Below are 288,358 nucleotides of genomic sequence, written 5' to 3'. Positions count from 1 at the left end.
TGATGCCCCTTCTCAGTGGAGTTTCCTTTGCCATCTTGGGAGTCAAGTGTAGCCTATATTTGCCCCTACGAGCCTTGTTTATGGACTTGTACATGGCCTTGTTTGGACATTTTTTGATATTTGTTATTATTAAAGTTGAGTGCCCAGCAGAGCTGCCGGTGCTTAATTGAGCCGTTGTGCACTGTTTCACTGTGGGGGTGTGGTGTGCACAAGTGTGTGCATTAGTGTGGGTATTTGTTGGCTTGTGTTTGTTATGTACATTTTGTTAGGGTATGTATGGCTTGGGGTGGTGGGAGGGGATGTGTGTGCGTTGTAGTGTGGGTGGGATGGGTGGATGTGTATCTGTGGCCTTTCCTCCTATGTGTGCTAGGCTGCGGTACTTACTGTTGTCGTCTTCGTTGGCGGTCACGGTGAAATATGGCAAGGAGAAGCACTGGGATTATTTCCAACTCTCGTTCTATGTCTGTGTCAGCTGTGTTCTGTGTACCTACAGTGAGTGTTTCCCTTTATATGGGTCGTTCCGCCACACTTTGCCTGGCGGTGGTTCCCGCCCCAGAACTGATGGCAGTGTGGTGTTTCATAATATGGTGGGCGGGTAGGGCCTTTCCGCCGGGCTGAGGGTGACCTCACCCGTCGTTAGCTACCAAAATGGCGGTGGGTGGATGGCCCCCTGCTTGATTCTCATGTTCTTCATTATCTGGTGGACCGGACAGCCAGCCTGTTGGAGGTAGATACCGCCACCGTCGGAGGTGCGGTGTTTACCGCCATGTTCATAATGACCACCTTAGTCCTGGTAAGGATGAACCACAAAAATAACTTGTGCCTGACCCTCTGGAAGCTTGGCACAGACGTAGACAGACTTAACCTAGAGGCAATGTATAAAGGATGCATACAGCACACATACAGCATTAACTTGAAAACACAACATAAGAAAAATCCCATGTCAATTTCGAAAAAAATGTTTTGACACCAAAATGAGAAAAACTCATTCAGTAGAACTGGAGTTATGAATTGTTTAGGTTTTAGTAACAACTAGTGCTTCAAAGTGCAACCTGAAGACATCTATTCATGCAAGGTGAGGTCAAAGTAAAAAAAAAATGGCCTACCACGAAGGAGCACGGAACGCATACAAGAAGTGGATTGGGCCCAGTCAGTGCTTACTTCCAGACTTAGAAGAAATTCTTGAAAAAACTGTTCTCTGAAGGTAAAGTTAAGCAGGGCAATGCTGGAGGCTGTGTCCAGGCAGTGAGTGTTGTCATTGGGGAGCCAATAAACACCGTGAATACTTTTACGTTTGGACGTAGTCACCTTTTGTTAACTTGAAAATCTCCAGTGGGATGTGGCAGGAGGCTCTTGCCACCCAGAGTTCCAGGAGGCTAGATGCTAGGCCTGGTGCGCTACGTGGAACTCTGCGAAGTGGCTGGTAAACTTTGCTGCAATATACTTACGCGAGCTGGCAGAGTTCTCCATTCCACCCATGTGCCTTGTGTTTGACATCAAATGCAATGTGAAGTATGTACACACGTTTAAAATTGCATATGAACAGCACCACATGGTTCACATGAGCAGGGCCATATTGTTTTTCACTCTGTTTATAGTGTTGGGCCTTTGACCCCAATCTTTGTAATCCTCCACCATTACACTTGATCTACCCCTATTTTGTATTGATTATATTAATGTGTCTTTTTGTGTCCGATTATTTTTGATGTAGTTTTAATTTTTTTGTCTTATTGTGACTTTTTCTATTTTTGTTTATTTTTCCCTCATTACTTCCTTCCTTTTCCTCCTATTTCTTTTCTTCTCTTCTTCACCCTACCCCAGTACACCACCCTGTATCATGGCAGAGCAGGGCCACTGTGGCTGCCTGCCTTGTAAGTGGTGCCACCATCAAGGCGTGCAGTCTCAGCCAATCTTGAAACTGGTGGAGGTTTTTTTATGTGCAGCGCCACCTCCCCTCCGTGCTGACAGCAGGCGGCAGGCCTGGGAATGGTTCCCCCATGCAGGAGCATTGGCACCACTGGGCTAGAATGCACTGGTTGGTCAGGGCCGCCAACCAGGTCCAGCACACCACCCAGCAGCTGACTTACCACTGGGCAGATATAATCGACGGTGAGCAGGACCTGCTTGACCTGATAGGCGGGGAGATCCCAGGGCTTGGTGAGTACTGTATTTTTATTGAGTTATTGTGTTTGTGTTAAAAAAATGTGAACTTTTTTTCCGACTAGCATACGACTTCCACTCAGGGGTAAGTTATGTTTAGTTTACATTAGGAATATTTTTTATTATGTGATCCATTTAGAGCTATGCGTGTGCTCGGGGCTACATCTTTGAATTCATAGGTAGGCACTCGCTTTGGCTGGTTATTTAAGAAACCATTGCAATGCAGACTCCTCTGTTCTCCTGTTACCATAGTGAATTAGTGATATCAGTGAGTTAGCATTCTCTGTGACCTTATTTAGCTCGTACAGACCCAAGCAAGAATGGGATGTGTACCTGGCATCTAAAAACTCTATATTGTTTTATTTTATAGCCACAACAACCAGTGGAGTTTGACCACTGTAGGACCACATGGAGCAAGAGGAGAAGTGGCAGCAGGGACAGGTGATGGTAAGTCAAATTGCTTGCTTATTGACAATTACTCTTACTCACAAGCTACAAGGGTGTTGTTGTGACTGGATTCATGCCCCCCCACATCCTGCATTACAGCTAGGACAGTGGTTGGGTTACTCATGGCCTCTTCTATCTGCAACTCAGCAAAAGCACACATAGGCCCTCATTACAACTTTGACGGGCGGCGGAGGCCGCCCGCCAAAGTTGCGCCGCAGGAATACCGCACCGCGGTCTGAAGACCGCGGCCGGCATTCTGAGTTTCCCGCTGGGCAGGCGGGCGGCCGCCTTAAGGCCGCCCGCCAGCCCAGCGGGAAACAACCTTCCCACGAGGACGCCGGCTCGGAATCGAGCCGGCGGAGTGGGAAGGTGCGACGGGTGCTACTGCACCCGTCGCGTATTTCACTGTCTGCTATGCAGACAGTGAAATACAAGCGGGGCCCTCTTACGGGGGCCCCTGCAGTGCCCATGCCATTGGCATGGGCACTGCAGGGGCCCCCAGGGGCCCCGCGACACCCCCTACCGCCATCCTGTTCCTGGCGGGCGAACCGCCAGGAACAGGATGGCGGTAGGGGGTGTCAGAATCCCCAAGGCGGCGCAGCATGCTGCGCCGCCTTGGAGGATTCTGACGGGCAGCGGAAAACCGGCGGGAGACCGCCGGTTTTCCTGCACTGACCGCGGCCAAAGCGCCGCGGTCAGAATGCCCTAAGGGGCACCGCCAGGCTGTCGGCGGTGCTCCCGCCAACCGCGAGCCTGGCGGTCACAGACCGCCAGGCTCGTAATGAGGGCCATAATGTATGCTGAAAATGATGGCTTGATGGAAACATGAAAGAACAAAAGGTTAAAAAAAAAGATGGGTGAAAAGAGTGAAGGGAAAGGATGCATGGGTGGTAGGAAAAGGATGCATGGGTGAGTATTAGTATTGGATAAATGGATTGATGGGCGAAAGGATGATTAAAAGAAAGGTTGGATAGTGTGGGTACTGAGTGGATGGATAAAGGATTGTGGATTTGGGTGAAAGACTGGATGAGAGAAAGTAAAGCTTAACTCATGGTGGCTATTGGTGTATATAGGGTAAAAATGAAAGGACAATTGAATAATTGCTTGGATGAATAAAGACAGGAGCTCTTCTTTTGTAGACAGATGAGTGAGACTATTCTTCAATAGCAAAAGATGTACTTATCTGCATATCCATCTGCCTTTCTCTGCCACAGAGTAAGTCAGGTTTCTTTACTTTCCTTACAGTCCAGTAAATGAATTTTCTAGACAGAATTTGTGATGGTGGGTGAGACCAGTGAGTAAAGTGGGACTAGTCAGTGCCTGATATGTTTTAAAGTTTGACGTGCCAAATACAATCTATATAGCCCATTCTTTTCTCTGTAGTGCAGTGCATTGTTTTCCCCTCATCTACTTAAGGAAGACAGGATAAATATATCCACATTTTATACATGATATGTGTGACATATCTCATTTATTCACCTGCCTCTTTGGAGTCAGGGTAGAAACTAAACTAAGTGAAAGGCATGTGGGGAAGTACAGGGCCATTGGAATTAAAGATGGAAAATTGACAGCTACAGCTGCCTGAGTTGTAGACAGTAACAAGGTACTTGAAGCGCTGGCTAGTATGCCTCCAAATATTTGGTACAACAACTTGTACTCCATAGTGGCTTACTCATAACAATGAGTTACTAGAAAAGCCTTTAGAAGAAAAACAATGACGTCACTGTTTTTGTAATCTGATTTTATTCTGCTTTAATTCTTTTCTACCAGATAATTAGTGCTTTTTCAATGAGGCATGTGTAAATAAACAAATAAAATGTTGGCCCTGTGACTCTCCTAACCATAATCACATAAACTTCCAATATCCCCAGGGTACCAGCAATGTAGTGCTACTGTGCCACCCATCATCTATCATTTGAAGAAGTGTTTGTTTAGAGCATTACTTACAATTTATCTGTTTTAGTCTTCTTTTTCTTGATATAGCTACTCCTGCCCAACGAACACCACCAACCAGGCTTGAGATAGCAGCCAATCTGCAGCAGGAGAGTCTGTGGAACATTCAGGCAGAATATCAGCACCTGGTGATACTGGAGGCGGAAGAGGCCAAAACAACTGCTTCAGACACAGGACCCAGCAGCTCAGCACACCAGCTTCCAGCCTCCCGGCCAGTACATCACTGACACCCCTGCCAGCTGTCAGGGTCCCTGACTGCACCTGCTGCTCCACCCTCTTGGTCCAACAGGGCATTTCTCAGATGTATCCTGCAGCAGATGGACCAGATGGAGAGCCGCTTGCCAGCATTGAGCAGAGCCTGGATGAGCTCCGGACCCATATTGACAGTGCCCTTTTTTTAAGAACTTTTTTTTAAAAACATTTTTTGGTGGCAGTGACTTGTTGTGGATGGAGAGGTTAGGGAGGGATTTGGTCTGGAATTTGGAATTTTTGTTGGACTTTTTGAGGACAAGTTATTTGTTCGATAAGAGGGGTGGGACTGTTGTAGGTGGAGAGGGTCTTTTATTTGTAAATAATAAAGGGCGTATTGTTTTTATTTAATTTGTTTCTCAGAGCTTTATTTTGATGTTTTAGATTTTTAGTTTGCACTGTTGTCTTTTAGTTATCCTGTTGTTTGTAATCTGCTAAAAAAAAGTGTATGTCATTTACATAGACCCTTGATGTATTGCTTTCTGCAAGTATTATTGACCACTAGGGAATGATTACCATTGCCTATATTCCCTACAAAAACCCAGTATACTCAGACAATATCTTCTCCAGTAGGAGTTAATTACTAACTAAACATGTTTACTTAAATCTATAGTTCTTCTCTTACAAGGGAGGGAGTCTTTTCCTAAAGTGGCATATTAAAGGGGTGGTAGGTGTAGTAGTAGCAGGCTAGCACACTAACAGAGAAGACAGAAGGTGTCACTTCCACCTATGCAAACTCTAACTGCAGGAGTAATTAAAGGGTTATCCATCACTGCCAACTAGATTGAAAGAAAACAGTGAGTTTGTGGGTCACTTGTCACAACTTTAGGAAGAATGAGACCAGACTACCACAACGACAGCATTAGACACACAACAAAGAACACGTATGATAATAAAATATAGCAATAGCAATTTCTTCTGAGCAATGGTGCAATGGAGCTATAAAACTAAACTTAGGAAGTGAAATCATGGAGTCAGGAGAAGTGGGTTCACACTCAAGAGAGTTTGGACTAGGTTAAGAGTTTACAAAACACACACAGATGGCATGAATGAAGGTCTTGATGGGGCAGGTGTGGAATGTTGCCCAGGTAATGGAAGGTAGAAGATCATGCAGTGAGTTGCTGTTGATTTCACCACATGCGTCCCAGGAAGAATGTGATTCATTGATGGTGTAAAATTAGGTCACACCTCAATAAATCACACATCTCGGGTGAACAGGGTTAGGGGCTCAATTAATGGATGGGAAAGGGAAAGGGAACACTACACAAAAGAAACCACAACAATATTTATTGGGGCACGAGCAGCACACTATCATCAATCTGTTGTGGAAGGAAACAAAAGGATAAGTATGTATGACACTGTTCAGTAAATTCATTTGAAACAGTCCTTCTGCCCCAAAGAGACCCCAGATAGTATATCCTAGCATTCTGTCTTCTAGTTTTGAAATATGGAAGACTAAATGTAACCCACCCAGTTTTAAAAATTGTGATTGTTAAAAGGAAAATTACACTGTATTGCTAAATTGGGTGATGGTTCTCTATTCTTTTTGGAATGTCTATCACTCTAGTGCCTTTATGAAGGAGAGGACTAGGAGAAGGCCTGTGTATTGAAAAAAAACAGTAGCTGTATTATGGAGTAAAGGAAAAGGACAAAAGAAATCAAGGTAAGCTTCATGAGGAGTCAGGCGTGTACCAAGAAGCTTCAGAGGCAGAGCAAGAACACAAAAGGAGTTTCACGTTTGAGTCAGCAATGCAGCAAGCACATATTCAGCAGCATTTTCAAATCAACGCATTTTCTGGAAGTTGAAGGTCACATCCCAGAACAGCGCAGTGGGACTCTATGTTCCAGCGGTTATTCTTCCAGTTCTCCTGCTTGCTCAACAATTCACCCCTTGTATTGTGAAACATCCCCTTCAGAAAAAGGAATGATAACAGAAATAATTTTTTTGTTGTAGTGTGGATCAAGTAGGCTGGCACAGATGTACTCTTTGGACAAAATTATGTCATTTTGCAGACTTGCATTAAAAGACAAGCAATAGCTTAGGCTATTAACCAAGGCATGCGCTTCTGGGCTATCTCTCACACCCTCAAATGCAAACCTTTCCGACACCTCTGTTAGCTGCTCCTGTCGCAAATGCAATAATGTGATAGCTTGACCCATTGTACTGTGGCTTCCCATGTGAAAACCTCAAAAGATAGCTGTGTGGGGCATTTGACTAGGCCCTATTTGTCCGCATCCATTGCCATGGCTTTCGCAATTGCATCAGCTCTTCTTTGAATGACATAGCCATTGATTTGTTTGCACTGTTCAAACAGACATTGCAACATATAATAGGTGGAGTTCCAAAATTTTTAAGCCTCCGGTATCAGGGCTTTAACTGTTACTCTGTTATCATGCTGAATAATCCACAACTGTTTCCGGGCTTTAAAAGAATGGCTGAAGTGAGTGCAGATGCATCTGCAGGTGGTCAGTATGTTGCTGACTATGTCTTCGTTTTTAAGAAAGTCTTGCACAACCAGGTTGATGCAGTGTGCAAACAGAGGACCCTGAAATAGCCACTGTCTACCATGGCTTTGACAATGTTACTGCCATTGTCCGTGGCAACAAATTAACTCGCAGACCTCTAGGTGGCAGCCATTCAGACACCTTGCTATCAAATTCCTCCAAGATATTTTCAGCTGTGTGTGATTTCTCCATGGCGAACATGACTACTGTTGCATGCCACTGAATGTTCTCAAAAATGTCTTCAGGGCCAAGACCTGTAGATAGTTCTTGCTTTACAGCCAGAAAAGACATCCAGTTTGCAGTGATGCACATGTAATCAGTTGCCTGTCAACTGGTCAACATATATGATGTCAGGTGAATAGTGTGTACAACATTGTGATGTAGCGCTGGAACGGCAACTCTGGCAAAATATGTCCAGCTTCAAACCTTCCATTTTGAGCACAGGGCTGCCACAAACTCTAAGAATCCCACTCCTTCCACAAAAGAAAAAGGTAGGCATTTCGGCACTAACATTTTTGCCAGCTTCCCATTGTGCAAATGTGCCATTGGGTTGTTGCGGTCATATGGTCTCTCCTGCCTAAACATGCCCATAACTGTAGCCTGGATTTTCTTCTTTTGTAGGGCCACTGAAACAGGTGACCTTTGAGATATAAGTGCCGGTAGACTTAGGGGGTCATTCTAACTTTGGCGGGCGTCGGAGGCCACCCGCCAAAGTTCCCCCGCCAGAATCCCCCTGCGCAGTCAAATGACAGCCGCGGTAATTCTGGCTTTCCCGCTGGGCGGGCGGGCGACCGCCAAAAGGCCGCCCGCCCGCCCAGTGGGAAAGCACCAGCAACGAGGATGCCGGCTCCGAATGGAGCCGGCGGAGTTGCTGGTGTGCGACGGGTGCAGTTGCACCCGTCGCGATTTTCAGTGTCTGCCACGCAGACACTGAAAATCAATGTGGGGCCCTGTTAGGGGGCCCCATGACACCCGTTCCCTCCAGCCAGGTTCAGGCGGTGAAAACCGCCAGAACCAGGCTGGCGGGAAGGGGGTCGGAATCCCCCGTGGAGGATTCCCTGGGGCAGCGGGAAGCCGGCGGGAAACCGCCGGCTTCCCTTTTCTGACCGCGGCTTTACCGCTGCGGTCAGAATGCCCCCGGAAGCACCGCCAGCCTGTTGGCGGTGCTTCCGTTGCCCTCCACCCTGGCGGTCATAGACCGCCAGGGTTGGAATGAGGGCCTTAATGTGCATCATGGTGCAGTCACTGTAGGCTGTGGTGTCTCCATCTGACTTGGAGCCTTCCTATGCCATTGTGAGGTCGCTGAGGAGGTGTGATTCAGGGCTGTTTTGTGTGAGGATGATGTCACCCTCTTCTTCCTCACTTTCCACCGTGATTTGACCAGCTGTAGCTAATGTTTCCTGGCTCACAGTCACCACGGCAACCAAACTGAGCCATTTTTTAAGGTGCTTCTCATGCCAGATTGTGCGATTTCTTTTCATCCGGGTCGTCTGGCCTCAAGTACCATAATACGGACCTGGCTTATCTCGATAAACACTTGTGTGGCGAATGGAGCATTTGGCAATGTTCTCCTCCTGTTTGCTAATCGCAAAAAAGTCCCAAACTGGGGAGGAGTACTTTCTTATTCAGCCACTGCCAATGCCTGAAGAAGAACTGGAGGTGGTTGGGTGTGTTCATTGCCTCTCTGCAGTGCTTACTTCTACTGAGATACGGGTTGGTGCAGATTTCTGATGCAGCCTTACAAATATGGGAGCTGGTGGTTCCGCATGTGCCAAATCCCACAGAGCAGGTTGGATAGTAATGTCAGACTCCTCTGTGCCAACTTCCACAATGACTGTCTCGTTGTCTTCATCCTCCTCATCATCGTCCCCATCTATGTTTCTAAGACTTTCTTGAACTTTTCTTTTCCTTTGCCTCTCCTGGCATCTCCCAGGCTCTGCTGGGGTCCACTCCATGTCCCTATTATCATCATCAGAAGCGGAGCTTGCAGAAGATGGCGGCATAATACCCTTCCTTTTTCTTGCTGGAGATCTGGGAGCCATTGATGCTAACAGCAGAGGTTCTTGCTCAGCAGGAATCTCAACCTTCTGTTCTGCTGTACGTTTGAGAAGATCTGTCTGTGGATGCTGTCCACTTTGCTCTGTTTCTTGAAATGATTAGATACTACTTTGCAAAAGGGACAAATCCAGTTAAATATCACTACTTGTCAACATCACCATGATAGTGGCATGCACTAACCTGTTCATCTCACGAAGACACAATGTTGACCAAGCTGCTTGTTCCCAAATCCACCTATACGTTGAGTGCCTCCCACTTAAATACACATGATCAGCACTCTAATGTCCCGGGGGAAAGGGGATGGATAAGAGAAGGAGAGAGACACTGGTGTTGCATGGCTGGATCCCGATGACTAGTGATGGTTCTTGAAGAGCCAGTCTTTCCTTTTATAAATTAAACATCAGTCAAATAACTAATATCTCATAACTCATGTATACTCTACTGTTAAACTATGATGTGCAAGCTAGGTGTACCTGTTGGGGCCCCTTTCCTGCTTCTGATGGCTCTCCCTCTCCCTAGGAATTTTTGGAAACAATGTGGATTACCTGTAATTAAATAAGAGCCTTGAATCTCCTATGCTATCTATAACTACTCTCACTGTGATCCCAGATTAGTCCCTTGTCACCTCAATTAAGCCTACCTAGATGTTCTTTGACGTTCAGTGGATACTTGCATGTTTCACCTTGATGAGATTTCCCAAGACGCTGACTCACTCAACTCATGGACATTTACATAGGCAACAATCATAAGAACAAACTCTCAGGGTATTAGATTCTCCAGATATTTATGGGTTAATCATTGTACTGCATTAGCATTACAAGGAAAGCAATTCAGTGTTTAAATTACACTGAAAACATAGAGTTAACATAAAGATTACAGTTCACGTTGTATTTCTATAAAAACATAGGGATGCTCAATTGTGTTCAACTTCATGAACAACCAGCTTATCACTGTTACATCACAGCGTAAGTTTGAGCATGACAAAGATAAGCTTCAACTTTGTTTAAGCGCCAATTGAAATAATGCAAATGCCCCTTTCAACTCAGCGATATTAACCGTATTCACAGTACATCGCATCGCTAACAACAATAGTGATGCCACATTAAACTCAGCGATGATAAATGTATTCACAGTACATCGTTTTCCTAATAATTGTTCAATACAAAGTCCTTTCAGTGGTATAATGCAAGCAACTGCAATACGTGTTATAGCATGCCAAGCGGCGAACATCCCAATGACCTTAAAACCCAAAGATCAGGCCTTTTAGGCACATCGTATCCTCGAACATTCGCTTATCAAGTTTCAAGTACGCAAGTATCATGTTTTAGTAGTAAATGTTCTTAAATCATGCAAAGCAAGTAACTGCCTTTTAAGGGTTAATTTCCTCAGTCTCTTCTTCCTCCAGAAGCAGCCTCCAAGATGCAGGACAGAACAGAACCTGAAGATCAAAATTGGAGGAGCAGTGATTCCTTCTCTGCAGCTGGTGACCTTTACAGCAAGAAATTTACTCACGCTGGGTGTGGTTTAAATACCTGCTGCATCCAGCCACACCCATTCTGAGTAATAGGGAAAAGACACCCAGTCTGATTCATAGAGGTGCTGGAGGCTTGTGCAGCACGTGTTCTAAAACAAGAATTGGTCTCTGTAAACCAGCATTGGTCTCTGTAAATAAGCATTGGTCTCTATAAAGGCAAATGATCAACTCAGAAGTTTTTTACTGGGTTTGCAGGCCCAACAGTACACCCCTCAAAAGTCCCTTCCAATTGATTTGGTTTGTCGAGGTATTGATGGTGGAACTGACAAACCAATCGGGGAGCATGTATGTGTCCTGCCAGTTCCCATGAAAGATGTTCTGGCCAATAAATAATAAAGTTTGTTACATATTAATTTAGAGTCTAGTATGGCCCTGACCTCATACTCCGGTTGATTATCCACCAGGACTGGAAAAGGTCTTTTTTGGGCAATGCATAGAATATGCTACCTGTTTTAATAAGGAGACGTGGAACACTGGATGAATTGGTAGATAAGTGGGAAGTTCTAGTTTCACTGCCACCTCACTAATCCTTTTGATGATGGTGAGAGGTGACCTTTGTCATATCTTTACACTAAACCATCAATCCCAGACTTACATTTTGGACATGAGTGTAGAAGGTGCTAAGTATAAAGAAAGTTTAATGCCAACATGGAAATTAGCTCAATACATTTACTCCTTGTAGTTGTTTACTGGCCTTCAGCTCCCTTTCCTAGTCAGGTTATGCACCACCAGAATGTGGTGCATCAGGAGGTCAGCAATCCCCACACCTATGTATTGTAGTTAGCTAAATCCACAATGAAGGATCACTCATGGTAGTTGTGAAGTTAATTATTCAAGTATCTGTAGGTCATGATTAATTTGGTGTTCCTTTCAAGATCCATTACAAGAAAGGAGCCATAGTAGAATGTCCAAATTCCTTTATTTGAAATTTTCATACAAAACAATGCAGCCCAGCCAATGTATTTCGACCCAGACAGCATTCACCTGGGCCGAAAATGAACATATAAAAATACACTTAAAAACATTTATAAAGACATCCTACTGGCATGTAGACATAGCCACCTACTGATCATTATTACATCTAGCACAACAGCACCATGTCTCCCACTACCCTGTTCAATTTTTATTCATGAGAAATTCCACAAATGGTATTCATTTTGCTTGTTGCTTAAAAGTCAACTTAATAAAATTATTTATTTTTATTACCATTTCAAAAATATAATTATATTAACAAACTCATATTAGAGTGATCAAAGGTTTGCACTCACTTTCTATTATTCCACTCAACTCCTCTGTTCCTTTTCCTAGAAACTCATCAATATGCCCAGGTAACGAGCCTAATGCCCATAGGTAAGCGTTTCTCCCAAGTGGGTCCTAAAAAGAATAAAGCAAACCCACCACTAATCCACCCACATTATGCAATTCATAGTCAAAGTACAGAAGAACCAACCCCATCACATGAAACATTTTCTGTCCATATACCCATAGTCACACCATTGTTCCCAGAACCAATAATAACAACAAGTAAAACATCACATCCTCATTAACCCAATAGCACAACAATCCTAAACCCACAAGCATATCCAATTTTACAACATGAACCAATCAAGCACATTTTCCCCATACAATTAGTAAATAATATCCCAGTTCACATTTTCCAAACAATAAACACAACCGTAACCAAAAATCCACTTGAGGCACTAATTACACCTCATATTTTATCAACACTAACCTGTAGCTGTGACTCTGCGCCACCACGCTATACTGGTTGTGAACAGGTTTGTCCTAATCCCTTCCTAGCTGCAATCCCTTATTTTAGGAAACTATTGTCAAATCTAAATATTCCATATCTCTAAACCACCTATCAACTCCACTTTCTACAGCTGGGTGTGTGATAGGGCACCTGTGATGTGATAGGGCAATCTAAACAACCAATTATTTAATTCCACATATAACCTTGATTCCCTCTGTTATTCCCTGTTTGATAGTAGCCATAAAAACACAATTTATTGCCCTCTCTACATAACATTAATTCACTCCATAGGTTTCAATGTACAAGGGACAAGTTGAATGCCAATACAAGTGTATAAAATTCAAACTAATTCAATCACACCAGACCACCATTAATCACACTCAATGCATAGTACTAATTCCCTCCGGTCTCAGTGAAATTAGAGCAAACAGACTGCAAATCCTGGTGTCCAAAATCAGAAAATATCCAATCAAATGGGTATATTCCAATCCCACCCCAGATACCAATTCAGGAGACCATTAGCTAATCCGATTGCCATATGTCTTGAAGCTACCAATCCTTCGCTACATCAACAAAAACATTCCCATAACCTGAGAGGTACTATGGCAACAAAAACCACTAATTGTTTCTCTGAGTATAAAGCATATCATTATAATGGGAGCGGACTCTCAGACTATCATACTATCCAAAGTCTGACATCACGAAATCAAATATTGGTAATCCACATGTCCTCTCAGTACACAAAAACACCCATGTTAAATTATCAAATTAATATAACACCTACTATCCCTAATGAAAAAAACAAACCCTATGAATTTAACAGCAAATGCTCCCCTCAATAAGGTCATAGCAATAATTCCACCCAATATGAATTCCAAAATCCAAAGACCAACTAAGCTATAGCAGTTGGGACACACGTCTCGTATCAAATATCAGACCAATCCATATGGTTGTCAACCCACAAACTATAGTTATTCTTTATAATCAGATAAAATGTTCTAGAGCAGCGAAGCGATATCAGCATCACGGGGAACTGCGGCGGATTGGACGTGTCCGGGCAGCCTCTTCTGAAAACACCGCTTGCTGAGCTCTGGGGCAATCAAGGCCCAGTGTTCGGATGAGACTGAGAACTTGAGGTGGGGGCAAAAAAGAGACTGAGGACCGGAGCTGGGGGACCGGTAAACCAGATGGATTGGGCTGCGGTGACCAGCATCGGAAGAGAAAGACCGACTGATCTAGGTTGGCAGAGGGGCCTCTGTTGGGTGTGTGGTTCCCTCGCGCCTACGGTAAAATTACCAGGAGCCAAGGCCAGAATAGGGCCTGCAGCGGGAAACCAGGGACCCCCATTGAGATTCAGGAGACAACAAAACAGAGCCGGGACGCGGGCGGAGGAGAATGTTGCCACCCACTGAACTACTACAATAGACGCTCCCGTAGGCAACGGTGAATCAGGGCCCAGCGACCTTTCGTGTCCGCTTGAGTGATATCCCCCCTCCTCCTGAGTACAGAGAGACCCTCATAAAGACGGAATAAGGGAGACCAGTCGGAGCGACTACACGCCAGACCGCAGGGGCAACCCTATAGGGGGGAAAACTACTGCTAGCCGCATACGTTGGGACATCGCATATCAGCAGAAGGGACTGTATGTGCAGCGGACATGGCTGGCAAATCTAAATCAGCAAAGGCGCAGGAGCGGCCAACACCAGCGGAAACAATTGGAGAGCAGCAAACAATGCCTAGCCTACAATCCCTAGGACAAACCCTACAAGCCCACTCAATACAATTTGAGAAAATACTACAGGCAATCATAGACACCAAATCCTCACTAGAAAACAGAATCGACATAGTATCCCAGGACCTCAATTTATTAAGAGTGGATCATCGTAATCTAGCGGAACGTGTTGGGATAACAGAGAACACACTAAGTGGGCTAAACCCGTTACTAACAGAAAACCAAAAACAAATCCAACATCTGGATGCTGAGATGAAGGTCCTGTGGTGCCGTGCGGAGGAAGCAGAAGGCAGGTCCCGACGTAACAACGTTCATTTTCTGGGTTTTTTCGAAAGATCAGAGGGGCAAAACTCCGAACTATTCCTGGAACAATGGCTGATTAAAGAGGTACTGCACAGCACCCCCTCAAAGTTTGTTTCGATGAAAAGGGCACACAGAGTCCCTGGGAGGCAGCCAGCTCCGGGACAACAACCCAGACCGCTGATAGCAAGATTTCTAAACTACAGGGACTCAATTCTGCAACACTTTTGCAGTAAAGGCCCACACAATACGAGGGCTCCTCCATCACAGCGTATTCGGACTTTACCCCGAAGGTACAAAGACAGCGTAACTCCTACATGAAAATCAAGCAACGGCTCCGTGAACATGACATTAAGGCCCGTATTTATACTTTTTGACGCTAAACTGCGCTAACGCAGTTTAGCGTCAAAAAGTTTTGCGCCGGCTAACGCCATTCTGAAGCGCCATGCGGGTGCCGTATTTATTGAATGGCGTTAGCCGGCGCTAGCAGACCGGCGCTGCCTGGTGTGCGTGGAAAAAAAACACGTACACCAGGCAGCGCCGGCGTTGGGGAAAATGGCGTTAGGGCGTCTTAAAATGGTGCAAGTCAGGTTGACGCCAAAAAATCGCCTCCACCCGATTTGCGCCATTTTTTACGACGCCCAGACGCCATTTACATGACTCCTGTCTTAGTAAAGACCGGAGTCATGCCCCCTTGCCCAATGGCCATGCCCAGGGGACTTATGTCCCCTGGGCATGGTCATTGGGCATTGAGGCATGTAGGGGGGCACAAATCAGGCCCCCCTATGCCAAAAAAAAATTTAAAAAAAAGAATAAATTTATACTTACCTGAACTTACCTGAATGTCCCTGGGATGGGTCCCTCCATCCTTGGGTGTCCTCCTGGGGTGGGCAAGGGTGGCAGGGGGGGTCCCTGGGGGCATGGGAGGGCAGCTGTGGGCTCATTTTGAGCCCACAGGTCCCTTAACGCCTGCCCTGACCCAGGCGTTAAAAAGAGGCGCAAATGCGGGGGTTTTTGCCCCGCCCACTCCCGGGCGTGATTTTTGCCCGGGAGTATAAATACGACGCATTTGTGTCGCAGTCATTTTTTGGGACGGGAACGCCTACCTTGCATCTCATTAACGCAAGGAAGGTGTTCACGCAAAAAATGACGCTCTTTCCTCATACTTTGGCGCTAGACGCGTCTAACGCCAAAGTATAAATATGGCGTTCGTTTTGCACCGAATTTGCGTCGAAAAAAACGACGCAAATTTGGCGCAAACGGAGTATAAATATGCCCCTAAATATGCCCTAATGTTTCCTGCCAAGCTGAGAGTCATCTCGGAAGACCGAATACACATCTTTGCGTCCCCGGAGGATGCATGGACGTGGCTACACACCAAAAGGATTAGCACAGCCACAGGAGTGCCTGAGAGAGGAAGAAACATGGCACACCACGTTGTCAAGGAGGAGACCCAGGAAGCGTTCAAAGGCCCAACCAACAGAAACACAAGCAGCAGCAGAGAGAGCCAGAGTGCTGAAGGAAGCGTCACTTCACACACAGAAACCCTTTGGTGCACTACAGACTGTCACAAATGATCATATAGACTCGGACTCTGCTAGCTCCAACTCCACGATCCTGGAAGCCCTCAAGGGCCCGAAGTTTACTCCTAGGTCCGTGGATGCACTATGATGTCCGACAGTTCAATTGGAGGGACCGTCTGTTTCTCTAGACAGTTCAAAACAGGACAGTGGAACATGGCTCCTCGGAGTGGGCCAGAATAGAAGGTCATTATCCTCACACACATAAAGGCTAAATGGAAGACCCTATCCAATTACATCCTTGGAACATACAATATCTACACTGACGAGATGGGGGGGCCGGCACCACGAGGATGCCGAAATGAGTAATATGTGTACTTTAAGGGTGGGGGCCCCCAACAAGAGCCGCCACTAACGATTGCCATGTCCCTCCAGAAGACATCCATATGGATACAGATTCTTATTGCTGAGAGAGTGATGAAAACTTTGATGTCATGGTTGATGACTAAAATAATGCAAGCACAGCATAGCTATTGGGGTTTAGTTAGGGTTGGGGGAGGTGGGAATGTTTTCACGTTAGTTTAATGGGTTTTTTCATAATGCACGATATTGTGCTACAGCTGATATATCCAAATGAACGGCGGGGAAGGCGAGCACTACCTTGGGGCGAAACAATATCATTGGTCACAACACATACACGATTCCCTCATAACAGAACATGGCGCAGTTTGCAACTCACGTTATGCATGAATATTATATAATACGTGGAACATACTGGGGATGGTGGCACAGGGTAAGAAACACCATATACACGCTCACCTCAAACAACTGGGGATACACATTGCCATCCTACGAGAAACACATTTATTAGAGTCTGATCTGAAAACACTTAGGGGGCAATGGGGAGGGCAGATTATGGGCACATAGTACTCAACCTATGCCAGAGGGGTATTAGTGTGGATTGCACAAGGGGTACCATATGTCCAATATGCACACAAAATAGATCAGGTGGGCAGATATGTGGTAATAGAAGGGAAACTAGGTGGCAGACAGCTTACCTTAGTCGGGATATACTCCCCAAATAGTGCACTACCTGAATTCCTGCGAACATTAACACCAGCTCTCCTGATCAACCCTGAGGCGTCAGCTATTTGGGGAGGGGACTTCAATAGCACACCGGACATGGAATAGGACAGATCAGATCCATCCCCAAGGGGGTTACCACAGGGGAATACCACTAGCCCACTAACAACATGGCAGGGAGTCATGAGGATGTATGATATCTGGCACATGGGGTATCCAGCAAAAAGAGAATATTCATTCTACTCTGTGGCACATAAGGTGCACACCAGGATAAATATTATATGGGGGACCCCTGAAATATGCTCCCTTACAAGGGATACTGGGTACCTGGCCAAAACGCTGTCTGACCACTCCCCACTAAAACTGACAATAAGGTGGGGGAGGAGACGATCTGCGATCCCCACCTGGCGCTTACAGGTGGAAGCTCTTCAGGGTCAAGCCTTCAGAGAAGAACTGAACACCACAATAAGACAATATTGGGAGATTAATAAGGACTCAGCAGGCAAAAAAGCAATGGAATGGGATGCCCACAAGGTCGTTGTCCTGGGGTATTGTATGTCGGCCAGCTTGGGAGTACGGCGCTCCCTTTATGTGGAGGTCATTCACTTAGAAAAGGAAATAAGAAAACTAGAATTGGCAGTAGCACAAAATAGAACATCATAAACAGAACTAAAAGACGTGCGTGTAAAATATGATGAGACAGATTTAAGAATTTGCAGACATGATCACAACTATCATTTGACACAATTACAAACTGAAGGAGATAGATCGGGGAGATTGTTGGCATGGCTCCTTCACGAGGACCGCCAACAGTCCTCCATAGGCTCCATTTGCCTGGCTGACGGAACCGTAGCCGCCAGCCAGGAAGCAATCAACGAAGCATTCGAGGACTATTACACCGGTCTATATAGGGGGCAGACAGAATGTACAGACCAGCAATTGGGCTCTTTTCTGGGAGGGACACCACTAGCAAAATTAGCAAAATCAGATAAGGAAGTTTTAGAAGCCCCTATACAAATGGAAGAAATAGAGGCGGCCATAAGGCAGATATCCAGAAACAAAACGCCAGGAATAGATGGCCTACCAATAGAGTACTATACCACCTACTCTAAACACCAGAAACAACACCTACTGGCGGTGTTTGAGGAAGCATAGTCCAATAAGATACTTCCACCCACACAAAGAGAAGCATTTATAGTGGTCCTACCCAAGCAGGGACGGGACCCAACAAATGTTAAATCCTATAGACCACTTTCGCTGTTGAACCTATACTGTAAAATCCCAGATAAGATATCAGCAAATAGGCTGGCCCCCATTATACACACCCTAATACATGAAGACCAGAACAGCTTTATCCCTAAATGCAACACATTTCTAAATATTCGCAGACTCTTGAGCATAATGGGGGATACCCCAATAGAAGAATATGACAGTGTGCGAATGTCATTAGAGATAGAGAAAGCATTCGATACACTGGGGTGGGACTATCTGTTCATCACTATGCAAAAAATGGGATTTGGTCCTAGCTATGTACGTTAGGTGCAGACATTATATGCTGAACCCCGAGCCAGAGTGAAAACAGGTGGCATAATATCTAATAGTTTCCCAATAGGCAGGGGCACCAGGCAGGGCTGCCCGCTATATCCTCTATTATTTGCCATAGCTATGGAACGTTTGGCCACTAAATTGCCGGTGATGGGGGAGAGATGGGGGGTACTTACTGCAGGAACTCGCCACATTATTTTACTGTACGCAGATGATGCACTGATATACGTGAGAAGGGGGAGAGTAGTGATGCCCTTAGTGATATCCCTGTTAGAAGATTATGGGAGAACATCGGGTTTGATGGTGAACTGGGATAAATCCTGTGTATTCCCACTGACTAATTGGCCCATGGAAAATAGAGAGAATGCGCAGACGGGTCACCTGAAGTGGTGCTTTGACACATTTAAATATTTAGGGGTCCATATTTACCACAAGTCTGAAGACCTTCGGGGCGTCAACCTGGGGCAAGCACTGAAATCTATGAAAGGTTCCCTGCAATTTTGGTGCTCGTTACTGCTATCTCCGTTAGGCAGAGTGGCAGTGGCGAACATGCTAGTACTACCCCGTCTTCTCTATTTCTTCACAGCATTACCGGTCGTAGTACCCAAGAGCTTCTTTCGCGAACTAAACACAGTCTTACTAGGTCTGATATGGGGAGCGGGCAGAACCCGGGTGGCATTAGCCAACTTACATCGCCCACTGGAAGAGGGCGGGCTCGGTGCCCCTAATTTCGAACTATATTTTGCCCAATTGCAATGGATATTAAAATGGATACATAGACCAGAGGTGGCAGAATCCATGTGGATCAGAGCACAGTTAAAGGGACTACCACTGGTTACATGGCTGTCAAGCGTCATAACGAAGGGGACCTCGGGTAATCTGCTAATGCTGGCCGCGCACACCTGCGGGTCTCCGTATTCCCCCCTTGTTTCCCTGGGACAGATCCTGGGGTTGAGAGGGGCACATGGAATGTACTTAACCACCATTTGGGCAGAATCAGGGTTATTGACAGTAGGAGACTGTTTTGAGGATGGGCCACTGATCTCATTCGAAGCCATAAACGATCTTATGGCGGTGGGCCCTGGTCAATTCATGGCACCCACACTATACGTCTCTTAATCAAGAAGGCGTGGGTGTCATTTGACCGGGAACCAACTATATCCCTCTCATTTCATCATATGTTGTCATATGACACTCAAGATAAAAATATAACAAATTGATATAAAACTTTAAATAGCCCTCCCGACACTGGACTAGAGAAGGTAAGAAATCGGTTGAACACTGTACTACCGAACCAGTTAACACAAGAGGAGTGGTCACAAGCCTTGCAACACACACAAAGGGTATCCAGAAACCCCAGATTTAGATACACTCAATTTAGTTATACCCACCAGACCTACCTCTCACCCGCTAGGCTGAAGCGTATATTTCCAGGCTCGGACCCTTTGTGCCCCCGCTGTGGCGCTACATCCGCCCACTTCTATCACATGGTTTGGGAATGTGGTCCTCTCGCAGAAGAGTGGCAGAGAATAGTAACTGATGTCTCAGAGATAATGGAACACTTGTTTATTTTGGACCCAGGTTCCTGTCTATTGGGAGTAAGAGTAAGGGGGAAAACACACAGATACAAACATAAGTTTGCAGACCTAGCATTCATAATGTACAAGAGATTGATAGCAATGAACTGGAAAGCCTCAAAGGCACCAGATGTGAAAACATGGAGAGCTTTGAAGTTAAAGTGGTCGCGGACAGAATATCTGGTGCTACATAAATTATCAGACCAAGGCAAAACACACACTGGATGTGACGCTTGGGAGTCATTCAACACTAAGTTGGAAGCTAAAAACGCCGAGCGCCCGCCGTGACAACCAACAGCATCTCGGAACTGATGGGAGGGATGTCACATATATACAGCCCAGCACTGGGAAGGAGGCAGTCGAGCAAATATACTCACTGTAAACATGCACATAGATAGAAACTAATCAAGACATAGGGGAAAATTGACCCATGGGGACAACGGGACGAACCGTCGAGACCCTCACTCGATATGAGAGCACATACCCACAACACCACCAACAACCCAGAATAGATAGAGGGAGGAGCATAAGTAAACCGCAAGGGAGCAGTAAGTAAAAGATGGAAAAACATTTCCTAACCAGAAACAACATAGACCACACCCTACCACACATAGTATCGGACAAACAGCGGACACATCTGGCCTACCTGCCGTTCACACCATTATCCCTATTCTGATCTACGTATATGCAAAGTTTACCGCAGCTATGCATAAAATACAATATTGTGAGATATAACAGACCCAAGTTGTTGTAAATGTAAGATATAATCACAGAAAATTTAAACATGCTGTAATGATCGTGGTTACTTTTGACAAATAGTTGTGTAGACATAATAATAATAATTAAAAAAAAGATGTTTAAAAAAAAAATCCTGTATACACACTTTCAAAACTTTATTCGTACTTCCAACATATATTTTGGAACAATTGCAACTGTTGGTATACACAACACATGTGCTTTTGCAATTGATGAGCTGCTGAACATGGTAGACCTTATTTGTGTTATAACTAAAGTTCTTTAACATATTGATTCCCATATCAAGAACAGTACAACCACCACACACATAAAATCCCCTAGGCAAGACTGGTAGCTAGTTATACTTTGTGCTTGTCAAAGGAGCCAGGTAATTTCTTATTACCTTATCACTTATAGTTAGTCTGACTTCTTCTGTACATAATCACAGGTTTAGCCAAAATCACATCCGCCAGCCCAGGGACTCCCATAAGTAGGGAGCAGTTTTTTGGTAATATCCTGAAAATCTGGTTATGGTCACGTTTGAAAGAGGTCACAAAAGATAGCCTCTTAGAACCCTCATGACTTTTAGGTTTAGGAGCAAGAGTGGAATGCCTGTCAATTCTGCGTATTCTTCTCTCAGCTTGCATCAATATATCCTCCTTGTATCCCCGTGCACCCAGTCTCCTCTTCAGATCCATCAACCCAATCTCAAAATCCTTATTACTACACAACAGTGCAGCCATGTAGGGCCTACACTGCTTAGCTCTGTGGATTCTGACTTCTTGTACTTCGGACCTTCTTAGTTTTTGTAGTACAGTGACGCTGATCCATCAATTAGGCATTCACACTTTTTCTGACAGTGAACCCTGCAGCACTTTTGAAGAACATGCTGCTGTATTTGCCTGGCAATAATGCACCTGACTACTTTCTTGTAATGGGGGCTGACCTCTAGAGAGTACGAGAAGATGAAATTGCAAATTTCTTGAAACTCTTCATGCAGCCATCACACAATGTAGTGTGATAACATGTTCAAGCAGATTCATGCACATCAATTAATTTTTAAAATGTTAACACATGACTATGTAATGGAAGGATATTTCTGCCTTCAAATGTTTTTATTTCTGTTTCTATGTATAGCCTACGCATCACCACCATTGTGTTCTTTCTACAGGGCTTTGTATTTTAAAATGTGAGGGACTACAAAGACACAAGTGATTTCTTGGATGGCCATGCTTTAAGTGGAGTTAAACTTTTTTTAGCTGTCATGGTAAAAATGATGTCAAGTACAATAAAATTTCTTACAACAACTGAGGTATCCCTTTGCTACACACATTTATGTCATTTGAACAACATTCACAGATAAATGTGGTGTTACTGCAATAGCAGTTGTACATGTATTCCACAAAGATTATCCATGTTAAAGGCTGTTCCTCCATGCCCCCACCAATGTTCTATTGTTCTTATTAATAACACATCAGTTAAAGGTTTAGAAGTTTAGAAAACAATTTACTATGTCATATTTATAATTCATCATGGTACTGGACTACATTAATTTTAAAACCTACTGGCAATACTTTTAAAAATGTTTTAATGAAGTCACAATAAATTTATACACATATAGATGTGCATCATCATGTCAAAAGAATCACTGGAACATGTGTTGGCTTAGCTCACAATTACCTTTTAATTAAATGAGTATGCTTTTTAATGTTTTCTTGTTAATATATGGAAATACTGATAACAAATAATATGGGCCTCATTATGACTGCGGCAGCCTTTTCCCAAGAGCACAGCAGCCATGGCTGCCAGAAGACCGCCAGTGCTGGTGGTCTTCAAACCACTGCATTATGACTGCCACCAGATATCCACACAACCAGCGGTCAGATATCCAGCGGCATTCACTACGGTGGTCAGCGGAACTTAAGCGGTTCCACTGCGGACGCCACCACGCCAGAAAAAGATCGCCCACCGAATTATAACCAGTAATTCTGTGTGGCGGTCTTTTCTTGCTGTGGTGGTGCTGCGGTGGGAGCTCTGGGTCCCGTCCCCTCATGGAGGAGCACCTCGTCGGACAAGGTATGCGTCATCCGCAAGGAGAGAGGGGGGGGGTGTGTGAATGTGTATGCATGTCATGAATGTGGGCGGGAGGGAAGAGGAGTGAATGTACGTGCATGCGTGTGTGTCTGTGTGCAAATGTGGTGATGCGTGTGTGTGTATGCATGTGGACGGGGTGGGGGTGTATGCATGGGTAAATGTGTGAGGGGTAACAGGGTGTGAGTGAGTGCGTGCAGGTGCGTATATGTTTGTATGTGTATATGGTGAGAGTATGCATGTGTGTGTGATGTGTATGGGTATGTATGCATGTCTATGGGGTGAATGTTGTGAGGGCGTGTGTGAGTGGGGGTGTGTCTGTGTGTGATTGTGTGTGTGCATGCGTGCATGTGTGCGGAGGTCTTTGGGGGCTATCCCGTCAACAGGAAGGCAAATTCTTGTCACTTGGATACCTTTCCGCTAGCATTTTGTGGTGGGGATTCCGCAAGAAAATGCTGGTGGTTTCCCTAGTCAAAATAACCTTGACTGTTATCTGACTCCCACCTAGCTGCAGGTGGAAACCTCCAGCCCGGCCAGCCACGGTAAAGTGGCAGGACGGACGGGGACATGGCGGTCTGGCAGTGGCCAAACCACAGTGGTCGTAATTTGGCGGTCTGTACTGCCAGTCCTGCGGCAGTGAGACCGCCACAGCGGCCCTTGCGGTCCATAGACTGCCAGGGTCACAATGAGGGCCTATGTCTGAAACCAATAAAAACATTACATTCAGATTGTAATGCCATTCACAATCATTATGCACACATTAGTCATGTTTATGTTAGGCCTGCTAATGGATGGAGCTTACCTGACTCTCTGTTGGACCATACAGTTGGCTGTAGATGGCCAGGACCCCCCTGCAGGATTTCCAGTTCTTCCTCTGTAAAGCTAGGGGCCCTATCACCTGTGCACCCAGCAATGGTGTGTAAATGAGCAGTAACTGGTGAGGAGGTTTGCTACACTTGAAGGTTCAGAGGAAAGGGACAAAATGGCCTTAAACAAATGTGTGTGCCAACTTGATGGAAAACTGCTTCAAGAGGCACTTAGGGCCAGATGTAGCAATGTCAGAATTTGCGAATCTGAAATTGCGAGTTGGTGCGAGTCGCAGATTCAGAATCGCAAATCCTGATGCAGAACGGTGTCTCAGACACCGTCTGCGACTCGCTATGGGGTCGCAAAGACCCACCTCATTAATATTAATGAGGTGGGTCGCATTTTGCGACCGCATAGCGAGTCCCTGCACTCACAGGGATGGTGGCCTGCTGAAGTCAGCAGACCTCCATGTCTGTGACTGCTTTTTAAATAAAGCAGTTTTTTTTTATTTATTTTGCAGCCCGTTTTCCTTAAAGGAAAACGAGTTGCAAAATAAAAAAAATAACAAAACCGTTTGGTTTCGGTTTTTCAGAGTAGGCAGTGGTCCATTCGACCACTGCCTGCTCTGAAAAACCCTTTTTGGCAACATTCACAAAGGGGAAGGGGTCCCATGGGGACCCCTTCCTTTTTGCGAATGGGTTACCACCAGTGTGACACTGGTGGTAACTGCGAATTGCTTTGCGACAGCATTCACGGTCACAAAGCAATTCTGCATTGCGATGCGAGTCGCAAATAGGAAGGGAAGACCCCTTCCTATTCGCGAGTCGCATTCACAATTTGCGAGTCGGTACCATCCATTACATTACTTAAATTACAATCATACAAAATAATTAGAGAAGTTATCTGTGGTGGACAGACCTATACCTAAAAACAATGAAAATTAAAATAAAATGTTTTTTTTAATATATAAAAAAAATCCCTAATATACTTGTTCAGAATTTTTTTTTTTTAATGTTGAACAAAAATTATGTAAGATCCAAATTTAAAAAAAAACATTTTTGTTCTAGAGTTAACATCATTGTTCTAAAAGAAGTAGTTTGCAAAAATGAATAAAGCATTTTCCTTGAGAAATCACAATTATAAAAAAAAAATGTATACATTTATTTATTGTTTGAACCGTGCCACAATTCGAGACTGAGCTCTACAATTTCAATCAGAACTGACACTGGGCATTAGAAATCCAAACTATAGTGCCAGTGTTACATTTCTGTGCAAGTGTTTTTTTTTTCTGTATACTGTTAGCTGCATCTGCCTTTTTCTGCTTTACTTACTCAGGTTCTGGGTGTTGTGCTCATATGTATGAATGTGTATATATAATTTCCTACTGATAATCATGCACTAAACAAAATGAAGGCCAAGTTCTATTGTTTGGGAGTTATACCACATGTTATTGGTGCCATACATGGAACTCATGTTTCATTGGTACCACTTGAGGATGGGGTGAAAGTGTACCACAATAGTTACATTTTAACTCCATCAACATGCAAGTTGTTTGCATACCTGATCTCTACATCACCAGACTTTGTGCAAGATTTCCTGGCTCAACTCATGAGGTACTAGTGCTACACAACATCTGCATACACAAAAGATGGCCGACCCTGCAGCAATGAAGTCCTGCCTTGTTAAGTGTTAAAATTAATGTAGTAGAGGTATGTTTTGTTCAAATGTTGGCAGTGAGAGATACTTAAAATTATATTTGTATAATGATTTATAGTTTTCCAGGGACTTATCTTATCCAGGTACAGATGACCTTTAACACCACTGCGAAACCCAACAATACCAGGGAAGTCAGCTTTAATTAGACCCACGTGTGAACAGGATTTGTGGAGTGGGCTTTCTGGCTCCTGAAGTCCAAGAACTGGTGCCCTCCTCAACTCTCTAGGAAAGGTTTGCAAAAGAGCAATTTTATGTTGTTATATTAGCAAATTTGTAGAGCGCTTGGTTACTCCATTCGTAGTGTCCCCATGCTAAGATTTTAGATCCCTTCTGGGCCCATATTCCCAAATGCGGCCTTGAATAATTGTCTAAAGAATTACGTTTTCATTTTCTTATGGAAGGTCAATTCCTGAATGTTGCTGCCTCAAGTTGACAGGAAGAGAATTCCAAAGTTTGGCGGCTAGGAAGAGGAAATAGTGACCACCTATTTGTGCTGTTTGTACTCTTAGCATCACAGTGAGAAGAGTGCCTGAAGATCAAAGACATCTACTGAGAGGACAGGGCTTAAGCAAGAAGTGGAGATAGTGGGGTCCTTTAAGATTCAATTTCTTTTTGTAAAAAGCATAGGGCTTTAAAAGACACTCTTTCCTTTATCGGAAACCATGGTAGTTTTACCAGAGCTGGCCTCGTTGGAGAAAATCTAGGACTTTTCAGCAACATCCGGGCTTCTGCATTTTGCACCCTTTGGATCCTCCGTATGCTACCCCGAGTGCTCCAAAATAGAGCGAGTTGCAATAGTCCAGCATCAACACCAATAGAGCTTGGACTACCTTTTTCCTGGCAGCATCTGGGGGAAAGGCAACTATTGTCAAACCAGATGCCAAGATTCTTAACTCTCTGTTTAGGGGTTAGAATCGGCTTTCCACTATCTTGCAAAGGAAAGGAAGAAGGGAGATAGGCCTAAACCTCTCTGGTTTGGTGGGATCTAATGTGAGTTTATTCAACAGAGGTACAATGGTGGTATGTTTCTATTTGGAGGGAAGCTGACTTGAACTAAACAACCGGTTAAGTAGTTCCCACAATACTGGTAGAATGGCCTCCCTGCCATGATCCAATATCCTTAGCAGGGTTGGGTCCAGAAGTGACCCAAATTTTACTTTAAGCAGGAGGGCTCATAAATTTGTCAAAGTTAGACTGTTTATACTATGTAGACCATCAGCAGAATTTAGTGGTAAAGAACAAATTGAAGGACTTGAGGCCTCACTCTCTACCTCAGGGAAGGAAGCATAAATCTTATCTGAGAAAAATGCACATTGTTCTCTGAGGGGCTAGTAGACGGGAGACCCACTCTAAAGATAATAAACAATTCACTACCTGGAACAGCTCTAGTAAAATATTCTTGACTTGCTCAATCCTATGGGCATGAAATTGACTGCACATTCATCTAATGTGCTTGTGATATTCTTTTATTGGCTTAAAGCTTTATCAGAAGTAAAATAGTTCCTACGCCATATACGCCACAGGCGTTTAGAGGACTTTTTCATAGCCAACATTACAGCATTGAATCATTCTGCTGAAGGCTTAAAGTGAGCAGCCTTACAGCTCTTTGGGAGGGCAATGCTATAAAGAGCCTCTCTAACCCATGTTTCTACCTGTGTGTTGGCCAGGTTGATGCAGTCTGTGAGAATCAGAGAAATGGAACTCAAGGCCATTGGAAAAGCAGCTTGGGTGACCTTGGACCATTTCCGAGTTATTAGGCATCACATTTCTGGTGACACAGGTGCTGGGGCACTCAGGGGCACTTGGAAAGGAAGAACAAAATGGTCTGGCCACCCTACTTACATGGGGGAAGCAACACTTATACTGGTGACATTAGCCAATATAGGGTCTAAAATATGACCCTGTTGATGTGTAGACCCTTGACCAGTTGAGAGACCTGCAAAATATTCGGATCTTCTATAAGGGACGCTGCTGATTGGCAAGTAGTGTCTTCAAAGTGTAAGTTGAGATCACCCAAATGAGAAAATTAGAGTAGCGTAGTGCATATGTGGATAAAATATCAGCTAGTTCAGCGGAAAACTGAGCCGCTGGGCTCAGAGAGCGATAGATCAGGAAATCTTCTAAGGTGCAATTCCTGAATAGAGACAGTGAAAAAAGACACCTTTGCATCCAGCGATCTCTATTTCAGATACAGTGCAGATAAGGTGCTGTTAAAAAATAATTGCAATTACCCCCCCCCTTTGGGAAAGTCTATTGCACCTGATAATAGCATAATCTTGTGGAATGGTCTTGAGAATATAGGGAGCTACCTGGGAGGTGAGCCAGGTTTCCAGAAGAAAGAAAATGTCCGGCTAGTGGTCTAACAATAAATCATACATTTCTAACTTGTGCTGCGGTAAAGAGCTGCAGTTAGTTTTGGGTTGTATGTTGCACAACATTGCACTATGGAGGAACATGCCACTCATCCCTGATAATGACTCCCAGTAGACACTCCACTGTGATGTTCGTGATATGAGTCAGCAAGATGACAGTGATAAAGATGAAGGCAATGACATCAAGCATAAACTCATTGAAAATATATTTGACTGATGGTGACTGCATTTATGTACAATATACAACTAAAAATATACATATCCCTTTTACAATGTAAGCTACTAATGCTATAATTGTTTTATAGGTTGCACTAGAAACAGTTTATGTGCTTAAATGAAAACAAATTGTACTTCAGTTGTTGTGAAATAATCTTATGATATACTTGAGATGTGATATATAAACATGAGCATGTTATGCAAGATTGTATATGTTATAGCTCTTGATGTTAATAATTTGAAAAAATACTCATTACATTGTAAAAGGAAAGAGTTGTTCACAAACATTAATATGTTGGCTTAATACTTCCTAGATCATCCCACCCTGTTGTCTGCTGGAGCACTAACAAGTCATCAGTAGACATGTAGAAGTCGAGCACAAAAATGGATGAAGACGTCTGCATTACAAGTTGACTGGTAGAAGTTGTTGGTCATGACCTTGTTTGACCTTAGAAAAGGAAAGTTAATAACGCAGAATAGATAGCCCTCATGTTTGAAAAGACAAATCTGCCCAATATATTCTAATTCAAGGTTATAATGATTGCTTTGATGTGAAATGTGGTTTCATAGCTTGTAACTACAAAACATAGAAAGCCACTCACTTTGACTCTCTTGTCCCAAGCTCTATCATATTATATCTTAGCAAATGTCTGTGAAGTAGAATCCATAAAAAAAAATCAGTGATGATATTTGTAACCCATGTTAGCCTAGATATGGATCTATAGAGAACATTTTACAACAGGAGATATTAAAGTTGATTTTTCCGAAAATTTTAAAAAGAGTAGTGTGAGAATTTTATTATTTAAAGGGGTGGGGACTGCCCACCTAAAGAAATAATAACTCTTGCCAAAGTGAACCCTCAAAGCCACTAGGTTAACCTGAGCTCACCCCCCCGATATGTATGCACAAAGCAGACAGGCTTAGCTTAACACAATCTATAAAACAATATGCAGCACCAAAACTGTAATAAAGGCAAACCCATAAATAAAAAGCAATCAAACAAAAAAAGAAAAATTAAGGAAAGTTCAATTAAACAAAAGGAAAACAAAATGTTAGAAAAATCAAATCAGTATGACAGAAGATAAGAATTGTTAAGGTTTTAAATAATATAGCAACAAAAAGGCAAATGAGCCAATAAGACTCGAATGCAGGTGCATTTTGAGACCAACCCCAATGGAGTGTGGCCCAGGCGCACAAAGTAGATTGGTCCTGCTGAAGTTCATGAACTTTTAAGATTTGTTTTAAAATATTTTCTAAGTCTAAACACTGAAAGGGACTTTGCCATTTTATAAAAGGTTCAGGGACCTTTGAGTAGGACGAATCTGAAATTCAAACCAACAGCTTAGTACTGCCTGTTGAATCCTTTTTGCGGCAGATCCCCCTGAACTCTTGAGGTTTTTTTCCTGAAACCGTCTAAGTGCCAATGCAGAGAGGGACTTTGTCACTTTTTATAAAGAAAAATGCTGACATTTGGAAGTAAGTTGCGCAGAGCTGCTTAGTCTTTAAAACCAGTTTATTCCAGAAATTACAGAGAACAAATGACAAACGTGTATAGATGTAAAAAGGGCACAGAGCTCTCTCGCCCCAACCGTAATCCTAGAACATGGAACATCACGACATCATAGTAATGATGTCAAGATGTTCCATGCCTACACAAATCACCACATTATTTCCCCCTTTCTTTTTTTTTTTTTTGAAAACTGAGAAACTGAAGACAGAAATAGAACAACAAAAGCAAAAAAACTCACTATTACATTACTCTAACTTGCTGTAGTCCACCCAAAATATATGTATACATACATTTCATGTCAATATCGCTAATACACAACAAAATCTTGAAATTTCTTAGGTTTGTGACAAATTCTGGTACTTATTCTATTTTTATGGCAACCACTACCTGGACCACATGTTTTGCTGAGATGAGTGTTCTCAAGCTGTTTTGTATTCTCAACCCGTTTCCGAGCAGCCGGATCCAAACCAACACGTGAAGTACTCCACCAACTCCCATCAGATAGCCTTACCGCATTCTTACGTATTTCACAAATTTGTTGCGAGTCTTTAAATTTGGATAAACCCTTTGTTGGAAAATGGGTTATTGGTAGGGCAGGTAGGTACCTACACCTAGCAACAAGCCACAAACCTCCACAAAAGTACAGTTAGGTCTCAGTAAATTAATCCCAGCTCTACCCTTGGTAGCTTGGCATCGAGCGTCAAGGCTTAACTTAGGAGACAAAGTGTAAAGCATTCAAATATCACAAAACAGTAATTAAATAAAACACAGGAAACAGTTTAAAAATCCAAAACCAATTTATAAAAATAGCTTATATTTTTATCTTTAAAATGTCACAAAAACGATTAAAATCGGTTCAGGGGAACCGGAGATATGAATTTTTAAAGTATTATTATTTTCTAGCGCTTAGAAACAAAAAGCGCCAATCGGGTCATCTGGTTGCACCAGGACCGGGACAAAGTCAAACTTTCAGGCCGACCGCGATGGAGCCCTGCTCGGCTACAGGTCGCGGGAAGCCTCGGTTAAAAAGTTACCTTCTGACTTAGTCTTTATTTTGAAGTTTTTCTTCACCGGGACGAACCTGCCAGTTGGATCCGACCTCCTGGAGCCCTTGTCCGGATACGCGAAGTCGGTTTCCTCGGTGGTGATTTTTACCTTCGGACTTAGTCGTTTTTTCGAGATGAAAATCCTTCGACCGGGGTAAACCTGGATCTTGATCCGACGTCCGTGGAGCCCTTCTCGGATACGATGGCTGGAAGGTCCCGGTCAACTTTTTACGTTCGGACTTAGTCTCTTTTTTGGATGTTTTTCTTTACCGGGACGAACCACGAAGTCAGGCCGGGTCGCGGTTGAGGCAAGCCGGCTAGAATTTCCGCGTCGGGTCGGTCACTTTATGGAGCTTTTTTCCAAAAATTCTCCAATCTTTTCCAAACTTCTGGGGCTTCACCCAGATGTTCTTTTAAGGTTCTTTTGGGGTCCACAGCTCACCCCAAGGGTCCAGAAGTTCTGTGATGGTCCTTGGGGGTGCGGACTTCAACTCCCAGAATGCACCTGGCGCAAACTCCTTTTTGGCCACTGGACAGTGGTCAGCTGGTCACTTTTTCAGGAGTTGGTGCAGGGGACTCTGGTTAGCAATTTTTCACCTGTAGCAAACAGGGAGTCCCTCCTTGAACCAGTGGAAGCCAGGCAAAGTCCTTCTTGTGGTGAAGCCCAAGTGTGCAGCTGGTGCAGTCTTTCTGAGTGCAGGGTCCAGGTGCAGGCCAGGGGTCCAGCAGGGCAGTCCTTCTTCTCCTTGTAGTTCCTTCTTCTTGAATTCTGGAGGGGATCTGAGGCGTGGGTGCAGGTCTGCCAGTTTTATCCTTGCTCCTGGGTGAAAAGCAGGGGGGCCCTGGTCCTCCAATCAGGGACAGGGTCGTCCCCCTGTGATGACCACTTCCTGGGAAGTGTGGCAAAAATCCATCCCAGAAGGCAACAGTCTCTAAAAATCCAAAATGGATGAATCTGATTTTTAGAGGAGAGATCTGGCTGAGCCCACCCACTGGTGTGGCTAAAAATCATAAACACACCCCTCTCCTGCCCTCTCCTAATCTAATCAAGGGGGCACCTAGCTGTCTGGGGTTGCAGGATGTGGGGGTGTTGCTGGGTGCTCCAGATGTCCTTCTCTGCCTTTGAAGACCAGTTTGGCAGCCCTCCCCCTTCCTGCTTCCCCATCTGCTGAGGGGAGATTCTCTCCCCCAAGCACATTCCTTTGTGTGAAGTCAGGCCACTTCACACCTCATTAAAGTAGCCTGGCAGAAGCTGCTGCAGGCTGGCCAATCAGAGCACAGGACCAAAAACAATGCAGAGCTGAAATTGGCAACTTTTTAGGTAAAGTCTAAACTTTTTACCTGCACTAGTTATATTAAATCCAACAACTGGAAGTTGTGGGATTTATTATAACAATCAATTTGATACCAAATTCTTGGTATGTAACATTTAAGGAGACTTTAAAATTTAAAATAAAGTCTGCCCATTCTAGCCTATGAAGGCCATTTACTTCAATGAGGGAAAAACGAATTTGGCTGTTTTTACCTCACCAGGGCTTATAAATCTATTTTTATAAAGTCCCTGCTTATAGTTACATGGCACCCAGCCCTAGGGGCACATAGGGCACACCTTAGGGGTGACTTATATGTAAAAATAAGGTAGTTTAAGACTTTGGAAGTACCTTTAATTCCAAAGTCGAATTTGCATATAACTTTAATTTAAAAGCAGCCAGCAAGGCAGGCTTGCTTTTAAAATGACACTGGGCACCTCAGCAATGCACCTAGGTGTGCACCACCTATGCTGTGGTCCCTAAACCTACATGCCCTACCATATACTAGGGACTTATAGGTAGGTTAACTTAGCCAATTATAATTAGCCTAATTTGCATATCCATTTTACACAGAGCACAGGCCCTGGGACTGGTTAGCAGTACCCAGGGCACCATCAGAGTCAGGAAAACACCAGCATAAAGTGGAAAATGGGGGCAAAAAGTTATGGGGCCTCTGCAATCAGCCCCAGTTTCTCACACAACCCCCCCCCCCAGCCCACATGCCCAGGAGACTCAGCCCAACCCTGGGAGAGTCTTCCTGGCTTGTTAGGCGAGGAAGAGAGTGAAGAAAACTGGCTGTCCCTTTGCAGGGCCTACTCTGCCTTATATCCTCCTGTCAGGGTCACTCCCTCTGGGTAGTGAAGCCATCCCAACAGTAAAAGGACCCAAGTCAAACTGAAACTTCCCTCTAGGGGGGTCTTCCTCCTCTCTCTCTGCCAACTTGGGTAGTGAGGTGCCCACCTCCCCTACTCCAAACTTTGCTAGGGCAACACCTAGCTTACCCAAAGAGGTCACCCAACACTTGAGCAACCCCACCATGACCAACAGGGTCAGGGGGCCTACTTTGCTATTGGCCCTGGGGTCTGCCTCCCAGGCCAAGTACAGTGCTGCCAGGAAGGCTAGCACCCAGCAGAGGCTACTGACAGCTGTCAGTACCCAGAACCACACCCTAAGCTCTCCACTGACAGGTGGCTGAGCTGCTTTAGGGGCATCTTTGGGGTCCTGGCACCCCTCTTGCTGTCTTGAGTGGGGGGCTACCACCTCCTGTGGCAGACACCCTCCTTCCACTCTCCCTTCTGTCAGTGCAGGGGCAACACCCTGCATCTGGACAGCTGCCTGACTACTCAGGACTTCCTTGGGGTCAGGTGAGGCCTCACCAGTGCCAACTCTGGGCTCCCCCCTTACTGGGGCAGAAGGCCCTTGGCTCCCTGGAACTCTCTTTAAGAGTGGCCTACCCTTCCTTTTCTTCTTTCCTTTTCTTGGGGACTTCTGTCTCCTAACTGTAGGGACTGACTCCCCAGGACTGTGGGTTGGGGGGGCGCCCTGGGCGACCACCCCATCTGTGACCAGACTCACCTCTGGGAGGTCATTGCCCAGGATACAATCTAGGGGAAGGTCAGCACTGACTACCACCCTAATCCAGTCAAGGATACCCTCCCTCTCTAGGGGCACTATGGCTACAGGTTTGGAGGTGACCTCCCCTGTGGCTATCCTGACTTTCTTTGTCTTTCCTGGGACATACATGTCTGGGGTCACTAACCGGTCACTCACTACAGTGTGACTGGCACAGGTGTCTCTCAGGCCAGTGGTAGGGATCCCATTCACTTGAATGTGGTGGAAGTGCCTACTCCCACCCTCAGGGATCACCAGCTTACCATCTGGTCCTGTCTCCCAGCACAATGCTAGGAGGACTTCATCATCTGAGGAATCCTCCTCTATGGCTACACTGGACAGCCCAGTGCTAACCACCTTCTTTGGACAGGCTGCATCTCCTCTGAAGTGACCTGTCTGCTGACAGTCAAAGCAAGCCCTACTGTCCAAGAGCTTTTTTAACCCTGGGTCTCCCTGTCTCTGCATGTCAGAGTGGGAGTGGGATTTACTCTCCTCCTTCTTAGGGTTCTGGGGTACAGAGGGAGTCTCTGTGGTGGGCTTACCACCTCCCTCCTTAGGTTTTTGGGGACCTGTCCCCCCCTTCTTGGAGTCTCCCCCCTGGGACTTGACAACCACCCTGGTTCTCAACCACTCATCAGCTGCCTCCCCTAGCTCTCTAGGGTTGGTCAGCTTAGAGTCCACTAGATGCTGGCGTAACCTTTCTTGGATACAATTGGTCAAGATGTGCTCTCTCATGATCAGATTGTATAACCCCTCATAAGTATTTACTTTGTTGCCAATAATCCAGCCCTCTAGTGCCTTTAGTGAGGTGTCCACAAAGTCAACCCAAGACTGGGTACTGACCTTCTGGGTGTCCCTGAACTTCATTCTATATTGCTCTGGGGTCAGACCAAACTTCTTGACTAAGCACCTCTTCATACTAGGGTATGAATCTGCCTCCTCCCCCCTTAAGGTCAGAAGCCTATCCCTCCCTGAGTTGGGGACCAACTCCCACAAAAGGGAACCCCAGTATTGAGGCTTAACCCTTCTCATTTGGAGTGCCCTCTCAAAGGCCCCTAGCCACTTATCTATGTCATCCCCCTCTACATAAGCAGGAACCACCCCCTTGGGTAATCTGGGGCAAACTCCCCCACCCATGGACACCTCAGCTTCTTTATCGCTGCTTCCATCTCTTTTCTCTTTGTATGCCCACTTTTTCTTTTCTAGGGCCAGCTTCTCTGCTTCCAAAGCTATGTAGGCTAGCTGGGCTTCCAGCTCTCTTTCCCTGATGGATGGGTTCTCTCCTCCTGAAAGGACCCTCTTCCTACCACTAGCTTTGGGTCTGCCCCTAGTGACTGTATCCAGTGAGGACCGTTCCTCCTCTTCCTCACTTGGGGTCTGATGCCTTCCCTCCCCTGAGTGGTTAGAGTTAGCATCTTCCTCTTTTTCTTCCTCCTCTGGAGCTTCCTCTGTCTCTACCTCTTGTGCCTCAGCCCATGCTGTCAGGGATTTAATCAGGATTTGCTTCCTGAAATCAGGGGTTGCAGGCAACCCCCTCTCAATACACAACCCCCTAAGCTGGACTACTGTCAGTGTGGGTAGGCTAGCCAGATCAAGCTCCATGGTTCCCTAGTTTTGTGTCAACAAAAACGTTTTGCAAAAATTGGAAACAAGAATTTAGAAAAATTACAAAAATTCAATAATTGAAATTAATCCAAATTAAAAATTAAAAACAATTTTTGCACTAGGACAATTTAAAGGATTTTTAATTTGTTTTACCCAAAACTGTAACGTGATATTGAACACAAGTACAGGATCCCGTCGCTGCCACCAATTATGTTGGAAAATGGGTTATTGGTAGGGCAGGTAGGTACCTACACCTAGCAACAAGCCACAAACCTCCACAAAAGTACAGTTAGGTCTCAGTAAATTAATCCCAGCTCTACCCTTGGTAGCTTGGCATCGAGCGTCAAGGCTTAACTTAGGAGACAAAGTGTAAAGCATTCAAATATCACAAAACAGTAATTAAATAAAACACAGGAAACAGTTTAAAAATCCAAAACCAATTTATAAAAATAGCTTATATTTTTATCTTTAAAATGTCACAAAAACGATTAAAATCGGTTCAGGGGAACCGGAGATATGAATTTTTAAAGTATTATTATTTTCTAGCGCTTAGAAACAAAAAGCGCCAATCGGGTCATCTGGTTGCACCAGGACCGGGACAAAGTCAAACTTTCAGGCCGACCGCGATGGAGCCCTGCTTGGCTACAGGTCGCGGGAAGCCTCGGTTAAAAAGTTACCTTCTGACTTAGTCTTTATTTTGAAGTTTTTCTTCACCGGGACGAACCTGCCAGTTGGATCCGACCTCCTGGAGCCCTTGTCCGGATACGCGAAGTCGGTTTCCTCGGTGGTGATTTTTACCTTCGGACTTAGTCGTTTTTTCGAGATGAAAATCCTTCGACCGGGGTAAACCTGGATCTTGATCCGACGTCCGTGGAGCCCTTCTCGGATACGATGGCTGGAAGGTCCCGGTCAACTTTTTACGTTCGGACTTAGTCTCTTTTTTGGATGTTTTTCTTTACCGGGACGAACCACGAAGTCAGGCCGGGTCGCGGTTGAGGCAAGCCGGCTAGAATTTCCGCGTCGGGTCGGTCACTTTATGGAGCTTTTTTCCAAAAATTCTCCAATCTTTTCCAAACTTCTGGGGCTTCACCCAGATGTTCTTTTAAGGTTCTTTTGGGGTCCACAGCTCACCCCAAGGGTCCAGAAGTTCTGTGATGGTCCTTGGGGGTGCGGACTTCAACTCCCAGAATGCACCTGGCGCAAACTCCTTTTTGGCCACTGGACAGTGGTCAGCTGGTCACTTTTTCAGGAGTTGGTGCAGGGGACTCTGGTTAGCAATTTTTCACCTGTAGCAAACAGGGAGTCCCTCCTTGAACCAGTGGAAGCCAGGCAAAGTCCTTCTTGTGGTGAAGCCCAAGTGTGCAGCTGGTGCAGTCTTTCTGAGTGCAGGGTCCAGGTGCAGGCCAGGGGTCCAGCAGGGCAGTCCTTCTTCTCCTTGTAGTTCCTTCTTCTTGAATTCTGGAGGGGATCTGAGGCGTGGGTGCAGGTCTGCCAGTTTTATCCTTGCTCCTTGGTGAAAAGCAGGGGGGCCCTGGTCCTCCAATCAGGGACAGGGTCGTCCCCCTGTGATGACCACTTCCTGGGAAGTGTGGCAAAAATCCATCCCAGAAGGCAACAGTCTCTAAAAATCCAAAATGGATGAATCTGATTTTTAGAGGAGAGATCTGGCTGAGCCCACCCACTGGTGTGGCTAAAAATCATAAACACACCCCTCTCCTGCCCTCTCCTAATCTAATCAAGGGGGCACCTAGCTGTCTGGGGTTGCAGGATGTGGGGGTGTTGCTGGGTGCTCCAGATGTCCTTCTCTGCCTTTGAAGACCAGTTTGGCAGCCCTCCCCCTTCCTGCTTCCCCATCTGCTGAGGGGAGATTCTCTCCCCCAAGCACATTCCTTTGTGTGAAGTCAGGCCACTTCACACCTCATTAAAGTAGCCTGGCAGAAGCTGCTGCAGGCTGGCCAATCAGAGCACAGGAGCAAAAACAATGCAGAGCTGAAATTGGCAACTTTTTAGGTAAAGTCTAAACTTTTTACCTGCACTAGTTATATTAAATCCAACAACTGGAAGTTGTGGGATTTATTATAGCAATCAATTTGATACCAAATTCTTGGTATGTAACATTTAAGGAGACTTTAAAATTTAAAATAAAGTCTGCCCATTCTAGCCTATGAAGGCCATTTACTTCAATGAGGGAAAAACGAATTTGGCTGTTTTTACCTCACCAGGGCTTATAAATCTATTTTTATAAAGTCCCTGCTTATAGTTACATGGCACCCAGCCCTAGGGGCACATAGGGCACACCTTAGGGGTGACTTATATGTAAAAATAAGGTAGTTTAAGACTTTGGAAGTACCTTTAATTCCAAAGTCGAATTTGCATATAACTTTAATTTAAAAGCAGCCAGCAAGGCAGGCTTGCTTTTAAAATGACACTGGGCACCTCAGCAATGCACCTAGGTGTGCACCACCTATGCTGTGGTCCCTAAACCTACATGCCCTACCATATACTAGGGACTTATAGGTAGGTTAACTTAGCCAATTATAATTAGCCTAATTTGCATATCCATTTTACACAGAGCACAGGCCCTGGGACTGGTTAGCAGTACCCAGGGCACCATCAGAGTCAGGAAAACACCAGCATAAAGTGGAAAATGGGGGCAAAAAGTTATGGGGCCTCTGCAATCAGCCCCAGTTTCTCACACAACCCCCCCCCCAGCCCACATGCCCAGGAGACTCAGCCCAACCCTGGGAGAGTCTTCCTGGCTTGTTAGGCGAGGAAGAGAGTGAAGAAAACTGGCTGTCCCTTTGCAGGGCCTACTCTGCCTTATATCCTCCTGTCAGGGTCACTCCCTCTGGGTAGTGAAGCCATCCCAACAGTAAAAGGACCCAAGTCAAACTGAAACTTCCCTCTAGGGGGGTCTTCCTCCTCTCTCTCTGCCAACTTGGGTAGTGAGGTGCCCACCTCCCCTACTCCAAACTTTGCTAGGGCAACACCTAGCTTACCCAAAGAGGTCACCCAACACTTGAGCAACCCCACCATGACCAACAGGGTCAGGGGGCCTACTTTGCTATTGGCCCTGGGGTCTGCCTCCCAGGCCAAGTACAGTGCTGCCAGGAAGGCTAGCACCCAGCAGAGGCTACTGACAGCTGTCAGTACCCAGAACCACACCCTAAGCTCTCCACTGACAGGTGGCTGAGCTGCTTTAGGGGCATCTTTGGGGTCCTGGCACCCCTCTTGCTGTCGTGAGTGGGGGGCTACCACCTCCTGTGGCAGACACCCTCCTTCCACTCTCCCTTCTGTCAGTGCAGGGGCAACACCCTGCATCTGGACAGCTGCCTGACTACTCAGGACTTCCTTGGGGTCAGGTGAGGCCTCACCAGTGCCAACTCTGGGCTCCCCCCTTACTGGGGCAGAAGGCCCTTGGCTCCCTGGAACTCTCTTTAAGAGTGGCCTACCCTTCCTTTTCTTCTTTCCTTTTCTTGGGGACTTCTGTCTCCTAACTGTAGGGACTGACTCCCCAGGACTGTGGGTTGGGGGGGCGCCCTGGGCGACCACCCCATCTGTGACCAGACTCACCTCTGGGAGGTCATTGCCCAGGATACAATCTAGGGGAAGGTCAGCACTGACTACCACCCTAATCCAGTCAAGGATACCCTCCCTCTCTAGGGGCACTATGGCTACAGGTTTGGAGGTGACCTCCCCTGTGGCTATCCTGACTTTCTTTGTCTTTCCTGGGACATACATGTCTGGGGTCACTAACCGGTCACTCACTACAGTGTGACTGGCACAGGTGTCTCTCAGGCCAGTGGTAGGGATCCCATTCACTTGAATGTGGTGGAAGTGCCTACTCCCACCCTCAGGGATCACCAGCTTACCATCTGGTCCTGTCTCCCAGCACAATGCTAGGAGGACTTCATCATCTGAGGAATCCTCCTCTATGGCTACACTGGACAGCCCAGTGCTAACCACCTTCTTTGGACAGGCTGCATCTCCTCTGAAGTGACCTGTCTGCTGACAGTCAAAGCAAGCCCTACTGTCCAAGAGCTTTTTTAACCCTGGGTCTCCCTGTCTCTGCATGTCAGAGTGGGAGTGGGATTTACTCTCCTCCTTCTTAGGGTTCTGGGGTACAGAGGGAGTCTCTGTGGTGGGCTTACCACCTCCCTCCTTAGGTTTTTGGGGACCTGTCCCCCCCTTCTTGGAGTCTCCCCCCTGGGACTTGACAACCACCCTGGTTCTCAACCACTCATCAGCTGCCTCCCCTAGCTCTCTAGGGTTGGTCAGCTTAGAGTCCACTAGATGCTGGCGTAACCTTTCTTGGATACAATTGGTCAAGATGTGCTCTCTCATGATCAGATTGTATAACCCCTCATAAGTATTTACTTTGTTGCCAATAATCCAGCCCTCTAGTGCCTTTAGTGAGGTGTCCACAAAGTCAACCCAAGACTGGGTACTGACCTTCTGGGTGTCCCTGAACTTCATTCTATATTGCTCTGGGGTCAGACCAAACTTCTTGACTAAGCACCTCTTCATACTAGGGTATGAATCTGCCTCCTCCCCCCTTAAGGTCAGAAGCCTATCCCTCCCTGAGTTGGGGACCAACTCCCACAAAAGGGAACCCCAGTATTGAGGCTTAACCCTTCTCATTTGGAGTGCCCTCTCAAAGGCCCCTAGCCACTTATCTATGTCATCCCCCTCTACATAAGCAGGAACCACCCCCTTGGGTAATCTGGGGCAAACTCCCCCACCCATGGACACCTCAGCTTCTTTATCGCTGCTTCCATCTCTTTTCTCTTTGTATGCCCACTTTTTCTTTTCTAGGGCCAGCTTCTCTGCTTCCAAAGCTATGTAGGCTAGCTGGGCTTCCAGCTCTCTTTCCCTGATGGATGGGTTCTCTCCTCCTGAAAGGACCCTCTTCCTACCACTAGCTTTGGGTCTGCCCCTAGTGACTGTATCCAGTGAGGACCGTTCCTCCTCTTCCTCACTTGGGGTCTGATGCCTTCCCTCCCCTGAGTGGTTAGAGTTAGCATCTTCCTCTTTTTCTTCCTCCTCTGGAGCTTCCTCTGTCTCTACCTCTTGTGCCTCAGCCCATGCTGTCAGGGATTTAATCAGGATTTGCTTCCTGAAATCAGGGGTTGCAGGCAACCCCCTCTCAATACACAACCCCCTAAGCTGGACTACTGTCAGTGTGGGTAGGCTAGCCAGATCAAGCTCCATGGTTCCCTAGTTTTGTGTCAACAAAAACGTTTTGCAAAAATTGGAAACAAGAATTTAGAAAAATTACAAAAATTCAATAATTGAAATTAATCCAAATTAAAAATTAAAAACAATTTTTGCACTAGGACAATTTAAAGGATTTTTAATTTGTTTTACCCAAAACTGTAACGTGATATTGAACACAAGTACAGGATCCCGTCGCTGCCACCAATTATGTTGGAAAATGGGTTATTGGTAGGGCAGGTAGGTACCTACACCTAGCAACAAGCCACAAACCTCCACAAAAGTACAGTTAGGTCTCAGTAAATTAATCCCAGCTCTACCCTTGGTAGCTTGGCATCGAGCGTCAAGGCTTAACTTAGGAGACAAAGTGTAAAGCATTCAAATATCACAAAACAGTAATTAAATAAAACACAGGAAACAGTTTAAAAATCCAAAACCAATTTATAAAAATAGCTTATATTTTTATCTTTAAAATGTCACAAAAACGATTAAAATCGGTTCAGGGGAACCGGAGATATGAATTTTTAAAGTATTATTATTTTCTAGCGCTTAGAAACAAAAAGCGCCAATCGGGTCATCTGGTTGCACCAGGACCGGGACAAAGTCAAACTTTCAGGCCGACCGCGATGGAGCCCTGCTTGGCTACAGGTCGCGGGAAGCCTCGGTTAAAAAGTTACCTTCTGACTTAGTCTTTATTTTGAAGTTTTTCTTCACCGGGACGAACCTGCCAGTTGGATCCGACCTCCTGGAGCCCTTGTCCGGATACGCAAAGTCGGTTTCCTCGGTGGTGATTTTTACCTTCGGACTTAGTCGTTTTTTCGAGATGAAAATCCTTCGACCGGGGTAAACCTGGATCTTGATCCGACGTCCGTGGAGCCCTTCTCGGATACGATGGCTGGAAGGTCCCGGTCAACTTTTTACGTTCGGACTTAGTCTCTTTTTTGGATGTTTTTCTTTACCGGGACGAACCACGAAGTCAGGCCGGGTCGCGGTTGAGGCAAGCCGGCTAGAATTTCCGCGTCGGGTCGGTCACTTTATGGAGCTTTTTTCCAAAAATTCTCCAATCTTTTCCAAACTTCTGGGGCTTCACCCAGATGTTCTTTTAAGGTTCTTTTGGGGTCCACAGCTCACCCCAAGGGTCCAGAAGTTCTGTGATGGTCCTTGGGGGTGCGGACTTCAACTCCCAGAATGCACCTGGCGCAAACTCCTTTTTGGCCACTGGACAGTGGTCAGCTGGTCACTTTTTCAGGAGTTGGTGCAGGGGACTCTGGTTAGCAATTTTTCACCTGTAGCAAACAGGGAGTCCCTCCTTGAACCAGTGGAAGCCAGGCAAAGTCCTTCTTGTGGTGAAGCCCAAGTGTGCAGCTGGTGCAGTCTTTCTGAGTGCAGGGTCCAGGTGCAGGCCAGGGGTCCAGCAGGGCAGTCCTTCTTCTCCTTGTAGTTCCTTCTTCTTGAATTCTGGAGGGGATCTGAGGCGTGGGTGCAGGTCTGCCAGTTTTATCCTTGCTCCTGGGTGAAAAGCAGGGGGGCCCTGGTCCTCCAATCAGGGACAGGGTCGTCCCCCTGTGATGACCACTTCCTGGGAAGTGTGGCAAAAATCCATCCCAGAAGGCAACAGTCTCTAAAAATCCAAAATGGATGAATCTGATTTTTAGAGGAGAGATCTGGCTGAGCCCACCCACTGGTGTGGCTAAAAATCATAAACACACCCCTCTCCTGCCCTCTCCTAATCTAATCAAGGGGGCACCTAGCTGTCTGGGGTTGCAGGATGTGGGGGTGTTGCTGGGTGCTCCAGATGTCCTTCTCTGCCTTTGAAGACCAGTTTGGCAGCCCTCCCCCTTCCTGCTTCCCCATCTGCTGAGGGGAGATTCTCTCCCCCAAGCACATTCCTTTGTGTGAAGTCAGGCCACTTCACACCTCATTAAAGTAGCCTGGCAGAAGCTGCTGCAGGCTGGCCAATCAGAGCACAGGAGCAAAAACAATGCAGAGCTGAAATTGGCAACTTTTTAGGTAAAGTCTAAACTTTTTACCTGCACTAGTTATATTAAATCCAACAACTGGAAGTTGTGGGATTTATTATAACAATCAATTTGATACCAAATTCTTGGTATGTAACATTTAAGGAGACTTTAAAATTTAAAATAAAGTCTGCCCATTCTAGCCTATGAAGGCCATTTACTTCAATGAGGGAAAAACGAATTTGGCTGTTTTTACCTCACCAGGGCTTATAAATCTATTTTTATAAAGTCCCTGCTTATAGTTACATGGCACCCAGCCCTAGGGGCACATAGGGCACACCTTAGGGGTGACTTATATGTAAAAATAAGGTAGTTTAAGACTTTGGAAGTACCTTTAATTCCAAAGTCGAATTTGCATATAACTTTAATTTAAAAGCAGCCAGCAAGGCAGGCTTGCTTTTAAAATGACACTGGGCACCTCAGCAATGCACCTAGGTGTGCACCACCTATGCTGTGGTCCCTAAACCTACATGCCCTACCATATACTAGGGACTTATAGGTAGGTTAACTTAGCCAATTATAATTAGCCTAATTTGCATATCCATTTTACACAGAGCACAGGCCCTGGGACTGGTTAGCAGTACCCAGGGCACCATCAGAGTCAGGAAAACACCAGCATAAAGTGGAAAATGGGGGCAAAAAGTTATGGGGCCTCTGCAATCAGCCCCAGTTTCTCACACAACCCCCCCCCCAGCCCACATGCCCAGGAGACTCAGCCCAACCCTGGGAGAGTCTTCCTGGCTTGTTAGGCGAGGAAGAGAGTGAAGAAAACTGGCTGTCCCTTTGCAGGGCCTACTCTGCCTTATATCCTCCTGTCAGGGTCACTCCCTCTGGGTAGTGAAGCCATCCCAACAGTAAAAGGACCCAAGTCAAACTGAAACTTCCCTCTAGGGGGGTCTTCCTCCTCTCTCTCTGCCAACTTGGGTAGTGAGGTGCCCACCTCCCCTACTCCAAACTTTGCTAGGGCAACACCTAGCTTACCCAAAGAGGTCACCCAACACTTGAGCAACCCCACCATGACCAACAGGGTCAGGGGGCCTACTTTGCTATTGGCCCTGGGGTCTGCCTCCCAGGCCAAGTACAGTGCTGCCAGGAAGGCTAGCACCCAGCAGAGGCTACTGACAGCTGTCAGTACCCAGAACCACACCCTAAGCTCTCCACTGACAGGTGGCTGAGCTGCTTTAGGGGCATCTTTGGGGTCCTGGCACCCCTCTTGCTGTCTTGAGTGGGGGGCTACCACCTCCTGTGGCAGACACCCTCCTTCCACTCTCCCTTCTGTCAGTGCAGGGGCAACACCCTGCATCTGGACAGCTGCCTGACTACTCAGGACTTCCTTGGGGTCAGGTGAGGCCTCACCAGTGCCAACTCTGGGCTCCCCCCTTACTGGGGCAGAAGGCCCTTGGCTTCCTGGAACTCTCTTTAAGAGTGGCCTACCCTTCCTTTTCTTCTTTCCTTTTCTTGGGGACTTCTGTCTCCTAACTGTAGGGACTGACTCCCCAGGACTGTGGGTTGGGGGGGCGCCCTGGGCGACCACCCCATCTGTGACCAGACTCACCTCTGGGAGGTCATTGCCCAGGATACAATCTAGGGGAAGGTCAGCACTGACTACCACCCTAATCCAGTCAAGGATACCCTCCCTCTCTAGGGGCACTATGGCTACAGGTTTGGAGGTGACCTCCCCTGTGGCTATCCTGACTTTCTTTGTCTTTCCTGGGACATACATGTCTGGGGTCACTAACCGGTCACTCACTACAGTGTGACTGGCACAGGTGTCTCTCAGGCCAGTGGTAGGGATCCCATTCACTTGAATGTGGTGGAAGTGCCTACTCCCACCCTCAGGGATCACCAGCTTACCATCTGGTCCTGTCTCCCAGCACAATGCTAGGAGGACTTCATCATCTGAGGAATCCTCCTCTATGGCTACACTGGACAGCCCAGTGCTAACCACCTTCTTTGGACAGGCTGCATCTCCTCTGAAGTGACCTGTCTGCTGACAGTCAAAGCAAGCCCTACTGTCCAAGAGCTTTTTTAACCCTGGGTCTCCCTGTCTCTGCATGTCAGAGTGGGAGTGGGATTTACTCTCCTCCTTCTTAGGGTTCTGGGGTACAGAGGGAGTCTCTGTGGTGGGCTTACCACCTCCCTCCTTAGGTTTTTGGGGACCTGTCCCCCCCTTCTTGGAGTCTCCCCCCTGGGACTTGACAACCACCCTGGTTCTCAACCACTCATCAGCTGCCTCCCCTAGCTCTCTAGGGTTGGTCAGCTTAGAGTCCACTAGATGCTGGCGTAACCTTTCTTGGATACAATTGGTCAAGATGTGCTCTCTCATGATCAGATTGTATAACCCCTCATAAGTATTTACTTTGTTGCCAATAATCCAGCCCTCTAGTGCCTTTAGTGAGGTGTCCACAAAGTCAACCCAAGACTGGGTACTGACCTTCTGGGTGTCCCTGAACTTCATTCTATATTGCTCTGGGGTCAGACCAAACTTCTTGACTAAGCACCTCTTCATACTAGGGTATGAATCTGCCTCCTCCCCCCTTAAGGTCAGAAGCCTATCCCTCCCTGAGTTGGGGACCAACTCCCACAAAAGGGAACCCCAGTATTGAGGCTTAACCCTTCTCATTTGGAGTGCCCTCTCAAAGGCCCCTAGCCACTTATCTATGTCATCCCCCTCTACATAAGCAGGAACCACCCCCTTGGGTAATCTGGGGCAAACTCCCCCACCCATGGACACCTCAGCTTCTTTATCGCTGCTTCCATCTCTTTTCTCTTTGTATGCCCACTTTTTCTTTTCTAGGGCCAGCTTCTCTGCTTCCAAAGCTATGTAGGCTAGCTGGGCTTCCAGCTCTCTTTCCCTGATGGATGGGTTCTCTCCTCCTGAAAGGACCCTCTTCCTACCACTAGCTTTGGGTCTGCCCCTAGTGACTGTATCCAGTGAGGACCGTTCCTCCTCTTCCTCACTTGGGGTCTGATGCCTTCCCTCCCCTGAGTGGTTAGAGTTAGCATCTTCCTCTTTTTCTTCCTCCTCTGGAGCTTCCTCTGTCTCTACCTCTTGTGCCTCAGCCCATGCTGTCAGGGATTTAATCAGGATTTGCTTCCTGAAATCAGGGGTTGCAGGCAACCCCCTCTCAATACACAACCCCCTAAGCTGGACTACTGTCAGTGTGGGTAGGCTAGCCAGATCAAGCTCCATGGTTCCCTAGTTTTGTGTCAACAAAAACGTTTTGCAAAAATTGGAAACAAGAATTTAGAAAAATTACAAAAATTCAATAATTGAAATTAATCCAAATTAAAAATTAAAAACAATTTTTGCACTAGGACAATTTAAAGGATTTTTAATTTGTTTTACCCAAAACTGTAACGTGATATTGAACACAAGTACAGGATCCCGTCGCTGCCACCAATTATGTTGGAAAATGGGTTATTGGTAGGGCAGGTAGGTACCTACACCTAGCAACAAGCCACAAACCTCCACAAAAGTACAGTTAGGTCTCAGTAAATTAATCCCAGCTCTACCCTTGGTAGCTTGGCATCGAGCGTCAAGGCTTAACTTAGGAGACAAAGTGTAAAGCATTCAAATATCACAAAACAGTAATTAAATAAAACACAGGAAACAGTTTAAAAATCCAAAACCAATTTATAAAAATAGCTTATATTTTTATCTTTAAAATGTCACAAAAACGATTAAAATCGGTTCAGGGGAACCGGAGATATGAATTTTTAAAGTATTATTATTTTCTAGCGCTTAGAAACAAAAAGCGCCAATCGGGTCATCTGGTTGCACCAGGACCCGGACAAAGTCAAACTTTCAGGCCGACCGCGATGGAGCCCTGCTCGGCTACAGGTCGCGGGAAGCCTCGGTTAAAAAGTTACCTTCTGACTTAGTCTTTATTTTGAAGTTTTTCTTCACCGGGACGAACCTGCCAGTTGGATCCGACCTCCTGGAGCCCTTGTCCGGATACGCGAAGTCGGTTTCCTCGGTGGTGATTTTTACCTTCGGACTTAGTCGTTTTTTCGAGATGAAAATCCTTCGACCGGGGTAAACCTGGATCTTGATCCGACGTCCGTGGAGCCCTTCTCGGATACGATGGCTGGAAGGTCCCGGTCAACTTTTTACGTTCGGACTTAGTCTCTTTTTTGGATGTTTTTCTTTACCGGGACGAACCACGAAGTCAGGCCGGGTCGCGGTTGAGGCAAGCCGGCTAGAATTTCCGCGTCGGGTCGGTCACTTTATGGAGCTTTTTTCCAAAAATTCTCCAATCTTTTCCAAACTTCTGGGGCTTCACCCAGATGTTCTTTTAAGGTTCTTTTGGGGTCCACAGCTCACCCCAAGGGTCCAGAAGTTCTGTGATGGTCCTTGGGGGTGCGGACTTCAACTCCCAGAATGCACCTGGCGCAAACTCCTTTTTGGCCACTGGACAGTGGTCAGCTGGTCACTTTTTCAGGAGTTGGTGCAGGGGACTCTGGTTAGCAATTTTTCACCTGTAGCAAACAGGGAGTCCCTCCTTGAACCAGTGGAAGCCAGGCAAAGTCCTTCTTGTGGTGAAGCCCAAGTGTGCAGCTGGTGCAGTCTTTCTGAGTGCAGGGTCCAGGTGCAGGCCAGGGGTCCAGCAGGGCAGTCCTTCTTCTCCTTGTAGTTCCTTCTTCTTGAATTCTGGAGGGGATCTGAGGCGTGGGTGCAGGTCTGCCAGTTTTATCCTTGCTCCTGGGTGAAAAGCAGGGGGGCCCTGGTCCTCCAATCAGGGACAGGGTCGTCCCCCTGTGATGACCACTTCCTGGGAAGTGTGGCAAAAATCCATCCCAGAAGGCAACAGTCTCTAAAAATCCAAAATGGATGAATCTGATTTTTAGAGGAGAGATCTGGCTGAGCCCACCCACTGGTGTGGCTAAAAATCATAAACACACCCCTCTCCTGCCCTCTCCTAATCTAATCAAGGGGGCACCTAGCTGTCTGGGGTTGCAGGATGTGGGGGTGTTGCTGGGTGCTCCAGATGTCCTTCTCTGCCTTTGAAGACCAGTTTGGCAGCCCTCCCCCTTCCTGCTTCCCCATCTGCTGAGGGGAGATTCTCTCCCCCAAGCACATTCCTTTGTGTGAAGTCAGGCCACTTCACACCTCATTAAAGTAGCCTGGCAGAAGCTGCTGCAGGCTGGCCAATCAGAGCACAGGAGCAAAAACAATGCAGAGCTGAAATTGGCAACTTTTTAGGTAAAGTCTAAACTTTTTACCTGCACTAGTTATATTAAATCCAACAACTGGAAGTTGTGGGATTTATTATAACAATCAATTTGATACCAAATTCTTGGTATGTAACATTTAAGGAGACTTTAAAATTTAAAATAAAGTCTGCCCATTCTAGCCTATGAAGGCCATTTACTTCAATGAGGGAAAAACGAATTTGGCTGTTTTTACCTCACCAGGGCTTATAAATCTATTTTTATAAAGTCCCTGCTTATAGTTACATGGCACCCAGCCCTAGGGGCACATAGGGCACACCTTAGGGGTGACTTATATGTAAAAATAAGGTAGTTTAAGACTTTGGAAGTACCTTTAATTCCAAAGTCGAATTTGCATATAACTTTAATTTAAAAGCAGCCAGCAAGGCAGGCTTGCTTTTAAAATGACACTGGGCACCTCAGCAATGCACCTAGGTGTGCACCACCTATGCTGTGGTCCCTAAACCTACATGCCCTACCATATACTAGGGACTTATAGGTAGGTTAACTTAGCCAATTATAATTAGCCTAATTTGCATATCCATTTTACACAGAGCACAGGCCCTGGGACTGGTTAGCAGTACCCAGGGCACCATCAGAGTCAGGAAAACACCAGCATAAAGTGGAAAATGGGGGCAAAAAGTTATGGGGCCTCTGCAATCAGCCCCAGTTTCTCACACCCTTTTTAACTAACACAGGATTCTTTACTCGTACCCAAACACCCACTTGCAACTCCTTAATCTTAAATTTGTTATTCTCATCTAACCTCTGTAAACTACTCAAATTGGCATTGTGTTCTGCATCATCCCAGGCCTCTTTCAGGTCACTACCTTCATGGAATAACTTTATCATCCAAAAAGGACATAATTCTGTGGAAGCCAACCTCCCTCTCATCAGTTCAAAAGGAGTTTTCCCGGTGGCAACATGAGGTGTGGTTCGATAAGACCATACTAGCTCCTTTATAGCATGGTCTACTGATGAATGATTCCTGCAAGAAGCTTGAATACAGTCTACTAAGACACAATTAAATCGTTCTACCATACCATTGCTTTGTGGATGATAAAGCGGAGTTCTTATGTGCTTGATACCACATCTACGCAAAAATTGGAGCATCTCTGATGAAACAAATTGAACCCGATTGTCAGTTTAAATTTTCTCCGGGAAACCTTCATGACTAAAGATTTTCTTAAGACAATTAATCACAACCTGGGTAGTGGGAAACCTTACCGGTTCAACTTCCACCCATCTGGATAGATGGTCAATCATGACCACAAAATATCTCATATCTGGAGGCAGAATGTGATAAGGACCAAGAAAATCTAGCCCAAGCTTTTGCCAAGCTCTCGCCGGAGATAGAACAAATACACTAGTCACACCTTCAGTAGTTAACACTTTATCACTGGAGTAACATCTCATACAGTTTCTCACAAAATCATCAATCTCTCTGTCCATCCCTGGCCACCAAAAATCAGACCTTAATCTTCTTTTGGTAATCGTGGCCCCCAGATGACCAGCATGTGATGCAGTAATCAAATTCCCCCTCAAACATAAAGGTGGAACCAGCTTCCTCCCTCTAACTAATTTGTCACCTTCAATAGATAATTCATCAGATATCTTCCAAAATGGCTGTAGCTCTGAAGATAAACACTTTTCCTTAGGCCAGCCTACTATGACCAGGCGCATTACCTCACACAACGCTTTGTCATTCAACACCGCCTTTGTCCATTCCTTTTCATCCAAAGGCATGTCACTTTCAGTTACACAAGCAACAAAACATTCCTCTATTTCCGTTTCCCATTCCTGTTCCTCACTATCATCTACAGGTAACCTGGATAAACAGTCTGCTCTCTTATTTTTCCCACCAGGAATATATTCAACTGTGAAAGTAAACTCCAGTAACTTAGCAGACAATCTAGCAATTCGCGCTGTGGACCGTTTCACTTTCCTGCCAGATAGTATTTCCACCAGAGGCCTGTGATCCGTTTTCAACGTGAAGGTTCTACCCCACAGATACTGCTTAAATTTCTCAATGCTCCACACGCAGGCAAGAAGTTCTTTTTCAATAACAGAATACTTGCGTTCAACTTGCCTTAGTGTTCTTGATGCAAAACCCACTGTACTTTCTCTCCCATCATCAGATAATTGAGAAAGAACAGCTCCAAGACCATAATCACAAGCATCAACGGTTACCACAGTACTTCCTTTTTCCGAAAATGGCTGTAGAACAGGAACATCAACAATTTCACGTTTGATCTGTTCAAACATTCTGTTACATTCATCAGACCACGTGAACACAAAGTTCTTCAAAGCCACTCTAAAACACTCTGGCGGTCATTCTGACCGATGCGGGCGGCGGTAGCTGCCCGTCATGCGTTCACCGCCATTCGGCCGCTCCGCGGTCAAAAGACCGCGGAGGCCATTCTGGCTTTCCCGCTGGGCCGGCGGGCGCCCGCCAAAGGAGCGCCAGCCGGCCCAGCGGGAAAGGCCCTGCAACACAGAGGCCGGCTCCGAATGGAGCCGGCGGTGTTGCAGGGGTGAGACGGGTGCAGTCGCACCCGTCGCGATTTTCACTGTCTGCATAGCAGACAGTGAAAATCATGCTGGGGCCCTGTTAGGGGGCCCCTGCACTGCCCATGCCAGAGGCATGGGCAGTGCAGGGGCCCCCAGGGGCCCCACAACACCCGTTCCCGCCATCCTGTTCCTGGCGGTAAAAACCGCCAGAAACAGGATGGCGGGAAGGGGGTCGGAATCCCCATGGCCGCGCTGCTTGCAGCGCCGCCATGGAGGTTCAGCCCTGCCAGGGGTATTCCGGCGGGAAACCGCCGGATCCCCTTTTCTGACCGCGGTTTTACCGCCGCGGTCAGAATGGGCACTGAAGTACCTGGCGCTTGGCGGTGCTTCCGTTGCCCGCGGCCCTGGCGGTTTAGGACCGCCAGGGTCAGAATGAGGCCCTCTGTGTTTTTTGCTAAGTTTTTTAGAAATTTAGCATAAAATTTGCATAAACCAAGAAAAGATATGAGTTGGTCTCTGGATTTTGGAGCTGGCGCTTCTAAAATGCTCTTAACCAAACTTGGTTTAGGCTTAACACCACCCTCTGAAAAGACATGGCCAAGATATTCAATTTCCCTGGCTTTGAATACACATTTGTTTCCTCTTAATGTCACACCTCTATTTTCTAAAGTACATAGAACCTCCTCTAAAGCCTTATCATGTGTCAATTCATCACATGAAAATACCAAAATGTCATCCTGAAAGAATACAACATTGTGATTATTAGGAAACATCTCAGACATTAATCTTTGAAACACTGCGGCAGCCGAAGCTAAGCCAAAGGGTAATCTGCAGAATTGAAAAGTTCCATCAGGAGTAACAAACGCTGTTAGATGTCTAGAATCCACATCTAAATCCACTTGGTGGTAAGCTGACTTTAAATCCAGTTTGGTGAACCACCTGGCGGAACCAATCTTAGTAATCAAATCATCAATTCTGGGCAGAGGATAACTGTCCACCCATATTGCCTCATTCACACTCCTCAAATCCACGCACATTCTTAAATCGCCAGTTTTTTTTTGTTGCTAAAACTACAGGAGATAACCATAACGTTGCTTCAACTTTTTCGATCACCCCTTGTTGACACATTTCTTTTAATAAATTGGACAACTCAGACCTGACACTCAGAGGAACATTTCTTAGTTTATGTTTGACAGGAACCGCATCATGCTTGATTTTTATCCAATGTGTGTAATTGGTGATTTTACCTAGCTGTTCACAAAATAACTTATTACATTTCTGTTGCCAATCATGTACCTGACTAGAAGCAACTTTGATAGAACTCGAATTTTCCTTTTCTATTACAACAGGTTTATCACAACCCGGCTTGATAATAAGATTGAATTCTGCTTGATGAAGAAGCCCTAGAGCATTGATACCTTTCTTGGCAACATAAACCTTACCTCGCAAAGTCTTACCCAGGATAGTCAATGATGCCCAAAAGTAACCTAATAAATCAATCTTACTGCCCTCAAATGCAACTGTGGCCACATCTGGAGGATAAAGAATCTTGGAGGTCCAACTTTCATTGTACTTGTCTTGTGCTATAATAGTTAAACGGGCCCCTGTATCTACTAATAATTTAATTTTAGTCCCATCAATAATTACATCCACATCCGGATCAATGATAACCTTGTTGATACCAGTAACATCCTTGACAACTAAATCATACTCGTTCATTCGTTCTCCCACAACACTCTCAGCATCACCACTCAATACACAGCGAATGTTGTTCTTTTTTGCACTCCTGCACACCCTTGCAAAATGCCCAGTTTTGTTGCAGTTTCTGCACTGTTGGTGAATCGCTGGGCAATTCTTAAAAGATGACACATGCAACGAAGAACCACATCTATAACAAATTGGTCTCTGATTAAACTTATTCTTGACTGAAATATTATCCATTTTTTTTTCAAAATGATCTTGATTTTTACTGTGGCTGTTCTGCGCATTAACAGTTGTTGCAGAGATAGTTATATTGGACATAGAAGCTGCCAGTTGTTTGGCGTCTTTCATTGAACACTCAATGCTTTTAGCAATGTCAATCGCTTTATCCAACGAAGGATCCTTACAAGTTAATAATTTCTCTTGGATCCTCTTGGAATGACACCTGGCAATCAACTGATCTCTGATGAGTTGCGATGTGAAATTCTCAAATTCGCACTTAGCTGCTAACACCTTCAACGCAGTAATGAATGAATCAATGCTTTCACCGGAGCTCTGTGATCTCGTAAAAAACTTGTAAAGGTGTACTACAATGTTCTTTGTTTTAATAAAATATTTGTCTAACTGTGCAATGGGCATTTCAAACTCATCCAGCTCTTCCTCTTCAGCCAATTCATAGACCGGTAGATGATCAAAGATGTTCTGACCTTCAACCCCCAAATGATAATATAATCAACTTTTTTTTCTCTCCGGTCTAAATTTGTGACCATCTATAGCACCAATATATGCCTTAAACGAGCGTTGCCACAATTTCCATTCAAGAGGTGGATCACCGGGATCTTGTAGAAAAGGTGCTGGTGGTAAAACGTTTTGCATATTTTTCTTTATCTCTCAATATGTTGGTATTGCTTTTCTTTATTTCTCAATATGTTGGTATTGCTTCTTATAACTTATCCTCTTTTATATTTTTTTATTTCTTGTTTATTTCTTCTAAAAATACAAGTGAAAGATGGCCGAAAAATAAATGAACAACATGTGACAGTCCTACTTCTATTGTAATGTTATGAACAGTCCTTTTTCTATTGTAACGTTAAGAAAGGCATGTGACAGTCCTTCTTCTATTGTAACGTTGGGGTTAAAAATTGAAACCCTTTTCTATGTCCTTTTAAAAAAAAATTCAATGGACCGTCACGATCCGTATGAACAAACGCCGGTCACAGGGAAATTGTGTTTTTTTTTTCCCACGCGCGCTTGTATAGAGACGCGCGTACAAAACAAAAGTATAAACTGCTCGCGCTCGTGCTGACGCACGAGGAGAAGCAGACACAGGGCCTGATTCTAACTTTGGAGGACGGTGTTAAACCGTCCCAAAAGTGGCGGATATACCACCTAACGTATTACGAGTTCCATAGGATATAATGGACTCGTAATACGGTAGGTGGTATATCCGCCACTTTTGGGACGGTTTAACACCGTCCTCCAAAGTTAGAATCAGGCCCACAGTCTCTACGCGAAGCCGAAGGATGTGCTCGTGCCCTCACCTCTCTGCGTGAAACCGGCGGCGCTCGTGCCACGACATGAGCGAATATGCCAAAGTCAAAATCTCTTGTGCAAATAATGCACACGCCGCTCATACGCTCTGTGCCCTTTGCAGAACCAAATAGTAAATAAAAATATCTCACATAGACGTACACGATGTTTATGTTCACACCAACGCCGAAGAAAGCTTCGTGGATGTAGAACCTCCGAGTGACAGCAAAAAACTTCAAGCGATCAGCTGCCAAAAGTTAACAGTCCATTTTGACCCTTGTCGCCAATGAAGTAAGTTGCGCAGAGCTGCTTAGTCTTTAAAACCAATTTATTCCAGAAATTACAGAGAGCAAATGACAAACGTGTATAGATGTAAAAAGGGCACAGAGCTCTCTCGCCCCAACCGTCATCCTAGAAAATGGAACATCACGACATCATAGTAATGATGTCAAGATGTTCCATGCCTACACAGATCACCACACATTTCTTCAAAGTCCCTTTCTGCTTTGGAAGTTAGAAATGTTTGGAACTTTTGACTTCCAGACATACACTGGGATCTGCCTATTTGGTATATTTGACCAGGGTTCCATTGTGGGAAGCTTTACATTGCACCTAGGTCTTGGTCTACCAAGTTTACAGATTATCTTTGGTACTTAGGTCTTTTTGGTGCTATTTTTACATACATTCTTAAAAATTCATATCTCTGGGACCACTTTGCCTTTTATTATGTTGTGTCTTTGACTTTTCAACTGTTTTGTTATCGCTACATATCTTACACATTTTCTCAGCAACAGTTAGCTTGTCACTAGCACACTGTGCATTTAGTTAGAAACCCCTAGGGAATAGCCGAAGTAAGAATACCTTCTTTTATAACTCTTGCAAAAAAGATTTAAACAATAGTCTGCCATTCCAAAGGCAGGCATGCATCATTTCTGTCCAATCAGATACAAGCCCGCCATGCACAGAACAAGCTGTCACTTAAAACCAGTGCATATTCGAGTGTTCAGCCGGCGGGCTGGTCCTCAAGCTCAATGACACTCTCATGATACCATCTCTATCTATGCTGTCCAGAACAACAATGTCTGTGCAGTTAAGCAATTGGTATAGGATGATGGGCAAGATCCCCTTGTTGTTGTTGTTGTTATTATTATTATTATTACCATGATGATGAAGATTATTATTATTATTATTAATATTATTATTATTATTATCATTATTATCACCTAAGCCTGTCTGCTCTGTGCCATGGGGTTGTGCTCAGTTATAAATTAATGAAACCTTTGACTGGAGCTAGCATGTTTATGAATTTATTACTAGTGGAGAATCACATCTCACGCCAAATAAAAAAGTATTTTCATACCGTGAAGTTAAGGTATTTAGGGGCATATTTATGAATAGTGGCACTATACCTAGTGTAGCAACACTTTTCTTGCGCCCCTTAGCGCCACCTTAATGCCACCATCGTAGCACCGTATTTATAATATGGTGCACCATGGCAGTAGTTAGGGTGACTAGCGTCATAAGTTGTGACGCTAGCCTGGCACTTTGCAGGACTAGAGTCACAAATGATGACTCTAATCCTGCAAAGCACACAGAGACCCATTGTAATCACTGGGAGCCTCTTTTTAACACCTACACTTAGCAGGCATTACAAATGCCAATACAAATGGTGCAAAGGAATCTCAGAGATTCATGTGTACCATTTTTACCCCCCCCCAGTGCCGGAACACCCCCCTTGCATAAATTATGCCTGGCATAAGGGGTTACAAAGTAGTGCAATGCAACATTGCACCACTTTTTAAATATGGCACGTGGGAAATGCCACATTAACACTACATATATAATATGCCCCTTGTTTAGTAGCAACAAACATCATGTTTGAAAGTTGTGTTAATAGATTGCCATTAGTGAAGAGATTTGAATTACAGAATACTGATGCCAAAGTTGAGAGAGTGTGAATTGGTTTAGGGTAAGTGTTAGACCTCGCAGTTCTTGATGGGGTTTCCCTGTATTTTTGTTTGCTTCTGAGCCCCAGTTTTTGGATCCTTTGCTGTTATTAGTTTTTGCTGGTTTTGATACCCTGGGCACTTTACCACTGCTAACTAGTGCTGAAGTGCAAATGCTCTCTGTCTAAAAGATTTTGGTGATTAGGCTTCCCTTACTGGCACATTTGATTTACCAGTAAGTCCTGAGTAAAGTGCACCATGTGTGCCCAGGACCAGTAAATCAAATGCTACTGGTGCGCCTGTAGCACTGATTGTGCCACCCACATGAGTAGCCCTGTAAACATGTCTGAGACCGGCCACTGCGGTGTCTGTGTGTGTAGTTTTGCACTATGAATTCGACCTAGAAAGTGTACCTACTTGCCAGGCTCAAACCTTCCCATTTACAACATGTAAGTGACCCTAAGGTAGGCCCTAGGTAGTCCCATGGGCAGGGTGCAGTGTATTTTAAAGGAATGATATGTACTGATGTGTTTTACATGTCCTGATAGTGAAATACTGCCAAATTCGGTTTTCACTCATGTAAGGCCTATCTCTCCCATAGGTTAACATGGGGACTGCCTTTAAATCTTTTTTAAGAGCAGTTTCCCATTGGGAGCAGATAGAGATTGAGGTCTCTGAGCGCACAATTTAAAAATACACTTGACTGCTGACCTCACATCTTTCGATTACTTCTGAACCTCTGCCAAAGAGAAGGGCTTGATGCTTGAGGAAAACCTGCCACGCTGCCTGTTGCTTTGCAGTGCTGGCCTGCTGCTGCTGCTTCTGCCTTAAGAGGGAAAGGACTGAACTTCACTTTCTGAAAACTTCCTTGTGAAGTTTCCTCAAGGGCTTGGACTGTTATGAAGTTTCATGGAGTTTAAAGACTTAGGGCCTGATTCTAACTTTGGAGGACGGTGTTAAACCGTCCCAAAAGTGGCGGATATACCACCTACCGTATTACGGGTTCCATAGGATATAATGGACTCGTAATACGGTAGGTGGTATATCCGCCACTTTTGGGACGGTTTAACACCGTCCTCCAAAGTTAGAATCAGGCCCTTTATCTGCCAGTGTCCCGTGTCTGAAAATCCAATGCAGCATCTGCCTTATTTGATGAAGCTCCTGTTCTCAACACAGACCTTTCACACAATCCATCAGAATTTTCCACACATCAACCCTGGGCGTCAAAATCTTCAACATCACCACGCGGACCTGAGGCTGCTTGTCTGAAAATTGACAAATCCCTTCCCTGTGAGGAAAGAATCAATGCATCACTCGCCTGGCAGAGAAAGAATCGACGCACAGCCTCACTTGCGAGTAAGGAACCATTGTATCACTTGTTTTTCTGATGCACACTCACCTGTGCTGCTTTACTTTTGACGCATACCAGGTACTTTGTGCTAAAACAACACATCCATTGATTTCTATGGATTACGACTCGTTTTACTTTTAAAATTCATATCTTTGCTTGTGTATGCTGGATTTTTGTTGTTTTGGTCTTGTTTGATTTAGATACATATTAGCTATTGTTCTAACCTGGTGTGGGGTCATTTTGTGGTGTTTTCACTGTGTTACTGTGTGTGTTTGTACAAATACTTTACACATTGCCTCTGTGATAAGCCTGACTGCTTGTGCCAAGCTACTAAGGGGGTGAGCAGGAGTGTTCTGAGCCGTGTTTCTCCCTTACTCTAACTAGACTGAGGGTCCCTACTTGGACAGAGTGTATACTGACTGCAAACTAGAGACCCCATTTCTAACAGTAAGAGAAGAATTATTTACACACAACAGTCTCCACTCTTCCAGGAGTTCCTGTAAAGCATTCAGTGTGGAATATGTACAATATCATCTCCTCCCTGGGCATGAGGTTGAGGGGCCTGGCAGAACCTTCACCAGTTGACAAGGGCATCCCAATGTGCCCCTGATGGGAGGGAGTGTTGCCTGCCCCGCAGATCTTTACAGCACTCAAGAATGTCCTCATATGAGCACCTGGTGTAGGAGACAACATTCCCCTTCTCCACTACTCTATCCCACATCTGCCTTCACTGACTCATGGTTTTTATCTGTACCAGGGTTTCAAACAAATGTGGCTCAATCCCTCATATCTCATCCACATTATCTGTTAACTCATTTTTAGAAATCTAAAATCTTAGGTACCAAACAATTTGGTAGAAAAAAATAAAAATAACTGAAGTGGATGTGCTTCTGCTGGTGGTGTGAAGTGAGAGTGGGAAATTGTTCTGTGGTTAGAGTAGAAGCTTTTGTAGAATGAGGTGCAGTTATGATTTCTAAGTTGATAAAGAATAGCTGTGTGTGATGACAGATGCATCCATTAATGTGAAAACACGTCAGATGTTGGGGTACTTTGTAGTCATGCTCCCCGATCCCACTCTATCACACATCTCTAAACATGGGTAATGGATGAATGACATTCCAATCTTGACTGAGTTTTTTTCATCAACAGTGGACTGCAAAACCGACGGCACAGCACTAGGGAATGCCCTATGGACCTTCCTCTGTCATGACAGATGATGGCCCCTCAAAACAAACTTTAAATACAAGGTCGGTATTCCGTCAGTGTGATGAGCGGATCCTCTCCTCCGTAATGTAAGAATGACAGCCCATAATCCCAATACTAAATCAGGCCCATACTCCCCTCTTTGTTCAATGGTACCTATTCTACAGCTTCTGGTATACAACATGTTTGCTAACCATGTTTACTATAGTATGGACAGTTTATTGTATTTTAAATTCCTTAGTATGGACTAGGAATGTTCTATTAACAATAAAATATTGTAATACAAAATTATCATGTCCAAATTTATGATAACAAGAATGTTAGTTTATATACATAAATACAATTAACAAAAACATCAATAGCAAAATAACAATGAAAATATAAAAAAATATAAAATTATTGGCTAAAAAACTAAATTTGTATTTGAAGTAAATGGTTTTACATTTCATGCCATTTTCAAAAATGCAGTTAAACAATATTGAAAAAAACTGTTTCATATAAAAACAAAATTTAAGAAAATTAAATGTAATAAAATAATGTCTTTTAAATACCATATTAACATATTTGTAACTTTCTCAGTTGAAAAGGTGACTCTAAATATGTAATCTGGAAAAATAAAATATGTCTCCCATTCTTAAACAGTTTTAAAAAAAACATTATTCAATACAAGACCCCACACTTCTAAAAACTAGATAATTTTAATTTCAATACACTTTCATAAAATACAGTTCTAAATTGAATTAAATAGAAAATTAAATGAAAAAACTTTTCAAAAAATCACAAACTTAATAAAACATTATATTGTAAAATATTTCTTTAGAAAACCTTTTAAAATGAAAGTATATTACTGTAATATTTATCCTAAATTTCACAAACTTTGTAAAAACTGTAAATATTTTGGAACCCATCAATCTGTCAGCATTTGTTAAGTGTGATTTATCACCCAGGGGGACTCAAGGCACTTGCTGGGGGACACAGGTCAATCTAAGAGCTAGATCATGAGGTCCTTTCTGAACTGAGCCAGTGAGGGGGACTGCCTGAGGCGGAGCGGCATTGTGTTTCAGGTCTGCGTGGTGAGGGAGAAAAAAGAGCTCCCTCCAGTCATGTTCTTCCAGGGATGGTGGCGAGGGCTAGTTGAGCAGAGCGTGGTTGCCTGGAGGGTGTGTAGAAGGAGAAGTGGAGGTTAAAGTAGGCAGGTCTGTTGTAGAGGGCCTTGTACGAGTGTGTCAGGAGCTTGAAAGTGATGTGTTTATTGGTGGGGAGCCAGTATAGGTCTCTCAGGTGGGTGGAGATGTGGCTGTGGTGGGGGATGTCCGGAATCAGTTTGCCGCGGCGTTCTGTATTCTCTGAAGTCTAGTTTGGAGTTTCTTGTTGATTCTAGCATAGAGTGTGTTGCTGTAGTCGTTTACTGCTGACAAGTGCCTGAGTGATTGCCCTTCTTGCATCAATAGGTATCCACTTGAAGATCTTCCAGAGTAGGCAGAGAGTGTGGAAGCATGAGGATGAGACAGAGTTGACTTGGTGAGTCATGGACAGTGACGAGTCGAGGAAGATGCCGAGGTTGTGTGCATGGTTTGTAGGTGAAGGGGTAGTTTAGAGGATGCTTGGCCATCAGGAATCATCCCATGCAGTAGTAGTGGGGCCCAGGATGAGTATCTCCGTCTTGTCCAAGTTGAGCGTGAAGCAGCTGTCTCTCATCCAGTCGGCAACTACCTTCTTTCCATTGTGAAAGTTCTCTTTAGCTGTTGATGGTTCCTCAGTGAGAGAGAGAATGAGCTTTGTGTCAGTATATGAGACGATGTTAAGCCTGTGATATCTGACCATCTCGGCAAACGGGGTCATGTAAAGGTTGAAGAGGGTGGGGCTCAGGGAGGAGCCCGGGGAACCACGCATCTGGTTTCTGTCGGCTTCGAGGTGAAAGGTGGGAGCCTGACTCTCTGGGTTCGGCCATTGAGAGAGGATCAGATTCACTCCAGGGCTTTGCCGTGGACGTCGGCGTTGTGTAGTCTGGTGCACAAGGTGGTGTTGGAGACATTGTTGAAGGTGGCGGAGTGGTCTAGGAGGAAGAGGGCTGCTGTTGTGCCACGGTCCAGTAGAGTGCAGATGTTATCCGTTGTTGCTAGGAGTGGGGTTTTGGTGCTGTGGTTGCTCATGAATACAGATTGGGAGGGGTCGAGGATGTGGTTGGTTTCGATGAAGTTGGTCAGCTGTGCGTTGATCACTTTTTCAATTACCTTGGCTGGAAAAGGGAGCAGTGAGATCTGTCTGTAGTTTTTCAGTTCTGTTTGGTCTGCAGAGGGCTTCATAAGTTGGGGGTTTATCTCTGTGCATCACCAGGCATCTGAGAAGGAGGCGGTCTCAATGGAGAGGTTGATGGTGTGGCATATTTTGGGTGCAATGGTGGTGTTGACTCGATTAAAAATGTGTTAGGGGTCCAAGGGTACCCCGAGTGGATGGTATTCATGAGTTCAGGGTTTCCTCAGGGGTGATGAGGGTCTAGGGGTTCAGGTTTGGTTGGTGGGTGGAGTCTGTGGTGGTGCTGGTTGGTGGGGGTCTGGCCTTTGCTTGCAAATCCCTCATTGATATTGTGTATTTTTTGGTGGAAGAAGGTGGTGAGTTGTTACAGATGTCTTGGGAGGGTGGCATGGCGGTGGTGTTCATGCTGACTTTAATGAATTCCCTGACTATGGTGAAAAGTTCCTTGCTCTTGTGTGCATTGAGCCAGTGGAGTGATGAGACAGCGTCTTTGGAGGATTTGTGGTTTGTTGGGCTTTTACTGCTTCTCCACTTTCTCTTGAGTTGTCAGTGTGCGCTCTTGGTTTCTTGGCGGTCAGGAAAGAACCAGGCGGGTCTCCTGTGGTGTTGAATTCAGGGAGGTCTCCTTAGGGGGACTAGGGTATTGGCGCAGTTGGTGATCCAGTGGTGGAGGTTGTGAGTTGAGGTGTTGACATCTTTGGTGTCTGGTAGTGGGGAGTGGCAGAGAGCATGCACGAGAAAGTAGCATCGTTCTATCATGGTTACCCCCACTTTTGGCCTGTTTGTCGGTGTGTGTCAGTGTGTTTTTACTGTGTCACTGGGATCCTGCTAGCCAGGACCCCAGTGCTCATAGCGAAAACCCTATATGTCAATGTGTTTTGCCTGTCTCACTGGGATCCTGCTAGCCAGGACCCCAGTGCTTATGTGGCCTAAGGTGTGTGTTGTGAATAGTGCTTAACTATGTCACTGAGGCTCTGCTAATCAGCACCTCAGTGCTTATACTCTCTCTGCTTTTAAATTAGTCACTATAGGCTAGTGACTTCATTTACCAATTTCAATTGGCACACTGGACCCCCCCGTATAAGTCCCTAGTATATGGTACCTAGGAACTCATTGGGGTTCCAGGAGATCCTCATGGGCTGCAGGATTGTTTTTGCCACCCATAAGAAGCTCAGACAAACCCTTTCACAGCACTGCAACTGCAGCCTGCGTGAAATAGTGCACACATTATTTCACAGCCATTTTCACTGCACTTAAGTAACTTATAAGTCACCTATATGTCTAAACTTCATTTGCTGAAGGTTAGGTGCAAAGTTACTAAGTGTGAGGGCACCCCTGCACTAGCAAAGGTGCCCCCACGCAGTCCAGGGCCAATTCCCCAGACTTTGTGAGTGTGGGGATGCCATTACACGCGTGCACTGCATATAGGTCAATACCGATATGTAGCTTCACAATGGTAACTCCGAATTTGCCCATGTAAGGTGGCTAAGATCATGGAATTGTCCCCCATTCCAAATCTGGTATTGGGAAGCCAATTTCATGCATCCTGGGGACTTCACTGTCGACCCCCAGTTCTGCCAAACCAGCTCTCTGAGGCTTCCACTGCAGCTACAGATGCTTCCACCTCACAGACAGGGTTCTGCCCTCCTGGGGTCTGAGCAGCTCAGTCCCAGGAAGGCAGAGCAAAGTGTTTCCTTTGGGAGTAGGGTGTTACACAATCTTCCATTGGAAATAGGTGTTACAGGCTGGGGAGGGGTAGCCTACCCCAGTCTCTGGAAATGCTTTGAAGGGCACTGATGGTGCCCTCCCTGCATAAGCCAGTTTACACTGGTTCAAGGACCCCCCCAGTCCCTGCTCTGGCGTGAAACTGGACAAAGGAAAGGGGAGTGACCACACCCCTGTCCATCAACACCCCAGGGGTGGTGCCCAGAGCTCCCCCAGTGTGTCCTAGACTTCAGCCATCTTGTTTTCCAAGGTGTGGGGACACTCTGGAGGCCTCCGAGTGGCCAGGGCCAGCAGGTGACGTCAGAGATCCCTCTTGATAGGTCCATACCTGATAAGGTAGCCAATCCCCCTCTCAGGGCTATTTAGGGTCTCTCCTGTGGGTTTCTCTTCAGATTCTACTTGCAAGTTTGCAGCAGGAATCCTCTGCAACTACTACTTCATCTTCTGACCTCGGATCGACCGCAGACTGCTCCAGGAACCACTGAAACAGCAACAAAGTATACAGAAGGGCTACTTCTCCTCTGCGACTTCAGCTCCAGCCAGAAACTGCAACAGTTTCCACTGTGTGCACGCTCTGGTGACTCCCTTTCTTCACCCTGCATCAGAAGGACTGAAGAAATCTCCAGTGGAGTCACGGAGTCACTTCCCTGCTCTTGCAGGCACCTTCTAAGTCGATGACCGGTTCTCTTGGACTCCTCTCCTAGCAACGAGCATGCTCCTTTGAACACAGGTGGTGGGCCCCTTCGACACAGACTGTCCTACGGTCCTGCTGTCCAAATTTGGAGGCGGTAAGAGCTTGCCTTCCCTGTTAGTGACAGTACCCCTGTTCACAGCCTTGTCTTCACCTCCTGAGGCCTCTGTGCACTATTTGCAAGAATCCTTCATGCCCAGCATGGCACAGGTCCCCAGCACTCTATCCTGTGATGCTAAACTCACTGAGTTGACCTCCGGCATCGTGGGACCTTCCTTTGTAGTGCTGCACAAACCGCATTTTACACCTCCTTTGTCCCCATGTCCTGGGACTCCCGTGGGTGCTGTCTGGTCGACTGAGGGCTCTCTGAAGTGCTGAGAGTCCCCTCTTCCTCCTCAAGCTGAGTTCAGGCCTCCAGGTCCCTCCTGGATCCAGACAGTGCCACTTTGATGCAAAATGTGACTTTGCCACAACCAAGGCTTGTTTGATGAATCCAGTGCCGAAACTCACCTGCATCCAACATCTCTTCGTGGGACATCCAGTGCATCATGCAGGAACCTGCAGACATCTTCCTTTGGTGCATTTCTGCAGTCTTCATCCAACTGGGGACTCGTCTTTTGCACCCTATTCTGGGTTGGCAGGGGCTTCTGTTCTTCTTGGAACTTCTTCTGACTTCTGGACTTGGTCTTCTCTCTTTGTAGGTCTTCAGGTCCAGGAATTTACCATTTGTTGTTTGCAGTCTTGCTTGGTTTTTGCAATAACTCTAATCACGAAGTAGTGTGTCCTAAGGAAAGTTATTCCTACTTTCCTTGGTTCTGGGGTGTGGTATTTTACTCACCTTTGTGGGTTTCCTACTCTCCCAGTGATTCTCTACACACTACACTTGTCTAGGGGGGAATTCATGATTCAAATTCCACTTTCTTAGTATATGGTTTGTGCTGCCCCAGACCTATTTTCTCCCATTGCATTTCAGAGCATTTCCTACTGTTTGCATTATCCTATGTCTAATTACTTACCTTATTTTGGTGTCTAGTGTATATATTGTGTATAATACTTACCTCCAGAAGGAGTATTGCCTCTAAGATACTTTTGGCCTTGTCTCACCCAAATAAACTACCTTTACTTTTGGTAACACTGAGTATTGTCTTTACCCGTGTATAAGTACTGTGTAACTATAAGTGGTATTGCAGGAGCTCTGCATGTCTCCAAGTTCAGCCTCAGCTGCTATAGCTACCTCTTTCAGCCTGAGCTGCTAGAACACTACTACATTACACTAATAAGGGATAACTGGACCTGGTGTAAGGTGTGAGTACCTAAAGTACCCACTACAAACCAGGCCAGCCTCCTACAGCGTGGTGAGCTGGGCTTCGCTGAACTTGGTTCAGTTCCCACCAGGGTGGTGGTCTGTGTGGTGGTATTCGACTGTCTTGGTGAAGGCGAAGTGGACCCAGTGGTGATCGGTCCAGTGAAGTTTGGAGCTGTGTGAGAAGGTGATGTGGCTTCCGGTGGAGAAGGCGGGGTTGAGGGTGTGTCCTGCTAGGTGCAAGGGGGGGTTGACCAGTTGCTTGATTCTGAGGGTGGCGAAGTTGTCCACGAGGGTTGTGGTATTGGGGTTGCTGTGGTTGTCAAGGTAGAAGTTGAGGTTGTGCAGGAGTATATAGTCCATTGAGGTGATAGCATGGGTAGTGATGAAGTCGGCCAGGGCTTTGCTGAATGGTGGGCATGGTCCTGGGGGTCTGGAGACAAGGGTGTCGTGGAGGGTGGTGTTTAGATTTGTCTGGCTTTGAAAGTTCACGTGTTCGGTGACAGGAGTCTGGACATCAATGCTGGTCATGAGGGAGAGTGAGTTTTTGTGTATGATGGTGACACCTCTACCTGGTCAGTTGATGCGGTATTGTCATTGTGTAGACCGGCCTGAGGAGAAGCATATCTTAGCTGAGATCATAAATAAATAAAGGAAGATTAAACTAGTTTACAACATATCATTGCCTTGATGTGAGTTACGTGAGGCACCTTTCCATTTCAGTCCCTAAGTGGAAGGGTATGCCTAGATGTGGGTCCTGTGCTCACTGTGCCGGTGGATTCAAGCTAGCTTAGCTGCTGACGGATTATACCACCAAAACGGTCCAAGAATGTGTGTTTCTTGTCCAGGGAGGGCATGGTCTGGAAGTTTAGGCTGTACTGTTCCCATGGGAAGCAGGGTCAAGATTGATTTGCATTTGGCTGGGTCCCAACTAGGGTGGTATGGTGAGCAAAAATAAACAATGTTTTTAACCCAGATCTGTCACTGGGGGTGAATGTTTGAAAATGTTCAGCATTCTGTCCATCATTTTTTTTTTGTGTTACAAATAAACCTTTGGCCATAAATATGCATTTATGTCCATTTTATATTGCAAGAACAATCATCATTTACCTGCTCACCAATTACAATCAATAGACCTAGGGCTACTGGAAGTATGCAGCAGTTGAGGACCGTGTTGTGTGGCGGAGGTGACCAAATAATGTGGAAGAAAAGGCAAATTGCGCTACAAAATCTGCCACAATTTGCAGCAGTTTTAGTTCACTATTTTGTTAGTTCAATTTTGTTCAACATACATTTATCTTGTCTGGACAAACGTTTGACCTAACTAGAACTAGTTTATAAAATGAAGATAACAATAACCAAGTAATTGGTGACCAGGGCCAGATGTATGAAGATTAGGAATAGCGATTTTCTAATTGCATTTCCTGCAAATCGCAACTAGGAAATCACTATTCCTAATGTATGAAACTCTTTTGAGTTTCATTAGTGATTCCTAATGGGCCACAAATAGACATAGCTCATGCATATTAGTGATGTAGATTACAATTTTGTGACTCACTGAGATTCCCTGCCTTCTCAAGGATGGTGGCCTGCTTGGATCTGCAGACCACCATGTCTGTAATTGCTTGTAAATAAAGCAACCTTTTTTTTTTTTTAATGCAGCCCATTTTCCTTAAAGGAAAATCAGATAAGTTTAAAAAGAAAATAAAATCAAACATTTAAGTTTCATTGTTTCACTGTCTGCTCCTAAAAAGTATTTTTTTAACATTCTGAAAGGGGAAGGAGTCGCAAAAGGACCTCTTCACATTTGTGAATGGGTTGCAACCACTTTTTAAATGGTAAAGTACTACCAGAATTCAGTCACAAAACAGTGATACATAGTTTAGTTTAGTTTTATGCACTTCCTAGGGCATCCCAGCACTGAAGGTACAGGAAAGTTCTTGAGAGGAGCAGGAGGGAACAGGCTAACGACTAAAGAGAGTGGTTTTCAACCTCTTCCTAAAAACAGATTCAGAAGGGTCATGGCGGAGCTCAGAAGGTAGGGCATTCCAGAAACAGGCAGCCTTGATAATAAAAGAGTTCCCTCCCATGATCTATGGACACGGGGTATATGAATCTGTCGAGTACAAGATAATCTCAGATGTCTCGAAGGAGCGTAAATGGAGATACGTTTTCTGAAGAAATGTGGACCTCTGTTATGTAGGGCTCTATAAGTGATACACATGGATTTAAAATGTATGCACTGTTTGATCGGCAGCCAATGGAGTGCTGCAAGAGCCGGCTTGGCAGATAGATGTCTGGGACAGTTCGTAAGGAGCCTAGCTGCCGTATTCTGCACAATCTGCAGTTTCCTTATTACATAGTCCGGGGAACTAAGATAGAGAGAGTTCCCATAGTCCAGGTGGGAAAGAACTAATGCCTGGACCAGGATTCTTCTGGGTGAGACAGGAAAAAGATTGAGAATCTTCCTTAGAGATCTAATAAAACCAAAGCAGACAGAAGAAATGTTCTTTGCTTGTAGTTCCATCGTAAGACCGGAGTCCAGTACAAAACCTAGGCTTTTTACCTGTCCTTTAGGAAGAGGCAGACTGGTAAAGGCCTCTGAGTAACATGTTAGAGGGGATACTGGAGAGCCATTGCCTAGGATGAGTACTTCGGATTTGCCATCGTTGAACTTGAATTTGGATTGAAACATCAAATCGCCGATGTCCCTCATACAGCTGGCTAGGTTGACGGATGGAGAGTTCCCAGTACTAGAAAGGGAAACCACTAGTTGAGTATCATCAGCGTAGGTGACCAAAGAAAGATTATAGGGAGTGACTACTTTAGCCAAGGAGGTTAAATAGATATTAAAAAGAGATGGACTTAAGGAGGAACCCTGAGGGACTCCACAAGTTAGGGGAATGATGTCCGAGAGAAAAGAACGGTCCAAAACTTGGAAGGTTCTTCCTGTGAGAAAGGAAGATAGCCAGGAGAGCGCTTGGCCTCCTACGCCTGCATTGGAGAGTCTGTCACAAAGGAGAGAGTGGTCAACCGTATCAAAGGCAGCGCTAAGATCAAGGAGAATGATGGCTGCGTGTCCTCCCTGGTCTAATAGTTGATGGGCAGACTCAGTCACCGTTGGGAGCGCAGACTCAGTGCTGTATTGTGCTCTAAAGCCCATTTGAGTGCGGTGAAGAAGCGCATTACTCTCAAAATAGTTCATCAATTGCAATTTTAGGTGTTTCTCCAATATTTTAGCTAAGATGGGGAGAAGAGCAATGGGTCTGTAGTTATCCAGGATGGAGGGGTCAAGTTTTGGCTTTTTAAGAAGGGGTTTTACGATGGCATGTTGGAGAGATTGGGGAAGAATGCCAGAGGTATTCCATATCGATATCGATTCGGTATTTGGAAGGTGCTCCCTAGACGTGCCACTTACCGACAAATACCAGATTGCAAATGCAAACTGCAATTCGGTAACAAGTTACTGAATCACATTTTGCATTTTTTACATCAGAAAAAGCATTTTCTGGTTGCAAACGGCTCGCTTTGACTAGTTGGCAGTTTCACATCTGGTCCCAGACTCGTTATGCAATGGGTCTGCCACCACGTGACGACAAAAACACTGCTTTATTTGTTAATATTTGGTCCATGTAACGTGGAAATATATATTTTTTATTATATAGCAGGTACTGGTTTAGGGGGCAAAGGAGTACGTACATATTTAGTCAGTTTAGCTATGACTGCAGTGAAGAAGTGCACAATTTCAGTGGCTATGAATAGAGCCTTTTTTACATTATGTTTATCACTGCAATAGAAAACATGCAGTCATTTGTTTAGGTTTACTTGGCTCAAGCCTGAAGCATATGTACGGCAAATAAACCCCTTCTTTTTATTCATTTCTGTTAGAAAACAGGGCATAACTTCAATGAAATGAATAAAAGTATTGTAACCTTTTTTATAACTACAACACAGATAACTGTAACTTCAAGGAGTCCTGGTTGTTTTGTTGTTTGTCATAAAGTAATTAAATTAAGGTTCTTCAAGGTAAAGCTGTGAATAACATGACTAATAAGTATTCTCGAACTTCTTGAAACCCAAGCCACATAGCTCAGTAATACACAGGAGTTTAACTAAACTTACCAACAGTTAGCTTGTCAATGGCGCAACGTGCATATAGTTAGAAGGCCCTACTTGAATGAGAATAGCCACAGTACCAATACCATTTTTTGTAAATCTAGCAAAAAGGATTTAAACAACAGCCTACCACTCCAAGGGCGGACTTGAACGATTCCTGTCCAATCCAGTACTAGAACATGTTGTCACTTAAAATCTGCGCATCTCCAATAGTTCAGCAGGAGTGCTGGTCCTCAAGCTGAATTACACTGCTATTTAATCAACTCTATGTATGCTATCCTTCAGACATAACAATGATGTCTTTGTCTCTGAAATGAAGCAATGGTTAAAGGCCAAGTTCTTCTTCTTCTTCTTCTGATGATGATGATGATAGACGGCTAAAGCTGTCTCTAGGCCAGAACGGCTATGCAGTATGAAAAAGTTAGTTGTCCTTAAAAGTAGGGAGCTGCAGCATATTACTAACTGAATGTCTCTAACATCTAGCATGAGTTTAATCTTATAATAAATAGTCCACAGAGATAACAACCATTATATTTTGTTCCATTACATCTTCCTTGTTTAAAGTTTCACGTTTTCTAACATACTGGCAAAAATAAGTATGCCATTTGTTCGTTCTTGCTGCCTAACTCTACAAAATGTGATCAGAAACGCAGTAGTGGTAAATACAAAGCCAGGGATTAATTGATATATTTATGCTCGCATCTTGTTTCCCGCTTGGCTGCCACAAACCATCACGCCATCAGAAACTAAGCAAACTTTAACACTTCTCAAAAGAAAAGTTTCCATCTCATTCGAAAATGCTACATTGTCTATGCAGCTAAATATTTTTCACAGAAATGGCTAAGAGGATTTGATGGGCACAGAAGTGCAGCTATTTTTATATATGATAGGTCTGACCAGACACATGTCGAATAGATAATTTTACAGACTTTATATCCACCAGATGTGAAGGATTATTACTCTCCCTGCTGAGAAAGCTTTGAAAGGCAAATGTAAAAGTCAAGAATATGAACTATAATTGAACTGAAAAAAATAATTCTAGTCATTTAATAATTCCCATCGAGTGCATAACAACACAAGATATGACAAATGTTAAACATTTTCTTTCTTTCCAGAGCCTGCAGAGAACCGATTTTCCATTCTTTAAAAGAAACAATAGCACAGATTTGAAGCAGTACACAGAGAGAAACTTATTTGCATGTATTATTTTGTATTTGAAACGTTCAGAGAACTACAGTTAGTTCTGAAGGCTACACAAGTGAGGCCATGGACCGAATTGAATGTTGCAGATAGATGGAAGGGCACTGGGTTGTCAAAAATCATTGTGTCCTGACATCTCCTAGGACAAGTTGATGTTGGGGGATGGCTAAGGCCTCTTGCAGTGAATTATAGTATTAAACTACAATTGTTATCTAATGAAGGACTCAGAGGGCCTCTTTTTTAAAAGGTAGGTCCATGAACACATCGGAAACATCAGGAGTAAGGTGTCTTCAATTGCAGCATGGCTGTTAGAAATTAGGTATTTGATTGGCAGTCAGTGTTGGAAAATGGGCTACTGGTAAGGGCAGGTAAGTACCTACACTTGGCAATAGGCCACTAAGTTCCACTTAGGTCCAGTTAGGTCTCAGTAAATTAAACCCATCTCAACCCTTGGTAGCTTGGCAACGAGCGACAAGGCTTACCTTACGAGACAGAGTGTAAAGCATTAAAATATCACAAAACAGTAATTAAATAAAACACAGGAAACAGTTTAAAAATCCAAAACAGGGCTGAAGTTGGCAACTTTTCAGGTAAAGTTTAGAACTCTTTACCTGAACAAGTTATATTAAATCCAACAACTGGACGTTGTGTGGTTTATTATAACAATTAATTTGATACCAAACTATTTGTATCTGTCACTTAAGGGGACTTTCTAAAATTAAAATAAAGTCTCCCCATTCTAGCCTATAAAGGCCTTTCACTACAATGAGGGAAAAACAAATTTGGCTGTTTTTACCTCACCAGGGCTTATAAAACTATTTCTATAAGGCCCCTGCTTATAGTTACATGGCACCCAGCCCTAGGGGCACATAGGGCACACCTTAGGGGTGACTTATATGTAAAAATAAGGTGGTTTAAGACTTTGGAACTACTTTTAACTCCAAAGTCGAATTTTCATACAACTTTAATTTAAAAGCAGCCAGCAAGGCAGGCCTGCCTTTAAAATGACACTGGGCACCTCAGCAGTGCACCTATGGGTGCACTACCTATGCTGTGGTCCTTAAACCTACCATATACTAGGGACTTATAGGTAGGTTGACTTAGCCAATTATAATTAGCCTAATTTGCATATTGGCACTAATCCCACACAGTACATCAATAGCGGCAAAAATATTGACGCTATTGCCCCTACCCTGTGCCATGGTGTGCTGTTTCTTAGATACAGAGCACACATGATGGCGGCAGGGGGGCACATTGGGGCACAAGAAAAGTGGCACGCATTGCATGCAGCGTCACTTTTCTTAAAACTGGTCCTCGCTATGATGACTTCAATCAGTAAATACTGATTCAGGGCCTGATTATGAGTCTGCCATTTTTTCCCGAACCGCATAAAACCCTGTTTTAGCATGGATCGGAAATACAAGTTGAGTGTTATTTAACACACCTGATGTTTAATGGCTGTGTTAAATACCTCAACCTTCCTTACATTTCGGCGGGTCAAACCTGCAGAAATTTAACAGGGGAAATATGATAATTACCGTATCATGCAGATTTTGGTATGTTAAACAAAGGAAATCTGCATTTTATTCGCCAGAAACTCATAACAGGTGAACTTTTATAGCGCCAGATAAATAATGGACTCTGTGGTATTTTTCATTTACCAGGTGCGATAAATACACCTACACTTGCAGCCAGGTCCTCAGCGTGTTACCTCCTTTTTTAGGATTCCCTCTGAAAAATATGTTTTCTGCATCACCTATAACAAGTATCATAAAAAACTACATGATTTAACCACAGTACATTTTGTCAGTTCTGACCAGCTGGAATTCACCAAAGATGAAATTGCGGAGAAGTAGTAATAACAGCAGAACTAGCATTCTGATCCCTGCGCCAAATGGTCCATGCAGGGTATCGGTATTTAAGGGTCAACACATTTTTCATTGTGAAAGTGATTCAGGTGATGGTATGCGAAACAATCCTTGAGTAAGGCAGAGTTTGAAATGTACCACATATCAGGAAATATACAGCTGAAAATGCGGTTTAAAGGGCTTTCCATTATATACTTCTTAAACACATTGAGACCAGTCCATTCCCTTGCACTGTAAAACAGTATCAAGTATGTGGCAGTCAGAGTACAACTAATGAGAAGCTGTAGACAATTGGGAATGTCCAACTTAACGACACATCATCATGCACACCTTCTACACAGGGATTTATTTTGCAGTTCGGTAATGTAACACACAGGTCTGTGAACTCCAACTAGCTGTGCATATAGCCTAAATCATTTTACATATGTGGTTACTGAATCCATTTACATTACAAATCTCTCGCCTGGATGCATTTTTAAGATCTGGCCAACAATTAGAGGCTCCCCCCATATTTCGTTTGCCAACCGGTTCGAGCTCATACATTGTCCAAGTATTGCAATGTACTAGTATGAGTTCACCACAAATTCAATTAATATGTTAACAAAAAGAAAATATGTAATAGTTACCTCAGGCTTGCTTTGCAGTCTACACTGGCCAAATCGTTATGGTCCGATGGGCGTGACTGTTATAAGGTGTGTAAAGTTACAACTGCACGCCAAGGGGCATATTTATGCTCTGTTTGTGCCGAATGTGCGTCAAAAATTTTGACGCACAATCGGCGCAAACCCTGCACCATATTTATACTTTGACGTCCGACCCCGCAGGTCTCAAAATTCCACCATGTGCGTCATTTTTTGGAAGGGGGAACCAGCCTTGCGTTAATTATATGCAAGGTAGGCGTTCCCTTCCAAAAAATGACTTTCAGGCCTGTGCCCCTTATTTATACCCTGGCGTCATTTTGACGCACAGGAAGGGGTGGGCCTTAAAAAACGGCGCACAGCCTGATGGGCGCCGTTTTTTAATGCCTGGGTCAGGGCAGGCGTTAAGGGACCTGTGGGCTCGGAAGGAGCCCAGAGGTGCACTCCCCTGCCCCCAGGGACACCCCCTGCCACCCTTGCCCACCCCAGGAGGCCAGCCAAGGATGGAGGGACCCATCCCAGGGAAGTAAAGGTAAGTTCGGGTAAGTATTTTTTACCGATTTTTTTTGTGGCATACGCGGGCCTGATTTGGGCGTCCCTACATGCCTCTATGCCCAATGACCATGCCCATGGGACATAAGTCCCCTGGGCATTGCCATTGGGCAAGGGGGCATGACTCCTGTCTTTGCTAAGACACGAGTCATGTCAATGGAGGCTTGGGCGTCAAAAAAAATGGCGCAAATCCGGTTTGAGGCCTGAATTTTGCCTCAGACCTGACTTGCACCATTTTTTGACGCACAACCCCCATTTTCCCATACGCCGGCGCTGCCTGGTGTGAGTCATTTTTTTTTATACACACCAGTCCGCAGCGCCGGCCAACGTCATTCCATAAATAAGGCGCCCGCATGGCGCGTTGGAATGGCGTTAGCCGGCGGTTAAAGTTTTGACGCACAACTGCATTGGCGCAGTTGTGCATCAAAAAGTATAAATATGGGCCCAAGTGGCCTCAAATCACGCATAATGCATGGTATGCTTACAAGAATACTATAATTTGAAATGCTTTGTGGACACAGCCTGCATTAGTGGCGATTCGTCAGTGTAGCCACATTGAACCCAGCCTCAACTTGTCAGTGGTCGCAGTAGAAAGCATTATGCAACTGCAGCTATCCATGTAAGTCTTAACTATCCAAAGCAATAAATAATACAGATTTAGGTAATGTGAAATAAGTTCCATATTTACTTGCTTAACAATATTTGTCACATACAAGCCAATAATATAGCTGATAAGTAATTCAGTCAGCACCTGTCTGTCAGGTTGCTGGTGCATTTTACAGTAAGCCACAGAAAAATGTTTACGCTTGGACACTCATTATAACGTACAGAAGGAAATTTTGCTTGACCCCTGCAGAATTAACACTTTTCATGAGTACAATTTCTATCAGAAGTATCAATTGGTTTTCAAGCCACATTCCCATAAAATGGGTCTGCAATTTGGCAAAAATCTTAAAGTAAATAAACCAGTAATCCTATGACCAGCATATTATTCCCTGATCCAGACACAAACTTGTAATTGCGGGTAAAGGACATGGTAATACACTTGGGGCCAGATTTGAGAAAAGTGGTGCTGCAGCTAGTGCAGCACCACTTTTCTTGCACCCCTTAGCGCCCCCCAAATGCCACCATGTGTGTGCTGCATCTGAGAAACGGTGCATCATGGCAGTAGTTAGAGAACTAGTGTCAACATTTTTGATGCTAGTTCGAAGCTTTGCAGGATTAGCATCAACAGTTTCGATGTTAATATTGCAAAGCCCATTGAGGCCCATTATGAAAAATACTGTGCCTCCTTTTAACGCATGCTCTGAGCAGGTGTTGCAAGTGCCAAAAAAATTAATGCAAAGAAATCTCTTAGATTTCTTTGTGCCATTTTTTCTGCTCCTCTAATGGGGAAATGCCCCCTTTTCATATATTATGCATGGCACATGCATGATGTAGCGCAAAGGGTTACAAAGTGATGCAATGCATGCATTGTGCCACTTTTTAGATCTGGTGCAGCGTTTTTGCCCATCTAATTCCACATTAGAGTGAAAAAAATGATGCTAATATGTTGTTAGATGGCGCAAGGGGCTCTTAAATCTGCCCCTTGGTATCAAAATAACAGTTAGGTATTACCACCCTTTTTATGAGGCAACCTGTAATGAAGTGGTAGGCATTGCACCACTTTGTAAATACGGTGCATGAGAAAGGTCTCCTTAATGCCACCTTGACGTAAAAAAAATGATGCTAGGGTGGAGCAAGGTGGCGCTAGAGGCTTATAAATATGCCCGTTGGTCCCTCATGAGTCGAAGAGAGCAGAATTTCCAAATGGAAATCTGCAATGCCTGATTCTGAATGGGGAGGTTTTCCACACCCACTTTTGATAGATGCAGGAGAACAGGACCAAATTTTACATTGTAGTAATTCAGCACGGTAAAATCACATGAAGCTTCAGCTGCAGTAGCAGCCCAGCCTCATTTGTTTTGTTTTTCCTTATGAGGGCATGCCAGAAACATTCTTTCCTTTCTCTTTTCTAGTCCCCCAACCTGCCTTCCTCACCCTCCATCCCATCCAGCGGTCCCCACATACATTTTCCAACTGCTCAGAACAAGGATAAATTAATGCATTAATCCCCACTCAATGGGGAAGCCCCTGTGTTATTACCGACTGCACAATCACTTCCACACAGTAAATACCCATTTCATGGGGTTTACCCTATAGTCGCACAGTACTGTGGTGAGTTGACTGCACATGAACAGCAAATTTGTATTTAAAATAATCATCTGGTAACTTTGCCCTAGTGCAGGACGACTCATAATTAGAGCCCAAGAGGGTGATGTAGAATGTCGCTGTAGCCACATATCTACTGAGTCTATGAATACTGTGCCTATACAGATCACTGCTCATGGAGTCACATCATTCACCTTCCTATCGGGCACTAACATTCAATGTGCCCATACAGCCCATGAGGGAAAAAAGCTTCAAAAAGAAGTAAATAAGTAGATATGATCTAACTTAAGAACAGTTTGTTAAACTCCCTGAACAATATAATTAACTAAACTGTAGGTTTAAATACTTTTACAACAAAATACAAAATAAACATGACTCTCAGCAGATACGAAAGACTATGATGATAGTGGCTAAGCCCTACTGTCCTTCTTTACTATGATTGAATGACCCATTTACATCCACCACATTACCTCTGGAGCACAGTGGAGGTGTATGGTTCATATACTACACTGAAGGGATGCATCAGGCCACGCTCTTACCCCCAAAAGGCGAGCAACAACCTTTGTGCCCCCCTTAGAGGGTCAAAGGTCCTCTAGAGACAAGGTAGGGTCACTTAATGTTTTACAAAAAAGGGGAGGAAGCTACCTACCCTGGCATCAGGTCAGGGCCCCACCCTAAAATGACACTGTAGTCTTTTTGCCCCCCTCCCGGGGCTGGCTGAGAGTGTTTTTTCCCAAGTCACTCCTGAGGAGGGCAGAAAGGCCATTAGACTCCAAGGAAGGTAAATAAATAAAAAACGGAGGGGTGGTCCACCCTTGCACCAGGATGTTCCCCTATCTTCCCAAAGGGCACTGAAGTATTTCTGCCCCCCAGGGGGCAGATTGGGGTGTTTACCTAGAACCTAGAGGAAAAGCCCAACAGTAAAAATAACATGAAAAGAAGGGGTGGAAGAAGCCCACCCTGACATTATCTTGTGTCCCACCCAGTATCTGCCCCACACCACAACTGGCTCAGCAGTCTTTGTCTCTCTCTGGGGTGCAGAATGGGGAGTTTAGCCCTAATCTACCCATCGGAGGCAGAAATCCCACTAGACACCAGAGAAAATATATATATTTTTTAATGGGAAGGCATCCCACCTATGCATAAGTTGATCCCCCTACCCCATAACAGTCCAATCGGTATTTCTACTCACCCAGGGGGGCAGACTGACAGAGTCTCCCCTCCGAAATACCGCTCCTCGGTCGAAAGACCGTGGAGGGTTTTCTAAGTTTTTCCCTTGGCTGGCGGGCGGTCGCCAAAAGACCGCCCGCCAGCCCAGGGAAAAACTTCCTTCCCACGAGGATGCCGGCTCGTAATCGAGCCGGCGGAGTGGGAAGGTGCGACGGGTGCTGTTGCACCCGTCGCGTATTTCACTGTCTGCCAAGCAGACAGTGAAATACTTGTAGGGGCCCTCTTACGGGGGCCCCTGCAGTGCCCATGCCAGTGGAATGGGCACTGCAGGGGCCCCCAGGGGCCCCGCGACCCCCCCTACCGCCATCCGGTTCCCGGCGGGTGGACCGCCGGGAACTGGATGTCGGTAGGGGGGGTCGGAATCCCCTCGGCGGCGCAGCTAGCTGCGCCGCCTTGGAGGATTCAATAGGGCGGCGCGACACTGGCGGGAGACCGCCAGTGTTGCCGGTCTGACCACGGCTTTACCGCCGCGGTCAGAATGCCCTGCGGGGCACCGCCGGCCTGTCGGCGGTGCTCCCGCCGACCCTGGCCCCGGCGGTCTAAGACCGCCGGGGTCAGAATGACCCCCTAAGTCAGAAGGTAACTTTTTAACCGAGGCCTCCCGCGACTTGTAGCCGAGCAGGGCTCCATCGCGGTCGGCCTGAAACTTTGACTTTGCCCCGGTCCTGGTGCAACCAGATGACCCGATTGGCGCTTTTTGTTTCTAAGAGTTAGAAAAATAATAATTCTTTAAAAATTCATATCTCCGGTTCCCTTTATCCGATTTTATTCGTTTTTGTGTCATTTTAAAGATAAAAATATAAACTATTTTTATAAATTGGTTTTGGATTTTTACACTGTTTCCTGTGTTTTATTTAATTACTGTTTTGTGATATTTGAATGCTTTACACAGTGTCTCCTAAGTTAAGCCTTGACGCTCGTTGCCAAGCTACCAAGGGTTGAGCTGGGATTAATTTACTGAGACCTAACTGTACCTAGGTGGAGGTTAGTGGCTTGTTGCTAGGTGTAGGTACCTACCTGCCCTTACCAATAACCCATTTTCCAACATTTTTGGTGGCAGCGGTGGGATCCTGTACTTGTGTTCAGTATCACGTTACAGTTTTGAGTAAAACAAATGAAAAATCCTTTAAATTGTCTTAGTGCAAAAAATGTTTTTTTTTAATTTGTAATTTTAATTTTTTTTTATTAATTTGGATTAATTTCAATTATTGAATTTTTTTAATTTTTCTAAATTCTTGTTTCCAATTTTTGCAAAAAGTTTTTGTTGACACAAAACTAGGGAACCATGGAGCTTGATCTGGCTAGCCTACCCACACTGACAGTAGTCCAGCTTAGGGGGTTGTGTATTGAAAGAGGGTTGCCTGCAACCACTGATCTCAGGAAGCAAATCCTGATTAAATCCCTGACAGCATGGGCTGAGGCCCAAGAGCTAGGCACAGAGGAAGCTCCAGAAGAGGAAGAAAAAGGGGAGGATGCTAACTCTAACCTCTCTGAGGAGGGAAGGCATCTGAGCCCAAGTGAGGATGAGGAAGAACGGTCCTCAGTAGATACAGTCACTAGGGGCAGACCCAAAGCTAGTGGTAGGAAGGGGGTCCTTTCAGGAGGAGAGAACCCATCCATCAGAGAAAGAGAGCTGGAGGCCCAGCTAGCATACATAGCTTTGGAAGCAGATAAGCTGGCCCTAGAAAAGAAAAAGTGGGCAAACAAAGAAAAAAGAGATGGTGGCAGCGATAAAGAAGCTGAGGTGTCCCTGGGTGGGGGTTTTTCCCCCAGATTACCCAAAGGGGTGGTTCCTGCCTATGTAGAGGGGGATGACATAGATAAGTGGCTGGGGGCCTTTGAGAGGGCCCTCCAGATGAGGAGAGTCAAGCCTCAGTAACTGGGGTTCACTTCTTTGGGAGTTAGTTCCCAACTCTGGGAGGGATAGGCTCCTAACCATGAGTGGGGAAGATGCAGACTCATATCTCAGTATGAAGAGTTGCTTGACTAAAAAGTTTGGTCTGACCCCAGAGCAGTATAGGCTCAAGTTTAGGGACACCCAAAAGACAAGCACCCAGTCCTGGGTGGACTTTGTGGACATTTCAGTAAAGGCACTGGAGGGCTGGATACAGGGCAACAGGGTAAGTACCTTTGAGGGGCTGTACAATTTGATTATGAGGGAGCACCTTCTAACTAATTGTGTCCAAGAGAAGCTCCGCCAGTATCTAGTTGACTCTAGGTTGACCAACCCCAGAGAGCTGGGGGAGGCAGCAGATGACTGGTTAAGAACTAGGGTTAACCAGAAACCCCCAGGGGGTGATCAGAAAAAGGGAGGACATGGTTCTTCTCAGGGGAAGAACCAGGGGAAAGATGATAAAAAGCCCAAAGAGTCCTCACAAGAGTCCCCAAAAACTTCTCAGGTAGGGGGAGCCCGAGCCAATTCACTTTTAAAGGGAAAGGGTATCAGGGAAAGAATTATGATCCTGCTAAAGCAGGAAGGTTTCAGGAGCTTGCTAAGGCCGGCAAGTGTTTTGATTGTCATCAACCTGGACATAAAAGAGGAGATGCTATCTGCTCCAAAAAGCCCCCCACTGGTGGGCAATCCCAGGGGATTGCTAGTGTAGGGTTGGGGGTGGAAGTTGGCCCAGGGGTGGAATCAGGGTACACAGAGGTCACCTTAGTATCCGTGGGTGGGGTGGACATTGCAACTATGGCCACCTTACCTCCCATCATGGAGAGGTATAGGCAGAGGCCTAAAGTCAATGGGACTGAAGTGGAAGCTCTGAGAGATACAGGAGCCAGTGTGACAATGGTCACAGAAAAGCTGGTTTCTCCAGAGCAGATCTTACCTGGTGTCTTCCCCCAGGTGACTTATGCAGATAGCAGAACCAAACTCCATCCCATGGCTATGGTGAGTCTGGAATGGGGAGGTGTGACTGGCCCTAAAAAGGTAGCTGTAGCTCCTGCCCTCCCAGTAGAGTGTCTGCTGGGAAATGATCTTGAAGCATCTGAATGGTCAGAAGTGGAGAGAAGGGTCCATGCACAGATGCTGGACCTCCCTGAATGGGTGTGTGCTGTGACCAGGTCACAGGCAGCACAACAGGGAAATGCTGGACACTTGGACCCTGGAACAATGGGCCAAGCCTCCAAGAAAAAGAGAAAGGGCACTGGGTCTGGATTGCCAGCCCCAACAAGTACAGAGGGTCAGGAAGAATCCAACCCTGAGGGGGAGGATCTGAACTCTGAGGGAGGGACACTTTCCCTGCAAACTCTGCCTGATTTGGCAGAACTGCAAGGGGCAGGTGGGCCCACCAGAGAAGATTTGTGCCAGGGACAAAGAGAGTGTCCCACTCTTGAGGGCCTGAGGCAGACTGCTACCAGGCAAGAACAAGGGGATACCAGTGGGACCCACAAGGTTTACTGGGAGGATGGAGTTCTCTACACTGAGGCAAGGGCCCTCAAACCAGGGGCTACTAGGAGAGTAGTGGTCCCCCAGAAGTATAGAGAATTCCTCCTTACCTTAAGCCATGATTTCCCCTTAGCTGGACATTTGGGACGGACCAAGACCTGGAACAGGCTGGTCAACCATTTTTATTGGCCCCAAATGTCAGAAAAAGTCAGGGAGTTTTGCAGCTCCTGTGTCACCTGTCAAGCCAGTGGCAAGACAGGAGACAAACCAAAGGCTCCCCTGATACCACTGCCAGTGTTTGGGACTCCCTTTGAGCGGGTGGGGATTGACATTGTTGGTCCCCTAGACCCACCAACTGCTTCAGGTAACAGGTACATTGTGGTGGTAGTGGACCATGCCACCAGGTACCCTGAGGCAATACCCCTCCGGACAGTCACTGCTCCCACAGTGGCTAGGGCCCTACTTGGTGTGTTCACCAGAGTGGGATTCCCAAAGGAGGTGGTCTCAGATAGGGGCACAAACTTTATGTCAGCCTATCTGAAAGCCATGTGGGATGAGTGTGGTGTTACTTATAAGTTCACCACCCCCTACCACCCACAGACCAATGGTCTGGTGGAAAGATTTAATAAGACCCTGAAGGGCATGATCATGGGTTTGTCTGACAAACTCAGGAGGAGATGGGATGTCCTCCTCCCTTGCCTGCTGTTTGCCTACAGAGAGGTGCCACAGAAGGGGGTTGGATTCAGCCCCTTTGAGTTACTGTTTGGGCACCCTGTAAGAGGCCCATTGTGCTTGGTGAGAGAGTCTTGGGAAAAGCCTCTCAAAGAATCCAAGGAGAATGTGCTAGATTATGTGCTAGGCCTGCGGTCACGCATGGCTGAGTATATGAAGAAGGCAAGCAGAAACCTGGAGGCCAGCCAAGAGCTCATGAAGCTCTGGCATGATCAAAAGGCTACCATGCCTGAGTATCACCCAGGACAGCTGGTGTGGGTTTTGGAGCCCATGGCTCCTAGGGCACTTCAGGCCAAATGGACTGGGCCCTATCCAATTCTAGAGAAAAAAGGTGAGGTTACCTACTTGGTGGACCTTGGCACCCCCAGGAATCCTCACAGGATCCTGCATGTAAACAGGATGAAACCCCACCAGGACAGGGCAGACATGACCATGCTAATGGTCACTGATGAAGGGAAGGAGGAGGAGGGTGAACCTCTGCCAGACCTCCTGTCCTCAAAGGCAAAAGATGGGTCAGTGGAGGGAGTGGTACTCTCTCCCAAATTGACAGATCAGCAACAAAAAGACTGTAAGCAAGTTTTGGGACAGTTTGCTAGTCTGTTCTCCCTGACCCCTGGACTCACCAATTGGTGTGTCCATGATGTTGACACTGGTGACAGCTTGAATGTCAAGAACAAGCTGTACAGGCTGTCTGACCAGGTCAAGGCCAACATCAAAGCTGAAGTGGCTAAGATGTTGGACCTCAAGGTAATTGAGCCCTCTGATAGTCCTTGGTCCAGTCGAGTGGTACTGGTGCCCAAACCTAATCCCCAAGGTGGGAAGAAAGAATTGAGATTCTGTGTGGACTACAGAGGTCTAAACGCAGTCACTAGGACTGATGCTCACCCCATACCTAGAGCTGATGAGCTCATTGACAGGTTGGGGGCTGCCAAATTCCTGAGCACATTTGATCTGACCTCAGGATATTGGCAGATTGCCTTAAGTCCAGGAGCTAAGGAGAGGTCAGCATTTTCCACACCAGAGGGCCACTTTCAGTTCAAGGTGATGCCCTTTGGCATGAAAAATGCTCCTGCCACCTTCCAACGGTTGGTGAACAGAGTCCTATCTGGGTTGGAATCTTTCAGTGCAGCTTATCTGGATGATATAGCTGTATTTAGTTCCACCTGGAGGGACCACCTGGTCCACCTGAAGGAAGTGCTTCAGGCCCTGCTTCAAGCAGGCCTGACTATCAAGGCAAGCAAGTGCCAGATAGGGCAAACTCTGTTGTGTACCTGGGCCACCTTGTTCGTGGAGGCCATGTACAACCTCTCCAGCCCAAGATCCAGACTATTCTGGATTGGGAGGCTCCAAAAACCCAGACTCAGGTCAGGGCCTTTCTTGGCCTGACCGGGTACTACAGGAGGTTTGTTCAGAATTTTGGGACCATAGTGGCCCCTCTGACTGAGCTTACCTCCAAGAAACAGCCCAAGAAGGTCATTTGGACCCCAGAGTGTCAGAAAGCTTTTGACACCCTAAAACAGGCTATGTGTTCAGCACCAGTGTTACTGGCCCCTGACTATAGCAAGGAGTTTGTAGTGCAAACAGATGCTTCAGAGGAAGGGATTGGGGCAGTGTTAGCACAAGTTAATGAAGAGGGCCATGATCACCCAGTTGCCTTCATCAGCAGGCGACTACTCCCCAGAGAGAAATTGAGAGGGAGGCCTTTGCTGTGGTGTGGTCCCTGAAGAAGTTGAGGCCTTACTTGTTTGGCACTCACTTCCGTGTACAAACTGACCACAGACCTCTCAGGTGGTTGATGCAGATGAGGGGGGAGAACCCAAAACTGTTAAGGTGGTCCATTTCCCTACAGGGGATGGACTTCACAGTGGAGCACAGACCTGGGACTGCTCATGCCAATGCAGATGGCCTTTCCAGGTTTTTCCACTTAGCTGATGAGGACTACCAGGGTGTAGGTTAGTACCCATCACCTTTCATCTGGGGGGGGGGGCAGTGTAGGAAAGTCCTCCTTTTTTGCCTGATCATCCCCACACTTTTTGGATAGGTACTGGTGGTTACTGACTCTTGGCTGTGCCCTGGGTACTGCTTAACAGTCCCAGGGCCAGTGCTCTGAGTAAAATGGATATGCAAATTAGGCTAATTATAATTGGCTAAGTTAACCTACCTATAAGTCCCTAGTATATGGTAGGGCATGTAGGTTAAGGGACCACAGCATAGGTGGTGCACACCTAGGTGCACTGCTGAAGTGCCCAGTGTCATTTTAAAAGCAAGCCTGCCTTGCTGGCTGCTTTTAAATTAAAGTTATATGCAAATTCGACTTTGGAATTAAAAGTACTTCCAAAGTCTTAAACTACTTTATTTTTACATATAAGTCACCCCTAAGGTGTGCCCTATGTGCCCCTAGGGCTGGGTGCCATGTAACTATAAGCAGGGACTTTATAAAAATAGATTTATAAGCCCTGGTGAGGTAAAAACAGCCAAATTCGTTTTTCCCTCATAGAAGTAAATGGCCTTCATAGGCTAGAATGGGGAGACTTTATTTTAAATTTTAAAGTCTCCTTAAATGTTGCATACCAAGAATTTGGTATCAAATTAATTGTTGTAATAAATCCCACAACTTCCAGTTGTTGGATTTAATATAACTTGTTCAGGTAAAAAGTTTAGACTTTACCTAAAAATGTCAGCTCTGCATTGTTTTTGCTTCTGTGCTGTGATTGGCCAGCCTGCAGCAGCTTTTGCCAAGCTGCCTTGATGAGGTGTGAAGTGGCCTGGCTTCACACAAAGGAATGTGCTTGGGGGAGAGAATCTACCCTCAGCAGATGGTGAGGCAGGAAGGGGGAGGGCTGCCAAACTGGTCTTCAAAGGCAGAGAAGGACATCTGGAGCACCCAGCAACACCCCCACATCCTGCAACCCAGACAACTAGGTGCCCCCTTGATTAGATTAGGAGAGGGCAGGAGAGGGGTGTGTTTATGATTTTTAGCCACACCAGTGGGTGGGCTCAGCCAGATGTAACCTCCAAAAATCAGATTCAGCCATGTTGGATTTTTAGAGACTGTTGCCTTTTGGGATGGATTTTTGCCACACTTCCCAGGAAGTGGTCATCACAGGGGGACGACCCTGTACCTGATTGGAGGACCAGGACCCCCCTGCTTTTCACCCAGGAGCAAGGATAAAACTGGCAGACCTGCACCCACACCATAGATCCCCGCCAGATTTCAAGAAGAAAAGAACTAAAGAAGAAGAAGGACTGCCCTGTTGGACCCCTGGCCTGCACCTGCAACCTGCACTCAGAAGGACTGCACCAGCTGCACACTTGGGCTTCACCACAAGAAGGACTTTGCCTGGCTTCAACTGGTTCAAGGAGGGACTCCCTGTTTGCTACAGGTGAAAAATTGCTATCCAGAGTCCCCCTGCACCAACTCCTGAAAAGTGACCAGCTGACCACTGTCCAGTGGCCAAAAAGGAGTTTGCGCCAGGTGCATTCTGGGAGTTGAAGTCCGCACCCCCCAAGGACCATCTCAGAACTTCTGGACCCTTGGGGTGAGCTGTGGACCCCAAAAGAACCTTAAAAGAACATCTGGGTGAAGCCCCAGAAGTTTGGAAAAGATTTGAATTTTTTTTTTAAAAAGCTCCAGAGAGGGACCGACCCGCCGCGGAAATTCTAGCCGGCTTGCCTCAACCGCGACCCGGCCTGACTTGGTGGTTCGTCCCGGTAAAGAAAAACCTCCGAAAAAGAGACTAAGTCCGAAGGTAAAAAGTTGACCGGGACCTCCCAGCCATTGTATCCGAGAAGGGCTCCACGGACGTCAGATCAAGATCCAGGTTTACCCCGGTCGAAGGATTTTCACCTCGAAAAAACGGCTAAGTCCGAAGGTAAAAGTCTCCACCGAGGAAACCCACATTGCGTATCCGGACAAGGGCTCCAGGAGGTCGGATTCAACTGGCAGGTTCGTCCCGGTGAAGAAAATCTTCAAAATAAAGACTAAGTCAGAAGGTAACTTTTTAACCGAGGCCTCCCGCGACTTGAAGCCGAGCAGGGCTCCATCGCGGTCGGCCTGAATCTTTGACTTTGCCCCGGTCCTGGTGCAACCAGATGACCCGATTGGCGCTTTTTGTTTCTAAGAGCTAGAAAAATAATAATTCTTTAAGAATTCATATCTCCGGTTCCCTTTTTCCAATTTTATTCGTTTTTGTGTCATTTTAAAGATAAAAATATAAACTACTTTTATAAATTGGTTTTGGATTTTTAAACTGTTTCCTGTGTTTTATTTAATTACTGTTTTGTGATATTTGAATGCTTTACACAGTGTCTCCTAAGTTAAGCCTTGACGCTCGTTGCCAAGCTACCAAGGGTTGAGCTGGGATTAATTTACTGAGACCTAACTGTACCTAGGTGGAGGTTAGTGGCTTGTTGCTAGGTGTAGGTACCTACCTGCCCTTACCAATAACCCATTTTCCAACACCAATCTACCCATACCGGGTGCAGGAAGCCCACTAAGAAAAAACTAAAGTTTGGTTTAAAAAAAGAAGAGTTAGTGAGACCTGCCCTGACATCAGGCTATGTTCCCTATCCCATAAAGGCCCCAGCAGTCTTTATGGCCACCCCTGGGGCAGATTAAGGGAGTTTACTTAAAATCAGCCCGTGGGGAAAAAAGCTCACTAGACACAACAAGAAAAAAACATGTTTTAAAAAAGACGGATTAGTGCTGGTCAATCCTGGCAGAAGACTTTACCTCTACCCCATAATGACCTCAGCAGTTTTTATGCACATCTTGGGAGGCAGATTTGGAGGGTTAGTAAAAAAGGGATGTGGCAGTTCACTCTGGTTTCCAGTCTTACTCCTACTCCTAAAATCCCAACTGTCATTCTGCTCCTCCCCAGATTGTAGATTGTGGGCTTAACCACAGACTGTCTCTGAGGCTGCAAAAAGTCCACTACACCGACAATCTTTTTCTCCATTATAAAAAAGAATGGGGTGATGGGCATATCACTTAAGTCCTCAACAGTCTTTCTGTATGCCAAGGATTGTTTAAAAAATGGAATGGGTGACCATCCTGGCTTTAGGCCACATCCTTATCTCTCCAAAAGAGTTTATTTCCCCCTAGAGCGAGCAAGAGAAAACTGATTTTTCTGCACTAGTTGCGACCTGTGATGGGATAAATGTTAATTTTCTCTTACTTGAATGGCTGTGCTATTTGGGGTCTAAGTCAGCTGGCAACCGAACAACCCTGTAAAACCTGTCCATTTCTGTAACCTATAGACCCAGATGAAGTCAGGGTAGTGGGCCCATATGTTCTTACCCACAAAGTTCTGCGAACCTCAGTCATACATTTTCCTTATTTCTGGGAGGGAAAATTCCAGAATCTGCAGTAATTCAAAAACTTCCTGCTACCCAGCATTTCCACAGTTCTCTGCTGAAAACTGTATCTCAGTTGTTGTGACACCTTTGAACTGATGCGTGATTGTTATACAATGAAATATCTATATATGCTGCTACTCAGTTGTTGGTTCTGAAAATAATGAAGCTACTTACTAACCGAGATCAAAAGTGACTTCAGGAAAGGAACTGTCAGAAAGAAAGACTAGGGGAAGTGGAGAGAGAGGGACACTTCTGTCATGCTACATGACTGTAAAAAATCAATGTGTAATAATTATTTTCTATTATTATGAAAAAATATAGACTTCTTGAGAAGTCTTGGGATTTACTGAAACTAACCCTGCTAACACTCCAGGTGGAGTGGCCTGGGAGAAGAGATAAATATTCCCACTTAATTTTGGGAGCTATATACACATCCATCTATGCTGTGCTAATGAAAGACACAAAATATATATAGCATGACATACAGGGGAATATTTATTAGCCCCTAGTGCCCCCTTGTGCCATATTAGCGTCATTCGTCATGACGCTAATGTGGCCCAACCAGACCAAAATCCTAGCATCATATTTACAAAGTGGCGCAATGCATGAATTGTGCAACTTTGTAACCCTTTGCGCTACATTATGCCTGTGCCAGGCATAATGTATGCAAAAGGGACATTCCCCCTACATAGAAAAATAGTCCCGAACACATGGATCCCATTCATCCCCATAATTTCTTTAGGCAAATGTCGCAAAATATTGATAACATATGCCACTTAGGTGGATAATTCAAAGTTTGCTTTACATTTTTTTTAAATCTAAGGTGGGGTTATATTTCAGACACCTTGACTAGCGTTAAATCCATATGGTAGACCCCTCATGTCCCGATTGCCTTTTTTGGTTATGAGATATACTCCTGGAAAGAAAGAGTCAGTGATGACCCACTCCTCTCGTTCCACCTCCCCACTGGTGATTTTTGGAATATATGACACCTGGGATCCTTAGCTGGCGTGGAGAACTCAAAACATTTAAAACACCATCCCCACTTTCGGTTTATTAGTCAGATTTCTTTGTAGTAATATGGGGAAATACATAATTAAGAAGTGGCTAGTAGATGTGCATGCTCCAACTCTATCTCCCAAGTGATACATTTGATGTTGGAGTTTCTCATTGATTTGCTTCATTCCATACAGGTGCAAGTCATGCTTTCATTTGCTTGTTTCCTTATATGATTTGTTTTTAAAACGGCCGATTTTTCTGTATCTTCTTATATTTGGATGTTTCAATCATCTTCTCAAATTATTTCAGCACTCTAAATCAAACATAGCTTTCTCTAGGAAACATCTACTTCCATCCTTATGAGTGAGAGCTACCCCCAGTTTTAAAAATCTTTGTATGTTTTCCATGGCGGTGGAACAAAGCAGGGGAGTGGTTCTCCTAATTTAAATTTTATAGCCCTCCTCCTTAGTCCTCTTTCACACTCACTCTTCGAAACACTTGGAAGTGTATGTAACCCCTGAATCGACATCTTATCACATGGATAGAGATACAGTGCCACGGAAGTAAGGAAGGGAATTACTTTACAGCTCTCCATCTAACTGCTTTCATGGAAGTCAGATGAAAAATTTCTTACAACTATTTCATTCACAAAGCTCTCAGTGAATCCAGGGTGGCTAGATCAGTGTGCCTCTTTCTCACACACACCCTTTCATGTACAGTTGTGCTTGGGCACTGGCACTCCACCCAAATGCTCTATACAATAAATTGCATTCCCACTCCAATATCCTGGAAATTTCTAGAGTACCTACCTACTCAACCCATTTTGACCTATCATTTCCTACCTAGACTCCACCTTTAGAACTCAATGCATTGCAAAGACATAAACATGCTCAAACTTCATTTTTTATTAGCATTTAACTGCACTGATGCTGCCTGACCAGACCGACTTGCCTGCATGTCACCCTAGGTACCATGGAGAAATCTATTGCTTACAATTGCTGCCTGGGGTTGTTGGTTCAACTCTCTTTGTGACTCAACTGAGTGTAGGATGTTCCCAGTCAAAGCACCATATTTTGTGGAAGAATACAAAATTTTCGAGCTTACTCGTCAAGAATTATATCTTTCTTTACTGATCCAAAATAGCAGCCAATCAAATACAAGTAAACAAAAAACTATACATCCCATGATGCCTCACATAATATCACATGGCCAAATCACTAAGCATGACCTTTGTCCATAAGACTCTTGACCCTCAAAGTCACTTCCTCTTTCTTTGGTCAAAACAGATAGTTCAAAAAATAAAACAGGTAGGTAATATCCAAAATGGAATGAATATGTTTCAATAAAATTGATATCTCTATAAGTAACCTTAAACTGGGTGGGTAAAAATAACAATAAATAATTTATTTCAACATAAAGTTTTTTACTCAATAACATATTGTTCCTAAGGGTGGGATAATCCTCGCCACCGTTACCTTAATAGAATAGAAAATTCTTGATGCGTAAGCTAGAATTTTTTTATTCTATTTCAGGATCGAAGGCTCTGATTATGCTAGTTTAAAGCTGTCCCATTACCACAGAGGCTACACCCAAGACAGGTTTGTGATAAAATGTACGAAAAGTATTTTCTGAAGACCAATCAGCCACCTTCATAATATCTTCTAATCGGGAACCCAGAGCAAATGATTTAGAGGCCATAGATCCTCTAGCAGAATGAGCTCCAAAAAGGTTGATATTTATACCCGCTTCATTCATTAACCATCTCATCCATCTAGCTATAGTAGCTGAAGTAACTGGTTTAAAAGGTTTTTGCAAAGAAATTAACAATTGCCCTTTAACATCTTGTCTAAATTCTTCTGTAACAACTTCATACTCCTTTAAACATTGAACTACACATAATTTAGAATTGTCAGGATACATTGGATAAGATACTGACCTGTAATTCATTTTAGTCCTTCTTGTCACCGAAAAGGTAACCCCATCCGGGGAATAAACCCTTCCAGCTAAATCTAGAGCTCTGACATCCGACACTCTTTTACAAGAAATAAGACATAAAAGCATGGTCAATTTTGCCAAGAATCCAAGAATTTCAAAATAACATTAACATCCCATAACACTGAATATCTAGCTTGAGGAGGTTTAGCGAGACGTATACCTCTCAGTAGTTTACAAATTAGAGGATGCTTACCGACGGGTTTACCTTCCAAAAATGGAGTGTCCCGCTGAAATGGCTGATCTAAAACTATTGACTGTCCGGTATGCTTAACCTGAACTTGCTAGTTCTGCTAGGAAGTTAACAATCAACTCAACATGTGCTTCCACTGGATTGGCACCTCTTCCATCACACCAACTATTCCACCTGCGCCAAGCTGAGGTATATCTTTTATGTGTACTACCGGCCCAGGCCTGTTTAATGTAGTCCGAAGCTTGGTGCAAAATGTCTGCGGTACTCCATCTTGACCTGAAATCAACCAGGTTAACAGAGTCAACTTCCCTGATGAGATAATTGGATGTTGAATGCCCTCCGGGCTCAAGAGAAGATTCTGACTACTAGGAATGAGAAGAGGAGAGGCATAAGCTAAATGAAGAGCTATGGGGAACCAAGGTTGTGCTCTCCAAAAGGGTGTCACCAGAACAATCTCTGTCTTCTGTCTCCGAACCTGAGATAACACCCTGGCAATCATCAGAAATGGTGGAAAGGCATAACCCCAAAACTGAGACCAATCTTGGAAAAATGCATCAGTCTTCATTGCACAAGGGTCTGGGCGCCAACTGTAAAATTTTGGTATCTGAAAATTTAGCCAAGAGACAAATAGATCCACTTCACAACTGCCCCATTCCTTGACTATCTGGGAAAAAATCATTGTATCCAGTTTCCAGTCACTGGAATCTGTCAGGTATCTGGAATTACAGTCTGCTATAATGTTCTGGTCCCCTGGGAGATATTCCCCTACCACCACTAGGTGCTGTGTCAGACAATAATACCAGAAATCCTTGGCAATCTCTGCCAGAATTCTGGATTTCGTGCCCCCAATTTGTTGACATACCTGCTGAGACATTGTCCATCCGTAATGGTATGCAACAGTCTGTCTTCTGAGGGGATAGGCTCTTTATAGCAAAGGAACCCGCCAGAAGTTCCAGGCAATTGATGTGCAAAGTTTGTTCCCAGTCTGACCATCTGCTGCCAGTCACTAGAGAGTTGCAGCAGGCTCCCCACCTCCAGCGGCTGGCATCGGATTCTATCACCACCTCTGTGTGAGATTCGAAGATCGCTCTGCCGTTTCAGGCTTCCACATGATGAAGCCACCATTGAATCTCTGATCTTACCTCGGCAGTCAACGGAATCTGTTCAGAGTAACTCAGACCCTGTTGCAGATGTCTGATTTTGAGTTTCTGTAGAGCACGGTAATGTAAGGGAGCAGGGAAGATCACCTGAATAGACGAGGCTAACAAACCTACCACCCTCGCTATATTCCTTAAAGAGACGGTCGGACTGGTCAGAACCAATCTCAATTCTCTCTTGATGTTGCAGATTTTTTGTGAGGGAAGAAGAAGCTGACATATGACTGAGTCTATCCGAAAACCCAGGAAATCTATCACCTGAGTTAGTTTCAACAATGACTTCTGCACATTGATAAGGAAACCTAAACCTTGCAGCAGGCTGATGGTCCAGTTCAAATGAGACAGGAGGACTTGAGGAGACTGAGCCATCAATAAAATATCATCATCAAAGGCCTCAGTAGCTTTGTGAAGCACCAAGGGGCTGATGACAGTCCGTAATGGAGAGCAAGGAACTCCAGGCACTGGCCTTTCCACTGAAACTGAAGAAATCTCCTGTGAGGAGGAAAAATTAGAATCGACAGATAAGCATCCTTTAGGTCCAGACGAACCATCCAATCTCCTGCCAACAGAATATCTCTTAACATGTGAATGTCCTCCATCTTGAAATGCCTGTACAGAATCCAATGATTAAAATCCTTTAGGTTCAAGACTAAACGATGTTCTCCCCCTTTCTTGTCTACTACAAAAATAGGGCTAAGAAAACCGTAAGGGTGAGGGGAGGAAAACTGTACGGTCCCTTTGTCTAATAAAGCCTGAACCTCTTCGTCTATAAAATCTAGATTTGCTAGGGAAAAACACATCTGGAGAGGTGGATTGAGGTGTTTGGGGGTACTGATAAACTCTAGGCTAAAACCCATGACCGTTTGGAGGATCCATGGATCTCCGGTGATTTCCCAAAAACAATGCCACTCTGCCCCCAAGTGTGACTTGAGAAACATGAATAATGCTCACCTGTAAAACTTGTGTCTTGTATGGCTCCTTGTTGACCTCTACGAGAGCCTCTGCAGAAGCGAGGATGCCCTCCTCTGGGGCGAGTGGGGTAGAAGGTGGAGTCCTGTTCGCCATACCAACCACCTCTGCCTCTGGGGTAATAGTTCTGAGGACTATTGAATGTTCCTCAGCCGGGCATGCGTCCTCTGTAACGACCGGCCCTGACAAAAAGGCCTGTCTAAATACTTTTTTGAGAGACATTTGTGCTTTGTCTAAAGAGGAAAAGGTGGAACAGAACTTGGCCAAATCCTTAATAAAGGAGAACCCGAAAAGAAGTCCTTCAGCAGAAAGACCCGCTTCCGAAGTTGCTAAATCTGACAGCTTTGGGTCAATGCGCATCAGAATAGATTTCCTGCGCTCGGAAGAAATAGCGCAATTAGTGTTCCCTAACTGGCAAATGGCTCTTTGGGCTCAACCGATGAGGACGTCAGTGTCTACAGGAGTTCATGATTCTTTGGACAGATACGCCATCTCGAGTATCTTAGTCAGAGTGCCAGAAAGGTCCAAAAGTTTGTCCTGACAATTCCACCATGATCTATCTAAACCTTTTTTAGGGTCCTTTGCAAACTTCCTTATGATCGTAACCATAGTAGGGTCTATTTCTGGTGTGTCAGAAACCTTACCCTCTAAATCTAGCCTGGGACACTCAGCTCTTAGCCGAGAGCGGACTTCTTTATCAAAACTTTTTCTCAGGTTAGATTGAACATATTGGGCCACCTCAGGAGGGCTAACCCAGTTGGAAGCTCTAGGGTGCATGATTTCTGTGGGATGAAAGTCCAAAACCTGACAAGTCGGAACTGCTTTCTTAGCTCTCTTACTGGAGGTCGGAGTATCTGATTCTTCTGAAGTCTCAGAAGACGAATCTTTAGTAGAGGGGGAAGGGGAGAAAGAGGCTTCCTTTCTTGAACTATAGTTATGTTCACCACTATGCTTCTTGCGCAGTTTTTCGAAGGCGTCGGCGTGAATCTCGCTAACATCCGCTATATTCTCCTCTAGATTCTTTGCTTTAGCCTTTGCTTTTTTACTTTCGGGTTGAGGTTGTTGGCCTTGCACCCAACCCTGGGAACGTGCGTAATCAAAAAGTTGCCCAGAAAAGGGACCCAAGGCTCTCACCAGGGCATCATTCACTGATTGCTGGACTCTAGTATCAAGGGCTTCCACTAAATTAACTTCCAGCTGATTGCCCAATTCTTCTGAATAATATTCTGCCTCTTGGTCATCCCACTGAGCCATGACCAAATTATTAATAGACAATATTTTTTATATATAAGAAATATGTAAGAATAGATAACTTTTTTTAACAATTAGTTTTAAAGGTCTTTAAATATTTTTAGAAAAATCAGGGGGAGTTTAAAAACCCCAAATCAGGCAATTGAACTAGTGCCCAAATAAAGTGTGGAGGGAGCTGCCTGATAACACTCTTGGCAGAAGCCTTGTTACAATTTTACAACCCTTGCTATTATTTCTATAGCGGGGAGTCTGGGATCACTAATGCAGTGCAGGAGTACTGCAGGGAACACGTGCGCTAAGCCTCGACGAGCCGATCGATTCAAAGAACAGAAAGAATTGGCTCATTCCGAGGCACGCGCATGCGCACACATAGAAAAAAGGAAAGAGAGACTGCGTGAAGTACGCAGCTCCGCTCCCACTCCCGCTCCACAAACAAATACGGGCAAGCAAAAATCAGCAAAGCCGATCAAACACAAGCGCAGCACAAGGCGCGTTTAAATAAACAGTAAAAGCGCACTGAATCGCGACACTTGAAAACAACTAAACACTTCCAATATAATGCAATTAAACACATGTAACAACGGAGATAAAATTTGAGATTACTTATCTGCTGCGAAGCAGCAAAGAAAGAGGAAGTGACGTCGTGGGTCAAGAGTCTTATGGACAAAGGTCATGCTTAGTGATTGGGCCATGTGATGTTATGTGAGGCATCAAGGGATGTATAGTTTTTTGTTTACTTGTATTTGATTGGCTGCCATTTTGGATCAGGAAAGAAAGAGATAGCCTAATCGGAGCCTCCGGTCCTGACACAGAATAAAAACTGCTAGTGCACTTACTTGAAGTCTGATCATGCTTATTGAGCAAAAATGCCCAACATGAAATATCACAAAGCAAGTTCCATAGGATATAATGGACTCGTAATACGGCTGGTGGTAAATCCGTCACTTTTCCGTCACTTTTGGGACAGATTAACACCTCCTCCAAAGTTGGAATAACCCCCATAGTGTTGGCTCGAAAGTTACTTTCTGGTGTCTTTATTCAAGAGAATATGTACATTTTCTCACAGAGGTTTTCAAAGACATACTGGGTGAGCTTACGGACAGATGTGTTCTATTTAAATGCAAATTGAAATGCATCCCTTTAAATGTCAAAAAGAATTTGAGGGGCATATTTATACTCTGTTTGCACTGAATTAGCGTAATTTTTTTTACGCTAATTCAGCGCAAAGTTAACTCCATATTTATACTTTGACGCTAGACCCGTCTAGCCTCAAAATATTAGAGTTAACGTCATTTTTTGGATGCCTGCGTTCCCATCCAAAAAATGACTTAAAGTCCCTAGTGCCATATTTATCCACCCATACAAAAATAGAGCACGGGTGGGAGGAGAACCCAAAAAATCACTCTAACCCTGATTTGCATCAGATTTTAACACCTGGGTCAGACCAGGCATTAAAATGAGGCCCACACACCACTACTTAAGGAGAATACACAGAAGCAATATTGACAAACCACAGGACAAGATGGAAGTGCTACTGGTCCTGCTCAGGAGATGACGCAGAGGACAACAACCACAACAGCAACCACCACTACTACTGCAGCAACCACAACCACCACAAAGACACCCACAAAGGCAACGCAGAAGGCAGAAGAGGATATTCAGGAACACGACAACACTCCTTGGCCTCAAGGAACATGACCTCATTAGGACATACCGACTAAACTGGCAAGCCATACTACGCCTGTTGGACCATATTGATCCACAGACCACAGCCAGCCAGCCTGCAGACACCACACAATATACCACCTGTCACTAAGCTGCTAGCTGTCTTGCATATGCTGGCAAGTGGCTCATTCCAGACAATGGGTGCACTGGTTGCGTGTGTGGGCCACTCACTTTCTCAGCTTTCCTGCCAAAGGTGTTAGGTGCAGTCATTTCTCTGACACCCCGCCACATCTGCTTACCCATCACCCAGCAAATGCAGCAGGAGATAGAACAGGGATTTGGAATTTTACGAATTTGCTGGCTTCCCACATGTACTGGGTGCAAGGACTGCACCCATGTCCGACTTGTCCCTCCTGCAGCAACAGAACATTTATACCAAAATAGGAAGCATACACATTGCATAAATGTGCAGGCCATAGTGGACCACCATGGACTATTTACAAACATTTTAGCAAAGTATCCTGGTAGCATCCATGACGCCTCCATATTCAGGCACAGAAGAAGCAATGAACAATTCCAGGATGGCCAATATGGCAATGGCCTACTTGTGGGTAAGTCAACAATCCTAGCAATATACACACAACAGACCAAACATGTAGGACACACAAGACATACACCACTCCAAAAACACATGGCCAGGTTTACACCGATGTGCAGGTAACAATACATACGCATCATGCTGTAGTACAGCACAATCATTGCACAGCACAAACACATACATCCACGTGTACATAATACACCCACAGCCTGATAGGCACACCACGTGAAGGACAGGTGGAGATATGTACCCTTTGCTAACAGAAGATGTCTACAAACCACTACAGCTTGCCACTACATACACTTCACACACAGATTACACCAAACAAAGAATAGCACATCAATGTCAATGGCATACACCATGCTCATGTTACGAAAGTCACGCATAGGCACAGATCCCTTAATTCATGACGTGCAAGTTTCTGCCAGAACAAACATCCAATGCCAGACAACTGGTTCCAATACCAACAACATCTCATCAACACATACCTGACTTACCTGTAGTGCGCATATACATCTGCCTGATGCATTGGGTCACAAACGTAGGAATAGAATATAATGGGCATCACATACTATGGGCCTCATTCTGACCCTGGCGGACGGCGGAGGCCGTCCGCCAGGGTACCGCCGCTGAATGACCGCACCGCGGTCAAAAGACCGCGGCGGCCATTCAGACATTTCCTCTGGGCCGGCGGGCGCTCTCCAAAAGAGCGCCCGCCGGCCCAGAGGAAATGCCCCTGCAACGAGGACGCCGGCTCAGAAATGAGCCGGCGTAGTTGCAGGGGTGCGACGGGTGCAGTTGCACCCGTCGCGTATTTCAGTGTCTGCTTAGCAGACACTGAAATACTTTTCGGGGCCCTCTTACGGGGGCCCCTGCCGTGCCCATGCCATTGGCATGGGCACGGCAGGGGCCCCCAGGGGCCCCGCGGCACCCCCTACCGCCATCCTGTTCCTGGCGGGCGAACCGGCAGGAACAGGATGGCGGTAGGGGGTGTCAGAATCCCCCATGGTGGCGCAGCAAGCTGCGCCGCCATGGGGGATTCTAAGGGCAGCGGTAAACCGGCGGGAGACCGCCGGTTTGCCTCTTCTGACCGCGGCCGAACCGCCGCGGTCAGAATGCCCTGCGGGGCACCGCCGGCCTGTCGGCGGTGCTCCCGCCGACCGTGGTCAGAATGACCCCCTATGTGCCAGATTTGTGAGAAGTGACCCCACACCAACAGTAATGCCACCTCACATGCACCACTTACTGACCTAAAACACCATGATGTCTGTATGATAAACAATTAATTCCCCACCATGGGGCAGAGTCACTGTTATACAGTGCAGATCATGGATGCTATAGTTGGACCATATAACAGTATTTAAGACATCACTAACCTTACATGCACCGTGCTAAGAGACACATTTGCAAAGTAGCTAAGCCCCAAACAATAGCCTGCACTGTGCATGTGTTGACAGTATAAATTATGATTCATGTATTGGAAGAAAGGCGAGACACTGGTAGTAATGTAGATTATCCAGAAACAATGGGTAACACACCCTTGGACACCTGATGGCTGCCACAAACATCAGCTGCCACTCAAGGTCACTAAGGGACATATGTAAGAGCCCCTAGTGCCATTGTCATGGCCTGCACTGTATGTACAAGTTGGCGGATGACCACTCCTTTGTGACATGAAGCCACATTGGAAATAGGTCCCCCTCACACGCTGCACTTTGCGGGGAAGGGGCGTGCAACGTATGTTGCCATAGGTGAGTCACCACAAGATAAATAGCATGATGACGCTGACTCGGATGTAGGTGTCACCTAAAACCTGGGACAGTGCTAACATCAAACACCATCCCAGGGGTGCTGTTTTCAGGTTATAATAAGGAAATAGACTGTGATTTGACCTCACATGAATGTGCCACCTATGCATGCTGCATACTGCTGCACACACAGGTAGAGCCAATTGGCCATGAAAACAGCATGGCCCTCATTACGACCCTGGTGGTCGGAGGTAATATGGTGGAAAGTACTGCCAACTGGCAGGCTGAAGCCAAACCGTCAATGTACCACACCGACCGCCACAGCGGTAACAGTGGTCGGACTGGAGATATCAATCTCCAGCCCAGCGGCCATCACTGTACCGCCTGCAGGATTATGACCCCACCTACTGCCTTGGTTTTCGTGGCTTCCTTACTGCCATGAAAACCATGGCGGTAGGCAATATCAGTGACAGGGAATCCCTTCCCTGTCACTGATTGGGGGTCTTTCCCACCTCGGATACCGGACTGAGGCCAAGCGGCTGCAATGGGGCAAGGTGCTCCACCACCTTAAGTGAATATACAGGATTGGCATGAACTAGCACAAGCTAAAGCATCGCTGGGCAGATCTGGTGGCCAGGGAGCAGGATCTGTTCGATCACCTTGGGACTGAGATCGGCAGACCTGTTGGTGAGTCTCCCATTTGCATACTATTGACTGTTCACTGTTCTTGAATGACAGTAGCAGATGAGTTGGAGTGCTGCATGCAATGCTTGTGAACAGGTTGTATGCAACCAGAATGAAGTGTATTTGCGCCAGTCTAGGCCTGGAGTTCACATGTCCAACAATGATTCCAATGCAGGTCAGATATCTGATCAGTCCTGCACAACTATCACAAAGGCACGCATTTCAGAGCCCATAGCATCACCTGTGCCCCAGCATAGTGTCATGTAGAAAACAACAAGGCACCGTCAGCCTAAAATATTTTCCCTTGATTGTTTCAACAAAGTGGTGCAATGCATAAATAGGCCAACTTTGTCAACTTTTCACGCACATGTCCCATGCCCCAGCCATTATGTAAGTAAAGGGGGTGTACACGCCTTAGGGGGCAATGAATATGTGGCATTTGATACCATTAGACAACTTTGCCACATCGGTCATGGATTAATCAATGCAGGATCATTGCAGACTTAGAATTGAGCAGCATTTCTATCACAAAGTTCCTCTTGGTGCCTTGTAGGACAAGCTTGAGTGCCTGAGATATTAGTCTTGCAAAACGCCAGGGTAGCGTCATGTTTTTCTACACAACTCCCCCTTATACTTTGTTGTTTTGTCTTCTATACCTGGCCCACATATGGATGTTGCAGGGTGTCTGTGTCTGTGTCATTGTGTGATTGTAGTGGTGTGTGTGTTGCACTGTTTTCCACTAGGATAACTAGCTCACTCCTCTCAACTACTTCACAATTAAATTTGTTGTCCACTCGCAGTGACTATGATTTGACACTAAGCATGGTTTACCATTCATGTCTTACAGGTGGACCTGCCCCCTACACGAATGGTGAAGTGGTGCGATTTGAGGACCCAGATGTATCCAGTAAGTGTGATAATATGTGTCCTGTGAAGTAATCCAGGGTTTTGTGTGAGTGAGCCATGTGTGTGGAATACAATGCTGTATGTATAAGCAGTCCAATGATCAGATATCAATGGATACCGCAGTGACTATGATTTGACACTAAGCATGGTTTACCATTCATGTCTTACAGGTGCACCTGCCTCCAACACGATTGGTAAAGTGGTGCGATTTGAGGAACCAGATGTATCCAGTAAGTGTAATAATATGTGTCCTGTGAAGTAATCCAGGGTTTTGTGTGAGTGAGCCATGTGTGTTGAATACAATGCTGTATGTAATAAGCTGTCCAATGATCAGATATCAAAGTAGGTTGGATGGTGACATTATGGCCCATTTGAAGGACCTCCCTGCACCACCAGAGGGTCATATCTTGTGAGGCTCGTGGTGAACGATGACCAGCATCATGCACACAAGGTAACAAGCCACATGTAGGGCCATATGTGGCTAAGAATGACAGAGTGCAAGGCTGTGTGAATATTGGCAGTGGCACACTCCATCATTCTCACAACACAGGGATGCACCATATTGAACCCAATTTGGTGCATTATGGTAATGTCATAAAGATGGAGGACTGGGCTGGCAATTGTCCCCCAGCATAGCACTCCGTCTTTTGCACTCCATATATGTTACACTTATGTGGAATGTAATTGGCTTGCATGCAGGTCAATGGCAAATGTGTGCTGCCATGGCAATGGGTGTGAAAGGAACAGTAGTGGCAAATATGGTATTAATGGCAGTCTACACCTGGACACATGAATGTAGATGTGATAGACCTTTGGATACCAGCTTCCTAGTTGTCAGTCCTCCTAACATATGGTCCACTCCTTGACTCCAGGTATGAGTGGGCAGGCCATGGTGGATGTTCAGGGCAGTTGAGATGGTAGATTGCATGGACATCCACCCTTAGGCTCAGGGGGAGAGGAATACCACATGTGTAGGTAGATGTGATGCTCAAAGTGTAGGTGACGGTCATATTGATCAGGCTTGTATGTATACCTATAAGCTCTGACCCCTTATGGTTACCAACAATATCCCATCCTCCCAAAGACATTTCCAGGCTACTGGTGATATACAGTTAGACACAGATGATGAAAAAGCGTGGGCCTGATTGGTCTAAAGTTAGCGCTGCCTTTGCATTCTTTTTTTTTTTTAAGCAAAAGCGATGCCCACTTCCAAATGTTTGGTTAATTTTCTCAGTTTGCATCGCCTTAGTGTCAAAAATATGATGCTAAGCCAGCATTGTCGTTGCATTTATCAGAGCCATTGTCTTTTCTGGAATGTGAGTTGGAGTGCATGGGTATTTAAATTTAGCAGAGTAAACTGCTAATCTAAACAGACACCACACTATGCTGACACTGATGGTTGCCTGTTTCCATTTAACAGTTGCCAACATGACCAGTGATGAGCTGTGTGAATTTAAGAAGAGGGCATTGATGTACCGCCATATCCTGGCAGTGGAGTCAGGGTTCAGAGGAATGGCTTGCCCCTACCGTGCAGAGAGGGCAACAGGAGAATAGCGGGCATTCCCACAAGGGGTCCCCACACTGGCTAAGAAGGCACAGCAGACACCTAGCTCTTCAGCAGTGTGGGGGGGGGGTACAGCTTGAACCACAACCACAACATGGGCTGCAACTGCATTAACATCAGTGCAACAGCCCACACCACCTGCTGCCATGGACACACAATTGCTGCAGGATCTGCAGAGAGACGTATTCCTCGTACTAAAACATTTGGATAGCTTGGAGAAAGAGGTGGCTGCTAACACCACGAGATTAAAATACATTAAAAAAAAACTAAAGAAGGCCAAACTTTGTGTCATCTGTGAACTGCCACCTTCAAGTTCTGTCCTTACCTTCAAGTTTTCAATTATGTTTTATTGTGGGCTTTAGGGGGTTAGTGTTAGGTTAGTGTAGGTATGTAGATAATAAGTGGATTTGGTGGTGGATTTTTTACTTATTATGTGTTAATTGGTGGGTGGGTGGTCTTTTTGGGGTATCTATGTGTTTTCTACAATAAAACATGTAAAATAAATACAAAAAATACAAAAAAATAAATATTTGTCTAGAATTAGTTAGTATATGTGTAGTATTATGATATGTTGTCCTGCATGTGTCTTGTAACTTAAAGGGGGTAGGGGTGGGCAATGTTTAGAGTGTGGTGATAAACGTATTAGTTACGTTTAGCATAGGGTAGTTAGCTTTAGTTATTGGATAAGTATAGTTAGAATAGGTTAGTTTAGGAGAGGGTAGGATTTATTAATGTTTTTAGTTTAGTTAAAATCTTAATAAAACATTTTGCATACTCCTATATACTTTGGGTTATATGCTTGTGTCTCAGGGTTTTCCCATGAGTGCACAGTGCAAATTGTGTTTTGGCCTAGGGATTCCGTCCTGCCTCCGAATACCTCTCTTGACATGTGCATCGCCAATTGACAACTGAACTGTCACATTGGCAGCAACACCACACCTATTTGTCCATGTATCTGCCTTCAAGTGTACCGACCACTCAGTGTGACTATGCTTACTTTGTAGTGGACAGGTAGGTGTGGTACTTCAGCTGTCAATGTTGGGGACCTGTGTAGGAATGTTGGGAACTGTGGCACATCTGACAACAGCCTAAATTTGAACTCTATCCTGCAAAACTGACCAGTGGCAATCACTAATGAGGTTAGGTACCTCTGTATCACACCAATGTGTTCTACTGGCACTCCCAGCTGACAATATTGCCCTGCAACTGTTTTAAAACCATTCCTGCCATATGTAGTGCTTGAAGCATTCATATGTTCCTCATTTATGACATACTCAGTGAATTGCTTGTTGGGGATGAGACCAACATTATCATTTGTCATGTTGGGACCTTGTGTGTAGGTATGTGCCTCCACAGTCTTCTACTGACACTATGGTGGTCTTTACAACCCTGGCGGACGGTGTTAAAGCGGCGGTAAGACTGCCAACAGGCCGTGGTAAAAAATTAGCAATTACGACCGTGGCGGAAACCGCCAACAAAGACAGCCACTTTAACACTCCGATCGCCACGGCGGTACAAACAAACAGTGCGGTGGTCACCGCCAACAGACAGACGGGAGACAATGTACCCCCACACTATTATGACAGGCCAATCCGCCACCTTTTCCGGGGCGGATTCACCACGGATAAAAACACGGCGGAAACAGCAAATCCGAAGGGAAAACGCTCACCTCTACACACCCCACGAGGAACGAGGACACACTGGACCCGGAACTCCAAATTCTACCTGCGATGGTCTTCTTGCTCCTCTACCAGGAGCGCGAATGCCGGCGGCAAAGACCACGGTGAGTACTGCACCTACGACACAGGGGAGGGGGGAGGCAAAAAACAGGGACACACACACGCAACACGCAACACCCCCACCCACTACAACACACACACTAATGCATATTAATACATCACAGTTACACCCCCCCGACCCCCCCCCGGAAGAATGCAAAGACAATAGAAAATGAGTGTAACCACTGTAATATATTAAAATCAAGTAGGCAGAAATATATATATACACCATTTACAAAATATATACCAAGCATAGTAGTCCAGGTAGTGCTCCAATTAAGTCAGTGGAACACTGGGCCCACACGGCATGGGCAAGGCCCACACAAGATCCCCGACCATGACGGAAAGAACACTGCAGTGGCATCAGAGAGCAACTAAACAGGCACCTCAGGGGGAGGGAAAGGGGGGGCACCTCAGCCGGTTGAGTGCACAACTCCAAATCCACGAGGGGGTCACATGCCCACTGTTACATCCTGGGGAGTACAAAGCCACAGTCTTTAAAGTCTCTACAGTGGGTGGATTGCCCACTGCATTATTCTGGGGAGTGCAAAGCCACAGTCTCTCAAGTCTATACAGTGGGTGGCTTGCCCACTGTTGCATCCTGGGGAGTGCAAAGCCACAGTCTCTCAAGTCTCTACAGTGGGTGGGTTGCCCACTGCATTATCCTGGGGAGTGCAAAGCCACAGTCTCTCAAGTCTCTACAGTGGGTGGGTTGTCCACTGCATTATCCCGGGGAGTGCAAAGCCACAGTCTCTCAAGTCTATACAGTGGGTGGCTTGCCCACTGTTCCATCCTGGGGAGTGCAAAGCCACAGTCTCTCAAGTCTCTACAGTGGGTGGGTTGCCCACTGCATTATCCTGGGGAGTGCAAAGCCACAGTCTCTCAAGTCTATACAGTGGGTGGCTTGCCCACTGTTCCATCCTGGGGAGTGCAAAGCCACAATCTCTCAAGTCTCTACAGTGGATGGGATGCCCACTGCATTATCCTGGGGAGTTCAAAGCCACAGTCTCTCAAGTCTCTACAGTGGGTGGGTTGCTCACTGTTCCATCCTGGGGAGTGCAAAGCCACAGTCTCTCAAGTCTCTACAGTGGGTGGTTTGCCCAATATTCCATCCTGGGGAGTGCAAAGCCACAGACTCTCAAGTCTCTACAGTGGGTGGTTTGCCCACTGTTCCATCCTGGCGAGTGCAAAGCCACACTCTCCCAAGTCTCTACAGTGGGTGGGTTACCCACTGTTCCATCCTGGGGAGTGCAAATCCAGTCTCTCAAGTCTCTACAGTGGGTGGGTTGCCCACTGTTCCATCTTGGGGAGTGCAAAGCCAAAGTCTCTCAAGTGGATAACAGTCTCCACTGGTTCTGGAGGGGGCATGGTGCCCAGAGTGCTTCATCCTGCTAAGGACAGAGGTAGTGGATGGCTTTCTCCACTGGTTCTGGAGGGGGCCTTGTGCACTGAGTGCTTCATCCTGCCAAGGACAGAGGTAGTGGATGTGATTCTCCACTGGTTCTGGAGGGGGCCTTGTGCCCAGAGTGTTTCATCCTGCTAAGGACAGAGGTAGTGGATGTGATTCTCCACTGGTTCTGGAGGGGGCATTGTGCCCAGAGTGCTTCATCCTGCCAAGGACAGAGGTAGTGGATGTGATTCTCCACTGGTTCTGGAGGGGGCCTTGTGCCCAGAGTGATTCATCCTGCTAAGGACAGAGGTAGTGGATGTGATTCTCCACTGGTTCTGGAGGGGGGCCTGTGCCCAGAGTGCTTCATCCTGCCAAGGACAGAGGTATTCTCCACTGGTTCTGGAGGGGGCCTTGTGCCCAGAGTGCTTCATCCTGACAAGGACAGAGGTAGTGGATGTGATTCTCCACTGGTTCTGGAGGGGGCCTGGTGCCCAGAGTGCTTCATCCTGCTAAGGACAGAGGTAGTGGATGCCTTTCTCCACTGGTTCTGGAGGGGGTCTTGTGCCCAGAGTGCTTCATCCTGCCAAGGACAGAGGTAGTGGATGTGATTCTCTACTGGTTCTGGAGGGGGCCTTGTGTCCAGAGTGCTTCATCCTGCTAAGGACAGAGGTAGTGGATGTGATTCTCCACTGGTTCTGGGGGGGCATTGTGCCCAGAGTGCTTCATCCTGCTAAGGACAGAGGTAGAGGATGCCTTTCTCCGCTGGTTCTGGAGGGGGCATTGTGCCCAGAGTGCTTTATCCTGCCAAGGACAGAGGTAGTGGATGTGATTCTCCACTGGTTCTGGAGGGGGCCTTGTGCCCAGAGTGCTTCATCCTGCTAAGGACAGAGGTAGTGGATGTGATTCTCTACTGGTTCTGGAGGGGGCCTTGTGCCCAGAGTGCTTCATCCTGCTAAGTACAGAGGTAGTGGATGCCTTTCTCCACTGGTTCTTGAGGGGCATTGTGCCCAGAGTGCTTCATCCTGCCAAGGACAGAGGTAGTGGATGTGATTCTCCACTGGTTCTGGGGGGGCCTTGTGCCCAGAGTTCTTCATTCTCCCCGTGACAGACTCAGTAGTGTCAGTGCCCTTGGCGCTCATAGGCCAGCAGTGCTTGAGACGGTGGTGACCTGTTCAGCGGTTCTTGAGACAGCGGTACACTGTTCAGCGGTGCTTGAGACAGCGGTGCCCTGTTCAGCGGTGCTTGAGACGGCGGTGCCCTGTTCAGCGGTGCTTGACACAGCGTGCCCTTTTCAGCGGTGCTTGAGACGACAGTGCCCTGTTCAGTAGTGCTTGAGGTGGTGCCGTTGCCCTGTTCAGCGGTGCTTGAGGCGGCGGTCTCCATTGCAGGGACTCAGCTGCTGGCGGTCCTTCATGGCCCAGCGGGGCTTTTGCTGGCAGTCCTTCATGGCCCAGTGGGGCTTTTGCTGGCAGTCCTTCATGGCCAAGCGGGGCTTTTGCTGGCGGTCCTTCAAGGCCCAGTGGGGCTGGTGCTGGTGGTGGCCTCCTGGGCAGCTGGGCTGGTGCTGGCGGTGGCCTCCTGGGCAGCTGGGCAGCTGGGCTGGTGCTGCCGGTGGCCTCCTGGGCCGTTGGGCTGGTGCTGGCGGTCCTGTCCTGGGCAGCTGGGCTTGTGCTGGTGGTCCTGTCCTGGGCAGCTGGGCTGGTGCTGGCGGTGGCCTCCTGGGCAGCGGGGATGATGGCGGTCTTCTCCGCCGTGCTGCTCTTCCCAGACTTGCAGGGTTTCTTGTGGCCCTTCCCCACCTTGGAAGGTGTCACAGCTGACTCCACACTCCCACCGTGACCCCTGGGAGCGGCTTTGGTGGCTGGAATCTTCCCCCTCTCCCGCTGGGCACTGGCCAACTTCTGATGCTTCACAGGTGGGGGACTGACTGTGCTGTGACTCCGTGCCACACTGGCTGCCCTGGTGGCCGGTGCACTCCAGATTCCAGTGACTACAGGCACCACTGGTCCCGGAGATGCTGTGGCTGAGGTGCTAGTTCGGGACCTAGGAGAAGGACGGGGTGGAGGAGGTGTGGGAAAGAGGTCAAGGTTGGACAGGAAAAGTTTTTTTGACACACTGGGATGGGTAGCTGGAGGGGGTTTGGGAGTGGAGGAAGAGGTTGTGGTTGTAGGAGGTGTTCGTTTGCTGACTTTGGGTGAAGGTGCATGCGCTGGAGGCTGCCCTGAGGTGGATGGCTGTTGGGTGGGTGTGTGCCTGCGTTTGCGTATCTTGGGAGGGGGCGTCACAGACACACTGGGAGAGGACACAGGGGACTTGTGAATGGTAGTGGGGGTGGTGACTGCACGTGAGCGGGGTGTGGTGGTGGGTGTGCTGGAGAGGGACGTAGTGGCTGTAGAGGTAGTGCATGCAGGTGTGAGTGTAGACGAGACTGGGAGGAGGAGGGAGATGAGGAGGAGGGGGACACAGTGGAGGCAGTGGATGTTGGTATGTCTGCATGTGTTTGTGATGCTTGCATGAGTGCCTGTGGGATGTGTGGTGCTTATGTCTGCCTGAGCTTCCCCTGTGTGTTGACGTGAGTGCATGCTGGTCTGTAGGTGTGCTTGGGATAGGCTGAGGTACAGGGGATTGGGTCGGGGTGGAGGAAGTTGGAGGGGGGAGGCTAGACACAGGGACAATAGCTGCAATCGGTGCTGAGGCCAGAGTCTGAAAAGCTTGCTGAAGGGCCGCCTGACCAGAATGAATGCCCTCCAGGAATGCATTTGTTTCTTGCAACTGCCTTTCTACACCCTGGATGGCATTCAAAACGGTAGACTGCCCAGCAGTGAGGGACCTGAGGAGGTCAATGGCCTCCTCACTGAGGGCAGCAGGGGTGACTGGGGCAGGGCCTGAGGTGCCTTGGGCGAAGGTGATGCCCACCCTCCTGGGTGAGCGGGCACGGGGCGAAGGCTGAGGGGCTGCTGGGAGGGCGGTGTTGGAAAGGGGGGTGGCGGTTGTACCTGTAGATGGGGGTGGCACAGATGTTGCCACCACCACAAGGGAGCTCCCATCAGAGGACGAGTCCGTGTCACTGGTCTCACCTCCTGTCCCCGCCGTGGAGCTCCCCTCGACTGGTGAAGTCCGATTCCGTAGTGTGGCCCTCAATGGCCATGTGGGATGCAGCCCCCTGGTGCTCCGGTGCCACTGCTCCTCCGCCTGATGATGCTAATGCACACAAGAACAGGGAGACCACAAAAAGGGGTGGACGACAGAAGAAAGACATGTTGAGTGCATGCATTACCGCTACCGTTGGCGGACACGACAGACACAGAAGCCCCCTGCACTACGCCACACTCTTGGGCTCCACTGTTCAATTCCTGGGAAATGGCCTACAAGGCTATGGACGACATCTGCACACATAGATGACACAGGGGCATGACTAGGTGTAGTTGTCACTCTACAGAGGTGGGGTGGGGTGCCACATGGCCTGCCTTATGGAGGGACCTTGCCTACGGAACTCGCACTAGCTTAGGGAAACCCACAGCCCACCTTCCCATGCAGACCCCTCCACTGCGCGCAAAGTCAGCAGAATGCGAGTGTACTCACCCCCTTGTGGCTGCTGTGATGCCCTCAAGCGCCCATCCAACTCTGGGTACGCCACCGCCAGGATCCTGAACATCAGGGGGGTCATGGTGCGACAGGCACCCCTCCCACGTTATGAGGCCTCCCCAGCTGAGCCTCTGCCGTCTTCTTGCTCCAGCGGCGAATGTCCTCCCATCTTTTCCGGCAGTGGGTGCTCCGTCTGTGGTAGACCCCCAGGGTCCGGACGTCCTTGACGAAGGCACGCCAAATATGTTTTTTCTGGTGGGCGCTGACCTACATGATTGGTACAGGGGAAAGAGAAAGTTATTACCAACTGCACCGTCAAAGTGATTGGCCCCCATCCCTACCCTTGCCTTGTGGCACATGCACTCACCGTCGTTTCATGCACGCCGCACTCTCCCCCCTTCCTTCTTACATCCACCCCTCTCCACACAGGCATATTCCATACATCATGCTCCCAGTGTACTTACCTGTTTGTCTGGAGGACCGTAGAGTAGCGTGTACTGGGGGAGGACCCATCCACGAGTTTCTCCAACTCGTCCGATGTGAAGGCAGGGGCCCTTTCCACAGACACTCGAGCCATTGTCTCTTCCAGACCGAGGTCACAGCAGCACTTGCAGTGTAGGTCCTCTCCTGTCGAAGATCAGGTATCGAGTGATTAAACAGATAGAAAATGGGGGTCATGTCCGCGGCGGTGCGTACCATCACCGCCGGCGTACATCGTCATTGGCTCCTAGGACCCATAGGGTCCAATATTAACCAATGCAGCATTGCGCCGCTGTCTTCGACCGCCTACCACGACGCTGTACAACGCCAGCGCAGTTACCTCACATCCCATTGTCCCACTTTAGAGGTCAGGCAGCCGCCATTTCAGGGGCCCACATGGCTTCATTTTCAACTGCGTCACACATACCTAGGCCTAGATTCAACACACATACAGGCCACTTTTTGAGTATGAATGGTGTTCTGTGTAAGCTGTGGGTACATACCTCTGAGTTGTTTGACTCTGTGCTTGCTGTTGTCCTTCATAGGCACAGTCTGCTGGGACATGTGAGGAGATGGCGGCATCCTCCGGTGTACAGACCGTTGGTGGACCTGTCAACAATGGAGGAAAGACATGTTATAATCACATTCAGGCTTGACCGTGCCACAATCCAGGAACTGTGTACCCAGTTGGAGCCAGACCTGATGTCAGCTATACCCCATCCCACAGGAATCCCCCCTCAAGTGCAGGTGCTGTCAGTGCTCCATTTCCTTGCAAGTGGTTCCTTTCAAACAACAGTGGCCATAGCATCAGGGATGTCCCAGCCTATGTTTTCCAACGTGTTGTCCAGAGTGTTGCTGCCCTGCTGAAACACATGCGAAGCTACATCGTTTTCCCTTAGGTGGAGGATTTGCCTACAGTGAAAGGTGATTTCATTGCCCTGGGACATATCCCCAACATCATAGGTGGCATTGATGGGACCCATATGGCTTTGCCCCCCCCCCACAAGAGTGAACAGGTGTACAGAAACCGGAAGAGTTATCATTCGATGAATGTACAGATGGTATGTTTGGCAGACCAGTACATCTCCCATGTGAATGCCATGTTCCCTGGCTCAGTGCATGACGCTTACATCCTGCGGAATAGCAGCATCCCTTATGTGATAGGTCAACTCCAGAGGCACCGTGTGTGGCTATTAGGTGAGCACCTGGAAACAAGTCAGTGGGAATGGTTGTCTGGGTCTGGGGATATCCTTCCAGGTTAGTGTGTGTCTAACAGTTGTCCCTCGCCATTTGCAGGTGACTCTGTTTAACCCAACCTGTCATGGCTACTGACCACAGTGAGGAATCCCAGGACAAGGGCAGAGGAATGCTACAATGAGGCCCATGGGCGAACTAGGAGGGTGATCGAGCGGACCTTCGGCCTCCTGGAGGCGAGGTTCAGGTGCCTCCATATGACAGGTGGATCCCTATTCTACTCACCAAAGAAGGTGTGCCAGATCATCGTGGCCTGCTGTATGCTTCACAACTTGGCTTTGTGATGACAGGTGCCCTTTCTGCAGGAGGATGGTCCAGATGGCAGTGTTGTTGCAACTGTGGAGCCTGTGGACAGTGAAGACGAGGAAACAGAGGAAGAAGACATGGACAACAGGGACTCAGTGATCCAGCAATATTTCCAGTGAAACACAGGTAAGGATACAAACCTGCCTACTGCATGTACTTAAACAGTACTGCCTCTCTACTGTCTGTCTTATTCACCCAGTGTATGGTCACTGAGTTGTCACTTTCCCTTACGATTTCACAGATGTGGTTCCCACTGTGTGACATCTGCTTTGATTCCTCATGGACTAGAGCTGTGTGACATAGGTATGTTGACATTACAAATGAAAGAGCTTTTTGCCACAGTTATTACTAATACAGTATTCCGAAATCACAGACTGACTCCAGATTGTTTTGTGCTTTAAGGGTGTTTATTATAGTGCTCAAAATCTGAGGGGGTAGCAAAATGGTGTGGGGTGATGGCGGAGGAATGTCCATGGCAGAGTCCAGTCTATTAGTCTCACAGGTGCATTGCCCAAATGGGCATAGGAATTGGAGCTGGGGCAGTTTAAGTATGGACAGGGTGACAAAGTGGGACAGTAGGATGACAATCAGGGTGGTCTCATTTCTTGGCGGGGGTCTTGGCATCGTTCTCTGTCTTGTTCCTGGATCTCAGGGACCGTTTGCGAGGTGGTTCTCCCTCTGCAGGGGGTGGAGTGTTGGTGTGGTGGTCCTGTGGCGGTGCCTCCTGTCCACTAGCGCCGGCGGAGGTGGTGGGCAGTTCATCGTCCAGGCTAGTGTCAGGGGCCCCTTGTTGTGCCACAGTGTCCCTCCTGGTGTTGAGTACTTCCTTCAGCACACCTACGATGGTGCCTAGGGTGGAACTGATGGTTCTGAATTCCTCCCTGAAGCCCATATACTGTTCCTCCTGCAGGCGCTGGGTCTCCTGAAACTTAGCCAGTGCCGTTGCCATCGTCTCCTGGGAGTGGTGGTAGGCTCCCATGATGGAGGAGAGTGCCTCGTGGAGAGTGGGTTCCCTGGGCCTGTCCACTCCCTGTTGCACAGGAGCCCTCCCAGTTCCCCTGTGTTCCTGGGCCTCCGCCCCCTGGACCGTGTGCCCACTACCACTGCCCCCAGGTCCCTGTTGTTGTTGGGGTGGGGGGTTAGCCTGGGTTCCCTGTAGTGGTGGACACACTTCTGATTGACGTGTCCTGGGGACGGAGGTATGGGCCCGCTGGGTGAGTGCTGTGCTAGTGTTTCCTGAGGGGTGAAGCTCTGTAGTGGCCTGTGACTGGGTGTGGGAAACCGACAGTCCCGAGGTCCACGATGGGCAGGGCTGGTCATATAGATCCAGTTGGACATAGGTGCTGTCATCACTGTGGGCCTCTTCTGTTGGTGGTGAGGACACGTGTGGACCCTCCTGTCCGGTGACGTTGGGTAGGGGTCCTGCAGGGGTATAAAGGCATGATTATGGCATCTGTGTGTGTCAAGGTGTGCAATGGGTGGGTGACCGTGTACCCCAGTGCTAGCATTCCTGTGTGGGACCTTGTGTGATGATGGTTTAGGGGGGTGTATGGGTATGTGCAGTGGGCATGCTTTAGTGATGGGTGTCCATGCTTTGGTGTTGCATACAGGGCTTGGTGTTGGGATGTGTGGTTTGTGATGTTGGGACACTTGTGAGGAGTAGGAGTGATGGGGTGAGGGCGAAGGTGGGGGTATGTGAAAGCATGCAAGTAGGGTGGGGGATGTAATAGTAAAGCTTTGACTTACCAGAGTCCATTCCTCCACCTACTCCTGCGAGGCCCTCAGGATGCAGAATCACCAAGACCTGCTCCTACCATGTTGTTAGTAGTGGGGGAGGAGGTTGGGGTCTGCCGCCAGTCCACTGAACCGCCAGGTGGTGTCTGGAGACCACGGAACGCACCTTCCCCCGTAGGTCGTTCCACCTCTTCCTGATGTCCTCCCGATTTCTTGGGTGCTGTCCAACTGCGTTGACCCTGTCCACTATTCTTCGCCATAGCTCCATCTTCCTTGCAATGGAGGTGTGCTGCATCTGTGATCCGAATAGCTGTGGCTCTACCCGGACCATTTCCTCCACCATGACCCTGAGCTCCTCCTCTGAGAGCCTGGGGTGTCTTTGCCGTGCCATGGGGTGGTGTGGGTGATGTGTGGGGTCGTGTGTGGGGTGATAAGTGTGCAGATATGTAGTGGTGTGTTGTGTGAGGTGCGTGGAAGTTATGTGTGTGATGGTGTTGTGTACCTGTGGATGCTAGTGTTGTTGCTGGTGGTGTCTCTCTCTGGCTTTCATTCGTGATTTGTTGTCGTAAGGGTTTGTGGGTGATGTGGGTGTGTGTTTTATATTGTATTGAGTGTGTGGGAGTGGTGTGTGTATGTGTATCAGGTGTGTGTATCTGGAATTGTCCAAAGTGTCTGTGTTTTGTATATGTGTGTGTATTTTGAACGCTGCGGTGTGTACCGCCAATGGAATACCACGGTTGAAAGACCGCCACGTGGATTCGTGGGTCGTGATAGTGTGGGCGTATTTCTTTTGGCGTGACGGTGGAGGTTTTGTTGTCGCCAGTTTGTGACTGACATTTGGTGTGGCGGACTTGTGTGGGTGTCTGAATTTTGGGGGATTCCGAGATGTGGGTCATAGTAGCTGTGGCAGAATTGCGTGGCCGCGGCGGTGTGGTGGCGGTCTTCTGCACGGCGGTAAGCAGCTTTTACCGCCAATTCAGAATGACCACCTATGTGACTAATGACATAGTTACACACATCACAATTACTAAGCGTAGTAGATGGATCACAATACACAAAGGCATGCTTTTTGTGTAGGAGGTGTTTGTTTACAAGTGTCGTAGTGCGATATTTATAATGTCCAGGTCAGTGCCCCATTTGTGAAATCCATACAGTCGTGGCACAACACAATTCCAGGGTTGGGGGACATGTCATGGGGCATGCTTGGGTGAAGTGTTGTTAAGAGTGGAGCAACAAGAATTACCAATTGGTAAGTGAGAGACAATGACAGTCAGGTCAACAGTGCGTGGGTGAAGAGTACACATATCCAACTGTGCTAACACTGGAATGACCTCAAGCACAGGACAATGAAGAACACTGCCCTGGTGGCACGGGCTGTTGCTACCAGGAATTCTTACGAGTGAAAATGATCTGTTCCACATCTTCATCCTCCGATGTGTGTGGTGTCCACTCTGCCCTTGATGGTTGGTGGATAGAGGGGGCCACACACACTTCAGTGGTTGGAGATGTGGAATCCCAATTCCCGGCAGCTGCCATTTGTAGAACAACATATGGCATCACTGCAGCAAGGAGGAGCTGCTGATTTTTCAGGACAGCAACAACATCCCGGTGGTAGGCAGCCCTGAGGGAGGCCACATCCTGGTGCATGGAGTCCAGCTTGTTCTTAATCACACTGGTGCCAGTTTGGGAGGGCAGTTGTTGTGGCCTCTCCCTCATGGCAGCAGCTATGTCGCTCAGACACTGCTATACTCCATGCAGTGGGGAGTGTGTGCCTCGTTTGGCTGCAGTATGTGTTCATTGGCCTTAACGAGGCACGTGTGCATACCCTCACCTCTCTCACAAGTATTTCATGCTCCTCTACACTAAAACAACACTTTCTCTTTTTCTTCTCCCTCCCCTGGGACTTGTGTGTGCCCTTCTGGCTGATTCCTGGTTGAATGAGGTCACCCTGAGGTCTCTCCAGGCTTCCTGGTTCCATTTTGCTTCTCATTTGCACTGTTTTCTGCATTAGCATCTGAAGTTGAAGCTAATGCGCTTAAACATGGTGCATATCCGTTTTGCAACAAATTTACGTGGCATAACACAGGTTGGAGTCATTTTTGCTGCATTATCGCCATTTTGCCTTATGGCAAGGCGCAAAGGTTTACGTCCAAAATTTTTACTCTAACCAGTTTTTAGTGGCGTCTTGCATAATGGTATAAATATGATGCTCAGACAGCACTAGAAAATGGCACTAGCCAGCGCTAAGCTTTTTGTCGCAAAACTGCATTTGGGAAGTTTTGTGTCAGAATGTATAAATATGGGCCTCAGTGTATTATTTAAGAATTTATATACATAGGGGGTCATTCTGACCCTGGCGGTCATGGACCGCCAGGGCCAACGACCGTGGAAGCACCGCCAACAGGCTGGCGGTGCTTCTGGGGCCATTCTGACCGCAGCAGTAAAGCCGCGGTCAGAAAAGGGAAACCGGCGGTTTCCCGCCGCGGCGCTCTTTTGACCACGGTGCAGTCATTCGGCGGTTCACGCTTGGCGGGCGGCGACCGCCGCCTGCCGAAGTAGGAATGACCCCCATAGTGTAGAAATTCCCGTTGTTCTTTCTCATTGCTCATCTGCAGTAGAAAAATTTAAACCAAATATTCCATTATGCTTACTTTTATGGTATTGCTAAAGGGGGGAGTTGTGTTGCAACTCAGCAATCTCTATGATGTTCCCAGTTCATAGAGATGTGCTGGTGGATTCTGTAGAATGTTTAGAATACTGAACTGAGAGATTTGAATCAGGAGTTGTTAGGCAGTTAGATTGGGTGTCATCATTTCCACTTCCTGATGTGTCCTGAATAAATCATCTACATACATTTGAAGTTTTTCTTCTTTCAGATGTAATTGACATCCAGTCAGTTGGATACAAACTACCAGGAACACTTTTGATGCAATTGATGTTATTCCTGCAGAGTTCCTACATAATGGCGACATTTAGGGCCTACACAGTTGTTAACTTCACATGTACTGTGTACAATCATTGTAAATTGTAATGAACTACTATGCATTTCGCATTTACTAGTTTGTCTGCATGGCCAGTAACTCATAACTGAGGGCGCTCGATGGCCTCATGGTTGGTTGGGCATCATGTTTCCATCTTCTGATGTCTTTCAATAAATGAGGGAGTTCTGTGATTTTGCTACAGTTGAACAAACTGTAATACTGTGTATACTATCAAAACTTGAAATTGGAAAAATAAGGCATATAAAAATGGTATTCTCCATGCATGACGGTATCTGTGTTCCAAATGAATTCCACAGGATTAAATATCAGCACTGGCTTCATGCAGGGAGTCCAGCTGAAGAAGGGGGGATCTGAAAGAAGCTTCTGTACCAAGTTGCCAGGCCCCTTCTGCACTGTGTCTGCCTTCTGCTCATGGCATCTCGGTGCAGTTGCATCTGAAGTGTAAACTTAGCTTTATAAGTTGTGGGCTTTTGACTGTGCACCATTTTATAAATACATTTACGAGGGACTGTGTAATGAAGATTCTTCTCTGGTAAGTTCATAAATATTGTTTATTGAATTTAGAGATCTCCAACAGTGCTTCATCAGACCTCCAGCTTCCTTCATCTCCAACCACTCTCCGCAGAACCTCCAAGAAACCACTGTTCCACAATCCACCATGCCAGCCTTCTTTTACATATAATCCTGGACACCACACATCTCCCCTTTTTCATTTAAAGTAAGCATAAATATACAAGAACAAGCCCACATAACACATTAAAACCAGTGAAATTAGGGAGGGAAATATGAGAACAGGAGGGGGAGAACAGGAACATAGGTGAAGTCAAACTACATATCTAAACATCATACTTGATTACAAAATATAAATGCATACATGTGCATTGAAGTTCAGAACCTTATCTATCAGAGCCTAATATAGTCTCGGAAATGTTAGTGCGTCCAACACATCTGCTGCTGTGTCACGGACCACCCCCACACTATGGCCCATATTTATACTTTTTGACGCTAAACTGCGCTAACGCAGTTTAGCGTCAAAAAATTTTGCGCCGTCTAACGCCATTCTGAAGCGCCATGCGGGCGCCGTATTTATGGAGTGGCGTTAGCCGGCGCAAGCAGTCCGGCGCTGCCTGGTGTGCGTGGAAAAAAACCACGTAGACCAGGCAGCGCCGGCGTTAGGCAAAAATGACGTTAGGGCGTCTTAAAATGGGGCAAGTCAGGTTGAGGCAAAAAAATCGTCTTAACCCGACTTGCGCCATTTTTTAACGACGCCCATCCCCCATCAACATGACTCCTATCATTGTAAAGATAGGAGTCATGCCCCCTTGCCCAATGGCCATGCCCAGGGGACTTCTGTCCCCTGGGCATGGTCATTGGGCATAGTGGCATGTAGGGGGGCACAAATCAGGCCCCCCTATGCCAAAAAAAATTATTAAAAAAAAAAAAAAAAATACTTACCTGAACTTACCTGAATGTCCCTGGGGTGGGTCCCTCCAGCCTTGGGTGTCCTCCTGGGGTGGGCAAGGGTGGCAGGGGGGGTCCCTGGGGGCAGGGGAGGGCACTCTGGGCTCATTTTTAGCCCACTTGTCCCTTAACGCCATGCCTGACCCAGGCGTTAAAAAGCGGCGCAAATGCGCCGTTTTTAGCCACGCCCACTCCCGGGCGTCTCTTTTGCCCGGGAGTATAAATACCACGTAAAGGCCTGGGAGTCATTTTTTAAGACGGGAACGCCTCCCTTGCATATCATTAACGCAAGGAAGGGGTTCACGCTAAAAAATGACGCACATTCCGGGAACTTTGGCGCTAGACGCCTCTAACGCCATAGTATAAATATGGCGTTAGTTGGCGTTAGTTTAGCGTCGAATTTGCGTCGAAAAAAACGACGCAAATTCGGCGCAAACGGAGTATAAATACGGGCCTATATATTTAAAAAAAAGACTTATTTACTGAAAATAACTAGATACATACGTTTTGAGATTCAGGACCTAACATATGGGGTCATTACGAGTTTGGCGATACCAGGACCGAAATGTCGGTGGTGGCAGTCATACCGCCAATGGCCTGGCAGAGAAGACAGTGGTGGTCTTCCCAACAGAAGACATCCAAACTACCACCAGTACCACCAGTGCAGTCATGCCATCACAGATGGTGGTGGCCACCCTTAGGCCAGCGTACACCATGATCCCGCCAGACATATTACGAGGCTGCAGACTGCCAAGGTTTCTTCCGCAGTCGCACCATCATGAAAACCCTGGCCGAAACCAACTCTATAAAAGGAAACACTCACCTTCTGGAACACATACCTGTCTGGATCCAGCATGGAACCTGAACTGGAAGTCCTCCCACTGCTCCTGCTTGCACAATGACTCCGGAACCAGCAATGGTGACGAAGACAACAACCTTGAGTATACACACCTACCTGACATTGTAGGGAAAACCCAAAGTACACACTCATACATAACATACACATCTGAGACAGTTTGTGACAATGACACACAAGTAACCACACACACACACACACACACACTCACACCCCTACATACACACACGCACACCCACACTACACACATGCACATCCATACGACACACACCACATGCAACACACTCGTGCAAAACACACACCGACCTGGAGACACACAGCACCAGCACAGTCTAACACAACAAAACACACAGCAGACATACAGTTTCACCAGTAGGACTTAACAACATGATAACACCACTCCCACTCACCCATTCCATATTTGTGAATACCTGTACCTAAGTCCAGGTCTATCTCAGACAATAAATACATGTAAGCGTTATGCATACATGGACCAATACCAGTGCCTCTGCACTGACAACAGATCCCACTACTACACAAGGCAGCCTCAGGAGAGTAAATACAACATTCATTACACATCAACATGGCATTTATATTACATATTCACAATGAGAAGGTCTGCCTAGACACTTACCACCTCTAGTACTATCCCATTGGGTTTAAAGTTTCACCCCCACAAGTCTAGCACTTAGAATTGCATGATGATTACAATCAGATCAAATCAAAGGTACAATTCAAATGACCCTACTTTAGCAACCTTCACATACCCAATAGATAGCAGATGACCAATATATGGAGCTACAACTATCAAGCCATAAGTCTGTGGTGGAAATGTAATGGCTACCTCACATGGAGTCAATACCATAAACATGTATACATTCCCAGTGATAAAAGGTAAGTCACACAATTGCATATACAGGTGTGCTATACAGATGGGAATGGACTGACACCTTAGAGGCACAAATGCCCAAATGCAGATGGATGGAGCAGGTCAATGGGTAGGGTGATACACAAGCTCACATCCATAGTAAAGGCAGGATGGAGTCACACGTGTGCCACTATGATTAGACCATCTCCATCTCCAACATGGAGATGTCTAGATATGGGAGATATATATCCACTGACAGCAAATCATCAAAACACATCTACAACTAATACTCAGGCCAGGTGGTTACTACCCATTCCCCCCAACTCTACATACATGTTGCATTGACTACATTGTCACATAAGCTACAGTGAGGCAGCTAATCCCTTCGAACTCAAGTCAAGTCCCAGGATACAGTCAGTACTCACCCCCTTGTGGCTGCTGTGCTACCTTTAAACACACATCCACTTCAGGGTAGGCCACTGCCAAAATGCAAGCCATTGGGGGGTCAGGGTCCGACGGGCACCCCTCCCTCGTTGGGAGATCATCCCCGGCTGGGCCTCCACAGTCTTCCATGCCCAGCGTCTCAGGTTTTCCCACCACTTGCGACAATGGGTGCTCTGTAGGCTGTGGACCCCCAGGGTCTAAACTTCCTTGGCGATGGCATGCCAGATCCCTTTCTACTGATGGGCATTTACCTGCATGGATAAGACAAACCAAAGGAGAAAGCTACGTACACTGGCACCACACCAACAGGAGTGGCCTATACACACCTTACTCACCAAGCGCCCACACATACCCATCCTCTCTGCCCACAAGCCTTCACTTCATGCCCTCTGCATGCATATACTCCCTCACCTGTACACTTACCCCATTCACCATCACACGCACCATTATCACACATGACCATGGCACTGGGCTCACCTGCTCCTCGGGTGCCCCATATAGCTGGTCATACAGGGGTAGAACCCCTTCCACAATCTTCTCCAGCTCTTCTGTGGTAAAGGTTGGGGCCCTATCACCTGAAGGACGTGGCATGATGGCTCCCAGAGACAGTACACAGCAGCTCAGGTCATGGAGGTCTTGCTAGCAACAGTGTCAGGAGTCAAGTGAGCAATGCAGCAGAAAATGGCAGTCACAGCTGCCAGGTACAGGACTGTCACCACTAGCAGTCCTCGCCATTGGCCCCAGTCTCCCATAGGCAGCAATGTTAACCAATGACAAGTTTCACAGCCATTGCAGCTGCCTACCACCATGACGACATACGCCGGTGGACATAGGTCACTTCCAACTGTCCATTCTTGCAGGACAGGTGGCTGCCATTTTGTACCCATATCATGCATTGATGAGCCAATATAAGTGGCCCATCCTGTCCTGGAATTGTTGGTATGCTCCGAGGACATGGGAGATGGTTTCCTAGTCAATGGAGTCTCTTGGGGGCCCCATCTTCTGGCCCACAGCTTCCCTCCCACGCCCCCTGCCTCCATTTGCCTGGGACCACATGAGTCTGTGCCCCCATGGTGTGCCCACTGCCAGTGTTTGCAGGACCTTCATTGTCTGGGGTGTGAGGGGTCGACTCAGGTCCCTGTTCAGTGGGGCACACAATAGTTTGATCTGTCCTTGGGACAGAGGTTTGGGGGCGAAGGGTTGGCTCTGATGTAGAAGCCACAGGGTTGGGGGGATAGATGTGGGCAGGGTGAGGTAGAGAGTCGTAGACTGACCAGGTGTCCCAGATGGGCCAGGTAGATCTCAGTGTCCAGACATCTAGGTGTTTTGTTCTCACTCTGAGCTTCATCCTGAGGTGGGCTGGCAGTCTCTGGTATCCTCTCCATGGTGGCACTTGCAGGGGTACCTGTGGATGGAGTGAGAGAACCAGTCACATATTCTGTTTGGTTATCTCTTTATCATATGCATACAGTGTCTTTTTGCTTTTGTCGCCCCAAGTGGGAAGGGTATGTCTAGACGTGGGTCCCATGTACACTATGACACTAGATTCATGCTAGCCTGACTGAAGAGGGGTGATACCCCGAAACGGGACCCACAATGCTTGTTTCTGGTCCAGGGAGGACCTGGTCTGGCAGTTCAGGCTGGACTGCTCCCAAGGGGAACAGGGTCAAGACTGATTTGCATATAGCTGGGTCTAAATTGGAATGGTATGGTGAGCAAAAAAACTGATGGATTAAACCGAGATCTGTGACTGGGGGTACATTTTGGTTTGGTCTATATTCCGTCCATCAACTGTTCTTTGTGCATTTGTCACCCCAAGTGGGAGGGTATGCTCAGACGTGAGTCCTGTGCTCATTATGCCACTAGATTCAAGCCAGCCTGGCTGAAAAGGGGTGATACCCTGAAATCAGTCCTAGAATGCTTGTTTCTGACCCAGGGAGGACCCGGCCTGGCAGTTTGAGCTGGACTGTTCCCATGGGGAACAGGGTCAAGACTGATTTGCATATGGCTAGGTCCAAACTGGAATGGCATGGTGAGCAAAAAAAAAACTGATGGATTAAACCCATATCTGTGACTGGGGGTGAATGTTTAATTTGATCAACTATTCTTTTTGCATTTGACATAAATCCCAGGAATGACAATGACAGATGCTGCACAGCATACCATTGGTGATAGATAGTGGTCTGTGACATGTGCACCATACACCATTTAGGTTGGTGTCATTTAGGTTTAGTTACTCTGGGTTTGTGTATGGGAAAGTACTGACTGAAAGTTCACATAACCTTTCTGCACTGTCAGCTATGGGACTTTTCAGACTTGGCAGTTGTGAGTGGAAAATCGCTGGGCATAGCAGCATGGTGTCCCAGTGGAAGGAGGGTATGGGAGTATGCAAGGTTAATAGTCCTGTCTGTGCATGTTGTGCATGTTCATGGTGTCTGCCATCTTGCATTCCATACCATGGTGGGTGACTTTCTGGGTTGTGGATCCTGATTAGTGGCCAATTGGATTAGTCACACAGCTGTAGCCTTGTTTGCCATTGTGCTGTGCCATTGAATTGCTGTCATTGTCACGTAGTGGTCCTCAGTTTGAACATCTAGTTAATCCCAATAGTCATAGATGCATGAGATGTGATGTGATGTGCACATTCCAGGTATTCACGTAGATGGGCTAGTGCATTGAAGGAGTCATACTGATAGTATTAGCCAATGCTATCTGTGGCTTTGCCAAGAGCTGTGTGGGCAGTTGGGCTGGGTGGAGGTATGGCATGCAGGAGAATGGGCATTAGGTGGATGTGTGGAATGTGTAGTGCAACATGCAGTACATTGGGGAGAATTTGGGTGGTGAGAAAGCATGCAGGACATGACAATTGTGTGACATGAAATTTGTGTGTACTTACCAGAGTCAAGTTTGCCAGGAAAACCAGTCAGGCCTTTGAGATTCAGTATGTCCAAGACCTTCTACTCCCAAGATGTGAACTGTGGGGGAGAAGGTGGGGACCCACTGCCAGTCTTGTGCACTGCGATCTGGTGATGTGATGCCATGGAACTCATCTTCCCCCTAAGGTCGTTCCAGCTCTCCACGATGTCCTCCCCTGTGCGTGCATGGCTGCCTACTGAATTGACCCTGTCGATTTTTCTCTGCCACAACTACATTTTCCTGACTATCGAGGTTTGCTGGACCTGTGCTCCAAACAGTCATGGCTCTACCCTGATGATTTCATCCACCATGACCCTCAACTTGTCATCTGTGAACCATGGGTGCTTTTGTGGGGACATGGTAGTGGTTGTGTGGTGGGTGGGAGGGTGCTGTATGTGTAAGGGTGCAGTGTAGGGTGATTGATGGGGTGTGGGTGGTGCGTAGTGGGTGATGGATGCTTGTGGTGTGTGTGTGTGGTCATTATGTGTGTTTTATGTTGGTAGAGCAGTTGTGTTGTGTGTGCAGGGTGAGATGTGTATCAGTGGGTATGGTGTAATGGTGATATATGAGTGTATTTGCCTGCTATCTTTGTATGTGTAAATTGATTTAGTTGCAAAGGATTGTGGGTTGTGTTGGGGTGTGTTATATAGTGCAGTGAGTAGGTGTGTCTGGTGTGTGTATGTTTATCAGATGTTGGATATTCAAACTGTCCAATGTGGTGGTGTGTTCTGACAGTAGTGGTTTCTGCGCACGCGGTTCGTACGGCCAATGGGTTTCTGCCATAAAATAAATACATTGCTGATTTATGGCTCATAATATGCTGGGTGGAATTGTGTCAGGCTGGCAGTGCTAGTGGTGGAACTGCCTCTTTCCTGCCCTCCTGTCTCCTGACGGTGTTGGAATTTTGGCTGTTTCTTCATGGTTATCATCCAGTTTTACAACATTTTTAAAAAGTCTGACTACCCCAGGAGGACACCCAAGCTTTGAAGACCTGATCAGCCCATGAGACAGTTTTACTGTGACCCAATCTCTCACCGATACCACTGTTTTCTTAACTGCATGCTTGAAATCATATTTCTCTTTGCTGCGTATTAACTTTTCCTGCTATCTTTCTCTCCAATTTTTCCCTATCTCCCTGGTCTTGTCCTTTATGTGATTAATATGAAATGTTAAAGGAGTAGGGGGAGCCGAATAGGTGATTATGAGGACTATATCCCATCGTGTAAGTGTGAATACATGAATCACCCCACCCCCACTGCCTCATGGAGCCTGATTTCGTAAGGGGTATGTTAAGGGGTATAGACCATTAATTGGGAAAGGTCCTATACGGTCTGTATGATTGCATGCCTCCTGTTTAGCACACTGTGTAGACCAGCATTAGGAACTGGTACATATTATACTCTGTAGAATTTCTACGGATGTAGTCAGCCCTGAGAAACGTCTGCTGACCCTGGGTGGCACTTGAGATAGGCTGAAACATGTCAACCTTATTGAATTATGAATGTTAGGGGTCATTGTACCCTTTATACATCACAGTGTTTTTATCCTAGCTAAAGGACCTCATTAAAAAACAAGATGTAGGATCCTGAATGCTTTTTTAACTTGCACTTAGATTTTATTAAAAGCTCCACTTTCATACTGCGTTGAGCCCACCCACTCACATTAGGCACAGAGGGTGAGGAGCCAATGATGAATCATGTCACTGGTGGTACACGCGGGTGAAGGTCCTACTAATAACCACATGTGATGCAAGGGTCGCACTGTTTTACCTGGGTGCAGATCCACTTCCACGTTGGTATATATTGTGACCAGTGATTTAGAAACTCCTGTAACATATAGGGCCAGATGTAAGTAGCCTTTTGCGCCTCGCAAACGGCGAAAACGCCGTTTGCGAGGCGCAAAAGGCCTCCCGCGATGCAGAAACACATTTTGCGTGTCGGTACCGAGTGATATGGTAAACTTCCACTCTAGCCTGGATTTCTTTCCTCCATTCCCTTGCCTCTTGCCTGGATATCTGAATGGCTTATTATTGAACCTATCTAACATTCCATTGGATTATGGGTGATAGAGAGCACATTTCTTGTATTGAATCCCTCTCAGTGATAGTAACTCTTCCATTTCTTGTGAAACCAGCAGTACCCCATTATTTGTTAAAATGGAACCTGAGATTTCCTCTCTGGCAAAAATGTAATTTAAAGATATTATTACATTTATAGTCTCTACTCCCTGAGTGATTCTGGTTTCGGACCACATAGAGAACAGATCAACAAACACCACCACATAAAATTAACCTGATTTGTTAGCTACAGGTCGTAAGGCTACTTGTTCCCATGGTATCTCCGCTTGCTCGCTCACTGTCATTGGTTGTATTCTTGACCTGCAGAGCTTATCACTTCCTGAAATCCATGCATCCACTGCTCGCTCAAACTATTTATCCAAGACAGGACACTAAAAGTGTAATCTTATCCTCTCCTTCATTTTGCTGGTGCTCAAATGTTCTTGATGTGCCAGTTCCATTACCTTGCTTCTTACCCCTAAAGGTGGCAATCAATTTGGTGCATCTCCACACCAAACCATGATGTATAGATAACTAATTTCTAACCTCCCAATAGTCCTGGTATGGTAGAGTCAACTTCTTCTGTTCACCCCACCCATTTTGAATTTGTTCACCAACTTGTTTCATTAGCCTTTACCACCAGATCTTGCCACAAACTCTTCCTCGCTTATGATACCTTCTGTAACCTCACGCACAGCAAATTCATCCAACCCCCACTGGTGTTCCTCCAGTGGATCTTCCAACTCATCCACATTCACATCCACCAATCTTGATGGACAATCTGCCACCTGATTTCCCATCCCAGGTATGTACTCTATCCTGAAATTGAAATCCTGAAGTGAGATATCTACTTGCTGATTCTCTTTGAAACTGCATCAATGGCCCTTTTATCAAAACTCTCTAAGAGGTTTATGGTCTGTTCTCACTTCAAAATGCATGCCCTATAAGACATTTTTCAAGTCCCCTCAAACTCCTTGACAAAAACATAATGGTACGTTCTTCACTGTCTTCACCTTGTTTTAAAATCTGCACCTAGTCCTCTGGCACACATGTCCGTAATTAACACCAACCTGCCTTGTGTCCTGAAACTTTTCAATGAAGGTACTTCTGTCAATACCTCTTTGAGATCATTAAACTCAGATCACACAGCATAGATCATTCAAATCTCCCTCCTTCTTTCAACAGTTTCCTCATACTAAAAGCCCCAGCAGCAAAGTGTGGAATAAACTTATGATAATATTCAACCATTCCCAGAAACTTGATCACATCTTCCTTATTCTTGAGAGCTGCCAACCTCCCAACAGTGTCCACCAATTCCTCGCTCAGGTTTACTCCTCCCTCTTTCAGTTTGTGTCCTAAATAAATGATTCTTTAGAGCACAATTTATATTTGTTTTCTTCCAGTGTGAGTCCTCGGTGTTTGAACCTCTCAGGAACCATCATCAAATGGGTGTTGTGTTGTTGCTGTGCATACCCAAAAACCAAGCTATCATCCTGGTATATTGTAACTCCTACCAGACCTTCCAGAACATTCTCCATAGCCCTCTGAAACTCTGAGGCTGCAGATATCAATCCAAAGGGCATCCTTATAAACCTAAATACCCCAAAAGCAGTAATGAAGAGTGTTACATATCTGGATTGTTCCATCGCACTATTCGTTGATATGCCACCTGAGGTTCTAACATGGAGAACACCTTAGCCACTTCCAATTGTGTCAGCATGTCTGTGATTTTAGGCAGTGGAAATACATCCACTACAATCTCTTTGTTCAACCCTCTGAGATCCACACAAAGGGGGTCATTCCAAGCTTGGCGGGCGGCGGGAGCCGCCCACCAAGCGGGAACCGCCAGAAGACCGTACCGCGGTCAAAAGACCGCGGCGGTCATTTTGGGTTTCCCGCTGGGCTGGCGGGCGACCGCCAAAAGGCCGCCCGCCAGCCCAGCGGGAAACACCCTTCCACGAGGAAGCCGGCTCCGAATGGAGCCGGCAGAGTGGAAGGGGTGCGACGGGTGCAGTAGCACCCGTCGCGAATTTCAGTGTCTGCTAAGCAGACACTGAAATTCAAAGTGGGGCTCTCTTACGGGGGCCCCTGCAGCGCCCTGGAGTGGCCCCCAGGGGCCCCACGACACCCCATACCGCCATCCTGTTCCTGGCAGCCGAAACCGTCAGAATCCCCATGGCGGCGCGGCAAGCTGCGCCGCCATGGAGGATTCCCCTGGGTAGCGGAAAGTCGGCGGTACACCGCCGACTTTCAGTTTCTGGCCGCGGCTGTACCGCCGCGGTCAGAATGCCCAAAGGAGCACCGCCAGCCTGTTGGCAGTGCTCCCGCGGACCCCGGCCCTGGCGGTTTTTACCGCCAGGGTCGGAATCACCCCCAAAATCTCCTGTCCTGTATTGTTTATGAGCTAGGATTACTGGTGCCACCCATTCTAACACTTCCACCTCTTCAATTATTCCCTCCTTTGTTAGCCTGTCTATATAACCCACATACCTTACTGACTACAGGCACAGAATCCCTTATCAAAATGCTGTCATGCTTGTAATCAGTCAGACATCCCAGATGGCCACTGAACACTTTGGGAAATTCCTTTTTTCCAAACAACTCTTTGTTCCTGACCAATTTTGTCTTTCTGAACAACCTCTGCACATCCCTTTGATCCTTCACCATTCACTCACGCTTCCACTTGCCCCAAACAGACCTACCTCTTTAACAGAATTTGTGGTAAACTATTTGGATTCAGCATTACCTCCAAATCCGCCTGATTACTCTAACTGATTATGCTGTTCCCTTTACATGACATATACTTTTCTTGCTGTAATCTGTCCTTTATACTCAAACTGGCCCACGAAGTAACCCATCAATTTGATGGGTTCTTCCACATATGCTAGTCGTCTTATGTCTGGAATAAACAATTTCACCTTCCCACCAATTGCTCCTCATTGAAAACCCTGGGAAAGAGAGATATTGTTGCTTCAAAGCCAAACAGCATTTTCACTTTACAATCATTCACCTGTAGATAGTCTTCTGGTCCATGTTCTCCTTATTTTTCCTGTGCCCCATGGACACTTTCACCAACCTGCAATTCATTGTAATCACATTCTCCCATAACATCTGCACACCCTATTTCTTTTACTCTAGTGCTAAAGGTTTTCGAACTACAGTTCCTTGCATAATGGCCTTTTCCACCATACAATTTGCACTCTACACCCCTAAGCTGGGCATTTCCTGTCTTTAGACATATGCGCCACAAGTTCACATCTGAAGCATGAGCCAGTGAATGTATTTGTTTGTGTATCATTACTTTTGTTCTTGACTACGCTTTGCATCTGTTCTCTGGTTGCATTCCCTTTCTTCTTTTTGAATTCCTCCACACATACTAATGAATGTTGTATTTTCTTTGCAATTAGCAGCACTGCATCATGTTTGGGATCATCCTTCAACCAGAGCTCATTTCTTACCTTTTCTATATTGCATCCCTGCATGAATTGGTCACTGATGCACCCCTCTAAACTCCCTTCAAAATTGTATGGTGATGCAAGCTTTCATAAATGTGTGACATAATTTTCAACTCTTGTGTATTCTGGATTTTCGTCCAAAAATGGTAACTTTCATATATTCTGCTGACCTTTGGCAAATAATGTTTATCCTTTTTTTTATACACACTTGTAGTTCACTCAGACCCTGCATTTCTGCAACATCCAATTCCGGGTGATGTTCAAAGACTTCCTGTGCCTCCAGACCCAGGCAATGCAGAAGCAGGGAAGTCTTTCTCTCTGCGTTCAATGACAGCCCACACACTCTGGAAGAATGTAAAAATACTTTTTTTCCATTTAGCCCTCTTCAAAGTCAGTTCCCCTGGTGATGTCAGAAAAAAACAGAGGATGTGTTATATTCTGCATTCTGTGCTTTAAGGCACCAGCTGCTTACTTGAACTGATTAAAGTTCCAGTGATACGTCAATGTCCCACTAGACACTCAAATTTGACTTGCAAGTGTCCATGTATTCCTGCTGGTTCACATGTGCTCTACTAGACACCAGAATATGATCAGTCAGAGACATTGATGCTTGAATAAGCAACCGGGGTATGTGCATTATTAGTGACACCCCCCAATCTCACTACTATCTGAACTGATACTCGAACCTCAGAACCTAGTAATTATCAGTGCTATCCTACTGGTTTATTAGTGCCTGACCCAGGATATGTGCACAAAAGGCCCGACTCTACCCCCACACTCATCCGTATCCAAATTGATACACGAGTCTTTGCAAGAATATCCTGGCTTTATTCTGAGTTTTCCGTTCAATTCCCTAGTGCCAGAGGAACTCCCTGATAATGAGGAGGGAGATTCAATATCATAGGTGGTCATTGTGAACATGGCAGTAAACAGCGCCCCGTGGGCGGTGGCAGTAACTACCGCCAAAAAGGCATGCGGGCCAGACTGCCAAATAATAGAGCCAATGAGAAACAAGTAGCCGTCCATCCACACACCGCCATTTTTGTAGTTCCGACAATGACGGAGGAGGACACCCCCAGGCTGGCGGTAAGGCCCTACCCGCCCATCCAATAATGAAACACCACACTGCCATCAGTTCTGGGGTGGAAACCACTGCCAGGGAAAGCGTGGTGGAAATGAACAATACAAAAGGAAACCCTCACCGGAGGTACACAGAACACTCTGATGCAGACATGGAGCGAGAGTTGGAAATAATGCCAGTGCTTCTCCTTGCCATATTCCTCCAGGACCGTGACAGATGACGAAGACGACGATGGTAAGTAATGCTGCCTAGTACACATGGGAAGAAAGGGCACAGTTACACACCCAAACACACCCACCCGCAACACACTCACAACCCTTCCCAAGCCATACATACCATACCAAAATTTACGTACCAGACACAAGCCAACAAATACCTGCACCAATGCCCATACCTATGCACACCTCACACCCACAGTGAAACGCTGCACAATGCCTATATTGTGCCAACAACACTGCTGGGCACTCAAATTTTATTGTAACAAACAAAAGGAATGCACAAATAAGGCCATTGGCCAGTCCATGATAAAGTTCCTGAAGGGCAAATATAGCTCAAACGTCACCCCCACGTGTGTAAAGGAAACTCCACTGGTAAGGGGCATCAATGGGGCAGCCAGGCATGTCAGGAAACATGGGCAGGAGGTGGCGACTCAGGTCTTGAAGGAGGGTCTTTGGCTTGGTTTAGGAGGTGGAGGGGGTTTGAGCATGTCCTTGGAAGGAGGGGGAGTGGGCCTGGACCGGAGTGGCAGAGGGACCTAGGCAACACCAGGCTTCTTCCCCCCTGGGGAAGGGGCACAAGAATTGGAAGGGTGGTCTGAGGCGGACTTAGACGAGGAAGGAGTGGACTAGGCAAGGGCATGGGAAAGCTCAGAGACAAGACGGGGTGGACCAGTGGGTTCAAACAGGTCAACATGGGAAAGGAAAATCTTCTTAGGTGCAGTTGGAGGGGATCTGGAGCCAAGTCTGAAAGTGGAGGTTGAAGGAGTGGTCGTACCAGGTGTAGGTGTGCCAGACATGGATGCAGGTGCCTGTTTAGTATGCTTATGTATGGTGGATGTGTGTGGATGTGTGTGAGCGTTTGAGTGTTTTGGGAGGAGGAGGGGTGGAGACAGTGGGAGAAGACAGGTTCTCAGCGTAGATGGATGTTGTATGGTTGTCTGCAAGTCTGGTGAGTGTGCTGCAAGTGTATGTGAATGTAGCCGTGGTGAGTGCAGGTATAGTGTCTGGGGTGCATATCTGGATGTTAGCTGTTGTGGTGACTGCATGAATGGGGACAGCAGCAGTGACTGAGGGTGCAGTGCATGTGAGTGTGCATTTTGAGGTGACAGACAGGGTGGCGGGGGAGTTTGACACACTGGGGGAGGTGGATGTTGTTGAGTGTGCTTTGGTATGTTGGGTGTGTGCCTGCCTGTGGTGGTAAGTGTGGTGCTTGTTTTTCTCTGTGTGCTTCTTGTGTGTTGATCTGTGTGCATGGCTATCTATATGTGTGCTTGGGATGGGTGAAGGGAGTGGGGTGCTGGAATGGGTAGAGGTGGTGGGAGGGGGGATGGAAAGACTAGGGACACTGGCTTCTGTCAAAGAAGAGGCCAGAGCCTGCAAAGATCTCTGTAGGCCAGACATGGCACTGCAAATGCATTCCAGGTATGCATTGCATTGCTGCTTCTGGGATGCTAGCCCCTGGATGGCATTCAAGAGGGTTGTCTGCCCTACAGAGATGGTTCTCAGGAGGTCAATAGCCTCCTCTGTGAGGGCACCAGGGCTGACTGGGGCAGGGGATGAGGTGCCTGGGACAAAGGAGATGACCACCCTCCTGGGTAGGCGGGCAGAGGCAACTCAGTGGGGAGCAACTGGGAGGGCAGTGATGGTATGGGGGTTGGCAGAAGATGACAAAGAATGGGTGGGCCCAGTAGGGTCCGCCACCACCAGGGAGCTGCCATAGGAGGAGGTATAACAGTCACTACCTCCAGGGGTAGTTGCCTCCCCCCTGGTACTTCCCTCATCGTCCAACCCAGTGGTCCCTTTGGCGTAGGTTAACTCTGCCTCCTTGGAAACTTGGGCTGCTGCATCCCCACTTGCTGGTGCCTCAGCTCCCTTGCCAGATGATGCTAATGTACACAGGGACACAAGAGCACGGGGTAAGGAAAACAAACAAGAAAAGAGTACGTCAAATCCCTGAAATAGGTACATTTTGGGTCACAGACACTCCCACCCAGGTCAGGCACAACATATGTTATGAATGTTCCCCTGACTAATAGACATGACCCCAGAATACACCACATTACCTTCCTGAAACACGACTTTGATACACTGTGTGAAGTGAACCCATGAGAGACTATGCTAAGCTAATACATCTACAAATCTATAAGGCCACAATGAATACCAGATGACAATAAGGGGACCCCTCATAGGCCAACAGACCCTGTAAAAACTAGCTATGACACTATCCCAAGGACGTGGAGGGGGGCAGCAGGGACACACCTGTGTAAGTGTCTGGCACTACAATGCATGCATCCCACAGCACCCAAATACACCCATCATAGTGGTATCACAACAGTGTTGGTACTCACCCCCTTGTGGCTGCTGTGTTGCCTTCAAGCACCCATCCAAATCTGGGTATGCCACCGCCAGAATGTGGGCCATTAGGGGGGTCAGGGTCCGACGGCCACCCCTTCCTTGTTGAGAGCCTTCCCCAGCTGGACCTCTCCGGTATTCCTGGCCCAGCACCTCAGGTCCTCCCACCACTTCCTGCAGTGGGTGCTCCGCCGGTTGTAGACCCCCAGGGTACACACTTCCTTGGCGATGGCTTGCCACAGGCCTCTCTTTTGATGGGTGCTGACCTGCATGGGACACACAGAGTAAAGAAACAGACGTCAATGTGGGTGCCCCATACGCAAATGCCATTCCTGCTCATACTGACATGGCCCATGGAGACTTACAAATGAACAAATTACAAGCAGAAAGTGCAATACAAACCTACTGCTGGACAGTCACACAGCAAACACAAACGCATACAGATATCTGCCCCAATCACACATATCTAAGGATGACAGATAGCAACTCACCTGCTCCTCTGGTCGCCCATACAACTTCGCATACAGTGGGAGGACCCTATCGACCAGCTTCTCAAGCTCCACCTCGGTGAAGGCTGGGGCCCGTTTCCCTGTCACATGCACCCTGTCAGGGACCAGAGTCAGGACACAGCAGCAAACGCAGTGGAGTTCTACCCTTCACGTGATGCAGGAGTCAAGTGTCAAGGGTCTGTCAAAATGGTGGTAGATACCGCGGCGGTGTTCACTGTCACAGTGCACTCCGTCGGCAGAGATCATGATTGGCCCAGGTTCCCCATTGACAACCATGTAATCCAATGATCAGGTGCATGGCGGTGAACACCGCCTACTGCCATGACGACTAACGCCAGCGGAATGAAGTCACTTCCACACTACCATACCTGGATGGCAGGAGGCTGCCATTTTGCTTTCAAACACATCTCCATAGGCTGGTCGGGGGCCTCATCCATGGCCCCATTCTCTCTCCCCTTCGTCGATTACTGACATGATTATTTGATCCCCGCATGTACTTATGGTTGGAAGTGTGTCTTCAATGTGATGCCATTATGACAGAGAAACTTCAGCATACTTTAGCCTGACAGTGTACCTCATTCCTTCTGTTTGTGTCCGTTACCTATGAGTTGCATTTTAGAAAAGTATTGTGACAACATGTGATGCAAGTATATGTCGAAACTCAAAATGTTTTTATTCATCATCCTCAGGTACAGACCAATGTGGCGTGGGAGGGCCCCATCTGTTTACAGACCCCTGGTAGGTCTGGCCACTTTGGAGGAACGTCACATCAGTATTACCTACCAAGTTAATTGAGCTACAATCCTTAACCTTTGTGCAGTAATGGATCCTGTTCTGAAGCCGGCCATTCGGAATCAGCATGCCATACCTACAACTGTGCAAGTGCTATCTGTGCTCCATTTTTCGGGCCTTAGGCTCATTTCAGGTGACAGTGGTCATGGCTGCAGGGGTATCACAGTCAATGTTGAGCCACAGCCTGTCCAAATTCCTGGGTGCATTCGTTCAACACTTGCAAATTTATGTCCAGTTCCCTAAAGGGCTGAACTTACCACCACCAAATCTGGATTCTATGCCTTTGCTAATATCCCCGATGTGATTGGTGCCATTGATGGAACCCACATAGCCCTCATACCCCCAAGAGTGAATGAACAGGTGTGAAAGAATTGTAAGAAATATCACTCCATGAATGTCCAATTGGTGTGTACTGCTGATCAATTTCACTGCAAGGTTCACAGGATCAGTCCATTACTCATGTGTCCTGAGAAACAACAGTGTGCCACACATGATGGACAACTACAGGGGGTCAGAGCTAGGCTCATAGGTGAGGGTGTATCACACTGGATCAGTTACATAGCTGACAGGCAGGCTGTGCACAAGTAAAATATGTGTGTTCAAGTCCTCTTTCGCCCACTTTTGCAGGTGATTCTGGCTACTCCAACATATAATGGCTCCTGACACCTGTGAGGAATCCCAGGACAGATGAAGAGAGGAATTATAATGAGGCCCATGGTCATACTAGGAGGGTGATAGAGTGCACTATCGGACTCCTGAAAGCAGGATTTTGTTGCCTGCATCTCTCTGGAGGATCCCTATGCTATGTCCCTGACAAGTTGTGAAAGATAGTCGTGGCCTGCTGCATGCTGCACAACTTGGCTGTGAGGAAAGCTAACCCACTTCTGGAAGAGGAGGGCGCTGTTCAACCAGAACTGCAACCTCAGAGGAGGGATGAGAGTGATGGTGTAAGAGGCAGGCCTGGCTTATAGTGGGTACCTGGTGGTACTTATACCTTGTGCCAGGTCCAGTTATCCCTTATTAGTAGATTAGTAGTGTTATAGCAGCTTAGTCTGATAGAGGTAGCTATAGAAGAGCAGCTTAGGCTGAACTAGGAGACATGCAAAGCTCCTACTATACCACTCATATCATATAGGTACTCTATCATAAGAAACACAATACTCAGGGTTAGTAAAAATAAAGGTACATTATTTTAGTGAAAATGATCCAAAAATATCTCAGAGGACATACTCCCTTAGGAGCTAAGTAAAGTACACAAAATATACACACAAACCAAAATCAGGTAAGTAAACAGTTAGAAAAATAATGCAAACACTGTAGAATACATTAGGATGCAATGGGCCTAGGAGCAACACAAACCATATACTATGAAAGTGGAATGCGAACCATGAATGGACCCCTAGGCTAGTGTAGTGTAAAGGGGGTCGCTGGGAGTGTAAGAAAACACTAAGGGTGTCCAAGATACCCCACCCTAAGACCCTGGAAAGAAGGAGTAAAGTACTACTATTTCCCCAGAAACACACTAAACTCGTGATAGAGGATTTTGCAAAGACCACAACAGACTGCAACGCACTGAAGATGGATTCCTGGACCTGAGGACCTGCAAAGGAAGGGGACCAAGTCCAAGAGTCGTGAAAGTGTCCAGGGGGGGCAGAAGCCCACTAAACCCCGGATGAAGGTGCAAAATGGCTGTCTCTGGATGGAAGAAGCTGAAGATTCTGCAACAACAAAAGGTGCTAGGAACTTCTCCTTCATGCAGAAGATGGAGTGCTGAAGGATGCAGAGTTAGTTTTTTGGCAAAAGACCACAATCAAACCTTGCTAGCTGCAAGAGTCACGGTTGAAGAAAAAGGGTGCTGCTTGGGCCCAGGAAGGATCAGGATGTCGCCACTTGGGAGAAGAGACAGAGGGGGCCCTCAGCAACTTAGAGAGCCCATGCACAAGAAGGTAGCATCCACAGAAGCACTTGAAAAGGGGTTCAAGAAGTCTGAACACAGCAGTCATCTTAACACTGCAAAACAGGGTCCCACGAAGCCGTAGGTCAACTCAGGGAGTTGAGCAATGCAGGACAGAGTTCTGGGGACCTGGGCTTGGCTGTGCATGAAGGATTCCATGGAAATGTGCACAGGAGCCCTAGCAGCTGCAGTTCACGAAGGTGCACAGGATTAATGTCTGGAGAGGGGAGGCAAGGACTTACCTCCTCCAAATTTGCACAGTTGAACCACTGGACAGTCTGGGTCACTTGGGTCCACCACCTGTGTTCCTGGGGCCATGCTCGTCAGAATGAGAGGGGTCACAGAGTACCGGTGATGCTGAAGTTGGGTTCCTGCTGGAGCAGGGGGAAGATTCCGTCGACCCATGGGAGATTTCTTCATGGCTTCCAGTGCAGGATGAAGGCAGGCAGCCCCCAAAGCATGCACCACCAGGAAACAGTTGAGAAAGCCAGCAGGATTAGGCGCTACAATGTCACTGGTAGTCTTCTTGCTACTTTGTTGCAGTTTTTCAGGCGTCCTGGAGCAGTCAGTGGTCGATCCTTGGCAGAAATTGAAGAGAGAGGTGCAGAGGAACTCTGGTGAATTCTTGCAAGTTGTTATCTGAGGAAAAGCCCACCGAAGAGACCCTAAATAGCCCTCAGAGGAGGATTGGCCACCTAGTCAGGTAAGCACCTATCAGGAGGGTCTCTGACATCACCTGCTGGCAGTGGTCCCCCAGAGGCCTCCAGAGTGCCCTCACACCTCTGGATCCAAGATGGCAGAGGTCTGGGACACACTGGAGGAGCTCTGGGCACCACCCCGAGGTGGTGATGGATAGGGGAGTGATCACTTCCCTTTCCTTTGTCCAGTTTTGCGCCAGAGAAAGGACTGGGGGTTCCCTGAATCTATGTAGACTGGCTTATGCAAGAAGGGCACCATCTGTGCCCTTCAAAGAATTTCTAGCGGCTGGGAGAGGCTACTCCTCCCCAGCCCTTAACACTTATTTCCAAAGGGAGAGGATGTAACACCCTTTCTCAGAGGAAATTCTTTGTTCTGCCTTCCTGGGACTGGGCTGCCTAGATCCCAGGAGGTCAGAACCCTGTCTGTGGGGTGGCAGCAGCGGTAGCTGCAGAGAAAACCCCAGAGATCTGGTTTGGCATTACCCAGTGTCCATAGTGGAGCCCCGGGAATGCATGGGATTGGCACCCCAATACCAGAGTTGGCATGGGGGGACAATTCCATGATCTCAGACATGTTACATGGCCATATTTGTAGTTACCATTGTGAAGCTACATATAGGTAATGACCTATATGTAGTGCACATGTGTAATGGCATCTCCGCTCTCACGAAGTCTGGGTAAATGGCCCTGAACTATGTGGGGGCAACTTTGCTAGGGCAAGGTTGCCCTCACACTTAGTAACTTTGAACCTAACCTTCAGCAGGTGAAGGCTAGACATATAGGTGACCTATAAGTTACTTAAGTGCAGTGAAAAATGGTTGTGAAATAACGTGTGCAATATTTTGCAGTGGCAGTCCTGTGTAAGATTTGTCTGAGCTCCCTATGGGTGGCAAAAGAAATGCTGCAGCCCATAGGGATCTCCTGGAACCCCAATACCCTGGGTACCTAGTTACCCTATACTAGGGAATTATAAGGGTGTTCCAGTGTGCCAATTAGAATTGGTAAAAATGGTCAGTAGTCTCTAGTGACAATTTTAAAGGCAGAGAGAGCATAAGCAATGAGGTTCTGGTTGGCAGACCCTCAGTGTCACAGTTAGTCACTACACAGGTACACACATTCAAGCCACAAACTATGAGCACTGGGGTCCTGGCTAGCAGGATCCCAGCGAGACAGGCAAAAACAAACTTACATACATGTAAAAATGGGGGTAACATGCCAGGCAATATGGTACTTTCCTACAGATGGTGAGGAAGAAGGGGGGAAGATATCAACTTCCGGACCCAGCTAATCTGCCTATACTTCCAGTGACTCTCAGGTACTGTTCAATGATGATGATGTCTTAACTGCATTGTTTCAGTCTGACTCATGTAATAAGCACTGTGGTGTCTTTTGTCAGTGACAATGAAAAATCATGACTGAAGTGGCAGATGCCAGGGAATGGAATTGTATGTACATTGTGACATACTTCAGACACTACAGTGTGTTTGATCCCCTCCTGCAATAAAAGTGGGATTATGATGGTAACTGGCTAATGCATTTCCATTCACAAAATTTCTCTCATATTGATTAAGGACATATATTTTGAGTGCACAGGTGTATTTATTCAATGTCAATATAAACATGAGTGTTGGGATAGTGAAAGGGAGTGAACACATGTTGAACAACATACTCAGGTACATATGCTCAGCTGATGGTTGCACGGGGTATAGTCCACGGGGCCATTGGAAGATGGTGAGATGGCATTGGCATGTCAACGAGGTAGCTCAATGGTAGATAAGGGAGGCAGATCAGGGCAGGGTCACTTCTTGGAGCTGGGCTTCGTCTTAGCTGGTGTTTCAGTGACATATCTGGGTCTGAGGGCATGTTTGCGAAGGTGCAGCTGGGATGCATGGGTAGGGGTGCTGATGTCCTGTGAGTCCTCTGGCAGTGCCACCAGTCCAGTGAATGTTGCAGATGTAGATGGCAGGGAAGTATCCTTGCTAGTGGTAGGGGCTGCAGGTGGGTGGAGGACTCAGGCTGACTGTGGTACTGGAGCTGCAGCACCCCTGCAATGGAGGCCATGGTGGCATTGAGCTATTTCCTTTGCTCCATGGCCTCCTGGTGATGTGCTATCCTCACCCTCTGATTCTGCTCCAAGGGGGCAAGGATGTGGCCCAACCTGTCCTGGAAATGGTGGTATGCTCCCAGGACCTCAGATATCACCTCCTGGGCTGCTGCATCCATCCTTTGGCCACCACCCTGGCACATGATGCCCTCCCACTGGCCCTAGCCCCCTGTGACTGTGTCCCCTGCCCAGGTCTGCCACCACCTGCAGCAAGATTCTGGCCTCTGTTCATGTGGACAGCCAGTCCGTGGCCTAGTTACACTGGTGTGGGGTCGTTTGGCCAGAGCTGATGATGGTGGCTGAGTGGTAGGGGTGTCAGAGGTGTTCTGGGTGGGGCTTCTGGAGGGTGACTGCTCAGGGGTGTGGGTTGGGCCAGGGACTTCCTCTATGTCCAGACATCCCTCTGCATTCTCCTGAGTAGGGCTTCTTTCTTCAGGTGGAGGACTGGCACTCCTTGTCATGTCCATCCGGGTTGCATGGATGGCAGTGCCTTTGTGAGAGAAAATAGAGATGTGGGTTTCCTCTACATATTTGTCAAGTGCAGAACTGGTTAGCACTAATTGATGATTACATTCCCATGTAGTGTCATGCAAAGTCCTTTTGTGTACATTTAGGTGCATTTTTTGTGGGGGTAGAGGTGCATTGTGGGTGCTGTAGTGCCACTGGGATTCCATGCAGGGGTAAGTGACTACGCACGTGGGGGCTGGATGGTGATTTGTTTGGGGGATTGTGGGCATGCAAGGGTTTTGGATGTGGATGTGTGGGTGTTGTGGACGCGGTAGGGGATGGGGTCCTGCTGGTAGTGAGAGTATGGAGTGATACCTGCATTACAGGTGTGGTGACTGTTAAAGTATTGTAGTTGATTTACCCAAGTCCAGTCTTCCAGTGAGTCTGGTGAGGCCCTCTGGGTGCAGGATAGCTAGGACCTTCTCCTCCCAATCTGTGTATTCCGGGGAGGAGGTGGGGGACCACCACCAGTCTTCTGTACGGTGATGTTGTGCCTGGATGCCATTGACCGAACCTTCCTGAGCAGGTCGTTCCATTTCTTCCTGATGTCCTCCCTTGTGCGTGGAAGGTTTCCCACTGCATTGACTCTGTTGACAATCGTCTGCCATAGCTCCATCTTCCTGGCCAGGGGTGCCTGTTTCACCTATGCCCCGAATAGGTGTGGCTCGACCCTGAGCATTTCGTCCACCACGGTCCTTAACTCTCTGTCAGTGAAGCAGGATATTAGGGGGTGCCATGGTGTGTGTTGTGGGTGGTGGTTGTGGGTGTATTGGTGAGTGTGCTGTTGAGTGGTTGGGTGTGTGGCTTGTGATGGTGGTTGAGCAATGTATGGGTCTTAGTGGTGTTTTTCTGTGTGTGACTTGTGTGATGGGTAGTTCAGTGTATGTGTGTTGTGTTGTCAATATCTGTCATGCTATTGGCATTGCAAATGATTGTGGGGTGTGTATGTGTGTGTTTTATAGTGTTGTGGATGTGTGCCAGGTGTGTGTGTTTCAAATTTCCCAATTTGTGCATTTGTTGTTAGTGGGTCCCATTGCTGTCCCGTACCACCAATGGTCGTTTGGTATTCACTGTCCACCAAGCTGATTTGTGCATCATTATTTGTTGAGTGGGGGATTTGTCTGCATGGCGGTGGCAGGGTGAGATGTACTGCCTTTCGCCGTTGTTGGCCCTGGCGGTGGGTGGAGGTTGCAGGATTTTTGGAGGATTGACTTTATGGCATCATTATTCGGCGGTGTGCAGTTCACCACTACTGGCGGTCTGTGGGTCACGACAGCATGGCGGTCGGCGGTGATTGCCGTTAAGTTAATAATGAGGGCCATAGTCAACTTGATCCTGGAATAAGGAGCTTTCTTATAAAAACACAAATATTCAAAATGCTCCTCCCAATTATTTCCTCTAATTTAGCTGAACTTCTGCTTTCTACCCTTCAGGACCCTCCTTTGAAATACTGCAGCCATGAGGCATTTTATGTTTTTCTTGTTCCAGTGAGAATGATGCCACGACAAGGATCTCTCTGCTTGAAAGTTAGTGGTGCTAATATTATTGCCACACCCCTGTAGCAACTTGTGCTTGCAGACAGTCTAGGGTGACCAGCCGTCCCAGATTTCCCTTGACGGTCCCGGTTTTTGGGGAAGTGTCCCAACACATTTTTCAAAATTAAAGAAATGTCCCAGTTTTTGGGTAGTCCCAGGGTTATTTATGAAATGTCCCGGTTTTTCAGCAGTGTGTGGGTTTAGCATGTGCACTGGTGTAACATAGATGTGCCCATGCTCACTTTTCACTGCTGGTAAAGTTGCGGTGTGATGTCACTTAGGCTGACATTGTAGTGGGAAGGTAAATCCTATAAAAAGAAACATTTTCCCTATGGATTTCCCTTCTCTTTCTATGAAGCAGCAAGAAAGTTGTGCCAGCTGTTGGAAGAAGAGCACAACCTTGTATGCTCACAGGAGTCAGAGTCCACCACCTGCAGCAAGATTCAGCCAGCCACCTATTGACCCTGCTAATCAGGCAGCTCCCAAACAGGCCTGGAGTGGAATCATCCTGCGTGACCCTTCACCAGCCTTATCAGTACCTGCAAAACGGGACCCAGGGAAAAGGTAAGGAAAGCTTGGGAGGAACACAAAAGAGAAGGGGGTTGAAGGGCCCGCAAGACAGGATAACATGGGGGGGTCGTGAGGTAGGCTTAACATCTGACAAACTTTACACAGTTAACATGTTCCATTGCTCTAAAACAGCAGTTTCATGTTCACCTCTATTTAGCAACATTAATACTGATGTTTTGTCCCCAATTACCAGATTGCTGCTTTCTTATTAAGGAAAGATACAGTCCCTTTTTGAAAATGGATTTTGTATAGCAGTAGGACACTGCCTGAAAAAGGTTGTTTGCTGACTCCATTTAAATGTTAATACATATTGCACACATCTTACTCAATTTGATTATGTGTCAAAGTAAATCAACATTGTACCTGCCTTCTTAGTTGAAATATAAATTGAACGTTTTAGGATATAGCAATAAGAACTTAATATCACCACCCACATTTTTATGGGTTATACAAATACCAATAACAGAGCCCTGTGCAGAATTATATTTTGCTATCACCGGGTGCATTTGAATGTTTAGCGCCCAAATCCTGCTGTTATTGCTGTATGTCACGTGAAAATGGCGCTCATGTACCTGTTCTGGTTTGTTTGAAGAGAGTGATGCATTTTACACAGAGAACATTACTGCACTTTTCCATGGTTGCAACATACTGGGTAGGTGGTTTGCATAGACTGCGATGGTCTATGCAAGCAGCGTGATCCTTTTCTTTTGTGTGTAGTTTTACCTTTAATAACATTTTGGGTTGGAACTATAAGAAGGTGGTGCATCGGTCCAGATGTGTCTCTTTTCTTGTGCTAACCTTGCCCCACCTAACAACACCATGGTTGCTCCGTATTTGCAACACGACACACCATGGCACTCGTTTCCACAATAGTTCTATAATTTATGATGCTATTGTGGCGCTTTGCAGGATTAGCGCCTAGCAAAGCACTAGGGAGCACTAGGGAGGCCCATAGGTTACTAGACTGTCATTTCTATGTCTATGAAAGCTGTCAATGATTCCTACTTTTATGTCAATGATTGCAGCAAACTGTAGTCCTATTTCTATGTCTATGATCTGTCCCGGTTTTTTGTTTTGAGAATCTGGTCACCCTAAAACAGTCACCCTCTCGCCCCACTGGAGCTCACAGCACTGTCAGATAGTCTCTCTCCACAGTGTACAGTGAGGAGCTTGCACCTACAAGATCCTGAAAGAGTTTGCCTAACTCATGCCTGCAAACATTCTCCCTCTTGCGATGCACAGTGGGAGGTCTGTGCACACGAGACCTTCTGCAGTGCTCCTTTTTCACTAAAAATGTTTCTGGCTTTCGTGTGAAGAATTTTTGATTCTATTAAGGAAATGGAGGCAAGTATTATGCTTTCCTTCTCTGCTGTTTATTGTAAGTAAAAACACAGCAGCCAATCAAAACAAACTTTTTATAAAGACTAAGGGCCATATTTATACTCCGTTTGCGCCGAAATTGCGTCGTTTTTTTTGACGCAATTTCGACGCAAAACTAACGCCAACTAACGCCATATTTATACTATGGCGTTAGAGGCGAATAGCGCCAAAGTTCCCGGAATGTGCGTCATTTTTTAGCGTGAACCCCTTCCTTGCGTTAATGATATGCAAGGGAGGCGTTCCCGTCTAAAAAATGACTCCCAGGCCTTTACGTGGTATTTATACTCCCGGGCAAAAGTGACGCCCGGGAGTTGGCGTGGCAAAAAACGGCGCATTTGCGCCACTTTTTAACGCCTGCTCAGGGCAGGCGTTAAGGGGCCTGTGGGCTCAAAATGAGCCCACAGGTGCCCTCCCCTGCCCCCAGGGACCCCCCCTGCCACCCTTGCCCACCCCAGGAGGACACCCAAGGCTGGAGGGACCCACCCCAGGGACATTCAGGTAAGTTCAGGTAAGTTTTTTTTTTTTTTTTTTTAATAATATTTTGTGGCATAGGGGGGCCTGATTTGTGCCCCCCTACATGCCACTATGCCCAATGACCATGCCCAGGGGACAGAAGTCCCCTGGGCATGGCCATTGGGCAAGGGGGCATGACTCCTATCTTTACAATGATAGGAGTCATGTTGATGGGGGATGGGCGTCGTTAAAAAATGGCGCAAGTCGGGTTAAGACGATTTTTTAGCGTCAACCTGACTTGCGCCATTTTAAGACGCCCTAACGTCATTTTTTCCCAACGCCAGCGCTGCCTGGTCTACGTGGTTTTTTTCCACGCACACCAGGCAGCGCCGGTCTGATTGCGCCGTCTAACGCCATTCCATAAATACGGCGCCCGCATGGCGCTTCAGAATGGCGTTAGACGGCGCAAATTTTTTTGACGCTAAACTGCGTTAGCGCAGTTTAGCGTCAAAAAGTATAAATATGGGCCTAAGGCCCGTATTTATACTCCGTTTGCGCCGAATTAGCGTCGTTTTTTTCGACGCAAATTCGGCGCAAAACTAACGCCATATTTATACTTTGGCGTTAGACGCGTCTAGCGCCAAAGTATGGGCAAAGAGCGTCATTTTTTAGCGTGAACGCCTTCCTTGCGTTAATGAGATGCAAGGAAGGCGTTCCCGTCTAAAAAAATTATGGCGACGCAAATGCGTCGTATTTAGACTCCCGGGCAAAAATCACGCCCGGGAGGTGGCGGGACAAAAAACCCCGCATTTGCGCCACTTTTTAACGCCTGGGTCAGGGTAGGCGTTAAGGGGCCTGTGGGCTCAAAATGAGCCCACAGGTGCCCTCCCCTGCCCCCAGGGACCCCCCCTGCCACCCCTGCCCACCCCAGGAGGACACCCAAGGATGGAGGGACCCACCCCAGGGACATTCAGGTAAGTTCACGTAAGTATAATTTTTTATATTTTTCAATTTTTTTGGGTGGCATAGGGGGGCCTTATTTGTGCCCCCCTACATGCCACTATGCCCAATGACCATGCCCAGGGGACATAAGTCCCCTGGGCATGGCCATTGGGCAAGGGGGCATGACTCCTGTCTTTACTAAGACAGGAGTCATTTAAATGGCGTCTGGGCGTCGAAAAAATGGCGCTAATCGGGTTAAGACGATTTTTTAGCGTCAACCCGACTTGCGCCATTTTAAGACGCCCTAGCGCCATTTTCCCCCTACGCCGGCGCTGCCTGGTCTACGTGGTTTTTTTCCACGCACACCAGGCAGCGCCGGTCTGCTTGCGCCGGCTAACGCCATTCCATAAATACGGCGCCCGCATGGCGCTTCGGAATGGCGTTAGACGGCGCTAAATTTTTTGATGCTAAACTGCGTTAGCGCAGTTTAGCGTCAAAAAGTATAAATATGGGCCTAGGGCCCGTATTTATACTCCGTTTGCGCCGAATTTGCGTCGTTTTTTTCGACGCAAATTCGGCGCAAAACTAACGCCATATTTATACTTTGGCGTTAGACGCGTCTAGCGCCAAAGTATGAAGAAAGAGCGTCATTTTTTTGCGTGAACGCCTTCCTTGCGTTAATGAGATGCAAGGAAGGCGTTCCCGTCTAAAAAAATGACGGCGACGCAAATGCGTCGTATTTATACTCCCGGGCAAAAATCACGCCCGGGAGGTGGCGGGTCAAAAAAACCCGCATTTGCGCCTGAATTTAACGCCTGGGTCAGGGTAGGCGTTAAGGGACCTGTGGGCTCAGAATGAGCCCACAGGTGCCCTCCCCTGCCCCCAGGGACATCCCCTGCCACCCCTGCCCACCCCAGGAGGACACCCAAGGATGGAGGGACCCATCCCAGTGAAGTACAGGTAAGTTCAGGTAAGTATAATTTTTTTTATTTTTTTATTTTTTTTGTGGCATAGGGGGGCCTTATTTGTGCCCCCCTACATGCCACTATGCCCAATGACCAAGCCCAGGGGACACAAGTCCCCTGGGCATGGCCATTGGGCAAGGGGGCATGACTCCTGTCTTTACTAAGACAGGAGTCATGAAATGGCGTCTGGGCGTCGAAAAAATGGCGCAAATCGGGTTAAGACGATTTTTTAGCGTCAACCTGACTTGCGCCATTTTAAGACGCCCTAACGTCATTTTTTCCCAACGCCGGCGCTGCCTGGTCTACGTGGTTTTTTTCCACGCACACCAGCCAGCGCCGGTCTGATTGCGCCGTCTAACGCCATTCCATAAATACGGCGCCCGCATGGCGCTTCAGAATGGCGTTAGACGGCGCAAATTTTTTTTACGCTAAACTGCGTTAGCGCAGTTTAGCGTCAAAAAGTATAAATATGGGCCCATATTTCCCATAAACAATACGTCATGTCCACTGCCCCAATGACTGGTCTTGCCCTGTAAATGTCTAAACCGGCACGATATTCCTCCTCTTTCTTTGCTGCTTCACGAGGAAAAACATAAGTGCTTCCTCGTTTTATTTATGTTTAATTGTATTGGAATTACTCTCTACATTGTACAGTGTTGAGGTCTCCGCTCCTCAACTCACTGCTAACGTGGGCGTCTGAGGGCAGGAGACGACACGCTCTAGTGCAAGCAGTCCTATTTTTAGCTCACCCTGCACGTGCTATTCCGTAGTGCACAACGGGATAGAGCTACACGCACAGCCTCAGCAAGTTGAGAGCCATCTAAACTTTTTTGAAAGAGTGTAACATGGCTTTCACTAACTATGTACTTAATTAATACATGGAGGTATGCACTTCTGTAGTTACTGATTCTGTGATGCCTCTCTTTAAGGAAGGAAATATCCAAAATAAATGTAATAAATGAAATAAATGAAGTATTGATTGTTGGAGACTCAAACATGAGAGTGTTTAAATATAGGCAGTAAGAAGTGGAATGAAATGGTTACGGAATGTAGGGTTGGTGGTTTTTGTGTACGTTCTTCATGTTACAGTGTTTTTTCCCATTGGTTGGCTACATGCTTTTACATTTCTTAAATGATTCTAATGGCTCACAAACTATGGTGTCTCTCCGTAGTCAAACATATTTACTTTCACTAATCAATATCAGTTGTGCTCCCTTTCCTCGCTTAGTAGGTTATGTTCTATTTAATGTATAAATCTGATAAATGTGTAGTGTCGCTGGTCGGTGATGTAACCGGCCATCCGACACCCTACATGATAGTGGGGGGAGTCATTTAATGCGGTGGACTGGTGTGGTCCCCGTATGTTCACTGGTAGTTCTACCTGTGATTATTCATGTAATGGTTTGCTCCGAGGCCTCCGACCCAGAGCTATAAAATAAAGAGAGGTGTGGTCGGGGCCGGCAGAGGGAACTGTGCAGCGAACGGACAGAGGTCCTGCTGCTAGGAAGGCAACTGTCAAGGCCTGACCTCACTGCGCCGATCCATAAAAGTAAACACTGCGTCGAGTGCATATTTATTTAACCGCAGTACGATCGGCATGTTGTGGCAATAGTGAGGGCCACAACATAACATTTGGCGACGAGGGTGAGCGGCCCCACGCCCCTGGACTTTGCCCCGCAGCGGCCGTGAGTAACGCGGTGCTCATGCGGCGGGCACATCGTCCAGTAAAAAAAAAAAAGAGAAAACTGGCAAAGCGGCGGCCACGCGCCACGTGGTGCTCGTGCCATTTTTTTTTTTTTTTTTTGTCAGTGGAAGCTGGTTTAAGGCAGCATGGAGGACCTCCTCTAGCCCCTGCAGAGTTCTCCACACAAAGAGTCTGGAAAAACAGCAGGATCTTATCGAAGCAGCCAGCACGAGCAGAGCTGGGGAACAAAGTGAAGCACGTCAGGACACAGTGAGTAACTTAGTGGCCCCTACAAGCTGTGCCTATGATTGTGGAACTACTCACTGCCACCAGACAGTTCTTCCCCATTACCTGTATGACATAATCAGGCCTGGCTCAGCCCAACCGGCCACAATGTCTGCCATACCTCCAGTAGAACCATTCATTGTTGAAGGAGCCCCATCTGCACAAGCTCCAAAATGGAAGGAATGGGTGGAAAGAGTACTCCTTTTCTTTGAGGCCACCAAGGTAGCGAATGACCAGAAGCGCGCTATGCTCATCCACATAGGAGGGAAGGACATATATAAGATATCCAAAAACCTAGTGGAAAGCCACAACATAACAAAATGTATGATCAGTTCATAGTCCTGTCCCAAAGTCACACTTTGCCATAATTATCTGCTACCTTTCAACCCAGCTAGTTCAGACAGAGAGATCTGCTTAACATTATTTATTTTAGGTGTATTCAAATAGATGTGGACCTTCCATACAGTCTCTTCAGGGGGTGGCCTCATTTACTTCTTTTAAAGGGAGTCATATGACACTTTTTGCTTCATTATGTTGCATAACTTGGAAGAATGTGACATTTACATATGTTCTCTGCCTCCTGGTGGAAAATATGTTGTGCTCGTATTTCCCTTTGTTCTGTCACTATCTTGATACAATATAAAAAATACAATTGTTGACTTGTAACAGGCATATAATTCTCATAAATGTTTGACACATTACTAGTAAGTTCTAACAAACGATACCTCTTTAGCCCATTTTAAACCCGAATGTTTATTTTATTGAAACTAGCAAAGCTAGAGCAAACATATCAACACCCCAGACCAAAAGTACAAGAATGCTGCGGAATAAATGCTGTGCGGCTTGGCTTTCATATGGTCTTCACTCATCATACCGTACCACACGATGACAGAATTGTTTAAAAACCTTATAGTTGAAATATGCAGGAACCTAAAGGTACCACCTATGAACAAATCATGCTTTTTTTCACCTACGAGGCTTTGCTCAAGTTTGGCCTGTAAAGATAAGGAAGGCGCTGTCTATTTTATGATAGCTTGGGGTTCACAAATTACCGGGCTAACACTATTTGCAGTTGAAAATAAAGTGCAAATAGAACTTTTATTTCCCCATTCCAATTTACAAAAAACAGTGTACGTGCATAATATTCTCCCACGTTTTCACTTGCCTCAAATCACAACAGATGAAATAACATTCGCACATTACATAATCACATTTTGGGTGCAAAGAAAAGATTTCAAATAGGTGGTGATTAGGTACTCAAATTCCCCTTGCCTCATTACTTTACTCAGAAAAAGAGATACCCTTCCATTGACACATAATGTCACTAAAAGATTAAACACTGGTCTGCAGATGTGTAGGAGGCTGGCCTGGTTTGTAGTGGGTACCTAAGGTACTTACACTTTATACGATTTCCAGTTATCCCTTATTAGTGAAATGTAAGCAGTGTCTAGAAGCCAGGCTGTCTAGAGGTAGCTAAAGGCAGAGCAGCCAAGGCTGAACTAGGAGACATGCAAAGCTCTTGCAATACCACTGTAGTCACGCAGTACTCACACACAGGAAAGACAATACTCAGTGTTACCAAATATAAAGGTACTTTATTTTAGTGACACACGGTCAAAAATATCTTAGAGGCTAGACGCCCTTAGGAGGTAAGTATCATACACAAAATATACGGTAGTAACCAAAATCAAGTAAGAAAACATTCCTAGAATAGTGCAAATAGTGAAAATCACCATGGATCACAATGGGCCTAGGGGAAGACACACCATATACTAAAATAGTGGAATGCGAATGTAAGTTTCCCACCTAGGCAAGAGTAGTGTTTAGAGGGGCACTGGGAGTGTAAGAAAACACCAGCGGTAAGTAAGGTACCCCACCCCAGAGCCCAGCAAAGCAAAAGTAAAGTACAGCAAGTTTCCTTAGAAACACTATAGAAGTCATGTTAAAGGATTATGCAAAAACCACACAAAACTGAAAGACACCAACATGGATTCCTGGATCTGAAGACCTGTGGAGAGAGGAGACCAAGTCCAAGAACAGCTGAAGAGTCCAGGAGTAAGAAGAGTCCCTGATTACCCAGATGAAGGTGCAAAAGTGGATTCTCTGGTTGGAAGAAAAAGTCAGAACTGCACTGAAGAAGACAGCGGTGGGTTCCTGCTGAAAGCAAGAGATGTCCTACATCGAGTAGAAGAATGCAGGCTGGTTTTTGTCAGTGGATTCCGCCAACAAGCCTTGGCTCACGCAAGAGGTGCGTTTAGCAGGGGAAGGAGCTACCTGGATCTCAACTTGGACTGAGAAGACAGAGGGGGCTCTCAGTCCTTCAGAGAGCCCTCAGACGACCAGGCAGCAACCACAGGAGTCCCAGGACATGGGGACAAAGGAGTTGGGAATCACGGTCGTTGCAGCACTACACAAAGGGATCCCACACCACCAGAGAACAACTCAGGGAGCGGAGCATCGCAGGATAGAGTGCTGGGGACCGGGGCTACGCTGTGCACAAAGGATTCCTTGGAGAAGTGCACAGAACCCTGGGAGCTTTAAAACACACAGTGCACATGGGTACTGCCTGGCTAGGGGAGGCAAGCTCTTACCTCTACCAAATTTGGATAGTTGGACCTTTGGATAGTCTGGGTCACTTCGGTCCACCACCCGTGTTCAAGGATTCACACTCATTTTCAGGAGAGGGGACCTAGAGTACCAGTCATCACTGAAGACAGGTGAATGCTGAAGCAGGGAAGTGACTCCGTCACACCACAAGAGATTCCTTCGGTCCTTCTGGTGCAGGATGAAGACAGGCAGTCCTCGGAGCGTGCTCAACCTGGAAACTGTTGCAGTTGCTGGCAGGAGCAGAAGTTACAGAGTTCCAGTAGCCTTCTTGGATACTTTGTTGTAGTTGTAGAGATCCTGGAGCAGTGCTGCAGTTGATCCGATGGTAGAAGGTGAAGCAGAGGTTGCAGAGGAGTTTTGCTGGATTCTTGCAAAACCAAATCTGAGGAAACACCCAGAGGAGAGATCCTAAATAGCCCTGAGAGTGAGATTGGTCACCTAACCAGGTAAGCACCTATGAGGAGGGGTCTCTGATGTCACCTTCTGGCACTGGCCACTCAGATGCTCCCAGAGTTCCCTGACCATCCTGAAAACAAGATGGCAGAACACAGGGACACACTGGAGGAGCTCTGTGCACCACCCCTGGGGTGGTGATGGACAGGGGAGTGGTCACTCCCCTTTCCTTTGTCCAGTTTCGAGCCAGAGCAGGGTCTGGGGGGGTCCGTGAACTGGTGTAGACTGGATTATGCAAGGAGGGCACTGTTTGTGCCCTTCAATGCATTTCTAGAGGCTCTGGGAGGAAACCTCTTCCATGTCTGTGACACCTATTTCAAAATGGAGTGGGTGTAACACCCCTCTTCTAAAGGAAATGCATTGTTCTGCCTTCCTGTGATTGAGCTGCTCTATCCACAGGAGGGCAGAAGCCTGTCTGTGAGGTGGCAGCAGATGGGGCTGCAGTGAAAACCTCAGCAGGCTGGTATGGCAGTACTGGGGGTCCATGGTGGAGCCCCCAGGATGCACGGAATAGGCCCCCAATACTTGAATCAGATTAAGGGTACACTTTCTCAATCCTAGACACCTCACATGGCCATATTCGGAGTTACCATTGTGAAGCTACATATATGTATTGACATATATGTAGTGCACACTTATAATGGCGTCCTCGCACTCACGAAGTCTGGGAAATTAACCCTGGACAACATGGGGGCACCTCTGCTAGTGCAGGGGTGCCCTCACACACAGTAACTTTGCACCTAGCCTTCAGGAACTGAAGGTTAAACATATATGTGAATTATAAGTCACCTGGTGCAGTGAAAATTGCTGTGAAATACTGCTTGAACTATTTTACTCAGGCTGCAATTGCAGTCCTGAAGAAGTGTTTGGATGAGCTCCTTATAGTTGTCAAAAGAAATGCTGCAGCCATAAGAATCTCCTGGAACCCCATTGCCCTGGGTACCTAGGTACCATATACTAGGGACGTATAAGGGGGGTCCTGTATTCCAATTTCGAGTGGTATACTGGGTTACCAGTATGTAAGTACACATTTGGATTCAGAGAGAGCATAATCACTCTAGTGAGACAGTAAAAACACACTGACAAACAGGTCAAAAATGGGGGTAACCATGCTAGAAAGAGGCTACTTTCTCACAACATGGTACTTCATTCAAACCTAATAAGCAAACTCCTCTGTGTCCAAAAGGTATCAGCAGGTCTATTACTAAACCTCAAACTAAGTGATTATGGGGGTTATTCTAACTTTGGAGGAGTGTTAATCCGTCCCAAAAGTGAAGGTAAAGTGACGGATATACCACCAGCCGTATTACGAGTTCCATAGGATATAATGGACTCGTAATACGGCTGGTGGTAAATCTGTCACTTTTCTGTCACTTTTGGGACGGATTAACACCTCCTCCAAAGTTAGAATAACCCCATATGTCTTTCAAACCCTACACAACCATTGGTTGTTCCTTATAGCAACATAATTTCTCATAAAACTCTAATCATCAGATTTGAAGAATAAAAAAATGGCCTTGAGATCCTGAAAATCGAGAGCACTAAATACTTCTTATCTGAAATATATGCTTCTCTGCAAAATTTCACCTCTATAAAGACAATGACCAATCAATGACTAGACAGGCCCCTACCATGTAAGATCTCATTCCACATCACTTATTGGCAACACTTATAGCAATGTCATTTCAACAAAATTAATGATTACATGTGTTCGCATACACACACACACACACACACCATTCAGTCAAACAGTATCTTTATTTAAAGGGGTTAACACCACCCACCAGGCTCACCTATGAGGAAACCTACATCTTGTAGTTCCTACAATTACACACTCCATAAATTCCCTAATTACCTAAACAAGGCAGATGGGCATAATTCTTATAGCCCAAAAGCCAGGATGTATTGTTTGGAGTCAAGGGCAACAAGTTTTCATATATATTTTGTCCTTGGGACAATTAGGCGAAACCCCCCTCAGCACAAACTGTTTCGCTGACAGTTTACAGTAATACATAGTGGCTCAGGGAAGGGCATTTTCTAGAGTTATGGTAACTTTTGTGTCCATGTGTTAATGATGAACTTGTATTGATGGTTCATTAATGCGAAACCTTTACTATTAGGGCAAGTGCGCTAAGGAAATGTGCAAGTTCGGATTGCACTACTGATAGAAGTTCCAGTATAAAAATGTGTACACACGTTTGCAAAGTGTACCAATATGAGGCTACATTTAATGCTCTCAGAATGCTCTCTGGTTAGATGCAAATATTTGCAGAAGCTTGAAAACAAACTTGAGGATTCTTTGCTTTTAAAATGAAAACATTCCTTAAAAAAATGCACTGAGGAAAAACGTTTTGCTAAACTACTGTGACATTTTAGGTACCATGTCTCTGAAGAAGGTAAAATGTGTTGATGCATGCTAGTATTTCCAAAAACTATATCCATAATGGAAAAATCAGTGTAACCAGTTTAACAAGATTATGGAAACATGAAAATATACAAGCATTGGCAAATCCCTTGGGTTCAACATTGGTTGTCCGCCTTTTGGTTTTGTCAATGTGTCTTGTTTTGACATGGTTTTTGTAAAACTTTATTGTTGTGAGTGCTGTGGGCCCTCATTAATACAACAAACACTTGCAAAAAGCAAACATATTTTTGGTCTAAAAAAACATACATTGTCACAGTATTTCCTATTACTGAGCCAAACTACTTTGTGTGCCGACATGCTCCTTCTGAAAGAGCACAATGCTGTAACTCACAGTGAAGCCAATAGATACATAGAGGGAGAAATAAGTTTAATAAAAACAAAAGGTCTTAGTTAATGCCATACCTAATCAAGGTCCCAAATCTTGAAGAAAGTCACAAAAAAATTCACCTGTGGTATATGTTCTTGCATTAGTGCAGATTTATGACTTTCATGAATTACCAAGAATTTATAGAAATAGGCCAGGAAATTGTACTCCCAGAAAACAATTGTGAGCTGCATTTTAACTCGAATGAAGAAGTATGTGTAGATTTTCTCACGGAAAAATATGTTGAGCATTTACAAGTTCACTTTCCCTCTAATTACTTTTTTCTCAACTGTCAGGAATACATTTCCAAGCTTTCTCAGTATCGGAAAAGATTAGAGAAGAGCTGGCGAAAACCCCTAATACTTGCAATTTTGTAAGTTTGCACAGACTCTAAAGGGCATTTCAACCATGGAACTATTGCTTATTGCTATCTCTAGCCCCAGTCTGCACAGCTGTGGAAAGGTGACAAAATAAGAGATTTGTTAGTATTCCAATCCTAATTTAATGTGAACACTGGCATAATCACAGAGGCTATTATCAGAGCCCTTCTATAATGAGGTTACTGCCATAATTTGTCGCCAAACTACATGGCACCAAAGAGACAAGTGTATTTTGTTACATGACAAGCAGAGTTATGAACAGGAATTGGAACGGAAACCACTCACCTCTCGACACCCAAAGAGGAACCAGGACGCCATGGAGCCTGAGTTACAGGTCCTGCCCATGTTGGTTTACCTCCTCTTCTACCAGGAGCAGTAAAGACGCCGGCGACGACCACAGTGAGCACTGCACCTAGCACACAGGGGAGGGGGGAGGAAAGAGAGAGTGACACACACACAAGCAACTTGCAACACCCCCACCCCTACCCTCACCCACAACAACATACACACAAATACATGCAGCAACATGACATTTACACCCCGTCACCCCCCGGAAGAACGAAAGTACAAAATGAAATAATTGTAACGAGCGTAATCATTGAAAAATATGATAGGCCAAGATAACTTTACATCATCAGTATATACAAATATGTACAGCACTACACAGGTCCGGATAGTGTTCCAATCATTGTCCGTGGTCCAATGGTCCCAAAATGCATGGGCGAAGCCCACACATGATACATGACTCGAAATGGAGAGAACACTGCTGGGGCATCAGATCGAAAATAAACAGACACCTCAGCCAGATGAACGGACAACGCCGCTGCTCCACGAGGGGGCTCCATGCCCACAGTTTGGTCCTGGGGAGTGCAAAGCCACAGTCTCTCAAGTTTCTCAAGCGGGTTGGTTGCCCACTGCTTTATCCTGGGGAGTGCAAAGACACAGACTCTCAAGTCTCTCAAGTGGGTGGTTTGCCAACTGATTGGTCCTGGTGATTGCAAAGCCACAGTTTCTCAAGTTGTTGACATGTTCCACTGGTTCAGGAAGGGGCTTTGTGCCAAGAGTGCTTCATCCTGCCAAGGATTGGGGTAGTGGATGCTTTTCTCCACTGGTTCTGGAGGGGGCTTGGTGCCCAGAGTGCTTCATCCTGCCAAGGAAATGGGCAGTGGATGCTTTTCTCCACTGGATCTGGAGGGGGCTTGGTGCCCAGAGTGCTTCATCCTGCCAAGGAGTGGGGCAGTGGATGCTTTTCTCCACTGGTTCTGGAGGGGGCTTTGTGCCCAGAGTGCTTTATCCTGCCAAGGATATGGGTAGTGGATGCTTTTCTCCACTGGTTCTGAAGGGGGCTGTAGGAAGGTAGCCTCTTTCTAGCCTAGTTACCCCCACTTTTAGCCTGTTTGTGAGTATATGTCAGGGTGTCTTTACTGTCTCACTGGGATCCTGCTAGCCATGGCCCAGTGCTCATAGTGAAAACCCTGTATTGTCATTGTGTTTGACATGTGTCACTGGGATACTTCTAGCCAGGACCCCAGTGCTCATACGTTTGTGGCCTATATGTGCTCCCTGTGTGGTGCCTAACTGTATCACTGAGGCTCTGCTAACCAGAACCTCAGTGGTTATGCTCTCTCTGCTTTTAAAATTGTCACTGCATGCTAGTGACTAATTTTACCAATTCTGATTGGCACACTGGAACACCCTTATAATTCCCTAGAATATGGTACCTAGGTACCCAGGGTATTGGGTTTCCAGGAGATCCCTATGGGCTTCAGCATTTCTTTTGCCACCCATAGGGAGCTCAGACAATTCTTACACAGGACTGCCACTGCAGCCTGAGTGAAATAATGTCCATGTTATTTTACACTGCACTTAAGTAACTTAAAAGTCACCTATATGTCTAACCTTCACTTAGTGAAGGTTAGGTGCAAAGTTACTTAGTGTGAGGGCACCCTGGCACTAGCCAAGGTGCCCCCACATTGTTCAGAGCAATTTTCCCGGACTTTGTGAGTGCGGGTACACCATTACACATGTGCACTACATATAGGTCAATACCTATATGTAGCGTCACCATGGTAACTCCGAACATGGCCATGTAACATGTCTAGGATCATGGAATTGTCACCCCAATGCCATTCTGGTATTGGGGTGAAAATTCCATGCATCCCCGGGGCTCCAGCATAGAGCCCAGGTACTGCCAAACTAACTTTCTGGGGTTTTCTCTGCAGCTACCGCTGCTGCCAACCCTCAGACAGGTTTCTGCCCTGCTGGGGCTTGGGCAGCCCAGTCCCAGGAAGGCAGAACAAAGGATTTCCTCTGAGAGAGGGTGTTACACCGTCTCCCTTTGGAAATAGGCGTGAAGGGCCTGAGAGGAGTAGCCTCTCCTGGCCTCTGGAAATGCTTTGAAGGGCACAGATGGTGCCCTTCTTGTATAGGACAGTCTACACTGGTTCAGGGATCCCACCAGCCCTGCTCTGTTGCGAAACTGGACAAAGGAAAGGGGAGTGACCACTCCCCTGACCAGCACCTCCCAGGGGAGGTGCCCAGAGCTCCTCCAGTGTGTCCCTGACATCTGCCAGGTGAGCGCAGGTGTTAAAAAGAGGATCCCATTGATTACAGTGCTTTGTAGGATTAACATAATAATTTTGTACGCTAATCCTGCAAAGCGTCAGACGAGCGTAAACAGTTATGACACTAGTCATGCTAACTACTGCCATGGTGCACCGTATTCTAAATACTGCGCTACCATGATGGGGTTAGTGGGCACTAAGGGGTGCAAGAAAAGTGATGCTGCACTACGTGCAGCATCACTTTTTATATATCTGCCCCATAGCATGCTGATTTTGCCTGTGGGGATCCAACATCTTCTGACACATGAGATTCTAGTGAAGGTTTCCCAATATATTAGCTTGAGTTCAGCCGTTCTTGTCCATGCTGCAGTGGGCAGGCATCAGGGAGTCAAGGAGAGAGCAAGGAGCTATCAGTTCTGCTTTCCCTTTCACAACATTATAGGGGTGGATCAGTGAGACTGGTGGATCTGGAAAGGTGGGGATAGACAAAGGAGAGAAGCTGGAATAATGTTTCCTGTCCTCTGCAGAAGAATCTTCAGCTAGGTAGTGGTTCATCTGCCCTTTTGGTGTGTTGAACCGGACATTAGACAATGATTAGACTTCTTAAGTACTAACACCCCTGGAAGTCTAAGCACATAACTGCTCAATCCCATCATGAAGGTTTAACACAGCTAGGAGCAAGTGCACAATAAGTACTTTAAGAGGACTACAGAGAAGGTACAATAAAAGAAATGGGGGAAATAGATATCAGGGAAGCACACCCAGTCAGGGATAGCAGCATGGTCTCAAATGCTTCTGCCATACTGCAATGATCCCAAAACAACAATTGGCTTATTTGTACACTAACACATAGAGAGAAGCATAACAATCAAGAAAATGAGTGCTCAAGCGGGTGGAACAAGCGTACACCACCTTTATGGATCTGAAGTCTTGTATCTGCCGTTAAAGGAAAATGAAAGTCTCATAAGATTTTTTTCATATCACACAAATGTCTATAGGTACTTAATGGGATGCACATAAAAATTATGTTATCCTTCCCACAATTATTTTTCAACAGAGGTGCTTTGCTGTAAAAGGAGTTCGTATCAGATACTCAACCAGAGTTCACCTGCGTCTACCATGCTTCTTTAGATTGAACATCAGATCTTTGTAGTGTTAACCAAGAACTCTTCAACTTGGTTATCCTCAATGAAAGAAGAGTAATGTAAGGCAGGGTGTTTGGAGAAATCACCTAACCTGGCACTACCTTGACAATGCAAAAGGGGATGAAAAAAGTGACTAGAAATAGGAGCAAACAACAATAGAAAGCAAACAAAACAGAGGCCTTATGAAAACATGTGACTTCTGTAGTGCACTGTAGATTGTCAGCATATGTTTCAAGACAAACCAAAACAGTTACTTGTGCAGGTCACAGATGCACAGCTCAATTTACTAATGCATTAGCAACTGAGTGTAACATATTGGCCCTCATTGCAGCCCTGGCGGACAGTGGTAAAGCAGCAGTAATACCGCCAACAGGCCGGCAGAAAAAAAATGGAATCACGACCTTGGTGGAAACCGGCAACATAGACAGCCACTTTAACACTCCGACCGCCACGGCGGTAGAAACAAACACCGCAACAGTAACCGCCAACAGACAGGCGGAGGACAAAGTACAGCCCACTCTATAACAACAGGCACATCCGCCACCTTTTCTGGGGCTGAACCAACGCTATCAAAAGCACGGCGGAAACAGTACACAGAAGGAAAACCACTCACCTCTCCACACCCAACGAGGAACCAGGATGCCATGGAGCTCGAGTTACACGTACTGCCCATGCTGGTCTTCCTCCTGCTATATCAGGAGCAGGACAGATGCCGTCAACGACCACGGTGAGTACTGCACCTACAACACGGGGAGAAGAGAGTGACACACTCACGCAACACGCAATACCCCTACCCCCACCCTCACCCACAACACCATACAAACAAATACATGCAGCAACATTACATATACACCCCATCACCCCTTGGAAGATCGCAAGGAGAACATTAAATGATTGTAACAATTGTAATCATGAAAAATCAGATAGTGAAAGTTCAAAAATCAGTATATACAAGTATGTACACCAACTACACAAGTCCGGATAGTGTACCAATCATTGTCCATGGACCAGTGGTCCCAAAATGAATGGACGAAGCCCACACAAGATACCTGACTCGAAACGGAGAGAACACTGCAGGGGCATCAGATCGAAAATAAACAGGCACCTCCGGGGGAAGAGGAGGGGAGGCACCTCAGCCGGATGAACGCACGACGCCACTGCTGCATGAGGGGGCTACATGCCCATTGCTGTATCCTGGGGAGTGGAAAGCCACAGTCTCTCAAGTATTTCCAGTGGGTGGTTTGCCCACTGATTTATCCTGGGAAGTGCAAGCCACAGTCTCTCAAGTCTTTCCAGTGGGTGGTTTGCCCACTGCTTTATCCTGGGGAGTGCAAAGCCACAGTCTCTCAAGTGGATGACAGTATACACTGGTTCTGGAGGGGGACTTGTGCCCAGAGTGCTTCATCCTGCCAAGGAAAGAGGTAGTGGATGCCTTTCTCCACTGGTTCTGAGGAGGGGGGGCTTGTACCCAGAGTGCTTCATCCTGCTAAGGACTGAGGTAGTGGATGTGATTCTCCACTGGTTCTGGAGAGGGCATTGTGCCCAGAGTGCTCCACATGCAGGGTGGCCGGTCCCCTTCCCTCACCTGGGTGTGTGTGCCACAAGATTGCCTAGGAACATGTAGCATGATACGCCATGGAGGCAGAGACATACCACACCCTGCTTTGACTTCGTCTTCCACCTGCAGGTACAAACAGTGATGAAACTCATGCCTCATGGAAGCTGGGCAGGGTTTTGGAAGTCTCCTTCAGCCTTGGACAGCTGACCACTGGGGATGGTAGCCATGTCAGCGGTGGTGCCACTGTCCGAGCACATCGTGGGGCTGGTGACGGTGTTTGCAGCGGTGTCTGTGATGGCGTTGCTGGCGGTGGTGCATGTGTCAGCACCTGTTGAGGGACACAGCAGGACATCTCCTGCAGCCTCGGATGGCTGCCCACTTGGGAAGATGCTGGGGACTGTTGCTGAGGCTGCAGACGTGCAGGTGGCGATGCAGGTGGCTGTGCAGGTGGCGGTGCTGGTGGCGGTGCAGGTGGCGGTGCTGGTGGTGGTGCAGGTGGCGGTGCTGGTGGCGGGGCAGGTTGCGGTATTCACCGCCGTACAGGTTGGTGTAGTCATTGACAGAAGGGGTGACACTAGTCCCTCAGTCGGTGCCACCGTACCCTGTCCTGACCTGCTCTTCTGCTTTTGTCCCTTCCCCACCGTTGATGGTGTCGCAGGTGTCTTGCCACTGTCCCCTTTTGTTTTGGCAGAGCCCTTGGTGGCTGGTAGGTGCGGCTTCTCCCTCCGGGATGTGGGCACCTTCTTCACCTTGGCAGGTGGTGGAATGTCCTTGGCACACTGGAAGCCCTGAAGGGTGGCGCACTCGATGACCCCACAGTTGCTGGCATCACTGTGCCTGGGTATTTGGTGGCTGAGGTGCTGGGCTGGGACCTGGAAAGCCTGGCCCTAGGGGAAGGTGGGGGGGTAAGGTGAAGGTAGGAGGTCAAAGTTTGCCAGGAAAAGTTTTTTAGACACACTCGGACGGGAAGATTGAGAGGGTTTGGGAGTGGAGGAAGAGGTTGTGGTTGTAGGAGGTGTAAATTTGCTGAATTTGGGTGAAGGTGCATGGGCTGGAGGCTGTTGTGGGGTGGATGGCTGTTGGGTGGGTGTGTGCCTGGTTTTGTGTACTTTAGGAGGAGGGCTCACAGACACACTGGGAGAGGAGACTGGGAATGTGTGCATGGTAGTGGGGGTGGTGATTGCATGTGAGCGGTGTGTGGTGATGGGCGTGCTGGTGATGGAGGTAGTGGCTGAGGATGTAGTGCATACAGGTGTGAGTGGAGACGAGACAGGGAGGGAGGAGGAGGACGTGGAGGAGGGGGACACAGTGGAGGCAGTGGATGTTGATGTGTCTGCATGGGGATGGTGCTTGTGTGAGTGTTTGTGGGATGTGTGGTGCTTATGTTTGCCATGTCCACTCTTGTGTGTTGATGAGGTACAGGGGATTGGGTCTGGGTGGAGGAAGTTGGAGGGGGGAAGCTGGACACAGGGACAATGGCTGCCATCAGTGCTGAGGCCAGGGCCTGAAATGCTCTCTGTTGGGCCGACTGCCCAGATTGAATGCCCTCCAGGTATGCATTTGTTTGTTGGAAATGCCTCTCAACACCTACATGGCATTCAAAATGGTAGATTGCCCAACAGTGAGGGATCTCAGGAGGTCAATGGCCTTCTCACTGAGGGCAGCAGGGCTGACTGGGGCAGGGCCTGAGGTGCCTGGGGCAAAGGAGTTGCCCACCCTCCTGGGTGAGTGGGCATGGGACACATGCTGAGGGGCTGCTGGGAGGGCGGTGCTGGTAGGGGGGGTGGCGGCTGTACCTGTTGATGCGGTGGGCACAGAGATGCCTGCCACTGCAATGGAGCTCCCATTAGAGGAGGAGTTGCTGTCGCTGGTGTATGCTCCTGTCCCCGTCGTGGAGCTCCCCTCGACCTCCGTCCCACTCGTGGCTTCAGAGTCCGTTGCTTCATCATCCAAGGCCAAGTGGGTTGCAGCTTCCTCCTGCTCCGGTGCCACTGCTCCTCCGCCAGATGATGCTATTGCACGCAAGAACAGGGAGACAAAACAAAAAGTGGGGGGAAGACAGAAGAAGCACATGTTCAGTGCATGCAACACCACTACCGTTGGCGGACACAACACACAGGGAGCAGCCTTCTGCACTAAGCCATGCACTAACAGTTCCTAGCAAATTCACATGCCCATGGGGGATGAGGCCTAAGCCCAATTGCTGCACACCTGGAAGTCACAGGAGCCTGACTAGGTGTAAATGGCTATTAACAGTAGTGAGGTTGGGGTGCCACAGAGCCTGCCTAACATGGGACCTTGCCTACCAAGTTAGGCCTGGCCTAGGGGGACCCACAGCCCACCTCCCCCACCCAGACACCTCGTAATGCGCGCAGAGTCAGCTGAATTAGAGTGTACTCACCCCCTTGTGGCTGCTGTGCTGCCCTCAAGCGTCCATCCAACTCCGGATAGGCCACCACCAGGATCCGGTACATCAGGGGGGTCAGGGTGCGACGGGCACCCCTTCCACTTTGGGAGGCCAGCACCAGCTGTGCCTCCACTGTCTTCTTGCTCCAGCGGTGTAGGTCCTCCCATCTTTTATGGCAGTGGGTGCTCCGTCTCTGGTAGACCCCCAGGGTCCGTACGTCCTTGGCGATGGCACGCCAAATACCCTTCTTCTCGTGGGCGCTGACCTACAGGAAAAGTGAAGTTAAAATGGATGTTTCTAGCCCGTACATTTCATCTCATGCATTGCCAAACACCTCCCACACTGGCCCTGCCATACATACACATACAATCCTGACATGCTGGCCTGTCCCCCTCCCAACCCTCTTCCATCCACAACACTCCATACACTCAGGTGCCATCTACTACGCTCACAGTGTACTTACCTGTTTGTCTGGAGGACCGTACAGTTGCGTGGGGGAGGACCCCATCCACCAGTTTCTCCAACTCCTCTGAAGTAAAGGCAGGGGCCCTTTTCCCAGACACTGTAGCCATTGTCGCTTCCAGACACAGGTCACAGCAGCACTTGCAGTGTAGGTCCTCTCCTGTTGAAGGTCAGGTATCAAGTGAGTGAACAGTAAGAAAATGGCGGTCACGTCCGCGGCGGTGCGTACCGTCACTGCCGGCGTACATTGTCATTGGCTCCTGGGACCCAGTGGGCCCAATGTTACCTAATTCTGAATTGCCCCGTGGTCTTCGACCGCCCACCGCGACTGTGTGTAACGCCAGCGCAGTTACCTCATTTCCCCTTGTCCCACCTTACAGGTCAGGCAGTGGCCATTTCAGGGGGCCACATGGGATGGAAAAAAACTGCGTCACAACTATCTAGGCCTGGAAAACAGACAGATACGGGCACATTGCGATTTTCCAACATTTTAGCAAATAACACATTGCGAAACCTAAGTGTTGGATGACCCTCTGCTTGCTGTTCTCCTCCATAGGGCACGTCTGCTGGGGCAGGTGATGAGATGGCGGCACCCTCTGGTGTACAGACCCCCGGTGGACCTGTCGACAATGGAAGAGAGACACATCATTATCAAATACAGACTTGATCCTGCAACAATCCTGTAACTGTGTGCCCAGTTGGAGCCAGACCTGATTTCAGCTATCCGCCATCCCACAGGAATCCCCCCTCTAGTGCAGGTTCTGTCTGTACTCCATTTCCTGGCCAGTGGGTCTTTTCAAACAACAGTAGCCATGGCATCCGGGATGTCCCAGCCAATGTTCTCTAACGTGTTGTCCAGAGTGTTATCTGACCTGCTGAAACACATGCGCAGCGACATCGTTTTCCCTCAAGTGGAGGATTTGCCCACAGCGAAAGTTGACTTCTATGACCTGGGACATATCATCAACATCACTGGTGCCATTTTTGGTACACATGTGCCATTTTTCCCCCCTGCAGGAATGAACAGGTGTACAGAAACCGGAAAAGCTACCATTCCATGAATGTGCAGATGGTGTGTTTGGCAGACCAGTACATCTCCCATGTTAATGCCAAGTATCTGGCTCTGTGCATGATGCTCCCATTTTCAGGAATAGCAGCATCCATTATGTGATGGGGCAACTCCTGAGGCACTGTGTGTGGCTAATAGGTGAGGCCAAGGTCCCAACACAGTTGACATAGGTGTCTGGGTATAGGGTTGTCCCTAATGGTTAGTGTGTGTCTAAAAGTTGTCCCTCAACATTTGCAGGTGACTCTGGTTACCCCAACCTGTCATGGCTACTGACCCCAGTGAGGAACCCCAGGACAAGGGCAGAGGAACGCTACAATGAGGCACATGGGCGAACTAGGAGGATTATAGAACGCACCTTCGGCCTCCTGAAGGCCAGATTCCATTGTCTCCATCTGACAGGTGGCTCCCTATACTACTCATCGAAGAAGGCGTGCCAGATAAACGTGGCATGCTGTATGCTGCACAACCTGGCTTTTTCGACGCCAGGTGCCTTTTCTACAGGAGGATGGGCCAGATGATGGTCTTGTGGCAAATGTGGAGCATGTGGACAGTGAAGAAGAGGAGGCAGAAAAAGAAGATGTCGACAACCGAAACAACATCATCATGCAATACTTGCAGTGAAACACAGGTAAGAAGATGTACCTGCTTCCCACATCTCATGCTATTGTTGGAGCTAGCATAAGTCTGTCATTTTCACTCAGTGTATGGACCCTGACTTGTTACTTTGCCTTTCCATTTCACAAATCTGGGTCCCACTTTGTGCCCTCTGCTATGTTTACTGCTGGCCTACAGCTGTGTTATATCGGTATGTGAACAAGTACATTGACATTGCTATATTCTAGACGTTTTGCAATTACACATTAGTGAAAGCACAGACAGACTCCAAATTGTTTTGTGATTCAAATGTGTTTATTTCTGTGCAAATAAGTGGAGGGGTGTGTGAAATGTGCTGGGCTGATGGTGGAGGAATGTCTATGGCAGAGTCCAGTCTATTTGTTTCACAGGTGCATTGTCCAGTGGGGCATAGGAAGTGGAGCAATGGCAGTTTAAGGTGGACAGGATGACAAAGTGGGACAGAAGGGTGACATTCAGGGGTGTCTTATTTCCTGGCGGGGGCTTGGCAATGTTCTCTGTCTTGTTACTGGATCTCAGGGACCGTTTGCGGGGTGGTTCTCCATCTGCAGGGGGTAGGGTGCTGGTGGTCTGTTGTTCCTGTGGCGGTGCCTCCTGTCCACTAGCGCCGGCAGAGGTGGAGGGCTGTTCATCGTCCAGGATAGTGTCAGGGGCCTATTGGTGTGCCACTGTGTCCCTCCTGGTGTTGAGAAGGTCTGCCATCACCCCTGCAATGGTGACCAGGGTGGTGTTGATGGACTTCAAGTCCTCCCTGATCCCCAGGTAGTGTTCCTCCTGCAGCCGCTGAGTTTCCTGAAACTTGGCCATGATGTTGGAGAGTGCCTCGTGGAGACTGGGTTCCCCTGGGCCTGTCCTCCCCTGTCACACAGCAGTCCTCCCAGCTTCCCTGTTATCCTGTTTCCCTGTCCCCTGAACCGTGTGCCCACTGCCACTGCCCCCAGGTCCCTGATCGTCCTGTGTTAGTGGGGTTGCCTGCGTTCCCTGTAGTGGTGGACACACTGCTGATTGATGTGTCCTGGGGACAGAGGGATGGGCTCGCTCGGTGGGTGCTGTGGTGGTGTTTCCTGAGGGGGAGGTTCAGTGGTGGTTTGTGAATGTGGCTGGGGAACCGACTTTTCGAGGTCCCTGGTGGGCCGGGCTGGTCATCTTAATCCAGGCGTGCAGAGATGCTGTCATCACTGTGGGCCTCTCCTATGGGGGGACTTGATATGTCTGGCACCTCCTGTCCGGTGACATTGGGTATGGATCCTGTTGGGGTGTAAATGCATAGTTATTGTATCTGTGTGTGCCATCTTGTGCAATGGGTGAGTTACCCTCTACTCCTGAGCTTGCATTATTGCCGTGGCCCTTGTGTGATTGGTGATTTTTGGGCACTAGTGAGTCTCTCTACTGGACATGCTTTGGTGATGGGTGTCCATGCATTGGTGTTACATGCAGGGCTTGATTTTAGGATGTGTGGAATGTGTTAGTGGGGTGTCTGTGGGTTGTTGGGGTGATGGGTGTGAGGGTGAGGCAGGGAGTATGTGATGGCATGCAGGTGGGGTGGGGGGAATGAAGTAGTAAAGATTTTCCTTACCAGAGTCTAGTCCTCCTGCTACTCCTGCGAGGCCCTCAGGATGCATGATCACCAAGACTTGCTCCTCCCATGTTGTTAGTTGTGGGTTAGTAGGTGGGGTCCACCGCCAGTCCTCTGTACAGCAATTTGGTGTCTGGATACCATGGAACATATCTTCCCCCGTAGGTCATTCCACTTCTTTTTGATGTCATCCTGTGTTCTTGGATGCTGTCCCACTGCATTGACCCTGTCGACAATTTTCCGCCATAGCTCCGTCTTCTTTCCAATGGAGGTCTGCTGCACCTGTGATTCGAACAGCTGTGGCTCTACCTGGGCGATTTCCTCCACCATGACCCTAAGCTCCTTCCCAAAGAACCTGGGGTGTCTTTGAGGTGCCATGATGTGGTGGGAGTGATATGTGAGGTGGTGTCTGTTGTGATGTGTGAGGGGATGTGTTGGTGTGTGTTGTTTGAGGTGCGTGGATGTAGTATGAGTGATGGTGTTGTGTGCCTGTGGATGCTGGTGTTGTGTTAGGTAGTCTCTCTCTCTGGCCTTCTTTCAGAATTTTGGTTGTAAGGGTTTGTGGGTGATGTGGGTGTGTGCTTTATATTGGATTGGTTGTGTGGGTGTGGTGTGTGTATGTGTATCAGTTGTATGTATTTTGAATTTTCCAATGTGGTGGCGTTTTGTAAATGTGTGTGTATTTTGAGCGCGGCGGTGTGTACCACCAATGGAATACTGCGGTTGAAAGACCGCTGCGTTGATTCATGGTTCGTGATACTGTGGGCGTATTCCTGTTGGCATAACAGTGTAGGTTTTGGTATCGCCAGTTTATCACTGACCTTTGGTGTGGCGGACTTGTGTGGGTGTCTGTATTGTGGTGGATTCCGAGCTGTGAGCCGTAACACCTGTAGCGGAATTCTGCTGCTGCAACAGTATGATGGCAGTCTTCTGCACGGCGGAAAGCGGGATTTACCGCCAGGGTTGTAATGAGGGCCATAATGTCATAATGAGATAACCTAATAAATCATAATTGTTCTCTCATTTATGTCTGTTATCCTACAAAAACTGTAAGGCATGTTACACATTTGTGTACCTGCCTTCTCTTGTAATCCCATTCCCCTTTTCCTCAACTCTGCCACCTCTTTGCTTTCAGAGCAGAAAGAGAGGAGATGAGGTGGTAGGAGCCACCAACATGTTTCCATTTTCTACTTTGTTGAATAAAAAGTGCAAAAAAGTTTAAAAATGTAATAAAGTGATACCTTTATCCATGGGGTACTAACAAACTGTAAAGTAAACGTCCAACTACAAATGGGAAGAGTGAATAGTGTCAGCATACGGACAAGAACTCCCTGCTTTTCTGGGATCTGGGGCCTCAGCAAACTACCATGTGTTTTTGAACAGATGTCTTTAGACACATATAATTTTAAATACACACAACGGCGTCTGTGGGGACTAAGGTGGGCCATTTATAAAAGTATTTTATGACGTCTTGCAAATTGCATTTCATTGGATAGGATTAGCTGTGGAAGGAGTTCATAGCAGCAATCAATAGAGGGACAGGAGAAGCTAGAGTAATGAGAGAGAGGGTAGACACCACAGTGAGAAAACACAAGAGGATCGCAATTCAATTCTCAACTGACACCCGTTCATTAGGAGTAAAATGTAGGGGGTCATTTAGAGTTTGGAAGAGTGGGAGGACAACTGTATCTTAGCTATGCTCCTGCCCCCACCATAAGTGTTGTCCCCCCCCCCCCCTCTGTAGAGACTAGGGACATTCTGGTTTACCATAGTAAATCCCCTGCTGGATGTACCTTTGAAAACCTCAGATCTGACCTGATAAGCAGACTGCTACAGGGCAATCTGGACACAGTGATTGCTGTCCTACCAAATTTAAGATATTTAAGAGTGAGGCGAATATCACTAGATGTCCCTGGCAAATGCACCTCAAGCACATATAAACACATGGCCAATTTCCCTGTGTGTTGTCATGAGGCCCATTTATGGACTCACCACAGTTATGCCTCATTTCTTAGCACTCTAGTACTTATAATGTTTCTGCTTTGCACTGTCATGCATTGCACATTTTTCTTTCAAACACACTGTAATATCACTTATTGTGCAGCCACTTTTCTGGGATTCTGGGGGTCATTACAACCCTGGCGGATGGCGGAGAACCGGCGGTAAGACCGCCAACAGGCTGGCGGTCTTACCTTGGTGTATTATGACCATGGCGGTTACCGCCATGGTCAACCGTCGGTTCTCCGGCCGCCCGCCAGGGCAGAGAGGTCTGCCGGGCTGGAGACCTGGGTCTCCAGCCCGGCGGCCGTCTGTATACGCCGGCGGTATTTTGACCCGGCTTACCGCCGTGGAATTCCTTCCCTGGCACTGATAGGGGTCTTCCCCACCCCCCTCCCCCACCCCGACTCCCTCCCCTACACCCCCCACCACCCATGCCACCCCCAAAGGTGGCAGGGCCCCCCTCCACACCCCGACCCCCAACATAACATTACGCACACACACCCGACACGCATGCAGGCACCACCAACACACACACGCACACACCCCGACATACAAGCCTACATCCACACACACAGTCAGACACGCACACCCACATTCAAACATACACGCACACATCCATACAGACATACCCACAGCCATACACACACTCATTCCCATACACACAACACCCCTGCAAGCATACACGCACTCACACACCCCCTCTACATAAACACACGCACACCCCCATGCACGCACACAACACACAACGCCCCCCCACCCCCCTCCCCTAACAGACAATCGACTTACCTGGTCCGTCGATCCTCCGGGAGGGGACGGGAGCCATGGGGGCAGCTCTGCTGACACCACACCGCCAACAGAACACCGCCACGGCGAATCACAGGACGTGATTCGCTGGGCGGTGTTCTGTTGGCGTGGAGGTGGAGCAACCTCCACTTCCCCGCCGCCCTCAAAGTATGGCTGTTGGCGGCTCTCTGTCGGAATAACGACGGAGAGCAGCCAACAGTCATAATACACCGAGCGGCAAACCGCCTGCACAGGCGGGCTTCCGCAAGGCGGTCCCTCGGCGGTCTTGCAAGAAGACCGCCGAGGTCGTAATGACCCCCTCTGTCTGTACATTCTCCAACTGCTCAGCGGGTGCAACAAGTGCCAGGCGCTGTTTTCTGTCCATCCAGCAATCATTCTATGGCTCCTATAAACATATCAAAATAGCTTTTCACTGTATCAGGCTAATGATATACATTAAGTCCTGTAGTGTTTAGCTTTAGAGAGGAGGATTCTAGCAGAACTGACCCGTCTGTGGAGCAGGTGCCCTCTGGTACATGCAATCTGTGTAAACTGAGTTTACACTTCCCTATGAGGATCACCTGACTACACAAACAGGGGTATAGGGTTCGCTGCTCCCAGAGATCACTAATAATAACAATAATAATAATAATAATAATAATAATAACAATAGTCTTCCTGTGCACACCATAACAGGATAGGCTTAGGCCACTAGATTTGCATTATGATAACACTATTTGTAACTGCTATTCTGATTTTTATAATTATTGCCAGTACTGTAATCACATCTAGTTTGCTTCATAATAGACTACTTAAGTTGCGATAAACAAACTGTTTACTTTTGTTGTGTCTTTTCTACTGTTGCTGTGGATATATATGGCTGAGATAATGTATGAAAAGGACTGACCTCTTTCACCACAGTTCCCTGATAGAGACCAGAGTGTTGTGCTTTTGGGTTGCCACAATTTCTTGCCACTTTGTGAGGTTAGGTATGCAAGTAAGGCACTGTGAGGTAGCTAGGTATTATGGTATGGCAGTACTGATTTGGCAGAAGTGGCATAGCCCATGCATTCTCGTGTTCTGTTCTCCCATGGCACAGCTCTGCAAAAGCAGAGTGCCCTTGACATGTTGTTACCAACAATGTGTTGCACACTTATATAATGGGTCACCTGAGTGCTACTCCTTAGTATTCATAGTGCTCTAACACCTCCAACAGAGACGTCCGTGATGTGTGAGATTTATCCTCTGTGGTATTTTTTATTACAGGTGGTTGATAGAGCTCAGACTTTTAAAAGGATTGGCCATTTTTAGTGCTACCACTTTGTTAATACTTCTGTTTTTAAGATGGCGGCAGTGCCACAACCGGTTCCAATTGCAGTAAACTGCAGGCCGGTTGTATATCGAGATGACACGTTTCACGGCCTCACTAATGTGGGCGCTGATTTTATTTTCGTGTTTGAGGCACACAATGGTTACAGGATGAAAGTTTTTTTATTCATTGGTCAACTTTTTGAGCTGTGGATGCTAATACTAATCCTTTTTATGAATATTGCACCACCTAATTCACACGGATAAACTTTACTCTTAGAGATACCACTTACACATTGGTAGCGTAATAACTGGTTCTGAGGTACCCTAGAACATGTACTTGTCCCAGTACAAATGGGGCCCCTTAGTAATGAAGGAGCTACTTGGCCAGCCATAGCTCGCTATGCACCTTACCAAGATTTACGTAACTTGGCTGTTGCTATACAGTAACCTTTGCTCAACTCTACTGATGCCTAGCTCAGTTTGTTACACGTACTTTGATGGCTACTTTGTGTGAGTGGCAGCGTCAGGTGTACCACAGTTGCCTGCTGACTCTGATAATTAGTCCTGTGATTATCAGTACAATTATGGGTAAAGTACCCACAGTACGTGAGGAAATTCCCTTTTGGATTGCCAAAAAAATAGACCAGATTGAGGCTGTGTTTCCCCTTATGGGACCACAAGACAAGCGTAGAATATTAACTTTGTGTTTACCACATCGGATGATATCTCAGATAATGGACTGTAACACATGGGAACAGTCCTTGCAGCTATCTATACCCTACCTCACGGCATGCTATCTTTGGAAGGGTTACTGGAAATCCTGAAGCAAGTGCAAAACTAATATGGGGACAACCTGCCCCTTGATATGGGTATGAAATTAATGGGAACTGTTTATGTTGTTTCTGAGATGATTCTATTGAAGATCGATGAGAAGCTGCAGCTCTGGCTATACATCACAGGCTCTTTGCAGTCTCTGCTGTCAACCGGGAACACGACCATCATACCTGAAGCTTATACTTCACATAGTCACAATAATTTGGTAACCAGACCACCTAACCACAACTTGGCAAACCTAGTGCAAGCAAGGACACTGTCAATCAGAACCTGGAGTTTGTTAAAAAAACAATGGGACAAACATAAACCTAAAGTAAAGGCTAAACCTCAAGGAGGTACTCCTCCACCAGAGACCGCGAGATTAAAAAATATAATTTGCATGATCGCACACAGTTTAAAACCCCAGACAGATATCAGGACACTGATTCCAGTCCTTCTTGTTTATTCCACGACTTTTGTGACAGAAAGTATGAGAGACTTCAAAGGTCTGATCGTAGACAGGAGGAGCATGTAAAAGTGAGAAAGGACTCACAATGCTCGTTTGACGTGAAGATCAGACAGGAGGAAAAACCTCATTACAAAACCCCATTTCAAAAGAAAAATGTTGCGCCTATAACCGAGAAACATGCCCCAAATCCTGAAATCCCTTCTCCTGAACGGGACATAGGGTGGTGACTCTCCTCAACAGCACGGCAGAGGTCACCATAGTCTGTCGGACTTTCCAGGAGTTTCTGGCAGTGAAAACAATGGATCAATATGTGATGATTGAAGCTGCAAATAGGCGCATTGCCCCTCTTGATCAACTCTGTAATTTAGACATTCAAATTGAGGGTGACATTCTACACACTATGGCCCATATTTATACTTTTTTAGCTCCGCATTTGCGTCGTTTTTGTGATGCAAAATCGGCGCAAACTTACGAAATACAATTGTATTTTGCAAGTTTGCGCCGTTTTTGCGTCAAAAAGTGGCGCAAATTCGGCGCTAAAAAAGTATAAATATGGGCCTATTTGTGTAATTTTGTGGGACAATTTAACATTATCCTATGATATTCTTTCAACAGAGGTCGATTTGCCCCAACGTTTGTCCACTCTTCTCTGCAGGGTGAAGTAGTAATTCTTCCTTCTTTCTCTGCCCTTGTTCCTGAGGAAATAAAACCCAAACAAGCTTATGCAGTTAATTAGGCTCTTGAACAACCACCAACATTATACCACAACCATTTCGGCATGAATAAGGACTCTCCTTATCATGTAATACCCTTAAGGTCCAGCCTGAAGCACAACCACAATATCCTAACAGCACCCATTAGGGACATCCTATCTCAGTTAGAGTACCAGGGAATAATAGAACCTTATGTCTCCCAAATGGACAATTCAGTTTTTCCTGTTTTGAAACTGGATCATTCATATAGAATTGTCTTAGACTTAGACAGTTGTAAAGTCATACACGCATGTTTATGATACAAAACACACACAGCACTCCTCTTATTAATAATATTATCCGTAGAAAATGCTAAATTACCTTGGATGTTTCCAACAATTTGTTTTCAGTCAAAATCTAGCGCCTAAGTGTAGGGACTTAACTGCCTTCTCTGCGCTTGGCTTCCAGCATTGCTATGCATGCCTGGCCATAGTGTACAAGAACAGTCCAGGACTTTTTGCTACCTGCATAGTGTCAGTTCTTCATGATATTGACCCAGATGCATTGTCTTATGAAGATGATACATATGTAATGGATGATGAGTTGGACACACAATTAGCCAGAGTTGACCACATTATTTTGCGGTTTGCTGCCATTGGCTTCAAACTTAATTTTAAGAAATCTCACATCACATTTTTCAGTGTCATATTCCTGCAATATGAACTCACAAAGAAAGGGAAAAGCCTTGCATCTCACTTCTTAGAGAAGTGGGAACTCCTACAACCTCCTAATATGCTTAAGAAACTACAATCAGTCTTGGGATTACTTTATTGTGGCAGAACATATATTACTGACTGTGCTCAATGCATAAAGCCATTGTATGACTTATCACATCCACATTTTTCCAGTTCATATTAGACATCTTGCCACAATGACATACTCAGATCACTACAATGTGACTTACTTGCTACACAATATTTATATATGTGTGTCAACACAACAAAGTGTGTCATCCATAAAATTATGGGTGCCAATGGTTTTACTTACATTTCCTTCAACAAGTGTGAAACAGTGCCAATTGCATATAAATCACATTTTAATTCCAATGTGGAAATGCACTCTGCAACCACTGAGAAAACTCTGGGTGTCATGCAGATGGCTACCCTAAAAGAATGGCCTCTTGCACAGGGAAAACGCATAATTGTTGTTATACCAATTCAGCCTTAGAGGCTATGACAAAAGCTAGCATTCCAAGGGGCATATTTAAGAGCCCCTAGTGTTGTAATTTAGTAGCGATTAGATTAAGCATTAGCAGAAGACATCTTGTATTTAGCAACTATTGTGAACATTTCGCGGAATCCATTTGTATTTCATGGCAGCCATTATCTCTGCCACATGCTGCCATGTGCTCTGTCCTACCTTCCTGTTAACTACTCTTGACAATCTGTCTAGTGACAAGTTATATTTCGCAACTCCTACTTTCGCACATGCCCAGTAAGGTCTGCAGCTGTTAGTAATTAGTAACAGACAGTAATGTGTCTACTAGTCCTTGAAAACTGTTAGCCCCTCCTACCAGTTGACTGTGCATTTCCATATGACCTTATATGTATATAAGTCTTGCTTCTATAATTGTACCACCTTCTTTTTAGCCCCTGCGTGGGTATAAAAGGACCATGCTCTCTTAGTTCAGTGTGCTACTTCAAACATTGCCAAAGGGTGCTGTTTGAACTGTCGTACCACCTCTTGAGTTTTAATAAACTTTGTCTTTTATTTCAGTTTCTGTGCCAACTTCTTCCTATATGGTCTGAGGACTTTGTGCAGAGAAGGGCGAAACCCTTGCACTAGTAGGCCTTGCTGAGGCTTACTTCGACACTAGCACCAACGGAACTTCACTTTTGGTGACACTCTGGTGGCGCTATGCACTGCACCATATTTACAAGGTGGCGTTAGGCCACTTTAGGTGGCTTGATGACACCTTGTAAATACTGCCCCCTCACGCACAGCACTATGATTGGAAGGGGAGTGCAATGGGTGTTGCTGTGGGCATGCCACATCAACACTCATTGCATTTTGACACTGCCTCAGATTTATGTGTTTTTGTAAACCTGAGGCAGTGCGAAAATCTAATGCCAACACACGGGTGGCATTAGAGTGGCACCACGAGGAGAAGTGCTTTCATTTCTCCTCGTATTTTGCTATTTCTATGTGTGCTGCATTTTGCAAATCGCCATTTAAGATTGTTTTAGTGCAGGAAGGTGTTTATTCTGGCACAAAAACAATCTCACACTCAACACAGCCATCCTTGTACTATGGTGCAAGGGTGGCTGTATTGGCGCAGAGCAGCAAATTTAGCACCATTGGAAGGGAGAAACACAGGCGTGCGCCGTATTCTAGTAAATGCGGCGCATACCTGCATTTTGAAAATTACGGTGCACAATGCTACCAAATTTGGAGCAGCGCCATGCACTGTCATTTTATATTAAATCTGGCCCCAAATGCAGAAGCCCTGCATCCTAAATGGATTCAATGGGCAACATCCTTAACATCCATGTATGTGGTCATTGTTTTTGACCCGTCTTTGGAGACACAAGAATGTTTGCAACATGAGCATGTTTACCCTAGGCCCACTGATAATTCACGTCTTGAACAGTATAAATTTATAGTTTACACTGATGATTCAGCTCAACCTCCAATAGTGACTAAGCACCAGTATTTGTTGGTGTGACTCTCCGTTCAAGGTGTTATGTTACACAGTACATTCCAAACCCCAGAAAACTCACACACAATCCCTAGGCGACTCTGCCACAAAGTTAACTGAATTGAAATCTCTGATTTTGGCACTAGAAAATAATTATTTTGATTATTGTGTCCGGACCTTTAAAAAGAATGTGCATTGTTGGTGGCCGAATAACTTGAAAAACTCTAACGGTAACACTATCAACCACAAGACGCTTTGGGTGAAGGTGACAGACCTCAAAGAAAGGTTGCCACAGGCTCATGTTGTACATATATACATACATTGGGTCATCAACATGTGAGAACACACGCTACAGGGAATTTGTTGGCAGGTGAAGCAGCTAAATCAGCAGTTGCCATTGCCTCTGTAGTTGTGATTACATGTTCACAAACACGCATTGACAAAGATAAATGCTACAAGCAACGGCAATCCCTTACCTAAGGGCTTTCCAGCTAAATATACATACCATTTAAGTGAACATAATACTCCCTCTGCTCCACTCGCTGAAGTTGGTGATCAGCTGATTCCCAACCTCGACTGCAGGCCAGCTTTACTAAAAGCCGTGCATCATTGTGTTGCTTCTGCTCATGCAGTGTAGCTACAATTTTGCTGCTACAGTAGCATTATTGGTGGCATGGCTTATACACACAGGCAAGAAATATGTTCCTTTGATTTGACATTTGTCAACAGATTAAGTGCTCCACAGTAGCATGCCCACCACAGACACACCTGCTCATTTTGATCAAAACTATCGGCTGCACTTATTTGGACCATGCTTGTCCTCTTAATTTGTGTGGTGCTTTTAAATTTATCCTTCTTGCAGTCAATTCTTGCTTTGGATTCCTCTGGGTGTGCCACAATGTTTGGCTGATGCTTGAACTGTCATTAAAGATCTTCAAGTCTTTGTCTGGGCATATGCATGCAGTATTTTCCACTTGGACCTCGGCCCTGCTTTCACTTCTAAAGCATACATGGACTCAATGGTTTTGTTAGGGGTACAGGTACATTATTCTTCACCATAGAGGCCTGAGGGCAGCTCTATTGTGAAAAGAATGAACCATGACTTAAACCAGTCCTTGATAGCTAGGGTTTTAGGCTAATAATCTCCCAAAATGATGTCTGGTGCGGGTGGACTCCATACCAGGTCCTCTTTGGCATAGATATCTATGCCCCATACCTTGATGGTCTAGACAATGTGGCAGCTGCCTTGCCCTTTGACGTAAAAGACCATTGTGCTATCTTACAGGATTTGCAACACTTCCATGACTCGCACACAAGTGAATCGTTGAAGACATTTTCCTCTGCTGGAATCAAGAAAAAAAACAGAGCCTTCCAACTGGATCACACACATCAGGGACCACACCAGAGAAAGGGTCACAGTGTAGAAGGAGTTCAGCCCAACATTCCATTTTCCCGTGCCAGTCCTTGGCAAACAAGGTACAAGAACTTCAATTTTGACACCACTTGCTGGTTTCAAAGACAACCATGTTTTCTCCATTGAACACGTCAAATTACATCATGTGGCCAATACTGAATAGTAGGCCACATGGAGTCCTTGGTAACTCTTCTTGCTATCATACAGGTAATTCCTCTACAGCATGTGATTACCACCAAATCTGTATCTTTCCAGCTGGGGGAGAGGGTGAGGGGCTGTCCTGGAATCCCATTCATTACTTTCCATTTCCTCTACAAATTCCAGCCACAATACACTCATGAGTACTGTACTACCTGCAACATCATATGTTGATGATTTGATTTCTACAGATCCACCCTCAATGACACTACCAGTTCTCTAATACCATCAGTGGCTCTTAATTTTCAACAGACTAGTACTTGTTATTTAATGGGTAGAGATGCCTTTTCATCACACTCTTTTGACACTTACACCATCTCAGAGACTCCACCTAAGAAATATTTCTTTTCATGGCTATTAGATCAACCTTGGACATACCCTTGAATTATCCTAGCCTTGATTTTTTTTTTCTTTGGATTGTTAATCAGCAATCACTACCTCACAGAGCATTCAGCCACAGAGGGGTGGAACAGGTGCTGATGCCTCATTCATCTTTGCATAGACTGACCAGACACTTGTCCTTTATTATTATTTCAGCTGTCCAGGTAACAGATGGAAGTGTTTGGTATTGTGCAGATTCCATATGTATTCAAAATAGTCATGTGTGATGTCATTGTACCTGGGTTACATCCTGTTAATTGGTATATTGATAATTTTATTGCAATGTTAGCGGAATTAGGTAACTACACTGTCTTTGAAGATGAGGACCTTTATTTAAATTCAGCCAATTATGGAAACATGTTCTGTTACCACCATTATGGACTTCACTATTTACATACAGCTAACATTAAGCATACCGTTTCCAATTATACACAGTGAGAACATTGTCCAGCTCCCCCACAGTGCAGTTCACAAAAATACAAATGTACATATTTTTCCAGTCACAATATAACTGACCCAAAATCTTTCTATTTGAAATTAGTCCTCACAACAGCAAAGAAATATATGTTGACGCAAACAAAACTCATATATACAGACTCCTTTGTTAACACATTAGCTGTACAAGGTTATGAATATTAGAAAGAAACCACAGATGTGAAATCTATATGGGGAATCAAACCTTGCCAGATTCAGGGAACAGACACTTTAATCGGAGCCTGTTTAATCCCTACACAATGATTTTTCTGAATGATACAGTTCAACAGACAACATGTCTGGAATTCATAAACATTAAGGACATGAATGGCCCTAATATTCCCTCTATTGCCCCTTTTGACAATTGGCAGAACATATTAAATTACACTGAAGAACATCTCAAAGAAATGGTCCAAAACAGCACAGTTAACTCTACACTTGCAAGTCCAAACAGGTGGTAGTTGTGGCCACAGGGCACAAATTGTTGTCATGTTCATTTTGTGATTTCTTCACAGTGGTTCAAGGCAATCAGCCCACACCCTCATTATTTCCCATCTCAACACTCCGACATAGTCAACACATATTCAGTGAGGAAGTTATGTAAACAATCGTTAGATTAGTCCACACTGCCTGCAGTAAAACAACATATTTCTCTCCTACCAGAGGTCATGGACCTCCCCGATTTCTTGTTGGGTCCTAGGTCTCCATGGTCAAAAAGATTTATTTATACAACCCATAATGAAATTTTGAAATTGTTGCAAATCAAAACAGCTGCGTGTATAAGGCAATTTGATCAAGATAATTTGGATAAGGTACTCGCTGTTGTTGATAATAGCATTAACATATTGCCTTCTCAAATTTACAGTTTGAATAACATTGTCTCATTTGTTACTGAGATTATGCAAAATGATATGTCTGAACTGTACCATGGGCAAAGTCATCTTCGGTCTATATTGCAATTTACCTGGACATTACAAGCCCTTAAAAATGGCTGATACCTCAATTTGAGCCACCTATTTCTGCCATTTAATCTGACCCATAAACAGTGACTCAAGACTCAAAAAGACACCACTTACACAATGTTATAAATTGAGAAGTTAGACAAGCTACCCTTTACCATTGCGGAAACACCACCAGCAGTTTGGCTAATACATGGAGTAATACCCCTTCCTATTTCAACATTCCAGTTCACTTATTGCATGATACCTTTCCCCGTGGGTTGATTCAAAGCCCTAGATGAGAGCTTCATTCACCAGATGTGGTCACTGCCTTTTGAATATCATTGTGAATGGCTAGGTTGTGAGGTGTTCCTTACTAGAAAGGAGTGTGACTCCTCTGTTGACCACTTACTTGTGTGCAAACATGTTACCATTCATGGCTTCTGTAATGTGTCTGTTCCAAATTTGTCTTGTTTTTAAAAGGAATTCTAGTTCCTGAAATTTTACCCTCTCTTATAGTTCTTTTCAATGGCAGTTATTTAATTTAAAATGATCAGGACTGTTGCAGAATGAAAGCTGTGATCCCTTGTATTCTTTTGGTCTCCCAACTCGTTAAATGTTGTAATAACGTCCTTTTCCCTCCCACACATGTGGTTCTTGATAGTTCATTATGGCCTTCCATCCAACTTTGTAGGCAGATTTCAATAAGCTAAGCAGACTCAAAGCCTTATTGTTCGGCTAGAGAAGCCTTTGAACTTCAAGTCGCAAGAACGACTAGCCAAATACAGTCACTCTTATCTAGAGACTTCCCGTTACATTTCAGCGAGTTATTAAAATGCATCTTTAATGTGTCTAATACTGCCGCATAGCACATTTATTTAAATCCATAGGCACTACCTTAGTCATTACCTTCTAGCAAATGTTTGGGATTATAGCAGCCTTCGTTTTCATTCATTCATTATTTACGAATATTTTTGGAGGCATTCCCTTGGTATTATTCCTCATCTGTGTCATTTTGATCCTATTTCTGTTACTCCACAATTGATGTGCCTGCCCAATGACCGCTAATGCTAGACTTGCCAACAATCCAGCAGTGCCGTAGGCACATGACTCAGCGGCTTAGAGCCCCATTAATCCAGGAATTAGACTTTGAATGGTCACTGTCATTCTGACTAGTCTGGATTACCTGTTTTCAACCCGTGTTCCATTGCATATGGTGTCCCTTTGAATGGACACTGGATTTTTGCCTTGATCTGCAACCTCCTGTTGCGTTGGACATAAATTGGTTGATGAGTCCAGTAAAGACACATTTCCAGAACTGTCCAATGAACTTGGGTTTACTTCAAGATGCTCAATATGAGTTTCTTCCCATTGGAGAGACGGGTGCATTGGCACCAGGATTACTCACCTCTGACTTAGATAACACAGAGGCAGAACAACTAGCCATTTTGTCAGTATCGACTGATAATGAGGATCATATCTTTTCTCTTGAGCTATTGAATTGGGCTGTTAGGCAATCATCTGTGGAGATGGAATCCGTCCTGCATTCACTGATCATTGACTTGGTGGGAGGGATCTTGAGGGCCTCTAACCTGCACTAATTTGGCCCATTTTTCAAACTTTTCACTGGCTCTTTTGTAAATAGTTTTTTTATAATCTTTGTACATTACGCCTTCTAGTATTGCATTGAGTTTGCTTGGCCTATCATTTTGTTTCTTTGTTTGCTATATTGCTGTCCCTTCCATGGGGAAGTGGTCATGAGGCCCATTCATGGACTCGCTACAGTTATGTCTCATTTCTTATCACTCTAGAAATTATGATGTTTTTGCTCTGCATTGCACATTTTTCTTTGGTATCATTGTTTTGAAAAACACCGTAATATCACTTTTTGGGCAGCCACTATCCTGGGATTTTGCCTGTACATTCTCTGACTGCTCAGTGAGCACAACAAGTGCCAGGTATTTTTTTCTGTCCATCCAGCAATTCTTTCCAGGCAAGTATAGACACATTACAGCAACGTTTCACTGTATCAAGCTAATGTTATAAATTAGGGTAGTATGGCTTTAGAAGTGGAGATAGCAGAGTTGACCTGTCTGTGGCAAAAATGCCCTCCAAGGCATGCAGCCTGTGTAAACTGGGTTTAAACTTCCCTGTGAGGACCACTTGAGTACACAAACAGAGGAATGGGGTTTGCTGTTGTTTTGTTTTTACTAATAACCGAGTGGACAAAAATCTCTAGCATGCACTTCTCAGTCCTCAGAAGACATTTATTATTATTTTACCACGAGGTTCCTAAAAGGAGATTAGTAGGTCGAAGGAACACATTTAAAAATAGTCACAGCAATGAAAGGAAAATATATCAAAATGATTCTCAACTGCAATGTACACAGCAAATACATGTGGTCATATTATATCATAATTGCAAAGCAAAGAATAAAGTGAAAATTCATCACCGTAAGGCCTGCCAAGCTCTTCATCTTTTTCATGCCATCAAGAAGATGACCCCGTTCATCCACAGAAAGAGATATCCACCCTCGCGGGACAAATGTGTGTCAGGCATTCAACGACTAATCCTGACTGAGGTCTTGGAAATTCCACTGCTACTGAGCAGGGCCACCTTTTTATATCTTAAAGAACCGAAAGGGATTTCTGGAGAAAACCCCTCCCATGAAAAATAAATATTCAAACATGCTGGCTACTGTAGGTCAGAGTTGGAAGGGAAAGCGTTGAGAACTGGCCAACCCCTCAAGGCTTTTCTCCCAAGGCCGAACTGTTCCCTGCACTGAAAAAACATGTACATTCTTGTGCTGACTGACTAACTGGTGAGAAAGAATATGAAAAACAAGCACAGTTTACCATGTGGAAAAACACAGCTGAACTACAATGTCTAACATCATGATAAAGTCAATAGGCAGCACAACTGAATACAAAATGTAAACGCAACTGGTGAACACAGAACAACTAATCGAAATGCAAAGTGGTGCAACACAAAGTCAGTGGTCAAAAATATGCATTTTCCCTACAACTGCTCCAAGAAATCACTAATAATAATAAAAATAGTCTTCCTGCACATACAATAACAGGATAGGCTTACGCCACTAGATTGGCATTAGGGTGTCACTATTTGTGTTATACAGTTTTCTAACTGCTATTCTGATTTTATTATTATTGCCAGCATTATAATCACATCTAATTTGCTTCAATATAGACTACGTTAGTTGCAATAAATATATGTATGAAAAGGACTGACCTGTTTTACCATGGTTCCCTGAGAGGGAGCTAGACTGTTGTGCTTTTTGGGTTGCAGCAATTGCTTGACACTCCGTGAGGTTAAGAGTGCAAGTAAGGCACTGTGAGTTAGCTAGGTAATTGTTTTAGTATGACAGTACTCATTTGGCAGAATGGCCATGGCGCATGTTAAGCAAAAGCAGAATCCCTGTGACAGTGTCAGGGTGACTGATTTATTTTTTGTTTGTCAGAACAAAAACCCCACCGTTTGTGAGCTTATTCTTGATCAGAAAAATCCATGAGTGGGAGTGTCAAACATTGATCAGATCTGGCAAAGCTTCATTGCCTTGAATAGAATGACCACAGTTGTATGCCCGCTGCAGGTGGAGAGATCACTGCCTAACAGGTATCTGTGAGTAAGATGGATGTTCTAGCAGGAAGTGATGACAGTATCTGATGAAGAGGTGGCTTGGCAGACTGCCTGCCACGCTGTAAATGATGGCAAAAATCTATAGCTTCAAAGATAAGTAGATCATGATTAGTGGTGAGAGTCCAACAAACTCAAAATTAGACTCAGAAAGTTTAATGTATGAACATCAGAATTTACAAATCACAATATGTACAAAATGTGATTCTCCACTTACGATGTATTAAACTACCCTATATTGAGATTCTTAAGATTTGCAATTGCAAAATAGCAAATTGCAATTCATGAATCAGTAACACTTTTTATTTTTGTTTCATAGTTCTTTATTGAAGATTATAAACAGGGAATTAACATTATGCATAATATTGACATTACAAAGGCAATCCGAAACCTCTGCATTCTCTTTGTGTAATGAGTGTAGCTTTGGGAAGCTGTGGCCGCTTAGAGCCCATACAAATTTATGTATGCAGGCATCTACTTTCAGAGCATTGGCAGAGGTACCAGCAGTGGTAACATCCCAATGATGTATGTGTATAGTGGTAAAGTAACCATGCAGACGGCCTGTACCCTCCCCCAAAGGGAGAGGCCCAGTAAGGACCAGTTTGCAAAATATCGTTGAGTGCGAGCTAACAGGGGTTCTGGGTTATCCTGCACCATCTGGTCCAAGCCCCTGTTGATAAGGATTCCTAGGTATTCGAGGCGTGATTGGTTCCAGGTAATGGGGAAGGCCGTTATACCAGCGCTAGTAGTCACCGGGGATAGAGGTAGGGCTTCACTTTTGTCCCAAATGATTTTATACCCCAATAGTGCTTCAAATTCCACCACAATAGCTCGTAGTGCTGGGAGGGAGGGGGTAACGTCTACGAGCTTAAGTAACATGTCCTCAGCATATAAATTGATCACAGAGCTGCCTCCTGGGATAGTGACACCAGCTATGGATGGGGATCTACGTGTAAGCACTGCCAAGGTTTTGACAGCTGGAAGAAATAGCAGTGGCGATAGTGAACAGCCCTGCTGCGTTCCTTGGTTAACAGGGAATGCATCAGAGAGGAATCCTCCACAATTAACCTGCGCTGTGGGCGAGTCATACAGCCAACTGAGTCTTTTAATGAAGCCATCCTCCAGACCGAAGTGGTTTAATGTTTCAAAGAGATACCACCATTCTGTTCTATCGAAGGCTTTCTCAGCATCAAGAGAGATAGCTACAGCTTCTTCTCTAGAGTCTTTAGTAGTCTAAAGTGTATGTGCTAGGGTGCGAAGGAGATTCCTAGACGGTGGTGAAAAAGGGACGGAATAACCTTTTTTGAGACAGGCTGCCAAGAGTATCTTGACTTCCCCATTGAGGAGGGAAATGGGATGGTAGCAGCCACATATTAATGGATCTTTCCCTAGTTTTGGTAGGACTGCTATGGATGCCCTATTGGAGAGAGGGTTCAAAGAGCCTGTCCTTTCTGTGCCTTGAAGGCTTCATATAGGGAGTCCACTGATTCCGGTCCCAGTCCATTTGTAAAATCCACCAGGAAGCTGTCCTCCCCAGGGGCCTTATGGTAGGGTAAGTTGGAAATGGTCTGCATATTCTCTTCTTTGCTAATCTCCCCCGCTAGGAGACCCCTTCCCTCTGCTGTGAGGCTGGGTATATGAGCCTCCTCAAAGAAGGCAGCAAGACAGTCATGATCTGCTGCCATCTTGGGGATGTAAAGGGTCCGATAGAAGCATATCATCAGTATCTCGTATGGCAGGAATGGCAAGCGCTGCTTCTTGCTGGTGCAATTGGGCTGCTAACAGTCGGCCTGCCTTTTCCCCCTGCTCATAATGCCCTTCATCCTTTGTAGTGTGTATTCCACCTGGGAGGTATAGAGGGCATTGAGCTCCATCTTCGCCTTTTCAAGGCAACACCATGTGGCCGTGAGGGGGTCACAGTGAGGTCGTGAGTACATGTCACTATTATTTCCTGCAGGCCTTGTCGATGGGAGCATCTCTGGGCATTAGCGAGGGCAGCCTTTTTCATAAGTTGTCCGCTGATTGTTACCTCGCTGCAGCCCAGAAAACCTGAGGGGAAGAGACCAAGCCTTTATTGTCAGTCAGATAAGTAGAGACGTTGGTGTAAAGTTGATCCTTGCCGTGTGGAGTGAGATATCACAATACATTCAGATGCCATGGCTTGCGGCCTGGAGAAACAAGGCCCAGTTTTAGCGCTAAGAGCACTCGGGCATGATCGGATAGTGCTGCTTCCAGGATCCGGGAGTCCCTAACCATGGGAAACAGTTTATGAGAAATGAGGAAGTAGCCCAGCTGGGACTGTGTTCCGTTGACCGGTGATATAAAGGTATACTCCCGATCAAGCAGATGTGAAAGGCGCCACTGGTCTACCAGCCCATGATCTGCCAGTACATCCCCCCACAGGGCTCTGTCCCCATTGTTACCAATATCCAATCTGCCCATTCAATCCAGAATCACATCGGGATCCAAGTTCCAATCTCCTCCCAAAAGGTAGTGAGACGCTCCGATCTCCATCAGGAGATGATTAAAATGTAAAAGGAAGGAAGTAGCCCAGCTGGGACTACGTTCCGTGGACCGGTGATATAAAGGTATACTCCCGATCAAGCAGGTGTGAAAGGCGCCACTGGTCCACCAGCCCATGATCTGCCAGTACATCCCCCCACAGGGCTCTGTCCGCATTGTTACCAATATCCAATCTGCCCATTCGATCCAGAATCACATCGGGAGCCAAGTTCCAATCTCCTCCCAAAAGGTAGTGAGACGCTCCGATCTCCATCAGGAGATGATTAAAATGTAAAAGGAATGAATGTTTAGAGCCCGTAGGGGCATATATGGGCTCTACAAAGAGTGTATGGTCCCTGAGCTTGAGTTTATTAAGGACGTATCAATCATGATTTGAGCACCTTGAATTGTAAGGAGCGGCGAAGAAGAATCACGACTCTGCATTTGCACGAGGAGCCAGAGCCTCCCAATGTGGACAGTGGACTGCCACTATAGAACATTCAGCCTACCCAGTCTCGACATAGTTTTTCAGATTCCTAGGAAGACTGGTGTGTTTCTTGCAAGATAGCAATATATGAACATTTGGATTGAAAGTATGATAGGACGTTCTTTCTTTTGATATAATGTGTGAGGCCATCAACGTTCCAGAATACTGTCGTCAATGGAGGGCAGTCCCCATACCTAGCACTGTCATTTGGGTCTGAGGGAACGAGTCTGACACCTTCGGGTCTATGAGCTATGGTGTGGCGATTCGGGCTATCTATGTTGAGGTGGGTTGCATGTAGAAAGAATGTGAGGGGGAGGGAGAGAGGGGGTGTCACGCAGTCACACTCAGGAGAGTAGAACCACGCAGAGAAGAAAAGTAAGATAAGAGAGGGGAAGGAAGTGAAGAAGGGGGCAAAGAGAAAAGGAGAGGGAGAAAGAAAAGTAAGAAAGATACGAGCCTCAAAGAGAGAGATGAGGAGTTAGTCTAGATTTGTTTCGGGGACAGGAGGGTTATCTCATGTGAGCTTCCAATCCTGTGAAACTCACAGCCGGGCTTGCACGAGGCGGGGAGGAAGCAGAGAGCCGACAGGAAGAAAGATAGGACAGATCATAACCAGGATTGAGGGGTGGGGGGCTAAAGGGATGGATCCAGATTCATGCATTCAGGACCTTGATTTTTCTATGTGCGGCCCCTGGGTGATGTCTGCCACTGCCCTTGAGGGTCATATCTCTCTCATCCTGAGATCTCGGTGTGCGGTCCAGGAATCTACCCCTTTTTGTGCTACAGAGTAGATTGCTAGGATCAGCTTCTGCATGTAGGATAGAGTCACGTGGCAAGGGGGGAATTGTCGTGAAGACTGAGGGGTCATGATCCATAGGTTGAGGGGAAAGGCCATCTAAGAAAGAGCGCAGGTCTGTAGGTTCGAAGAAGTCTCTGGATTTACCATCCATTGTTATCCACATTCTGGCCAGCTAAAGAGCCCAAATTGAATGTTCAGATGGCGCAGTGAGAGGTCTGTGTGCAAGGAATGCCTTTCAGTTTTTATTCGTCTATCAGGGGAAGTCTGCAGCAAAATGGATCTCTTAGCCTTCATGGCGGTATGGGCCATGTGCCCTCGCAGTCATCAACAGCTGGCAGACCTGTTCATGTCGTAGAAAGGATGCTGTTATGGGACGGGGTCTCCTGGAAGTATTTCTGTGGAGAGTGCCAATCCTATGAGCTCCAGAATTCCAGAATGGGAGAAAAAGGAAGGTCCGTGAGGGCAGGGATGAAGTCTTGAAGGAGGGCCCTCAGATCTGCGCCCTCTGTTTTTTTCGGCAAACCAAAAAAGCGGACATTATTGGGGGTCATTCTGACCTCGGTGGTAAAAGGCGCTTACCGCCGGTCAGAAGACCGCCATAACACCGCCGCGGTCAACCGCCACGGTCATTCTGACCCGCAACTGGCAAACCGCCAAAAACCCGACATCCACAAAAGTCCGCCACACCAAAGGTCAGCGAAAAAATGGCGATGACCAAACCTCCACCGCCACGCCAACAGATATACGCCCATGCCATTCCGACCCACGAATCCACGCGGCGGTCTTTCAACCGCGGTATTCCATTGGCAAAAAACACAGCCGCGCTCAAACACCACCAAACACCACCACATTGGACAATTTGAAATACACACACCTGATACACATACACACACCACTCCCACACACCCAATACTATATAAAACACACACCCACATCACCCACAAACCCTTACGACAAAAATTGCGAATCAAGGACAGAGAGAGACTGCACAGCTTAGAGAAGACCATCACACAGAGGCCAATCACAACATCACCCGCACAATTACAACGCACAAAACACCATACACCACCACACACATCACACTCCACAACACATACAACATCCCTCACCTCATCCACACCACCCCATGGCACCCCAAAGACACCCCAGGTTCTCTGACGCAGAACTCAGGGTCATGGTGGAGGAAATAGTACGTGTAGAGCCCCAGCTATTCGGGACACAGGTGCAGCACACCACAATTGCTAGGAAGATGGAGCTATGGCAAAGGATAGTCGACAGGGTCAACGCGGTGGGACAGCATCCACGCAATCGGGACGACATCAGGAAGAGATGGAACGACCTACGGGGGAAGGTGCGTTCCATGGTATCAAGGCACAACATTGCGGTGCAGAAGACTGGCGGCGGACCCCCATCTACTCCCCCAGAATTCACAGCATGGGAGGAGGAAGTCTTGCACATCCTGCATCCTGAGGGCCTCGCAGGAGTAGGCGGAGGAATGGACTCTGGTAAGTCAAATCGTAACTACTACTTCCCACCCCACCTGCATGCCAGCACATACCCCCACCCTCACCCCCACCCCCATCACACCAACTCCTTGCTAATGTCCCACCATCACAACCCACCCATCCCAACACCTAGACCTGCATGCGGCCACAAAGCATGGACATCCATCACCAAAGCATGCCCACTGCACATACACATCACCCCCACAAGCCACCCTCACAAAAGCCCCCACACGGGAATGCCTGCACTTGGGTACACAGACACCCACCCATCACACGAAATGCCACACACAGAACCAATAACCATACCCTTATACCCCTGCAGGACCCGAACGCCACCACACCGCCACGGAGGGTAGAGAGATGTCCATCCCACCCCCAGAAGAGGCCACCAGCGATGACAGCAGCTCTGTCGACCTGGACCCAGATGACCAGACCGGACCATCGGGGACCTCTGGACAGTCGGTTCCCCACACACAGCCACAGGCTACAGCAGACCCAACCCCCTCTGGGAACACCAGCACAGCTCCCATCCAGAGGGCCCATGCCTCTGTCTCCAGGACACGTCAATCAGCGGTGTGTCCGCCACTACAGGGCACCCAGGTTGACCCACCACCCCAACAACAACAGGGACCTGGGGGCAGTGGTAGTGGGCACACCGTCCAGGGGACAGAGGCCCAGGGAAACAGGGGAACTGGGAGGGCTGCTGTGCGACAGGGGGGGGACAGGCCCAGGGAACCGACTCTCCAAGAGGCCCTCACCACCATCATGGGAGCATACCACCACTCCCAGGAGACGATGGCGACGGTACTGGCCAGGTTCCAGGAGATCCAGGCACAGCAGGAGGAACGGTACATGGGGTTCAGAGAGGAACTCAGGAACATCGGTTCCGCAATGGGGACCATAGTCCTGGCGCTTAACCAGATAGTCACCACATTGCGGGACCATGTGGCACCCCAAAGGGCCCCTGTCACTAGCCTGGACCAGGAACAGCCTACCACCTCTGCCGGCGCTAGTGGACAGGAGGCCCCCACACAACGACAGGCCACCAGAACCCCACCTCCTGCTGAAGAACAACCACCCCGCAAGCGGAACCTGAGATCACACAAGAAGACAGAGTAGGATTGCAAGACCCCCGCCAGCATAAGATACCCCCTGATGTCATCCCACTGTCCCACATTGTCACCCTGTCCAACCTTAAACTGCCCCTGCTCCATCCTTCCACAGGCATATGGACAATGCACCTGTGCGTCTGAGAACTGGACTCTTCCACGGACATTACTCCTCCCCCACCCATCACCGTTTTACTATCATGTACCTATATGTAGCACTTGAAATAAATCACTTATTGCACGTACAATAACAGGAGTCTGCTTATATTTTACTATTATGTATCACACATAACGGTGCTATTATGTTCTGTGACATTGTGATGACAACATACCAATGACAACAAGGTGTAGTCCATGGGCAAACAAAGCAGAAGTCACGCAGTTGGTCAAACAGCTCTGAAAAGTGAATGGAAAGTCACAATTCAGTTAAAAGGAAATGGTGGGGTACACAGAAAGTAGAGACGCAGGAGGCCTGAAGTAAATGTAAAAATGCGTGGGTGATTCTTACCTGTGTGCTACTGAAAATACTGTTGTATAACTGTGTCCCTGTTGTCCGTGTCGTCCCCGTCGTCTTCCTCCTCTTCACTCTCCACCGGCTCCACAGCTGCTACAACACCACCATCTGGACCATCCTCCTGCAGGAAAGGCACCTGGTGTCGCAATGCAAGATTGTGAAGCATACAGCAGGCCACGATGATATGGCACACCTTCTTTGGTGAGTACATTAGGGATCCCCCTGTCATATGCAGGCACCTAAACCTGGCCTTCAGGACCCCGAAGGTCCTTTCTATTATCCTCCTAGTTCGCCCATGGGCCTCATTGTACCGTTCCTCTGCCCTGGTCCGGGGATTCCTCACTGGGGTCAGTAGCCACGACAGTTTGGGGTAACCAGAGTCACCTAATAACCACACACGGTGTCTCTGTAGCTGTTCCATCACATAGGGGATGCTGCTATTTCGCATGACATACGCGTCATGCACTGACCCAGGGAACTTGGCATTTACATGGGAGATGTACTGGTCTGCCAAACAGACCACCTGGACATTCATCGAATGATAACTTTTTCTATTTCTGTACACCTGCTCACTGTCTTTGGGGGGTACCAAAGCCACATGGGTCCCATCAATGGCACCAATGATGTTTGGGATATGTCCAAGGGCATAGAAATCACCCTTCACTGTAGCCAATTCATCTTCCTCAGGGAAAACAATGTAGCTCTGCATGTATTTCATCAGGGCAGACGACACTCCGGACAAAACCTTAGAAAACATAGGCTGAGACATCCCAGATGACATGGCCACTGTTGTCTGAAAAGACCCACTTGCCAAAAAATGGAGTACTGACAGAACCTGCACCAGAGGGGCAATCCCTGTGGGTTGGCGGATGGGGGACATCAGGTCTGGCTCCAGCTGGGCACACAGTTCATGTATAGTGGCTCTGTCAAGTCTGTATCGAAGTATAATATGTCGTTCTTCCATTGTCGACAGGTCCACCAGCGGTCGGTACACGGGAGGATTCATCCTTCTCCTCGCAAGTCCCAGCGGACGGTGCCTAGGAAGGACAACATGGAGCACAAAGTCAAGCAACCCACAGGTACGTTCACACAGCTTGCACAGTAATTGATTCGCAATGCAGTGAAAGGCCTGTATGAGTGGCAATGCAAGGCCTAGGCCTGTGTGACGCAGTAGACATTAGGCCATGTGGGCCCTTGAAATGGCGGCTGCCTGACCTGAGAAGTGTGACAGTGGGATGTGAGGTCAATGCGCTGGCGTGGCACACCGTGGCGGTGGGCGGTCGAAGACCGCGGCGCGAAGCCGCATTGGTTAACATTGAACCCTATGGGTATCAGGAGCCAATGACGATGTGCGCCGGCAGTCGCGGTACGCACCGCAGCGGTACGCACCGCCGCGGGCGTGACCACCATTTTCTAGCTGCTTAATCACTCGAGACCTGATCATCCACAGGAGAGGACCTATACTGCAAGTGCTGCTGTGACCTCGGTCTGGAAGAGACAATGGCTGCTGCGACTGGGGAAAGGGCCCCTGCCTTCACTTCTGAAGAGTTGGAGAAACTTGTGGATGGGGTCCTCCCCCAGTATGCGCTACTCTACGGTCCTCCAGTCCAACAGGTAAGTACACTGGGTGCACGTTGAATGGGCTATGCCTGTGTTGAGTGGGGTGGATGTAAGATGGTGGGGAGGGGAGCGAATGAGGAGTGCAACGCACGACAGATGAGAGCATGTGCCACATGGCAAGGTTGGGGAGGGGGGCCAATCACATCTAACATGCAGAAAAGTGATGATATTTCCTTTCCCACCCTGTACATGTCAAATAGGTCAGCGCCCATCAGAAAGTCGACATTTGGCGTGCCATCGCCAAGGACGTCCGGGCCCTGGGGGTCCACAACAGACGGGGCACCCACTGCCGAAAGAGGTGGGAGGACATCCGCCGTGGGACCAGGAAGACCGCCGAGTCTCTGCTGGGGATGGCCACCCAACGTAGGAGGGGTGCCAGTCGTACCTTGACCCCCCTGATGTCCCGGATCCTGGCGGTGGCCTACACCGATTTGGATGGGCGCGTGAGGACATCACAGCAGGCACAAGGGGGTGAGTATCAGCACATTCTGCTATCTTTGCGCGCAGTGGAGGTGTCTGGGTTGGGAAGGAGGGCTGTGGGTGACTTTAGGCCAGGGCGCTTTCTGTAGGCTAGTCCCCTCCTTTAGGCATGGCCTTGTGCCCCCGGCCGCCACCTCTGTAGGGTGCCAAGTACAGCTATCCATGGTCCAGCATCACCCATGTGTGCATTTGTTGTCCATAGACCTGTACGCCTAGTCACAAGTACTGAGTAGTGTACCCCGATTGCGAGGCGTAGTGCAGGAGGCTCCTGTGTCTGTCCTCTCCGACAACGGTGTTGACAATGCATGCACTCAACCTGTCTTTATTTCTCCCCCCACCCTTTTTCTTTATCTTCTTGTGCATGTGTGCATTAGCATCATCAGGCGGAGGAGAATTGGCATCGAAGCACGAGGGAGCTGCAACTCACATGGCCCCGGTGGGCCATGCTACAGACACCGAGTACACCAGTGATACGGAGGGCGAGGGGAGCTCCACAACGGGGACCCGTGGAGACGTCAGCGACACCGACACGTCCTCGGAAGGGAGCTCCCTTGCGGTGGCGGCAACATCCGTGCCCACCGCCACAACAGGTACAGCCGCCACCCAGCGCACCAGCCCCGCCCTCCCAGCAGCCCCTCAGCCTTCGCTCCGTGCCCGCTCGCCCAGGAAGGCGGGCATCTCCTTCGCCCCAGGCACCTCAGGCCCTGCCCCAGTTACCCCGGCTGCCCTCAGTGAGGAGGTCATTGACCTCCTGAGGACACTCATTGTTGGGCAGTCTACCCTCTTGAATGCCATCCAGGGTATAGAAAGGGAGGTGCATCAGAGCAATGCATACCTGGAGGGCATTCATTCGGGTCAGGCTGCCCATCAACGATCGTTCAATGCTCTGGCCTCAGCACTGACGGCAGCCATTGTCCCTGTTTCCTGCCTCCCTCTTCTAACTGCCTCCACCCAGTCCCAGTCTCCTGTTCCTCAGCCTATCCCATCCACACCATCAGACCAGCCTGCACACACCTCAACACCCAAGGGCAGCTCATCCAGACATAAGCACCACAGATCCCACAAGCATTCACCCAAGCAACATCCAGATGCAGACATGGCAACAGTCACTACCACCTCTGTGTCCCCCACCTCCTCGTCTCCCTCCTCCCTCCCTGTGACGTCTCCACTCACACCTGCATGCACACCACCATCAGCCAGTACTCCCATCACCAGCACACCCTCCAGTACAGTCCGCACACGTGAGGTCACCACCCCCACTGCCATTTACACGTCCCCTGTGTCCTCTCCCACTGTGTCTGTCACCCCCTCTTCCAAAACACACAAACGCAGGCAGCCACCCACCCAACAGCCATCCACCTCACCACAGCCTACGTCACAAGCACCTGCACCCAAAGACAGCACACCTGACTCTCCTACAACCACATCCTCTTCCTCCACTCCCATAACCACTACACCTACCCGTCCCTGTCTTTCCAAATTGATTTTCCTTTCCAACCTTGACCTCTTTCCAAACACTGACCCACCCCCTCCATCTGGTAAGAGTCCTAAGAGCACCTCAGCCACCACCAGCCCTGCATCGAAGGCGACCATTGTGCACGGGTATTGGAGTCCACCTTTTCCTAGTGCAGATACATCGGCCTGCAGCAAGGGGACAGCCAGCCCACCCCCTGGGAAGAGAACCCGAAAAACAAAGGGCCGGTGTGAGAAGGCTGATACGGCTGCCACCAAGGAGCAAAGTCGTGGCCCGTCACCTGCCACAACATCAAGGGGAGGCAAGGGCCGGAGAGCCTCTTCGAAGGATGGCAAGGGCAGCAGGGCGGAGAAGTCAGCCAGCAGGTGCGCGGACGAGGAGGGCCCCACCAGCCCCATACCGGGTGTGACGGAGGACACCCACGGGCCCAGGACTACATCACAGGAGGGGCCAGCAACCGCACGGTCGGAGGGCGACTAAGCGGGGAGTCCTGGCCAGGTCTGGCTCCCTTGAAAGACAGGACAAGCACCGCTGAACAGGGCCCGCCGTGAAAACAGGCACTGCTGAATAGGGCCCCGCCGTGAAGAGCACCGCTGAACAGGGCCCCGCCGTGAAGAGCACTGCTGAACAGGGCCCCGCCGTGAAGAGCACCACTGAACAGGGCCCGCCGTGAAGACAGGCACCGCTGAACAGGGCCCCGCCGTGAAGACAGGCACCGCTGAACAGGGCCCCGCCGTGAAGAGCACCGCTGAACAGGGCCCCGCCGTGAAGAGCACCGCTGAACAGGGCCCCGCCGTGAAGAGCACCACTGAACAGGGCCCCGCCGTGAAGACAGGCACCGCTGAACAGGGCCCCGCCATGAAGAGCACCGCTGAACAGGGCCCCGCCGTGAAGAGCACCGCTGAACAAGGTCCCGCCGTGAAGAGCACCGCTGAACAGGGCCCCGCCGTGAAGACAGGCACCGCTGAACAGGGCCCCGCCATGAAGACAGGCACCGCTGAACAGGGCCCCGCCGTGAAGACAGGCAGCGCTGAGCAGGGCCCCGCCGTGAAGAGCACCGCTGAACAGGGCCCCGCCGTGAAGAGCACCGCTGAACAGGGCCCCGCCGTGAAGAGCACCGCTGAACAGGGCCCCGCCGTGAAGACAGGCACCGCTGAACAGGGCCCCGCCGTGAAGACAGGCACCGCTGAACAGGGCCCGCCGTGAAGAGCACCGCTGAACAGGGCCCCGCCGTGAAGAGCACCGCTGAACAAGGCCCCGCCGTGAAGAGCACCGCTGAACAGGGCCCCGCCGTCAAGCACCGCTCCGCTGGTCCCTTACTGTCAAGCACCGCTCCGCTGGGCCCTTCCTGTCAAGCACCGCTCCGCTGGGCCCCGCCGTCAAGCACCGCTCCGCTGGGCCCTTCCTGTCAAGCACTGCTCCGCTGAGCCCCGCCGTCAAGCACCGCTCTGCTGGGCCCTTCCTGTCAAGCACCGCTCCGCTGGGCCCCGCCGTCAAGCACCGCTCCACTGGGCCCTTCCTGTCAAGCACCGCTCCGCTGGGCCCCGCCGTCTCAAGCACCGCTGGCCCATTGACAGTGCCGGTTCTGTGTCGAGCTGGTGTTCACACTGCACTCTGGGCACCCTGCCTCCTCCAATACCAGTGGAGTCGGGTATCCATCTGATGGACTGTGGCTTTGCACTCCCCAGGATGTAACAGTGGGCAACCTACCCACTGTAGAGACTTGTGAGACTGTGGCTTTGCACTTCCCAGGATGGCACAGTGGGCAAGCCACCCACTGTAGAGACTTGTGAGACTGTGGCTTTGCACTCCCCAGGATGGCACAGTGGGCAACCCTCCCACTGTAGAGACTTGAGAGACTGTGGCTTTGCACTCCCCAGGATGGTACAGTGGGCATGGAGGCCCCTTGTGGATCTGGCGTCGTGGACTCATGTGGCTGAGGTGCCCCACCCTTCCCTTCCCCCTGAGGTGCCTGTAGTTTTCTCATCTGATGCCCCAGCAGTGTTCTCTCCAACGGAATCTGGTCTCCTGTGTGGGCTTTGCCCATGTGTTTGTGGACATTGGCCCACGGACTGTGGAACTTTGACAAACTGAGCAGGACTTATTGCCTATGTATATAGATTTAGCACTCTTCATTTTTTTTATTTTATATTTCATATACATAATTTTCCATGACTTCAATGAACCTATTTTATACATAAATTTTAATTATCATTTTAATTATGTCTTTGCATTTTTCCGGGGGGTTTGGGGGGTGTCACTCTGAGTTGTTGCTCTGCATTGGTGGGTAGATAGTTGGGGGGGCTGGGGGGGGTGTCGCGTATGTGTGTGCCCGTAACCTTTTCTCCTCCCCCCTCCCCTGTGTCGTAGGTGCAGTACTCACCGTTGTCGTCTGCGCCGGCGTTCGTACTCGTGGTAGATGAGCAGGTAGACAATAGCTGGTAGGATGTTCAATTCGGGTTCCATGCTGTTCTCTGTCCTCGTGGAGTGTGTAGAGGTAAGCGTTTTCCCGTTCGTAGTCTGTTTCCGCCGTGTTTTTATCGGCGGGGCTCCCGCCCCGGAAAAGGTGGCGGATTGGTGAGTTGTGATAGGGTGGGCGGTACGTTGTCTGCCGCCTGCCTGTTGGCGGTGACCGCCGCGCTGTTTGTCTGTCCCGCCGTGGCGGTCGGAGTGTTAAAGTGGCGGGCTGTGTTGGCGGTTCCCGCCAGGGTCAGAATTCATTTTTTTTTACCGCCTGCCTGTTGGCGGGTTGGCCGCCGCTTTATCACCGACCGCCAGGGTTGGAATCACCCCCATTGTCTCTTCGGCTCCAGTCCACTAGGTCCATGAGTTTGTGTTAGAGGAATTACAGTTCTGGTTCATTTTCCGTGAAGGTTGCTACTTTACTTTCCATGATGTCCAGGCGATGATCCAGATCCGTGACTTTGTCCTGGAAGCCAGCAATGTCCGCTTGAATCGACTTGGAATCTGCAGATAGGTCCATGATCTTAGAGTCCATGGCTTTCAGGCAGCGGCTTACTGCAGAAAATACGCTCCATGGAAGTGTCTGGGCAAGAGTTCACTGGGGTGTCCGTGGAACTGGGATTGGGAGTGAAGGTGGATGAGGAAATTGGTTGCGGTTGTGAAACAGCTTCCGAGAAGAGCAGTTGTCGCATAGGTCTACCAGACAATTTACCAGACGATTTGCTGGAAGGCATCTCCTCGAGGGAGGGAGGAATAAGGGTGCCAATAGGGCCGGCAGAGCACAGAACCAGAAGCCCAGTGTCGTAGGGGCAGCAGCTTTTGTGGCAGAGTCTGAGGTTTGTGTAAGTGCCCCAGAATTTCCTCTTCTGCTTTGTCCAGCAGTACCATTTGACGGCACATGTCCCACCTCTAGAGGGGTAGTCAGGGTGTATCACTGGTACTGAGGATCACATATGTGGCAGGAAGACTGTCAGCAGTGGACCTAGATCCTGGATAAGGGAGCCATTTGTCCAAAGGTCAGTGATGGAGAAGTGTTCTTGGGGTAAGAGCAGTCACTCTTCGTTCTCCCTGTGACCAGCAGAGGTCAGCGCCTTCTTCCACAGGTGGAGGGTAGGAACAGGGCTTAGGAATGCCTTACTCTGGAGTATGTATCCTGATGTAGACGATCTGCCAAACACTCCGTCATGGCTATCAGTGGAATACCTTGCGTGTCCCTGGTGCAAGGTGGTAAGGGGAGGTTGTTCCAGGCAGGGTGCCCGTTGACTCACAGCTATGATGGGCAGACTCTAGCCCGACTCACGCAACATTTGCTGCTGCTATCAGCGCTCAAGGTGCTAGAGAATCCTAATTAACACTGATCGCGTCAAAGTCTTGGAAGGAGCAAAAGACCCTATCTGTCCTGCAGGGCCTGCAATACACCTAGAGCCCTGGAATTCTACTGATGCTGACAATCCTGGGGGGGGGTAGGTGGAAGAAATCAGGCCCACAGCTGAACCCTGCTGTACAAGACGCAGGCTCTGCCAATGTCCTGAGATCCAGAAATTGCAGCAGCCGTGCCTAATAGATTCTTGCCAGGTCTCCGTTGGTGTATGCCACTGGTTCTGAGGTGGAAACAGACTGCAACCGGAGTCGAGATCAGAATCCAAATCTAAAGTAATATCAAAACCAAGCACGCGGCTGCCTCCCTTGTTGCTGGCTGTGGGCTCCACCTACATCCTGGATGGTGAGGCAGCCACACGTGAGACCCCTCCGACAGGTCACCACTGAGCACTGCTGAGGCTCTGTGCTCTCCCAAATCAATCCTGCAGCTGCTTCTCTTGTTGCGGACACCAGGCTCCACCTATGTTGTGAGTGGTGCAGCAGCCGTGCCTGGGCCCCCTCCGACGGGTCCCTGCTGTGTGCTGCCAATGCTCCGTCCACTCTCAAATTGAGCCCAAGGCTGCTTCCCACTCTGCAGGCCGAGGGCTCCAATGCCACGTTATAGGCCTGTCAAGGGGGCTCCCGTGTCAGCTGGCGTGGACCACGTTGGTCAGGGGAGGTGAGAAAAGGGAGGAGGTTTCCCCAATGTCCCGCTGGCTCTACAACCCCCAAGAACACAGCGGGCCGTAAAGCTCCGCGTTCAGGTAGCCACCATTCCCGTGGTTAGACGATACCCCTGGTAACTCCTTTTAGTTATTGCCAAAGCAGCATGTGGTGACATCAGCAAATGAGAAAGTTAGCCATGCACAGTATGAAGGGATAGAGTAGAGATTGAGGGGCCTTGCGCATTTTAGGAAAGCAAATTCAGAGATTCAAAATGGCATGTCAGGAGGCACATGAAGATGAGTTGCACAAAAGGGAAGCACAAGTTCAGCAATGTTGAACCTGAAATCCTGAAGCCTCTTTGAGAGACCACTAATAAACGGTCTCTTTGCGAGACCACTAATAAATAGATGTGGGGAGACATCATAGACCGTATCAATTCTGTGGGATGATGAATACGTCCACAGATGAAACTAGGAAGCATTGGAATGATGTTTGTTCTCATACCAAGGAGAAAGCAACAGCCAGAAGAACGGAGGCTACTGGCACAGGAGGTGGACAAAGAACTGAGAGGGGTTAACTTACTGCTGATTGATAGATTGCTAGATAACATTTTTGCACTTATGCTCCTTGTCAGTGTTCCTTTTTCTTTCTGAATGGGCCTTTGACTTTGCTTTGGCGTTGTCCTCACCATTGTCTTGGACTTTTGCCAACTGTGCAACATTGTTTTGGATGGATTTCTTGCTGGAGCATTTTTTTCTTGAGAGTCTATGGAGACTTTTTTGCTTTTAGGGTCTCTGGGCTTCGTGTCCAAAAGTTTAGTGATTCACACATTTGTCACAAATTGATTTGCAACTGCAAAAAAATTGTGCTAAAATGTGAAAAACAGCCTAACGGTGACTCAGTAAAACTGCACTGAGTTGGATCCTAATGTCAGTTTTAGAAAATACGAGTTAAAATTACAAATCTTGAAAAGCGAATTTAAATAGTGACTCTCAAATTGAATGTACGAAAAAGCCCCAAATTGCAAATTTCGGCAAAACATACAAATCACACATGCAAAATACTGTCAAAAGGAAGTTGATAGTAACAAGTGCAAGTAATGAGAATAAGAAACACATAAAATCAAAAAAAGATGTTCAAAATGGGTGCATCTTATATTATGATGGTGAAGAAGGTTGCATTGGGAACCCTGCAATGGAGAAGGAGAAAACAGCAGCAGATTTGTTGACTTATTATACCAGTCAGAAAATGAGATTTATACCACATATAGGCTGGGTGGATCAGTCATTCAGGACTTAATTAATAAGGTGCAGTCTCTGCTGGCACAATATTTCACCGAGCCAGCCCATGCCTGTACGTGGCCATTCTCTGTGCTCCTTTCATCTGCAAGTGTCAGGGAATTGCCAAAGAACTATTGCAGCAGAAATTGGAATATTACACAGTACACTGGCAAGATTTCTCAAGTTTATTTGATACCATTCTGCCTAGGACACATGCATACATCTCTTTCTCTACTAACCAAGCTGATTTGCAGGTCAGTAAATACAATTTAAACTAATTACAAAAACTCCTAATGTGATAGCTTCTTTCAATGGTGCACACATCCCAATGTGCCCTTCTGCAGGTAGAGATCGCTTTATAGTAATAGAAAATAAGCTCGTATTCAACATTCAGGTGGTGTGCAATACTGAATACACAATCATTGACCTAGGTGCCTTTTATAGTCAGAGTACATATGGTACTTTCACGTTTCGGCATTGTGCCCTCTACAATCGAATTGCAAATGGAGACGAAATGAAAAAGCTGAAAGTTAATACAGACTTTTGCCTTTGTGATAGTAATCATATAGGAGCTTGACCTCAAGTGGATCTTGCCTATAAAGTCATATAGTCTAATTGAAATGAAAGATGGCCTACAAATTTGAAATCCTCCGATTTGTGTCAAATTTGACACAAACGCTTATGTGTACACATCAGTGCATGTGATATGCTTGCCCACGCAGGATCTAGACTGTGACGTTATTAATATAAAACGGAAATGGCCACCAAAATCATGTAGAAAACCTTAACATTGAAATCTCTTAAAAGTAAGGAATATTCATACTGATTGACAGATATCTACATTTAATAATATGTATTGCATATTTATAGACACCTTTCTTCTGTTTTCAGCTTCAACACATGTTCTGTAATGCATAAAAATGAATAGCATGTCAAAACAATAACTTATTTCACCCTCGACGACCAGTGGTCAAGCAGTCCAGCACCATAATGTTGTCGCAACAAATTGGTCCATCTGTGTTCTTTGTCAGGAAAGCACTTCAGAAAGACCTATTAGCCCAGCAAATACTACATGGAAACATAATGGGTCTGCATATAGTGTTTTAGACCGTAACCTGAAGAAGTTTAAAGAATCAGAACCTATAAATATTGAACTAGGACGGTGTAAAGATGGTTCTGGTATTGAGCGGACACTAAGGACTAACAACGCAGTATGGCAGAGATCGCTTTTTAACAAGTGCAACAATCTAAAGCTGCAACGGGCTCAGAAAAGAAAACATAGTGATGCAGATCCATATGGTAGCTTAGTTAAAGTACTTTCAGCAATTCCAGTTCCAAATAAAATTCCTGGAATAAAAGCATGTTTGTTTTAAAGTGAATTAGATACATCTGTAATGCATAAAGTGAAAACAGCTGAGCTGGATGCTAATGTTCGTCAGTGTGGCAAGTTAGTTTAAGATACAGCAGTTATTGCTAAATTGGCTGTAACAGAACCCACAGGGCATGAAATCACTTGGTGAGAACTAAGTAGAAGGAATAGCTCTAGCTGAACTTGTATCTTATCTGAAAGATTTTCGAGTGGAAGATGTTAATAATATTCAAATGTTTGGAGATGATTGTAGAAACCAATCAGTTCTGGAATCGCTTCTTGCCGTTTTTATAATCATACTTGATGGATCTGACAAAAGAGATCAGTATTCCTATGAAACAGCCACTACGAATATAGCATTGTCTATTTCTGAATTACTGATGTTTGACAGTGTATAGAATTCAAGAACAGACTCTTTTTTAGTTCCTGGACATAACAGCAACAAAGAAACTTATCTGCGCATATACATTGCTCTTTCTATCAACAGCCAAATGGAAAATCAAGGAACTTGGACATGTTCCATAAATTTAGCATTTGTATTTCATATGATAGGGTTTTGCAAATATCTGTTGACTTAGGAAATAGCCTTTGTGCACTGTGTGAGAGTGAACAAGTTGTGTGGCCACCAAAACTGAAGTTGCAAGTACTCACCAGTGGAAGTATTGATAATATAGACAACAACCCAAGTTCCATGACAGATAAAGAAATCTTCCATGGAACAGCAATAACTCTGACTCAACATCCAAAACTAGAAGGAATTGATTGTGGTATTATGGTGATTAATCCTAAAATGGCAAAGCCAAAACAGATTTCAAATCTGCCAGTACTATATACAAATAGCGAACCAGCTTCATAAACAATACAGATTATCATGTTCCATTACTATCTGTCGTAATAGATTGCCAAATTGATCTTATTGATATTGCTAACACATACGAATTTAAACGGCTTGAAATAGTGATGTGCTAGGTTGAGAGTAGAAATATTGTTTCAGATGAAAACATATCTTGGGCAGCAATTTATGCATCATTGGTACCACCTATAAGTAGACCACTGTCAACTACTGCATTGTTGCTGCTGTTCAAAGCAAGTGTTTATTCTAAATGTATGGTATTACATAGCATGAAAGTCATTAAAGAGTTTTCTCAATCCAGGACAAACACCTATTATTTCAATGCACCAACCTCTCTTCACCCTAGCAAACAAATTCATGGGATGTACAACATCTATATGTGAAGATAAATATGTTGTGATGATGGGGGACTTCATTTTGAAATTACTTTTTTTAAGGTACTTGGAGACTGGCTTTCGCACATTGGATGTTCAAGCTGACATCACTACCATGGGAAAAGCTGATGCTATATTGAAGGTTTCCCACCTAAACCACATAGGTCATGCTCATCAGATTACTGTTGCTACACTGTGCATATTACAGAGAAGGGCTTATCAAAGTTATCTTGAATCTAGGCAATCCCATGAAGAAATATTGGAGTTTTCTAACTGGATTAAGTGGAAAATGAATGAGCATCCACATTTCCAATTTTGGGCAATTGCTATGGATCTGAGGAAACTTGCTCTTGAATGTCTTCATTCAATTAGAGAGGGTAACTTTGATTTGTATGTACAAGTACTTGATCAGATGGTTCCAGGAATGTTTGCTACAAATCATAGTAATTATTATCAATGGCTATCTGTTCACAGTCGCAAAATGGCAACACTAACAGAAAACCATCCACACATTCACTCAGAGTTTCGTAAAGGAAAATTTGTTGCCAATGAAAGCAACAGTGCATTCTAATCAATTACTCTATATTTAAATCATCAGCAGGAAAATGCATCATCAAGGGAGATAGAGGTGCTGTATTTCTGACAGAAAATCCAGAAGCTCTCAGAAGATGGATGATATCTGGGCAAGAGATTTCCAGAGTTCTACATGAATTTGAACACATATTCGTGAATGCCAAAAAAACAACCTATGCTACCATGAACAAATACCTAGTGTGCAAAACTCTTTCACAAAAAATTTCATTTCTCTAATGTACACAGTTTAGGAAGTTGTTAATCAGTTTATGGAGGAGACCGGTGATCTATTCAATCTGGACAGCAACAAAGTTATGCCTTCTACAGTTATCACCGGTGACACCAGCAAGTGAAATAGGTATATCACAATATATCTCCTATTTTCATGAGGTGTTGCAAACATGTTTGAAGCCCATAACAGATGCCATACCAAGGAACAAACTTCAATTAATCAGCACCAGATTTGCATAAAACATGTTCATAGTATGTGTTGTAAGGATACAAATGATGCAAATTATAGGTTTACTTTCGCTACAATGTGTGTTACTTATTCCTGGCATCCTTTTTGACTGCCACCTTGGATTTATATTCATGATTTCACAGTCTATATCCAACCTGGGCATGCACATGATATGCATTGATGTGTACACATTAATGGTTGTGTCAAAGTTATTGAAAATCGGAAGATTTAAAATATGTTTTTGTTATTGGTGACAATCTTGGATTTTGATGAGACTATCTGGTGTCATAGGCTACATCCACTTGGCATCTTGCTCTTATATGATTACTAAAGCAGGAATGAAAGTCTGTACCAACTTTCAGCTTTCTATCACAAGGTGAATGATTTTCATTACAAAACAGGCTCAAAAGCTGTACTAATGGGAGATAATAGCCAGCTGAGTGTCAATTGCATGGTACTTAATCTACAAATCAATTATTCACATTGTCTGTGTTCCTTTGCTTAAGTGACTGCGTCATTTGCCTCTGCATCCTCACCTGATTTCTGAATGTATAAACACAAAGGATGTGCTACTATAGTACAAATCCTAATCAGACCAGAACCATTATATACAGAACATTTAGCATTCTAAATTTGAGAGTTCAGTAAGTGTACTTATGTGGTGGTGGCTTGGGTGAGAGCAGTGATACCTGTTGAGAAATATTTGTAGCTCCTGCAGTGTTCTACAACCCCGCCATATGGTATGGCTTGCCAGAGAAACCTGCAGATGATTAATTATACCTTGTCTACATTATTGGCTCCTGCCCAAATAATTAACGAAGAACATGGCAGAGCACACAGAGCAAACTTGACAAACATGTTTTTAAGTAAGCCCCAAATGCACTGAATGGGCAAACAATGGCAAATGGTGTACTTTCATGTAATAATTCTTGTTCATTCCCTGGTTTATCTTTGCAATGACAAGATAACAACATGAAATAATCATAACAGGTGCCTCATAGATTTTAACAATGATTGTAAATTTTTCTTAAATAAATAAACATGGCATGTACTGAAGAAAGGAACAGTTGTCTTTACCACTAACCCCATTCATCCATGTGCCTAACACCCCATTGAACATCAATATTCTGGTTCATGTTGACTTTACCAGGGGGACCCTTAGAACTGACACAGTTATACAACACAATATCTACCTCCAAAACATTGATTAACCAAAATATCACCCCAAAATATTGTTTATCAAAATATTGTCATCCTGCACACAAAAAATGAAATACAGAAATATCAATAACAAAAATATCACTGTTAAAAATATTTTAAATAACATATTATCAAACATAAACATATCCAAATATTGTTTAAAATTAAATGTACACAAAATGACAAAAATATAGAAAACAATATCGACTCCACTAATATTGTTTGCATAAATAAAAAAAATAAACCTTTTTACTTTTATACAAATAACTTCCACTACAAACACAAATAATACCCAAACACGAAAAGAAAAATGTAAAATTTCCAGTAACTAAATAAACTCAAAATTAAATATTAGAAATTATATTTAAAAACATACTTACCAAAAAAATAACTTAACTAAATGGACACCCATTTTAAGAAATTAAACGCACAAAAACATTATCAAAATAATAAATGAACATATTAAAAAAACATTAACATTATAAATATAACATATAGTAATAAACACTTAAAACAAAAACATTTAGTACATACAAATATAACAAACCTTATTTAGAGTCCATCCAGTAAGGATTTAAACTAAACACAAAATAACCAATAAACAAACAATAGAACTTTTAAACTATTTAAATAAGCACTACAAAAATGAGGAGTTAAATGACCTAACCTAGCAGAACATGTCTTCCCTAGAAGAAACCAACACTTTCCCAGATTCTATGTTGAAATTCCAAGGAGCGAGGGGTCGAGCTTGGCCTAAAGTAAGATGGCCACCTCTTAGAGAGTGCCTTGCCAGCCTGTCAACAAATGTATTTTTAATTGCCAAAACACCATGTCTGATTGTCCGATAAAGGTGCGAACCCCACTGACCGCCCCAAAAATCTGAGAAAGGAGTGATCTTCCCTGGAACCATGATCCAGACAAATATCTGATTGAGCCCTCCAGCATGGGATCAGACACTCTTAGAGCAACCTACACCTGCAGTGCACAATGAGTCCCCCTCGACCACAGACAGTGGGAAGCAACCCCACAAGGGAGGAAACAACACAGACATCTTTAACAGAGGTCAGAAGGTACTGGTGCTGCTGGTGCGAAAGTAGTGCAGTAAGCCACCTCTGTTGAGTGGGACACATTGCATACATCAGCTAACTCCATGCCGACACTGGGGATGAGAGGTGAACCAAATAATAGGCACACTCCTGCTCAGAGAAAACACCACTGAGGAAAATCCTTGTTCTCATTAAAAAAAATGGAATTCTCTCCCTCTTAATCCTAAAATAAGGCTTACCAGAGAAAGAGAATGGGAATAGCAGCCGACATTTTGGTTTGGGTTAGTAGTGCACAAACAAATCCTCATCCCCTCTAATTCTGAAAACTGCCTCCATGTCTGAACAGGAAGACAACTGTAAAAGTATTGAAGAAAGATTGATTTCACACCATATTACTATCTGTAAAACACAGAGGTTACAGGCAAGTCAATTACAGAATATTACTTGCACAAATAATTCAGTAATCCAGGGGTGATCGTCGATAGTCCTCAGATTCCAAAAGCAAAATCAAACTATTTACAGTCGATTGAGAGTAAATCCTCTCTCTCATGAGACTTTATGACAAATCTTTATGATAAATCACTGTATTATGCAAGCATTTCAAATTAGACATAATTATAATTGGCTATGCCAGCCTTCCTATAAGTCCCTAGTATAATATAGGGCCTGGAGGATTAGTGGCCCAGTGGATTTAATGCTTGTTTGTGTGCACTGCTGTAGTACATCCTGTAATTTTAAAGGCAGCCTTGCTTTGCAGGCTGCTTTTAAAAGTAAATTATTCAAATTTGACTTTTGGAATTAAAGGTACTTCCAAATTTCGAAGTACTTAGGGCCATATTTATACTTTTTGACGCAAAACTGCGCTAACGCAGTTTTGCGCCAAAAAAATTAGCGCTGGCTAACACCATTCTGAAGCGCCATGGGGCGCCGTATTTATTGAATGGCGTTAGCCGGCGTTAGCTGACCGGCGCTGCCAGGTGTGCGTGAAAAAAAACGACGTCCACCAGGCAGCGCCGGCGTAGGGAAAAATGGCGTTTGGGCGTCCCAAAATGGGGCAAGTCAGGCTGAGGCAAAAAAATCGTCTTAACCCGATTTGCGCCATTTTTTTTGGGCGCCCAGACGCCATTAACATGACTCCTGTCTTAGCAAAGACAGGAGTCATGCCCCCTTGCCCAATGGCCATGCCCAGGTGACTTATGTCCCCTGGGCATGGTCATTGGGCATAGTGGCATGTAGGGGGGCACAAATCAGGCCCCCCTATGCCACAAAAAAAAAAAAAAAAATACTTACCACAACTTACCATTTCTTCCCTGGGATGGGTCCCTCCATCCTTGGGTGTCCTCCTGGGGTGGGCAAGGGTGGCAGGGGGTGTCCCTGGGGGCAGGGGAGGGCACCTCTGGGCTCATTCTGAGCCCACAGGTCCCTTAACGCCTGCCCTGACCCAGGCGCTAAAAAGAGGCGCAAATGCGGGGTTTTTTGCCCCGCCCACTCCCGGGCGTCATTTTTGCCTGGGAGTATAAATACCACGCACATGCCTGGGAGTCATTTTTTAAGACGGGAACGCCTACCTTGCATATCATTAACGCAAGGAAGGTGTTCACGCAAAAAAATGACGCTAACTCCATGAACTTTGGCGCTAGACGCGTCTAACGCCAAAGTATAAATATGGAGTTAGTTTTGCGTCGAAATTGCGTCAAAAAAAACGACACAATTTCGACGCAAACGGAGTATAAATATGCCCCTAACTTTTTACACATGTCACCCCTAAGGTGTCCTCTAAGTGCCCCAGGTTTAGGGTCCTTGTAACTATAAGCAGTGACAGTGTAAAAGATGTTTTATATTCCCTTGTGAGGGGGTCCTTGTAACTATAGGTAGTGACGGTATAAAATATGTTTTATATTCCCTTGTGAGGAAAAAACTGCCATTTTTGTTTTCCCCATTGTAGTACTGTAGCTCCATAGACTTACACTGGGAAAATATATTAAAGTATAACTTTCGCTAGAAATGGGCTACAATTTACTTTCTTGGTCTTAAAATGATAGTTGAATAAATCCAAACATTTGCCAATGTTAGATTTGTTATAACTATCACAGAAAATAAGTTATGGAGCTTGCTTTTCTGTTAAGCCAAATCCAGCGGCCCAGCTGCTCGTCTCTGATTGGCCAGCCTCTGCTAGGCTGAGCCAAGCTGCCTTAATGAGGTGTGAAGGGTCTTGCATGGAGACTATGGGACATTTAGTGAGGTGAGATCTGCAAGCTACAGAGCAAAATGTAGGAATGGGGCTGGGTAGCCAAACTGGTATTTAAAGGAAAAATGACACTTAGAACAGGCCAAAGGCTCATCCCTTCTTTCTACCACCCTAGCCAGATGGGAGCCCCAGTGATAAGGTTAGCAGAAGGATAGGAGGGGGGAGTGTTTAGCGAAATTTCCACACCAGTGGGATGGGTTAGCCAGATCTTAACTCAGAGGAGAGATTTCCTTCATCCTGAATTTTGGAAGAATATTAATTCCTGGGATTGATTTTTGCCACAGATCACAGAAAGTGGTCACCCCAGTGGGTGGCACTATGCACCCGATTCGTCAGGGCTACCCCCCTGCTTGCCAGCCCAGGAACACTGGATACATATGAGAGAGTAGCCCAGCAACTGGGATCAATGCCTGAACTACAACGTGAAGAAGGACTGCCCTGCTGAAACCCTGGTCTGCACCCTAAAAGACTACACTCTGTATGACTGCAGCTGCTGCACACTGAGGAACTACAGATCTAACAAGTTTTGACATGCTTCAGGAGAGGGAAGGAATGGATTCCTTGAAGGCAACAGGTTAAAAGAGCTTCACCTGCAACATCCCCACCAAGAAAGACCTAGGTGACAATCTTCAAATGGACTTTTGAAGATTTTCCAGGTGCATTCTGGGAAACATAGTCCAAACTTCTCTAAGACCATCTCAGAGCTTCTAGACCCTTGGGTTGGTCTTGTGGACCAATGGAGACCAAAAGGAGAACACCTGGAAGGAGATCAAGAAGTTTGGAGAAGATTAGAGATTTTTTTTTTTAAGTTCCATAATGTGACTGATCTGTCAACAAGAGTCAGGCCACCAATGTCAAACCGCAACCTGGCCTGAAATTGAGATTCATCCCGATGAAGCTCTGGATCTTTTCCCTGTCGACAGGACTTTCAGGAGTTGACCAGGAGCCTGTGCTGAGCCAAGCCAATGATGTTCCATAGATCCCAGCCAGACAAGGAGCCTCAGCCGACTTTGAGAAGAAAAGCTCCAGAAAAATGACTAAGTCTGAAAGTAAAACTTTGACAAAGGTCTCCCTCTCAGTGTATCCAAAGAGGCCTCCATCACGTCTGGCTTCAAATTGTGACTTGGTCCCTGTCAAGCATGACCTGTTGGCGTTATTGTTTTTAAACAATAGAAAACACATTTTTTTATTTATTCTTTAAAAATTCATATCTCTGGTTCCCTTCATTCGATTTTATTTGTTTTGTTACTTATTAAATGTATTAGTATTTTTAAATGCTTTACACTCCTGTCTCCTAAGTTAAGCCTGCCTGCTCATTGCCAGCCACCAGGGATTGAGCAAGGGATTAATTTATTGAGACCCTGACTGAACCTTTTATTGTGTTTGTGGACTTATTACTAGTGTAGGTTCCTAGTTACTACTAATAAACCACTTTCCAACAAAAGCACAAAAAATTCAACACATGTAATCATTATAAAAACAATGAATTAAAATAAAGTACTAAAACACATGTATAAAGCGAGAATAAAGCCTTAACATTCCAAGCACATGGATGAGGGCCCGCTGAAGTACAGCTCTAATTCTCTGGGGAAAAATTTGGGTTCAGCCTGGCTGTCCAGAATGACAGCAAAAATTGAGAAATTGCAAAAACCATCACTTCACTTGTGTCATTTTTCATATTTCTTAGACTCTCGTTATGTTCCAGGTCTTTCTACTCAAATGGTAGGCTGGGCAAAAAATGATCACATGCTCAAGTGTTTCGCTTGGACAGCTGCAGAATAGACACTGGCACTCCTCCTATATTGAGCCACTTGTCCATTTGGCAACACAGGAGAGAACTGCCAAGGTCCCATAGCAGAATGCATGAACAGCCAATAGAGGCTCTATCTCATCTAGAAATTGCATGGGAGAAAATAAATCCTCAAACGTAAGAAAAGCAACAGTAAGCAAACCAAAATTTGAATTAATCTTTAAGGTGTCAGTATTTCAATTTTATAAGTGCTTTAGAGGTTGCACCGGCTTCCTCTGGATTGCTTCAAAGACTCTCACACCCCATCTTGCTTAAAGATAATTTTACATATCTCAGCTAAGGTATGTTGCAAGAACCAGGTATGCGCAGTATAACTTCTAACCCCTGGCGATACAAGCATAATTTGGAGGTAGCATAAATTCTCTTTCAACAAAGGATTGGCCTCAAACTCAGTTTATCTGAAATAGGCCTGAGGCCAAGATCCAACCTTAGGAGGAATAGGGAGGTGCTAATGGGCAATTGTGTCAGCTGGCGCATAAATTGATTTTTCAGTGTTTGGAGTGTGGACGCATCCCTATGCATTTCAACAGTCCTCGGCTACTTGTTCCATCTGGATCCTATGCTAGGTTCCAAGAGTTTTCCAATCTAAATGTTCCACGGGTGTAATCCCACGGTAGTCGAAAGTGCATACACACTCCAAGAGGGTCCATATTAACATAGGATTGAGACCCTCATTACCACCCTGGCGGTTGGTGGTAAAGCGGCGTTAAAACCGCCAACAAGCTGGCGGTAAAAAAATGGAATTAGACAGCCACTTTAACACACCGACTGCCACTGCGGTACAAACAACAGAGAGATGGAAGACAATGTACCGCCCACACTATTATTACAGGCCAATCCGCCACCTTTTCCTGGGCGGATTCAACGCAAACAAAAACACGGCAGAAACAGGACTTGGAAGGGGAAACACTCACCTCTACACATTCCACTAGGAACCAGGACACCATGGAGCCTGAACTCCAAATACTCCCTGCGATTGTCTTCCTGCTCCTCTACCAGGAGAACAACCGACGGCGGCGACGACCACGGTGAGTACTGCGCCTACGACACAGTGGAGGTGGGAGGGAAAAGAGAGTGACACACACACACAACACGCAACTCCCCACCCTCACCCACAACAACACACACACCAGTATATGCTAAAACATTACATTTACACCCCACAACCTTCTATGGAAGAATGTAAGGACAAAAGGAAATGAGTTGAACGATTTTAATCATGTAAAATCCATTAATCAAAAATGTATATACACTATAAACAAATATGTACACCAAGAATTAAAGTCCAGGTACTGCACCAATATAGTCCGTGGATGACTGGGCCCAAAATGCATGGGCGAGGCCCACACAAGATACCCGATCAAAACGGAGAGAACATTGCAGGGGCATTAGATAAAAAATAAATACAGGCACCTCAGGGGGAAGGGAAGGGGGGGGGGAACCTCAGCCGGGTGAGTGCACGACGCCAGCTCCACGAGAGGGCTCCATGCCCATTGATGTATCCTGGGGAGTGCAAAGCCACAGTCTCTCAAGTCTTTCCAGTGAGTGGTTTGCCCACTGCTTTATCCTGGGGAGTGCAAAGCCACAGTCTCTCAAGTCTTTCCAGTGGGTGGTTTGCCCACTGCTTTATCCTGGGGAGTGCAAAGCCACTGTCTCTCAAGTCTTTCTAGTGGGTGGGTTGCCCACTGCTTTTTCCTGGGGAGTGCAAAGCCACAGTCTCTCAAGTGGATAACAGTCTTCACTGGTTCTGGAGGGGGCTTTGTGCCCAGAGTGCTTCATCCTGCCAAGGACTGAGGTAGTGGATGTCTTTCTCCACTGGTCCTGGAGGGGGCTTTGTGCCCAGAGTGCTTCATCCTGCCAAGGACAGAGGTAGTGGATGTGATACTCCACTGGTTCTGGAGGGGGCTTTGTGCCCAGAGTGCTTCATCCTGCCAAGGACTGAGGTAGTGGATGTGACAATCCACTGATGGTGGTGCAACAGGCAAGCTGGCCAGGCCCCTGGAACTGACCACCAGCCTCGTACGAATGACCACTGGGGATGGCAGCCATGTCTGCGGTGGTGCTGGCGGCGGGCTCAGTAGCGGCGATGCTTGCGGCGCTCATTGGGCAGCAGTGCTGGTGGGGGGCTCACTGACCTCGGTGCTGGCTACTGTGTCATGAGCGGCGGTGCTGGTGGGGGGCTCACTGACCTTGGTGGTGGCGGCGGTGGCCTGAGGGGTGGTGCTGGTGGGGGGCTCAATGACCTTGGGGCTGGCGGCGGTCTCCTGAGCAGCGGTGTGGTGGGGGATCACTGATCTTGGTGCTGGCGGCGGTGTCCTGAGCGGCGGTGCTGGTGGCGGTGTCCTGAGCGGCGGTGATGGTGGTGGGCTCACTGACCTTTGTGCTGGTGGCGGTGTCCTGAGCGGCGGTGCTGGTGGCGGGCTCACTGACCTTGGTGGTGGCGGCGGTGGCCTGAGGGGTGGTGCTGGTGGGGGGCTCAATGACTTTGGTGTTGGCGGCGGTCTCCTGAGCGGCGGTGTGGTGGGGGATCACTGACCTTGGTGCTGGCGGCGGTGTCCTGAGCGGCGGTGCTGGTGGTGGGCTCACTGACCATGGTGCTGGTGGCGGTGTCCTGAGCGGCGGTGCTGGTGGTGGGATCACTGACCTTGGTGCTGCTGAAGGGCACAGTGTCTGCGGTGCAGGTTAAGGGCTCAGTATCTTGGGTGCTGGCGGCGGTGCCCATGGCAGCGGTGCATGTGGCGGTGCCAGTGGCAGTCTTGTACACAGTGCAGGTTGGCAGCGACGTTGACTTGCCTTTCTATTTTAGGCCCTTCCCCACCTTGGATGGTGGCGCAGATGTCTTGCCACTCCCAACTGTTGTCCTGGCTGAGCCCTTGGTGGCAGGTGTTTTGGCCTTCTCCCTCCGAGATGTGGGCAACTTCTTCTGTTATGGAGGTGGGGGAATGTCCTTGGCCTCTCTCCTTGGGACACTGGCAGCCCTGCTGCTTGGCGCACTCCAGAATCCGGTTACTGCTGGCACCACTGTGCCCGGTGATGTGGTGGCTGAGGTGCTGGGTTGGGACCCAGAAAGGCGGGCCCTAGGGGATGGAAGGTGTGGGGGAGGTGAAGGGAAGAGGTCAAGGTTTGACAGGAAAAGTTTTTTTGACACACTGGGAAGGGTAGATGGAGGGGGTTTGGGAGTGGAGGAAAAGGTAGTGGTTGTAGGAGGTGTTTGTTTGCTGACTTTGGGTGAAGGTGCATGGGCTGGAGGCTGTCATGAGGTGGATAGCTGGTGGGTAGGTGTGTGACTGCGTTTGTGTACTTTGGGAGGAGAGCTCACAGACACACTGGTAGAGGACGTGTGAATGGTAGTGGGGGTGGTGATTGCACGTGAGCTGTGTGTGGTGATGGGCGTGCTGGTGATGGAGGTAGTGGCTGAAGATGTAGTGCATGCAGGTGTGAGTGGAGACGTGACAGGGAGGGAAGAGGGAGACGTAGAGGTGGGGGACACAGTGGAGGCAGTGGATGTTGGTATGTGTGCATGGGTATGATGCTTGTGTGAGTACCTGTGGGATGTGTGGTGCTTATGTTTGCCAGAGCTACCCTTGTGTGTTGAGGTGTGTGCATGCTGGTCTGATGGTGTGTTTGGGATAGGCTGAGGTACTGGGGATTGGGTTTGGGTGGAGGAAGTTGGAGGGGGGAGGTTGGACACAGGGGCAATGGCTGCCATCAGTGCTGATGCCAGAGTCTGAAATATTCTCTGTTGGGCTGCCTGGCCAGAATGAATGCCCTCCAGGTATGCATTTGTCTGTTGCAACTGCCTCTCTACACCCTGGATGGCATTCAGAATGGTAGACTGCCCAACAGTGAGGGATCGCAGGAGGTCAATGGCCTCCTCACTGAGGGCAGCAGTGCTGACTGGGGCAGGGGCTGAGGTGCCTGGGGTGAAGGAGATGCCCACCCTCCTGGGTGAGTGGCCACGGGACACACGCTGAGGGGCTGCTGGGAGGGCGGTGCTGGTGGGTAGGTGGCGGCTGTACCTGTAGATGCGGGGGCACAGAGGGGCCCGCCACCGCAAGGGAGCTCCCATCAGAGGAGGAGTCGGTGTCGCTGGTCTCGGCTCCAGTACCCGCCGTGGAGCTCCCCTCTCCCTCCGTCCCACTGGTGAATTCTGACTCCGTAGTGTCGCCCTCCAGGGCCATGTGGACCCTCCTGCTCCAGTGGCACAGCTCCTCCGCCTGATGATGCTAATGCACACAAGAACAGGGAGACCACAAAAAGGGTGGGAAAGAAAGTAGAAAGACATGTTCAGTACATGCAATACCGCTACCGTTGGCGGACACTACAGACACAGCAGCCCTCTGCACAACGCCATGCACTTAGAGTTCCCTAATTCCTCACAGGGACATGGGGTACATGGCCTATGCCCGATTGCTGCACATATGGAAGTCACAGGAGCCTGACTAGGTGTAGATGACTCTTACTACTGGTGGGGTTGGGGTGCCACTTAGCCTGCCTCACAAAGGGTCCTGGCCTACAAGGCTCACCCTAGCCTTGGGGAACCCACAGCCCACCTACCACACCCAGTCACCTCCAATGCGCGCAGAGTCAGATGAATGTGACTGTACTCACCCCCTAGTGGCTGCTGTGATGCCCTCAATCGCCCATCCAACTCCGGATACGCCACCGCCACGATCCGGAACATCAGGGCAGTCATGGTGCGACGGGCACCCCTCCCACGCTGGGAGGCCATCCCCAGCTGGGCCTCCGCCCTCATCTTGCTCCAGCGGCAAATGTCCTCCCATCTTTTCCGGCAGTAGGTGCTCCATCTGTGGTGGACCCCCAGGGCCGGGACGTCCTTGGCAAAGGCACGCCAAATATCCTTCTTCTGGTGGGCGCTGACCTACAGGAATAGTACAGGGGAAAAGGTACAACATTATTTGTCCGGACCGTCACAGTCATTGGCCCACGCTCCCACCCTTGCCCTGACGCACATACACTCACTGTCGGATCATGCACGCTTCATCCCACCCCCCATCTCCCATCCACACTACTCCAAGCAGGCATTGCCCATACAGCATGCTCACAGTGTACTCATTTGTTTGTCTGGAGGACCGTAGAGTAGCGTGTACTGGGGGAGGACCCCAGCCACTAGTTTATCCAACTCCTCCGATGTGAAGGCAGGGGTCCTTTCCCCAGACACATGAGCCATTGTCGCTTCCAGACTGAGGTCACAGCAGCACTTGCAGTGTAGGTCATTTCCTGTTGAAGATCAGGTATCAAGTGAGTGAACAGAGAGAAAATGGCGGTCACGTCCGCGGCAGTGCGTACCGTCACCGCTGGCGTACATCGTCATTGGCTCCTGGGACCCATAGGTCCAATGTTAACCAATGCAGGATTGCGCCACGGTCTTCGAGCGCCTACTGCTATGGAATACAACTCCAGCGCAGTTAAATCATAACCCCTTTTCCCACATTACAGGTCAGGCAGCCACCATTTCAGAGGGCCACATTCCATTATTTTTAAATGTGTCACACATATCTAGGTCTTGCATACACAGTAAGACAGGCACATATCGGATGGACAAATGTGTGCAATAAAGTTGTTGTTTTTGTACCTCAGTGTTGGCTGACCCTCTGCTTGCTGTTCTCATCCATAGGGTATGTCCGCTGGGGCAGGTGATGAGATGGCGGCATCCTCCGGTGTACTGACCGCTGGTGGACCTGTCGACAATGGAAGAGCGACATGTAATTGTCACCTACAGACTTGATTGTGCCACAATCCAGGAACTGTTTGCCCAGTTGGAGCCAGACCTGATGTCAGCTATCCGCCATCCCACAGGAATCCCCCCTCCACCCACTGGGGCTGTTCTCAATCGAGAGGGGCCATGTGGCCCCCTCATGGAGCCAGAGAAGGCCCTGGGGACTGCCACCCCCAAGGGCTGGCTCCTGCTATGTCCCGGGGTGCCCACACCCAGGGCATAGCTATTTGCTGTGGCTTGGCTGCAGCGCTAAAACAGGTCCACCTGTCAAAATCCAGAGTTTCATCTCTGTGCGATGCACGCACGCAGGAGACAGAGATGAAATGCTTTGGCAAGCACAGAGCTGCTGTCAAAGCAGCTCCGTGCTTGCTGAAGAAATGGCAGTGCAATGGAAGCTTTAAGGCTTCCTCCACAATGCCAGGTAGCCCATAAAGGGTGTTTTCTTTTTTTTTTAATAATAAAAAAATAATAATAATTTAATTAAAACTATATAAAGGGACCGAGTGGGAGCCCTTAAGGCTTCCCCTGCTGTGCCTGAAAGCCCATAAAGGGCTAGAAAAATAAAAAATAAACCCCTGTAGCTCAGTCTGAAGGTCACAGACCTTTACTCTAAGCTACGGAGATTCGAGTCCAGCTGGACTCATATCCTTTAAGTATTACTTTTTAAAAATAAACAAATGATTTTTTTTATTTTAAATTGGAGACAAATAACTCATGCTAAATATATGAGACATCAAAGTGCAGGTCCTGTCAGGACTCCATTTCCTGGCAAGTGGGTCTTTTCGAACAACAGTGGCCATAGCATCAGGGATGTCCCAGCCTATGTTCTAAAACGCGTTGTCCAGAGTGTTGTCTGCCCTGCTGAAACACATGCGCAGCTACATCGTTTTCCCTCAGGTGTAGGATTTGCCTACAGTGAAAGGTGACTTCTATGCCCTGGGACATATCCCCAACATCATAGGTGCCATTGATGGGACACATGTGGCCTTGGTACCCCCCGCAGGAGTGAACAGGTGTACAGAAACCGGAAGAGCTACCATTTGATGAAAGTGCAGATGGTGTGTTTGACCGACCAGTACATCTCCCATGTGAATGCCAAATTTCCTGGCTCAGTGCATGATGTTTACATTCTGAGGAATAGCAGCATCCCTTATGTAATGGGGCAACTCCAGAGGCACCGTGTGTGGCTATTAGGTGAGGACAAGGACCCTATACAGTGTAAATAGTTTTCTGGGTCTGGGGTTGTCCCTAATGGTTAGTGTGTGTCTAAAAGTTGTCCCTCGACATTTGCAGGTGACACTGGCTATCCCAACCTGTCATGGCTACTGACCGCAGTGAGGAATCCGAGGACAAGGGCAGAGGAATGCTACAATGAGGCACATGGGTGAACTAGGAAGTTTATAGAGAGAACCTTTGGCCTCCTGAAGGCCAGGTTCCGGTGCCTCCATATGACAGGTGGTTCCCTATACTACTCACCAAAGAAGGTGTGCCAGATCATCGTGGACTGCTGTATGCTGCACAACTTGGCTTTACGACGACAGGTGCCTTTTCTGCAGGAGGATGGTCCGGAAGGAGGTCTTGTGGCAGCTGTGGAGCCTGTGGACAGTGAAAAAGAGGAGGCAGAAGAAGAGGACATAGACAACAGAAACACCGTGATCCAGCAATACTTCCAGTGAGACACAGGTAAGAAGACATCACTTCCTCCTACATCTGATAAAATTGTTCGACCTATCATCTGTCTGTCACACACACGCAGTGGATGGACCCTAGTTTGTCACTTTCCCTTTCGATTTCACAGAGGTGGGTCCCACTGTGTGACCTCTGCTATGTTACCTCATGGACTAGAGCTATGAGACATAGGTATGTTGACAATAGAATGGACATTGCTATTTCCCTCAGTTATTGCAAATACACATTTGTGAAAGCACAGACTGACTCCAGATTGTTTCGTTATTCAAGAGTGTTTATTTAAGTGCTAAATAGTGGAGGGGGTTGTAAAATGGTGAGGGGTGATGGTGGAGGAATGTCCATGGCATGGTCCAGTTATTTGTTTCACAGGTGCATTGTCCAAAGGGGCATAGGAAGTGGAGCTAGGGCAGTTTAAGGATAGACAGGGTGACAAAGTGGGACAGAAGGATGACATTCAGGGTGGTCTCATTTCTTGGTGGGGGTCCTGGCATTGATCTCTGCCTGTGTCCTGGATCTCAGGGACCGCTTGTGGGGTGGTTCTCCATCTGCAGGGAGTGGGGTGCTGGTGTCCTGGTCATGTGGTGGTGCCTCCTGTCCACTAGCGCCGGTGGAGGTGGTGGGCAGTTCATCATCCAGGCTAGTGTCAGGGGCCCCTTGTTGTGCCACAGTGTCCCTCCTAGTGTTCATGAGGCCCTTCAGCACCCCTACAATGGTGCCCAGGGTGGTGTTGATGGACTTGAGTTCCTCCCTGAACCCCAAATACTGTTCCTCCTGCAGCCGCTGGGTATCCTGAAACTTGGCCAGTACCATTGCCATCGTCTCCTGGGAATGATGGTACGCTCCTATGATGTTGGAGAGGGCCTTGTGTAGAGTGGGTTCCCTGGGCCTGTCCTCTCCCTGTCGCACAGCAGACCTCCCAGTTCCCCGGTTTTCCTGGGCCTCTGTCCCCTGAACCGTGGGCCCACTGCCACTGCCCCCAGGTCCCTGCTGTTCTTGGGGTGGTGGGTTAGCATGGGTTCCCTGTAGTGGTGGACACACTGCTGCTTGACGTGTCCTGGGGACAGAGGTATGGGCCCACTGGGTGGCTGCTGTGCTGGTGTTTCCTGAGGGGGGAGGCTTTGTAGTGGCCTGTGACTGTGTGTGGGGAACCGACTTTCCCGAGGTCCCAGATGGGCTGGGCTGGTCATCTAGATCCAGTTGGACAGAGCTGCTGTCCTCACTGTGGGCCTCTTCTGTGGGGGGAGTGGACATGTCTGGAACCTCCTGTCCGTTGATGTTGGGTATGGGCCCTGCAGGGGTGTAAAGGCATGATTATTGCATCTATGTGTGCCATGGTCTCCAATGGGTGGGTGACCCTGTACCCCAGTGCTTACATTCTTGTGTAGGACCTTGTGTGATAATTGTTTTGGGGTCTGTGTGGGTATCTGTAGTGGACATGCATTGGTGATGGGTGTCCATGCTTTGTTGTTGCATGCAGGGCTTGGTGTTGGGATGTGTGGTTTGTGATAGTGGGACATATGTGAGGAGTTGGAGTGATGGGGGTGAGGGCGAGGGTGGGGGTATGTGATGGCATGCAGGTAGGGTGGGGGATGAAGTAGTGAAAGATTTGACTTACCAGAGTCCATTCCTCCAGCTACTCCTGCGAGGCTCTCAGAATGCAGTATAGCCAAGACCTGCTCCTTCCATGCTGTTAGTTGTGGGGAAGGAGGTGGGGGTCTGCCACCAGTCCTCTGAACCGCAATGTGGTGTCTTGAGACTACGGAACGCATCTTCCCCCGTAGGTCGTTACACCTCTTCCTGATGTCATCCTGTGTTCTTGAGTGCTGTCCCACTGCGTTGACCCTGTCCACGATTCTACGCCATAGCTCCATCTTCCTAGTTATGGAGGTGTGCTGCACCTGTGATCCAAATAGCTGTGGCTCTACCCGGATGATTTCCTCCACCATGACCCTGAGCTCCTCGTCAGAAAACCTGGGGTGTCTTTGCAGTGCTATGGGGTGGTGTGAGTGATGTGTGAGGTGGTGTGTGTTGTGATGTGTGGGGTGATGTTTAGGGGTGTGTGTTGTTTTGTGCGTGGATGTGTATGAGTGATGGTGATGTGTGCCTCTGTATGCTAGTGTGGTCTTTGCTTTGCTGTCTCTCTGCTTCTTCCAAATTGTTCATTGTAAGGGTTTGTGGGTAATGTGGGTGTGTGTTTTATATTGTTTTGGGTGTGTGGGAGTGGTGTGTGTATGTGTATCAGGTGTGTGTATTTCGATTTGTCCAATGTGCTAGTGTTTTGTAAATGTGTGTGTATTTTGAGAGCGGCGATGTGTACTGCCAATGGAATACCACGGTTGAAAGACCGCCGCGTGGATTTGTGGGTCGTCATAGTGTGGGTGTATTCCTGTTGGTATGACGGTGGAGAAATTGGGTCTCTAGTTGGCAAAAGTATATGCCCTTGTCCAAGAAGGGACCACAATTCTATTCAGGGTGAGTCACAACACAACCAAAATTACCCTGTGCTTACCCTCTGGTACCTTGGCACAGAGCAGGCAGGCTAAACTGAGAAGGCAATGTGTAAAGTATTTGTTCAATAACTCATGCAGTAACACAGAGAAAACATCCCAAAAATACACCACACAGTTTTACAAAAAATAGATAATATTTAAATGAATATATTACAGTCAAAACGATGGAAATCCAATGTAAAGTTATACATTTTAAAAGATGAAATCCCACTAAAGCACTTCGAAACACAATAGTCCAAACTAGGGCTATCACAGCATCATTTATTGAGTCATTACCAATGGTCCAATGCCAGAGGCGCCGGTCATGGAGTCGCACATCCCCCAGGCACAGTACGAAGAAACCGAGAAGTCGCATGGAGTCGTTGAGGTGATGCTTTGCTGGTGTGGGGTCAGTCCCTTATGACATCTGGGGAGGTGAGGTATTGGTTATGTACTGCAAGGCAGGGGAGGAGAGGCTTTGCTTCTGTCTGGTTGCAGAGGAAGCTGGTATGGCGTCAGTGGCGAGGCAGCAGTTGCTTGTGACTGTTGCTTGTGACCCGGCGGTGTTGATGGGTCAAGGTGGTCAAGGCGTCATGTGTTGACTTCACAGTGTTGTGATCACACTGCGGGATGTCAGAGGTGTCATGGCGATGTCAGACCTGTGTTACAGGCCGCAGTCATTGCGTGCAGCAATGATCAGGGATCCGGAGCAGGCAGCAGTGTGATATCGGGCAGTGGTTGCTGAAGTTGCTGAAGACCGTACTGGAGTCGCTGAAGTCGGTGAACTACCTAGAAGCTGGTAGGTGAAGTCTTTCATGGCCCTGAGACTTCAGAACAAGAGCCAAGCTCAATCCAAGCGCTTGGAGGGCACATTTGGGAAAGTCATATTCCCTTCAGCAAAGTCAGGGGCCAGCAGACAGCAGAGCAACAATCAGGGCAGCAGTCATTCTCAGCAAAGCAATCCAGATGAGTCCTCTGAGCAACCAGGCAACTCCTCTGACAGATTTCAGGTATAGATCCAGAATGTCTCATTTGGTAGGGTCAGAAACTCAGTTTATATAGCCAAAAATGCGTGGGTGAAACTTTAAAGAGTGATTTTGAAGTGCACAAGTTCCCCTTTCAACCCAGCCCTGTCTGCCAGGATCCCTGTGAGGGGTTATTAGTCCTTTGCGTGAGGGCAGGCCACTGGCTTTTGAAATGTAAGAGAGAGCCCCTCCACCCTTCCTGCCCAGGGGGACTCATTCAGCATACAGAGGAATGCAGATGTGACTGAGTGTCCTGTGTTTATGGCTGTCTGGGTGGACTGCAGAAGGGGAGCTGTCAACTAGAACCGACCAGACATGGATTGGAGGCAGACTGTAAGGCACAGATAGCAGTAAGTGCAGACAAATGCCCACGTTCTAAAAGTGAAATTTCTAAAATAGTATTATTAAATCTAACTTCACCGGTAAGCAGGATTTACTATTTAAATTCTAGCCATACTAAACATGACAGGACTACTCCTTTCAGATCAAAATCCACCACTTAAAAGTATGTGAGGACAGTTCTAATGCTAGTATATGAGAGCAACATGCCTCACAGTAGTGGACAATGAATTTGTGTATATGTCCTGGCTTTTACTTACTTGCGTTATAGGCCACAGTCGTTGCATGCAGCAATGACCGGGGATCTGATGCAGGCAGCAGTGTGGTGTTGGGCAGTGGTGTTGGAGTTGCTGAAGACCGTACTGGAGTGACTGAAGTCGGTGAACTAGCTAGAAGGTGGTAGGTGAAGTCTTTGTTGGCTCTGAGACTTCTGATGAGGAAGCAAGTTCAATCCAAGCCCTTGGACGGAACTTTTGGGGAAGGCATAGTCTTTCCAGCAAAGTCAGAGGCAAGCTGGCAACAGGGCAACAAACAGGGCAGCAGGCCTCCTCAGCAAAGCATTCCAGATAAGTCCTTTTGGCAGCCAGGAAATTTATTTTACAGAGTTCATGTTTAGATCCAGAGGTGCCTGATTTGGGGGGGACAGAGAACCATTTTATGTACCCAAAAATGCCTTTGAAGTGGGGGAAACTTCAAAGAGTGGTTTTGAAGTGCACAAGTTCCTCTTTCAACCCAGTTGTGTCTCCCAGAATCCCTGTGGGGGTTATCAGTCTTTTGTGTGAGGGCAGGCCACTGACCTTTGAAATGTAAGAGAGAGCTCTTCCACCCTTCCTGCTCAGGGAGACCCATTCAGTATGCAGATGAATGCAGATGTGACTCAGTGTCCTGTGTTTATGGCTGTCTGGGTGGAATGCGCAAGGGGAGCTGTCAACTAGCACAGACCAGACATGGATTGGAGACAGGCTGTAAGGCACATATGGCAGTAAGTGCAGAGAAATTCCCACTTTCTAAAGTGACATTTCTAAAAATAGAATTATTAAATCTAACTTCACCGGTAAGCAGTATTTACTATTTCCATTCTGGTCATACAAAACATGGCAGGACTACTCCTTCCAGATCAGAATCTACCACCTAAAAGTATATGAGGACAGTTCGAATGCTAGTCTATGAGAAGAGCAGGCCTCTCAATAGTAGAAAATGAATTTGTGAGTACATGCCCTGCCTTTTACTTACATAGTACCCTGCCCTATGGGTTACCTAGGGCCTACCTTAGGGGTAGTGTGTATGTAGAAAAAGAGAGTTTGAGGTTTAGCAAGGAATTTTAAATGCCAGGTTGATGTGGGAGTGAAACTGCATACACAGTCCTTGCAATGACAGGCCTGAGACATGGCTGAGGGGCTACTTATGTGGGTGTCCTAATCAGTGCTACAGGCCCACTAATAGCATTTAATTTACAGGCCCTGGGCAAGTGTAGTGCACCTTACTAGGGACTGACAGGTAAATTAAATATGCCAAGTGGGTAAGGACCAATGTTACCACATTTAGGGGAAAGAGCACATGCACTTTAGCACTGGTCAGCAGTGGTAAAGTGCATAGAGTCCAATTACCATCATAAACAGGGTCAGAAAAATGGAGGGAGGCAGTAAAAAGGTTTCAGATGACCACCCTAATAGTTCTCAAGAGGGCAGAAACCATCTTTTCTTTCAGTAGCCACTCTATTCTAGAAGGAGTGGTGCTCCTTCTTCCTGGGCGCAGCTGACAAGCCTTCCCACGTACCTCGCTTCGAGTTCCTTTTAGCCTGAGTAAGGGTTTTTCTATAAGCCCTCCTGGTAGCTTTGATCTGAAACCTTTCTTGCTTCTTAATAACTTGGGTCGAGGCTGTCTTGGGTCCCCTACAATCTTTATCAAACCACGAAGGCGGGGTCAACCTTTTCACAATCACTTTAGCCTCAGTAAAAAAGGGCCCTTTGGAGTTCGTGTGAGGAGTATACAGGGCATACAATCGATTATTTCTTAAGGTGAGATTCCCTTCTCAAGTTTAGGGACAAAAAGCCCTCAATGCTATCCGCTACAAGGCTATATGCTTCCCCTTAGAATTCTTTACAGTACATCATTTATTACTGCGCTTATTGTTAGCCACTATAAACCTCCTATTGAAAGACTCCAATCATTCTTTGGGAATGATCTGAATATGTCTTCTGAAGACAAGACTAAAACAAGGATGTAATGACCACTATCATGTTGCAATACTATCCTTATGTCCTTAGAATAGGGCCAAAGTCTTACATCCTGTAAAATATAGTCAATAAGACTTGTGGTATGTAAGCGATTAAAAGTATGACTGCCATTTCTGTCAGAGGTTGCTCAACCATTACATGCTCGAAGACCCTGACTGAGTGTGAGTGTGTAGGAGGCTGGCCTGGCTTACAGTGGGTACCTTGTGTTACTTACACCCTGTGCCAGATCCAGTTATCCCTTATTAGTAGAATAGAGGTGTTTCTAGCAGCTTAGGCTGATAGAAGGTAGCTTTGGCAAATCAGCTTAGGCTAAACTAAGAGACATGCAAAGCTCCTACTATACCACTTATATCATATAGCACAATATCACAAGAAAACACAACACTCAGAGTTACTAAAAATAAAGGTACTTTATTTTTATGACAATATGCCAAAAGTATCTCTGTGAGTACCCTCAGATAGAAGGTAAATAATATACACAGGTTATATGTACACAAACCCAAAACAGGTAATTAATAGTAAGGACAGTAATGCAAACAGTGTAGAATTACAATAGGATGCAATAGGTGAACATAGGTCTAGGGGCAACACAAACCATATACTCCAAAAGTGGAATGATAATCATGAAGGGACCCCGGACCTATGGGAGCTTGTAGAGGGTCGCTGGGACTGTAAGAAAACAATCAGGGTGTCCAAGATACCCCACCCCAAGACCCTGAAAAGTAGGAGTAAAGTACACCTGCTACCCCAATAGAACACAATATTTGTGATGGGGGACTCTGCAAGAACCACAAACAACAGCAAAGCACTGAAGATTCCTGGACCTGAGGACCTGCAAGGCAAGGGGCCCAAGTCCAAGAGTCGCTATAGTGTCCGGGGGGGCAGAAGCCCAGGACACCCCGGATGAAGGTGCAAGGAAGCTGCTTCCCGATGGAAGAAGCTTAGGATTATGGAACAACGAAGAGAGCTAGGAACTTCTCCTTTGGATGGATGATGTCCCACGGCGTGCTGAAGGTTGCAGAAGTGTTCCCATGCAGAAACACTGCTAACAAGCCTTGCTAGCTGCAAGGGTCGCAGTAGAGGTTTTTGGGTGCTTCTGGGGACCAGGAAGGACCAGGATGTCGCCCCTTGGAGGAGGAGACAGAGGAGGTGCTCAGCAACTTAGAGAGCCCCCACAGAAGCAGGCAGCACTGGCAGAAGTACCAGAGCAGGCACTTAGAAGATTTGTGAACCGGAGCTGGCTCAGAGTCACAAAGGAGGGTCCCACGACGTCGGAGTCCAACTCAGAGGGTTGGGCACTGCAGGACAGAGTGCTGGGGACCCAGGCTAGGCTGTGCACAAAGGAATCCTTGGAGAAGTGCACAGAAGCCAGAACAGCTGCAAATCACGCAATACACAGGTTTGCAGTCTAGCGTGGGGAGGCAAGGACTTACCTCCACCAAACTTAGACTGAAGGATCACTGGACTGTGGGAGTCACTTGGATAAAGTTCCTGTGTTACAGGGACCATGCTTGTCAGGATGATAGGGGACCCAGAGGACCGGTGATGCAGTGTTTTGGTGCCTGCGTTAGCAGGGGGAAGATTCCGTCGACCCCCGGGAGATTTCTTCTTGGCTTCCAGTGCAGGGTGAAGGCAGACAGCCCCCAGAGCATGCATCACCAGGAAACAGTCGCGAAAGCTGGCAGGATGAGGTGCTACAATGTTGCTGGTAGTCGTCTTGCTACTTTGTTGCGGTTTTACAGGCGTCCTGGAGCAGTCAGCGGTCGATCCTTGGCAGAAGTCGAAGAGGGAAGTGCAGAGGAACTCTGGTGAGCTCTTGCATTCGTTATCTGAAGAATACCCCAGAGGAGAGACCCTAAATAGCCAAAAAAGAAGGTTTGGCTATTAAGAAAGGAGAATTGGCTACCAAGAGAGGTAAGAGCCTATCAGAGGGGGTCTCTGATGTCATCTGCTGGCACTGGCCACTCAGAGCAGTCCAGTGTGCCCCCAACACCTCTGTTTCGAAGTTGGCAGAGGTCTGGGACACATTGGAGGAGCTCTGGGCACCTCCCCTGGGAGGTACTGGTCAGGGGAGTGGTCACTCCCCTTTCCTTTGTCCAGTTTCGTGCCAGAGCAGGGCTGGGGAATCCCTGAACTGGTGTAGACTGGCTTATGCAGAGATGGGCACCATCTGTGCCCATCAAAGCATTTCCAGAGGCTGGGGGACGCTACTCCTCCCCAGCCATTCACACCTATTTCCAAAGGGAGAGGGTGCAACACCCTCTCTCAGAGGAAATCCTTTGTTCTGCCTTCCTGGGCCAGGGCTGCCTATACCCCAGAATGGCAGAATCCTGTCTGAGGGGTTGGGAGCAGCAGCAGCTGCAGTGGAAACCCCGGAAAGGCAGTTTGGCAGTACCCGGGTTCTGTGCTAAAGACCCGGGGGATCATGGAATTGTCCCCCAATACCAAAATGGTATTGGGGTGACAATTCCATGATCTTAGAAATGTTACATGGCCATGTTCGGAGTTACCATTGTGTCGCTATACATAGGTAGTGACCTATGTATAGTGCACACGTGTAATGGTGTCCCCGCACTCTCAAAGACTGGGGAAATTGCCCTGAACGATATGGGGGCACCTTGGCTAGTGCCAGGGTGCCCACACACTAAGTAACTTGGCACCCAACCTTCACCAAGTGAGGGTTAGACATATAGGTGACTTATAAGTTACTTATGTGCAGTGAACAATGCCTGTGAAATAACATGGACGTTATTTCACTCGGGCTGCAGTGGCAGGCCTGTGTAAGAATTGTCTGAGCTCCCTATGGGTGGCAAAATAAATGCTGCAGCCCATAGGGATCTCCTGGAACCCCAATACCCTGGGTACCTAAGTACCATATACAAGGGAATTATATGGGTGTACCAGTGTGCCGATGAGAATTGGAAAATGTAGTCACTAGCCTGCAATGCCAAATTTAGAAAGCAGAGGGAGCATAAACACTGAGGTTCTGGTTAGCAGAGCCTCAGTGATACAGTTAGGCACCGCACAGGGAACACATACAGGGCACATACTATGAACACTGGGGTCCTGCCTAGCAGGATCCCAGTGACACAAGGGCTAAAACAACATACATACAGTGAAAAATGGGGGTAACATGCCAGGCAAGATGGTACTTTCCTACAGAGTGCATTTATTTGTACAATGCATGGAGATCACCTCTCAATAGGGGGAATATCAAGCCTCAGAATGGACTATACACGGTCCTCCTCAGCTGTTATGGCCACACAATCTGCTTCCAAATGTTCAAATTGGGAGCTAAAATCTATCCCTACAATGTTTCTCACTGAGACAGGTAGAGCAGCTAGCTGGTTATTAAGAAGGTCCTTATAACCTGTGACTCAGATTTTATCCCCACTGGTCTGCAATAAATATTATATATATTAAGAATCTCCTTTGAGCGAGTAGTCAGTTTGATACACAGGATGTAAGGGGAACCCAGGTTATTTTCCTTAAGGCCATAGGTAACAGTTGTCCAAACCAAGACTTTGACTCCCCCAGATGGCTTGCCCCTCCCAGTGGTTATAGCTTCATGACTAAAAAGCATAAAGCCAGAGCTAAAAGTAGGTTGGAGCGCCCAGGTCCCCTAGAAGAGACAGATATCAAACTGATCAATAAAATTACACCACTCAGGGTTTGACAGTTTAGAGGCCAAGCCGGCTACATTCCACAACACTAGCTTAGTAGTTAGTGCTGATTTTGATGGAACAAGGGGAGTAACAATTGGGGTGGTGTAGGATAACCGAGGGATTGCTACTAAACTGGTGGTCTGAGACTGGAGGTTCCCATCTCTAGATGTGCTTGGGGGTAGAATATGATGTACACATGTACTCTCTTCTACAGTTTCTACTTGGCTACTGAGTTTGGTGTAAGGCTGGTAGTCTACCCTGAGAGCACTGGTAAATTCCCATTACTACTAATAGAGAGCGAAGAGTCATAGCCAGAGGTCCCTAATTTATCCAAAACTTCACTTGGGACAGGCAAACACCTGGTCTGTTGACTATCAACAACAAATTGCCAATAGGAACTCATACTGGGGGAAAAGGTGATAAGCTGCCTACCTTCCAAACTCACTATACTAGAGCCTGCAAAACCTATAACTACTAAACTAGCTTTACAAGAGACTGGGCAAGTGGAATTATCGAGTCAATCCACATCCGTCAAAATGTCATACTGATTGGAGATGGAGATTAAGAAAATATCATCAATATGCCTAGAATTAGCAAAAACATGGGCTGGAAGAGTACAAGACCTTGGCAACCACCAATTTCTAGCAGACTGGGATAGTGCATCAGGCTTATTAAAGTAACCTAGTGGTGGCAGGTCAATATTGCTCCTAGCTGTGGGTTTGCTCAGGTGTCCAAATAGCAAGCTCTGCACCAGTAGCAGCAATCTAAAATTCAGTCACTGCACCAATTGAATTTCCCTGGTCCTACCCATCACACCCTACGAGTCAGCATTACATTATTTGCCATGGAATGGGGAAAGTCCCAGCCAATCCAGCTTTTTATTAAATATCTCTTCATGTGACTCCCCCTGACCCATGCACAAATGTGGGTCTATGGTAAGAATCACCACATGCAGACACAATGCCAGTGGGAGGTTCACAGATTGACATTGACTGCGATTTGCATCTCTTCCCTTAGCTTGCTACTGGTGAGATTTCAAGTGGAGTTAATTCCCTCTTGAGTACTATGTTGGCCCCTAGAGCCAGTATAGGTGGGTGGGGGAAGGGGATCTTGGGTCAGCCACTCAGTACTCAAAGAGAGTGGGACACAGATGGACAAATTAGAGGATAATGTGGTGAATGGCATAATATTTTGATTATTAGAGGAACTACAGTACCCCGACTCATGACCTTATGAAGTCCTCGCAGACAAACTAACAGAGTTTGGAGTAACTGAAACCTGAGAGCAGACAAAACCTTCTCAATTGAATCTATGTAGAATAGGAGCAGAGAAAGTTTGTTGCATTTAGGTTTTTTAACTTTATCAAAGCAATCCTCCACTATTCGCTGTAACCAAAGAAGCTTAGAATGTAAGGGACCTTCAGGTCTCTCAATGGGAGATAAAAGCATCTGCATCATACAGGTGGAATGTAGAACTGGGCATGTTTGAGTGACTGCTTAAGTCGCTTAACACTTCCTAAAGTCTGGGGTCTGTCAGTGTAGCTAGACACCACATCGGACACCCCCATGATCTACCACCCGGGAGTCTGTGGGTGAAGCTACAGGTGAGTTTGTAGAAACAGGACCTAGATTGGGCCCAGAGTTGCACCAAAGTATCAGCTCTATTTCAGTGGAAATTGCGTCCACGGCCCTCTGTAACATCCTGTCTATATACATGCCATTCACTGGTGGTGTTGGGTTCTAACTACTACCCCTAGCTTTCCTTTTGCCCATCACACTAAACCCAAAAGACTTCCTGGCAATAGAAACTGTAAGAATGCACTCCACCCCTCCAGGGGTAGTAGTCCAGTGTGTGTGATTTTCTTACTATATGGGGACCGTGACCAGGACCAAGGGTCTAACCCCTGTAGTTATCCCTTACATGTATACCTGGGAAGCCTACCACAGTGGAGGGTAAACTACTAGTTCCACCTCTATGGTCTGTGATACATAAGGTCCTGCTGAATGGAAAAGCTATTCCCCTAGACTGGTACAAGGAATCACAAAAATCATGATGTTAATAAATATAAAACAGCAGCATAAGCTTAGGCTGGGTAGACACAGTAATGCACTTAGTCAGAAGAATTACTCAGCCAGTCAGCCCACAGTGGTGCAAAATGAACTATATTAGTAGTATTTTAGATGTTGTCAAAACAAGTTTGCATCTACAACTATGGTTTCATTCACCATGACTGATGTTTTCACTTTTCAGTTTCCCTTGGTTGTTTTTCACAATGTTTCTTGTCTCATTGTTCACTTAAATAAATCCACTAGCCTGATACACATTGTTTGCTGTAGTATATCTCACATCAAGCAATGTATTTATGTGCTTCCACATGAACGTAACAATAGCATAAATATATACCTATATAAGCAGGGATATGTTTGATGTACACAATGTTTAGCTCAGGATCACAACCATGTCTCATCAAAACATACTTATAAGTGTGTTCCTATATCCATCTTTATTGCATTGCACCAACAATAGCCTGACATTCTGTCAGAAACATAGCAAATAATATATGACACCAATAATTTGTGCCAGTGGTCACATTTCTATTTGCAGACCTTAACAACATAGATAGGAGTGTATACACCTGACAATTTTCTATTGAATAGGCAAAATAAAAATTGGTCCACATCATCAGCTGCAGCCATATCGCCTGCCCTACAAAGGGAATCCCTCATCAAAAGACAAACACATGGCAGTACTACATTTTCTGATCACAGGATCATTCCAATCCATTTTCCCAGTATTTGGAGGAATGTCACCAACAAATATCTGTGTTGTGCTGCAAGCACTATGCCATTCAATGAGGCGACACTTAAATGGCTACATACACTTTACACACAATGAGGATTTAGCCAACGTGAAGAGGGAATAGCACGATTTGGCTCCACAACAACATTTTGTTGGAGCCCATAATAGTGCATATTTTGCTGTTGGACTACCTTATGACAAAAAACAGGTCCAATGGAGTCCTCATAACTTCCATCCTATCACTGTGCAAGCTGTATTGGTACTGGATTTGTATACCCAAAGTCTGTGTCTGTCATACCCGGGAATAACCCATGCCCCCATTGTACTTCCAAAAAAACTCATATACCCACAAATGTCAGAACTCTGAAATCTCCAGATCATGATGCCATGGTGAAGGTACCTAAAACAGACAAAATCAAGAAAATTAGCTATCAAACCACACATATCTGACAGTTCACATAGTCTACTCCTGGAGAATGAAGTCCATGACAACAATCTGAGCAAAACAAAGCAACACAAACAAAATGATCATGTGTCATAGTGTGTTCAACAAACCCTTTTCAAATTGATTACCCAGAACTTGTTTACCTGACATACTCCTCTCATCATCATAACAAGAGTTGTTGTAATAATCAAAGTTATGATATGTAACAACAATATGCACACTCATGAAAAGAAGTTGTTGATGAGATATTGATGCAAGTTAGCTCCTTCCTATTCACCACTATCATCATCATTTGGTATTCCCGGATCCTCACCCGATGGCACTTCATGGTCTCCATCCTCTGTGTTATAAAGGATGTTCCATCTCAGGGCTAGGTTGTGGAGCCTGCAGCAGGCCACAGTGATCTGACACATCTTACCGGGTGAGCAAAGGAGGGCTTCCCCAGTTTTGTCCAGACATCTAAATCTGGCCTTCAGGAGCCCAACAGCCTGCTTCACTATCTGACTTGTCCTTCCATGGTGCTCATTGAGGCGGAGTCCCCCTGAATTGTTGGATTCCTCAGCACGACAAACAACCATGGCAGGTTGGGATAGGCTGAGTCTCCTAGACGGAAGACAGAAATAAGTGCAACAATAAGTTGCATACATCCTGATTCTACTACCTGCCTTCACCCACACAAAGTTAGGACGGATCATGCTTACCAGCAAGCCAGACCCTCTCTGGTAGTAGTTGTGACATCAGCTGGGGCACGGTGCTGTTCCCCAAGACAAAGGAATCATGGGCTGATCCAGGGAACCAGGCACAGACGTTTGAGATATACCAATTGGTTAAGCAGACAATTTGGATGTTGGTAGAATGGAAGTTCTTCCTGTTAGAGTACACTTGTTCCCTGGCTTGGGGTGGTACTAAGGCAACATGGCTGCCATCAAGAACTCCAATAACATGTGATAGCCGACCAAATCCATAGAATGCAAACTTCATATTGGCTAAATCCTCGCACCTGAGGAACTGGATGTAGCTGTCAATGTGTCTCATCATCGCCGAAAGCACATCTTTTAGTATGACGGAACATTGGTTGTGATCTACCGCCATATGTTACTACTGTGTACTGAAAAAAACCTGTGGCCAGAAAAAGATATATTGCCATAACATTCCCAATTGGTGTGATACTTGTGGAATGAATGCTTTGAGGCAGACGCTCAGTCTCCAACTGATGACATAGATCCAGTATGGTTTGCCTATCCAAACAAAACTTCTGGATGATATGCCTTTCTTCCATGGTATGAAGGTCGGGAAATGAATGGTATACTGGAGACGGTTGTCTTTTCCCTCTCCCATGGTACCTATGTGTGAATTGAAAACAGTATAAGAAAGTTGTTCAAAATGTCCACAGTAAGAAATGTGAAGAGTAAGCCAAAGCTCGCGTGATAGTACATGACTGTTTCATATAGCAATATAGACAATTTACTTTTAAAGACTATGGGGGTCATTCTGACCCTGGCCGTCATTGACCACCAGGGTCAACGACCACGAGAGCACCGCCAACAGGCTGGCGGTGCTCTCAAGGGCATTTTGACCGTGGCGGTTTGGCCGCGGTCAGAAAGGGAAAACCGGCGGTCTCCCGCCGGTTTTCTGCTGCCCTCAGGAATCCTCCATGGCGGCGCAGCTTGCTGCGCCGCCATGGGGATTCCGACACCCCATACCGCCATCCTGTTCCTGGTGGTTCGCCCGCCAGGAACAGGATGGCGGTATGGGGTGTCGTGGGGCCCCTGGGGGCCCCTGCAGTGCCCATACCAATGGCATGGGCACTGCAGGGGCCCCCGTAAGAGGGCCCCACAAAGAATTTCAGTGTCTGCTTAGCAGACACTGAAATTTGCGACGGGTGCAACTGCACCCGTCGCACCTTCCCACCCCGCCGGCTCCATTCGGAGCCAGCTTCCTCGTGGGAAGGGGTTTCCCGCTGGGCTGTCGGGCGGCCTTCTGGCGGTCGCCCGCCAGCCCAGCGGGAAAGCCAGAATGGCCTCCGCGGTCTTTCGACCGCGGAGCGGCCATATGGCGGTTCCCGCCAGGCGGGCGGCGAATGCCGCCCGCTGACCTCAGAATGAGGCCCTATATCGTGCAACATCCTTGACTAATCCCCATTGTGGCCCCAACATGTGTCTTGAACATTAATGTATAAATAATACATCTTGAATGTATTATTTGCACCCCTTTTTTATAAACATTTGTTTTTGGACACAATACCGTCCACGGCAGTGCATACTGCAGTGCCTTAATCTAGCCTATATGCACACTAGCACTCTAGACAAAAGCAAAGTGCAGTCAAATGTAAATGTCACTGGATTTGTACATATTTAAACATGTGGTGGTGACACAGTTAGCAGTCACCAGTACAGTACTATTACTCTAAAAAAAGGTGGCTTCCTGACCTCGCATGTTGGACAGTGTGCACCTGACGCTGCCAACAGAAGTCGACTATCAAGTGGGCAGTTGAGTCTGTGACACAGACAGCCATAGTCTAACATTGGTGATTGTGACAGTAGAGGGCCAATGACTGTGTCAGCATACAATGATGACAGTGTAGGTTACGTACATCTATGCCACTGATTGAAAAATACCTCAGTTGCCTCCTGACACTGCTGCTTTTAACACCTCCTCCATTTTAAGCTGCTCTTCGCCACCTCTGGGAGCAATCATGGGAGGCCAAGCAGGTGCAAGGACCCGTGCCTTCTCTGCAGAGGAGCTGGAGCTGCTGGCTGATGATGTCCTTTCCCTGTTTTGACAGTTCTATGACTCACCAGAGGACAGGTAACTATCTTACATACCTATGCTACTTTGCTTTACTCCATCATTTCCTTTCTCACAGGCTAAAATGTGACTCTGAGTTAACGTGTTAAATCCGATTACTGGTGCCAATGTTTGTGGTCCCTAAACAAGACAATAATGTCAGGGATTGTCAGGAACTATACATTGTAAACTCAACATCACCATTAGGATGTGTGAGATGTGGAAACCCTAGATTCCATTTGTGGTGCATGTAGACATCTATGCATGTATACTTTTCACGGTACCTATGATATGTTTACTATTCAGATCATGCTAACTGTGCAAACACTTGCATGGCCTTTACAGCACGAGCTGTAAATGTACTCTGCACAAAGCAGTTGAGGTTAATGTTAGACAAGGCATGACAATGAGCTATGCAAAGCCTGAACCATGGGAAAGGCTGGGGGAGAGAGTGCAGTGCCAATACAAACAATGCACATAGTAAAATCTCTGTAAACCTGTAGATTCTTGGATGATCACAAAAAGAGTTTTAACAAATAACAAATAGTAGTGCCCTGATTGGTTTTACATGGTTTTACATGGAATATATTTGGAATGGTGGATGAGGTAACCCCTTTGACCTAATATTTAATTCCATTGACTCACATTGTCAATGTGTTATTTAATAATGACAGGTCCCTTACTCCTACATGTCTGTTTCCAAGTAATGCTTGCACTGTGCACGCTTATTTCACATGTGACACCTTACAATGTTTTCTTCAGAAGAGGTTTGATATACAAAACACACGCATTTTTACCTTAAAGCTAATAAAAAATACAATGGTATGGTGATGTCATCCTTGTAACAGTGCCACATATGGCACAAGGTTTGTCCTGTGTTGACAGTACATACCATACAAACTCTATTAGACACAGTATGATATTATGTTAAGTTGTCCACATGCCCCCACATCACCAGAGAAGAAGCTATCACTAACAGACCTGCCAGCCATTCCATTGTGACCTAGGTCTTAGGATGTAGTCCATACTATGGTTCCAGGCTTGTGGACATAATTAGTGTACTCTTTAAAAGGTCACATTGGTATGCCGTGTTTCATAGCAGCCCCTGTCACAGTACATGTATGATGGGCCAGAGGTACATGATGTTAGTGGGCTGACTTAGTCTGTGTAGGACATGACCAGGGATGAAGATGGTCAACAGATGACTACCTAAGTATGTATTTTTGTCTTTGTGTTGCTCAGCATGTGACATGTTACATGATTTATGCTTGTGATAGTTGTAGACAAATTGTGTGACAACAAAACAGATCTCCATTAAATTGCAGTGATATATGATTTCTTCCTCTCTTGTATCCATACAGGTCAACGCCAATCAAAAGCAGACCATTTGAAAGTCCATTTCCCGGTAGGTGTGGAGCCTGGGGGTCTATCATTGATGCAGTGTCCACTGCAGGAATAGGTGGAAGGACCTGAGGCGCTGGGCCTGGAAGATCACAGAAATCCAGCTGGGAAAATCTTCCTAACGTGGATGGGGCACGACTCCCCTTAATGACCAATATATTGGTGGTGGCAGATCCGGGCTGTTGAGGACCTAACAGCAGTTATAACGTGTTACGTCCTGGCCATAATTTTACATGTTCCATTGCCAACTTATTTTGTTACTGGCAGCCATTTCCTCGTCATCATTGGTGGTGTATCAAGACCAATGCACAAGAAGAGTTATGTATTGTGTAGGACCTTTAGGTACATGATGATGTGCTTTGCCTAATGTCTTTATGACCAGGAACCCAGCAGAGTCCAGTCCACTACCAATTTGCTGTTTTGAGCAGACACATGGCTTAATAAAAGTTACAATTACCTCATGTTGTTTCATGTGTTGGATGAAGATTCTAGCAAACAGGCTACTTGTCTTCATTGTGTCAGGAGTGATGCTTCCTTATTACTGTGTCTCATGTGATAGTAGTCCTATTACATGTGACATACCATACAGTGCACTTTTGCTGCAGTGGCTGGACAACACTTTCCATTGGTAAGCTGGGTTCCCACAGTAACATGAGTGGGCAATCATCACTGGTGGAATGAGCATTAGTGCCCACACGTTGCCTGGTGTACCTTTCCCTGTTGTAGTTTCATCTGCCATACTGTTTCAAGATTAATTCACTGACTGGTGATATGCCGCAGGGAGTGAGATGTAGAAATGTAGGGACTATATGTGAGTGTCTAAACTCAGTTTTACAAGGTCATTGGTGTTTGCAATACTAAATGGTTCTGTGATTTGACATTCAATTAGGACTGAAGTGTGTCCTCCTCTTCATGTCATAGATATACAACAAACTTGATATGTGCATTGGCTTTGAGGAATGCAATCTAAGATTGGTGTTGTGACCAGTACAAAGCAAGATTGGGGATGTTCATAGGGTTTTATGGACCATTATGATTTGTGCATTTATACTATATATCTCCCAATAACGTGGCCCTGAATCTCTCCAACCTACTTTTCTATGGTATATGTGATATGTAGCGGAGCTACTTCAGTACAGCTTTCATTTTACTCTCTTGACAGTGTACATATGCGGAAGTATTAATGAAAAAACTAACATCAGTGTGAACTGAGCCTTTGTATGTGACACAGTTTCTGCTACAGCACTTATTGAAGCTACATTGCTGAATGAATGCCCATCATCACATCATGATGTTGTTTCAGGTAAATGAGTGTTTGCGGAATTCAGGGGCTTGTGTGTACACTGTGGAAATGTATTTTTGGTGGCCAACCTATTTTGTGACATCAGTACAGTATCCTATGGTACAAGGGTCAAAGTATACAAGTTGATCAACTGTCCTAGTGTATACATGAGGCCAGAGTGTAGACAAGTTAATTCATGGTTAGGAACTTCTTGGGGTTATGGCATTACTATGACCAACTGTTTTCAGCTAATGTAGCATGCATGCACATGCTCATGCTAATGTTAAAGCTCATGTAGTGAACCATAAAGATGGAGACTCTGGGGGTTATTCTAACTTTGGAGGAGTGTTAATCCGTCCCAAAAGTGACGGTAAAGTGACGGATATACCACCAGCCGTATTACGAGTTCCATAGGATATAATGGACTCGTAATACGGCTGGTGGTAAATCCGTCACTTTTCCGTCACTTTTGGGACGGATTAACACCTCCTCCAAAGTTAGAATAACCCCCTCTGTGCCTTTATGTACTGTTTTGTGTTTGAATCTGATGGTCAGGTGTGTTCACACAAATGCAATCAACCATTTTTATGTTTCATTTCAGAATCATCCTGAGCAAGCGAAGGAGACAGAGTCAACATCGTTGGGGAATCAGCTGGCCACAGTGGTTCCAGTTATTACTCTGCTGACACAGAGGAGCCTGTGGCCAAGAGGGTGTGGGGGGTGCCAGGGAGGGTGCAAGCTTGATGTCATCATAAGTCTTCCTCCAGTGGACACTCCAGACTAGTGGCAGACCCCACAGGATCTCTTCCTCCTGTGTCCTTGGTACCATCCAAAGTTCTATCTCTAACCTCTTTCTTGCTCCCCACCCAGTTGGCTGGGCCCGCTCCCCTGTGAGGTGAGTTGTCTTGTTTGCTCAGGCACCTCAGCCCATGCCCTTATCACCCCCCAATGCATAGAGTGAGGAGGCTATTGTCCTCCTGAGAAACATTTCTGTAGCTCAGACTGCTACATTGAATGCCATCTAGGGGCAAGGCAGCCATCTGCAAGACATTCACAGTGCATTGTCTGGCATACAGAGATCTTTTTAGGCTCTGGCCTCCTCCCTCAGCGTAGTCTCCCATCCCCCAACCTTTTGTCCCTCCACCACCCCTTCACCATAGCAATACCCTTTCCCACCATCACATCCATTCATACACCACACACTACCACACCCACTGTCACACCACAATACCCACAATATAGACACCCAGCACTTTTGCTGCAGCAACATCCACGGATCCACCATTACCTTTGTACACACTTAAGAAACACAGCCACACACAATCAAGCACCCAACAGACACCACAGACAAAAGACACACCCATAACTGCAGAACATACACTTGACACACATGTACCTGCACCCACATCAGACTCTAGCATCTCAGACACAGTCACTCCCTCTCCCTCAAATAACCCACTCATTACCATTCCTACTCCTAAGCACCCCATTGAACTTAGCTGGTCATAAACCTCCAACCACCACTCTCCAGATGCTTCCTGCTCCTACCTCACCCAAGACCACCTCTTCCACCTCCAAATCCACCCCTGTTATCCACCCATCCGTCCCTTCCAGCTCCTAAGGTATCACTGCAAAATGTTTTTCGACTCCTTACATTTCCCAAACCCCTCCTCCGAAACATAGGTCCACCAGTTCCTTTTCCCAAACCACTGCCTCCAATACCAAGGACACCCCTTCCAAACCCAAATGCCCCCCTCCCAAATTAGAGCTTTGAGGTGCCTGCCCTGCCCAATTGATGCCCCTTTGTGAGTACATTCCCTGGCAGTGCATGTTGAGGCAAGTTTGGTGGTACAGCAGTGTGCTCACTCCATGTCTAGTTGGACTGGCCATTGGCCGTTTCAGTTTTTCCTGAGTTTTTTGGAAGGAAAAATAAAGATTAATTTGTTTTGGAACAGATTAGTCCTTTATTTACTTTTCCCTAGCTAGTTTTGATAACCTAGCAATATTATCAGTTAGATTGTCACCCAATGTCATTGTGTATACATAGTATGGCAGGTTATCCTACACATATGGTTGGAGTATACTTTGTTTTGTACATGCACAATTTGAAATGGCATATGTTGGTAATTGGCTTTTCTGAGCAGGCATTCATCATGGTGCTGAGCCCTTGCATCACCTCATGAATGTGCTTTGATACATTGGGATGTGAGACTGCAGGTGTGTTATTTTCACCCTGATTGGTGAACAATATGACCAGGTTAGTATATTTGGAGTTTAGGACCATTTGCAGGACTTATACAGGTCAAGGAGAATGGTTCCATGGATAGATATGTGGGATGTATTCAAAGTGGTTGAGACATTGATTTGGGTGGTGTTTCAGATGGTAAACGTTTCAGCTTGTCTTATGCAATGTCAACTTCATTTTGCTTGCACTTCACCCTATGATGTATGTTGGACATGTGTTGACTGTGTGCAAGTTAGTTATTTGTTTATCCATACCTAGAGGGTGGTTGATTGTCATGCCTTTTTGTCTTCTTTTTGTGACATGTGTCCATTGTTTTGTGTGTACTTTACACCTATTTCAGTTGTATGTGAAGAATGCTGTTACTGATGTTTTTGTTTTATTATCTTGCACACATATGTATGGCCCTTGTCATTGCTATTGGCTGTCCCTGATGTACTTTAAGCCAGGGGGCATGTGCACAGAGGCATTTTGAGGCAATGGCAAAGTGGACTGTGGCCCAGGGACTCAGACTTTCAGGGGGACCTCTGATTGAGCCAACCCGGTTTTACAGGGAACGTTTCCATGATGACCTTGCAATACTTTGTTCAGCAGATTATTTTAAATTCCATTTTACGAAAACTACTTTTTGATGTCCCTGATATGTGAGTTCATTGCAGTAATTTTGCAGAGAAGGTGTGTTTCTGTTTCATGCAACATCCCTACTTAAGTTTATTTTTTATCAATACAGGTTGTAGCATGTAAGAAGTTGGAGGGTGTCACAGTGATTATTTGCTGTGATGTTAGTGAGGACCTGTTGTTGTGTTACAGTATCGTAGAAACACATCAATATCCCTGAACGTCAGTTGTGAACGCATTTAGAATTTTGACCAATATGTCTGAGCAATGTCATTAACCTGGCCAAAGAAGGCATCAAAGAGCTGACTTGGGATCAAACATTGGAAGCTGTTCTGAATGGGGACTTACAAACTAGGTTTGGCCCTGGGTCTCCATAAACCTTAAGTTGTACCTGCAGAGAATCTGTTATCTGAGAAGTCAATGGAAATGGGTAAAATTGTGGCTTACCATTGGTTCCTTGCATGATGGTATGGATTTTTTATGTCATCAAGCAGCAGTGACAGGATGTGCATGATCAGCTCCATGGCTACAGAATACGTGTGCGGGTAAGTAAAAGTGAGTTTCTACCTTGTATCTGTCCATTTCTGCCAGCTCATGTGTGGAGGTTTAGCCGCCACAGTCACATCGGTGGGAAGAGACATTGTGAGTGGCTGGACGGGGAAACTGGCTGTCCAACATGCGCATTGGCCTATTGCACTGCCATTGTGGTAAAGGCTTCCTGGCGGCAACAGCGGTGCTGCGGCTCTGTTTCGTCTATGCACCCGCTTGCTTTGTAATTGAAACCCTTTCCACCAAACTCTTAATCAGGCCTTAAGTTCCATATTGCAATATGTGGAAGATTCTTGGTTTGGCAGACTGCACAGTTTTGGCCACAGGTGTCAAATCAAGTTTCAAAGAATGTCTTTAAAAGATCCATGGCAAAGAAGCAAAAACAAACAACCCAGGGGAAGAATGAAACAACACCTTCAAGGGACAACAGGCAAAATACATCCTACCCTAAACCAATGCTTAGAAAGCCTAAACAAAGAAGGAACAAAGCTACCAAGAACTACGATAACAATGATCTTTAACACATAATAAACCCAAACTATCCAAACAGACCAAACAATTGTATGAAATTCTATAATACAAAGTTAAACTCCTGTTAAATAACAAAGACACCACTACCTACACATCATTGTTATAAGACTAATTAATATAAACCACATAACATCTCAAATCAAGTCCACATCCAACATAATCATTCAGAAAACAATTGAATGTATTTATTTATACATTTTATTTCATTTATGTTTTATAAATCAGTGTATAATCAAATATATAATTAAACAATATAGAAAAGCACCAACAAATGCAAATAATGTGCAATAAAATAAATAGATTACATAAATTAATTAATGACATGCATACAATAAATGTCAACAAAATGTATTTTTTTACACACAATACAGCTAAACCTAATATAAAAAATATAAAATGCATTATGGAAAACAACAATCATAGCAAACATTTCCCACTCAAAATAAAAAACAATCAGCTTCCATTATGTAGCCCTCATGATACTACAACAATCCACCAAAAAACAAATCCACAACAATAGAGAAAAAGATGTTTAAAAAAGTAAATCCACAAATGTAATTCAGAGTGCCAGCAAATCATTAAAAAAAAACTTCCGGAGGGAAATTAAAAAGTAATCTGTGTTAAAATAGTGCCAAAATAATGTCCCAAAAATCTCCCAAAAATAAGAGAAGGCTTTCTCTCCAACAAACATCCTGTGAAAAAACGCAACATACCTACCCTCACATAACCTATTATCTAAAAAATATAACAAGCAATAGAAACAATACTTACACACAATGTAGTCTCAACATAAAAAGATTAATAGCTAAAGCAACTACACTGCTATGACTACACATACTACACTAAGGTCTATCACACTTAACTATGGCCCTCATTATGACATTGGCGGTAAGTGTTGCTTACTGCCATGCTGACTGCCGCTACATACCACGACCGCAGCGGTATACCACTTCCCGTATTATGACCCACACATAGAAATCCACCACTTTACAGACACACACACAAGTCTGCCAGCCCAAAGGTTAGTGATAAACTGGCAGTACCAAAACCCACACTGTTACACCAACAGAACTACACCCACAGCATTATGACCCATGAATCACTGCGGCGGACATTCAACCGCGGTAAACCATTGGCGGTACATACCGCCGCCCTCACAATACACACAACCTAACAAAAAACACCACATTGGACAATTCAAACTACACATACCTGACACACATACACCCCACACCCACACACCACTATAAAACACACACCCACATTACCCACAACCCTTTACGACTCCAAAAAATTTACAGCAGAGAGAGAGCCACACCAAGAGCACCCACAGAGCCACAGAACACCATCCCCCATACACCATCCAAGCACCTCACTGCACACACCCCAAAACATCACCCCACACACCCTCACACACATCACACACACTACATCCATGGTACCACAAAGACACCCTAGATTCTCTGAGGAGGAAATCATTTGGGTAGAGCCACAGCTATTCGGATCACAGGTGCAGCAGACATCCATTGCAAGGAAGATGGAGCTATATCGGAAAATCGTGGACAGGGTCAACGGTGAGTGACAGCACTCAAGAACAAGGGATGACATCAGGAAGAGGTAGAACAACCTATGGGGGAAGATGCATTCTGTGGTTGCAAGACACCAGTTAGCAGTACAGCAGTACCCAATTAACAACATGAGAGGACCAAGTCTTGGCAATCATGCATCATGGGGGCCTGGCCGGAGTAACAGGAGAACTGGACTCTGGTAAGTCAAATCTTTACTACTTTCACCCCCCCACCTGCATGTATCACAGACTACCACCCCTACCATCACCCCATCACTCTACCACCTCACATATACCCCACCATCACAACCCACTCATCCCAATACCAAGCCCTGCATGCAACACCAATGCATGGACACCCATCACAGACTTCAATAGACAACCATCACCACTGCATGCACACTATAGATAATCACTTAGCCAACCAAATAACAACTCACACAAAGCAAAGCTGCCATGGTAATAAGAACCATAGAGGGCAACATATCCATGCACTAGATTTCACATGCAGAAAAAATAACAATGCATTTACACCCCCATAGGACCCCCACACAACGTCACCGGAGAAGAGGTGCAAGCAACATCCAGTCCCCCCACAGAAGAGGCCCACAGTGATGACAGCAGCTCTTCACACCTGGATCTGGATGACCAGCCTGGTCCATCAGGGATCTCTGGACAGTCGGTTACCCAGGCACAGTCACATCCCACCACAGGGCCTCTCCCCTCAGGAAACACCAGCACAGCACCCACCCAGCGGGCCCATACCACTGTCCCCAGGTCACATCAATCACCAGTGTGTCCACCACTACAGGGACCCCAGGCAACCCCACAAACCCAGGACGATCAGGGACCTGGGGTCAGTGGCAGTGAGCACATGGTTAAGGAGACAGAGGCAGAGGACAACAGGGAAGCTGGGAGGACTGCTGTGCGACAGGGGAAGGACGCCCAGGGAACCGACTCTCCCCAAGCCACTCACCAACATCCTGGGAGCATACCACCATTCCCAGGAGACCATGGGCCAGATACTTGCCAAGTTGCAGGATAGCCAATGTCTGCAGGAGGGACAGTACCTGGAGATCAGGGAGGACCTGAGGGACATCAACACCACCCTTGTCACCATTGCAGGGATGCTGTTAGACATGGCCAATACCATGAGGGAAGCAGTGGCACACCAACGGGCCCCTGACACTAGCCGCACTGATGAATAGCCCTCCACCTCCGCTGATGCTAGTGGACAGGAGGCCCGCCACAGGAACAACAGGCCACAAGCAGCCCACCCCCTGCAAAAGGAGAACCACCCCGCAAACGGTCCCTGCGATCCAGGCAGAAGCCAGAGAACATTGCCAAGACCCACACCAGGAAATAAGACTCTCCTGTCACCCTTGTGTCCCACTCTGTCACCCTGTAAACCTTGAACTGCCATTGCTGCAATTCCCATGCCCCATTGGACAATGCACCTGTGATACCAATAGACTGGACTCTATCCTGGACTTTCCTCCACCATCTCCCAAGCCCATTGCACATCCCCATTTACTTCTAAGCACTAAAATAAACACCCTTGGAAAAATACAACTATGGAGTATGTCAAATGATTCAAGGATGTAGTTGTTTAACAATCTGTAGACATTGCAAATAGACTGTACAGTTATGTATTCATAGGCATGACCTGCAATGTGCTGCAGTCAAAACATCAGGAGCCACAGTAGGGCACCAATATCTGAAAATAGACATGTTAAAGGGTACAATAAGTGGCCGTAGTAGTGGGAACAGCAGCCAGCCAGAGAAAATTCACTACACAAAACAGCAATGGAAGATGAGGTTACAGTGTCTTACCTGTGTGTCACTGGAAGTACTGTTGTATGATAGTTGTTCTGTTGTCCAAATCCTCTTCCTCTGCCTCCTCTTTGTCACTGTCCACAGGCTCCACCACTGACACATGCCCATCTCCAGCCTCATCCTCCTGCATAAAAGGCACCTGGTGTCTCAAGGCTAGGTTGTGCAACATGCAACATGCAACGATGATCTGGCAGACGTTCTTGGGTGAGTAGCACAGGGATCCACCTGTCAGATGGAGACACCTGAACCTGGCCTTCAGGAGGCCAAAAGTGCGCTCACAAATCCTCCTTGTTCACCCACATGCCTCAATGTAACGTTCCTCTGCCTTTGTCCTGGCATTCCTCACTGTGGTCAGTAGCCATGAAAGGTTGGGGTAACCAGAGTCACCTGCAAATATCGAGGGATACCTGTTGGCCAGACACTCACTCCTAGGGCCAACCCCACACCCATTTACCAACATACACTGGGTGGGACCCATGGGCTCACCTATTATCCACATTATCCTATTATCTGGAGTTGAGCCATCACATATGGGATGCTGTTATTCCTCATGATATAGGCATCATGCACAGACCCAGGATACTTTGCATTCACATGGGAGATGTACTGGTCCGCCAGGCACACTATCTGCACATTCATAGTGTGAGAGCTCTTTCGATTTCTGTACACCTGTTCATTTCTCCGGGGGGGCACAAAGGCAATATGTGTACCATCAATAGCACCAATGATGTTGGGGATATGTCCCATTGCATAAAAGTCAGCCTTCACTGTGACCAAATCCTCAACCTGGGGGAAAACGATGTAGCTGCGCATGTGTTTCATCAGGACAGACAACACTCTTTTCAGCACGTTTGAGAACATAGGCTGTGACATCCCTGCTGCCATGGCCACTGTCGCTTGGAAGAAGCCACTTACCAAGTAATGGAGCACTGATAGGACTTGCGCAAGAGGGGGGATCCCAGTGGGGTGACGGATAGCTGAGATCAGGTCTGGCTCCAATTGGGCACACAGCTCTTTGATTGTGGCCCTATCAAGTCTCTAGGTGAGGATAATGTGCTTGTCCTCCATTGTTGCCAGATCCACCAGGGGTCTATACACTGGTTAATGTCTCCATCTCCTATTCATCCTCAGCGGTTGTACTCTAGGATGAAAAATGGTGAGCTGCTGGTCATATTCAAACATATCCTCAGAGTAAAAGGCCTTGCATGTTGTGACAGAAACAGTATGTTAACGTGTAGTCCCGTAAATGTGCCTATGTCTGCTGTGATGCAGTTAGGTGCCATGGCCTGCTCCCCCCTGAAATGGCGGCTGTGTGACCTGTGTGGAGGGACAAATGGAAATGAGGTAATTCCGCTGACATTGTGCATCATTGCGGGAGGCGGTCGACGACCGCCGTACAAGTACTCATTGGTTATCATTGGGCCCTATGGCTTCCAGTAACCAATGGTGATGTACGCCGGTGGTGACAGTACGCACCGCCGCGGACGTGACCGCCATTTTCTATCTATTCACTCACTTGCTACCTGACCTTCAACAGGAGAGGACCAACACTGCAAGTGCTGCTGTGACCTGTGTCTGGAAGCGACCATGGCTCGAGTCTCTGGGGAAAAGGCTCCAGCCTTCACTTCGGAGGAGTTGGAGACACTAGTGGATGGGGTCCTACCCTAATACAGTTTACTTTATGGTCCTCCAAACCAACAGGTGAGTACACTGTGAGCACGATGCATGGGGCATGAATGCATGGAGTGCTGTGTGTTTAAGCCTCGTGTAAGAGGGGTGGCTGAGGGGTCCTGGACAGAGTGCTGCATGTATGGTGGTCAATGTCTATACGTAAGGGGATCAGAGGGATATGGTGGGCCATGAGTGTAACAGGCCGGACGGTATGGCTGATTCAGCAAATTGCGCATGGCGGGGTGTTATCTGGGTGGGGGATGTGGGCCTATTGATGCCCCTAGGCCAGCACGAACATGGAAGGGTAGGTTCCCTGTTGGGCAGGGTCTGATGCACTCCAGCCCTAAACATGCTAGTGGGCATCTAATACTAGGCAGGGTCCTGTGGGTTTCAGGTATGCTGCTATTGGCGTTAGGCATTATACTCCATGGCCTGGTGACTAGTGTTGTAACTGGTAGTGCATGGCCCTGTGTGTTGTGTAAGCCGACGGTGTTGTTGTTATTGGCATTGACCAAGTGTATCCTCTGACTCCCCCCCATTTTGTTTTCTCATTCTGTCCTTTTGTGCATTAGCATCATCTGGCGGAGGAGCAGAGGCACCGGCGATGGAGGGAGCTGCATCCCACATGGCCCATGAGGCCGAATCCACCAACGGTGAGGGCACCAGTGGGACGGAGGGTGAGGGGAGCACCACGGCAGAGACTGGAGGGGACAGTTCAGACAGTGACACCTCCTCTGATGTAAGCTCCCTGGTGGTGGCGGACACCTCTGTGTCCACCCCAACTACAGGTACAACCGCCACCCCCGTACCAGCACCACCCTCCCAGCAGCCCCTCAGCATGTTTCCCATGCCCGCTCACCCAGGAGGGTGGGTATCTCCTTCGCCCCAGGCACCTCAGGCCCTGCCCCAGTCAGCCCTGCTGCCCCCAGTGAGGAGTCTATTGACCTCCTGAGCCTCCTGCGAACCATATCTGTTGGGCAGTCAACCACAGTGAATGCCATCCAGGGTCTGGCAGGGCATTTGCAATAAACAAGTGCATTCCTGGAGCGCATTCACTCTGGTGTGTCAGCCCAACATAGATCATTCCAGGCTCTGGCCTCCTCCCTGATTGCAACCATTGTTCCGGTCTCTATCTTCCCTCTTCCAACTTCCTCTACCCAGTCCCATTCCCCTCAACCCCAGCCTATCACAAGTACACCATCAGACTATCATGCACCCAAAACAACACACAGGAGTGGCTCAGGCAAACACAAGCACCACACTTCATCCCACAGGCACTCACACAAGCACCATCCAGATGCAGACACAGTAGCATCCACTGCCTCCACTGTGTCCACCTCCTCCACCTCGTCCACCTCCCTCCCAGTAACATCTCCACACACACCTGCATGCACTACATCCTCATCCACTACCCTCATCACCATCACGCCTATCACTACACGCACCTCACTAGCAGTCACCACCCCCACATTCATGCACACGTCCCCTGTGTCCCCTCCCACTGTCCCTCCTCCCAAAGTACACAAATGCAAGCACTCAGACACCCCACAGCCATCCACCTCACAACAGCATCCAGCACATGCACCTGCACCCAAACACAGCAGACACCTCCCACCATCACTCCCTCTTCCTCCACTCCCAAACCTTCACCCTCTTCCAGCCCCAGTGTCCCTAAAAAGCTTTTCCTCTCCACCCTTGACCTATTTCCTGCCCCCCGTCATTCAGTTTGGGCCACGGTCATCAGGACCCAGGCTAGCGCCTCAGCCACCCAGTCCATGGCCACTGTAGTTTCTGCAGCTACTGCAGTTGTGAGAGGCTCCAAGGAGACACCCGTCAGCACAGCCAGTGTGACTGCATCAGCTGCCAAGGGCAAAATGGGACCACCAGCTGGCAAAGCCAAAAAGGGAGCACCAGCTGGCAAAGGCAAGGAGGCACCACCAGCTGGCAAAGGCAAGGAGGTACCACCAGCTAGCAAAGGCAAGGAGGCACCACCAGCTGGCAAAGGTAAGGAGGCACCACCAGCTGGCAAAGGCAAGGAGGCACCACCAGCTGGCAAAGGCAAGGAGGCACCACCAGCTGGCAAAGGCAAGAAGGGGCCACCAGCTGCCAAGTGCAAGAAGGGACCAACAGCTGCCAAGGGAAATGACAAAGGCACAAATGCCGCAGGCAGGATGGCTATGGGGCCTGGTGCTGGAGCAGCATCTGAGTACACACCACCAGCCATGAGCTGTAGCCTCCCTCCACCACTGGCAGCACTGTCACCTGCACCTCCGCCAGCACTACCATCTGCACCACCACCAGCACCACTGCCAGCAGCAGCAGTCCCAGTGGACAGACGTCCGAGGCTGCAGGAGAAGGGCTGGTGCCTCCCCCCACCACTGGCAGCACCGCCACCAGCACGGCCACCTGCACAGCCACCAGCACCACTGCCAGCAGCAGCAGCCCCAGTGGGCAGCCGTCCGAGGCTTTAGGGAAAGGCCTGGAACCTCCCCCCACCACTGGCAGCACCTCCACCAGCACCGCCACTGCCACCACTGAGCAGCTGTCAACACCGGTGGGCAGTGTGTAGTCATGCCTCCATGCGCTGTAGTGCATCCTGGCCCCTGCAAATGCTGTAGCTGTGACACCCAGGTGAGAGGCTGTGACCTTGCACTCCCCAAGATTTGCCAGGATAAAGCACACTGGGCACAATGCCCCCTCCAGAACCAGTGGAAGAAGTCATCTACTCACCCCCTCCTTGCCAGGATGAAGCACACTGGGCATAAAGCCCCCTTCAGAACCAGTTGAAGAAGGCATCCACTCACACCCTCCTTGCCAGGATGAATCACACTGGGCACAGAGCCCCCTCCAGAACCAGTGGAGAAGCCACTCGAGAAACTGTGGCTTTGCACTCCCCAGGACCAAGCAGTGGGCAAACCACCCACTAGAATGACTGTGGCTTTGCACTCCCCAGGACCAAGCAGTGGGCAAACCACCCACTTGAGAGACTGTGGCTTTGCATTTCCCATGACCAAGCAGTAGGCAAACCACCCACTAGAGAGACTGTAGCTTTTCACTCCCCAGGACCAAGCAGTGGGCAACACACCCACTTGAGAGACTGTGGCTTTGCACTCCCCAGGACCAAGCAGTGGTCAAACCACCAGCCTGAGATACTATGGGTTTGCACTCCCCAGGACCAAGCAGTGAGCAACCCACCCACTTGAGAGACTGTGGCTTTGCACTCCCCAGGACTTCGCTGTGGGCATGGAGCCCCCTCCAGGGGCTGTGGCGTTATTCCATCTTCCGACTGAGGTGTACCCCCTTCCCCATCCCCCTGAGGTGCCTGTGTGTTTACGACCTGATGCCCTGCAGTGTTCTCTCCGTATTGAGGCAGGAGTCAAGTGTGGGCCCATTATTTTTGGTCCAGTGGCCCACAGACATTTGCAAAGGACAATGTACAGCCTTCTGTACATATTGTAAATATTTGTAAATACTGTTTTTATATTTGTTACGTATATCTGCCTAGTTCTAATAAATCACTGATTGGGCTCTATTCATTTTGTCCTTGCGTTCTTCCAGGAGGTTACGGGGTATAAATGTACTGTTGCTGCATGTGTTTGTGTGCATGGTGTTGTGGGTGAGGGTGGGGGTGTTGTGTATTGAATGTGTGTTTGTCACTCTCTTTTTCCTCCCCCCTTTCCCTGTGTGCTAGGTGCAGTACTCACCGTGGTTGTTGCCGCTGCCTTTGATATTGCTGGTGTATGAGGAGGTAGACCAGCATGGGCAGGACCTGTAACTCGGGCTCCATATCGTCCTGGTTCTTCGTTGAGTGTTGAGAGGTGAGTGGTTTCCCTTCCAAACACTGTTTCCGCCATGCTTTTGAAGGCGTTGGAACCACCCCAGAAAAGCTGCTGGATTGGCGGGTTGTAAGGTGGTGGGCGGTACATTGTCTTCCACCTGTCTGTTGGCGGTTACCGCCACGGTGTTTGTTGCTACCGTCGTGGCAGTCGGTGTATTAAAGTGGCTGTCTGTGTTGGCGGTGTCTGCCATAGTCGCGGTCTCATTTTATTTTACCACCGGCCTGCTGGCGGTATTACCACCACTTTATCACCTACCACCAGGGTTGTAATGAGGGCCTATGTAATTGAAATTTCACCCAGGCCTAGGCACAATCTCTTGTTGTGAGAGCAAAGATAGCAGTCTAATCCCATCATATTCAACTGGAGAAATTTGGCAATTTCCTTCCTTTTCTTTTTTTATCAAGCTGACCAAGGGGGGGGTGAGTTAAGAGGTACACATGCATGCACCTCTTCCTTTGACATGTTTTGTTTTTATACTATCACCAGGTCCCATAATGCATTGTGTTTAGGAATTGTGGCACATGGCTTGTGCTTGTTGTTGCATGCATTTTGTGAAAGGGATGGGAATACAGGTATGTGTCATAGCTACCTCCATTAGAGGCCAAGGTAAATGTTGGTCAGCTGAAATGAGTGTATGAAGGCAGATGTAAGGTGCTATGTTTCACCTGCTAACCAAACAACATGTATGCATGTTTACCAGAATCAATACAATTACAGCACAGGTGTAAGACTTCTGTAAGTACTATTTTCTCTAGAAACAACTGGAAGGGCTGTTTCAAACCGAAAAGGCAGTTTTGTCTGTAAATACTTGGAAACCAAATCTAGGTGACCCTCTTGAATCTATTGGCTATTTAAGCCATGCCTGTTTGTTATATTTATCCCCTGGTTCTGTTATTTATACTCTTGTGTAGGAATTTTCCATGCATTTTGTTATCACCCCAGATATGTTTTCCTTGTTCTGGACCGTCTTGTAGTTGCACTGTTATTTCGTTCATAGCGAAACTACTGATCAGTGACACAGTGCATTTGCTATGCCCTTAACCCCTTAGCTACGGAAGCTTTTCCTCTCCCAGTGCTGAGAACTATTTAATGTTCGGAGAACTACTCACTCAAGCCTTCAGAACTCTTTCCAGCTTCAGAAACACCCAGAGTTGTAAATAATCCGATTATTTTACCACAGTTTTGCATTTTTATCTTTTAATCCATTTCAATTTCTTTTTTTTTCAAACATTCGTGCAGTTTCTTGTAGAAAGAGGTGAACCTGAGTGAACCTGAAATTCTATACATTTCAGAAAACTGGACAAAACTTTGCATTCAGTAAATTGACATTTTTGTAGACTGTTTGTAGTTTAGCCAACAAAATAAATATTATGCAAACAAATAGGAAAATAGAATTCAACTCTCAATGTTTTTGCCCGTATTGGTTTGCCTCAAAGGCTGATTTACAAACAAAAATGATATGCTATTGACTCCATCAGACCCTTATGGTCACAGGGATATGTAGGGGGTCATTCTGACCCTGGCGGCCACCGCGGGAGCACCGCCAACAGGCTGGCGGTGCTCCCGAGGGCATTCTGACCGCGGCGGTTCAGCCGCGGTCAGAAAGGGTAAACCGGCGGTCTCCCGCCGGTTTACCACTGCCCGTTGGAATCCTCCAAGGCGGCGCAGCTTGCTGCGCCGCCGAGGGGATTCTGACACCCCCTACCGCCATCCTGTTCCTGGCGGTTCGCCCGCCAGGAACAGGATGGCGGTAGGGGGTGTCGCGGGGCCCCTGGGGGCCCCTGCAGTGCCCATGCCAATGGCATGGGCACTGCAGGGGCCCCTGTAAGAGGGCCCCGCTTGTATTTCACTGTCTGCTTAGCAGACAGTGAAATATGCGACGGGTGCAGTAGCACCCGTCGCACCTTCCTACTCCGCCGGCTCGATTACGAGCCGGCTTCATCGTGGGAAGGACGGTTTCCCCTGGGCTGGCGGGCGGCCTTTTGGAGGCCGCCCGCCAGCCCAGGGGAAACCTCAAAATACCCACTGCGGTCTTCCGACCGCGGTACGGTATTTTGGCGGCTCCCGCCGGGCGCGCGGTGACCGCGCCCGGCGGGAGTCAGAATGACCCCCGTAGTGTTTTTTGATTGCTTCAAAAAAATAATACCCAGATCCAGCAACTGAGCTGCAACTTGTAATGATTTTTCATTGTTTGTTGATGGTCCTCCAATTCATAAAATAAAATCTGATAAATGAACACTTGGTTTGAAAAAAAACTATGCTTTTTTAAATGTGTCTATTATATTACGTTTAGGAACAGTGGTGATTTTCACAACTCAGACTTTGGATTTGCTCATACTATCATGTGATTCAGAGGACATTTTGTAAAACATGTTCTTTCTTGCACACTGGCCTACATTTGGAAGCAAGAAATGGAGACAAATTCATTTCATAATGAGAAATGTTTTGCTATTCTGTGTAACTACACTTTTCCGGACACAAACAATGTCCTACTTGTGTGTGTGGGCTTAGCGAACGCACCTTGAAAGGTTCAAAACACAACGTGGAGACATCAAATTTTAACCATCATAATTGACCCATTTGAGTGATGCAGGAAGCAGTGGTATTTGGGTCTGGGCTAATTTGCCACCCAGGGACACCTACTAAACTTCTGAAAACTAGACACCTAGCAGAGCCCATTGCGTTGTGACTTGCTGTGACCCCACTAGGTTTTCTTGCCCAGAACGTCCTTCAAATCTCACACTTCTATGGAAATTGTGGGGAGTCACAACATTCTTATCACCCAACATTCCCACACTATTCCCAATAAAAAGATATCCCATTTGTGATGCTAGATTTGGCACCCTTAGCAGGAAAGGGCCCACATCAATTTGTTTCCATCAAAAGGATACCATTTTTTCAATGTAGGTAAAAGTGGTATTTGGGCCCAGGCCTGAACTCCCACACCCAGGGAAACATACAAAATCCAAATTGGTATGCAAACTAGACACCCCTGGAAATCCAGGTTAGTGGGACTAGAATGGAATCTACCATGTTTTCCTAGCCAGGACAGCCTGCACATCTTAAACGTTTGTCACAATCTGCAGGTATCCATAGAATTCCTCCCATCCACTGTCCCTACGCTTTTCCCCTATAAAAACAGTACCTCACTTTTGTGGCTCAGGCTAGGGCCCTATCAAGAACAACTGTGAACCATGATTTGGAAACATCAAATGTTCATCATCAAAATATTCTCATTTTGGTGATGTGGAGAACAGCAGTATGTGGGTGTGGGCTTGACTGTCAAACAGGGAAGCCTATTAAACCCAAACATGTTTTAAATCTGCACACTCAGTGGAGTCTAGGGTGGGGTGACTTGCATCATTCTCACTGTTTTCTGACACAGATGACACTGCAAACCCCAAACTTTGGGCTAGATCATGCATTCCAGTTCATGTCTGCGAAGGAAAGCTTTGAAATCATGGGTATATACTGAATTTCCTACCACAACTGCTCTCCTACTCCCCCCAATAAAAACAGTACCCCACTTTTGTGGCTGGGCCAAATGCCTGAGACAGGAATGCCATACAGAGCCTGAACTATGCAAAGACCACATTGACTACAAATGGTCAAGCTTTCACATCTACCTATTTAAGCTCCTGGTACTTTTTGCCCACAGTCTTCATGAGAGGTGGCTCTCAAGGCAGAATATCCTTTCTACCTGCATTCCACATATCATGTAAACTAAGATTCTGGTTTAGCTGTACAAAGCTTGCCTTATACACAAAGGTGTCATAAGTGAATTTAGTTTAATGCACTACTTTAGAATGTGAAGAATCAGGTTGTTGTAGCCCCATCCAATACATAGTTAAAATTGTGTTCATGTTTTTAGGTTACTAACAGTCCCTGAACAGGGATCCAGGGATGCAGCAGTAATTTCAAAATTCCAATTTTGTTCTTTAAAATATCACACACAATAAATTCACTAAGAATAAGACACTTTAAATAAAAAGTGTTTATTTAAACAGTCTCAGCCTGAAAAATTCTACTAAACAGCACAAATGCATGTTGAGAACAACATGAATAAACCTAACTTATCTACCATAGTTCAATTGTCATCTAGTAAACTAACAACCTAAAATTAGGCCTGTGCAAAATTTTATTTACACTGGAGTAATTGGCATGATCTTGGTAAATTTGTGTAACAAAATCTACGTGTAATTACTGAGATTACACATAATTTTGGGGAGAATTTTTAAGCAGAAATGTATAGTTCAGGTACTTTTTTAAAGCAAGCAGCATTCTAGGTAGATTTTTTACCAGAGCAGACCATTCGGGTAATGTTTGAGCATGAAACTACAAATCTAAACATGAACAGCAGTGTTTTGAATGTGAATGGCAGTTCCTTCAATGTACCTTTAATGTGGATATACAATAAGCATTTCAGGTTGATTTTTTTTTTCAACCTGAGAAGAGCATTCTGTAATTTTAAAAATACGCCCATGCCCACGCTAAAACCTAATTCTATGCATTATACTACTTTCATGGTATAACACATAGAAGCGTTACTTGCATCTAGTGTTTCTTAGGGAAAATCAACACACTACATACCCATTTACAGTAAAATTCTCTAGCTATCAGCAGTCTAGAGGAAGCGTTCCCTCGAGAGGAAAACACACACCAGCTGAAGCTTCTCTCCTTCTGGTCTCAATATCATCTTTCATTGCAGAATGAAATGCAGCAGCACCACAGAAGTCTGAAACTGTTCTGTCAGTAGCTTGCACAGTAATTTGGGGCAAAGTGACAAATTGTCAATTTGCACGCCTTTTGTACTATAACTTATCTGAAATTGGAACCTCTGACATAACTGCATAACATACTAACATAATCTGGGTGCATCAATATGCTAGTTTTAGACACATTTCTATAAACACATACGGCAAAACAAATAAATTAGGATTACACTGTTAATGTTGTTATTATCTTAACTTGAAACAGAAATAACAAGACACATGTCCCAGAATGTTCTAGCAGGTATTTGTCTGAGCATCAAATGTATTATCAATTCGTAGCATGAATGACTTCACACTTTCATAGGTTCTAGGATAGATAAGAACAGACAACATCTGTGTCAAAGGCAGATGTGTCAATAATTCTGCAAAAGAGAGTCTTAGTCTGAACAAGATGGAGTCGGGCCTTAGGTACATTATATCACTCAAGCCCAAGAGTCTGTTACTCACTTGCAATGTGCCTGTGTGTTCAGCAGGACTGAGTAGTGCACCTTTGTGGTTTGTTCTCTTTTAGGATAGTTCCACAGAAGTACAAGGAGAAACCTCTCTTCTAGGGCTCCTCCATCATGTCTATGCCTTCACTGTCCCCCAGAAGGAGTGGGCTGCCACTGTTACTGGCATTGGAGACACAGATCCAAATGGTCTAAGTTAGTTCAAAACTAGAGTTTCCCACCACTCCAGACAGGGATCTATCCATGAGGAGTTCATCCATTTTTATTGTTCCACAGGATCAAATGCTTCTAAAAGTCTCTCCCTTGTGTAAGGATTTTTTAAGTAGGGTTGGAAAGTTCCACAAAGTGTCCACATCTGCCCAGTCCAAAGGTGACACATTGCATTACACCTCTTCCCCATTCATTTTACATATCAGTTTGGGGATTTCAAAAATGGCAGTGTCAAATGGTCACTGGCCATAGTTTTCTGACACTAAGGTATGGCACTAACTGCCACTGCAAACTGGTTCCTTCCCACCAAACTTCAAAGGCATCTCCTGGAGAGATTGGAGACACGGATGCAAAGACCGGAGCCTATCATTATGTATTAATCTTTTATTGCTACTCCTTCCAGCCATTCAAAGCAACTTTTATTCATACTCAAAACTCTAGAAATAAACAATCAATAAGACATTCTATAAAAACTCCTGACCAACAGCCATCTTCTTAGTTGTTGTGTTTCTACTTTTTCCCAATTTATGGGATCGACATATGTGAAGCTAGATTCTTTTTAGGTATACAATTTTACATGGCATATATTTCAAAAATAAATAATTGGTATTGCTGGTGGCTTTTGATCTTTATTTGTTGCACATACATTTGTTTTGGTTTTCATTTATGGATATTTCTTAAATGTGACTGGTTAGCTAACCAGTGTTTTACAGTTTAGTTGGGGGTTGATTAGCAAGCATGTGCTGTACGCTGTTTTTCATTTTTGAAAGCTTAATGTCATGAGATCATTGTGTCAAGTGTGCACGATGATGTCATGACATGGAGGTGGCCATTTGGCTTCAGTCTATTAGTTTAATATAGCTGAAGCCATAGGCAGCCATGTTATGTTTGTAAGAGCGCTTCAGTTGACAGTTGGTACGCTAACCAGGGAATTCCATTACAAGTGCTTGAGGACATTTCACTAGACTTTAGGTCATGCTTGATTCTTCAGGAAATATTGCATTAAATACACAAAACAGATACAAATGATTATAGATTGAAGATGAGTGAAGCAAGAAACTTTTTTAGGTTTCTTACTCAAGATGATTGCATTAAAAAGATGATGCAAGAAGAGGTTAGGGCATCTATGAAGGAAGTACTAGAGACAGTTTTAGGAAGAAAGAGAAAAGTAAGGAACTACCCAATTTAGGGGAGGAATTGTGGTATTTGGATGAGGGAGAGGTTTCTGAAGAAAAGGAGAAAGGAGGAAAAAAGAGGTTTAAATGTAAACATATTAAGAAGGGTCAAAGTGTCCTACACCTGCATAGAGATGGTCCAAGTACCATTGAGGAACATTGGTGCCATTCATGGCACAAAAGATGGTGTCCCTTGTGGCATAAAAGAGATTCAGGTGAGAGCTGATAATGCAGAGTCATATAATTTGGAATTGGATGAGCTTGTTTTTGAGGAAGATGATAAGGATTGTTGGGCTCTTGATAATGACAAGATAGAGAAGATTCAAAAGGAGAAAGAATCCACAGGGCATTAAAATGTTTAGCCCTGACATGGTTAGACATCTAAGAAGCACTGATTGGTGGCCGTTAACTCATGTAGCTGAGTTCTCGAAATTTTGGATTGAAAGACCTTTAAAAAAAAATAGCTAGGCCTGTAATGAGAGCAGAATGTTTGAGACCTGTGGTTGAGAATAAAGCTTGTGCTACACCTGATCTGGTGAGCAATGTCAAGACAAACTCCTTGATGTAACTGGGTCTTTATCAAGGATAATGGACATGGCTGCGAAATAAAAGTCTAAAGATATACCCACATATATTGATCTTTTGCGGGAATGGAGCCAGAGGGCATTGTGTTTCCTAGGGAACTCAGATACTGCTTTGGTGGCTGAGAGAAGAAAGGCTATATTAATGAACATTAGTCCAAAATTAGGAGATTTTTCTAAGAAAGAGCGTTCTGAGGATCCAAAATGTTTTCTCTTTGGAGAAGCTTTAGTCAAGGGTGTCCGCAAATGTGTGCCTGGCTTCACCAGGTTGGAGAAGGCTAAATATTCTTTGGAGGACACATTTTTGACATGGTTGGAGCAAGGGGATGTTTCTCCAGGAGTCGTTTTGTCAAGTCTCATTATCAAGCACAAGGACATGCATCTGTGAGAAGAGGCCTCTTTTTGCATGGTTAGCCCCAACTTTTCTCCTGATGTTGATGTGTTCTAGAAATTGGTAGTGCCCCGGGCCCCGGCTAAACAGGTTCCCTGGGCCAGAGCTCTTTCCCTAAATCTGTTGTGGTGCTTGGCACAATTGGACACACTCATAAATACCCGTGTAAGTCCCTAGTAAATGGGTACCACAGTACCCAGGGCAGGAGATATTGAGAGTAGACCCCTAAGGGCAGGAGCATTAATTGTGCCACCCCCAAGGGTTCTGCACCCAGATGCACCCAGCACTGCCATTGCAGGCAGAGTGTACTGGGGCAAACCTAAAAAGACAAACTCAACATGCACACCCTCTGTGTGCCCTGTCCACCCTACACTGCATATATTATGGGTAGGATACCAATCTGGCAGGCCTTCCAGCCCTAAGGCAGGGTGTACCATACTGTATGTGAGGGAATAGCTGCATGAGCAGTATACCCCCACTGTGTCTTGCCAAACCGAGGAAATAGTGAGTGAACAGAGCAGACATTTTAAATGCATGTACTGGACACTGGTCAAACACAAGTTTCCAGTTACATGATGGCTACTCTGCACCCTGGGTTGTTTGGTATCAAACAACTCAGAATGATAAATCCAACCTGGTACCAGTATTGGATTTATCCCTAAATGTGCGCAGAGGTGACCTTAGAGGTGCCCCCTGCAAAAGCTAACCATAACTGGCAGAGTTGGTGACTGGTTTCATCCAGCCTGCCACTCCAGACAGCCAATCTACAAACCTGTGGGAGAGACATGGCTCTCTGGTTTGTAAGACAATGCCCTACCTGAGTGGGTGAGCTAACATCCCCTCCCTTAGGAATGTTCAACACCCTGGCAAAGAGCTTCAAAGGGCTACAACCCCTGAAACTCAAGCCCCCAGGCCTGCTGCTAGCAGCAGAAGGGCTTCCCCCTTGCAAACTCCCACTTTGGGTGGGAACCAGGGAGGGAAACCAGACAAAGGGTAAAAGGAGTGACCTCACTGAGCTTGCACCACCTCTTAAGGCTGGCATGTGAAGTGGACCATCTGATTCAGTTTTCTACATCTTGGAATAGAAGAAAACAGCCAATGAGGTTTAGGGAAGTGACCCTTCCCAAGGGAAGTGATCACTGTAGTGGGCGTAGCCACCCAAGGATAAGTGTCCCATTCACACTACCAGGTTCCCCCTAAAATGCCCACTAAATTCAGTATTTAGTAGGCTCCCATGAACCAAGATTTGAGATTTGAAAAGGATCCCCTGAAGAAAAGAAGACCAGCACCAAAGAACCAGCCAGGACGAGAACAGAGGACCTGCTGCACCAGAAGAGGCACCATGACCCCTGCTTGCTGCACCAGAGTCCCGACAATCGTGACTGTGGAGGAGCTGAATACTGGACCAACCCTAAGAAACCCAGGGGACCTCAAGGCTTCAAGGATCACCCAGATCTCCCTGCTGAGTGGAGGCACCACTCAACAAAAGCAAGAAACCTGCAAAGGACCAACAAACCAGTCAGGGTCACTTCACTGAATCGTCGATATCTCCTTGACCCGAAGTCACCGCTGGACCCGATGACACACCGACGACAGCCTGGAAGTGCCCCACAACTGTGCCAAGTTTGGTGGCACTGCGCCAGCCCAGTGTCCAGGATACAGCAATACTCTGGTTTCTCCTCAGCTGATGTCGGGCCAGGAGAAAACCAGCTCTCCCAGAGCTGAAAAAGGATCAGGTAGAATCCCCAGTCGAGGGACTTCAGGAACACCCCACACCTCTGACCAGAGTGCCCCCGTTGTCCTGTAAGTTGCCCACAAAGAGACTCACCTCCAGCTCCAGTTGACTCTGTTGTGCACAGCATCCAAGACCTCAACAACGCCCTGCACCAGGCCGCCCTGGGCCTTGCATCGTGTGATCTGCTGTATGCCCTGGGACCCCAAACCCTTGCAACCTCATCAGCCCAAGGGGACCCCCAGGCACCTCTTTTAAATCTGCAAACCAGCTCCTTGTCCAAGTGGCCCCTCCAGGTGGCCCTTTTTTCCAAGAACCTCTCCAACGCTGCTCCCGCTGGAACTGGGAGCTGCCTGAGACTCTCCAGCTGAAACAGTGTGCCCACTGACTAATGCGACCACCCTGCAAAAGAATAGACTGGTAACTCAACCGTGCAGTTTTTGATGCCCATTTATTCCTATGGTGCATAATTATGCACAGAAAGACTAACTTTGGTAAAAATTTCAAAAGTCATAACTTGAAAAGTACTGAACAAATTCTAAAGATTTTGGTTTTAAAAAATATATAAAAGTCGGAAGTACTTTTTATAAATTCAGGTCTTGAGTAATTCATTGAGTGTGTGTGGTGCATGATTGGATTTGTGAGTACAACAAATCCTTAGCACATCTCCTGGATTAGCCTAACTGCTCGACAAGCTACCTTAAAAGATTGGAGCATTAGGTGGTCTAATTTTTACCTCTGGAAACCAACCTGTGGTTGCCTGAACCCTCTGCATAGTGTGCTTGGTTTTACACACTCCATAGAGGGCCAGCCCCCAACAGCATCATTCAGAGGATTTCAATCAGCCACAGGTTTTCACAAAGAGGAAGGTTTAGCAGAGGACGCCAAGCAAGAGGAAGAGCACAACACATAAAAAATACCCATGGTAAGTATGAAGATGCCAAGTGGTTATTTCCCAGAAGAGGTAGGAAGACTTGAGGAGCTTTGTGAAAAATTAGGCACATTTTACAAGAGACCAATGGGTTTTAAATGCAGTACAAGGTTATGCAATAGTGTTTGGAGAATTCCCTTTACAGAATATGGAACCAAAGGGGATGGTATGTTCACAAGATCAGCAGTTGCTGGTAAGTGCAGAGGGGAAGGAAATGTTAAGAAAAGGAGTTATAAAAAGGAGCACAAAGGAGTAGTTATCTTTTGTAAATATACTTTTTTTGGTAAGGAAAAATACAAGGCATGGTTTACTAGATACATTTGAGAATTTGGAATTGGTTTCTAGTGTACAGACAGGTCAAGATAGAGAAAATCCACCTTTTAAAGGATATTTTTGAGGTGAACAACTGTTTAGTGAAGTTCAATTTAAAGACTGTCTAGATCACATTCCGACAGCAGAAGACATTCAGAAATATCTCCATATCAGATGGCTGGGTAAACTTTATCAATTCACTTGTCTTCCTTTTGGATTGGCTTCAGCTCTCTGGTATTTAAGCAAGGTTTTAAAGCCTGTGCAATGCTTCTCAGGAAGAGAGGAATTTGATGATATGTATTTGGACAATTGTTTGATTATGTCTCAGGTTAGAAGAGTTGAAGTGGCAGCTATCTCTGCTAGTAGTTCTTTTAAAGAGTCTAGGATTTCTTGTCAACAAGGAGAAGTCTGCATTAGTCCCTTGTCACAAATTGAAATTTCTGGGATTTCAGGTGGATACTGTCTAGACTATTTTGTGACCAAAGAAGAAGGCTGTAAAAAAAAAACGGAATTGAAACAGGTTTTGAAGAACAATTTCCTGACTTTAGTGACTTTTGCGAGACTTATAGGATTAATTATCTTCTTCAATTCAGGCAGTTTTACCGGGGCAGCTACATTACAGGGGCCTGCAGAGATTGAAAGCAAGCAGTTCGAGAAAGGATTTGTGGTATGGAGGTCAGGTGGCTCTTCCCATGGATGAGATTGAAGAGCTGCACTGGTGGTTGGAGAATTTGGATACCTAGAATGGTCAGACAATTTTCAGAATTCATCCAGATTATGTTCTAGAGACAGACATGAGTCTTTATGGATGGGATGCATGTTTCACTCATAAGGAAACAGGTAGAGGATGGACATTGGGAGGTAGTTCAGAACACATAAATGATTTGGAGATGAGGGCAGGTCTTTTTGCAATACAGAGATTTGGAAGGATTTTAAAAAACTACAATGTTGATTAAAAATGGACAATGTCTAGGCTGCACATTATATAAACAAATTGGGTGGCAGCACCAGAAGCACCAAAAGTTTGTCAAAAAGATTTGGAATTATTGTCTAGAACACAAAATAGGGTTACAGTATTTTCCAGGGTTAAACAACATGGTTACAGATTGGAAATCAAGATATCTTAGAGATTACAGTGATTGGAAATAGGATGTACAAATTTTCAGGAAGAGTCAGGAGGTTTGGGGCCCTTTGGATGTGAATTTGTTTGCGTAGAGGTTGATGTACCAGTTGGAGAGATGTTTCAGATGGAGTCCAGACCCATTAGCAGAGGCGGTGGACGTTTTTCAACAAGTTTAGAGGAATCTACTGTGGTACGCTTTTCCACTATTTGCCGTCATACAGAGTGTGCTGTTGATGGTGAGGAAAGAGAGGTGTCAATCGTTTTTATAACACTTTTTTGGATAGCTCAGCCTTGGTTTCCAGGGTTACTGGAACTTGTGGTAGAGGAAACATTTTTGATTCAGTGTTCGGAAGAGATAATAATAAGACCAGATGGGGGAATACATCCTTTAGTAGTGGAAGGCACTTTGAACCTTCATGTCTGTAAGATTTCAGGGCAGGTGAGCTCTTCGCAGGTCTTTCAGAAACAACTCAGGAGTTGCTTAAAGACTCCTGAGTCCCAGGAACTAGGAGGCGTTATGTTGAAGCATGGAAAAGTTGGATACATTGGAGAGGGACCTGAATCCCGTGGAAGCATCATCTATAAATTTGTCTAATTTGTTTTCATTATTATATCAAAAAGATTTGAGATATAGAACCATTAACTGTTATAGATCAGTGGTGGCAGCCTGCCATTCTCTGAATAATGTATTCTATATAGGAAGAGATATATTGATTTGAAGGGTCATGAAAGGTATTGAATTACATAGACCAATTAAACCTAAATACAGTTGTTTGTGGGATGTAAACTTGGTTTTGGAGAAGCTGGAGAGTTGGCCCTCAAATACATATTTATCTATGCAATAGTTATCTTGCCAACCTTATTATGTTTAATATCTTTCAGAAGGGTATCTAATGCTAAGGCTTTGGAGGTAATAAATAGATTTTACACTCCAGATTTTGATTTATTTCAGATTGCAAAGTGAACTATGACTATATCAGCTTCCGTTTGTCATCCATGTTTTGATGGTCACCCAAAGTTGTGTGTAGTGAGTTGTGTGAAGGAATATGAATGTTTTGTGAGAGGAGCTATGGCAAGCACAGCTTTTTCTTCTGGGGTGGCTTGGAGGACATTTTGAAGGCTGCAGATTGGTTAAATGCAGATGTGTTTGCACAATTCTATCTGAAATCAAGAAGCAAGTTTCACCTGTGGCTATTCACAGCTTTGAACATGCATAATTATAGTCTCCGGTCTTGACATGAAATGTAGATTCTCCAAGTTACCTTATAGAGAATCGGTATTTGTTATAGACACAGAGGCTAGCATTATCTCATTCCCCTCCTTCCCCTTGGAGGAGATTGAATTCTCATGCCTTTGGCTTTGTAAAATATTCACAGTATGTTATGTAATCATTGAAAGTTTTGCAAAAATAGACTTTAAATTACTTTGGAGGATAAATAATACCTTGTTTTTTCCTGGTAGATAATTAATAATTGCAAAGGACAGTTTGCAGATGGAAAGAACATATGAAGTCTAGCATCCATTAGAAGCTCAAATTTCAGGAATTTTAATTCATATGTTTTAAAGGATTTCAACATTGCCAATGTTAGGCATGGGGCAGATATAAGAGGAAGATGGGTTCTGGTTTGGAGTTTATGTAGACTGTCTTATTGATTTTAATTCCAGAGTTGTGAGTATGGTTAAACGTTGTTTTCAATTGACTGCACTGAGTAGCAGTAAACGGATAAAGCATTATGCTAGTCTCCGTGTCCGTAATGAAATCCAGATTCTCTCACCATGAAACTTGGAGTTTTTACATTCTCCCTATTTGTTCAGGCTTGTCAGACAGTATGGCTTCAATCACTTTATGCAAATTCTGCTCTCACCCTATTTCTCTCAAAGTACAGGCTTAATCTCTTTCAGATGGGTTTACTGTGTGGAGACAGCTTTGAGCTGCCTGCTGTTTTAGAGAGAAATAGCCATATTTAAAGCATTCTTTTGCCTAGGGAAGCACATGTTGAACTCTCTAGGTCCAGCCAATGTGAAGTTTTAGTTTGGTACAATTTGTGCCTACAGTATAAATGGAGTAAAGCACTTCAGACTTTCAGTGAAGCACCGCAGACTTACACTGTAGTTAAAAAGAACGACCTGTCACATATTAGGGCCTGCACAGGCCATAAACAATTTACCAAAGGTCCCATCTACAAAAGGCTATCTGTGCATATATTCTGGGCTGTATTAACCAGTTATCTTACTCACTCTAATTGCACATATGTGCATATGCATATGTGAGCATGTGCGCATGTGCATATGTGCACATGCAAACATCCCAGAGCCTTTTACCTCAGTTGTGCAACAGTGGGCCTTAATTTCAAAGCAAGGCACTGACAATTATCACCCAAATCCATTTTACCATGGCTTGCAGTCTGTGAGACTAGATTACTGGGACTGAAAATAGATATTAAAAACAAATATGGAGGTCCATGAATCAAAATATAGACGGTGTGAACGGGGGCTTTGACAAAGCATTTATGCAAAACATTGCATTCATCAAAGTTGCTGTGCAGCTTGTCGTGAAAAAAGAGAGAACAGGGCCATTTATAATAAGATAAGGTGCTGTTTTTCTCTCTACCTGTACTGATGCACTTTAGATTGCTTTGTGCTACTGCACACACTTTTGTAGTATAGTACAAAAGTATGCCCCTGATAACAAGCATACGATTTGTCCTGAAAGTGGACACTTCCACTATACAATACTATACTTTGATATAGTTTAACAGATTTACAAATTGCCTCAAGGAATCGTACATCTTTGGTGCAATTTTCTTGTCTACCAATGTTAGTAGGCAAAAGAGGGCAGAACATTCTCTTGCAATTACTATTGCATGAGCCTCCCGTGAGTCTTAGGTTTCTTTAGGTTTAAATGGGGTCAACGTAGACTCCCCTGGGCCTATTCCCACGCTGAACTATGTAGTGTTTTCTTAGTACTACAGTAGTACTACTAACACAATTCAACATGCTATTTACTAATCTACATGCAGAAGTCTACCCCGCTGCCTCTTTTGCTTTTTTGTGCAGAAATCTTAGCCCCAACCGCAGTGATCACTGCACAAACATGTGCATGTTTTAGCAGGACATATGTGAGGGATTGGGGTGTGGGGGGTATCTTGAATATGGGAAATATGTACAAATAAATGGGAGGGGTTTGGGAAGAGTTAGGGAGAGAGATGAATATACCCACAAAAGAGTAAGCCCTTTGCTATTCACAAATTGCATTTCTATAGTTACTACAGCCAAAAAAAGGCCCACAACAGTTAAAAATGTTAACATTAATTCATTGATTTTACCTTTTTAAATATATGTTGCATCAGTTTAATATCAGATAATAAAGCATACATTATAAAGACATATTCTTTTTTAAATATCCTAATTAACTTTCATAATTTAAAAATAAATGTAAAGTAAATTGTTAGAATGAATAGTTCAATTAATTGAAAATAATTCTAGACACAGCTTTTAGTATATTTTAATGAAGTGGTTCCCAACCTGTGATCCAGGTACTTCTGGGGTAAAGATAAAGTGGGGGTCCCCAGAAGTCAAAAGGTTGGGAACCACTATTTTAATACATAAGAAGGAAATATAAAAAATGTACTTTAGATGGATTGTGTTTAAATAAATCATGCAAAAATAATGTTACATTGATTTGACATAGTTAAATACATGAACTATTTAGTTCATAATTTAGTGTGTAGTTTTTTTTTAGTGTGTCCTATTTATTATAATTAATTAGCATCAGCATTTAGTATAAAAATGTAGACTATTGTTTTGTTAACTTCAACAAACGTATATCCATTTCCCTTTGCAGTTCCATGGCGGAGGTCTCTACTAAGTGTGTGAAACATCAAATATGGTGGTAAAGTCACTGCTTATAGTAAATTAACATTCTTATATAACAAACTTACTGACTCCACCACCATTTCAGTGATTGGAGTCATGTAATGCCTCACTTTGTTTACCTCTGCACTTCTTAATGGTGAATAGCCACTAGTAGCAAATTCACTCATAAGAGTCAATGTATACTTGCAATCTACTCATGTGTAAGTTTACCCTTGTGAATAGCCCCCTCTCTGTTTTATTTGTAGGGTGAACAATCTTCCCACATTCTTCTGGTGTCCTGACCTTTCACATTGCAACCTCTTTCACATCAATTCCACTGCCACCAAGTGATTGTACTGTTGCAGCCACTAATCAAGAATCATGACCTATAAGGGGCTACTGTGTTGTAGAGGAGTATGTGGACTGAGGAATTGTCAAGCACTGGACATACATTGGGGGTTATGTTCCTGGTTGTGTTGCATCAAATGATTTCTTCACATTATGGGGACTGTAATTGCAAAGAATACTAATGCACTCGCCATCTTGGGCAGCTCCTTGCATAAAGGAAGGCCCTCCCAGCTGCTTATACATACTGCTGTCAATGTCTTCCAAACAAGGAAGCCTAATCTTCTAGATTCTCATAGCTTGTTCCTAGTCCAGTGGTGTGATAGGAGTGTGGCTTATACTTCCAACTTGCTATGCTATCAAATTTTGACATTTGTTTTCTTTAAACATATTAAATTGGGATATATTACTGCAGTAAAAACGCTAAGCATTTAAGAAAAAAAGTAAAGATGTGATAAGGGCATCAATCATTGGGCTGTGCCCCCAGACGAGGAGCAAGTCTTTCTGCCCTCCAGGGGGCATATTGGGGGATTTATCCCCAATCTGGAGCCTGAGTGGTAGAACGCCCACTAAACTGCACGTGCCCTCACATCAGAATGGTATCTAGCACAATCTTTACCTTGAGATCACTAGGGACCGGGGTTTTACTTGTGTATTGCAAAAACAGTAGTCCCTAATGGAAAGACATAAAATATCTCAGATGTTGAGTGGGCTTTCTGCCAAATAGGGGGTGGGGGGGCAGAGAGATGTTTGGCCTATTTGGGGGTGAGGTATATAGCAAGAACAATGTTCCCATAAATACAGCGATGATTCATATACTCAAACAAGAATTAGTCTCCATTTGATAAATTATCATACAAAGCAATAAATATTATTCATGAGTAACAAACAAAACGCAGTTAGGTGAACAAACCTGCTTGCTGCTCAAGCAGGGTATGATACATAAATATTAATGTATCACTAATCATAAAAGTACAGCCTACAAAGCAGAAAAAATATCATAAAGTGGTTCTCCTTTGGTAGGTAGCACGTTTTGATCCTTTGAAATACCAGGATCATCATCACAATTCCTTTGTAACAAGAGCCCTGGAAGAAAATTACAAAAGGGAGGAGAAAAAATAACAAAAGAGAAGTTACAGTTATGCATTACATTATGATCAGACACATTATATACATTGTAATACAGGTCCACCTAGGCACTCACTTCAAACCAATGTTATGCGTAAGGCATCATTTATGAGGGAACACTAAAAAAGGTCCATAGACTCTCTGAAAATGAAGTATAGTTCAAGTGAAGATGTCTGTGTATATAAACAAGTTTACAGGATACATGAGTGTCCTGATGACTAGTAGGGTTGTACCTGGTCATTTGTTGGGGGTTCATGTAGGCATCTGGTCTAGCAGCAGCTCTGAGACCCAACACTCTTTCTACCTACCTGAGGCCTACGGCATTTCAAATCTCATTTGTAAGTGAAAAGAAGCCTGGATCCTTTTAGGTGTAGTTTTTATACAAGTGCTGGCAAAAGGGGTCCATCTCAATTACTTCTCACTTGCCATTGATAATGGCTCCATTATTTGGGCAATTTATCAGCCGGCATTCAGGTACTCCTACCAGTCTAGGGCATTTCTGAAATCTACAAACCCAGATGAATGCATGGTAGTTTGCAATGCATGGATCCCACTATGTTTTCAGACATAGAGTTCCCTGGAAGCATCACACTTTGACTAAAATCATGCGTTTTCTTCAAATTTCTTTGAGGGAAAGATCCAGAATCTGCAGGGATCCACAAAGTTCCTTCCAAATAGCATTCTCACACTTCTCCTTATAAAAAATGTGATCTCACTTATTTGATTGGGACTATCACCCGTTTTCAGAGTGGCGGACAACCACAAGTTCAAATTTCACAGCTACCAACATCATCAAAAATAGTTCATTCTTCGTGTTGAAAATTAAACATTTTCACATGGTAGTTTGGGCCTTTTTCTGATGTAGATGATTTGCTAGACCCCACAAGGTGAGTATTGTTTGGGGTGGAAAAGCTGAATAGAAGGAATATTGTGGATCCCCTCAGATCCCAGAACTTTCACTCACAGAAAAGAAAGTAAAGTATGTGATTTTTAGCCAAGGCTGAAGTTTGCAAAGCACTGTGTGTAAGAAACTATAGTGGAATTCACCCACCTTAAAACAATCTAGACTCCATAGGTCTCTCGTTTTGCCATTTCTGGCTTCCAAATGTAAGCCAGTGAGTAAGAAAGAACATATCTGGCAAAATGCTCTTTGAATCCCATGATATACGAGTAACTCCAAATTAAGAGTTATAGAACTAACCACTATTTCTAAACTCAGTATTTAGGGAACATGACATAAATACCTGTTTCCTTTTACACATTTTTCATTTGTTAGATTTTACTATATACATTTCTGCATGATCAGTACACAATAAAAAATCATTATATAAGCTGCAGTCAGTTATTGGCTCTGGAAAATACATGTTGTTCGACAACCCAGAAACAATAAACATCTCTGCTACAATGAGTGTTTGATGGACATAGTGGTATATACCTTTTGCACATAGGCCATTGGGGCACAAAATTGGTGATGAAAACATTGTCACTAATTGCTATTATTCCTACTTACTTTTATTGTAGTTGTATTTCAACATTAAAGAATGATCTACATAAATGTTCTCTGCTGAATTTTGAATTGTATCTCCTTTTCCAACATGTATAGCATTCAAAGTACACCTATGGGTTGCACACCTGTATCCACCTTATACTGCAAGAGGTTGAAAACACAGAAAATAGTAGAAATTGGATATCACTTAGGAAAATGCAAGGAATGTACTAAAATTGGATTTTCGACAACTCAACTTGTTCCTCAAAGCTGGAAAGATGGTGATTAGGGCACAGCACAAAAGCAAACCTTTCCCCCTTTGAAACAAAAACCAACATTTTGCTATATTTTGGATGTTTTCTTTGCTTCCCCATATGACGCAACAAAACCTGTCTACCATTAGAATTCTTCACATGTTGGGAAAATAGGAGATAGCCTGGGTACTTTTTTGGGAACAATGTTCTGAAAGCTTAAACATATAAGGTCTATACATTGATGGTCAAAATAGTTTTAACAGTTAAGAGTTTAAGACTCAAAGTTCAAGTTTCTTCACATACCTTATATGCATGCATTATGGCAGCTTTTTAACGTTGGAGAGCATTTGTCTGTGAAACCTTTTTACCATAAATTGTGAGTGTTTGTTTAACACTTCCACTTGCGGCAATAACTCTAATGGTAACTTCTAAAAATTTAATGTATTTTATCACAGGGTGGGTTTGACTATGTTTGAGAATACTGAACAATCTTCATCTATATATAACACTATCTTGGTGTGATATTCCATAGTTTATCGTTGTGTCCAAAATATGGCATGCTAAGCTAATTGTGTCTCTTTTGGTTGTATTTCATTCCAGTCTTGTTTTTATCATATTGATCACAATGAATGCAAGCTTCTCACCTTTATCCTGGTCGATTGCCAGAAGCAAGGACCTTTATTCCAAATGTATTACATTTCTTGATAAAGGTTTGATCAATTTGATTCAGTGCCAGGTCAACTGAATTCATGCTATCTCATTTGTTCTATCTATTCTCCTTCGCCATACCCCCGAACCAAATCTATACTCCCTTTTCTCCTATAGATAGAGTCAATGGTGCCTGAAGGTGGGCCTTGCATAACATTGTGCCACTGCTGAGGGCAGTGTTGGTCCTTGAAACCTTATTCATAATTGTACAAAGCAAGGTGTACTCTACTTTATAATATTGAACAGAGTTCGCATTTCACTCTTTTTGACTCAGAGTGGCTCCATTGTGGTACAATTATACCTTACTGTGAGCATTCTGATGCTTGTCTCCAATTCCTTTCACTGACATGCAGCATTATGCCTCGCAATAGGTAAGTCCTTAATTAAAGATCTTTATATCAAGTCTTTATGAGCAGTTCAAAACATCTGATAGAATAACTTGCAGCACATTTTATAGTTTGTTTTTCTTCTCAGGGCTTCTGAAATTTTAATATTCATTCTTCATTTTCCAATGTGGGGCACAACTGGAGTATGTTGTATAATAATTATATGGCACTGTGTCTAATATACCTTTTTTCTAAAATGTTGCAGTTGAGCAGTCAGGAGAGAGGAGAACCACTGGGCAAAAATACATCTTTCTTAAGCAAGTGTAGTTTCTCTCTGTAGATGGGTAATGTGGGGAGTGATCAGGCATATATTTGTGCTCCTGCAGGTATCAGGTTTCTGAGAGCGTCCGGGACATATATTTGCGCTCCTGCAGTTATCAGGTTTGTCCGAGCAGTTCCAGTCACACCAATAAGTATCTTGGAGTGACTGAATCCCATTAATTCATTTTTCAGATGAGAGAAGAAGATGAACTCACATCCAATCATTGTGTAGACTGGATCCAACAATAAGGGCCATATCTTGAAAACTAATCAAATTTCTGATCATTTTATGCCTCAGTTTTAGGATTTGGAGCACCAGAAAAAGATGGCCACCTTGCTTTCTTGAATTTTGTTGATGGTTACCCCTGCTGGACTGCACTTGAATCGTCTGACAAGAACACAACCCCCTACCGACTCTCTTTTCAGCTTTTCTGATTCTATGCAAGGTATGTGTTTCTTTAATAGTAGAGTGTTGTTAGCTCTTTATGTGACAAGATCCTTCTGTGCCTCAAGAAGTTGTAGAGATAACCCATATTTGTAGATGGGACTGAGAGTTCTGCAAGTGGCATCAAGCATGCTTTCATAGTGGGTTGACAGCTGTAGAAAGGAGGGTAATGTGTTCCAGTTTGGTTCCTAGATTCAACTACTTGTAGTGTATTTAAAAGGCAGGTAGACAAGATCACAATCAGACTGGCAATGCTTCAACTTTACGGTTACACTGTGGATTAAATGGCTCTGACTTTGAAGGGAGGCAGCTCAGATGTCCAAGGGTTGAGTGTAGGAATCTGGCCTGGTGTGTGGTGGGTACCTAAGGTACTTACACCTTATACCAGGTCAAGGTATCCCATATTAGTGTAGCGTAGGCAGTGTCTAGATGCCAGGCTCTCTAGAGGTAGCTGTGGATGAGCAGCCAAGACTTATCTAGAAGACAGGCAAAGCTCATGCAATACCAGTGTAGTCACACAGGACTCACACACATGAAAGAAAACACTCAGTGTTGCAAAAAAAAGGTACTTTATTTAGGTGACACAATACCAAAATGTATTAGAGAGGTAGCCCTCCAATAGGAGGTAAGCGACAGACCAAATATATATACACTAGTTACCAGAAATAGTCATAGAAAGTTATAATAAACAGTGCAAATGCAGTTATACAATTGTGACCGTAGGGGGAGCCCAAACCATATAATAAAAAAGGAAATGCAAACACAGGACCCCCACCTAGGTAAGTGGAATGTGTAGAGGGATGTTGGGGGTACGAGGAAACTCCAAAGGTAAGTACCACAATGCCCCCTAGAGACCAGGAGGAAAGTAGTAAGTTAGAGAATTTTCCCCAACCACCGAAATTAAGGAAAAGAAGAAAATGCAACACCCAGACAAGACTGCAAGAAACTAGTGGTGGATTCCTGAAAAGGAAGACCTGTGGAAGAAGGGGGCCAAGATTGAAGTCACAGAAAAGTCCAGGAGGAGTAGGAGCTACTACCCACCTTGCTGTGGATGCAGGAGTTGGTCAACGGTGATGTGAAGCAGGTCAAGACTGCAGCCCTGGAGCCGGTGAATAGTTCCTGAGGGATGCAGACAAAGTCCCAAGCTGGAAGGTGTTGGTGCAGGAATTCGACCAACAAGCCTTGGCAAAGTCAAATATTGTGGTTGGCGAAAAGTAGAGCTGCCAGGGGCTAGCAAGGCCCGGGAGGACTCAACCCAGGGAGGTAGCCAGGGGGGACCCTCAGTGACACAGAAAGCCCACAGGAGCAAAGACATCACCCACAGGAGTCCCAAAAGATAGGGACACAGGAGTCACAGAAGAGCCCACACAGCACAAATGGAGAAGGGTCCAACGCCACAGGAGAACTATGCGGAGGGCTGTTTGTCACAGGGAGGAGTGATGGGGGCTGGAGCTACATATAGCCTGAAGATTCCTTGGAGGAGAGGCAAACAAGCCTTGGCAGCTGCAAGAGACATGGTGCACAGGGGTACTGTCCTTCGTGGGAAGTCAAGGGCTCCCACCACCAAAGTTGGACAGCTGGCAGAAAAGACCAAGAGGACTACTCCGGACCACCACCTGTGATCCATGAAGCTCAGGATAAGAAGAGAGCCGCGCAGCCGGTCATCGTTGCAGTAGGTGCCAGTGGATGCAGGAGAGTGACTCCTTCACTTCAAGGGAGATTCGTTTTCCCTTCTTGTGCAGACTGAAGACCTGCCAAAATAAGAGGATGCACATCCAGGGAAATGTTGCAGAAGCTGGAAGGAGCTGTGGAAACAATGTTGCAAGGAGAGCCTTCATCGTGGATGCAGATTGTCGGTTCCTGGAGGGTCCCGTCACGGTTCCAGTGGCTAGACGTAAAAGTAAAGTTGCAGAGGAGTCCTTCTTGAATCTTGCAAGCTGAATATGAGGACCCACCCAAGAGAAAGACTCTTATTAGCCCTGAAAGGAGCATTGGTCACCTAGCAAGGTGAGCACCTATCAGAAGGGGGTTCTGACGTCACTTGCCTGACCTGGCCACTCAGATGTTCCCAGAGATCCCTGCCAACCTTGGAATCAAGATGGCAGAACCCTCTGGATGAGCTCTGAGCATCACCACTGGGGTGGTGATGGACAGGGGAGTAGTCACTCCCCTTTCTTTGGTCGAGTTTTTCACCAGAACAGGGACTGGAGGTCCCTGAACTGGTGTAGACTGGTTTATGCATGGATGGCACCAAATCTGCCCTTCAAGTCATAGCAGTGGCTTGGGGAGGCTACCCCTCCCAAGCCATGTAACACCTATTTTCAAAAGGAGAGGGTGTTACGCCCCTCTCCCACGGAAATGCTTTATTCTGCCCTCCTGGGCTTCAGCTGTTTGAGCAGCAAGAGGGCAGAAACCTGTCTGAGAGGTGGTAGCAGCTTGGGCTGCCTGGAAAATACTGGGAGACTGGTAGAAGAAATGCTGGGGTCCTCTAAGGAGCCCCCCGAGTGCTTGGAATCATACTTCTGATATCAGAAACAGTATTGGGGTATGATTCTGACATGTTTGATACCAAACATGTCTAGGTTCGGAGATACCATTATGTAGCTATAGGTACCTATGTCCAGTAGATGCATAAAATGGTGTCCCCGAACTCACAAAGTCCATGGAAATGGTATTCGAGGTTGTGGGGGCACCTCTGCTAGTGCAGGGGTGCCCTCACACACAGGTACTTGCACCCTGCACTCTAGGCTGGGAAGGCCTGCCATAGGGGTGACTTACAGTGGCCTGGTGCAGTGCCCTGTAGTGAAAAAGGGTGCATGTACCCTTTCACACAGGTGGCACTGGCAGGCCCGCAGAACAATTTGCATGGGCTACCCATGGGTGGCATAATACATGCTGCAGCCCATGGGGATCCTCTGGTACCCAAATGCCCTGGGTACCTGGGTACCAAATACTAGGGACTTACATGGGGGCACCAGTATGCCAAATGTGGGGTGAAAATGGTACAAGTTACTAAGTTAGAAGGGAGAGGGCATAATCACTGGGGTCCTGGTTAGCAGGATCCCAGTGAACACAGTCAAACACACTGCCAACAGGCAGAAAATGGGGGTAACCATGCCAAGAAAGAGGGTACTTTCCTACACTGAGAAACAAAAATCAATCACAACTGCCTCCGTACATATTATGGAGTAACATTAACTTGTTAAGGGTGTATAGGATCCATAAGTAAATTAATAAAATAAATGCTATGCTTACTTGGAAGTGGATGTGTAAAGCTGTGCTTCACATCTCATTTACATTGTGAATATCATGAAAGATTGGGCACATGATTTGTAATGTACCAGGACAATGCAAACCAGAAAAAAAGGAATATATCCTAAGCCACCAGCAACCACATACCAAACTGAGGATGTTTGACACAAATGAAAACCATAGGGTGCACACCTTCCCTAGCTCCCCATGTAAAATCTTTAGGCTTCTGGGTAGATATTCATCTAATTGTTTCATCTCACATTAAAGAAAGTGTAAAATTCTTCAGAATTGCTGTAAGCTTAAAAAAACTAAAACCAAAACATTTCTTCAACTTTAAGACGTTTGCTGTGTTGTCATATTTGGGTCATTTCTTTCATCGACTATGGAAATCCCACTCTTCTGGGAGTAGCAAAAGCCAGCTGTTTCTCACATCATTTCTACACTCAGCACTCAGACTTGTTTCACATACAAAACTTGACGGACCATATCATTCCTCTTATAAAACATTAGCTTCCTCTTGAGATCAGAATCTCTTCCTGGGCCAGGAAAAGAAAATGAAACATTGTTTGTATTACACTTGAACTAACAGCTTTAGAGTGCTCGTCTTAGCTCACTTTCCCTGTTCTCTTCCATTTTAGTACTCTTCATCCCTCCCTCTGTTCCTTTTCCAATATACACCCCCAGCCTACTTCTCCCTCTTTTTCCCTGTCCCTTACCCCCATTACTTCTGTATATTTATTTCACCCCCATTTGCACTCCCAATCGCAATCTACCACAATCCTGCCCTTCCCCACCCACTCATCTAGCCCTCTAGAAATTGTGTGTATGTTGTCAAACTCAGGCCTCTTTGTTACCGCTGCTGCATACTCAACATACTATTGTCTTCTGTTCTATTGTGTAGCTATTTCAGGTATTTTCCTTTTCTGGTCCTACCATCTCTCAAGTTGTTCTATGTACAACAATTGGGACTATTTTGGTAGAGTTGTTTTATTAAATAAATAAATACCCACAGGAGAAAATTGTGTGGGAATCATTAGCTTTTTTATTTTATTTTTGAAAAACAAACTTGCACTTTTTCTTGAAAACTATAAAACTTGGAAAAGCTTGGTGGTCAGACGTCATGTTTGACAGAATAGTATGTTAAAGTTTTCCTACATTGACATGCTCCACAATGACAGCAGTTTCTGTCAATTTAAAGACGTCCACCAAACTGGCGGGTATCTTTAAATTTGGCAGGGAGATTAAAAGGCGGTAAAGCGCTCTGACACCCTATCTGCCTTTACACTATCTGCTAAATCCTAAATCAGGCCCTCTGTCTAGAGTGGCACAGTGTCTGAGAAACTATGATTTAGATTGCTACCTAGATGGACTTCCAGTGTATATACTATTTTCAAGGATTCATTGCTTCACCTTTTTAGTGTCTGTTTGGCATTTGCATCCCTGGAGACCTGAGACTGATGTAGGTGTCCAAGACTATTACTGCCAATGTTTGTGAATTCTAAAAAGTAGTGCATTTGCATCCATTCAAGGTCTACGTCTATGGGTTCAGATTTGCTGCTTGTTTAGTAAAGTGGTCACTAATGCCACTATGGGCCATATATGCACAAAAGTAGCTCAATGCAGTGCAGCAAGCAAAGTTGCTGTGCTGCATTCAGTCCCTGGACAGAGCAGCACCGTGCCATATTCTGGTGCAGTTCTGCTCTCTGCAAGTGCTGGTTCAATTTGTGATGCTGCACTCCAGCCCAGGCACCCTTGCAACATAATTGATTGATTAATTAATGTTATTGTATGATTGCTTAAAACTATTACAACTTTGTCAAAGCTCAAGATGAAACATGATAAAATAAAAACATGAGTATTAAAATCAATTCATAAAAATGATAAAGGAGAATTAATTTGACAGTGCAACAAGCAGGATATTTCAGGGCCTAGGTGTGTCATACTACAAATTAGCAAGGTAGTTCAGTGAGTTTCCCAGAGCAATAGAAGCAGGAGTAACTGATATTATGGGCTGGGAATATGTTTATTGAATGCTAGACTGATCCTTATTAAGAGGCCAGGCAGTGGCTGACGGTAGATCTGTGTTTTCCTGAGACTTGCCCTTTAACGGAAAATGGACCTGAAATATACATTTCCCAAACTTGGCCATATCGCTAAAGTTTCCAGAGTATTACTGAGCCTCCTCAGCCGGTCGAGTGTCCTGGTGTAAAAAGATTGCCCTCAAGAGGGTGCGACGGGCGTGCTTAAGAGCCGGGCAGAAAAATTGTATGTGAACCAATTATTCCCTTCTGCAATTGCAGTCTGCAGCAAGAGACTTTTCAATTGTTTTCCAAGCCGGTTCAGTTCTCTAAATGGAAGTGGCTTTACGCTTTCCCAAAACATTTGATTTAGGAAGTATTTTCCCAAGACCTGGTGAAGGTGTGATATTCATGATTGATTTATTTGAGGTATCCGTAGAGAATCGTGTAGGCGCTTTGCAAGAGTAGCTCCCATATCCAGATCGTATGAGCGGAGGTGCAGTTGGTTTTTACTGTCTTTTTAATAGCTGTGCAGTTAATGGTATTTGGATCCCAGTCCTACACGGCGAGTTGCAGTGTTTCCCTCACGACTATGAAATTAGTGGACAATGGATTGTTCCTGTTTGTGAAGATTGTTTTAAAAACTGCCTTCATAGTGTTTTATCATGCCGCAGGAGGCAAAGCAGCCATGCACTTGAGTTTTTAATTGACGAGGCCTTAGTCGAGTCTAATCAAAGTGTTCCTTGTGTAAGAAGGCATTTGAAACACTTTCTTGAAGCCCATACATTGGAATTTATCGAATTTGGCTGCCAGCATACCTGGGAACACCTATGTATGGTAATTGACCGAGGGAAAACGTTTTGCCCAGATCATCCTCTTTGTAGCCGTGGTCGTTGGACTGTCAAAGATCTTATATGACCATCCTTCCTTTAGTGTTCATTTTTTGCAAGTGCAGCGTTGTTTTTCCAATTTCCCTCAGCAAAGCTCCCGGATAATTATAGTTTTGTGCACGATCAAGCCTCTGTGTCACAAGCCTCCATCTCATGGCCCATTTTGTTTTGTATCGTCCAAAGATCACAAATTTATTTCACTTGCTTTAGCTATGTGTTTGTTCTTTATGTTGGAGGGTGACTTTTGTGTGATCTAAAAGGACGAGGTCGTCTGCTTATTGCATGAGTCGACTCTTCCTGTCTCAGTCAGGCAAGGGTGTCAGCATTATGGTTAAATATTTTTTTGTGCAGGAAGAAGTATCTTTCTGCATAAAAACATCCTTGTAAATGTTTTCCTCTTTTTACGTGTGCTGCAGATGGCAGCATACACGCAAAGAGGAACTAACAAGGAGAAATAAAGTTATTTCTTCTCATTACGCTGCCCTCAAGCAGGAGCACTATTCTGGCACAAACTCATGTCTATAACTCGTTGTAAATATAAGTTTCCATCAAAATCCAAGGGTGAATGAACCGGAACGCCCATGCACTACTCATGGAACTTTGTCCTGATGCCAAGTAATGAAGGGCAATTTTGACACAGACATAGCAGACCTGTCTCAGTGCCACCTTACTCAACTACAAAGATAATAATGTTTTTATATGGGACTGTCACACCTCAAACACTCCCCAAAGCTACACCCCTGTGAATACTGCAATACAGTAAGGACTAAGCAGATTAATATTTCATTGCATCTATCTGCAAGTACCACTTTTCATGGCACATTCCTTAACACAAAATGTGAGCAAGGGAAAAATGTGTATGCATAAGCCAACTCTCCCAAGTGTATCTTCCTTTGTTGGTAGGCATTCTCGTTATGAATTTGATTCTGCACAAAATGTTACATTTTTCCAACCTGGGGGGTGCAGGGCAGAGATTGGGAAAAACAGCCTCATGAATTATGTCTCCAGTGCTCATCTGATGGCTAATGCTTCTCAGAGTCTGCATTCACAAGCAGGGATAAAAAACTACAGAACACATATAATTGCTTCTTATTTTATTCATTTGTTCCTTTATTTTATTTGGATATACCTATTAGTCACTAAATGTAACTTATGTTCATAATGGGTTGCAAAGAAATGTGCAATGTAAATGGACTTTCTAACTGAATAAAGAAGGCTTTAACCCCTTCACTGCGGGCGTCTGCCACTGGCCGACGCCCGCACTATCTCCCTGGTGTGGGTCACAACCAGTGGCCGACACCAGGGAGGGGGTTAATAAATCCTCGGGTGCGTCGCACCCGAGGATTTATTTTTATTTTTTTTTAAAACCCAGGGAGACACGGAAGCTTCCGTGTCTCACCCCCACCCGCCCCTTTGTGACATCAGCGCGCCGGAAGGCGCGCTGACGTCACAAAGTTGATTTCCCCATCGGAGCAGGAAGCAGCCTTGCGGCCGCTTCCTGCTCCGATGGGGAAAACGGCCTTCCCCACGTTCGGGAAGGCCTCGTAAGAAAAGGGAGAGTCTCCCCTTTCTTACGAGGCCTTCCTGAAAGTGTTTCTTGGCCCCCGATCGCAGCTGGAAACGCCAGGGCATATTTTTTAAAAAAAAGGTAGGTGCCCCCCAGGGGAAACATTTTTTTTTTTCCCCCAAAAAAATAAATAAAAATAAATGGACAGGGAGTCGCCCGTGGGCAGGGCGACCCCCTGTGGAGGCAATATTTTTTTTTGTTGTTGTAGGGTTTCCCTGGGGGCCATTTTGGCCCCCAAGGAAACCATACAACAACAAAAAAAAATAGATCTATATATATATAGATCTATGTACATAGATAGATATATCTATGTAGATATATCTATATACATAGATAGATATATATATATAGATCTATCTATAGATATATCTATGTAGATAGATATATATATATAGAGATAGATCTATATATATATATCAATCAATCAAAGAGATTTATAAAGCGCGCTACTCACCCGTGAGGGTCTGAAGGCGCTGGGGGGGAGGGGGGGAAAAGGGGCTGGGAGGATCACTGTTCAAAAAGCCAGGTTTTGAGGCCCTTCCTGAAAAGAAGTAGGTTTTGGGTCTTGCGAAGGTGGGTTGGGAGGGCGTTCCAGGTTTTGGGTGCAAGGTAGGAGAAGGATCTGCCCCCGGTGGTGGTGTGTTTCATGCGGGGGACAGAGGCGAGAGAGAGGTCAGCTGAGCGGAGGTTTCGTGTGGGGGTGTGGAAGGTGACTCTCGTTGAGGTAGGCAGGGCCTGTGTTGTGGAGTGATTTGTGTGCGAGGATGAGGATCTTGAAGGTGATCCTTTTGTCAATGGGGAGCCAGTGGAGGGATTTGAGGTGTGGAGAGATGTGTTTGTGTCGGGGGAGGTAGAGGATGAGTCGTGCTGCTGAGTTCTGGATGCACTGTAGTTTGTGCTTGAGTTTTAGAGTGGTGCCGGCGTAGAGGGCGTTTCCGTAATCAAGCCTGCTGCTGATGAGTGCGTGAGTGACAGTTTTTCTGGTCTCTGTGGGGATCCATGAATGTTTTTTTCAGTATACAGAGTGTGTTGAAGCATGAGGAGGTGAGAGCGTTGATTTGTTGGGTCATCAAGAGGGAGGAGTCTAGGATGATGCCGAGGTTGCGTGCGTGGTCGGCGGGGTTAGGTGCAGGGCCTAGCGTGGTGGGCCACCATGAGGGGTCCCAGGTGTTTTTGGTGGGCCAAAGAGGATTATTTCGGTTTTGCTTGAGTTGAGTTTCAGGTGGTTGGCTGTCATATGTATATCACTTTTGCAAATATGTGTGTGGTTTCCCTGGGGGCTGCGATCGGCCCCCAGGAAAACCAGGCTCACATATAAAAGTGATATATATATATATATATATATATATATATATATATATATATATATATATATATATGTGTATGTATATATATATATATATAGATTTGCCGCCAGTTGTCTTGCAGTTGCAGCTTGCGTCTTCAAAGCACTGCACATACTTCAACTGACGCTTTTCAACTGTAGCTTTTAGGCAGCAATAAAAAAGTCAAGCAAGTATTGTGACTATGTTTCTGCTACAAAAGGGTCAGACTTGTCAAGTGGCAGTTTTAGTGCCATAAAGAAGCGCAGAAGGTTTATATGCCTACTGCAAAGAGCAAATCTGTATTTTATGTAAATAGCTGAGTACATTAGTAAAGTCAGCCATTACCTGCGCTATAATACCAATGACATGTATGTGCGGGGTGGAGGGCGGCAATGGAGAGATGAAGGGCACTTTTGCTGGGTGGTAATGAGGGAATCCGAGGAGGAGGGAGTGGGACCACCAATAATGATTGTTGGACTAGGCGCAGGAGGTGCTAAAGACTGTGACGAATGGTATGTGACAAGGTGTTTTTTGAGTGTCTTGAAAGAACGTGCTGATTGAGGGAAGAAGCGCAGGTAAGGTGGCCTCTACTGTTACACGTATCTTACACACACCATCGATTTTGTGACTGTCTACGTAGGCTAGTGTTTTAGAGCAACAGTTTAGCCAATAGCAGAGATGGCATCTTGATGGATGACTGCTGCCGTCACTTGGGTTATAGAGGACAGCTCTGACATAGGATCAGAGACTGCAACATCAGATACTGAGACAGCATCTGAGGGATAGGACAATGGCGCAGACTCTGGGAGTGATTTTTCAGTCGGAGGAGTCCCATTCGATAACTCCTCTTCCAGTACATTATGAGGGAGGTGATGAGGACAGTCCTGCTGTCCCTTCGCAAGCTGTTTGTGCAACTGGGTAATACTGGGTTAGCCCAACCCAGAGAGCAGGTGAATGCAGCGGCAAGCAGAGAGAGAGAGAGAGAGTGCTCTCTTGGGAGCTCCCCAATTTAGCTCAGCCCCAAATTCCACCACCCAAATCGTATTGTGGAGAAATCAAAATTATCTATGGCAAAACAAACTGGTTTTGTAAGGCAGGCACCTGTGTTTTTGGTCCTGGGTTTGGCGGCCATATAGAGAAACACACTAAACCCAAACATTTCTGGAAACTAGACATTCGGGGGAGTCCACAGAGGTGTGACTTGTGTGGATTCCCCAAAGTTTTCTTACTCAGAATACCCTGCAAAGCTGAAATGTTGAATAAAAACTCTATTTTTCTTGCATTTCTGTCACACAAACTACAGGAATATGCTGGGATCCACAAACTTCCTACCACCCAGTGACTCCTCACCCATCCTGATAAAAACACTACCCCACTTGAGTGCCTACACCTAGTGCCTGCGTCAGGAATGGATCACCCCAGGGTCAACAGCTGCCTCATGTAAGGACCAACATGGACCGTTGTGTGATCTATTCCTGTCGCGGGCACCAGGCCTACCCACACAAGTGAGGTATAATTTTTATCGGGAGACTTGGGGGAACGCTGGGTGGAAGGAAATTTGTGGCTCCTCTCAGATTCCAGAACTTTCTGTCACCGAAATGTGAGGAAAACTTGTTATTTTAGCCACATTTTGAGGTTTGCAAAGGATTCTGGGTAACAGAACCTGGTCAGAGCCCCACAAGTCACCTCATCTTGGATTCCCCTGGGTTTCTAGTTTTCAAAAATGCACTGGTTTGCTAGGTTTCCCTAGGTGCCGGCTGAGCTAGAGGCCAAAATCCACAGGTAGGCACTGTTTTCTATGAAAAAATGTGATGTGTCCACGTTGTGTTTTGGGGCATTTCCTGTCGCGGGCGCTAGGCCTACCCACACAAGTGAGGTATCATTTTTATTGGGAGACTTGGGGGAACGCTGGGTGGAAGGAAATTTGTGACTCCTCTCAGATTCCAGAACTTTCTGTCACTGAAATGTGAGGAAAACGTGTTTTTTAGCCACATTTTGAGGTTTGCAAAGGATTCTGGGTAACAGAACCTGGTCAGAGCCCCACAAGTCACCCCATCTTGGATTCCCCTAGGTATCTAGTTTTCAAAAATGCACAGGTTTGGTAGGTTTCCCTATGTGCCGGCTGAGCTAGAGGCCAAAATCTACAGGTAGGCACTTTGAAAAAAACAGCTCTGTTTTCTGTCAAAAAATGGGATGTGTCCACGTTGTGTTTCAGGGCATTTCCTGTCGCGGGCGCTAGGCCTACCCACACAAGTGAGGTATCATTTTTATCGGGAGACTTGGGGAAACGCTGGGTGGAAGGAAATTTGTGGCTCCTCTCAGATTCCAGAGATTTCTGTCACTGAAATGTGAGGAAAACGTGTTTTTTTAGCCACGTTTTGAGGTTTGAAAAGGATTCTGGGTAACAGAAGCTGATCAGAGCCCCACAAGTCACCCGATCTTGGAATCCCCTAGGTCTCTAGTTTTCATAAATGCACCGGTTTGGTAGGTTTCCCTATGTGCCGGCTGAGCTAGAGGCCAAAATCTACAGGTAGGCACTTTGCAAAAAACAGCTCTGTTTTCGGTCAAAAAATGGGATGTGTCCACGTTGTGTTTTGGGGCATTTCCTGTGGCGGGCGCTAGGCCTACCCACACAAGTGAGGTATCATTTTTATCGGGAGTCTTGGGGGAACGCTGGGTGGAAGGAAATTTGTGGCTCCTCTCAGATTTCAGAGATTTCTGTCACTGAAATATGAGGAAAATGTGATTTTTTAGCCACGTTTTGAGGTTTGCAAAGGATTCTGGGTAACAGAACCTGGTCAGAGCCCCACAAGTCACCCCATCTTGGATTCCCCTAGGTCTCTAGTTTTTAAAAATGCACAGGTTTGGTAGGTTTCCCTATGTGCCGGCTGAGCTAGAGGCCAAAATCTACAGGTAGGCACTTTGCAAGAAACAGCTCTGTATTCTGTCAAAAAATGTGATGTGTCCACGTTGTGTTTTGGGGCATTTCCTGTCGCGGGCGCTAAGCCTACCCACACAAGTGAGGTATCATTTTTATCGGGAGACTTGGGGGAACATAGAATAGCAACAAGTGTTATTGCCCCTTATCTTTCTACATTTTTTCCTTCCAAATATAAGAGAGTGTGTTAAAAAGACGTCTATTTGAGAAATGCCCTGCAATTCACATGCTAGTATGGGCACCCAGGAATTCAGAGATGTGCAAATAACCACTGCTCCTCAAAACCTTATCTTGAGCCCATTTTGGAAATGCAAAGGTTTTCTTGATACCTATTTTTCACTCTTCATATTTCAGCAAATGAATTGCTGTATACCCAGTATAGAATGAAAACCAACTGCAGGGTGCAGCTCATTTATTGGCTCTGGGTACCTAGGGTTCTTGATGAACCTACAAGCCTTTTATATCCCCGCAACCAGAAGAGTCCAGCAGACAAAACGGTATATTGCTTTCAGAAATCTGACATCGCAGGAAAAAGTTACAGAGTAAAACATAAAGAAAAATGGCTGTTGTTTTCAGCTCAATTTCAATATTTTTTTATTTCAGCTGTTATTTTCTGTAGGAAAACCTTGTAGGATCTACACAAATGATCCCTTGCTGAATTCAGAATTTTGTCTAGTTTTCAGAAATCTTTAGCTTTCCGGGATCCAGCATTGGTTTCACACCCATTCCTGTCACTAACTGGAAGGAGGCTTAAAGCACCAAAAATAGTAAAAATGGGGTATGTCCCAGTAAAATGCCACATTTGTGTTGAAAAATGTGGTTTTCTGATTCAAGTCTGCCTGTTCCTGAAAGGTGGGAAGATAGTGATTTCAGCACCAGAAACCCTTTGTTGATAGCATTTTCAGGGAAAAAACCACAATCCTTCTTCGGCAGCCTTTTTTCCAATTTTTTTGGAAAAAACAAACGAAATTTTCACTGTATTTTGGCTATTTTCTTGGTCTCTTCCAGGGGAAACCACAAACTCTGGGTACCATCAGAATTGCTAGGATGTTGGAAAAAAAAGGACGCAAATTCGGCGTGGATAGCTTATGTGGACAAAAAGTTATGAAGGCCTAAGCGTGAACTACCCCAAGTAGCCAAAAAAGGGCTCAGCACTGGGGGGGGGAAAGGCCCAGCAGCTAAGCGGTTAAGTGTCAAAGTCCCAGTCTCCTTGGTTTCCTCCCCTGAACGTCTTCTGAGCAAGGATGCGCCTGAAGACTTTTCTAGTATTATAGACTTGACACTCAAATCTTTTTGTGCAACTTTAGAGGCGAAACTTATCACTCTGATCAATAGGAAGCTTGATTGCTTTTGTAATGATGTGACCAGTACTCTATCTAATTTTTTCAAGCCAGGATTATTAAGTACGGGAATATCTCATAGTCAAGTACCGGCTTATCAAAGCATCCCTCCTTCTACCTTTGGTATCTCAAGGAGCAAGTAATCCTTCGCTTGACCCACAGGCCGTTCCTGGCCAAGAAATTTCAGCTGACGACCCTGCACAAGGGTTGTCAAGGGAAGTTCACTCCTCTAGGTTGCAAGACATGGGAGAAAATAAATTTACAAGCCACGCAGATTCTTTACATCTACCTCCTGATTGCAATCCGTATGTTTTGGTTCTCTCAAATATTCCCCCTTTGGAGAGTTCTAAACAAGAAGATACCCAATCCCTAATTAGGAAAGCTGGTCACTGGTTGAAATCCAACATTAAATCTAATTTTTATCATAATGACAAGATTCTTATGGCCCGTAGAGTGAGGAGGGTTGGATATTCAAAGAAAATGGAGGAGGGAGATTATGTTGTTTTAAATTTTGCAAATCCTCGTTCAGTGGACTATCTTTTGACCAACTCGGAACAATGTAACAGGTCATGTAATAGGATTCAAATACATCCCCTGTGTCAATTTTATGACCCTGCGCTCCTACCAAAACGCATTGTTATTAATCTAAGTATCCATAGAACTGACCCAGAAAGGTCCCAATTACAGGTAAACGTATCCACTAGCAACCGGTTTTAGGCTCTTAACTATCTTGACGAAAACGATTGACTGACGGCTTTGGTCTACCCCTGTTCCTCTAACACGGAGAGACCAAAAGCCGGGAATGTTCACAATGAATGTACTTGGGACACAGAAAAGCCTGTATTGGACTCGCCAACTCTTATAAATACTAGAGTTTTAACTTCATGTCCTGGGTCTAGACCACTAACCCTGCTTAGCTGGAATATAGCAGCGTTGCGATCCAAAACTGACAATTTGGATTGGAGGAGCTTTATTTCTTCTTATGACATAGTTTGTCTACAGGAGACCTGGTCTAACTTCTCTGTGTCAGCCGGCAATAACCTCCCAAATGGGGAGAGTACGTGGTGGCCTTTTAGTTCTTGTTTCCTTACATCTCCCGCTTTTAAATGTGTCCTTAATCTGGTCTTCCCCTTACTTCATGGTTGTTTTAGTTTCTATTAGCGAACATAAAGACATCTTAATTTTACATTTTTATAATAATATCCCTCGGGGCCTCCTTATGGGTCAGTTGGAGGAGATAGCGGCTCTTATAGATTCATCAAATGTCTTGCAGAATAGTGACCTAAATACTCTATGGGTGGGCGATTTCAATACTCCTCTGTGTAGCAAGGAACACATGGACCTGTGTGCTTTCCCTGCTGAGGGTAGAGAGCCATTAATCCATTTCAATCATACTACTGAAGGAGATGCTCTAAATCATTTTATTTTTAAGTTTGATCTGGTACACGTTACAGAGAAACTGCCTGCTGACGCCTGTAAAATACCAACCTTCACAGGGAATTTGAAGGGGAGCATTATTGATTTTATACTTATTGGCTTCTCTGATTTTTATTTAATTCAAGAATTTAAGATCACGCCTCACTGTGCCAGTGACCATAATCCCCTTAGTATTAACTTGGACTTAAAAATTAACCAGGTTCCTAAGAATAAAAGTTTGAGAGCTACTACTGTTTATAATCCAAATTGTGGTTTAAGCTTAAAATGGGACAAAATAGATCCTAACATTTTTAACCATTAAATTGTAAGAAGTAGGTCTGACTCATATGTGTTTGTCCCAGCAGCTAGATCCTGAATGTATAGTTCGTGAATTTGAATCTTTAAGTACTTATATCTCGCGAGCCTTGGTGGTGGACATGCCCTTGAAGGGTCAGTGGCCCACAGATGGTTTGACTCTGAGTGCTCATCTGCCCATAAAAAACTTAAAGATGCTCTCAAAGCAGTTCCCTTCTCCAGCCAACTAGTTAAACTAGCTAGAGCCGATTACAAGGCCGCCCTTGAAAAAAGGAAATCGGAAATTAGGTCTAAGGTCTGGGATGAACTTTTGACTGCCTCTGAGCTGAAGGATTCTTCTAAATTTTGGAAAGTGATTAATCTCTCTTACTTCTCAGATTATAATACTAAGGCTGATGACTGTCTTATTGCCGAGGACGTCTGGGTAACTCATTTTAGGAAAGTTTTTTGTCCAGGAAATAACGAGAACTTGTATATAGAAGATAATCTTACAGCACATTCTATTTTAGACCCTATATTAAGGCCTTAGATATTACCTTTGATCTCCATGAGGTCTTAAGTGCCATCAATCGATCAAGGCAGAGAAAGGCTCCTGGCCCTGATGGGGTTTCCGCTGATCTTTTTAAATCTGAAATTGACCTTTGGGGTCCGCTAGTTACAAATGTGTTGAATAGCGCGGTAAATAGTAACGTAACCATCTCATGGAAATCGGCTATTATTGTTCCCATTTTCAAAAAAGGAAATAGACAAGATCCTTCCTGTTACAGACCAATTTCCCTTATTGATTCGACGGCAAAGATTTTAGGAAGCGTGCTCTTATCCCGTTTAGAAGATTGGGTGACTGAGGCCCAGATTTTATCCCCTATTCAATTTGGTTTTAGACCCTGTGTAGGCACAGTTGAGCAAGTTTTAAATCTGCATCCGATACTCAGTAAATATGTGATAGTCAAAAAAGAGTCCATTCATATGGCATTTATTGATCTAACTAGTGCCTTTGATATGGTTAATAGGTCGAAGCTATGGCAAACCCTTCGAGCTTTAGGCTGTGATATGTCCCTTTTGGAGCTTATTAAACGGCTACACACAGATTTAACGGTTTCTGTTCAGACTGGTTTACATGGGCAGAGAACTTCTCCCATTCCGTCCACAAGGGGCGTAAGACAGGGATGTATCTTAGAGCCCTTTCTTTTTTTTGATCTACATAAATGGGCTCTATGATTCACTGGTAAAACATGCAAAGGATGTACCAAAGATGGGCCAGAGATCACTTCCAGTTTTATTATATGCTGATGACGCAGTTTTAATTGCTCGTACCGCAAATGGTTTACAGGGACTTTTGGACCTATTTTACAATTTTATGTTGACCCTTGATCTGAAAGTAAATTACCCCAATACTTTTGTTATGACATGTGGCCCACGTCATACAAAGTCTAAACAATTTATTATGGGAGGACATATTTTAAACAAGGTGAATAATTTTTGTTATTTAGGCTTGCATATGAGTTCCTCTCTGTCCTGGAAGACACATATTAACTTCAAGCTCCAACAGTTGAGAAGGAATAATGTAGTGATTTTTCACTTTACTAGTAAATTAGGCCACAGACCCCCTGCACAGATGAAAACACTCTATAACTTCAAGTGCTCTGCAGCAGTCCTATACGGGGCAGGAGTTTGGGGCTATAACAAAATTCCCTCTCTCCAGAGCGTTGAAAATAAATTCCTGCGTAGATTACTGATGGTTCCAAATGTACAGCAAATATCATCTGCCATGAAGAAATGGGTCAGCGTTTTTTGGAGGACAGGGTCTCCATTGCTCATCTACTGCTCTGGATTAGATGCTGGCTAAACCCCGCGGCAGAACTTGTTCAAGACTGCATTTCTGATTGCCTACAATTAGACAATTCAAATAGGATTCCCTGGCTTATGTTTCTGCGAAACTCCTTTGAGAAGCTAGGGCTCAGGTATATGTTTGACGAACCCCATTTGTTAACTACAAATTCTAGGACTGTTTTGAAGTCAACTTATTCTGAGCACGTTTCAGAGTTGAGATTGTATAGTTCCCTGAAGCTGAAATCCTTCGATCCCTACACTCGGATTGCGACTGCTCCATGCCTTGAACCCTATTTGACCTGGTTTTCAAGTTTTAGAACAATTTCTCTTTTAACACTTTTTAGACTTAATTTAATTCATTTTAAGGTAGCCTTTCCCGAACCATGTTTCTGGAAAAAGGATTTACCACTCTGCCCCTGTGATTCCAAGTCAAATCACAGTACCTTGCATTTTTGTCTTTTTTGCCCTCTATACGCTGCTCCCAGAAGGGCTTTTATCCTTCCCATTTTACGTCACCTTAGACCTATCCACTACAAGGAAGCTCTATTATATTTTTAGAGACTATCAGATATCAAAACCTGTCATCAAGTACTAGATTTTGTTACAGCTTCTTTAAGTATTAGGAAAAGGTCTACTCTATTTTAAATTCGTATATGTTAGTGAAAGTCTACTATTTTCAGATAATATCTGTATTTTTTGTGCTTTTGTTATTTCTTAATCATGTTTAGTATATTTATCTCCTATATGTCAAGGGGTTTTAGATCGGATGCTTATATGGTGTTCTTAGAAATTGTTTTGTTGTTTTTTATTGAGTTATATATTATTTATAGATCGGTAATATGTGTTCTGGTTTGCACTTTTATGGCAATTGCCGAATAAAGTTATTCGACCGACCGAATAAAGAGCCTTGTTTGTGAAGAGAAATACCACAATAGTGTAGTGTTCACCTCAGCCTGGGTACCTGTCAATGACTGTTCCATACAAAGAGCTGTAAATCATACATCTTTATTCCTCTACTTGCACCTGTGAACTCCCACATTCCAAACCAAGCTTTCATTACATTATGTCACACTGATACAGAGTCCATTTGGAGCCAAATATATTTGGTCCAAAACTATGCAAGACACTACATCTCCCCCTCTGTTAAATGAAAAAATACAAGATATATGCACAATAATATGTCTTAAATCAATCTTCTTGGATCTTTGCTAACACAACCCAATCTGGTTACTGGAAGCTGGAAGCTGTCATCTACAGTGTCAGAGATTGCCAAGGATGGTAAATAGGAAGCAGCTGTCACTAAGTTTTCAGTATCAGTCTTTCTTTCGTCATTTCAAATTGAAGACCGATGACTCAAAAGGCCCGTGAGAAGAATCTCTGATGACAGACTTCCCAGGATGCTGGGCAGTCACCATGTGTCCCTTAGTAGACACCACTTGAAAAGGAGCATCATATTTTCTTCTGTTCATCTGTCAGACGATCATGAGAACTAAACGAGATGTCCTTTGCATGTTGCCTCTTGTCTGCATAATCTTTCATTTTCTGCTTCTAAACCAAGTATCTTGTATGAATCATGTTTTCACTTTTGTCTTTCTTGGTCGTCCATTGAGGGAACTTGGTTGTCATTGCTCTCCTGAACATCAAGTAGCAGGACTCTCACCTGTGGTTGCGTGGGTGTTGAACAATAAGCTATTACAGTAGAATTTAGTGCTGTTTTGAAACCAAGCTTCTCAAGAGTTGCATGCTGTACTGCCTTCTTTAGTGTGATCATAAAATGCTCAACAAGTCAATTGCACCGTAGCCATGAAGGTGTAGTCTTTCGATGTTTTATGTTCAGATGCTGAGGGAATTCTTTGAACTCTTTACTGCTAAAGGGTGGGCCATTATCAGATTTGAAAAAGATGCCCCATGTCGTGAATATGCCTTAGAGTTTTTCAATGACTCACTCATGAGTTGTGGATGAGAGATGTTTAATTAAAGGGAAACGTGAGTATTCAATTACCATCAGCATTAGATGAAGTCCATTATCACGTGCACCAAAGAAATTTATGGCTATTCGCTCCCATGCAGGTTTAGGTAGTTCAGAGTATGTAGAGTAACACTGTTAGGAAGGCAGTTGCATATATGACAGGCCTTGAGTTCTTTTTCAACTCTTTCATCTAAGTATGGTCTCGGAGAGCTCTTTTTGTGGTAATGATACCATGAGGTCCTTTATGAGGCACTACAATTACTTTCTCTTGCAGATTCTCCAGAATTAGGATTCTTGATCCTCACAATATAACTCTTTCCTGAGTAATGAACAATTCATCTTTGAAATTTTTTGTTTCTTTGATATTCACCATAATTTTGAGATGCGTTTGTTCCATGACTGATGTGTAATTGTGTCTTTTAACTTATAAGCATGTCACTATCATGGCTCTTGGCAGTGATTATCTGGGCTAACAAGATAGGAGCTAATGAATTTGACTTGAAGATGAAAGTAATGTAGGCTTCAACCATTTTGGATGGGGTAAAGTTACCTTCTATAGGCACTTTCGTAAAGTAATCCTCAGGATTCTGATCCTTCTCTGGATGATGCACAATTGTATAATTGTACTCCTGCAATTGTAGTCCCCTGCATTCAATGTGAAGAGGAATCTTGGCTTTTGGATAGCCAAAGTCGGTCAGTAAAGCTTGATGATTAGTTATCAGCAGGAAAGGCTTTCTGTACATTGAAAACAAACAATGAAACATTTTTCTTTGTCAGCTCTTCTGCTGGAGCACTATCAGTGACAAAGTCTTGTATTTATCTTGAGCATTAACTGCCAGTGCCAAGAAAATAACATACCATTGAAACACCTTGGGGAGAAACAGAAATTGACAGTGATTCCTACTTTTTCAGGATCAGGTGTCATATAAGAAAATATATGGCCAAATAACTTTAGTTTTGTCTTGCTGTTGGCATTCAAAGTCAAACCTGCATCCCTGAGTAAACAACATACTTGTGTGAGAGTTCTATTGTGCCATGGCTGACAGTGTGCATACCGAGTGAGCTGCAAGCGCACATAGTGCAGCAGCATTCGCCCTGGCTCTCACTGAGAGCTGGAGCCAATGCTGCCACATTATGTCCACCAGCCAGCCCTGTGGGAAGTTCATAATATGGTGGTGGGGAGGCTGCCAGCTTGGCAGCCCCCTCCCCTCCATCATATTGGAGATCCGGTGGTCGGACCGCCAACATCGTAATTAGGATCCTAAATCTCATATATCTGAACAAACTAACATGTGTATGAAAGGTTGTAATGTACCTAAATCTTTTTTCAAGTTCCAACTAACCTTTATTTAAATCAAGGTGAGAGAGAACCGTTACACAATTCAATTGCATTTTCATGTCAGCAATGTGTGGACCTGTATGTTGTTCTCATTCAATTGCCTTGTTTGCCAGACGCATGTCAATGCAGATGCATACAGCTCCTTCACTGTTCTTTTTAGGCAGTACTACTATGGGAGAAACCCATGGTTTTGGACCATTGGAACCCTTAATATTGTCATACTTGAATAACGATTCAAGTTCTTTTTCAACAGCTTCCAGTAAATGAAATGTCTCTGAACAACAGGACAGACATCCTCATTAATATTCAGTTTTACTTTAATAATCTTAAAATTGCCTAATCCATGAAACAACAAAGAAAATTTACCTACTATTTCACTGTGAGCATTCATGGTGTAAGTCACTGAAATCAGTCCCTTTTCAGCAGCTCTATTGAAGCTGAGTAAACAGGCATTTGTTTTATTGTTGCTACACGTGAACCTTGACTCTTCATGGGCATCAATGTATACACTTTTAATTTTGATGGCAAATGCCGTGGTATTGGAGATATTTAATTGTATTTCTCTTCAGGCATTATGTTTATTGATGCACCCATGTTGATATTGGAATGTAACAAACAACCATTCATTTTCAATGTAATTGTTGGACAGTGTTTGTAGAACTTTGAAGCTTTGGCGTGTCGACTTTTCTTGAACTCACATTATTCTCCTCATGCAACCAGTCCAATATGTGACTGTTTCACTGTGGTAAGCATTGACATGGCACAGTCAGTTTCTTTACTTTCACTTGATATTGAAACAGAAAAACTGTTTGCCGATGATTTAGAAGATGACCAATTTTGTTTAGTGTCAATGTGCCTCAACCTGTATTGTTGCTTGGCCTTGTGGGTGCACGTCAAATTTTGCTTCTGGAAATTCTGGCAGCTATTTTGTCATCACACCGTGAGGTACTTACTTTTTCCTTTGCTTTAAAGACCATCACAAAATGGTTCTCTTTCCCACAGTCTTTACATATCTGTACAATGACGGGGCACTTTGCTTCCTGTGGAAACTAAAATCAACATCTAAATCACAACTTCTTTTTACATATGGACATAACTTTGTGTCCTTCTGCCTTTAGACTCTGATTACTTTTCACACACATGTCTGACTCATTATGGGCACCTCAGTCCTCCGTGTCAGCAGTTTGTCTCTCAGCATGTTCCTCAGCTCTGGCAGCCATCAACACTCATCCTATACTAATAGTTTGTCTCAACAATCATCACCCAAATTAATCTGAGAAGCCACTATCATTAACTCAAAGAGGCATGGCTTCTCCATAATTCAATTAATTGAATTTACAATGGTTGATTAGTGTATTGACTCTTTCCACAAATTCATTAATAGTTTCACCAACTCTTTGATGTTATTGACTGAAAACATATTGTTCGTCATCATTTGGTACTTGATTGAACTTGAGAAACAAAGCATTTTTAATCTGACGGTATATGACTTCTTCAACAGTTGTCAGAATTTGCTTTACAACTTCTTTCACACTATCACTAGCAAGATTTTTGAGATACCTGATAATCTTTCTGTTATCAGTCTCTGCAAGTACGTCAATAAATTCTTCATATGTCTCTATTTATGCAGTCCATCTATTGCCAATATTTTGCTTTTTTAGCAGGATTGAAAGGTGGCAGTGGTTTCAGGAAAGTGTCAACATTGTAAACTAGTGTGGACCTTACTGAAGTTGAGAGTAGAGTGCTCTCTGATGCTGTTTGATGATCATGTTTATGCAAACTTTATTCAAAGTCTTTTGAAGTGTGAGCTTCAGGATCGTCTTTAACATTATTTGGAACCATGTCTTCTCTCAGTTGCCATTATCAGAATTTCATAAATCCAACTATGGCCTTCAACTCTTTGTTCTTTGAAGACCTATGAAGTTGTTCTGAGCCCCTCTCTGCAGCCTGGTGGGCAGCTGCTTCGGGTATGTACAGCTCAGTAAGCACAACCCGAGCACTTTTCCTTGAGCCACTGTGTCAAATGCTGTGGCACGATGACTCTGTTTAGTGGGCTCAGTTAGTTATTTATTTCCTCCTTTCTACACAACAGTTTGCAGTTTCTGACACCTGGTTGATGTCTGACTTGCAGTGCTTTGTAAACCTGGTTGTATCCGCCTTTAGTGTTAATGCTCCATACAATGTGTAACTTTATTTTGCATGGCAGTATGGTACCTTTTATTATGGCCTTGATTCTGCACCAACGATATGTAGACTTATCAGTGAAGCTTTATTTGTTTTTCACAGCTTCACACTGGCTGGAGTCGCACTTTGACTCCACATACCCCAACTGTTGAATTGCCACTTCAACAAAGGCACATGTGGCATGCACAAGCAGTCTGCATGGACCATGGCAAGCTCTCTGGGAGAGAACTGTCCTTCTTTGGGTTACTTATCTCCTGTCTCATCACCAGTTGTAGCATCTTCCCCAGCCTGGGTACCCACCAAAGACTACGTAACACAAAGGGCTCTAAATCGCACGTCTTTATTCCTCAGTGTGTACCTATGTACTGCAACATTCTAAACCAAGCTTTCTATTCTAGCGATAATGTCACATTGATACTGAGTCTGTTTGGAGCCAAAATCGTGGACAATTGTAGCTGTTTTACCTACCCATCAAAGGGGCGATCACTTTTCATGCTTGTGTGAGAGTGCATGGCAACTATCCTGTGAACTATATTGATCCCACTTTTCAGAGTAACAACAACTTTATTGGTGTTAAACTATGTCATAGGTTGGTTGTCAGAAATGGAACGATTTCAATAAATATTGATGTCTGTTGAGAGTTTTGGGGTGTGTCTGCAGAGCATTTTGAATTAGGGAGATTCATCGACAGGGAGACAATGTCACTGATATTCTCGCCACTGAAAGGTAGGACACTGTTGTGACATACAGCATAGCTGTTTGTACACTGAAAGTTTATGTTTTTTGGCAGGGAAAAAACAAAAACAATTCCACTGCATAGTCGAGTGGAGAGATTTCTAGACTGGAACAAATGAAATCTCTTCGGTAGTCAAAAGTGCTCTTTGTGATTGTGATGACTTGGTGGATGAAGAACTGGTCCCCATGAAAAGGGACATCACATTTATGGACTTTCAATACTGGCATTGGTGGTGATCCCAAACATACTGCCCACATGAAATGAATATCAATATCGCTCTAAATTAAGAGCAGTCAAAAAGACACTTTTCACTGTTATAGGCTAGAGTCTTTGGAATAACCTGTTTTGCATTTCTTTCTTATGGAAAATGAAAACCTTATTGTAACTGAACACTGAGTTTATTATTCAGAATTATGATGTATGTAATCATGAAAAGCTGAATGAATCTCTTCAATAGTCAAAATGCCTTTTCATTTCATTGACCTTGAATACGAGTTGCTCATTGCGCGATGCAATTCTACTGAAAGGAGAGGGCCTCATTTACAAGGCCTGTGGGGCAGGGTGGTGCAGCAAGAGCCTTTTTGCACCACCCTGCGCCACCGGGAAAGGGCAGAAATGGCCCATATCTCTAAGATACTGTACATTTCTCTTCTCTCCCCCTGCGCTGGAGCACAAAGGTGCTGTCATGCGCCAACGCAGGCACCCTTGCACTGTGATGCAAGGGTGCCTGCATTGTGGGGATGATTGTTTTTGTGCAGGAAAGGGCACCTTCCTCAGAATGATTGTTTTTTTGCAGGAAGGAACACCTTCCTGCACAAAAACAATCATAAGAGGTGTTTTTCTCTTTCTATGTGTGCTGTAGCATGCACATAGATAGAGGAAAACAACGGGGAGGAAAAAAAACTATTTTGACTGAGGTGACATAGGAATATGACGCATTCCCAGATTGTAAATCTGGGAATGCATTAGATTCCTCCAGGTTCCATGGGTGTTGTGGGGGAGCACCCCAAGCAACACCAATGGAACACCCCATTTATGCAGTGCTATGTTTGAAAAGGGTCCATATTTAGAAGGCCATGAAAAGCATGCAAAGTGGCCTTATGTGGCCTTGTAAATATTGGGCTGGCACACTGCGCCACCAGAGAGTAGAAATAAATGACGCTCACGTGGTGCAGTGTGCCCCTACGGCCTCGTAACTGAGGCCCATAGTGTTGAGAATCATGAATTCTGAACAGACGCAATAAAGGAAAGAGGCCCCCTGCAACTTAATGGTAACGGGCAGGGAAAACCAAGTAATAAGAGGGAAAATATCTTTATCGCCATACAATACCATGCAATAGTCATTTCTAATGCTCAGAAAAGTTCTTCTATGGGTCGCATTTTACATACGTTTATTCAGTATGTATTGTATTCAATCCAAAACTCTGCAAATTATTTTTTTTCTTTCTTCTTTTGGTCTTCACTTTTCAACAGTTAGGTAGCATTTCTTAATATATACAATAGTATTCTACAGGTTTTGTTGCATACATATATAAAACACATCAGTACCTTCACACCCAATCAATCCACACCACATACTTTCAATGTCTTTGAGTTCATTCGTTCATTTTCACTAAAGCATCCTTGATTTCTTCAAAAAATGATGCATGTAATCAATCATTACCCACCATGAGTCAGAGAGCGCAAATTGCATGAACGAGCCCTGGTGCTGTATTGACAGCACTCTCTGTGAGAATTGCCACACCTGGCATAAGAGCGAGGAATTCTTGCCAAGTATGTGCCCATATTTAGACATCTAGGAGAAAAATAAAAAAATATGTATGATGTTGGTTACTATCGTTAATCCAGAAGTGGGAAGTTAGATGCATACTCGAGTCCCTCATGAAATGCTCAGAGGTGAGATTTAACTTACTTTGTATGGGATTCTATATCCAACTTTTAAACCTCTTCCTGTGCTCAGTACTTTTTCTTATCATGGAATGAAAACAAGATCTGAAAGGACCAAAAGAGCGCCGATGTAAGACTACAGTTGATAACTACAGTCCTGACTAAACAGTCTCCCTGACCAGTGCCACCACACAGGGGCCCATATTTATACTTTTTTAGCGCCGCATTTGCATCATTTTCTTAAGCAAAAGTAACATAAACTTACAAAATATTATTGTATTATGTAAGTTTGACAACATTTGTGTCAAAAAATTACGCAAATGCCGCACTTAAAAGTATAAATATGGGTTGGGGTGCTGAGCTTGGGAGGGGGAGCCAAATTTGTAAGTATATTTTAGTTTTTAAAAGCCCCTGCCGCTGGATTCCTTGCCTCCAGCAATATTCAGGCAACAATAAAAATGTCAAGATAACTCTGGAGATTAATGTTCTGTATAGATAGAGAGCTAATTTTCTGTAGTGAAAATGTTAACGTAACACAGGGTTCTAATATGCCTCCTGCAAAAAACATGTACCACGCAGATCACAAAGTGCATATAACGCAAATAGATCAGTGGGTTACTGCTTTTGTCAAAGAGTTCATTTTGCTAATGACAGTTTTCAGTTAAAATCCTAATATAGAACAGTACACTATTAACTGTCATAAAAGAACTGCATGCATTCTGCAAGGTATAGATTAGAACGTTATTATTTTTTTCTCCAATCTTTCATTATCCTAATGTTGCAGAAAAGGCTTAATTGAATATAACTCAATTGTTATTATTAGAGAGGACTCCCAACCACTGTGTTACATTTTAAATTCCAAGTTTGTGCTTCTCCAGGCCAAGCTTTCTTAAACTATACTGCCTACCAGTATGGATGACATGTGCCTCCTACATCTTGTAGTCCTCTGTCTTATGTAACATTTTCTATACTCTGATTTACACACATATGATTGGTTGTCTTTGTGTAATATGCGTGAGACGTAAAGTGCTCTGACACCATACACTGATATAAGTGGTGCTATAAAACTAATTACATGCATCTGCAATAGATTGGTTATGGAATCGTGAGGGGCACTGTTAAAGGATGATAGTGAGGGAATCCGTGGCAGAGGTAGTCATTGGGGGGTGCCAAGAATCATTCTCACATAGGGCTCTGCCAGTGGGAAAGCTGGTCCTGCCGGCAGGCCAGGGTTGGAAAGCAGAAAACTAATGTAAATAGGGTGTTTCCCATACTAAGGTTCACACACAGGGCAATACACATATGCCAGCCTGGGGCAGGAGCAGGGAGCAGCCCGAGAAACCAAATAGTGTACACAGGACTGACGGAAATGGAATGTTCACCCATTTCTAGCACAAGAACAACAAACCTTTAGATAATGAAAAAGATCTGGTGGAGCACTTTTCATCCTTTGCAGGAGTCAAATGCTCACTGAGGTTGATGGATTTTTGGGCCCAGTAAAGGGTATGGTAGAACCATTACATAATTTCAAATACAAACCAAATACATTTCAGCGGTATGACCAATGTGGCCATACAAGGAAAACTCCAGTCCGAAATCAGGTTAAGGGAATTTTAACAAGCTCAAACTCATATAGACAATTCTAAGGACAATATTATAGAACTA

Source organism: Pleurodeles waltl, chromosome 1_1 (genome assembly GCF_031143425.1).
Source record: "Pleurodeles waltl isolate 20211129_DDA chromosome 1_1, aPleWal1.hap1.20221129, whole genome shotgun sequence".
NCBI classification, from domain to species: domain Eukaryota; kingdom Metazoa; phylum Chordata; class Amphibia; order Caudata; family Salamandridae; genus Pleurodeles; species Pleurodeles waltl.
Note: the sequence above shows the minus strand (reverse complement) of the source record.